At 40.8% G+C, this 207,112-nt stretch overlaps 12 protein-coding genes across 27 annotated transcripts; 5 read left to right on the top strand and 7 right to left on the bottom strand.

Annotated features, from left to right (window-relative positions):
- Positions 1-2,511: 2,511 nt before the first annotated feature.
- Positions 2,512-10,717, bottom strand: LOC125994657 (TBC1 domain family member 10A). The gene is made up of 10 exons (XM_049764055.1): positions 10,531-10,717; positions 10,040-10,271; positions 8,945-9,044; positions 7,665-7,772; positions 7,409-7,515; positions 7,211-7,325; positions 6,574-6,639; positions 6,008-6,197; positions 5,223-5,377; positions 2,512-4,253 (listed from the first exon to the last, which is right to left on the bottom strand). The coding sequence occupies exons 2-10, from the start codon at positions 10,219-10,221 to the stop codon at positions 3,756-3,758; spliced, it is 1,521 nt and encodes a 506-aa protein (XP_049620012.1). The 5' UTR covers positions 10,222-10,271; positions 10,531-10,717; the 3' UTR covers positions 2,512-3,755.
- Positions 10,718-10,836: 119 nt separating this feature from the next.
- Positions 10,837-136,100, bottom strand: sf3a1 (splicing factor 3a, subunit 1). 2 transcript variants are annotated; one of them, XM_068650151.1, is made up of 16 exons: positions 136,091-136,100; positions 15,368-15,443; positions 14,759-14,865; positions 14,452-14,656; positions 14,107-14,358; positions 13,938-14,012; positions 13,699-13,849; positions 13,181-13,377; positions 12,941-13,052; positions 12,547-12,854; positions 12,207-12,455; positions 11,928-12,135; positions 11,704-11,855; positions 11,515-11,616; positions 11,352-11,423; positions 10,837-11,181 (listed from the first exon to the last, which is right to left on the bottom strand). In XM_068650151.1, the coding sequence occupies exons 2-16, from the start codon at positions 15,410-15,412 to the stop codon at positions 11,080-11,082; spliced, it is 2,337 nt and encodes a 778-aa protein (XP_068506252.1). In that variant the 5' UTR covers positions 15,413-15,443; positions 136,091-136,100; the 3' UTR covers positions 10,837-11,079. The 2 variants fall into 2 exon arrangements, with proteins under 2 accessions (XP_068506252.1, XP_049619999.1); XM_049764042.2 differs by lacking the exon at positions 136,091-136,100 and adding an exon at positions 15,555-15,660.
- Positions 15,685-19,687, top strand: ccdc157 (coiled-coil domain containing 157). Of its 2 annotated transcripts, none has more exons than XM_049764044.2 (10): positions 15,685-16,036; positions 16,116-16,266; positions 16,343-16,973; positions 17,205-17,282; positions 17,587-17,756; positions 17,859-18,035; positions 18,164-18,332; positions 18,435-18,550; positions 19,213-19,322; positions 19,412-19,687. In XM_049764044.2, the coding sequence occupies exons 1-10, from the start codon at positions 15,795-15,797 to the stop codon at positions 19,638-19,640; spliced, it is 2,073 nt and encodes a 690-aa protein (XP_049620001.1). In that variant the 5' UTR covers positions 15,685-15,794; the 3' UTR covers positions 19,641-19,687. The 2 variants fall into 2 exon arrangements, with proteins under 2 accessions (XP_049620001.1, XP_049620000.1); XM_049764043.2 differs by having other exon boundaries at positions 15,687-16,036; positions 19,409-19,687.
- slc7a4 (solute carrier family 7 member 4) lies at positions 22,426-28,746 on the bottom strand. Its single transcript, XM_049764045.1, has 5 exons — positions 27,927-28,746; positions 25,425-26,489; positions 24,261-24,967; positions 23,713-23,821; positions 22,426-23,192 (listed from the first exon to the last, which is right to left on the bottom strand). The coding sequence occupies exons 2-5, from the start codon at positions 26,404-26,406 to the stop codon at positions 22,984-22,986; spliced, it is 2,007 nt and encodes a 668-aa protein (XP_049620002.1). The 5' UTR covers positions 26,407-26,489; positions 27,927-28,746; the 3' UTR covers positions 22,426-22,983.
- Positions 28,999-31,580, bottom strand: dgcr6 (DiGeorge syndrome critical region gene 6). Its single transcript, XM_049764058.2, has 5 exons — positions 31,259-31,580; positions 30,989-31,149; positions 30,195-30,295; positions 29,795-29,935; positions 28,999-29,685 (listed from the first exon to the last, which is right to left on the bottom strand). Exons 1-5 carry the CDS (start codon positions 31,360-31,362, stop codon positions 29,608-29,610), a joined length of 585 nt encoding a protein of 194 aa, XP_049620015.1. The 5' UTR covers positions 31,363-31,580; the 3' UTR covers positions 28,999-29,607.
- LOC125994649 (rasGAP-activating-like protein 1) lies at positions 31,875-43,992 on the top strand. 2 transcript variants are annotated; one of them, XM_049764040.2, is made up of 21 exons: positions 31,876-32,176; positions 32,393-32,449; positions 33,796-33,909; positions 34,221-34,282; positions 34,761-34,890; positions 35,345-35,426; positions 35,506-35,646; positions 35,736-35,827; positions 35,986-36,103; positions 36,221-36,374; positions 37,201-37,265; positions 37,428-37,540; positions 38,030-38,222; positions 38,352-38,489; positions 39,142-39,286; positions 39,826-39,998; positions 40,960-41,097; positions 41,445-41,580; positions 41,737-41,857; positions 42,145-42,221; positions 42,538-43,992. In XM_049764040.2, the coding sequence occupies exons 1-21, from the start codon at positions 32,112-32,114 to the stop codon at positions 42,684-42,686; spliced, it is 2,463 nt and encodes an 820-aa protein (XP_049619997.1). In that variant the 5' UTR covers positions 31,876-32,111; the 3' UTR covers positions 42,687-43,992. The 2 variants fall into 2 exon arrangements, with proteins under 2 accessions (XP_049619998.1, XP_049619997.1); XM_049764041.1 differs by lacking the exon at positions 32,393-32,449 and having other exon boundaries at positions 31,875-32,176.
- On the bottom strand, positions 44,610-70,681 carry dtx1 (deltex 1, E3 ubiquitin ligase). 3 transcript variants are annotated; one of them, XM_049764046.1, is made up of 10 exons: positions 70,241-70,681; positions 69,333-69,883; positions 56,237-56,951; positions 52,383-52,444; positions 52,101-52,262; positions 50,974-51,035; positions 50,710-50,868; positions 49,912-50,073; positions 49,134-49,223; positions 44,610-48,897 (listed from the first exon to the last, which is right to left on the bottom strand). In XM_049764046.1, exons 2-10 carry the CDS (start codon positions 69,589-69,591, stop codon positions 48,673-48,675), a joined length of 1,896 nt encoding a protein of 631 aa, XP_049620003.1. In that variant the 5' UTR covers positions 69,592-69,883; positions 70,241-70,681; the 3' UTR covers positions 44,610-48,672. The 3 variants fall into 3 exon arrangements, with proteins under 3 accessions (XP_049620003.1, XP_049620005.1, XP_049620004.1); XM_049764048.1 differs by having other exon boundaries at positions 52,101-52,232; XM_049764047.1 differs by having other exon boundaries at positions 70,444-70,681.
- On the bottom strand, positions 71,951-77,391 carry slc20a1a (solute carrier family 20 member 1a). Its single transcript, XM_049764054.2, has 11 exons — positions 77,225-77,391; positions 75,961-76,495; positions 75,707-75,847; positions 75,532-75,617; positions 75,175-75,271; positions 74,246-74,365; positions 73,957-74,157; positions 73,394-73,847; positions 72,730-72,915; positions 72,563-72,647; positions 71,951-72,465 (listed from the first exon to the last, which is right to left on the bottom strand). Exons 2-11 carry the CDS (start codon positions 76,313-76,315, stop codon positions 72,310-72,312), a joined length of 1,881 nt encoding a protein of 626 aa, XP_049620011.1. The 5' UTR covers positions 76,316-76,495; positions 77,225-77,391; the 3' UTR covers positions 71,951-72,309.
- vgll4l (vestigial like 4 like) lies at positions 80,314-83,781 on the bottom strand. 2 transcript variants are annotated; one of them, XM_049764056.1, is made up of 5 exons: positions 83,556-83,781; positions 82,252-82,372; positions 81,782-82,043; positions 81,157-81,238; positions 80,314-81,035 (listed from the first exon to the last, which is right to left on the bottom strand). In XM_049764056.1, exons 1-5 carry the CDS (start codon positions 83,656-83,658, stop codon positions 80,734-80,736), a joined length of 870 nt encoding a protein of 289 aa, XP_049620013.1. In that variant the 5' UTR covers positions 83,659-83,781; the 3' UTR covers positions 80,314-80,733. The 2 variants fall into 2 exon arrangements, with proteins under 2 accessions (XP_049620013.1, XP_049620014.1); XM_049764057.2 differs by lacking the exon at positions 83,556-83,781 and adding an exon at positions 83,138-83,183.
- syn1 (synapsin I) lies at positions 86,412-94,949 on the top strand. Of its 4 annotated transcripts, none has more exons than XM_049764049.2 (14): positions 86,412-86,659; positions 86,774-87,106; positions 87,826-87,886; positions 88,084-88,175; positions 88,657-88,813; positions 88,912-89,001; positions 89,402-89,464; positions 89,546-89,688; positions 89,763-89,837; positions 89,933-90,035; positions 90,134-90,274; positions 90,865-90,934; positions 91,265-91,700; positions 92,584-94,949. In XM_049764049.2, the coding sequence occupies exons 2-14, from the start codon at positions 86,784-86,786 to the stop codon at positions 92,717-92,719; spliced, it is 1,890 nt and encodes a 629-aa protein (XP_049620006.1). In that variant the 5' UTR covers positions 86,412-86,659; positions 86,774-86,783; the 3' UTR covers positions 92,720-94,949. The 4 variants fall into 4 exon arrangements, with proteins under 4 accessions (XP_049620006.1, XP_049620008.1, XP_049620010.1 ...); XM_049764051.2 differs by having other exon boundaries at positions 91,265-91,704; positions 92,622-94,949; XM_049764053.2 differs by having other exon boundaries at positions 91,265-91,704.
- On the top strand, positions 100,572-107,156 carry unm_hu7912 (un-named hu7912). Its single transcript, XM_049764039.1, has 2 exons — positions 100,572-100,791; positions 102,734-107,156. The coding sequence occupies exon 2, from the start codon at positions 102,783-102,785 to the stop codon at positions 105,972-105,974; it is 3,192 nt and encodes a 1,063-aa protein (XP_049619996.1). The 5' UTR covers positions 100,572-100,791; positions 102,734-102,782; the 3' UTR covers positions 105,975-107,156.
- On the top strand, positions 108,015-129,587 carry gapvd1 (GTPase activating protein and VPS9 domains 1). Of its 7 annotated transcripts, none has more exons than XM_049764033.2 (29): positions 108,015-108,170; positions 112,222-112,448; positions 112,582-112,849; positions 112,942-113,514; positions 113,619-113,702; positions 113,793-113,927; positions 114,687-114,879; positions 115,448-115,528; positions 116,399-116,553; positions 116,726-116,855; positions 117,194-117,319; positions 117,576-117,749; positions 118,929-119,066; positions 120,374-120,508; positions 121,075-121,194; positions 121,434-121,511; positions 122,081-122,424; positions 122,752-122,839; positions 123,597-123,629; positions 124,200-124,271; positions 124,368-124,493; positions 125,046-125,172; positions 125,260-125,372; positions 125,534-125,693; positions 125,768-125,955; positions 126,088-126,301; positions 126,737-126,809; positions 126,893-127,090; positions 127,304-129,587. In XM_049764033.2, exons 2-29 carry the CDS (start codon positions 112,264-112,266, stop codon positions 127,442-127,444), a joined length of 4,452 nt encoding a protein of 1,483 aa, XP_049619990.1. In that variant the 5' UTR covers positions 108,015-108,170; positions 112,222-112,263; the 3' UTR covers positions 127,445-129,587. The 7 variants fall into 7 exon arrangements, with proteins under 7 accessions (XP_049619990.1, XP_049619989.1, XP_049619994.1 ...); XM_049764032.2 differs by having other exon boundaries at positions 124,365-124,493; XM_049764037.2 differs by lacking the exon at positions 115,448-115,528 and having other exon boundaries at positions 124,365-124,493.
- Positions 136,101-207,112: the final 71,012 nt, after the last annotated feature.

Genomic DNA, 207,112 nt, shown 5'->3' with positions numbered 1-207,112 from the left:
GAAATGCAGCGGTGGGAAGTAACTAAATACACAGGCTTGGTTAAAGTTGATTTTTCAGCCATCTTTACTTTACATTTGACATACTGTCTGCATTCAATGACTTCTAAAGCATTTGACTGCTTGGGAGCAGATAATATTGATAGAAACACTTCAGAAATAATTCAGGTGATTTTGTCAGCAGTCACATCATCGATAAATACAGAGGAACCAGTTCTATTGGCGGCCATAAATGCCCACCTGGCCATAGAACAGCTGAGCAGCCAGTTGTCCTATTACTTTTGAGAGGCACAAATAAACTGTTGTATGCGCTATGGTTCACCAAATTGACAACTAAATACCCTTAAACGGTCAAATCTGCAGTTAAAGCTCATCTCATCTTGTTTCCTTTCAAATTCTTTGTGGTGGTGTTAGGAACCAAAACAATGGGAATTATATTGTCGCAATATTTGGGCCTGACCATCTAAGGCAGGAAGGAACAGACAGCAGCAAGTCAACGACATGGAGGACCAAGAACCAAGGAGCATAAATAATGACAAGAACGACGATGACAAGATATTCCCCATCCAAGGCTTTATTAACAGACTAGTTGCTAGGCTTTTTTTAAACTTTTTAAATTTTTATTTAATGACTTCAATCAGTCAGTCTACTTTTACTTTCAGAAGTCATTTTGAACACATATCGTACTTCTACTAGAGTACACTGTGTCACACCTGTAGCATTGCAACATCAGCAGGTGTTCCCTGTCAAACGCAACACATATTGTGTCTTTCTATGAAATGCAATAGAAACAGCAAGTTCCAAGCTGCGTGTGATATGCCGCCTTCTTTTGTAATTTGATCCACTGGAGACCAGAGGTCACAAGTTAACAGCTGCAGTTCTCGCCTTGCTGGACGATTAGGACTAAGTTAGCCACCTTCGCTGGATCATCAAGGTGGCAATTTGCGTGAACTCCTTGTGGCCTGGGGCAACATACTAAATGCCTTAACTGGATGAAATGGCTTGGACAATTAAATAAGGAATTAAGAAAACAATAGAAGTCCGTCATTAGTTTAAAGACACAGGGAATGACCTCCGGAGCGAGGGTGAAGTGCTGAAGTCTCGGTGTCGAAAGGTTAAATACTTGTACAATGAAGTAACACTCTCCTCACACGCACTACTGTCCAAATCTTGCTGTCTCATTAGCAGGACGAGCAGAACTAGACGCCACAACAGTGACTGGTTAGAGATAAGACTTTGTACCATGCAGCCCTATCCGAGATGACACATTTGACAAGGTGCAGTTCCGTGGAGAACGTTATCACAAGGTTTAAGGGGCCTGTATTTCACAAAAACACAACAATAGTGGCATTGTGCAACTGTTATATTGTGCAACTGTTATTATTCCATCTAGGCTTTTTCTTCTGTACATACAATTATAATGTATTAAAAATGCAACAAACAAACAATTCCAATGGAGTTGGAAGTCGGGACGTTGTGTAAAATGTAAATAAAAACAAACAATGAGAATTGACAATCCTTTTCAATTAACATTCAACTGAATACAGCACACTACCAAGATGTTTAGTGTCCCTGTGCCTATGTGGCAATAGCTTTTATATAATGGTGCTGCTTGTTTTTTTTAATGTAGTGATGGCCTTTAAATGTTGGGTTTCAGCTTTACGTGCAGAGATTTCTCCCCGTTCTCTGCAGCTTTTTATGGCATTACGGATTGTAGATGAAGAAATCCCTAAATTATTTCCAATGGTATGTTGAGAAACATTCTCAAACTGCTGTTGTTTTAGACCCACTCATAACATTTTCCAATAAACCTGCTATAAAGTTCCAAACAGGTGTTTTTTTAGCATTCCTCATTGGTCAACTCTCCCAGTCTTAGAGGCATCAAATTCACATTGAGTGAATAATTGCACCCACCAAATGAATAGCACATAAATAGATAAATAGCTATCAGTTTGAACTTCTCTTCTATATGTTGTCCTTGCATTCAATTGAACGTAGGTAAAAAGTATTCTAAATATTTATAAATTATAAATCATTGTTTATTTGCTTTTTATTCTGTTTTACAAAACATCCTAAACTCATTGCAATTAAAAAAAATCATAAAAAATGTAGTGTATATGAAGAAACTCCTAAAACAAGATGTCTATAGGAATAAAATCATTATTATTCCTTTTTCAGAGACATGTTAAACATTTGAATTTCTCAACATTTTATCTTGTAATAAAGTGCTCCTGTATGAACTTCGCATTTATGCATTTTTAGATTGATTTCAACAGCTCAAAGTGTGCAAACAATGTCCTTGTTTTATCACTTCGTACAAGATTGCAGGCGAAATATTCAACAAATGCGTTCATTAGGCCCATCCAAGCTGCCACGTTCTCCTCAACTAAAGCTTCGTTTTAGTCACGACTATACCGCGCCATCTACTGGTTGTTTTAAGACAGTTGCCACATACAGAAAACGCTAATTCAGCCATTGTTTCAAAGGGCGGAAAAATAATTGAGATAAAGTTGCTCAAAATTGAAAACAATTTATTTGATTAAAACATTTTTAACATGTTGCAAAGTGCCTCTTGGTTGCCATTACACATATTTCATAACCCATCTAAGGATGGTATAATAAAAAATATTCAGAATATTTTCCGGATAAGTTTATTTATAGCACAAAGGCTTTTCCCCAACTTGCTGAAAGTCAAGTTTTTATCTAGTGTTGCAAAGTTGATACAAAGTAAAAAATATATAGTATGGGGATATAGTGAAGCTGTTCCAAAGTAGTTTGAAAATGTGGCATCTCCCAGAAGTTACCATTTCCATGGAAAGATGTTGGAAAACATTTAATTGCTTTGTAGAAGATCCACAAAACATTGTTCAAATTTTTACACCTCCCAACAAAAGAAGCCTAACAAGAAGGCTTAAAAATTGTACAAATAGATCAGATGAGGAGGAGAATAGCCAAGCAATTGCAAAAGGAAGGTCAGCACCATTATGCAAAAGGGAAGGCTTGACAGAAAGCTCATGCAAAGTCATTAGTTACACTGATTAGCGTTTGGCAAACAAGCACATTAGATATTAAGATGCCAGGAATGTTGATACAGTGTTATTGAGGCTTCTGCCGAAACACAAATCTGTTTCTGCAACTCAAAAGCTACAGAAAGTGGCACAGTGACTGTGGGTAAACTTATCCACATGAAAGAAAAATGGCAATGTTTTGTGCAGCAGCAAGGCTTTTGTGACAGAAAATAAATAACTGTGAAAAGATACAAAGTACAATGTCAGGACAGATTTGAATGGAAATGTAAGACTATAAAAAAATGAAATGCTCGAGTGTTCAATATGCAAGTTGAAAACAAAAGACACTCCCTAAAATAAGATTGTCTCCCAACAGACTGTGTGGTGATAAGCTTCCCTAACAGGGAACGAATGACAGCTGGCAACCGGCCAAATGAAGCCATGGTTGCCCATTACAGTAGGAAGTGTTTATTAAAAAAAAACTGTATTCAGGAGTAGTGTAGTGTTGAATTTGAGTGAACAACAACAAAACACATCCCCATTAACTTTGGCAATTTGCTTCCGCGACATCAAAAAGTACGTTGTCATTTCAAGGAAGTTAAGCGTTGCGATGTCGAGCGTGTCAAGGCTGTTTTAGACGGGGGCAGGACATCAGTTTTAAAGGCCAAACCGGTATCTGAAGATGAGTTACTCATCCATGGCTGGTTGCTGGCTGAAGTGTGTGCTGGTGCTTCTCACATAGCTTCAGAATTACAGGTACGTATCCTGGTCTATGCTGCTGAGGCTGTGTGTGGATTGCTGGAGGGAAATCTCTTTGGCAGAGGGGAGGTCTGCAGAAGGTGCATGGCCCTGCTGAAGCGGGTCTGCTTGAGTCTGTGGCACAGCCTCCAGGGCCTTGCTGAGCACCGGAGGCGGGGCTGGCGGAAAAGCAGGTGGGGGCGGCGTGGCGTTGGGAAGAGGGTAAGGGTTTGGAATCTCCTCAGGGAGCTGCGACTTCTTCAGGGTTTTCTTTTTGGTCTTCTGCTCCTTGCCCTTTAGCAGTGGGCCGAGCTCCGCCTCCTCCAGTAAAATGGTGGGGTACTGCTGGAGATCCTGGCGCCTCGGGGGGTCAGCCAGCATGATGATTCGGGCCCCGTGCATCCTCTGTGGGGATTTGAAATTGAGCTCGCCGCGACTCTTCTTCCAGCGCTTAAGCTGGGTGTGATGTTCCCTTTCCACGTCTCGGGCCGTAATTTGCACTTCCAAGATCTGTGTCAGGAAGACACGCGTCATTCGGATACACATGAGTCATTCAGATCATTTTCCAAGGAATAGATGATGGGAAATACAGCAAGTTGCAGCCTTGTCTGGTCTTTGTGTTGAAACGTTGTAACTTAACATTGTAACCCGCCAAAGGCCTCTGCCAGGGTCACCAGTGGTCAAGTTGCACAGACGTCTTATTATAAAGACTGGGTGAGCCCTTTTGGATGTGAACACTCCTTATTCTCCACAGTCCATTAAATCAGTAAGAACCATTCTCCAAAAGGCTGTGCCGTTTTGCCCTACAGATGGCGCTGCAGTTAGATAACCAGAAATCCATATACTGACAGCAACAGCCAGAGTTCAAAGGTAACAACTTAAGATTTTTGTAAATTTCCTCACTGTGCCAAGAAAGTCAAGTTTTGTCTTGAAAATGAAAATGTTTAGAGGGAATTTACAAGATATTCTCAAGTGTTAGACTGCTGACACGACAGTCAGCTGATTCAAACAAATGATGAAAATTGGCTTGAATTGTGTCCAAGCACTTCCTCAAAGAGTCATGTATGTACAATTATGGTCATTTCCTTTGCGTTCATAATGCATGCTGCAATGGCGCTACTTTTTCTAAAATTCAAAGCACTGTCTGGAAGCTTGGCTGTCAGGGAGGAGTGTACACTGGCTTAACTGATTTCTTTCTTTCCATGACTTTCTATGACTTCATTCAGTGATTTCATAATGTGTGGGATTGTGTGTGTTTGTACGATGATGACTGTGTGAGTTTCCAGAAATTGTAGTCCACAAAAAATTCAACACCCATGTTGCTGATGTTCTCCAATGAATTATTTGTATTGGACCTCACACTATTTGAACTGATGCTAACAAAAGAATTATCACTTGGTGCGAGCACATTTTGATAGTAGCACCCACCCTGGTGTGTGAGCGCTATTCATACATCGTGAATAAAGTTACTGCTTTTACCTCTCGGACGAGGAATCCCTCCTGCATGTATCGAGGCTCCACAGCTCGGAGAAGCTCCATGGTTTCATACTGGCCCTGGCAGGCCTTCAGCTTCTCACGACTACCCAGCATGCACTTGAGCAGTACCAAGCCTACTCTGAAGATTATTTTCACACCTGATTTTCACAAGAGAAAGACAAAAGTGGAGCACAGTTATTAATCCGAGTTTCAGGTATATAAAGTAAAAACACATGCAGTACCAGCTCAGTTTTTTTCAGAACGTGCGTGAATTTCTAAATAACACCAAAGTCATTTTAGCTGCAGTTGCAGCAGGATGAATTCAGAGGCAATTTAGGGCTTATCTGCTCACATTCAGCCATGTGCTTCAGAACTAATTGGACGGCACATCAGAGTGCAGATGGACAATGCAATCTGGGAAAGCAGTATTTTGAAGGCAAAAAAGTGGAATGCTATGCAATGGCCAAGTCAATTACCTGACCTGAATCGAATTGGACATGAATTTCAATTGCCAATGACAAAACTAAATGGAAATGGGCCTCAGGAACAAGCAGGACCTGAAGCTTGAGCTTGCGTTGAAGCCCCAATATTTATGGAACAGGCTCAAGTAGGACCCTTAGCTTGCGTTGATGCCCCAATATTTATGGAACAGGCTGTAGCCTTTGTGTATGATTTTGACCCTGGGTGGCCAAGAGAAAAAGAAAGTGCAAATAGAAATACATCAAATGTCATAAATATATACTGTATAACATTCTTGGCCATGACATTTGTAAATTTCAGAGACGTACCGTCACAGAGGAACATGTCCCAGACACGTAACACAGACGCCCATGGCAATGTTCTAGAGAAGGCGCACATAAACCATTCAGTCATGTAGAGGATGGGATCAATCTTGTGTTTCTCCAAATGGCGGAAGGCTAATGGAGAGACGCGTCGCAGCAAAGCAAACAGAATTTCTCCATCCAACTGTATAGCTTCCTAAGAGACAAACAGACAGGAGAGCCGTTAACACGGGGGATCAAGAATCAAGCGCTCTTCTGCATAAAAGCGTGGATGTTACACTACTAAAAAAAACAAACAAAAAAAACAGTCCAATCACATCATGTTCCTGCACGTTTTAGAAAGACAGCAGAAATTACACAACATCTTTATTACCAAAAATTTTTTGTTTCTACTCGAGGGCAAAATCCCAAAGTATCATTAATCATCCATTATCACATTCTTGTTACACAATGACATTGTGACTGTGCTTCTTGATATTAGACCTATAAAATATTGGGTCATACTACAAGAAACAAACTGTACTCTTGTTTCAGTGTGATCATATCCGTCGTGGTTGCAGTGTGTTGCTCACCAGCCCTGGGCTGTAGTAACCAGGAAGATACTTCTCACAAATTTGCACCAGTCCCCAGAAGGCGTCCTTTGGGAAACACGTTGACAATAAAATCAGGCATTCATTTCAAAGGACAGTATTGTGATTACAGACACAACCAATAAGTGCAGTAGATATTGCTGGTATGCAGCTGGGGAGTCCATTAGATCCAGGAGGACCAACCTGGTGCCTGTGAGCACCAGGCAGCCCACAAGACCATATGAGTAGTCTGTGGGCCTTTTCTAAAAATAGCTCACCAGTGACGGAACTTGTGATTTTCTAGGAATGTGTATTTTAAAATGTGAACACTAGTAGAGATTTATTTAAAAAAAATCATATAATCTGTTTCGTAATTATTCTGAGAAATCACTGACATGTCTTCTCATAAAATAGTGTTATAAGTGTATACAGTCAAACTGGGGGCCCTTTGTATTAATCAATATCCAAGCATTATCTCCTTAGACAAACTTATCACAGCCTCAGTTATAGCACTCGATGGCACGAGGTTTCAATAAAACTGAGCTGTGCAATAAAAACTTTTGCTTAAAGACTCACGGGCGACGGCACCTTCACCATACTGTTTGCATGTGTTAGGAGGTGAAGCATGGGAGTGATGTACCTCAGCAGGCATGTGCATGAGTAACACAGCAGCAATGGGAGCTTGCGCCTGACAGTATCCCTCCTCTGGTTTGTAAAGAGTGTAGGCCTTCAGAACACGGAAAAGATCCTTCTGCCTGTGCACGGATACACAACAGTAGTCACAACCACACAGCAAAATTGACTTTTAGTGCATGTTCTCTCTGGTATGGGGTCGTACCCGTGTCCTCCCCGAGACACAAACATCTCATGGAATGGAAACTGTCGATGGAGATCTTTCTCAATCACGTCGCTCCATTTGGGATCCCCTGGCTGGCTATCCAACTCCTAGGATGGAACACATGAAGGGGCTGTAAATCTGTTTTTGTACAGTGAGGTTTGCAATTAAATAAACACTTCCTGCAAAAAAACTAAATATTAATACCCTAATGCTACATTTTAGAGACTGTATTGAATTGAACCATGATGTCCCTGACCTGAAACTTTCCTTGGTTCTGCTCTTTCTTGCCTTTGCCTCCTGAAAGGTAGAGCCACGCACGGCCTCGGAGAGAGGGAGGAATTCCTTTTTGGCATCGAAGCCTCACCTGGAACATGGTGAAAGACAGTGTCACAAAATACAGCAAGACAAAAGGAAACCCAACGTTTGTCACAACAGATGCTAAAATGAGAACATGAATGCAATAAGAATGTTGTTTGCATTTGATTCGTGCAGTATGCTCACGTCACCATGCACAAGTCTGTGCTGACATAACAAAAAGGCTCAAGTGATATCAAAACTCTAATACTAAATTTAGTAACTCATGGGACAAATGTTGTATTCTGAAATCAGAAAAAAAAAATCTTTTACTTCCTGACATTTGCAGCAGGTGAGCTATCGCCATTATCACAGAAATGCGCAAATAAAGCCATTGTTCTGTGCATTCCAATTATGTTGCTCCAGTCTGAACAAAAACAGTCTTAGATACACAAAGGATGTTTGGACAGTGTCTTGTTATACCAGTCTTATGTCAAGTCACTTGAGCCCCGCCCTGAATACGACGTTTTTTGTCACAAGGTGTGTCATGTGAAGGGAGAGGTCAAGTCCTACACCCTGCTGCTGACTCATGAAAATGAGGTCAAGTTGCAGCGCCGTGTTACTTTGCTTTACAGACACACACACAGCACCCTTAACTCTCATCTCAGTAAAAGGCATTAAATACGGCATTGGGAGTACAGACTCATACACTGCATATGTGCACATCATAAATATTGTTGGATTTATCACTTTTACAATGGCATTCCCGATCTTTTTATGACTTCTTATATAACGTGCTACAATGCTTGTAATGATATTTGATATGTTTGCTGTACCAGCAACAAACACACTGTGTCACACCTAAGTGATGTTTTGACTATATCAATGCAGGTAGTGTCAAAACAATTCTTGAACTGCATTTACTATTTACGTTAGCACCTGCAAAAATCTATGGTAGTCGTGACATTTTAAAAATATATATATTTATGTTGTGTTAATTACAGAAGGCTCCTGGACGCCATAGAAGTCTATGTCATACATCCTGAAGAGTATTGCTCATATATTGAACAGGCAGGAACTTCTTCAAATAAATGGACAATTTGTTGTAGAATTACAAGATCACAATGGAAAAGATACTGGCTGTACAATAATCCTTCAAAAACCCAGAAGCTGTTTTGATGGCTTGCCTAATGTGAACCACATTTTGTATTTTGACAGTTGGAACTATTTTTGGGGTCTGACCTTATTGAATCTCTTGATCATCCACTTGTCCCAATGATTGAGCATATCCAACCACTTCACCTCCCTTTGCCTGAGCACTGCTGTAGGTACATCCTGAGCCCTAGAGACACACATGAAACGAGGACATATATCATTTCGCTTTATGTAAGCACATGTTCCTTGCTTAAACAAACTGAACTATAAAAGGGTTGAAGCAAGCATTAAGCGACCGTCAGTGGTACAGAATAAACATCCAGAGTCTACTGTTAAAAGCAAAGGCTTTGAATGGAAGGGAATTGTGCATGTGTCATTTGTTTTAACAATTTAATTTGTGGTCATGTGAGTGCAAGTTAGTTTGAGGATTAACAATTCAGATCTGCCACGTTTAATAGCAAACTTTAAAGTCGCAGTATTTGCTCGACCCAAGTAAGTATCTGCAAGCTACAATACCAAAAATAGAGACCCACATTAAAAGCTCAGATTGAAGAAAATGTTATGAGTGAGTGAGTGAGGTCTGATGCTTTTAAAACTATATACAATTACCTCATCAGCAAAGGCGTGTAATTGAAGGCTATATTGCTTCAAAGGAGCTATTTTTAGGCACTCCACTGTGATTTACAACAGTTGATGGAACAAGAGGATCAGGAAAATGAACAATTTGTAATCTTTAACTTTGGAAGTAGCATTGGATTTGACAATGAAAACATGGACCAAAATTTGACAAAGGGACCAAAATAAGCTGTTTCGAACAACTTTATTAACTCACTGCTTTGGTGGATAATATTGATTGGCACAACTAAAAAAATGAAGCTTTTGCAGATACTTCAATAAAACACGGTTCAACTTGAGTGCACAGTCGGTTCATAATAAAGAAATCCACTGTTATAAAGGATTGCATTGTACGTTACAGGGAAGAAAACGCAGGGTATAATAACCACATTGTGCCACGCAGCTCTTGGATCATCAGGCAACCAGACAGTACAATGCACAAATCCCAAGAAAAATCACGTTTTCTGCAACTTGTTCTCATTCATTTGTTGTTTAAACGATTCAAACCACACAAGGGGGTACGGAAATCATAACACGGCGATCAAGCAGAATTAAAATGCAACTTACGACTCCTCTGTGTACTGTTGCGCTCCGCCAATAAATCCATATTTGTCGGTTTGTTTGTCGCTGGTGAAGCCATTGATCTCGGAATCGGAGCCGAGTGAGCTTTCGTCGTCGATTCGACTGCTACTGAGGGTCCGGATGCTCCTTGTGTCCACGGGGCGACGGCCGTTCTCCGTGTTGTCCATGTTAGCGTCGATAGCTAGCACGCTAGCGAGGTTAGCTCACGTCAGCGAGCCTGTTGACAAGCCCAAGTCAGAAACTGCTCTTTAAGCATATAACATGTTCACGTCAAATATCCCTGAGGCCATGATTTTCTGGATAGAAATGAAGAATTCACTGCTACGGTTCCCTCGCTATAACCATTAACAGGCGTCACGCCATAACAAGCCATGAAAACAAACTTGGGTTTAGAGCTACAGAAAAGTGAGTTCACCGAACATTAACTGCAATCCGAGGTTTAGCATTAGCTAACTAGGATGCTAAAGCAAACTTACGTTAACAGCTCGGAACTTGAACCCTTAGTATTCCTATACAGGCTCCACCGTCCATTGACGTTATGGTGTACTTCATTGCCAGGGGAACTAACTAATAAAAAGTAGATCGTGGAAATGTCAACAGCTCGCAGTGACGGCTGAGCTTGATGTCCTGTCAAATTGTGCCTCGACCAGCAGTCCTGCCCAGCGGAGCTAATGATTTGTCTTGCCAATCTTACCCCTAGTGGCTTCTCTTGTTATTACTATTTGAAGTGTGCGTGTGCTTAGTGGTCCATTTGTATTCATTTCCAATAAATAATTCACAGACATTATTTTAATCTTTATTCGATGGAAACTCACCATGAAGCAAATGCGTCAACAATTTAAAACAGGCACTGAAATACCAATAGTCAGATAACATTACAAGCGTAAACAGGCTACAGTATGCAGAATTCTAAATACAAGTACAATTACAAAGAAGAAAAATGACAAAACTTATTTGTGACAAAATAAGATAAAACATCCAACTTGAATATCTGATACAAAAATCATATGCTTGTTTAAAGAGCTTCACTTCTTTCTTCCACCTCTCTCCTTCAACGCCAAGTGAATGATCGACCCAGTGGTCATGTTGTAATAAGCCATCGAGTTGGAGTCTTTGATGAATATGCCCTAAAAAAATACAGATGTCGATTACACATATGTGCATATTTATATTTGGGTGAATTTGGATGATGCTTAAATTATCACCAGTGCCCGTTTACAAGTGACTGGTCTAAGCTAGCTTTGTTTGGAATTTTTTACTAAATTTAGCTTATGCCAAGTGTCAAGAGTAAATTTACCTCATATTGTAATTTCTGCTTTCCTGCCGGCATGCCTGTGGCTTCATGGATTTTCATCTTGATAACAGATACCTGAGGAGAATTTTTTTTAAACATCCATTATGCAAGTTTCAAGAAGATATCTTTTGCACAAAATAAAAAGAACCAAGATTGCACTGATTACCTGGTCTGTGAGTGGAACAGTGAAATTGAGCACTTGGCCACTGAGCTTCCATTCGGTCTTGTCCTGCATGTTGGGGACATGGACTTTAACTGCCACGGGCCCCTTGAGGGAAAACAACAACAAAAGTAACATGAACAAAAGTCAGAAATTGAGATAAAAATTTAATTATTGCAACGTGGTATTGCTGACCTTGTTTCTGCGAATAAATTCATCCTCTGGAATAAGGTTGTCCTCTGTCTTCATCTTCTTGCTCATTGGCTCATCGTCGTGAGGCATTGGAGGATGTGATGGCGGTGCAGGAATATTTGGAGGTTGTGGTACAGGAGGAGCAGGAACAAATGCTAGATCGCAACGATAGGAAAATTAGTTTAAACACAGTGTAACAAGAAGTAATGGAGAGAAATGAATCTTACCAGCTGGAACCACCATGGGAGGTGGTCTGGGAGCCATCATGTGAGGTCCCGATGGTGGCATGGGAACCACATTGATGCGAGGACCGGGAATCATAGGAGGCATTGAGGTTAAAACTTGTCCTGGACCCAGGCGCACAACAGGAGACACGGGCGGCCTTGGAATTACAGGCACGGCTGACAGAAGAGTGGTGCGGACTGGAGGGCCCACCTGGAAACAAGCACATTAGACTGTGGCTCAAGCAACAACATACCCGACATATTTTTGTCCACACAACTTACTGTAGTGGGCGGGCGAGAAATGGCTGAGACTGGAGGGTTTGGTTTGGGCAGAATGGGTGCAGATGATGGCATCGGAGGCATGTGGTGAGTGTCACTGGGTTTGCTTGGACCAATCTTCTCTTTATTGTCATCCTCTCCTACCAGCCCTTTGGCCTTGTGAATTGCTTCAATCTGCTCTTGAAGGGTGATGTTAGCTTGAGCTGCTTGCTGGGTGCGCGCCATGCTTCCAGAGTGGCCATCCCAGGTCACCTGAAGAGAGAGCACCCCAAATAAGTTTAGGGAAAAGGTAAAAAGAAACAAATATAATAGCTTTCAAATTTATGAGCATATCTGCGCCTACCTTTTCCTCTGGCTTCTGGATTTCTTCTTCCCCGATTTTCTTACCAATGGCCGTCTCCTCCACACCAAAGATATCAGTACGCCTCTCAGCCAGTTGCTTCAAGCTGCTATCGATGTCCATACCAGGAGCATAAACTTCATCTTCAGTCTGCCTGTCTCTGATGCTGCGGTCCCTTTGCTCCAGCCAGCGGGGATCCAGCAGACCGATGCGCATGTGCTCTGGTATTTTACTGGCTGGGATCTTCTCACCAGTAATAGGCGAGATGAGATACTCATCTGAAACAGCAACTGGTGCTGGAGCTTTGGAAGCTGATGAAACAATGGTATCAGATTGTCACACACTAGAAATGGTGACATACGAGATTAGCGCAATCTAAAAAGATGTGGTTCTTTACCTTTTGGATCATAGTCTTTACGAATGATAACTTGGTCTGGAGTCGGGGGAAGTGGGGGTGGCATTGGGTTGCTGGGAGGCGCTTTTAAGCCTTCATCCTCGTCATCAGATCCCTAGAATACAAGGGTGGCAATACTTTTTATGTTCTGTTTAAAATATATAATAAATAATATTTTGCATTTGTCTGCAGTGGCATTAGCATTTTATGGGGCGCACCAAACCTCTTTCAGCATTGTCTTACCTCATCCATGTCCTGGACCTGTGTGTCTTGATCAGGTTGCGCGGCATGGCCAGCATGGCGCACCTCTCGCTCATCATTCTCATCATCACTTTCAACGTCCATTTCTACCTCCTCACTCTCGCCATACTTCTCATAACGCTCTTGGATTAAGATGCGGGCACCGAGCTCCTCAGGGGTTGTGGGTGGGGGGAAGTGGCCTAGAAATCATGAATAACATTTTTAGATGTGATTCAAAGCTGTTCATCCTTGAGTCGGCTTTTCAAGCTATGGGGATGTTTTGGATGCAGATTCCAGATGCAAATCCCCCCAATGTTTTTCTCGTCTTTAGTCAAACCAGTGGTAGATACAAACTTCTTTCTATATCGAGTTTTTTTGCTTTATGTTAAAACTTTGACATTATATTTAGTTTCAGGAGTTGAAATATATCGCCACTAGGTAAGGATCACGATAAGATGCGGTCCAATATTAATTATTATTCATTAATATGACAGTCAGTAGGTAACGACAGTCAGTATTACCTTGCTCGTTGGGCTGGAAATCCACCGTCTCCACCACAACAAAATCATGCCAGTCAATTTGCGCATACGCCACTCGTTCCTTCTCCCTTTCCTCTTCTTCCTTCTTTCTTTCACGCTCCTGGTACTTTGCCCACTCAACACGATACCTCACCTGATGGTTTTGTAATTCGAAAAGTTTATTTAAACTGACGACAATCCAAATACGTCGAGTAACAAAAAAATAATAATAATAAGTTTACCTGGTCCATTACGTCTTTTGGATTCTCAGACTCTTTCTTCAGCTTTACCAGCAGGCCTTTGGGAGGAATTAAAATCTACATGTAACGGAAACAAAGACCAATTAATTCAGCACAAAAACAATAGACAATATAAATACATGTTGGGAAAAGAAGGCATTTGTTTATTCACCTTGGTATACTGCTCAACTAATTTGGTGAAGTAGTTGAAGAGACTGTGTTGCGGGCGTAGAAAGTCAAATTGGTAGTTTCTCTGTTCTTTCTGCATGAGCTGAGTCAAGAACTGACGGCCATTGCGAGCAACAAACTGTGCAGTGAGCTTGACAACATCCAAATCGAATGCAGCAATTGATGGAGGATCAGCAATGAACTCAAACTCAGGAGGTGGCTCTTTTGGAATGATAGCTTCCTGGATCACCTGCACCTTTGGACAATCACAACAAAGAAAATAATATTATTGAAATCTTGACTAGGAAAAGTAGTAAAGAGGCCACGGAGAAACATAAAATGGCCATACTTTCTGAGGAAGTTGCTGGGTCTGCTGCATTGTCTGCTGCATAACCTTTGGCACAGCTGCTGATGGTTCCACAGCTTTACCCTCCTTGAACTCATTGACCTTGTGTCGGTAATAAGCATGGTATGGGTCATTTGGATTGAGGAAATTGAATTTGGGATTGTTGATCTCATTCTGACGGATTCTTGCTTCAAATTCTGGCCCATTCCTGAAAATGTACAATTTTGATTCAGTATTACAATGAACAATACAACACTACAATCCAGATGTCAACAACATAAGTACATTTCACTTGTTATTAGAAACCAACCTGGCAACAAAGCTGGCTGTTTTGTCAACAATGTTTCGGACCTCCGGTGGTGGGTAGATAATACCAACAATAGGCTTGGTTGCAGGGGTTTCTTCAGGAGCATCAACCTGTATAGCAGATGTCTAGTTGTAACTAATTGAAATCAACAATGAGATACGATTTGCTTTACATTATGGCAATGGCAATATTTTACCATAAAATTGACGCTGTAGGTCACTATTATAGTGCGTATTACATTACGTCCAAGTCTGCCTACCCACTGTAAGCCAGTGACCGTGTGTGTGTGTATATATATATATATATATATATATATATATATATATATATATATATATATATATATATATATATAAACATTTAGTTTAAGATACTGTACATTAATTGCAAAGAATGGAGGATAAAATCGTTAATCCCGCTACCCTGCGAATGAGACAATACGGGTATCGTAAAGATTTACCATACGTAAATGCAAAACAATTACTAAATTCTTAATGTTGATGTACTTGGACTAATTATGGACTATATAGTCATGCTTACCGATATTAAAGTACAAACATATTCTTTAAACATAAACTGTAGCTTCGGTCTATTGCTAACGTCGGCTAATACCTTGTTGAGCTCCGGCTGGATAATTTGAACTGGGCCAGGCGGCATGACGGGGACTTTTTATTGACCAAAAAGTCACCTAAGAAACACATTCAGATAGTGCAAATTTTTAAGTACACGTACGATTTCACAGTGTAATCAAGTGAGTCATAACTAAACATTAAAACCAATGTTGTAGTTGAAAACCTACTGCGTGTTCCTCTTGCTAGCTGCAACTCAATGGCGGCGTTTTACTTCCGGGCACTTGCCGTAAAGCATCTTGGAACTTGGAGTTCCGAGCTGTTCGTTCACTCTCGTTCACTGAAAAGATGTGTTCTTTTGAACGAATCGTTCACTCACGAGCCAACACTAGTTGCCACGGACACTACAAACTAACAAGCAACTCCCATTTCACCGACTGCACTTGAAACTTAACTTGTGTTTGTTAAAAATGTGTCAATCTCTTGGAAGCCAGGGCTGTATAGAAAGTCTCCAGAAAGATCTCACCGACATTCAGTGTGCAATTGTGGAGGTCTTTTCTGCAAACGGCCCGCTGCATGTTTATTCGTGGAAATTCCCGGACAAACTCGCCTGTAATCTAGATTTGGATCTGGAGCATTACAATTTTGTAAACGGAGAGGATGAATTTAACCAGCACGTCCATATTGTTCTGCTGGAATTAGTAATAGACAGGTAAGTAAATGTTTACAGCACGTTCAGATGTTTTTACAAATGTAACCTACAACAAAACCTATTCTTCTCATCAAACAAGACTACTGCTTCTTCTCCAAGCATCTGATGCTTACGTTGAAGAACTGAGCAGCAACAAGAGGAATCAACAAGCTGATCAGAAAGGCTGCATGTCAATTGGACTTGTTGTTAAAAAATTCTGGCGCGACTTACTTCAGTTTGCCAACATGAAGGTTGATGCATTTTTAAACTATCAGAATTGATCAAAATCTCCATGTATTTAATGTATCGTTTCTTTGTCTCCTTTAGATGTGCAAGGAAAGCAAGCTAGAAACAGTGATGTCCAGTTGTGATGATGGTTTACCTTCAACGTGTGCACATAACATTTCACGTTCAACAAGCACCATTCGTTTGCCAGATTACGATGACCCCCTCAGTGACACTCACATCCTCGCATGTAATCCCAAAATTGACACACACAATGTCGGATGCCAAACAAATGAATCACCCTCTGCTTTCTGCGGTGTGTGTCCTCAAGCACAGTCTGCTATCAGAAAAACAGGCAATGTGCTGGTAGAACTGCTTCAGGGTGAGGGATTGCCCTCTTCTTTACTCCCACTATTAGACACTGTGGGACAAATGGCAGTGGGTGATGTAGCACAGTGGGCCAGTGAGCAGCTCAGAGATATGCGGCGACTGACAAAGCATATACAAGATGTGCGGGATACAGTCGAGCCTCTTAAAATGAAACTAACAGCAGCGGAAGCCGATCGAGAGAAAATTGGGGTCGAGATGGAACGTGCACAGAAAGAACTACAGGAAGAAGTAGAAAAACAGAAATCCATAAATCTTCAGTTGGAAATGGCATCACAGAAAGCACAAACAATCATGAAAGAAACTGAACATAGACTTTCAAAGGAGTATCAACAACTCAAGAGAGGTGAGTTGGCAACAACTCCTCATACACACATGAATCAAATGATCACCTCATAAGCAAGCTCCAAATAAGCTTAATAATGATGGTCATGATTTGAAACAGAAGGAGGGGCAAAATCTAAAACATGCAGAGCAGCAGCCCTTGAGGCCTGGATTTGAACACCACTGACATAAATCATATCAGGGATGAAAAAAAATGGATTGTGTTTAATGTACGTAATTTACTTTCTGACAGAATATGAATCCCTGAAGAAGAGTTATTCTGATCTGACGGAAGAAGTAGCTACACAAAAAGATAGGCTGCAAGATCTTGGTAAGAACAATATCTAACCATGTTGTCAATTAAAATTGGACCCTTCTGTGGCAAACTTGCATGTTCTACAGTTGCTTGTGTGGGTTTTCTCTCTGTACTGTAGCTGAAAATGAAAATAGATTTTAATTTGTCCATAGGTGTGAATGTCTTTGCGAATATTTATTTTCGACATTTCGATGGACTGAAGCTCATCCATGACCCCAAAGAAATCAATCAGTTTAAAAAATAGAGGGAAGGATATGTATTTGAGAACGTATTTAACCATGTTACAGTCCATCGAGTGTGGTAATTTTTTTTTTTTTAGAATGTGAAAGGAATAAATCGCTGGATAAACTGAAAACTCTGCACATAAAGGAAGAGACATGTTCTAAACTTCAAGAGAGGATCGATCAGTTTGAAAGTCAGCTCTGCGAGGCTCATCTACTTCTCGAAAAAGAGGAGGCCAAATATCACAGTGCATGTCTTCACCAGGAGGTAAGGCGGCAGTCTCACGTACCACTTTGTTTTGGTTTCCAGGACTTCAGAACAACGATAACTCAAATAGTTTTATTCATGCTGCTGCCATTCTGTGAACAGTCAATGGAAAAAAAGCAAAAGTCTTTGCTACAGAGAGTGGAGGCTCTCGATGAAGAGTGTGAGGAGTTGCAGAAACAGTTGGGAGAGAGAGAGGAAAGAGAGCTTAACCTCCACAATCAGTTGCAGCAGGTTTCACAGCAGAATGAAAATCTGCGAGCACAGCTCACGTCACAACAGGTATTTTAATGATTCTCAACCTATTCCCTCAAATCATGGCGAATGGAAACTCTTGAATCTTGAATCGTTCACCCATTTGTGCCACAAATTTTCAGTACTACCATTATTTGGTATTCATTTCCTAACAGGATCATTGTTCAGAGCTACAGAGTGAGAAGCAGACACTACAGACACAAATAGAGCATTTCCAGGGCACTGTGGCTGAGCTCAAGGAAAGTGTCAAATCGTTCAAAGACAAGGAGAGGTTGTTGGTGGCTTTCCCAGAACTCAGCCCCCTGGCGCATGCCCAACCAAAGAGTACACACTTTTGTCATTATTACATCTGCATATGCAGGATGGGAAAATGGTTAATCGTGAATATTCATTTTTGTATTTTTTGATTCTTGGAACCTTCTCAAGGTACGGGCAATGTGCTATTGGATATGGAGCAGCAGTTGCAGGCAAACTACATTCGCATTGGCGTGCTGGAGAAGGAGAACGCAACCCTTCATGGCAGTCTTGTGAAGTTAAGGAAGGTAACCCAGCATAATGCTGTCAAAGTAGGACTAATACACTAAAACAAGAATGGCGTAGAATGCAGATATCCACCAAGAATGAACCACCCTATTTAGACTGCACTTTTACGCTTAAATTTGTTTAATTAATTAAAATTTCAATAACATGAGAACATGAATAAACCGAGCAAAATTAACTACTAGGACTGAACAAATAATTAAAAACTAAACCGGCATTGAGATGTTATAGAATGCAATTTTCAAATCAACTATCACAGCCTTCTCTCTCTCTCTCTCTCTCTCTCTCTCTCTCTCTCTCTCTCTCTCTCTCTCTCTCTCTCTCTCTCTCTCTCTCTCTCTCTCTCTCTCTCCCTCTCCCTCATGCACACACTTCGTATACACAGTAAGCACATCAAACCGAGTACGCTGTCTACCTTCACATTCAAAGAATGTGGCATTCATGATAAATCAGAGTTATAATATTTTTCAAAATCTCTCAAGTGACGACTATCCAAGAGCTGCTTCTTTCCTCTGCTTTGTCCTGATAAGACTGGTATTACTCGTTTCTGGTTATTCTTGGTCCGTTCACATACGATTAGAAGGTTCGTGTCTGTGTTGGTGCCATGTCTTGTTAATGTTAATGGGAATCCAGTGTCCTAATGCCAATTTGATGTAATCCACAGAGCACACCTAATCAACAGGAAAGCTCACCTCTGCAAATCAATAGCTCCTCTCCAGCCAGCCCACCAGTCAAACAAATGGACTACCTGACACAAATGCAGAGGAGTCCATTGTGAGTATAACTGATTCCAGTGATGTTTATAAATGATCAATCATATATTTTTCAGTTTCAGACATTGCTTTATTTCTTCATTCCAGCAGCAGGCAGAACTACAGGGCACCGTGGTTGGGAAACAGTGACAGAGGCGACAGACGTGGTTGCATGTCATCGAGGGCAGCAGATTGTCTGTCACCCTTATCATCCCCCAGCATTTTTATACAAGCCCTTCACCCCAACATCAGTTCCACCGGTGCTATAACTCAGACACGAAACACACCCAAAACCTTAGCCTTACCTCAAAACAGGAGCTTAAGACAGAGGAAAAAATGAATCTTTGACTTTGGTTTTGTATCAAGCGCTCTAGTCATTTTTAAACATTTTGTTGAATCGTAAAAGTGTGTATTTTTTAAAAACTTATTTTATAACATAAATATGGTTGAACATCCACACACTGGCCTCTGATCCATCATTGAATAATTACTCACGTGTTTTCAAAGAGCTGAGCCTATAAATAACCAAACAACAGGGAAAAAAAACTATAAAGGATATCCAATAATATCAAACATATCAGGAGTGTGTGGCTTGTATGCCACTGAATGTGCTCCAGATGTGCTTTGTTGTTTAATTATGGCACTGATTTTAAAAAGAAAAATGAATCTCCATGACAGCAAAAGTACTCAGAGGTTTCATACTCTATGGAATCACTGCAGTTGCTCTCTTTTACTTTTAAGTTATTTTGGTAATTTATTTAAGTAATCAGTGACAGATAAAAATCTCTCATTTATTGCATAGTCAAGTAGATTTTCTATCAACGGGTCACATTTTCAAATGCCTGTATACAGACATTTTGCGCTCTATTCTGTCACATCCCCTCAGACAAATAGTTTAAGAGTGCTTAAAATGTTTATTACTTTTTTTAAACACCTGATTAATATGACGGGAAGTCTATCGTTGCAACACTAGTCGACCATGTATTGTTCCAATTACCTAAAGGACACCTCATGACCTTTGAGTTAATCCCTGACATTGTCACAGCTATAAAGTTGTGTCATCAGGCGTGTAATTCAAAGTCTTAAGCTTTTTCACTTGATGCCACAGGTCTGTGATTGAATCACAGTAATCAAGTCATTCAGACATTTTAATGAAAAGTGAGTTTTGAAATGTCAGTAGGAAAATCTCATAAATAACACTGAATCTAAATCAAGGATCATTAATACAGTGGAAATTGTTGCAGCAAGTTGCTATATAGAAAAAAATTCTAGTTCCAGTCTGTGTACCTGTGTGTGTGTAGTTTTTGTTGTAATAATGTAAAAATTGACATCCCTGATATGTGTAAAAATAAATCATAAGACCTGAATCGAATATGTCAGAAATGGTACAAAATGTAGATTTTTCCAAATACTGCTTCAAAACATTTATTTTCTATACAGTATGTGACACAACACTTTCATACAGACAGAACCAAGAAATTGAGACTGTGACATGCAGGAAAATCATAATAGTAGTTAGGAAAATAATATCTGTGCACCCCAAGTCCCCCCTCTCACAAAAAAAAAAAAAAGTATAGTTCCTTTATAAATAGTGTGCAAAATTTTTCAAATTCTCTGGGTCCTCACAACTTTTTCTAATGCTTCAGCATTTACATTCTGTTCCGGGTCTGCATTTGATTTTACACATTGTAATAATAAATCACAATGTGTATGATGTGGTATGCAATCTTATTTGAGAATAGAAAGAATTTTATACCTTTATATCTTTATTAACCACTTCATAAATCCATCATCTTGATTCACATGCGTAAGGCCATTGGTTTCCTAAGCAGACATGAAAATAAACATATATTAACATTAGATACTTGTCAGTCTGCAGAAGTGCAGACTGTGGGAATGTACAGATAGCCACCAGCATATTAGGTGATATGTTATCTTCTGCAAGGTCAGACTGGTGACACCCCCAAATCTGGGAATAAGGAGGCCTTGCACAGATGAAACGCATTTAAAGATAGCCATAGTCTGGGAAAAAAAAAAATTCTGAAAGATTTTAACTTTGTGCTAAAATGTCTTGACTATAAGCTTTGACATCTATGTTTATGCTCTCGTGACATAGCAAAGGATTGGTGCTCAACAGTGCCTGAAGGAAAAAACTAATTGTGACACAAGAACACGAGAACAGGGTCATGAGATTCAGGAGATTAGATGAAGCAATGAACTCTTTCAATTGAAAGCATGTTCATATTTCCCATGCACAAAAAAATCACTGTAGCAGAAACACAAAACTTGAAAAAAAACCACAATTGTTGAAAATAAATAATAAATAAGAACATAATGCAGTGTAAGAAATGAAAAAGTGATAATCAATTACCGTATTTTCCGGACTATAAGTCGCTCCGGAGTATAAGTCGCACCAGCCATAAAATGCCCCAAAAAGTGAAAAAAACATATATAAGTCGCTCCGGAGTATAAGTCGCACTTTGGGGGGCAATTTATTCGACAAAATCCCACACCAAAAACAGTCATGAACGAGCAACAACAGGCTAAACAATAGCAACAACAGGCTAAACGATAGGTATGCTAACGTGACAAATACAAACAAAGAGCTGAGAACGGGCCTGACGTAACATATAGAGTGATTAAGGACAACTATTACATGAATAACATGTTTATAAAACCATCGGTGTCACTCCAATTCATTAAATAGCAACAACAGGCTAAACGATAGGTATGCTAACGTGACAAACACAAACAAAGAGCTGAGAATGGGCCAAATAATAATAAATAATAATAATAAATATAAGGAGCAAAAATAGAGCAAGTGTACATACAGCAGACAGTGGACTTGGATATGGTGCTTTAAAGTGTTAATTGCTTTATTTGATGTTTTCTCTATTTTTTATGTTTTGAATATGTTCAAGATAAAGATATAAAAGCATGTGAAGTGATCAACTATACTAAAAATAACATGGGAAGTGGTCAACTATACTTGTAAGTAAGTGGACTTAATGCTCAAGTAAAAATTTGTGAAATAAAACATATATAAGTCGCTCCTGAGTATAAGTCGCCCCCCCACCCAAACTATGAAAAAAAGCGCGACTTATAGTCCGGAAATTACGGTACATTCAGGGCAGGGCAGTTGAGCTGTACCATAATGAGAACTGTGCTAAGAGATCCACATTCTCTAAGTCTGTGACAGTGGAGGCTTGTGAAGAGGTTTTGAAAAATAATAATTTAGAACAATAATTTCTCCGACGGACTACAGAAAAATACAACACATACTGGAACCTCTGATTATGTTAACTAGGTGTCTTGACATTTTTGGTTTGCTGTTAAAGGTCCATTCGAAAATAACAAAGACAACCGTTTATCTAAACAAAGGCTGTCACAGGGAAAAAGAGCACCGTATAGTATTTAACTTTCAGCCTCTTGTGATTTTTTCATTAATTTGATGAGATATATTTTACTAAAAAGGGTCTCAACTTTGTATTTGAGTATGACAAGAAATACAAATATGCTTCACAACAAGACAGAGGATGCAAGGGTAGGCCTTTGGTGTGCTTATACTTGCAGAGTGATGCGTACAGAAAGCAAAGAAGCCAGTCTGCAGTGTAAAAAGCAACGATGAGGATAAAGAAGACATCAGAAATCAGGCAGGTGTAATCATTAGATTCGGTCACACATCATCTTCTTCCAGCAAACTCCTCAGTTGTCAACGTCGGGTTAACGCATGGCGCTGAGGCATCCGCTTGTTCGGGCTGGATAGACTCCACGGTTTCTACCAGGCTACCGCTGGGGAGCACAACATACCGGGCAGCCATGTCTTTGGGCTGCAGCTCTCTCAATCCCTCTTTACTGTGCCAAATTCCATAGCCAAAATACACTAAGAGACCTACAGAGACACAGCATGAACATTTCAAATCAGAGGAGGAGGTAAAAAAAAAAATGGAGGGGGTAATTTAGATCAGGAATCTTTTTTAAGTAAGTTTCATATATTTTTTTAACTTTGCATGTGTGTGTGCGTGTAACCACTTTGGAACTCACTTGCAACATTATTAGGGACAAGCGGTGGATAAAACTAGTGCACGCTGTGAAAATTAGCAAGTATATTCTAATGAATATAAAGCCTGAGAATTGTGCTCACCAGAGTACTGACAAGTTCAGAAAATTTGGGGCACCAAGAATCTGTTTACATCATGAAAGTTTGAAGATCTGTTAAACGTGAATGGTGAAGCACCTGGGGATAGTTTTAGTTAGTGTCGTAGTTCAGTGTATGTGAAATAGGGCTGTATCTGGCTGACAAGAAAATAGAATATTTTATGACAAAAATAATTTAAGCATTATTTAGAATGCCACTTAGAATTCTGACCTGAAGACTACTGAAAAAAAAAAAAAAAAAAGCATCCTCTTACCTAGAGCAATCCAGATAGTGAACCTAATCCAGGTTAGGGGACTGAGCTTCATCATAAGGAAAACATTAATGAGAATACTGACGCCTGGAGTAAGTGGAACCAGAGGTACCTACAAAAAAAAAAACAAAAAAAAAACACACACACACACACACGCAATTTAGCCAAGACATCCATTGCTTTTGAAAAAAGCTAACATTTACCGGTAACTGAGGTTGCTTATTAGGAGTAAAGTTAAAAATTCATTTATATTCTGTTACTATGACAGTCACATGGTATGAAAGAAGAGAGACCACTTGGAAAAAAAAAAAAAAAAAAAACCCACTGCTTAAATTAGCTGATTAGTGAGCCATGGGCAAAGAACTGAAATGACAAAAACTGCAAAGCCTAAGCTGTCAAAAGCTAAAGGCCTCATGTCCGTCTAAATGATACCTGACACGATAAAGAAAAAAAGGAAGCGCACAGTGACATTTTGAGACACCCTGGATTGGACAAAATACAAACAGCATGGAGGTGTGCAATGATTGTGTTTGATTACTCAAAGTGCTTACCTGAAATGTTTTGGTGTTTGCTTGTGGCTCATGAAGCCATATGACTGCCAGGCAGAGAACATAAGCGAGACTAAAAATCACCAGCAGGATGATGTAGCTCCATCTTGGAAGTTGCAGCTCCGTGACGCCAAATACAAGTACGCCACAAAAGGACACTGAGGTCACTAACAAACCCAGTACACAGATGGCCACCACCTCCCCTGGCTCGCAGTTCCCCAGCATCCGGCCCAGGTATGGTTCCCAATAGGCCTTCAGCTGCCCCACACCCCTGCGCTCTCTCGTCTTCTGCCTCTCCACCAACTGGAGCTTGTCGGAGAAGGACTCATACTGTTTCAGCTCCCCACTGTCCTCTGATATGTTCTGGCATTCTGAGGGGGCAGGGGAAGGTTCCGCGGTTAGAGCTGGAGACGTGGATGAAATTTCTTTGGAGCGTTTTTTCTCGGGCTGGAAGCGGAGCACGATAACGCTGGCTGCTACAAAGGTGTAGGCTAGGAGGGTTCCAATAGACAAGAACTGAACTAAAGCCTCCAGATCGAAGATGAGAGCCAGGATGGCCATGAGGACGCCAAAAACCAGAATAGCATTGACTGGGACTTTAGTGACAGGATTGACACGTGCAAAAAATTTAAAGAACAACCCATCTTCTGCCATGGCGTACACAATCCGAGGGAGGGAGAAAAGATTACAGAGCAGCACGGTGTTCATGGCTGGAGGAAATAAGAGAGACCCATTAGTAAAGCATTACGAAATAACACAGTGGAACCTCCAAAGTAGAATGGCTTGACTGATGGAAAAAGTGATACATCTCCGTCCTGGCTCCTCAGTTCTATGTGGCTAAACTCAACATTATGTATGTGGCATGACATTCTCTGCAAGTTTGTCAGTGCTAAGTAGAGTTCTTTTTACATATTGTTGAAGTGTTGCTTGCATGCTACAACCTTCATAAACGAATAGTGAGAGCAAAACTGCCTATTTTCTTACTGAAGAAATGGTGCCTAAAGGGTAATAGTGCTTTCACATGATCAGTTTGACGACTGTGTTTTTTTATAGATTCCTTTGGCAAAATCGTATTATGAATTCAAACATTGACTCTTTGAGGTTCCACTGTATTCGTGTGCACACTCATTATATCTCTGTTACGTGAAGCACAGGTTTCACACTCACCACAGATGGAACCCACTGCCACAATAATTCCTGCCCAGCTGTAACCTCGGCGGAAAAATGCATCCGCCAGAGCCGAGTTGGGGTCCAGTGTATGCCAGGGAACCATTAACGTAAGCACCGTGGACACCAGGATGTAGGCCGTTGCTGCCAGTCCAAGTGAAATTGCTGTGGCGATGGGAATAGCCTTTTGTGGATTCTTGGCCTCCTCACTTGAGGAAGCGATCACATCAAAACCTACAAATGCGTAGAAGCATGTGGCTGAGCCTGCCAAAATTCCAGACCATCCAAAAGGTGAAAACCCTCCTTCCTTCTGGCTCCAGTTTGCTGGTTCCGCCAACATAAATCCAAAGATTAGGATGAAAACTATAACACACATACTGAGAGTGGAAAAGATATGATTAAGGTAGGAGGACACTTGAACTCCGAAGGAAATAAAAAGTGAGGCAACCAATAGAATCCCGGCTGCAAGTATGTCAGGGTAGTGGGCAAGGAAGGGCACGTCCCATCGCATTATGTGACTTTCGGTAAAGTTCTGGATGGCGTGGTTAAAAATTGAGTCCAAATAGCCACTCCATGCACGTGCCACAGCAGCACCACCAATCATATTCTCCAGGATCACATTCCAACCAATCAGAAAAGCCCAGACCTCTCCCACAGAGACATAGGTAAACATGTATGCAGATCCTGTTTTGGGAATGCGTGCTCCAAATTCTGCATAGCAAAAAGCGGCTAACAAAGAGGCAAAACCTGCAAAAACGAAGGACAGAATGACAGCAGGCCCGACCATGTCTTTGGCCACTGTGCCTGTCAGGACGTACAGGCCAGAGCCCACCATGCCGCCCACACCCAAAAGAGTCAAGTCCAGGGTGGAGAGGCAACGTTTCAGTGACGTGGCCATCATGTCGTCATCGAGCGTCTTGAGTCGGTTCAGCCTCTGACAAAGGCGCACGGCTGGTGTGCAGCCTTGCTGACAAGTAGCCATAGTTACCGAATTTGTTGGGCCAATGAGGCGGGAAAATCGAGGGAGGAGTTACACTTGATCCATTACTTTCACAAGAAGTTCACCTGGAAGACATAGCACAAGCCCAATCAAAAGCATGTTGACTGATTTTGCCCCTTCCCAATGCAGAACACCAAACGCCTGACTGCCTTATGTTTTATAAGAGTGTCCAATACGTCAAGTTGCCCACTAGGCATAGATAAGAATATCATTTGGTCTGAGGTGTGTTAAGAGTGTATTTGTCCTGATATTACAGTTTGAAATGGGTCAGACCTAATAAGCTTAAAAATCAAACTTGTTCAGATATTTTTAAGACCAAAAATTAGCATGTGTGGGGAAAGCTGGTTATTCTTTATCTTTTTGAATGTGTGGACTCTGACATGAATGGAGTGTAGCCAATCAGATTAAAATATTATTATTATTATTATTATTATTTTGCCTTTTGTGCATGCCCCCATTCAGGCGGATGCCTGGGGTTCACCAACCATTGTATACCACTGCTTGACTGTCTTGGCTTGCTGCATATATTATCCACACCATATCCAGATGAGATAGTTGTTGTTTCATAGTTGTTGTTGCTTCATAGTAATAATGATAATAATAATAATGATAATAATAATGAATAAGAGTAAGAATAAAAGCGTTCTATTCTTATGGTTTAAGCATCAGAAAGCTAGGGATAGATACAACCTTGCGAGGAAAAAAAACGTATTTTTAGTTTATAAAATTGACGTACCCATGTTTAAATAGGCTGACAATAAAAAGGAGCCCAGGAGCAAGAGAGCGCAACAAAATGTCATTGCTATTTCTGCATTGTTATATACAAATAACCCTTCAGTTAAAAACCAGCGGAACAAATATTTGGCTTTTTTTTTTTTTTTTTTGCTAGGGAGGTTAATGGAACAGTTTGCAAAACCAGTTCGCACGCTCAGACGTTGAAAGTTAAATTACCAAATTATAATACTGAAACCTCGTGACAACAATTTAAACAGCATAATGTTGTGGCCTAAATTAAACATGTGTGGTGGATACCAATGACAAAGGAGGCCACGTCATCTCATTGCATATAAACAGATGCGATAATAAATATATTTTCTCATATAGCCTAACCACATGTATTAAGTGCAACTGTTCAACCTGATTCTATACGTATCCGGCTAGTGCGGGGAGAAATTGCTCTTCATAATGCATCGAGCGACAACAGTATAATTACGTAATGCTTCACTTTCAAACGCCAACAAGACATTTGTCATCACGACCAAGATGCTAGATCGGCGCACCTATCCATGACTAAGCGTAGAACAAAAACGCTGTTTTGATGGAAAATTAATAATTCATAACAAGATGGAGACGGACGCAAAGCGGATTGCTTATGGTGTATAGCTTACTCTGAGATGAAAATGAGCTGTCCTGCAATTCGTAAGATACCGCCTACTTTTGATAGCAGTTTCAAACAAAAAGTGGTAATGAATTTAAAAATATAATGATAAAAACCTGCTTACCGTGTTCGATTTTCCCATCCGCCCGCAGGTGTCAGATTCTGTGGGAGGTTGCAGGAGTGGTGCGCCCAATGATGGGGAAGAAAGCTGAACGTGGAAGACAACCATCCTGAGGCACGCCTTAAAGGGCCAGGCACCGCCCAAGCGAGCGGGGCCGGCATTAAAAAATAAAAAAAGGCGTAGGTTGTTTATTTAAAGTGAACAAATACAAGCGACTTAAAGTCGAGAGGCGCTAGAATAAAAATACAACAACCCAAATAAACCCTTTCTGTTGACGGTGTGCACTTCAGCCCAAAGTGGTCTATATTGCAATGGTAATTTTTGCTAAATGCATGGGTTAGACATTAAGAAACAGTAGATTATTGATTTTCTGGTAATTTCACCTCAATCTGATACACAATTTAACAGGTTTTACCTTTCGTTTAACTTTTTTTTTACTGACAGCTGCCAGGTAGGCTGTACCGCTCAGGTGTCCAGTTACATTCATTATTCAAGCAAATAGCAACAAATGTCTACATTTTAGATCAACATAGAATCTAAACTAGAGTTATGTCTATGGCTGGGGTAAAAAGCAGTTGAGATGCTGAGAAAACAGAGAAATCAAACCAAATCAAGGATCTTTACATTGGACATTTTCACATCATTTGTCTCATCCCATGACGTTCACCCAAGGTGGGACAATTGGGAAAACAAGGTAAACCAACGTGGGATAAAAAAATAAGACAGGGTTATTATATTTTAACCTACAAATGACTCAAACCAAACTGCTGAAGCAACGAAGGTGTAAATGGAGAGTTTCTTGACTTAAAGCCCAAGAACAGGGATCAACAAATATTTCGAAACTGAGTGCTGCGTCTTGGGCATTGATTAAAATGAAGGTGACAAACATTTCTGAAATAGGTTTGTTTGTTTAACTTTTAACAATGTTATTGTATGTTATTAGAAATCAATAATGACTGTGAAGACTGATCATGTTAAAGATTTCTCAAAACTTTAAAAAAATAAATATTCACCAGTGTTCACATTTTTAAATAATAACTTAGAAAACATTCCTAGAAAATGACAATATCCCACACTGATTCAACAATTCTGTATTGAAAAAAAGTTCAAAAGTAATCTAAGTTCACTCGTATTTATATGCAGTATGGGACCAGAAGAGGAAAAACAGTTTATCAAGAATATACCACTATTCCTCCAAAACTGACAACAAAAACAGTTTAAGAATATACCACTATTCCTCCAGAACCGAAAACAAAAATACACAAGAGGCAAACTGTAAAAAAAAAAATAAAGTGCATTGCATCTCACATGTAACAGAAATAAATATGCAATCAAATCTCATCAAAACATAAACCAGGCACTGTCACACTCTCCCATTCTAAATGTAAAAACCTAAAGTCCAGCAGCGGGTTGTCCAAGTCTCGTTGCTTTAGTTTAATTCAGATGCTTTGTTGATCTTGGTTTTCCAAGCTACCTAATGCTACCAGAATGAACTAAATGAGGGTCAAGTGACTGGTTTCAGGAACAGCTACAATTGTTTGATGTCACCCAAAAGTTCAAATGTATGTATTTTTAAGGAATTACATTTTCTTGTGTCTGTATACTGCAGAATTTGTTGGTGTAATGTCTACATTTGCATTTTAACATGAACTGTGATACATAAATGTGACAGATGACGTCATTGTCATAGAAATCCAGACTGGCATTCTTTCTGTTGAAGCTTCAGAATCAACTCCAGTAAATTCATCTGCATTGTCAGCTCCTGGAAAAAAATCCACACAGAAATACACAATAACAATTGTCTGCCACTCTAGCAATGTAACACCCATGGGTAGGATTATTAATATCAACAATACTGATTAGCTACAAACCTGGGGATTTGCAGTGATATAAAACCCAGGAACTCCAGCCTTCTCCAGAGTATTCTGTTGATCTGTAACTTTTTGATCAATCTCAGACACAATTTTCCTATCCATTAGTCTTTGTTCTTCTCGCACACGAATTTCCAGGGCCTAAAAAATAAACAATATACATGTTTGGTAAGAAAATAAAAACAGGGCTATGTACAGTTTGGAGTTTGTCATATTAATTAACGACCTTAAAAGTGTTAGGTTGAGGGAGGAGTATTATTTTTTATACATAATCTCTCTATATTTGTATGTATTAATGATGGGAAACTTGAACGTTGACCAAAGTACAAGCTGCACTGGGGAAGTACCAAAGTACAAAATGGTCAAGGCACACGAGGAGACTGACAGCCATTCTCTTTACCTCTAGTTCAGCTTGCTGATTTGATTTGAGGAGTGCCAGGTTGTGAGACTTGCATGACAGCAGAGCCTCTTTGTGCTTCCTTGCTATCTCTTGCTTAAGAGCTGCACATGAAAACAAACAAAACTCACATTTAAATGCAGCCACTGATAAATGTACAAAACAGGATCCTGTTTTAAAGTCTTGCCAATTAGTCAGGTGACAGGCAAGTTAGTATTAAAGCAATCCTTCTCTTCTTGAAAACACCAGTGATTAGTAACAACTGTGCCCGGTAAATTATAATATATATAAATATAATTTACAAAACAGGATCCTGTTTTAAAGTCTTGCCAATTAATCAGGTGACAGGCAAGTTAGTATAAAGCAATCCTTCTCTTCTTGGAAACACCAGTGATTAGTAACAACTGCGCCCGGTAAATTATACATCCAATTTCATTAATTGGAATGGGGGAAAAAAAATCATTCGAGCTTAGTATAACTTAAAGCAAGTTAAAGTCAAGACTTTTTAATTCCACTTGAAATAAAATTTAAGAACAACTTGACGATGTGTCACATGTTGTCCAAAGTTGCTACAGTACATGTGCATGAGCCCCAAATGAAAGCTTGATTTGACATGTTCAGTCAAATCAAGGCCTTGTTTTTATATTGATGGATGTAATCCCTATCACAACAGTATACAGTACTGTACTTTTTGAAGAAAAAAAAAAGTTTTGTGGTTTGCTGTTTGATTTGTCAAAATATGGCAAATAAAGTGCCTTGCATCAATAAAGGCGGAGAAACTGGAAAAGAGGACCAACCTTGGTGTTCACAGTGCAACTTTTGCCTCTGGCTGTAAAGATTTTTCTCAGTCAGGTGCTGAATATCCAAGAGGCCTTGCACTATTTCATAAACTGTTCCATCTATGAGCGCCAGAGCCAAGTCGCCAAGTGTATTATAAGACAGGCGCTGTTGGAAGGAGCTGCCCAAAAACACAATTAGTACTCAGTAGTAGTTCTAACAATAACAGAAGAAGGTTTGACTGTATTTTGAATTAGATAACAAACAGCGAATAAATGTTCAAACGTCACCTCGGCAAATCCTTTGCTAAGATCTGGAGCTCTGACAACAAGTAGTAATGCCGTTCTTGCTGTTTTGTAGCGTCAGCGTCGGGAGCTGGACGGTACTCATTCATTATCGAAACAGCATCAACACAGCGACAATTTAACTAATTGAACTATTAAACAACGTATATCATAAAGAACATTAGTAATTTACAAAGAAGAGAATATTCGCCATGCAACAAATAAAAAAACAAGAGTTATAAGGGAATAATTTTAGATGACATTTGGTTTGCTAAACTTAGTAGCCATATTTGCTCTCGCACCGACTTTGAAGGACCTTATTGGGTTGCCTTTTAAGATGCCTGTCTGGAAGTGGAAAAAGACCTGTAGTAGCACTGGGAGGTCGCCAGATGGCACATTTCTTTATCTCTTTTTTTATTTTTATTTTTTTTTAATTTTTTTTTAGTATTTCTTAATTTCTTTTGGTAGAAATAATATTCTTGCTAGACACTTGAATAACAGTGTACCTAACACAAAAAATATTAGGGAAATATTAAATGGCGTAAAGTGTTTTTCCAATTGCAATGGTAGTTTGCGATGGTGTATCTACTTTATTCGCGAAAGAAACGAGAAAGGCAAATATAGACAGAGCCCACGCCCGCTGTAGTCCCACTGACTGCTGGACACCACCAAGTATGCACGCGCGCTGCTGGGTGAGCGTGCGTAGAATGGACCGTGGTGATGCCCGCGCACGCGCGTGAGTCCTGAGCGCTCAAGGACAGGTACCATGAGATGAAGAGAAGGGAGGAGAGACACGTTTGGATAAGGAAAGGACTACGCACATGGAAGCTTTGGATTATATCTTATAGTCGTCGCCGAAATGGCTAAAAACACATCATTATATTTTCGTATTGTCGAGGGCAGGAACCTCCCAGCCAAAGATGTGTAAGTAATGTCTATGCAGAGCTGGTGTATGTGCGCTGTTAAAAAAATTCAATCTCGAGGCTATTTGTTAGGTATTCTTACTTTAGAAAAGCCCCAAGTTTCCTGCATTTAGATTACTTAGGAAAAAATATCAGTGAACTATAAGTCAAGATTGTCCTATGTTAAACAATGTTATGTTGTTGAATAGTGCTGTCATATTTTTGTTGCCATCTCAAGGTCCGGAACCAGTGATCCGTACTGCATAGTAAAAGTTGACAATGAAGTTGTAGCCAGGTGAGTCTTTATTTGTGAGTCTTTTTTTTTAAACTGCATCAGAGTGAAGAGTTCTCTTTCTTCCACATGTCCTAATGCACTTGCCATTCCATGTAGTTGTGAGCTGGGGAGGACATTGTGCGAACAGGGTGGTGGTGCATGGATGCACTGTGCCCCCCTTCCATTGTAGAGAACATGATACTGTTATGGCCTTTAAAAGACCTACAGGTAACCATGGAGAGAATGCATCAGTATTTGTATGCAGCTGTAGTTGATGGAAGCTTTTGAGACATTAGCTCGAAGATGTTCCTGTGGTGACCCACAAGAGAGACACTCACCCGTGACCTGGACTGAAGAGTTTTGCATGTTTCATGTTTTGTTCCCTAGCACAAGTTTAATGCCAAGCGGAGCCTATGCGAATGGGTGGAGTTCTATGACATACCTCCAGACTGCTGGAGGCAGACTTAAAGCACGCGATAGTCCTTTGTGCCCGTGTAGGTCGAGAACGCATACCAACAAACATCATTTTGTCACCAAAATATAAGATGCGCCAGGGGGATGCAGCAAGGGTTGAGCCGCCCCAATTTTGGCAGCACAACTCACGGACACATTTTCAGCACATCTAGACCTAGTTCCAGCAAAGAAGAATAACTTAGAATGTCAAAAGGATTATACAAAAGTGTTGATAGGCAGAAGATTGTTGCTTGCTGTGTAAACAGTCAGCTCTGTTATGGAGAATTTAGAGAGATGACTCGCTTTTGTCTCCCCATCTCATCATTCATCGCATCTCCACGTTCTCTATTTTATCTGTTATGTTCTCTGAGTGCTAAATTATACACTCTCAAGCAAAACATTGTGATTTTCACCATTCAACAAGAACGCGAGTTGATTCGAGTGGTAATTGTGCCATCTGGTAGAATTTGAGAAAGTGGCAACATTTTTCTCTGCTAACACTAATGCCTTACTCACGATGTTCCCACTCTGTTTATTTTGAATCATCAATTATGTCAGGCAGAAATTGTGTTACAGAGCATGGGCATGCAATATTTGACTGTCGACTATCTTTGAAAAGCCACAACTTTCTGAGCTCACTTGTGCATATATAAGTGAGTTGTACCCAGATATGATCCAGATTGTGCGTTTGATCCCGACTGGAATCTGTTCGGTCATCATTATCTGCATGAAAGCAACCTTAAATAAATGTGGATTGATGTTTTTTATTTATTATTATCTTATAGTACGTTCTGTAAATTATACATGTGTCGGCATTTGAGCTGTCTATCCACTCCATAAATAGATTCCTACTGCTGCCTTATTTGACGTGATTCCTCTCATGTCTCCTCTGTCTGTGTGACATCTCTTTTCAGGACTGCCACAGTGTGGAAGAACCTCAATCCTTTCTGGGGTGAAGAGTACACGCTGCACCTCCCAATGGGTTTCCATTCGCTCTCTTTCCATGTCATGGATGAGGATACTATTGGGTAAAGTCATCAAGTAAAAAATAACCTCAACGTCAGTCATTTTCTGCAGCTGACTAACGATACCCTATTTGATATATGGTGCTCTAAGGCCTCTGTGTTTGCTTAACTCTATTTTTCATTTTGTTGGGTTAGAGTCCCATGTACAATTTGCATGTTTTGGAAAAGACCCAAAGGCTTAGCAAAAATAAACATCATGCATGGTACCAGTCTAGAGGTTGTCTAACCTCTTATTCTCATTACCATTAGTTCTCTAATTAGACCGTCACCTTTTTATTTGATTGCATCTCATCAAGCGTTATCTTCTTCAACAGCCACGACGATGTCATTGGAAAGATTTGTCTGACCAAAGAAGCTATTGGATCTCAAGCAAAAGGTACATCTTTTGGTGGGAGGAGCAAGACACTGAGGTTAAAGGGTTATGGATTCAACATGACATGAGTTTTTTTTTGTTTAAACAACCTTTGGGAATGTTATTATTTGTATATTCTCGCTCATATTTTATAATCCTGAAACATGTGTACAAGGACTGCATTACTTGATGCGTGGGAACACAGAAAACTCAAAAAGTTGACAAACTTGAAATACCGTATCTCATTTGAACAGTCACGTTTTACATCAATTTGAATGAATTTTGACATTGTGGCAATAGAAAACCTGATGCAAGACTTCCTAAAAAAAAAGGGGAAATATAAACTGAAAGGATTAATCTGACAGGACTGTCCATGAGACCAGTGACCAATAAAGACATGCAGAACAATCAAATACTTTTCCACTAGATGGCAGAAGTTATAAACGTTACTTACTTAAACAGTGTTCATTTAACTCATGTCATGTCGGTGTGAAATGCTTAGTGCTTGACAGTTGGATGAATCTGACGAGAGTTGATCCCGATGAAGAAGTGCAAGGAGAGATCCACCTGACCCTTCAACTGCTAAAACACACAGAGAAAATTGGCCTGCGATGTGGCGTGATCGAAGCCAGGTATAGAATAATCAGGAGCCGTCCGTGTTTTGTAAGATGGCTGCAGTAGGTTCAGAACGTGTTGTAGCTACATCCCTCCCAACTATCATCCATGGATATTTTTCCTTTCTACTATTATGTGCTTATGCCTGATTCGCCATCTTTATGTTGAAATCTTGTCATCATCATCACGGTGCAGGCCTCCATTCGCCCTGCTTGAGTCAACATATCAGTCTCACACCTCTCTACCCCATCTGTGGCTTCCATCCATGCACGCCCTCTCAGGCAGGGCACTAATAAGCACATCACTCAGGGCTTGACACTGTGTTATTCAGTTATGTCCTTGCAAATATGAATTTGTCTGAAAGGTTAAAATGAAATGTCATTTTTGCAAGTAACCATAGACGTTGAATATTAATTTGCTTTGTTTGTGGCTTGATGCGCCAAAGAATGTATCTGTTTATTGATGTCAAAGAGACCTGGCCCCAAGAGACAGCTCCGGAACCTCAGATCCATTTGCACGAGTTATTTACAGCAGCCACAGTGCAGAGACCTCGGTGAGCAATGTCTTCATTTTCACTATGTGGATATAGAAATATAAAGAGAGGAGGTGAAGTCATACACTTTGGGTTTCAGATCATCAAGAAAACACGTTTCCCTCATTGGGGAGAGACCCTGGAGCTGGACTTAGATCCACAGGAACTCAGTGAAGAAGGAACTGTCATTGTGGAGGTTTGGGATTGGGACATGGTGGGCAAAAATGACTTTCTGGGAAAGGTGAGGATATTTTGTCAAGACACTAACATGTCTCTGTCTTCATTTGATACAACCAATATATGAGGCTGATAAGTGTTTGATATATGCAGGTGGAAATCCCTTTTGCTTGTTTGCATAAAACTCCATTATTGAAGAGCTGGTTTCGTTTGCTACCTTTGGGAAACAATGAAGTGGATGCAGGGTGAGGATCATGCGTCAGTGTTATTACACTTTTGGTGATAAGTATACTTTCCCAAAGTTTTAATTCACCCCTACACACAAGACAAAAAATGAAGGGACACTTAACATTACTAACCAATGCAGCAAGTGTATTTTTCTAAACTCCTTCCTTGTGTCCAGTGGCAAGTTGGGAGCATTGCGTTTGAAGGTGCGTTTGGTCGAGGATCAGATTTTGCCGTCTTTGTACTATCAGCCCCTCACTGACCTTTTGGTTGAGTCAGTCATCTCCCCTGCTGAGGTTAGTAGCTTTTTTTTCTCCCCTAAGTGCGATCCGGAGCAATTAGTCCCCCCTCCTTGTCACCTCTTAAAACGTTGACCATGATCAAACAAATAATCCAAGGTATTTTCTTCATAGGTTGATGACATCAGTGCATTGACCATGCTGGAGGAGGTGACCACAGTTGAGAGTCGGCAAGATGTGGCCATGACCTTGGTGAAGATCTACCTGGGTCAGGGCCTGGTTGTTCCCTTCTTAGACTATCTGAACACCCAGGAGGTCAACCATACCGGTAAGATGGACGTCATAACATCTTTGACATATTATCGCTGTGTACATATCAGCTGTTGAAGTAGCCTACAACTCAGAACCTTTGGCAATGCTGAACTGTCGTGCTCGGGATGAAAAAGACTCCAGACAATCCACCTTGTGTTAGAGCTACCGAGTTCTCTTTGCGTCATTATTTGTTTTAGACAGAGTTTGGACTCTCGCACTCTCTAAGAATTGATTTCCAGGTCACTAAAACAGTCGTGGTCTTTGTGAGGGAAGGTCAAGCTCCATCAATCTTTTCTGGTCTGTATTAGTCACGTGTCTGCCTGCGCAACATGATACCGACAATATCCTGGCAATTCTAATATCGCAATATCACTGTTATCATATAATTCCAATGATGTTTGGAAATTGTGTGAGCTATAAATAAGAACAGAATACAATGATTTTGAAACCCTTTCGCCTTACTGCCCAGTTGTACACTACTGTAATCCTCAATGAAATGTGTGTATGGTTACCGTCAGACTATTTGATTTAGTTCTTGTATTAGATATCATTTTATTATGCAAATGCTCATAATGTGTACAGTTTACATACTCTGGTATTTGTATACTGAGCTTAAGTTCAGGTATTGTGCATCTTGCCATGGTTTCCATGGCAACACTGCGCAGCCTGAAACATGTTTATCAGGATAGAATAAATTGTTGAGTTAATTCAACAATCATAAAAGAATCCCCCAAAATCCTTTTGGAACATGGGAGAATGCTATCACATTGTCTTGTTTCTTCATAATTTGGGCAGGTACTTTTTTTTCCTCTAATATTATGTTTTTCCTCTTGTCGTCATAGCTGATCCAAACACTTTATTTCGTTCCAACTCTCTCTCATCCAAAGCCATGGAGCAGTTTATGAAGGTGAGTCATTCTGTGTTTTTTCTTTCAGCCTTCTCTGTTCTGATCTTTCTGAGTTTTTCACAAACTATTGAGTTTCACAATCCATTATTTGGTTAAAGCGTCTTCCCTGCAGCATGTACTGTAAATGTCTATTTGTTAACATGTGGTCTTGTTTGCTGTCAGGCTGTTGGCATGCTATATTTACATGAGGTGCTGAAGCCTATCATCAACCGTATCTTTGATGAGAAGAAGTACATTGAACTGGACCCATGTAAGATTGATCTGAATCACACAAGGTAAATCTGACTGAGGGTACATACATCAATTGATAACCTGAAAAGCGTTTCTCATATATCAAGCTGTGGAGCTATCGTGTGTGCGTGTAGTTTAGAATTTATGTCTGGCCCGGGGCGCTGCACACCGTCTTTGCACTTTGTCCTTGGAAGGAGTACATACATGAATTCTGAGAATTAATTAAAAAAGAATGTAAGAAGTGGGATGACTGTTGCCTGGCAACTGCTCTGAGCCCCCTGAGACGTCAATCTATGACATGGAGGGAGATCCAGGAGCCAACCTTTCATGTCATTTTATTTCATGTCTAGAAACCAATGCAGAAACCCTCAACCAAATTCTCAACGACATAGATCCTTTGTACCAAAAGATCTTGAGCAAGATGCGCTCAGATGTTATAATTGCGATGTAATGGATCGTTAAGAATTTGGTTGATGAAGTGTCCTGAATGGAGACGTACCATTGCATTGTTGTTTTGCCTTTTGTCTGGGAAGACGAATTTCATTCAAGGGTGCAGTGTCGGAGGCAGAGGTGCGGGACAGCAGTGTGGAGATGTTAGAAAACTACTTAACCAAGATCGTTGAATCAATCATTGGCTCGGTTGAGCAATGTCCTCCTGTCATGAGAGTGGCCTTCAAACAGCTGCACAAGCGGGTGGAAGAGCAGTTTGCTGAACCTGAGAACGAGGTCAGTGCGCACATAAAGAAAATGCCCAGTGTGAAATATTAGCGAATGTCACAGCTCATAGGTTTGGCATACTACTACATCATTTTGCAGTTTTAATAACGCTTGTCATCTTCACCTTATGTTGAACAGGATGTGAAATATCTCGCCATCAGTGGATTCTTTTTCCTGCGTTTTTTTGCTCCCGCTATCCTCACACCTAAACTGTTCCAGCTGAGAGATCAACATGCTGATACACGTACGAGCCGGACACTATTACTGTTGGCCAAGGTAGAATTAACAACACACGTACAGGCAAAATAATAGTGTTCATGTTACAAATGAAAAGGAGAAAATAGAAAAAAACATAAGGAAACCGATTGTTTGTGCGAGTGCCGCTACATTTATAAATACGCCTAATTCAAAGATACCTCACCTACCTTTACGGTGTGTGGGTGTCAGGGTCATACATGCAGCCTTGCTCCTACTGGTCTTCATGGCCGCTGCCCATGGTGCTGAAGTGCTGTTGCCATGGGTCCACTTCTGTGAAAGGGAAAGGCTATTTTTATATCTCTATGTGTAGCCAGCAGAGTATGTTCAAAGACAGCATCAGAGAGGGGAAAAACAGGGACTTCCTTCTCTCCCACGACTAGATGGGGGCTGGACAAAAGGCCTCGCAGCATGCTTGGCCACAGGGACATTTTTGATGTGTGACTTTGAGTCAGCATCACAGCGGACATGTGGTCGGCATGTCTGCAGTTCAGAGGTTCAGGGTTCGAATCATGGCTCTGGCATTCTTCTGGTACTCTGCGTCCTCATCCCTGTTTCCAAACAATGCAGGTTAGGGTAATTGAAGACTAAATTGACTATAACTAATGGGGCTCTTAGCATCTTGTTAAAGTATGTGTTGAAACAATAAACATGACATTTTGTTTATTGTCAGGCATTACAAAGTGTGGGCAACCTGGGCCTCCAGCTTGGCCATGGAAAGGAGCAATGGATGGCACCTCTTCATCCCATCATCCTTCGCAGTGTGGCCTCTGTCAAGGAGTTTTTGGACAAATTGATCGACATAGAGCATGATATCGGTAAGGTACACTGCGCGGGCCGAAAGAAAGTTTCACATAGTCAGTCATGAGTGACTTTGTGGCATATGATCCCACAATTAGTTAAACAGCCTGGTAGCCCAGCGTTGAAATATTCATGAGCACAGAAACGAATTGATGCGACAAATGAGTTGGTGGAGAGTCAGGGTCATGACTTGCTTCCTTTTTGACCATCATGTGTCAGCAAGTATAATGTGAAAAAAGTTTCCCCGTTTTACTGTGTCTCATCCTCGACTTGCGTAATAACACCTACACTTTTTTCTTAAAGGTCAGTTTGACATTTGACGCTCTTCTGCTAGGTAGTAAATTCATTCATGAAGACGTTTCAGATGTTGGGCCTCTTACTCATTGGGAAGCTTGGGGAAGGACCTTTTCTGTTCAGCCTGACTGTGCCCCATGTACATATGCAAAGCACTGACCTTAACTGACTGGGATAAAGTACAACAAAATTGTATTTTTTTTAAATCTTCTGTTTTGTTACCTTTATGAAAGCTTAGCTTGGTGTTTCTTTTCCTCTGCAGTGTCTGTGATGCCACAGCGGGCTGTCTTCCTTCCCTCGGTGATCGTCAAAGAAGGATACCTAAACAAACACAAAGCAGAAGGAGCCCAGCTGCTGTCTCGATTTGCCTCCAAGAAGCGCTACTTCTGGTTGACTAGCGAGACCCTCTCTTACGCCAAGACACCTGATTGGCAGGTAGCTAGCAAGAGCTAAGAATAATACAATTAATAAGTGCATAGTGCGTGGTTTTTCTCGCATGCTCTGGCTTACTTCCACAGCAAATAAATGGATGAATGGATATGTCCTAAGAATGTACTCAAAAGTTTATTACGAGTGCCTGACAGAGCTTCAAAATTGTTTTGCTTTTAGGTCCACTATTAGCTTCAATCTATCATGCATGTCTAAACTATTTTCAGACTATCTACGGCGGTGTTTAGCATCATCTTCTTGTAGTGTGAAAACCAGTGAACTGATATGAAGGCATGTTATACGAATAAAAATGGGTATGTGGCTTCTGGTGCTAAATGACTTTTAGTGTCTGCCACTTTGTAGGATGGTGAGCAACTTGGCTCCTAACAAGATGAACCGTCTTAATCCTCCTCTGCTTGCTCTAATGTATTCATGTTGATCTCCTTTTGAGGCCGTCATTAGCGTTATTACCATGTGGTGCCTGCCTTGTGATAATGATATCCTCTCATTCACCAGCCAGGTTCTGAGAGAGAAGAGAGCTGCTGCAGAATGCTCTCTTTGAGCCAGCCTCTGCTTTGTATGAGCGGGATAAAGGCCAGGGTTAATTGAACGTTGTGGATATTCATGGTAACGTTGCAAATCAGATTATAAACAATGCCCAAGCCCATTTCCTCCATCTTGGAGCTCTCCAGTCTCAGTGGGCCAAGCTACCATTGGAACAGGCTGATTTACACTTAAAAGTGTCCTTTGCTGCCATGTTGTTCTCATCGTCATGACGTGGTTTCCTCACACAATTCCTCTGAGAATAACGCTTGAGTGAATATCATTCAGTCACAACTTCCCCGTTGGGTCACGGTCATCCAATTTTATTTCACTCAAACCTGAACATACTCAGCAGAATCCGTCATTATTAGCTCGCCCGTGCTTGTCTTAATTGGCGCTGTGATTTGCCGTTCAATTGTTGCAGGTGCGCTCCTCAATGCCCATCCATTGTGTGTGCGCCGTGGAGAGGGTGGACGAAAATGCCTTCCAGCAGCAGAATGTAATGCAGGTCATTACCCAGGACAATGACGGGCAGCTGCAAACCATGTACATCCAGTGCAAGGTGAATTGTTACTCACACTGCAAAGTCGTCAGGCAATATCTTGACTAGCCAAAAACCTGATGTGCTAGGAAAAAAAGGAAAGAAATTTTTCTTTTTAAATTGGCGTAAAAATTTGTTTCTGGATAAAATTAGCAGTTGACCAGTGTGATTTAAAGAAAGTTGCAATTAAACTGGGAGATTCTTCATTATGCAGCAAAATAGTGACCCAAAACATACAACCTAAATAATTAATAAGTTTATCGGATAGAAAGAAGCAATGAACAATGCTTTATTGCATGTCCAAGTAATTTACCTTGAATGTACAGTGCACACCAAATGGCTTGATGATGATATTTCTGTCTACACAGAATGTAAATGAGCTGAACCAGTGGTTGTCCGCTATCAGGAAAGTTAGCATCTACAATGAGCGAATGCTTCCTTCCTTCCACCCAGGGACACATCGCGGGGGCAAGTGGACGTGCTGCCTGCAGACAGAGCGCACAAGTAATCCTTCCTTATTTATGTTCACGGCTTTGTCTACGCACTCGATACAGTTGAACAATTTTATTTATGTACCTGAATAATATAGTAGCTCTGAGTTGAAGTCAACTACACAAGCCTCTTGCAAGAGTAGAAATGCATTGTGTGCTTGGTTCACAGTTCCAGGCTGCAGTCGAACTCATTCTGCTGTGATTCTGGGGGACTGGAGTGACCCTCTTGATCCTGACGCAGAGACTCAGACAATTTACAAACAGTTTCTCCTGGGAAGAGACAAACTCAGGTAGTGTAACTCCTCTGTAAGAACTTGGGCTTTGGAGCATGAATGTTTAGTAGCATATACATATACAATATACAGCTGAGTGAAAGATGAATATTAGTAGGAGGAATAACAAACAGTATAATAGGTTTAAATAAAAATCTAAATTACAGCATCAGCCTGGTTGCAATTCACATGTTGGACACTAGAGGTCAATGTTGCACGCTCCAACTCCCCCTTTTATTTACACTTAGATCAGTAATTAATCCTCCAAGGGAACGCTTATGATGTACTGATTGATGTGCCCATAGGAAAAAATATCTTCCAGAGGCAGATGCAGATCAGATGGCCAGCAATAAAGGAGGGATGAACTCTGTCAATGACCCAGGTGATACCCCATATTTAGTCAGCATACAATTTCTTGGAAAAGTTACAATAGTTATTCCAAACCACCCACAACAGTGTAATGATCCTTGCAGAAAAATCTAATATATCCTATGATGGATTGGACTGATAGAGAAAAAATATTTGTTGTTGGATTTTTGGCCCAAGACAAATTCATGTGTTGTGTCAGGAAGACATATTTAACATACTGTTAGTAGGGCATGAAGTGCCTTGTTTGCATTACATTTGTAAAACAGTGGGTGGGATTTGTTATCCAGTAACGAGCAGCACGTAATTAAATATCTCTGTTGTCTCCGTAGATGGCGCAGAATGTAAAGTGGGCCGCGTAAAGGCAGGTCAGAGCCTTGCCACTCGCCTCCTAACGGTGATTGAAGATTTAGAAAAGGCTCATGCAACTTTCCAGGGCAGAGACGAAGAGGACCCCACCAATGTCTGTCTGAGTCTCTAGGCCAGACTAAGAGGGATCCCAATAAATCCTTCCCAAATACAAGTGAGATGGAGTGCCACCCTCAAGATCGTGATGGAGGAAAAGTGGGTGAATAGGCGCATCCATTTGAAAACATTTCCAATATGTAGGCCATGCTTTGTATTCTGTGAGTGCAACAGACTACAGCAATGCCTCAGAGAATTTATGACACTTGACGATAAAGGGAGCATGATCTGACTTGATATTTTTTTGGCGTATGGTTTGCATCCTCTCGTGGTTGAATGTGTGTGTGTGTAGGGGGGATCTTTTATATTTTGAACTATTTTACAGGCCACCAGTTCATACATTTTTATGCAAAAGATTGTTATATAGTGTGCTTAACTTTCTAAAAGATTTTTTTTTTTTTTTTGCTTTTGTGCATGATGGTTGGCGCCTCATTAATTCAATGTGACCATGGCTGCAGTTACATCCTCCAAACATCTTAGGGGTGTGGCACATGATAACTTGTGCCTAGACAAAGTAAAAATTATTGTAATTGTTGCTTTGGGCCCTTTATGAAAAAACTGTGTGCTTTTTGTTTGGCTGTCAGTATCCAAATCAAATGTTTGTTTTTTACTTGCATCTGACAATGCGTTATGGGAACCTTCCATGTATGTGGGTAATATTTACATATTACATATATCCAGCTACCTAACATCATATGCAGTATAAATAACACCACATTGTTTTGGGGAAGTGTGAATAAGATGGCTAGCTTACAATTTTATACATTTTTGAGGTGCCATTGATATTGGCAATTGAAAGTGTTACATGTGGAAAATGCCAATGTAAAGACCAAAAAAGTCTGTTTTACATTTGTACATGTAAAATCAGTGATTTTCCTTTAAACATGTCTCTGGATAGCAGAGCTGATTATTTTTTGATATTGTGCGAAAAAAATTAGCACAGATTATGTGGTCATGTCAGTGGAAGAGTTAGTGTGTGCGTGTGTGGTCTTTCTAATAGTGACTGTTGCAGAAAGGACAATCAATCATGTTTAGTTTTTATATTGTGGTCCAAAATATTTTTTTCGGGATTGCTCTCACATTTATCACATCATAAAAATGGGATTTGGAAAACACAGTGAACAGAAACCTCAAATCCCTTTTATTTTGAAACCTCACTGTGCTTCAAGTGGACTGTCAACTGTGGAATGACAATACTAATATTCATTAAGCTCTTCTAACATGTCCCCAGTTCAGTTTGTTATGTAAAGGAAAGATGTGCATCCTATGAACATTTCCAATAAATTTTGGACCCTGCACAATGTATTTATGGGGCAAACTTATTTGGCTTGTGTTTTGTTGTGCTTCCTTTATCCTTCTGTAAGGACTCATCAATAAAAACTAAAGGCCCAGTGTAAAATATGACTTGGCACAAAAAGAATATCCATTTTCAGTTTTAATTGTATTGTATGTAATTTGATGGGCGAGTTTAAGCGGCATCAATCTTTTTTTTAACTTCAACATAGAAAAAGTCTGCATACTCACTGTCATTAACGGACTTTATGAAATCACCACCAAATGTAATTACATTATAACACAACAGTTATTTTAAATTAACTTTATTGTTTGTATCCACTGCTGCTCTGTGCCTTATTTAAATGCTAATGAGAGCTGACCTACCTGCACTTACGCAGCAGTCTCCCTGCTCTTTCTCCCATTAGGCAGGACATGTGACCAATGAGAGGGAGCTACTGGGTCAGTGCCGCAGGGAACGGGGCAGGGTCATCACGGTTCACACTGCCATCCCAACATGCCCTTTAGCACACACCGGCCTCAGCACCCACACAGTTCAATTGCCAGAGGCTCCAAATGACCAGTAAAGCACATTCACATAAAACTAAAGACAAATAACACATGCACGCACACACACACGCACACACAAAAGCGAAGGTGACAAAGGTGAAACAAAATCACCCCCACTGAGGGCACATTTATTTTTCCATTTTTGTCCACAAGACAGAAAACATGCAACAAGGTTAACACGATTCAATAAAGACTGATTATTGATTCAAAAGCCCTTTATAGTAGTTAAACCATAGTCTCTATGTCTCTTTAAGCTCATTTCACTTTGATGTTTGTGAACAAGAAAAAAGGTTGACACTGCTCAAGTGATGTCAAACCACATGATTAGCAATCGTAAATGTCAATTAAAACATTAAGCGTGTTGTAAATATCCAAAAAGAGGAGAAATTAGCCAAACGCCATCTCATCCACTCGTGTAAAATGAAAATGTTCTGAGGCAAGATGCAGAGCACAGTGCTAAAATGCCAACATCATCTGGTTGACCTTTCCAAAGAGGAGCTTTTGATGATTTCATACACGTTGCCATTAAAGAGGCTCACATGCATCTCGGGAAGAACGTTACTGTCTTTTTAAAGGACAGCGTGGGCCTATGATTTTGTCTTGCAAGACGCACACTCAAAGAGACAAAGAGATACCAACAGACAATACAGCCACACTAAATGTTTAAGGTATAGTTGAAAAATGTACGATAAGCATTGAACATATTATGACTTTCAATTACGGTAGTCAATACTACATCCTGCGCAGAATGATACGTCATAACTTTCCACTTCAAATCAAATGGAAAAGGATATGTTATAGTTATCGCAAAGACAATCTTTAATCAGAAAATACATCAAAAATATATGCTTTCCATTATGTATATGTCTGCTTTTGTTATAGACAAGAGTGAGGCAACCCACAAAAAACTACCACTAACTCAAAAGAATCACCATCTTTGCTACAAATAAATCAGGTTTCACGTCTTAAAAATAGTAAATTGCATAAACAAGATCTCTGTCGATCAGGCATACCGAACCACATTGCATTTTCCTTTCCACAGAAGTCTGTACACACCTGAAAGTCTAAAGGGCCGACAAAATGTTCAACACTTGGATTTCTCAACTTCATTAAACTTCACTCAATGTAGACATTTCCCTGATCCTTTTATCTAAGGCCTCCAAAAGTGAAAGGAGGACCAAAAATGGAATAGTTTCAATTTATTTTGCCTTGTGGAGGGTGGCAGAAAAAGAGACAGCCTGAATAAGAGCACAACTTGAAACTGTAATGAAATCAAAGAACATTTCATGAGCATGTCTGCCTCACAGTAACAGTTTATATCCCAAGAACATGCATGTTCGGTTAACTGAGTACTGGAATAAATTAAGGAAGGAAAAAAAAATTCAAAGGCCCTGAAAAATATTTTAGATGAAACATCTTAAAATAATGTATGAACATCCTGTGCGTGATTGCTTCCATATGAATTATTTCTCGGACAAAAATTTGTTAACTTTTATCAAGCTGATCATTTCAGCTAGAAAGGTTCTGTTCATACAGATGCATTTTTGCATATAAAGGCAAGAGCTGCCATCCAGTGGAAATGGGGGCCAAGGAGAACGCTGAGACTGGAAAAAGACTGCAAGAAAACTCGAGAAAAAGAAAAAAACAAAAGATACGCTTTCTGCCTAAACATATTTTGAATGATGAGTTAAGTTCAACTTAAAAGATATTGGCTTTAGAAATGGAGAACCATCATCTAAAATGAATTGGTTTCTCCTTTAGACACGCAATAATAATCCCTGAATGTTTCATGATTAGTTGACATCTGCTACGTGTAAAAGTAATAAACCTCGATGAAAGTGGTGGTCAAACAACTATTAACACGATAAATACGTCGGAACTGCAGCAAAGAAGCAGACAATTTTTACCTACTGCTGGATCACCACCCCCCCAAAAAAAAGTGGTTTTGCTTAAAAAGCAAACAAAACAACACTTAAATCCATCAAAATGCCCTGTCGGCTTGCTGCCCCTCAAGGTGACCTCCAGCCACTCTAACGCCACGTCAATAAACGCAATAGTCACTGACACAACTTGACAACTTGGCAACAGGCTGTGTTGATTTTGGAGGCACCAGAAGCAGCTGCAGGCCTGCTTCACACGTGCATGCAACAGCAGCAAAGTTGCACATTTTTCATTTGCATATATCACACAACACAAAGCATGGTTGTATGAAAAGAAAACAAGTTTTTCAGGGCCTTTAAAAAAAATCCAATTCCACATATCCGCAGCCAATATTGACCCAATTGTTTGCTTTTGATGAAAGGTTATCTAAATTTCATCCATAGAAACAACCCTTTTGGGGAAAATGACAACAATCATGCTCTTTAGGCTCTCCCACTAATGATAAAGATACATTGACTATATTTATTCAAGTCAACTATACACATTCTACATGAAGGTACAGACAGTAGCATACACTAACACTACTTATTATATTAGACGTCCATTAACATGTCATAAACATTGTCCTAAACAGTCCCTGACAAACTGACATAATGGTCAGATTTTATGTATCATTTTGACATCTACGTTTGTTATAGCTATGTTCATGAGTGAGTGTTTTGGGGTATAAAAATAAACTAACCATACAATCAAACTGAGCTTGAATTGTAGAGTATAGAACATTTGTAGATAATGTTTCCCCAAAGTACTACAAGATGATTTTTTGGAAAGAAAAAAAAAGGTTAAAATGTCATTTAAGACTTAAAAAAAAGGAAAAACAAAAAAATCAACCTACGAAGCAGAGCTGCTGCCTCAAAAATTGCCGTGGAAGACTGCGATTCGCCCCGAAATGAGCCCCACAACAACTTTACATCAACATCCCACCTCATTAAAGTTGATCAGATGCTTTTGTGGGAAGTCAGTGCTGGCTGACCTCGCTTTCATCCGCAAGTAAAAAAAAAAAAAACTAACGAAGCTCCCTAGCAAGGATTTTCAAAAAAGTTTTTAGCCATCGGGCATAACATCTTGGAGGGAGAGCAAAAAACCTACAAGGAAAAAATCTATATACTTCTGACGCATTTGCAGCAGTGTTAAAGCATCATTTGCATGTTTCCAGAAAGGATGTCTGCTGCAAATGAAGAGGACATGAACCAAGAAGAGAACATGTCGAACTGCTCCCCACAGAAGGAAAGCAGTGCCCAGAGCAAAAAAAAAAAAAAAACTCCAGAGAAGGGTTAAGAATCACACGATGGATCCTCCGAGGGAAAATGACGACATCTTTAGGAACTCGGTGCATTCAGTCACACCCCAGCACCCCCTTCGTGCATGGCAGCATGATGGATAGACCCAAGGCCACATTTTCCTTCAAATGAGAGCGTACTAGCGTGAGCCTTCATGTTCACAGAGGTCAGCATTATCAGTGTCAACAAAATAAATGACTTTTGCTTTGGAATGTAGCAAGGGTACGCTGTAAAATCTCATGGCAAGCAATCAAATGTCTGCTGGGGTATTTCACAGCCCCCTTCATCGGCAGCCCACAAGGTTAACAATGTAATCTATGTCTATTAGCAAAACCTTCCGAGATTCTGCTAACCCAAAAGCTACTTCATGTACTAAAAAACACTTTCTTTAGCCCTTGCTTCAGTGATGGGGCACACTTCGTTTAAAAATCACAGAAAAGTCTCACTGTATTTGATTTTCTTACTTAAACCGGGGAGAAGATGTATATAATATATTTCTTTAAAATGTGTCTTATGTTGTGAGAAAAGCTTCATTGGCACCTCATCATCTTATTGCAGCAATTCCCTCAACATTCATTATGCAGCGTTGGTCGGGCCATGCAATCTGGCCCCCGCACGCCTTCTTATCGCGCTACAAGTGCAGATGCTTTGCTTTGACTCAAAAGAGGTCGTTGACACGTTTTGCTGGCAGCAATGCAGACACGGAGCGCGTGCCTCAAAGTTTTTGCAGACGCATACATGCTCCGGGCATGACGCAAAAGAAAAACAAAAAGACCCCAATTGTTTTGCTTCCATCGCTCTTGTCTTGCCACCAATTCAGGGTCTCAGTCAGGGCAAGTAAAGAGTAGCGCGCTGGACGATGAACTTTAATCTGGCATTATGGTTTCCTAGGAAAAATGACGATCTGACTGTGTTCTTGCCGGCCAGCTTGGAAGGCTCTTAGTCCTTCAGGTTGTCCTCGCCAACCCCCTGGGCCGACAGCTCCGTCAGGACGTTGTCCAAGTAATTTGGGTCAGGGTAGCCGTGGCCAGTCAGGTTGGAGCCGAATTCGGTCTTGTGGTGGATCTCGTTCCACACCACCGTGTCAGACTCGCCTGTGGTACTGGAAGTGCCGATGGTGAAAATGAGGCGTCTGTCCCAAGCTGTGATCAGCAGCTTGAGAACCTGTAAATTACAGAAGTGGTGACGCGAAGAGTTCATCCAAGGAGGATTGGTTGTAGTGGCTTTCAACCCCCTTTGATTGTTTTCTTTATTTTTTTAAGACATACATTTGGGCTGTGAATCGCAATGCTAAGCAATGTCAGATTTCAACTTTGTTTTACTGTGGCGGATGGACCAACACATAACTCTCTGGCAAGTTTGAAATCCACAGACATACTACATTTTGCGGCCTGGCTCACCTTCCTGCCCTTTTCGTTGTCTGGCAGGTAACACTGCCGAGGGAACCCCCTTGCGCTGAACTTCTTCCCAGGGTTGGGGTGCTCGTTGGTCTGAAACATACAGCCCATACAGTAAACAACCGTTTTTCTATTTAGAATGGAATTGTTTGCTCCAAAATCACTGCAAATATGAACACTAAATAATATATTTTCTCCTCCCTTTCCCATGAGAAAAAAAACAAACAATTGATGACAACTGACGTCGAGGATTTCCTCGTTAGGATTCCCGTTGATCAAATATCAAATTAATTTGTAAGCACAGTGTCAAAAACTGTGGAAGAGGAAAAAGATGAAGGTACACTGGCTTCACTATGAAAGCTGGAGGTGTCCATCTCGCATGTAGGTGCTGTGCTAACGTGACAGCCGAGCAATTGGGAGAGATCGAGCCTGTCCTCAAAGGTCACTGTAAAATTTATAGCACCGCTGGAGAGTCAGGATGAAATAAGCCGCCTTCCATTTTCCTAACTGTTCTGAACACAGGCTGCAAAAAAAATCTACATTTAACATAAATTAGTACTAGATTCATCAAAATGATAAAAAGAATAATGATTCTGATTCACCACTTGAAACACATTTTCGATTAAGAGCCCTAAGATACTAAAGAGCACAGTGTTCTGAGTGACTTACAAAGCTCAACCTTGATACAAGAATGATCAAACTTAAGCGGATAAAGCAGCGGCAGTAAGGTGGATTAGAGCACAAAAAGCAAGAAGGATTAGTGAACTCGGATATTTCCGACCTGGACACCGGCAGGAATGTCGTAGACGATGCGAATGGTCTTGGAGTCTGGGTAGCCGGGTAGGCAGTGGGGGATGACGTGGTATTCCATCTTCCCAGGAGGCTGAGTGCCCGTTTTCTCTCCATAGATGGTCTTGCATGTTGGGCATTGAAGACTGCCATCCTGCTTGGGAGAAATCAGCGCAATTATGTAGTACGTGGGAAAATAGCATCACTGTCGCCATTCAACGTTTTAAGTATTAGCCAGTCATTGTAGCTTATACAGCATTCAAGACAGTATGAGAGGAAGCCCCTGAACTGGTCACCGGCCAATCGCAGGTCACACATAGACAACCATTCACACTCACAATCATACCTAATGACAACTTGGAAGCGGTCAATTGGATAGTTCTCTTTATTATCCAACCTTTGCGCAACAAGAAATATAGGGAAAAGATGAAACACCCATGTAAGTCCAAAATGTGTGTTTGGATTTTAATTAGCGGTATCGCACAAACGAACGCGCTTGCATTTTCTGCTTCTGCATCAGAAAACAGGGGTACTGTTAATATTTCATGCAACTGCACCAAAATGAGCTGAATTCATAATGATTTCCTGCAAGTCCCAGTGCAGGGCTTTCGAGATAGATACGAGTGATCTGATAAGGCTCTCTGCAATCCCCATCTGTGTAGAACAATTGCGAAGTTGGATCATCTGCCAGTACCGTGCAGCCCAATCAGTCAGAAAGACAGTGCGAGCTTGCAATTGGAGCCTAGAGAGTGACATCATAATAATGGTTGGCTCACCAGCTTTTACCCACCTTATTGCCATTGTTGTACATGGCCACCAGGCACAGCAGATGGTACATATGGCCGCATTTGCCAAGTTTGCCCACCAACTCTGGCTTGATGCCTTTGTGCTGCAGGACGCCTTCATAGCCTGACGCCGTGGCCAGCCTCTCCATGCAGATGGTACAGTCCTGCACAAGCCAAACACAACACTTCAGCCGCCAAGCTCCAGAACTTTTTTTTTTTTCTTCATATTTTAACACCTGTGTAGGCTGTGTGCGTGTGTCTGTTTTTACCTCATCTGGTGCCACTTTAATTTTGTCAGTGTATCTACGGACAACATCCTCTGGGGTTTTCCCTTGTGACACAAAACAAATAAATTATAGAAAGTAAAACATGCACACACACACGAGAAAGGTGCACAGAATATTCTGTGCAACTTCCATTTCCACTTCATCAGTTGTTGCATTTCTCTTCTTTGCTATCACAGTTCATTAAGATGAAGTCCCATGAAATCTGATGCCTTGATATGTGGAAGTCTTGTGTGACATAATGCAAACTATATTTTAGCCTCAAAATATTACTCCTCCCTAATGTATGACCTCAGTGAGGTTCACATTTAAAAGTTCCACGCTACATGTTGAAGTCATCATTCAACCACTGCAATTATAATTCTTTTATGTGCGCAACCAGTGTAGCATGGCTGAGCATAACCACACAGCAGACCACTACAGAATGATTCTGCCGCCAGAATGTGTTTATTTGGTTCAGCTAGGCAGAAAGAAATGTATCACAATGTACCACTATGCTGCCTCCTTTCAACGCACTACACATCATCCTCTGTGTGATCTTGTGTTTTGACACAGGTACAGTTGTAGTGAGAATTGTATCATATTAAATTGTCTCAACTACAAACTGTACACCGTGTTTGTTTGACATGTACATGCTTGCATGACAACACACAGCCTGAGCATTGGCGCAATCCTCTTAGTGACACAGGTAAAAAAAAATAAAAAAAAATCGCTCACAAGGTTGTAGTACATGTCACAAGGTAGTACATGTAATAAAGGTGAAAGAGTACGAGTTGTGCAGCACAATGGGATCTGTAAAGGGCTGAGTAAGAGGACCACTGCAGTGTAGGCTGGGGATGGAAGCCTCACTGATCAATTAGGACAAAGACTCCCTTGGGAGGTCCGGAGTTTCTGTGGCTTCCATCGACCTGTTTTCATTCAGGCCATGGCCTGTGAACTGCTCTCAGCACAGTGCTACAGTTGGCTGCTGTCTGTCTGTCTGTCTTTGGCCTGCATGTCCATCCATTCATTTTCAATACCATTAGAAGTGGAACAATTGATGTCATTTACACATTTTCCTCCCCTGCAACCTGCAACTACCTACCGTTCTACCACTTTTGCTTCCATCTTACCTTTTCTCAGGTGCTTTTTCTTGGTCTTGCGTCGCGTACCGTTGACTCCCGGCACAGGCTTCATATCGCTCTTACTGATGTGCGGCGGGTGCAGAATGGGCTTGGGTGCTCGGGTCAGGCAAACAGGGAGACCTACAGCGCACATCAGGATACCGGTCATACCTGATGCGTATGTAACAGCACACACACAAACACAAATACACACATAGAAAAATTGAAAAAATAATCGTGAGTGGTATTTTAATACGTTCACCACAAAGGAAACATTTTAGTTGATCCAACCTGCTATCGCTGGATGCACTGGTCCAGACCCAGTCAGGTTTTTGACTGGGAGAGCAGGAACACTGCAAGGTAAAAAAAAATATAAATAAATGAGAAGGTCCTGTATTCAGTATGTTGTTGTGATACAATGAAACAGTCTGTCACATGGCTGGGTCTGATCCATGCTGACAAATTGATTTCACTGCACACATGAGAACAACCATTGTGAAGCCAATTTTGCACAGCATTAAAACAAACAAACAAACAAATAAAAAACAATTCTCTAATACCCAATGTGAACCTGCTGAACATGCTAAAAATGCACAACCACCAAGTTTGATATGTAATCATATTCAATAACTCATTTGAGTGACGGTGGAAGAGGCAATTATATCTTTATCTATTAATGGACAAAAGACCCCAAAATGACCTCCAATAAGTCACATGCAGCCAACGTGGTGCTACACACTTCATCCACTTAATGTCGGCTAATAGCGCTTCAAATGACTCGGCTCTTTGACCAAGATGGCCCTGAGGTCTTTGGCCTTGCAGCTCAGAGGCGTTTCACAAATCCGCATCAAATGATTTCTTTGATCTAAGTCTGCAAGAGCATTTCTTTCAGTGCCAGCAGAAGGGGGAAAATAAGGCTGTCCCATTGACAAACTGTAGCGCAGCAAAGTCCAGCTTACTCCTGCTGCCTGCTGTACTTTTTTTCTAATTACTTAGTTTGATCAAAACTGCAAGACAGTTAACTCAGCAGTACTAGACTCCCAGGACAACACTTTCAAAGAACAGAATCATCTCATGTTTTCCTACATGTTCTCTTCCTATGGGTGCACAGGCCAAATGTACATTTCACAAAACATGAGTATTCAAAATTGTGCTGAGGCCAAATATTCAACTGAAAAAAATATATTGAAGGTCTAGTACAGGTATAGGGCAAACTCAGATCAAAACTCAATTTAGCTTGCTGAGAGGGCAGGAATTAAACAAAATTCATCAATAGGGTAAAAGGGTGTTATTGTTCTACGTGCACTATACAAACTTCATACAGTACAGTGCAGAGAGCTTTGAGCTTTAATTAGGGATGCTTTTCATCTTCATTTCAATCCACTTGAAGCAAAGATCACACAATGAACCCCAGAGAGTATTACATCATAAATATGCAATGCGATAAAACAGCTGCACACTTACTGAGTTGAATAAAAAAAGAATATGAGCCAAACTGAAACAAGCAAGCAAACACTTATCTATGCTGTTTATTCACACAAATCAAAGCCTCAGTGAACTGCAGCTCATCCTTTTGTAAAACTGCACGCTGGCAGTTGTCTCTTTGGTTTAGATGTGCACCTCTGCAGAAAGTCATCCTGTCTGTCCTGGCGGAGTCTTGAGCACTGAGGTTTAAGACATCACTCTGCATCGGTCTGCGAATGTCGACGGAAACCAGTTTATTCTATTTTAATCAAATCGGACTGGTAACATTCACAACTTCTAAACTCAATAGACAAAATATTCCAAAATGCCAAAGCGGTTATTGGTGAGGTCTTATTCCAAACAACAGCCCTTTCTTCTGTCTGGCTGAGCACACCTATTTGAGCCCATTCAGTCAAAGAGGATGAACCTAACCACCTTGACATCTCTTGCACTCCGCCAAATCAAATCTGTCTCTTCCTTCTGAAAGGTGTGCGTTCTATCATTCCCAACAGCCGGCATTTTGTAGCCTTTATATGTCAAAGAAAATTAGTCTGGTGTTTTATTTTAACAACAAAAGATGTATTTCCTGGAGTTCAAAGCGTTTTTCTCCCTATCTGCTTCCTCTGTCTCGGAAGATTTTTTTCTGGGATCTTACGGGATCTGTCATGACGGCCATTATGAGTAAAACTCAAGCATAGTGATGTTCTTCTCGGCATTGTTGTCATTGGTGAAGTAGCCACACGCTATCCAGCTAGAACAGTTGGCCCTTGTCCTGCATTGAATGAAGCAAATGCCGCTGAATATATTTGTAGACATGCTAGTTTATCATCTGGCCCACATTGAATGTGGAGAAGGAAAAAAAATCCTAGTTCGTACTTTGGTTTTGAAATATTATTTTGTGACACACCTCTTATATCAAGTCTTTCAGGCAGCGCAATAAATTTGACATCTAATGGTCTAATTTCTGACCCTGTCTAATTACAGGAGCTGATAAACAAGAGTAATGTGAAGCAATCAATGAATCTTTTTACTGCTGTGGTCAAATTTATCTTTTACGGGCTACATAGGTTGTTTAGAGCAGCATGTAAAGAAAGGCGGAAAGATCCTGGTCTTTATACGTCCATTCCACTAGTTTGTTGAATTGTGAAACTCCTACTATGTGTGGATATAAACATGTAGCAATTTGAAACGACTCAATGTCCCCAAACAAGCATCTGAATTCACAGTCTGTGATTTTTTACATACACATTTCATTGTGAGATTGCTAACATTTTGGTTAGTTGCAAACTAGGGGAACAATTATTGGAATTTGTTTTTGTATACAGTCGCTTTTATGAGAAGGTTTTCGATAAAAAAAAAAAAAAAAGAATGATGCGCTAGCCATCCATCCATTATCTGAACCACTTATCCTCACGAGAGTTGCGGGCGTGCTGGAGCGATAACAGTACAATCTGATGTAACTGTAAACCAATGTCTCAAAACAAAACAAAACAAGGTGCCAAGTATCTGTGTTTCTATATTCTGCTGTGTGCAAAAAAACAATCTGACGTCTCACATTTTGTGTTGATTTCTGGTGTCCACAAATGAGCCTGTGTGAAAGGTTCGTGTCGGTGCACACGTGAGTGAGCATGTTGCTGAGGGTATGTAAACCACGCGCATCCTGTATGTTGAACCACCCCCGCCTGACGAGTTTTGTACATCTCAGCCTCTTTAGCAGCTTTCTCTTAGTCTCTCTACTCATGAGTGGCGATGACAAAGTGGAATAAAATTAGCTCAAAAGACGGTTATTTAAGTAAGTTGTAGCTGTCAAAAGTAATCGATTAATCGACAAGTAATCGATTATCAAATTAATCGACAACTATTTTATGATTAAAGTAATCGTTTGGAGCTATTTTTACCTTAGAATTGTCCAAATTCTCTAATGTCAGCCTTTCAATAGTAACAATTCATTAATTTGCGTCCTCATTCACGAAGAGATGATCTTTTGTGATCAATCAAAACAAGACATTCACAAACGTCTGCTTCTACTATGGAAAACGACAACCATACCTGGGCCTGAATTGGTTCCAAAATCACTAAACAATACCAACTAAACAGCAGTAAATGGAGAACGTTTCACTTTCATGCAAAATTATTTGATGGAATAATTGATAGAATAATTGATTATAGAAAACATAAAATAAAAAAATTAAATACTAGAAAGCCTGATTTTCCTCAATGGTGTTCTCCACTATAGTCAAACCACTAATTTTCCATGATCCATTATTCATTTTTCCCCTGTGGAGCTTGACCTCCATGGCTAGAAGGTGCCCGCAGCTACACCACAAACCCGCTGCTCATACTCATCACAAACACAAACGCACAACTAATGAAACCCGAAGGACTATGACATCACATGCTCCCAATACCCATGCTGCAACGGCACTGTCTGATAATGACGCCCGAGTTCAAAGAAGAATCAAAGAAGAAGTGAGGGTGAAAGTTGCAGGATACTTCCTGCCTGTGGGGCCAACATAAGCTAATTATTGAGCAGCAACCATGTCAGATACACACATGGGAGACTTTTCCAGTAGGACTCGAGGGCAGTTTTGCAGAAACACTCATCAGCATGTTACTGTAACCTAATAGTATAGAGAAATATAATGATAATACAGTTATATAATACAATAAAAGTTCATTACCCTGGTGGAATGGCTCCTCTAGGAGTGGCCACAGAGATGCGCTGAGTGCCTGGTCGGTTCAAGTTGTTCTGTCCATTGACTCCAAGTGTGTTGTGGCCAAGGGATGACATCACAGGAAAGTTGGTTGGGGACAATGGCACCTGCACCTGTTCACCTTTGGTTTGGCCGCCTCCTATACTGACATTATTGGTCACTGATGAGGTTGGAGACCAAAGAGAGGTTCCAGCAAAGGTGTTGCTCTGCCGCACTGTCGTCAGGGTTCCTGTGGCACCTGTATTGCCTGCAGCCCCTCCGTGGAGCTTCCGTCGCTGAGAGGCAAGGATTGCATTCGATGCGGCTCTCGTACTGTTGACCAGGATGCATTGCTGGCATGAGCAGGGCTGGCCGGAGCTGGCGCCCACAGGCCAAGACTGCGACTTGGGGATGGAACCCATGATAAGCGGGTAAGCAAGATCCATACGTCTCCGAAGCCGCCGCTTGCGTTGACTCTGCTTGTTGGTTTGTGACATGCTATTAAAGTCAATGAGGTAACAGAAGCCTAGAGAAGTCAGATCGAGCCACGGGTGCTGCTTCTCGTAGGCATTCTGGATGGTCACGCAGATCTCCATATCATACAGCGTCCATGAGCCATTGTCATTCTCCCACTCCCATACTACACCTTTGCCAGGAGCAGAGGACGGTTCATAGAAGTTCCTCTGCACTGGTCTCATGGTGCCTGAAAATACAAGACAGGATTAAGAGTGACATTGAAGCACAGTTGGTATTTTGTGGAGCTGTCGAGGATGTAAAACTGTGAACATAATGGAAATTTGACTGACCATAACAGCTAGTGAGGCCATTAGTAAGAAGTGTAATTGCTATTTTAACCTCAATTCAAACTAAGGTTAATCCAATTAGGAAATTAACAAATGCTGAGGCAGGAACTTGGGCTGCTAATGAAGATTACTTTGTGATAAATGTCCGCAAGGCTCAAGGCATACTATATTACTAATTGTCGCATGAACTAACATTTCATGATTGACAGCGCTTTTGTATACATTTTATTTTTAATATACCGTATATACACCCTCGATTTGCTGCAGTAATTTTCAGTTGTGTCCACACAAAAATTTAAGCACCACTTGTTGACATTTTCATGTCATGACTTTCTCCATTGTCCTTCCTGACAGGAAACTGAGCGAAAGTGTCCACTTCCTGACTGGTTCTGTGTGATTTTAGGAGCCATCTTTCCTGCCCTCCCCTCAACGTCCTCCAGTTGTCTTTAGTTTCCTATCAAGCGAGTACGAGTTGTGTGATGTATTGTCTTGTCAGACTCCACAAAGGAACTCTAAACCCACTGCTACTCAGGGGCAAGGCAGTTCAGGGAGACCTCAGCTGCCCTTCCGGGTCTCAGCTGGAGGAAAACTTCCTGCAGCCTGTTTGTCGATGGAGGCCAAGTGTGCTTCCATTTCTAATAGCTTTGTTTTCCTCTGGCAGTGACCGAAGACCTAAGTGACTCCTGAATGGCTGAACAAGTAGAACGTGTCCTTGACTATCCTCAGAAGCCAGCTGCAGGAATTAAAAACAGATGCCATCCCGTTTCGATACACTGCAAACGCATGGGCACACACATTCCTTATGACAGAAAGTGAAAATGTAAAACTTAATCAAATTTGCAGCTGATATTTCCACTTTGAGTAAGACTTTCAACAACATTCTGGAGTGTGACTGTGAGATCTTTTATGCATTCATCCATAAGAGTATTTGAGAGGTCAGAGGTCACCAACCCCTACAATTTGTGTTCTACTAAATCACAAAGACAGTTGACATGGTTGAAATAATCTTCTTTCAAACATTAAACGCAACCAAGCATTCCTCCATAGAGCTTGCTTTGTGCCTCAGGGAAGTCAAACTAGAACAGAAAAACAGCTTTCCTTCCTCAAATCTTAATGGGTGTCAAACAGGATTTAGATTCAGAAGGAACTCGAGGGTTTCACAACAACAATTTTAACATATTCACATTGAGAGACCCTTTGGGCTAATTCAATCTATTAAATCACATTCTTCAGAATGTTTGGATGGAAATTTTAATGAGATTTTTACTCTGCATTCGAGAAACTCTAATTAGCAAAGTACCGAAGACAACATATTATCAGACTCCTGTGAATGTAAGTAAGCAGCAAAATAATATCTTACAAAACGTTTTTATGCGACTTCAAAAACAATTAGTTTTAGTCTTAACTCACACAAAAAAACACATCGAAATGCTTAATTATATTGATCGTGACAAGAACCACCCCTCCCTTTTCATGTAACGGACTACTATTTTACCGGATAACATGATTCTAGTTTAAGTTAGCAAAACAGACAACAGGTGTCAAAATTCTGTGATTGTTGGACAATCGATTATCAAATTTATCAGCAATTAAAAATAGAGTAATCATTTATTTCCATTGTTTACTCAAAATCCATCAATTAATGTTCCATTGTGATCAGTCACTGTCAATTTCTTGAAAACGAAAATTTTTAGTTGATTATAAACAATGTAAAAAAAAAAACAAAAAAAAACAGTCTACAGATATGGAAGGCCCCCGTCCGTGACTTGCCTCCTAAATGACTAAATGTATCCCTGAGCATATGTGAGGGAAACGACTATGAAGGAAATTAGTCATGCCTTAGATGCAACATCAAGCAGTCTCACAAATCTTTCAATAAAGAGCATGAGATTTATCTGTGTTGTAATGGAAGCTGTTCCTTCGGCTACACGGCGGTGAGTGTCATAGATAGTATACGGCATGTGAACGTTAACACTTGTTTTTTCTCGGAGCAAGGTGCCAGCAGCCAACTTTGCAGTGTTCCCCTCCACAGTCTGTCTTGGCTATGCACCAGCACTGTCTTTCTGAGCCATTCCTCCTCACATTTTCCACTGGATTCCATCCTGGTCCATATCATCTAGTTAAGGCTTTTTCCTTCACTGACATGGTGAGAGGGAAGGCATCGGAGAAATACCACGATCACGAGTTTTATGACATCATCTTTAAACTTTCTCTGAGGCACAACTCCAGTGCGTTGTGGCCATTGACGTCATGCATCCTTCAATCCACTGCGCCAAATGTAAACAATGTCATTTTGGCAGGACCAAAAACTTGATGCTAATTTCACCGCATCGCCCTCCCAACTGGTGAGTGATGGGACTTGTCTGCCTCAGCGAATCCACCATGCAGCCTTTTGCGAGCAGGTGGATGAATGCTTGTGCTTGCTTTGTTCGCTTCTTGTTGGTGTCATTGAGCGTTTAAGTGAAGTCTTATAGTGTATTTTTTTGACAAAATAGTCAAAGTGAGGTTCTTTTACTAATCTCAATTGTAAACAATCACAATAAAGGCATTCTATTATATAAAATACACAAATTACCAAATACCCTCAACCTTTCCATAATCTTTTTTCAACCACCGTTCAAGCAAATGAATGAAATTTTAATTTATTTGAATGTATTTTTAATTGTTACTACTAGCCCTAAATGACAAATGGGTGTCTGTCGGCTACATCGCAGCAGATGAGCTCAGGCAAGCCAGTCAAGGTCGCCCATGTTGTCGCCTGGGTGCATTCTACTGAGTTGCTCTTTTTCCAGCATGCACCAGAAGGAAGATTATGAGGAGTGTTACCGTAAACAAAAGCCTTGTAATGGGCAGATTGACTGATTTAATCCCTCAATGACACACAGTCACAGATAAACGCTAATTTTATCACTGCTCTCCAGTGTAAATCAATTTTACTATCCTGCCAGCAATGCGGCGTAAACAAGTCACGTGACATCCGGATCTGTATTTAAAGTAACAATAGAAGTGAAATGTTATCTGATATTGACAAATTTATTTTTCACTTAATCAGTTTTGCCTGCCTCTATCCCATCACATACAGAAAACTGTGCAGCAAGGTGAGAGGGAGCAAAACAGCACTTTCCCAAAAACACCTCAAACATATTAATCCAAGATGGAAGCAAAGACGAAGAAACAGAATGATGCTTAAAAACACATTACACGCATACTGCGAGAAAACATCAGGCCCAAACAAATCAGAAAATCATGGGTGGGAGGGGCAGTTTTATTCAATGCATGCACCACTGACTGTTAAGGTTTCTGCTCAAAAGCTGCCATCATCGTACCTGTGCAAAGTGTTCTGCGAGAGCACTTAGCTGCTTATTAACAACCAACCTGAGATGAGAGACTATAATAATGAGGATGACAGTCGGCATTAAGCTGCTTTAACAGCATTGTAGGTTTCAATATCACAGCTCTCCTCCTCTTCTCTTACAGTCACACATTAAAGCACATTTTCTATGCTGATATGACACATTCATTTGCAGCCCTTTACAATGTACTGCTGTGTGAGCTGCCACTTGGATTCCCAAAAGCGTCATTTGGTCTTTATTGGCAAACACGATGGATGTACCAAGCCAAAGCCTTAGTTATGGTTTACAGAAAGAGTAAGAAAGAGAGGAAGATGGTAAGAAAATACACAAAACCAAAAGAGCTGAAAGGAAAAAAAAGGATGAGAGGGAGGAATTGGAGGGGGAAAGAATACTGGAGGAGGTCTATGAATGGTGGAGGATTTGTGCCAGCGATGAATAAAAAAAAAAAAACGGGGGGGATGTTTTTCTTTGGCTTAAGCCTGTAAAGTGAACACTGCAATAGAAAGGAGTCGCACGAATAAGTTCTGCTGCCAGAAAATCGGGAGAAAAGAGGCTCAACTACTTGGTAAACTGAAGACATCCTCAGTTCTTTCAACTCTGAGACACCCCCATGTTCTCTGGGACAGGTCTGCTTTTTGTCCCCTGGTTACAACTAAAAGAGAGAGCTAGCAATCTGTTTTTATGCACCAAATAACTGGGACAAAATCCCAGAAGATGACAGGCTTGCTGAGACTCTGCCTTCTTTTAAATCAAGACTTGAAAACTCCCCTTCCATTACAATTTTTCCTCTGCTGGTTTGGGTAACCCAATCTCGTTTATATGACCAGATGTTTGCGTAAAAAAAAAAAAAAAAGAAGGAAGAGGCAACCCAAGGGGTCGGTCTTTTGTTTTTTTTAGAATCACAAACTAGAGCGGTTAAGCGTGTGTTCATGTGCCGTTCTGAAACTTGGATACTGCCAAAATTTGAGTTTTTGCATTATTGAGTGCATGTAAAAACGTCTATATGAACAATTTTCGGGGAGAGATGAGCTGTATTGTTGCGTAGAACTATAAGATTGATTGTCCAAATATATCTATTTTTAAGAATGCCATTTCTGTTTCACAAAGTGAGCCAAACCAATGAAGAAAAACTTGAAATCAAATTTAAACCTACAAACCTGTCATTTATCTTTTTTTTAACTTAAAAGTTTCGTATCGCCTTCAATCCTTTTTGTTTGGTTTGGTATGTCGGTTTCAATCAACGTTATTTTTTTCTATTTTAATGTTCCGTTCAGTTTTGCATTTATATTTGTCTCGATACTTTCTGTAAAGGATGTTGGATTGACTTGCTTCAGCAAACTGCAGTAAAAATCTGCCTTGGCTCACCCAAACCAAATGAGCAGACAAGTTACATGCAATGTATTTACAAGTACCGCTGTAAAACAACAACTAGAAAAATATTTTGCAGTTGGTCCACGCGCCAGTAGAGCAGCCAAGCATCAAACCCTGCAATAATCATCAGAATCTCAGAATTTCATAACTGACCTCGCCACTTGCTGATTCACCGTGTGTGGGAATGACAACAAGGCTCATGCACATGTGCTGGTCTACCTGTGTGTATATGGATGAATGCTGCAAAAGAGAAAGAGAGGGGGGAAAAAAAAGAGGTGCAAGTTGCAGTAAGCACGACATGTGCTTTGCTTTGACATAATATAAAGCGAAGTCTATGAAAATCTTCCTATGCACAGGACACATGAGCGAGATATTGGCATACTGACTGATTTCTACACACTCAACCATATGTAAACCAGACATTTGAAATGTTTTTTAATCTCTTTGCCTTTCCACAGTGCCTTAATGAGGCTTCCATATTCTCAAACCATATTCGTCTCAGACACCAGTCAATTGATTCCAGAGTTCTGTAATTCTTTCATCAGTCCAGTTTGAAAGCAGCACTGCCAGATAGAGAAACAAGAGTAAACAAGAATTTTGAATATTTATACAACGAGGGGTGGGGGACGATAAATCAAGGACTGTGTTAGGAAACTCAAAATAACATTTTTAGTAATATGGGTATTTCTGCAATAATAAATTCCCAATTTTTTTCCCCAATGTGAACATCACTATGACTCCCCATTATGACTAATCTTCAAATTTCATCTATTCAATACCCCCCCTGCCCCCCACACACACACTCCTGCACATATACTTCAGCCAATTTCGCTGCAGTTATTGCCGCATGTGACAACACCATATTTCAAGTCAGGGCTCACACACAGGAACGACATTGCATACCAGTGTCGTATCCTGCCTAATCAGCACAAAGTTGACTATTGTGTCAGAGGAGCTGTTGAGAAACAGCTCATGCAGTTGTGGTCATGAAATGACCTTGCAAACATGTTATATGATTGAAAGAATAAATAATTACAGTCAAAGAAGATGTTCTGAAACAGTTAATTACCCATGCAACTTGTGTAAACGCTGCACATTCTGTTTTATAAAACGAGATTATAGTCTGGGAGGAACACAAAAATATCCAAAACAAACCCCTAACCAAAACGAATACTTTCAACCTATGGAACTCAAGCCCTTAGATATGACTACTGGTAGGTACTTGCACTCAGAAAAAAAGGGTACTAATAATTCACAGTTTACATTAATTATGAGTGGAAGGTGTTAAATCTTTGTGATCAATCATGCAACTTGATGGCCTTCCCTACAATGCTATTCACCCAAGCACGCTCCCAGCTAAGTTGCTTTTGCATGGGGGAAGTTGTGTGTGAAAGAAGTATCATGTGATATACAGTAAAGCATGTTGATCACACAATGCCATGCTCACTCAAACTGATAATGTTGCTGTTGGCTGGAATATCATTGGCCAATTAGCATTCCATTGCTTTGTGTGCCAACAATGTGGCACAGTGCACACAAATTGTCATGTGCAAGTGTGAAATGCCCACTGCTAGAGCTCACACTAGGACAACGACACTTTCTCAAAAGCACCTTGGGCTTTCATTTTGGATTCAACAATTTATCATGCTGTCTCTGCACAGTCATGGCTCAAAAGTGCACCAGTGAGATCAAACCAAAATGTGATGTGCTTTTAGTTCTTACGTCAGTTTGGCTTTGGTTTCAGTTAAATGACTCTTTTTGTAGAACGTCAGACTAAACTCATAGGTCATTTATCTGAATTGAGCTTTTGGTCTTATAAAACCAGAGAATGTGAAACTGAAGTTCATTGCAGACGTGAAAAGATGTAGAATTGAGTCACTAAATGCCAAACAAACGTGGAAAGAAAGGTTTCCAAGAGACTCTATTGAACTACTGGACATTCCAACACTTGGAACACTAAGATGTTAAAATGAGACCATTTTAAAAAGCTGCGAGTGAGTGGTCGCTTAACAGGAGACAAACGTGCACAGCTTGACAGCGGCATTATGCCTCCCTCCTGCTGGACTGTCGCTTTCCATTAGGAAAACGCTCTACCTCTCACTCGGTTCCTCTTCTCTTCTCACCTTGTCCGTGGCGTGTTCTGTTGACATCCAAGTGGAATCCAGCCAGCTGCTTTGGGCTACAGTGACTTTGGCATTTGCTTGGCTAGGGATCACGTAAATTCTGTTCAAGGCCTTGTCTTCAACGCAGTGCACGACAACTTGCACACTGGATAACGTTAACCACAACGGTGGACGTATTCACAGTGATTTGTGTGGTCAATTAATAAAAGTTTACAAACAGGGGGCATATCAAAGTTGCTTTGCTCATTCTTTTGCTTCCAACACACATGGCGCTGATACATGCAGGCCCCTGATATTTAACATGTACTTTTTGCTGGATTGAATTGATGGATTTTGCTCATCATATTCCGCAAACACAATCTTAAGCGGAACATTTTTCAACATTCAAGTTTGGATTTGCCTTTAAATTTAATGTAAGGTCGTGTTGCAGCACACTCTAAATACGACAGCAGACAAACTAACTAAAAATCTACAACCAAGATTAATTGGTCTAATTACAGGCAAGAGACCCAACCACATTGTCATTTACTGTTTATACAGTACAAAATATATATATTTTTTTATCACTAACATGATTCATGAAAAGCTTTAGTTGACAATGAGCCAGCTAAAGCATCAACTACATAATCCATATTCATAGATAAGTGTTCAAAGCCGGAGCAATGTATGCAGATGACTCTTTGTTATCTCATAGGTACTATAACTCCTTTTCTGCGCAACTGGGAACTCCTCTCTCTTCCTATTGTTTATAGAATGTGCCATCTGCAAAGAGATACCTGACGTGGGAGCTCAAACTGCACTTTTTCTTCTCCACACATTATTTATAAATACGAGTGAGGGTGAGTGAGGAGTGCAGATGCTCGTGTGTGTCCAAGCCACAGTACATCAAGTGCCTTCCTCAAGGCTGTATTTGTATTTACTCTTCTTCAATCAGTACTTCTGCAAAAAATCTGGAATAGAGAACCAAAAACGAATTTCTCTCTGCAAAGCATTTTTTTTTAACAAAAAGGGGAAGAAAAAAAAGTGTTGGGCAAGGAACAAAACATTGAATCTTATTCCATCATCTTGAGGGAATCTTTCACACACACAAAAAAAGACACCAAGTCATTATACAGTCCTGTTGAAGTAGACACACTGGGGATATAGCTACAACTTTCATTTAGCCCAAATTTTAATGGCACATAGAAAGAAAAAGACATTGACCTCATAACATTGTCTCTTATCAAGTTCAACTTCCATCTTGGCAGCAGCTATATGTTTGTGATCTAATATATTTTGTGCAGGCTATTTTTATGACAGGTCCAGTTGCCCGTGTGCGGTGTCAGAACGTCCTTCTGGGGAAACTTTTCATCGCCCTAACCCTTCTGCCAACACATAATTGCATCTGAGAGGGCCTTAAAACGCCAGCACCTTTTTTTTTTTTCCCCCAGCTCCACCTTGACAATTTAGCAGTCATTCCTGAGTGCACACTTGCTTGTCTGTGTCACTTCTGCATCACGGCAAAAACAAAGTCAGGAAACAAACGCAGCACAGTAACTGAACGTGAAATAGAGACCGCAAGAGTGGCTACATGATGGATATGGCAGATAAGCTTGTGTGTTTTGCAGGTGGGAGTGGGTATAGTGAAAGGGGATCAGTCTACTCCAGTGTTTAGAGGTTCAAGCAGCCCCCTAGGGAACAGAACAGATCAATTTTGCTTGGCTGTGAGCCAAATAAACTGCCTTCTGCCAGATATCCATCCACGCTATGCATAAAATTACACATCAACTGTACTGTAATGTGAAACACTAGCGCGGGGGGTAATTCCTCTGAACACAAGTCTTGGTCATGAGAAGTTTGATAATTATTAAAATAATGGATATATATTTTTGATAATTGATTAATCATTTAAAAAAATGTCAGAATTTCAGCTTCACAACAGTAAACGTGATGCAATTTCTGTTAGTCTCCATGAAAGCAGACTAATTATCTTATTCAAAAATAAAACATTTGCTTTTCCTTTGAGAAAACCACGAAGAACAGTTCTGGCACATTATGAATGATTTTGTTGGTGCATTTTTTGTCAGTTTGAAATGTTTTTTCAGACAGGATTGAAATATAGATTGTTTTAATTTTTCAAATCCAATTCAGACTGAATAAAATTGACTGAAGAAAATCATTTGTTGCAGCCTTAATATTATTTCAGACAATTCTGAGGAAAAACGACACCGAACCACAACATTTGTGACGCACGCTTTGCTGGCGGATGTTGTCACATTACCATAGCCACCACCACATTACTTTGAGAAACTGTTTTCTAAAACCCTCAGGAGTTCATTTAAAAACCACTGGTGAGTCGGGGGGGGGAACTCTACAGAAGAACCCACCTAAAGAGACAACCGTCAAGGTTCCTCCATTGGGATACTCAACATGCCTACGACAGCAAGTGGCGGCAGCTTTGACCTCCCGAGCCGCAAGAGTAGCAAACATTCAATCCAGTACATTTTCCAACCAACATGCTTTACACTCTGGAGCTGGAATCAATTGCTGCGGTCGTTCTGTGGCTCATCCATTTGTAAGACATAGGTGGCGTGTACACAATGAGAACAAAGAGGAGATGGGATCAGGTGAGCAGGCTGCTGACCGTCAGGCCCCCGTGTGACAGGTTTATACCAGCCGTGGGGGAAGGTAACACACACACAACATCACAACAAGGAGCGATAAACGTCAGGCCTCGGTGCCTTGCACATCTCTGACAAATGGCGGCTGGGCACATCTTGCAGGCAACACAGACACACGTCTAGTACTTTAGCACCTACGCTAGTCATTAACCTTGTCTACACAGACCATCTGATAGTCATGAATGCTCCCTATTTCAAATAAAAGCAGGGATGTCTTTAACATGAGACAAAATGTGTCAAAGGTGTCAGAAAAGAATTGCACCGTGCTATTATAAACACTCGACAGTTTAGAGATATTCTTTTTGTATTAGCAAGGAGCTACGTCATTCAATGTCATGGAGTGGAATTATTAGTCGGCGCAAAAACCCATTCGAGGAAAAACACATACTCGCACACACAAGCACAAAGGCTGTTGACGACTATCAACACCGCTGATGGTGTTACACTGTAACAGTTACAGTGATTTTGGAGTCCTGTTTTATGCCAGAATAATGCATGTAGCCTCAAAGGACACTTTGAAGCACCTTTAGTACCGTATATTCTGACCTATAAGGCGCATTGGACTATAAGGCGCACCGCACCTTCAATAAATGGCCCATTTTAAAACTTTGTCCTTATATAAGGCGCACCGGACTATAAGGTGCACCATTAATGCATCATGTCAGATTTTTAATCCAAATCAAATCATTCTCCATTTCATCTTTTTCATTTCAACTTCAGACACAACAAATTACTTTATAATCCTAAAATAATGATCCATAGTCTTTTTGATTCATGATTCATAGTCTTCAGCGGGCCACTTATGATTGATTTCATGACACAGTTCTTCGGGCCAGTTTAAATTTAGGAATTTGGTCCATGTGAAGGAATTGACAATAAAGCTGACTTTGACTTTGATATATAAGGCGCACCGGACTATAAGGCGCACTGTCGGCTTTTGAGAAAATTTTAGGTTTTTAGGTGCGCCTTATAGTCCGGAAAATACGGTACCTAATACAATCCACTACAGGAGTGTCAACAAATTTGTCAAAACATAAAAGTGATCTGTTTCGATTGACAACTTCTCAGACAGGTATTAAAATGTTTGCAAAATTCTTCTGTGAGAATGATCTTTCTGAAGACAAATTGATATAGGGCTCGTTTGCAGTTGTATCTAATGTTGTGGCTGGTGAGCATACACAAATTGAAGCACAATTACATAATACAGATCAATGCACATGAGGTCACCCTAGATGTGACTTTGTATCGCACTGTTATGTAATATCTTTATATTATCGCTGAAAGTTTTCCTGTTCCCACCCCCACAAGTTGATAGGACCGTTTCCTGCAGCGACACTTACAGTATACCTCACAAAGTGATTTACGATATGAACATGGTGGGAATATCTTCCGAATGTACGACAGTATCTTGGGCCAACAGCAAAGTCAACTCGCGCGCACAGCGACTGGCTGGTGAGAACGAACGCACCTTCAGCAGAGTAGAGCAAAAACCAAAGCCAAACAAAAACATCTGGCCACATTTAAAAAGGGCATCTCTCATCTGTGAAAATTACACAGAACAAAACAAAGATTGGCCCGACTGGATTTTGCTTTGAAGTGGCATGTGGTATACTTTTATCATGGGTTATATGTCAAAGCTGAAACTTTGTTGATATCATCAGAGCAATGGCTCACTCTTTTAAATAGCATGCTCTGCTGCCTTCCAAATGGCGCCGCATACCACACATTAAAAGGGACGCGATAAAACAACTCACCAAGTGTGCTGTATATTTCAAATGGGATTCTTACATCTACTTTAAACTCATCACATGGATCTGACATCCAGAAAAGAGACCTTTGCTCCGAGCCACAGGCCCAGTTTAGTTGATGAATGAGTCTCACCAGCGACAAGGTCACCTTCATGACGGTGACACTTATGAATGAATAAATGATTGCAGCACCTTTTCATCTGGGCATCTCACAACGTTTGGACGCGCCTAACGCAGAAGTCTCAAAGCAGCCCGAGATACTGACGACTTTGGTTCGTTCCCTTGAACGTTACATAAGACTTGTGCGGCGAACACATCAAGGCTTGGTTTTAATCAGTCCCACAGAGAGATGATGTGACATTATTTGCAAAGGAAGCACCATTTCCCTAATTATAGCGCTACATCATATTTTAACAATTGTGTATGGGCCACACTATCCTCGAGTGGGATAATGGAAAACACATCAAATATATAAAGTGAGTAACTGTGAATTGTATCTATTCAGCAGTATTTCAACTTAATCTCTACATTTTGGTTGCACGTACGTACGTACTTTACCTATATACTTATACTTTGTTATAACATATTTGTGTATTCTTATTTTCTGTAATATTTGTATACTTACATACTCTGTCAACAATTGTTGCTCCATCTGTGATATCAAAACCCAAAGTGGGTTGACTACACCCCACTTCAGATTTTAAAGTTTGTAGGCGTGTCTCTAAATGACCTTGAGATTGTCCATCAATTTGACTTTTTTCGGTGCTTACCTTCTTCCGTTTGAGACATGCCACCATATGCAGCCTCAAATCTGTTTCTCTGATTTTGACAGGAATACGTTTGACTGTTGACTAAAATGAACATATCGTCTTTTCAGGCATGTATTTGCAGAAAAATACCATTGATCAAAATACCTAAAAAAAGTCCACTCAATTTGTTTCCAGAGCTGTACGTATTTTTAGATGCTATACAGAAGCAACAACTGGATGTTCTCCACAACCTTTGTGAAACTGACGAATCTCTTACCTGTGTCCTGTCGAAACTGATGCATCGACTGCAAATCGATGATGTAAGGAGATAGCTGGCCATCTACCTGTCCTAAAACTACAGTTCCTCGGGCATCGCCCTTCAGGATGTTCTCAATATGGTGGCACACCGCTGCACTGTAGGGCCTCCAGCGCCCATGTTCATTCATCCACTCCCAGACCACCACTCTGGCCAGATTCTGGGGAGGGTAACCCAGTACATTTGCGGGAAGCAGCAAGCCTGGCCCAGGGCGAGCCATTTTCCCTTGCAGGTTAGAGAGAGAACCACCTGTCAGTCAAATATTACTCCGGAACATTGTCATCAGCGCTACACTGGAACCAGCTTAGCTCAGCGACTTCAGTGGTCTGCTTTCAAGCATGTGGTCTTGCAGGAGTCATGGTCCTCTTCTACTTCTCGGAACAGGCTGATGGCTTGTTGCTTACTCCTTGATCAACAGAGCAGCTCCCTTCAGGGTCTGAGATGGCAGATGTTGATGAGGGGTTGCAGCAGTTCCTCTCATGAGCAGGTAAACAGGGGGAGGGGGTGACTTGCTGTAAAATGACAGGAAGGTGCGCTGGTGAACAAATGCTGAGTTATGACCCAGTTGCATCCATATCTTGTATTCACTGTGTCTACTTCAAGGACAGTATTCCATGTGTCTGTCTTATGAATCAGTGTTTGTGAGCTGTATCCATATATATAAAGGAGAAAAAAAAAATGTCGATGCTCTTCAGGTTGGAGTGGGGTGACTGATCCTATCAAGAGCCTAGCAAAGAGAATATGATTTTGCCAAGACTAATTAGAATTGTTTAGAAAATGACAGGCTGATGCAATTCAGACACAATCCCACATGCTGGGCTCATTTAACATGCACTGTCATTACGTTGAATTGATGGTGTCATACAGACCTGTAGGGTGCAGATGTAGTGCCTCACATCTGTCAAGCAGAAGCTACATTTCTCTGGCCCCGCTCGAAAAATCACGAGGATAAAACGCGCGCGTGTGTGTTGTGCGTGTGTATCGGGTCCAAAAAATAATAATATTCCAAGCAACGCGATGTTTCACATTTGTTGATGTGGAAAAACGTGAAAATGGTCGTCTAAAAACGCACAGCGCAACAATCGTCCAACATCAACGCAGAAATCAGGAGTCGTCGCTTCTTCAGTGTCTGCTTTGCCAGTTTGTTGCTCCGCCGTGCACCAGTCGCTCGACGTGCAGCGAAGACGCAAGAAGTCACTGTCCACGCGCACAAGTCCAGCAAACGTCACATTTTCAAGCCTCAAACAATTGCAATGCCAATACCCGAGAGCGCACCTGTATGGTGAGCGGTTGCAAATTCAGCCAAACTATCAAGTGTACTTTATAAATCCAAATGTGTTTCCGGTGTTTCGTTTCAGAATAAAGGTTTATTTGAATTCGACCCATCATTTAATTCCCAAAACGGCTATTCTCGTTTGGCTATTAAATTAATTTTGACTGATTATATGTTGAATTTGGAGCATAATATTAACTGTCTCTTCATCTCTATTTTTTGGGTTGATTGGCACCTATGGGCGTGCGCGCACGCCGAGACTGAACTGATTATTCAAGAAAAATTCAAGATTATTTGCTTAAACGAGTACGTAATAACAGCGGGGCCGATTGAACGACATGGAAAATCCTATAAGAGTATTGAATTTTCTTTCAGTCAATATTTTTCATGGTTTACAATAAAATAAGATTTTGAGGTTATGATAATTAAGGATGTGGAAAACGATATAGTAGGCCAGTGTTTACTGGTAAATTCTGATGTTAGAAAATGTTTTTTTTTTTCACATAAATTAAAAAAATGAAAATAGATGGATAAAAATATGTATCTGCTTGTAAATGCAATGAATGCAGTTGAAGGTCATGTTCACTTCTGAAAAATCTGCGAATATCCCTATACATAAAAAATCCTTGCTATGGTCTTTAGTTGTCAACCAAGAGTTTGATATATATGAATACATTATTAACATATAGCCACCACTACAGAAGTTAGATTTGAACAGTGTATACTCGGTTTTACGCAGATAAGAGGTCATTTGACAGCCTTTCGGTGTAGTGTAATAATAGTTGATTGTTATTGTTGCGGGCGGCTCGGTGGCGCACTGGGTAGCACGTCCGCCTCACAGTTAGGAGGGTGCGGGTTCGATTCCACCTCCGGCCCTCCCTGTGTGGAGTTTGCATGTTCTCCCCGGGCCCGCGTGGGTTTTCTCCGGGCACTCCGGTTGCCTCCCACATTCCAAAAACATGCTTGGTAGGCTGATTGAAGACTCCAAATTGTCCCTAGGTGTGAGTGTGAGTGCGATTGGTTGTCTGTCTCTGTGTGCCCTGCGATTGGCTGGCAACCAGTTCAGGGTGTCCCCCGCCGACTGCCCGATGACGGCTGGGATAGGCTCCAGCACGCCCGCGACCCCCGTGGGGACTAAGCGGTTCAGAAAATGGATGGATGGATGTTATTGTTGCAATAGCGTCACCTTGTGGTCATATGTTTAACATAGAACAGCAGTCATTGTGGCAGCAATTTTCAATTACTTTTTGAAGGACTAGATCTGCATAATAAACGTTATTAAAATGAAATACTAAGAGACTGCCACCCTGTTTTTAATGATGAATTTTATTAACTGAAAACATATATCACATATGTTTGTTGTTGAGCCAATGGTTACTTTAATGTTGCTGAGAGAAGTTGGAGTACCTAATGGTGTTTGTGCAATAATCTTTTCCATTAAAGCCACAAAATGTTTTGTCCTATTGTAAATGGATTTATTCCATTTTTTTAAATGAAGTACTACATGCCTCATGCTGCTTATGACATTTCTTTTTTTTTTAGCTTACTTCACAATTACAGTCCATGACAAAAATAACACATTATTACATAAAGTTAAATTTAAACAATTTTCTCATCAACAAAGACTGTTGGCTATCGATTGAAGTTACTGACTGAAGATTGTGATCACAGAATGACATGGACGAAAAGAGCCATGATGGCAGCACTGATGAGACCTGAGACAGGAACAGTGACAAACCAGGCAATAAATATGTTCCTGAACAAATGCCAGTCCACTGATTTTCTTGAGCGCAGCCATCCTACAGCCACCACGGACCCCACCTGTGTCCACAAGATTTGGCAACTCATAACTATGCCAACATTTGATTGGTTGTCGTCATTCAACCACAGCGTTATTATTTGTTTACATTTTCATTACCTTGCAGTGTGTTGTGCTGACAGGAAGCCCAACATTGGACGCCACAACAACCGTTAGAGCGGAGGCCAATTCAATGCTGAAGCCACTAAAATGAAAAATTATACGTAAACATGCTTCAATTGTTTCATGTAATGATGCGTGTGAGGCAACAGAGTACTTTATGATACCTAGAAGGTGTAATGGGGGTAAGATCTTTGCCCATGGTCTGAATCACCCTCCGGCCCCATACCCAGAGTCCAATGCAAATTCCTACTCCGCCATAGAGAAGTAGCCAGATAGGAGTTGGTGCATTGGATGCAACAGAACCGCTCTCGTACAGAAGCCAGAGGGCCACAAGTGGGCCAATAGCATTGCTGGAGAAGAAAATATGTTGTGAATCAATAACAATTTTACCAAAACTACAAAAATAAATAAAGTTTTTTTAATAGATGAATGCCATGACAATAATCAAATGTATTGAGCGGCACTATGGAAGATAACAAAATTGTGAGCGTTCCATAATCCCTATAGTCTCTCGACATGCCTTTTTTTGTTGTTGTGTGGGTGGTAGAGAGAGCCCTGGTTGTTGCCAAAGAAACCGCAAAGTGAGCATGTCTGGTGTAGGCAATCTTTTTTAATTGGCCTTAGATGTGCTAATAATTATGCTTCACAAATTCTTGTCAGACAAATTCATGGAGTACAGTCATTAGGGTGCAGTCAAGTACTAAACTGCACTTGCAAATGTGTGATGGAGTTTATTAAAGAACATGTGAACCTATTTCTTTGTGTGCTTTACAACAACTATAAATCACTAGACTAAATTACTAGCACTTCCTCAAATTCCAATATTACCTGACATCATTGCCACCATGGGCAAAGGAGCCAAAGCATGCCGTTAGTATCTGCAAGAATTGGAAAAGGGAGGAAACAGCTGGGTGGTCAAGCTCCAGCTCATCTTCCTCAGGAGGATGCTGCCAAGTTGCCTCCTGTGTCACACTGGAATTCTTTACTGAGCTTCCTCTGGTTATTACTGAACTGAAGCTGCTGTAGCTGTCCACTCTGGATCTCCTCCAGTCATCATTGTCCTTGCTATTAGTTTCTCCCTGGATGCCGTAGATGGCCATGGTGTAGGAGGTGTAGCTGTTGTTTCTCCGAATGGGCCGCTCCTCTGTGTCACTGTCACCGACCTTAGCCATGTGTAGCTTGTGTAGCAGGTCTTTATAAAGACCCGAGTCTTTCTGGATTGCGTGCAGTCGTCCACTGTGAGGGTCTGTGATCATCATGGGACCAACATTGATATCTACTCCTGTAAAGATAAATCATTTTATTTGTGAATTTTCATATGGGTCAATTGAATTGATTTGACAATTTTAAGTATGGCTGAAAACTGGAACTAATTAATCAATCTTTCTCACCATTAGTAACAAGCAGGTCTTTGGCGTCCATGTCAAGGTCAGCTTCTTCGGAGCCTCCTAGTTTAAAAGCAATATTTTGACTGTCTTTTGGAGGGCTCTGAGGATGAGGTTGGTGGGCTGTTGATATGTCCACTGCTTGAGCATGGTGATTAGCGTTCTTCTCCATTAGAGGAGTCTCACAGGGCGCAGCACCTATTTTTTCTTCTCAAGGGCCACACAAGAGGTCTTCAGCCATATGTAAAAACAAGAATGCAGTCCTTTCTGTTGTATTCATAACACATATACTCACGTTTTATTTTCCTCTCCAGGTGTGGGCAGACAACAAACCAAACCACTAATGCCGTGATGACACCACATCCTAGCGAGATGCCCACCATACCCCACCATGGCACTCTGTCAAAGCCCAGCACTATGCACAAAGAAACAAAGACACATGTCCTTCCCTGCGTCTCACAGTATTTCTCAAACAATTCTGTCTGCTCCCAAAGGTGACACAGTTGGAAAGTACATTCCTTTAAAAAGGTGAGAAAACCATTTAATCTTTAGAGAAAGGACAAAGCCATGAGGAACACAGACAACATTAGGAATATAATCTCACAAAATCTGCTATTAAAATATCAGAATATTCATTAGAAAGAAAAATGTATGTATTCTCCATTGGCACCAGATGAATAATGCTGCCTTGTGTCAGACATTCATCTGCTGAATTTTTGTCTAGTTTACTTTTTGTGACAAAAATAACAATTATGTCTACACAGTCTGCTGACAACAATATCAGTAAAAGCACACTCATCTACAAGAGAAGGGACTTACAGTCCTCCAATAAGATATTAGTTTGTCAGGACACCAGTCATAACTGTTATTAACCTGCATTCATTTAAGAAAATATCAATGACAAATTCCCTTCCTGAGCAATTTGATTTTCTAAGCAACTGCACTTAACCACAAAACACTTTTATATGTCTAGCCAATCTTTAAAAATGCATGCAAATCCCCAAAATATCAAAAAAAATCAATAAGGGATGAGTGTTTGCATAGGTTTGATGCAATGACAGGGACGTCTGCAAGACGATAAATGCGCCGGTGGACATGTGTGCAAGGCTTATGGAGTAGGATAAGATCAGTGGAAAGAGGGCCACTCCCCTGTGTTTTTACACAGTAATAGATATGGTTCGTTACATTCCATTTTTATGTAGTGTGTGCATTGGAGTCACTCACTTGGTGCGCCTGTAAACATGATTGAGAACAGGTTGATGCCAACGGTGATGGCGTAGAACAATGGAAGAGCTCGGAGGCCATTCGGGAGTGGGTTAGCCTGTGGCATTCAACAATAGACAATTGGTGTGTCAAGATTCCTTAGTTCACAAAAATAATTTGCTACATTTCTTTTAGAAAAAAAACTGCACTTTCAACAACCAAAACAGTGAAATATTAACCAATAGTTGCCTGACTGTGGACAAATTTCTACGTTTCTGAAAGGCTTGTAAATACTGCAATAAATTTAGCATCGTTGCCGATGTAAAAGCTTGACGAATGAGCTGATTTAAATGACAACGACTCAAAAAAATCCCTTACCTTATTAAGAATGAGTTTGCGGACAAAGTGAAAAAGAACCCCTGACAAGATGCCAGACAGCACTGGTGACAGGAACCAGGATGCCACTGCCAAAAAAAACATCATAATCCAGCGATTGTATTAACATGCCTAATTTACATACTGCATACGAGTCGAGAAAAGTTAATATATTCACCTATGCGGAGAAGCTCCATCCATTTGACCCCGTGATGACCTCTCGCTACCATAGAAAATCCTATTGTGGCTCCCACAATGCAGTGAGTTCCTGAAATGGGAAGCCTCAGGAATGATGCAGCCAACTGCCACACAGCAGAGCCTGTAAAAGCAGAACAAGGCTTGGGAAATGATACCTAAGGTGAAGTTTCCGGGTTCTAATTTTAGACAAGTGCAAACAACAAGTCATAAGAACAGATTTATTTGAATGCTCACCACACATTGCACTTATTGACCCCACCATGAGGACATGTTCAGAGCTGTTGTACATCTGGACGTCAATGATGCCCTTACGGATGGTCTCGCTGACCTTGGCACCCAGCAGGACCGAGCCCACCGTTTCAAAGACGGTGGCCAGGACGCAGGCCTGTCGCAAGGTGACCACCCCGGAGCCGACTGCGGTACCAAAGGAGTTGGCCACATCGTTGGCCCCAACAGAGAGAGCCAGGACAAATGCAATTACGAAGCCCAATATCAAGAGCCACAAGTAACCCGACATGTCTGACTGAGAGGCCCAAGCCACTGTGGTGGTGGCAGCCGTGACAGACAGCAGTGTGGTTGAAACCATCATTGCCTAGAAAAGGGAGTTTTAATCCAAGAGTCAATTGAGTGGAGTAGTATGGGATGACTGTCAAGCAATTATGTACTGCTATTTATGTATGTGTGACTTGTCTACAAGAATGCAAACAAGATGGGAGGATATCTGGAAGAAGGGACTGACATCCATTGTAACAGCAACAGGTGAGGTGTTCTGCAAAAACAGAAGTGCAAGGTCATAAATAACAATAATATATTACATATAAACATATATATTATATATAAACATATTTATATATAATATAAACAATATTTTATCATGACCATCATATTGTACAAATCTGATTAAATTGACATTTTGATTTTACAGCTATGATTTAGGAATTGATTCAAGAAGGAATTGGCGTTCCATAAACTGAAAGTAAATGTCATTACTGGCGCGAGGAATGTAAAAGCATAACTGCCAGTGTTATCTGTCTAGAAAGTTATAGTGGTGGGTCGGGGAGGGGGTGGGGGTCATCAGATCACGCTCCTGACTCCAGTACGCATAACGCACTTACATTAGCACCAAGAACACCAGCAACAAGCCAAATGGCATAAACATCAGGTGACATTATACTTGACTGATGTTTTCGAGCAACACAGACTACGACTGGATAAAGTTATCTTTTAACCAGTTGGTCTGTGACGGTTATGTCATGATAGTTGTGGTGGAATTACACCAACTGTAGTTCTGCTTCAAAACATGAAAATATAGTGCTTGACAACTGTGAATAATTGGTTCATTCAGAGTTGCCAAAAAGTAAGAATTAAGTCGCCATCACAACAGAAAATAATGGCATTTTAATCTCCTCAGCTTGCATAACACAAATTGAGTTACATGATGGCAAATATGCAAGAAACCAAGGGATACGAGAGGAGAGAATAAATATTTTGTACTTACATTTGTACAAGGAAAGAAGAGAAAGTCGTTCTTCTGTTGTGTATTGTTGTCAAACAAGCCTCAATGAGCTGAATGCAAAGTGCAGCAGCCCATAGAGCAGTAGTGGCAATGCCTGCACTATTCGAAGGTGCCTCCCGGTCGAGAGTTTATATACTGAGCAGCTTGAGTGCACGCCTTTTCATTGTGGTCATGAGCCTTGCGCAGCCCATAGCTAATGTTTTGCCTCTTTGTTTTCATGGTTAAAATAAATAAATAAATAAATAAATACTGTCTTAATGCAATAGCTGTAGAAAAGACCCCAAATATACAATAATTAATTTCCCATCATAGGGAGTCAAACTTGAAGCTAAAATATTATTTTGAACTGTAACAACAATGTAAAGTAATTTGGGGTACGTAAATGTTTAGACTTGAATTCTAAATTGTCCTTTTTTGTTTTCAAAGCAACTAAGTCATCCCAGTTGTCATTATAATAGACACGGTGTCAAATGGATATTCTTCAAACTTGAGTGTATTTCATTTTTTTTTTGTTAGATTGCAGTGAAGTCATAGTTAATCTTAATATATCTGTCAAATTATTTTAGCAGTGCCCCCCCTCACATTACAGGAACTACATTCAGAAATATAACTAACGTTTATGCAGTACTGGATTACAGACTAAGCAGTCAATTAATGGCAGTATAGATGATTCATGTGTCTAATGGCGCTCACAGACAAACTCCAGCTTCGGTGTGTGTGCGTGTCAGCAAAACATACTTGTTTCCGAAACACTTCAGTGGCTCCAAACATGCTGATAGCTTCCTCCTTATCACTCATTTATTTAGTTCTTGTTTAACTATGTAGGAAATAATGAGCCAGAATTGTTTGACATTTCTGTTGCGGATGTGACCTCTCCTAATGGTGGTGATGCTTAACTGAGAATGACACTTTTGACCGATTTAATGGGTCATGTGCAGTATATTCCAAAATTTGTTTTAAGTCATTTAGACAAAATCTTAGTACTATTATAGAGCTGCAGATTCTGCCTGTGTAAATACCCTCTGTTTGCTATAGATAAACTCATGCAAATATTAAAACTTCACTTATTTGTTCTGCTTACCTCTTTGTTAATACTCTTAAGTTTGCTCGGTTTTCATTACTCCTATACATATCTAGGTCAGTCAAGCTTCTATTGTTTCCTCATTGATGATTGTGTTTCCTTTCAGAATGTATTTTCTGATGATATTATCCTAATTATATTTTGGCCAATTTTCCCAGGTTAGAGGCTTCCACTGTAATTTCCACTGTCTGAAATATACTCTGATGAACATTGTTTTGGGGCTGTATTTCAGGTATACAAACTATAATCTTTTGTGGCTGTTCAGTCAATATACAATGAGAATTTGTTGTGCAGCAACGTGAGAATGTGTTCTTCTATCATTCTCACTGCTGCTTAGTTTTGGGTGAGCAATAACAGTTTGAGTGCCTCACTCAAGTTTGAGTACCTCACTCAAGTTTCTAAAGTTCTCTATGAAGCAAATATTAAATACATGAGCAATACAGTTGATATTTGATCAGTTATTTGCACGACATTTGCACGACCTAGTAAGATCTAATCATATTTCTATTTTATATTGACACCGTCAGAAGGGTATCATTTTAAATATGCGTGTATGACAGGGTCACCTACTACATTTGTTAGAGAGCAAGAATTTTATTGCACAGTCACGTTGGGGACCAGACCTTCAAATAAAACGTTTTTTAGCATAACATTATTATTTTATGTATATATTTTTTTCATTTTCATTACAAAACTGAAAGGATTTTTAGCCTTTATGAGTCAGGTTTCTTTCACCAAACTATATATAGAGTTACCGTTTTCAGTTTCTTTCGAGTGGACCACATGATATTGTCTCTTTGATCCTCATAATTATGGAATCTAGTCACGGGCTGGATTGAATGGTTCCGCCGCGGGCCGCCAGTTGATGATCCCTGGTGAGAATGGTTTAACCTGAAACACAGCCTCATTCTTCAAGCCGTTGCTATTAACATATTTGCCTCTAAGTGGTGGTAGAGCACTTATTCTCAATGCTCAGGGCACTTTATCTTCCTAGTCCCTGTCAAAATAACCAGTTTTAGGGGGCATGGGGGGCAAAGCGATACAGATGCCGATGCCAATTGTGATGCCAGAGGGCCTCTATTCTTTAGGACCTTATGACTACTCATACTGTTATAGGGCATATCGGAATAGAACAAAGCGAGAACGGTGATATAAATTGGGCCGGGGGACAATCAGTGGGATTGAGCCACAGAGGGGGGGTTATGGGGGACCTTTGCAAACTCCTGGCCCTGAAGGGCCCAAACCCCCCAAAATCCAGTCCTGTTTGTGATGACAAGCTGCAGCCCTTCATTCAATCCCCTGATGCTCACATGTGATGATGGAAGTGCAAAAGTAGTGTTGTTTTGATATAGACAGCAGTTTAAGCCATTTAACATTTCGCTCCTTGAATTTTGATGCCGCTCTCACGGGACCCCACTCCTTTAAATATATACATTAAAAAGAATGGCATACAAATTAAGTGATTGTACACCTTTTCACTATGATCATATTTAAGGCCAGACAAGATAGGGCATGCAAATAAGTAACCGAAGTGCGCGGCTAGTTCTCAAGCCCTACCCTCTCATTCCCCTCTTCCCTCCCTCCTATCCCTTGCCAAACAGGATCTGTAGGATCTCACAGTCATTTTCTCAGGAGACAGGAATGTTAGAACACAAGGTCTTGTGCATGTTTTTACATGTAGGCTACATTTCCTGGAATTTACAGTAAAAAGTCCAGAGTGTGTTGTTCACATCTTTTTAATTTCCTTCTTGTGTGTGGCAACACCTCTCTTGGTAAAACACCACCGGACGTTTCCCAGACGTATACTGACTCACTACATTTGTCTAGGGCACTGCCCTTCCCACTTTTAACAAGATCACAGTACTCACATTCCCCAGAGAGCTTTCTACTTGGTATTTTGCTTCCATTAAAACAAACAAATTAATTATCCACACCATGCGTCTGTTCTGTATGAGAGGTCCCTGTCCGTAAAAATAATAATAGGAAAAAATAAGAAAAATAAGAAACATCTTTATTTTACATTTTTATTAATTCCAAACTTTTCAAAGCCTTTTAAAGGTTATTTTGCATAATAAATGTATTCACAACAATACACATCAAATACAGCCCTGCCGGTAAACCTTAAAGATCAAATGAATATAAATATAATGCAATGAAATGCAAAGTGACTTTACAAGAAACGAACATAGGAAATGTGAAGGAATAATTTGATAATTCTTCAATCATATACCAATGGTAGGCTGAAGACAGAAATGTAACAAGACAATACCAGTTGATGCTACAAATTGTCTGCATCAGCAAAGGCACACAGTGGTCCAATCTGACATCACCCCTAAAAACTGTTCGTTGATCAACAAAAGGCGTGGGAATCTCGAAATGTTCCCTACCAAACTCAGAGATCATTTTTGAGTTAATTTACAGACGAACGGTTGGAGGTCGCTGGCGATTTACTTGCGGATTCTTTAATGGAGGAATGTGGGCTTTGCATGTAGGCTGGTGAGTGAGTCATGCTCGGACTGCTGGGGGGTGTGGATGAGCAGGAGGAAGACTTGGACTTAATCTGCAGCCACTTATCTCCCAAGGCCTTGGCGAAATGGTCATCGACCGACACGCTGATCGAGAGTTGCTGGGAGTGAGTTTTCTGGTAATTCGCTCCAAGGCTCCTCTGGAAATGCTCCTCAACCACATGGTCGTAGTTGCATTTGCAGTTTACTGAAATAGAAAACACAAAGATCCAAATTGAACGCAGAGCTTCCAATGGTTTGGGGAGAGATTTTTTTTTTAAGCTGTGATGATGCACAATCAAGTGCTTGATCACAAGAGTGAGACGGACCTGATGACTGACTCTGGTGGACATCGGCGCTCACGGCGGGCTTTCTTAATGAAGAAACGCAAGTGATCACTGAGGGCCGCATCTGAAAATAAATGTAGGGTGACGGTTATTTAAAATAGAATGCTGGCGTGACCTTTCCGAATTCATAACAATGAACTAACTCTGTGACGAAAACCCAATGATTTTCCATAGCATTTGTTTTGATATTGATAAATGGAATGAAAGTACAATGTAGATATGTTTGGGATGAAACCTCAAGGCATTTAGTATGAAAACAAAATGATTTGAAAACTGCTTGAACTGGTTTGCCAACAGAGGACAGATCCCACTTGCAGAATATAAACAGGTCAAAGTGAGAGCAGTTTGTTTGGTCTTGTTGATGACATTCCTTCCCTCCATTGCTCACATTTTCTTCCCGAATCTGGCTGGGCTGCATAGCATGGACAAGCTAGGACCTGCATGTGTACAGCTGGATTCACTGACTGCACAAGACGTACCACAATGGTGGTTAGCCTGCATCTACACTGAGTGTACAAACACGCAAACTGTATTTTGCGTACTTGACATAGGTTATGACATCCTAACTGAAATTTGATTTCTTCTTTTTTTTTTTCAAAACCATTACCTGAATCTGACTTGTGCTGGCATTTTTAGCCTTGTCCTCCGCGCTCTCTAGGTCCTTTCTTGGTTTCTTGATGAGGGCAAGAGGTTCATCCATGACTGGGGTGTAGTACACATGAGAGGGCAAAGGGCTGGTTGGACTGTGTGTTGGGCTCCAGGTAGAAGTGGGACTTTGAGGACTATGAAATGCGACCGGTGGTGGTACTGATCCAGTTGCTCCTCTCTGCATCGCTTTACCATTGCTTCTGTTCAAGACCCGCTCACGCCTGAAATAAAAGCACAAAAAAAAGTTAACGTAAATTTCAGACGATAAGCCACAACTTTTATCGTAAATTTTGAACCCGGAATTCCGAGTTTTAGTTGGTGCGGCTTATAGTCCGGTGCGGTTTATAGTCCAAAAATTATGGTATATTACCCTGAAAAATTTTGAAATAGCTCACATTTTTTTAGAGTGAATACAACGACAGCACGAACCTTTCTTCCAGAGTGAGACATCGATCATGGCTGCGCTTGCGTTTGGGATACACTGTTGGTGTACGAGTTCGTTCATTTGTCATGTGTCTGAATCGGTCTTCACTTCTCAGATGAGGCTGACCTGAAGAAAAAAGAAGAGTTTAAGAATGGGAGGCTTTTACACACTGGGCCAAATCTGTTGTTCATTTGCTAAGACAAATTCAAAATTGTGACAGGTCAATTATGAGACTAATGACTTTAAACAGTAGAAAAAGGTCTGCTTGTTTTGATCCGTGACATTGAGATGCATGACTTCTCGTGTGAAAACGTTTTTTCCCCCCTGGGCTCACCGTTAATTGCAAACTCCGTTAAGTTGCAAAACTCGATCGACCTGATCTGTGAGTTACAACACAGCTGATTCAATGCTAACGGTAAATGTTGTTTTTCAGCCTTATACTGGCATTTGTCCCAGTCACGCCTTCAAAGTGGCAATCAACACATTTTGCAATAATGAACAAACACAGTTTTGTCAAAAATTGTGTTTCGTCAGTCAAGGTGACACTTTGCAACAATAGCTTAACATATTTAGTTAGCATATCGGTCACAGTCCCAATTTGAGCATTTGTATTACAAATGCTTGTGTAATGTACTATCCCAGAGTATTTTGTTTGTCCTCTGCTTGTTGTGGAATGCCCACCATTGTAAATCACAGAATGCGTATTTAAGAGTTTCCTATGGCGATTGTTTCTACTGGTTTCTTAGATAACACGTTCCAATTCACATTGACGCAAGTCCTCCAACTATATTCAAATCACGTAGTTAAAGAAAACCAGCCTGGCACAAGCTGACTGATTCAAATACAATGGAGGGTGATCTATTTTGCATTGTATTAAAAAAGGCTACTCACAGAGCCTTAACGCCTGCCTGCAGGTCCCCACACCTGTGAGCTACTCCCTGCCATTGTGGCGGGAGGGGTGGGTGCAGGTTTAACCACACCTATGCTGATTTTCTACAGCCTCGGGCATGGATATTTTGCCTCATTAGGAAGGGAATACGGTGCATTATCCTTGTATTTGTTCTTTCAATGATGACTAATCACAAAACCCCAACTCAGGTTCAGCATGACAACACAGCTGATAGCATCTAGTCTAGACATTTGGTGAGAATTATTATCTGTTTCTTTACAAAATACACAACTTCAAGTATTGCATACAATGGTACAGAAATTTAACAATGTCAATTTAATGAAAAAAACAAGACGATTCATGGATTATCATGAAAATGAAACCGCTCTACCATGATTTTAAAAGAAGAGCAAAGCTTACCCTCTAAAATGTAGACCTTGAAGCCGCTGCTCATGCGAGTAATGTAGTGGAAGTTTGCCACAGCCATGTCTGCTTGCCTTTTTTCAAGCTCAGTCCAAAACATGAAATGAACACCTGACTGCTGGAGAATACGGGACACAATGAGCTTTACTAGTGGAGGGTGTTGGAAAAGGTAATGGTTGTGAGTCTGCGGTCTCTCAGCCAGGTAACGTATCAGGTGAGTGCAAACACAGGATGAGGCATCCCAGGGACACATTCCCTGCATTCCGATTGGCTCCCGCGAGAGCCAATCAAAGGCTCTTCATTAAACTGCGTTGTTGTTGTCCTTTCGGAGGAATGCAGGCACAGGTTGAAGATTGGGACTCGAGCTCAGGGCCTGATAAATGTCAAATTGCTGGTGATCTCCTTCACAAATGACACTCATGAATCTATTTTAATTCCTCCTTGGGGCATGAAGAGATTGCTGTAGCTTTTTGTGTCCCTGCACCTGCACCCCCAGCACCCCTACCGCCCTCTTCACCCCCCTCACCTCCCCTCCCCTCCGGACTGCAATCTCACCAAACAACATTTTTTCGTGTGGTGAGCCCACCAGAGTTCCAAGCCCTCCTCCAACCTGCCCATACATGCACACATCTGCAATGTGCCACACTGCTAATCCACAATCTTTGGTCTCTGTCCACACAAAGACACCCAAGTCTTGGAAATGTTACCCCTGCAAGAGGACAAACTGAACAATGCCTCTTAGATTCTTTGTGACAACTAGAATGTAAAAGCACGACAGTGCTGTAGGTGATTTGCATTTTATTGAGACAATTGCTCAACAAGACATGTCACAAAAGCTGCTCATTCATGCCTATATTGTCAACACATGCAATGGATTGATGGATTACATTTAGCTCAACAGCGTCCTCCTTAGGCACTTTTTAAAATACCACCACCCCGTCAACATAAAACAGCTGTTGTCGATATGGGCAATATTAATTGGCCCGGGCCAATTCAAATATCTACACTGTATAGCTGGGGTCACCAAACTAACTCGGTCAGCATTCACGTTTTTAAATGATCACTACTACTATATTCCTAGAAAATCACAATGCCCCATTATTGATTGATTCTGTGACTATTTTTAGACCAACTGCTACTCATATGGATCCTTGAGGCCACCATGACCGACAGTGACCCCCTTATGTGGCGGTTCAATTGATGTTTTGAGGTTTGATTAGTATGCCATACTGTAACTAAATTGAAAACATTAGATTTGATTAGTGTGCGATAAGTACGTAAATCCAATCCACTTCCTGTTAATCAAGCTAAAACCTCATCAGATGACTTGCAGTACATCATGTGCATGCTCACAATGACATTAATCACTTGCACTGTATACAGTATAAACCAGCACAAACAGCAAGATGGAAAACTACTGACAGAACAAACCATGGTAGTTAAGGAAATTTTAAGTTTGAAATCAGGTTTACTAATGTAAACCTCTCCATCTGTAAATTGACAATAAAAAGTGCCTTCTGTTTCTGCCTATAATTGAGTTTGTAATGAATCAACCCTTCACATGGTGCCTATGGTTTACAATCACTGGGACATGTCTTACATTAGAAAATGCTTGCACTCCCCACAAAGTCACATAATTTCACATATGTATACTGAAATAATGGTGTCTCAATTATGACCCTTTTTTTTTCAATTTATTACATTACTTACTCAATGTGACATTTGCACCTGAACAATTGAACACGAGGCAATTATTTTGCTATATGAATGGCAATAGGTCAGTGGTTCTTAAGCTGGGTTTGATCGAACCCTAGGGGTTCGGTACCTCCAACAAGGTTAAGAACCACTGCAATAGGCGGATGCAAATGTTCATTGTACCTTCTTCTGCCATCTGGTGAAAGATCATTTAATTGCGCTCCCTGTCATTTTATGCACCGACCCTAGACCGATGCAACACCTTTGGAGATTGTCTGAATATTCATTCATTCATTCATTCATTCATTCATTCATTCATTCATTCATTCATTCATTCATTCATTCATTCATTCATTCATTCATTCATTCATTCATTCCATCAGCCCAGCTCCATATTCTTTCAAAAAAAAAAAAAAAACTCATGCAAAGTTTGTATAGCAGTGCAGCCTTTTTTACAGAATTACTTTTACTAAGCTCTTGTATTGCTCTCATTATTTTTAGCAATTATAATGTTGCGGTAAACGAGAGACAGCGAGAGCGAGAGAGAGAGAGAGCGAGAGAGAGAGAGAGAGAGAGAGAGAGAGAGAGAGAGAGAGAGAGAGAGAGAGAGAGAGAGAGAGAGAGAGAGAGAGAGAGAGAGAGAGAGAGAGAGAGAGAATTAAGAATGTCGAGGTTTCTTCCGACCACTAGTTTCTGCCAGTGAAGAATGTATTTCTTCAAACAATGAGATCAAATGTGTCCAAATGCGAGTGCTTTGGTCGTGGTGCAACTGAAAGGCAACACCCTCATGCGTGTTGACGCAACAGGAGGCAGGCATCATGTCTGACGGAGAGCGACGCCCCTTCTGACGGCTCCTCTCCTCAGCACCACTTGCACGTCTTGGCTCAAAAAGCTCCATCAAGTTACACGTATCCTCATCAAAACCGGAAGTACGGCAAGCATCAAAATCAATAATAACTAGATAGTATGTACTGCCATATTATAAAAACAATCAATCAAACGTAGATATACAAATATTAGGTTGGTGTTATTAGAGAACAGAATTAAGATCGTAACGACTGTGTCGGTTTGGCATTTTAAGCTGAAAATAACAGCACAATAACGGAAATTTGTTGTCTCAATTTAGTACTCTTGACGCAGATTCCTTCTTGCAGGCCACCCCAACCCCTCCCGGCATCCCTCACTCGAATGCTCCGCGGTGACGCAGGGCAATGGGGAAAAACTGTGACTGGAGGGGAAGAGCGCAGGGCACGGCAGTGATAAGCAGGAAGGACTTTTGATTGATGCACGACCTTAGACAACACGCCTGTCAATTACAATCATATATGTAACCGAGGGTGTTCCTCCGCGCGTCACTGTAAGAAATCAACATCCTTTTAGGGCGGATCACTTGGATACATTCCCAGGTAGGCTTCGTCATAAGTGGCTTCATTCAGTAAATGCTGACACTCACGCGACCATATCGAATAAAATCTGTGATGGGCGGACGCGTCTTTTTCCTGTCGTATTCTACACCGCAGACTTTCCATCATGAACTACCTTCGTCGACGACTCTCGGACAGCAATTTCATGTCCAACCTGCCCAACGGCTACATGGGCGACCTGCAGCGTGCCGAGCCCCCGCCTCAGCAGCAGCCGAGCCCCGCAGTGTCCCCGGGCCCGTCGGAGAGGCGCCAGCCAGTCGGCCAGCAACAGCCTGCGGGCGGAGGCTCCGGCTTCTTCTCATCCCTATCCAATGCTGTCAAGCAGACCACGGCCGCCGCCGCAGCCACCTTATCGGAGGCGGCCGACCGGGCGGGGGTCTCTAGCAGCGCTAAGATCCTCCTGGTGGTTGACGACCAGCAGACCGACTGGTAAGAGCAGTGGCGCATCTTGACTGCAATGTTTTGCCATAACGGGGACAGATAAAAGGTCATGATTCATCAGGCACTGAGTTATCAAGCGTCTAATGCACAGGTGTCCTGCATGTCAGCAGTGATTTTTTTCCCCCTCCCCAGATAGTACATGTAGTACATACATGTTCTGCATGCAGCACAGACACCAAAGATAAAGATAATTGACTTATTTTTACCAGGAAGTATTATAAACACATTTGTTACTGTCACTGTATTCTAGTTTTACATTTGATATCCAAAAATTGAAAATAGGCCAAACAGGATAGGCCACTGTAACTGATATAAGCATGATGATGCAGGTTTTGATGTCAATTCATCCATCAGAAACAAATCTTGCAAATGAACGCAAGATATTGGATGCGTGTCTGTCACTTATTGTATTTTTTATTTGAAAGGTTAACAGGACATTTTAATGCAACTGATACAAGTTTAATGCAACTTTTGTGCAAGAAAATGATTGATAATGAACAAATTTGGCAACAATATGCCTTACAATATTATTGGTAATACAAGTATTATATTATTATTATTATTATTATTATTATTATATTACAATATTATTAATTATTATTTCAGTGCTTAGATTTGATTGAACCTTGATATTTAGATTGAATTTTATCATGTTAAAGTGAGTTTAAGGAGTTAAAGTTTAATTTCATTCCCTGTTCCACACACAGGGTGAAAGTTTTCAGAGGAAGAAAGGTCCACGGTGGTGAATATGACATCAAGGTTGAACAGGTAGGTTTTTTCATCATGTATCATTACTGTTGTTGAGATTTACGTGTTCACCTTTCTCTTTCTCTGTTGTATATAGAGGCATTCAAAAGGTTGTCATTCCCCTTCTGCCTGTCTTGGCCATTTTGTTTGTCTTGTAATTTTGTCCATCATGAAATAGATTGTTTGTTGTGATTAAATCTTGTCACTGTCGTTTTTAGGCCGAATTTTCCGAAATCAACCTGGTGGCTGACTCGTCAGGTACCTACACAGTCAGCATTGACGCAATTAGGAACGGCCACAAGGTTACTAAGTAAGTGTCAGTTCATTCTAGATTGGTGTTTATGTTGATGGACACTATACGTATAGGCCACACACACAAGAACTGAAAATGGGAAGATACTTTATATTTTTAGGTGTTTTTTGGGGTCATTATGGACTTGGCTGTCTGTTGTAGCTCATCTTAGAGGTGTTTGATATGAATAAGGTCTGGCAAGCCAGTTGAGTTCGTCCACACCAAGGCAATCCAACGCCTTTGTTTGCAATGGCGCACATACATGTTGGGACGGAAAAAAAAGAGCTGCCTCAAACTATTATAGCAGTTTGCTCCCAAAGTCACCTGGGATAAACTCTTGCTCCACCTCTGACCCTCATTACGAAGGACGATATCGAAAACGGATGGATGTTTGAGTTTCGTATTGGAGCCTTGAAGAGAATTGTCTTTTGACCATATAGACTATTATAACACCATGCATCTGATATTTTTGTAACTTTTTGTCACTGTTATATTCCAGATCCTTCAAACCAGACTTTGTACTGATCAGACAGCATGCCTTCAGTATGGACAAGAATGGAGACCACCGCAACTTAGTTATTGGTCTACAGTATGCAGGATTGCCAAGTGTGAACTCTTTACACTCAGTCTATAATTTCTGTGACAAACCATGGGTGGTGGGTTCTTTGATATTCTCAAACCTTATTGTAATTGATGAGTCACATTGATATTGGGGGGTAAAATAAGCTTTATGAATTGTTTTTGCTTTTTCTAGTTTGCACAGATGTCGAGGCTACACAAACTGCTGGGTCCAGAGGAATTCCCACTAATTGACCAGGTTTATTATCCAAACCACAAGGAAATGGTAAATTATGACATCTGCTTGCTTCTTCCTCATTATACCCCCCCCCCCCCCCCCCCCTTCACTAGTACCAACAGGCATGGCCATCTCTGCAAAAGACCCCCATGTCATTATTCCATCATTTGTACATCCTGAGACCAATCACATGTTCTGTGTATTGAGTTTGGGATTCAATTCGGTTTCTGGATTCATTTGATATTTGATACTTATTTGATATGGAAATCACAATAACATTGGACAGAAACCAGATTCACTGTTTTTAGTGTTATAACACAAGTGCTAATTTTTAAATCATATGAATGTGATATCATTTCATACAATTAAAAATGTCCAGCAGAACTGCAAAAGGAGTGATTTCTATGTCATGAGAGTTTCAATTAATTTATGTTAACTCTTTTTTTAGATAACGTCTTCCCAGTTCCCTGCTGTGATAAAGATGGGCCATGCTCACTCAGGAATGGGAAAGGTGGAACGATATTTGTAGTTCTTCAATTAGAACACATGAGAACAGGCTAACCTTTTTATATTTCGATGTTTGCTACCATAGGTGAAAGTGGACAATCAATATGACTTTCAAGATATTGCAAGTGTTGTTGCTCTGACGAAGACATATGCTACATCTGAGCCATTTATTGATGCCAAGTACGATGTCCGCATTCAGAAGATTGGTGAAAATTACAAGGCCTACATGTGAGTGGAGCCATGAGTTAAGCAACAGTCTGTAGAAAAAGCACATGCTCACATGGTTTTATGATCATTAAAAGGAGAACATCCATTTCTGGCAATTGGAAAACCAACACGGGCTCATCAATGCTTGAGCAAGTTGCCATGTCAGACAAGTAAGATTTCACATTATATTAGTTGCACTTGACTTGTGCTCGTACTGTACAGTGCATCATTCAGGCCAAGATTTATGCTTGACCTGATATCGCAGGTACAGAATGTGGGTGGACACTTGTGCCAACATCTTTGGAGGTTTGGACATCTGTGCTGTGGAGGCTCTTCATGGTAAAGATGGAATGGACTACATAATAGAGGTACTTGAGAGCCAGAAAATCAGATCAAAATCGTGCTAGGTGTGTAATCCAAAAGGTGATCTATGAATGCATTATCATTTTTTTTTTTTTTTTACCAGGTAGATGACTGCTCAATGCCACTGATCGGTGATCAGCAGGACGAGGATCGTGCACAGATCGCAGAACTGGTGGTTTTGAAAATGAACCAAATGATTCTACCAGCTTCAAGCTCCTCCACAGGCCGCATCACAGCAACACAGGTGCACAAAACATCTAAGTGTAATAGCAGAAATCCATCCATCCGTCCGTCCATCCGTCCAGTATCCGAACCGCTTTGGGTACAATCCAACCAAAAATAACAATGTATATAAAGTACTGTATATTATGCAGGGTGCACATTGATGTATTGTACTGTATGTATATACTGAATATATTTAGATAATTGAAATTAGTATATTTTATATTCTAGAGGTGTAACATAAATTAACATTTTGGTTGATCTCTTGATCATTGGTTGGGTTTTTATTAGTAGTATTATTCATATTATTAATAGTAGTTATAAAATAAAAAGTCATTGAAACGTGGTTTGACTAACTGCATGCTGCAATCTCATGTCATATACACTTTTACCTGATATGCACAATCCACGGGGCCATGAGCCAAGTCTCGCTCCGCTGAAGCAGAATGTTATTTTAGAGTCAGTGGAAAATTTGAGCCCTGTATGATGATTGCTTCTGCCATGCAAAAATAGTAAGGGTAGCAGGAAACATTATACTTGAGGGTAAAAGTCACTTTTAATCGACTGAGCTTATGCTTGATGTTCATGCATTTTTTACTGCTTGCATTTTAGAAAGCAGTATCACCTCAACCTGTCTCCCAGCCTAAAGTTCCACAGTCTCAACACAGACCCTCACCTCAGGGTAAGAAAGTGTTAAATATTTGCTATCACACTGTAACAAGAAAACTATTGGACTTCTTATGGTAAATTATTACTTTTTTTGCCACAACAAAACTGGAAAACATGTATTTAGTTCAACAGATAATGGTTGCGTGCGGTAGCATTCTCACAGCACATACACATTGTGTGTTCATCGACGGCGGTTAAGAGTAATGAATTAAAACAGAAGCTGAATCTTAGTGTTATTTATTTATTTGAGGGTAAGGGGGTGTGGGTGACTTGCACACACACTACATACCGTGTGCTGCCATTTAAGCAAGGTCCACATAATGTGATTGTGGTTTCCAATCAGGTGGTCCTCAACAAGGTGCTACTGCACAAGCCCAGCAACCTGCAGTGAGCCCGGGTTCAGTTGATCCCAGTTCCCAGGCCAAGGCCAACCAAGGGCCTCCAGGTCAGGGAGCTCCTCAGCAAAGCCAGGGAGGCTCTCCCCAAACTCAGAAGCAACAATCTGCCACACAACAACAACAAAGACCTCCTCCAGGGGGTGCTGGTCAGAAACCTCAGCAACAAAGACCCAGCCAGCCCCCCAGACAGCAATCACAAGGGGGGCAGCAGAGAACCGCTGGCCAGCAGGGGCGCACTGGTGCGACCACCACCCAGCAGCCACGACCAGCCGGCCAGGGCCAGGGGGGTCCTGGGGGACGCCCACCACTACAACAAAAGCCCCAGCCCCCACAAAAACCCAGCCAGGACAACACAGCAGGGGGTGGTTCCCCACAACTGAAGTAAGTAAGTGTAGTCTGGACATCACATATTCTATACCAATCATTTTTTTCTCTCATTTTTATTGACGTAAACCCCTCAAATCTCACTCTTTGGCACTGATATGTGCATGAGATACATATATTTTCTGTTTATTATGATTCACTGGAATATGCATGATTTTTGTTTTTCAACAATTTCAAAATGTTACATATCAGTGATGATGACACAGCAAATGAACACTTGCTGGAGGTGATGCTCGGTTGTGCATTACAAAAATGGTGCTACAATAAAACTTAAAAGCAAGTTAAGACATTTCTGAAATATATATTATCCACAGTACAGTTTTGTCTTTTACCATTGTAGAGTGTGGCACAGTGGTAAAAAAATCTACCTCACAGTGTTGAGGTTAGCTGTTCAAAACTAGGTTCTGGCCTTTGTGTGTACTTTGCATCTACTCCATCAAGGTGGTGGAGAGAGACTGGCTCATGTTTCTGTGCTTGTGGATGCCAAAAGTGTTTGTTGCAGTGCAAGTCAGGCATTTTGAACTGTTAAGTACTAAAGTCACTCAAGAATGGGTACAACGTTTCTACTAGGAAAATCACCCAATCCAATTATATATGAAAAAATAAGCGGTAAAAACAATAAATAAATCGAGCTCTTTGATTGAGGCAGTAGATCAAATACAATGTGTCTACCGAGCATCACATAGCATCCAGTAACATTATTCATATCACTTTTAAGAATACCCTTGAGTGATACAGTGATAAGGACTGCACTTTTTTGAAAGCTCATCCTCTCTTACTCCTCTTTACCCACCATGGTCCAGTCTTTTCATACCATGGGTTTGCTGCATGACATTAATAGGCTCTCCCTCTCCTCTATTGCCATCTGCTCTCTTTATAGCAAATCCCAGTCTCTTACCAATACCTTCAACATTCCAGAAACCCCAGCGCCACGAGCCAGCCTTAGCCAGGAGGAGGTTAAGGCTGAAACCATACGCAATCTACGCAAATCTTTTGCCAGTCTCTTCTCAGACTGAAGCGTCATCGGGATCATTATCATCATTATCCCCCACTCTCACTCGAAGAAAAAGGGCCTGGCATAGAGAACGACTGATTCCTTCTGCTCCCTTTTGGCAAGATGTGGTCCCCATTCCTAAAAAAAAAATCATGACATTGAAATGTACATACTCCCTGAAGAGCGCCTATTCACAATTGAAAGAAAGAAAGAACACAAACACTTTTATGTAGGCACTTACGTAAGTCTGACACATTCCTGACTAGCCACAATCTTAAATCATTACACGTACAATACACAAAAGCTTGTACATGCATGAGCACACACAAACAAGAATGGCAGCAAAATACTATACTTCCACTTGTTTATTGGCACTGCACCTCTTAAGCTCAAGCAATTTTATTTTGGTGTACTGACCAACAAAATCTATTCCTCTCATAGCTGCACACATCTGTAGGGTATAGAATGTGTTTGATTGTCGGCCCGTGATGTTTTAGCTGCATGTCAACAGGGGACAATGGTTGCGTTTTCCAATAATACAAATTGGTGCTTGTAAATGTATTCTTATGTATTTCAGCGAGTTTAAATAAGCCTGTCGATCTTGCGTGTTGCCCCTGCTTTCCTCCATTTTTTTTTCTACTCGCACAAAAAAAACAAAAGCTAAAAAAAACATCCGATGAAATTGAGCTGTCTTATTGATGTCCACTTATTGATTTTGGGAGTCTTCCATTCTGTTTAATATGGTTGTTTACCAATAATGAGGGGAAAAGCATGCATTCAAATGAGGTAGGAGTGTTTTTCTTATTTACAATGCATTTGCACACAACTGAACACAGAATTATACTTGAAATATAGTCAATATTTTCAGGTTTTATTCAACTACTGTACCAATTGACAAAGCAACAACACGGCTTTGGCTCGGAAAAAGAGAACGATGCACTGGACCGCTGCACAGAAAGATGCAGTTAGCAAAATATTCACATACTTGCCACACAGCTACTCAATTTAAAGCAATGTAAGGTATGACTAATAAATTAAAATGATGCACCTGATTGCCTGGGTGTTAGCAGAGGGCTTTCCCCCCAAAAGATACTAAGCCAAGGACTGTCACGTATGGCCCATCTGCAAAATAAAGACATACTTTGCTAATACTTGTATGTGCAGATTTGTAGTCGATAAAGCACGTGTGGTGATGTACTGTGGTTGTTTCTCCTCTGCACCGACAACCATATCTTTGGGCAGAAGTGCATTTCTACATCCTGACTGTAGGAAAACAAATTAACTCTTCACTAATCATTTTCTAGGCACTAAAATGTCTTCCAGAGGGAATTATTCCCACTTGAATGTGCATCTATTATGGCAATATCTTGCTTTCGAGAGAAGACCCAAAGTGAAAATGAGTCCTGGTTGCCCAGTAGTTTCCTCATGCTGTCCTTGTGTGTTGTAGCTACAGTGACCCCTTGTGCTCTGTGGTGCATAAATGTGTGAATGTTCCGTAACTGTGTTGCACAGAATTCTGACTGATGCAGATTGTCGCCTTTATTATTCTCCTGCTATCTGTGCTTGTTAGTGTTTTGTGTCTTTCGGAACCTCATTTTAATAGATACTAATTGAATGATGTTATTGTGCAGTTGTGTCTGAATGATTTTAAAAGTATTTGTTTTCTTTCATGAGGCAATATGGTGCTTGTGAGTTAATGCATTAATGCTTCAGAAATTTGGAGTGACTCTAGTGTGCATGAGAATTTTTGTATTTTTATTTAGTTATTCTTTTGAGGACAATCTGTCGTGTCACTTAAGGTGGCAGGTAATTGTAACTGTTTGTCACATGTTATATATCGTTAGATATTGTTTTACTATTTGATGTGGTAAACCTTGCCACTGACCTCTGACACAGCAGTCGTTATTTTTTGTTTTGAGCAGATTTCGTTCATGATGGCCTTTTTGACTGTGAATGTAAAGTCTTGCTTTGTTTATGCATTGTTAATTCATTGTGGAAAGATAAAATTATTGTCGTGTTGAGTGGGAAATTGAAATGATTGTTGATCGCCTGTCACATATAAAAAAATCATAGGTGTAAATGCAAATAAATCAACGTTGAAGTGCTGGCTTAATGAAAATATATAATGTAAATCATGGTGGATTAAATAAGTATATGTAAATTGATGTTATATGCAATGTTTGTATTATATGATGTGCAAATGAATGTTATTGAAGTATGCACATGCCCAATAAAGTCAATAACTAACTGAACAGAGTTGACTCTAATATACAGAATACAATTTTAATTATCATTATTATTGTTATATTATTAATTATTATTTTTATTTTAATTATCATTATTATTATTAATGTTATCATTATTGTTGCTGTTCTTGTTATGTCATTGTACTTGTAGGAATCTGACCACAAGGTGGCATAAGCCTACATTTGTAGCTTCTTAATTGCCTGCAACTGATAAAAACAAGTTACTAGTATATACATAATTTATGGGACTAAGAGCATCTGAACAGTTTTAATATTTATTGCTTTACATTTGCATGAACTGTTCCATAGTATCCACACGCTTTGAAAACTGTGCCAAACACAGCGATGCATTGTTGTAAAAGATGTAGGAATGTAACTGCTTTCATTATAAATTTGTGAATCCGCTCATTGTATGTGGGCCCACTGGAGATAAACGAGGCTCTTGTGAGAAAGCACTGCTTGCTTTATTATTAAAACAGCACATTTATCACTATTCCTTACAATACTGTAATGTATGACAGAAACTTTATTGGTTCTACTGATAACTACATGGGGAGCGTACTTTGTAAATGGTTAGCACATCCACCACAGTTCTGAGGTCAACGATTTGAATCTTAGCTACGGCCTTTCAGTGTAGCTTTTTCAATGCATGTTCTCCCCCTGCATGTGTGGGTTTTAAGTACTTGTAAAAATATGCATCCTGACTCCTCGGATAATAGTACTATAAATTGTGAATGATTGTTTGTCTCGAATTGCTCTCCATTTTGCTGGCAACAAGTCGAGTGTGTGCTCCGCCTCTTGCCTGGAGAATAGTGATGGTAAAGTGCTATAGAGAATGGATGCTTATGCGAGTTCACTCATTTTATGTTTCATTAAGCTATACAGCTCAGCACTTGAAAGTCCCATCCAACCCTTTTAACTCAGAACATAGATCGTAAGACGGCCCTTCTTGTATAACATCACCAGAGGAGTGAAAGCGGTTTTACGTATTATATGCAAAAGAACATCGACTTTATGCAGTATTTTCATAGAATGTGAGATTAATGGCCTTGTACCTTGAAACAGATATGGAGTCTCACTCATAGTGTCTCCTCCCAGATCCACTATTGGTTGACTAAATGATGGCTGTTTTATGTAGTGTGAAATAGTTTTTAATTCTTCACCAACAAATCGATGTATCTATTGCAACAAAAGTTTTCTTTGCAGACTTAAGTGCCAGGAGAGCAAAATCCAAATTACAGGGAAGGTACTGTATATGACGCCTCTCTAAAAGGTCAGTTTGTTTTTACAGCGCTATATGCTTGCTTGCATTTCTTATCTAAGCTGCCCAGGAGTCCATTTAATTATTTCATTGTAAATTAAATTTGCTTTGAAGGGGTGATGCCCAGATGACTAGAAAAGACACTGCGCCTTTACTGATGAACACATCTGCTCTACAAAATGTAACAGAAATAAATTAGATGTTGTCTCATACACAAATGTTTTAGCTGTTCACTTTCAGACTTGACAATATCACAGGTTTCAAGTAAAATACTGAAGGGAAGTGCTTAATTGCAAACAGAAAAACAAGAAAAGATAGTGCGTTCGGGCCTCACAACTTCTTCAAGAGCTAGGTTATTTCGAGAGCTGACCCATTTAAACAGCCGTGTGACGCTGAGAACACACGTGCATCTGGATGACTGCAGCTGCCAACCACAATGAGTAATTACATGCTGTCCGTTTAAGGTGCAATTAAATCGGCAAATTGAAGAAAGTGTCAAAACTGATCTGCACGATTAATTTGATGGGGTGGTTGAGCAACATAAACGACTCGAGTTGATTGCATGTTTCATTGTGTTTTGCTTCATTATTTATAATTTATTATTTTTAATCAGACAGAGAGAGCTGATCAATGAAATGATTCTTAACCCCTTTATAAGAAATGTAATCTCATTCAAAGTCAAAGTCTGCTTTATTGTCAATTTCTTCACATGCCAAGACACACAAAGAGATTGAAATTACGTTCCCAATATCCCACGGTAACTTAAGTAGTTCCTGTTTAGTTTTTTTTCTCCCTACCAACAAAATGATGATGATAATGACTTAGACATTGCAGGCAGTATGCTTTACTATTTGAGAGTGTATGTAGTCAGTGCATTATTCACTATTCTTCTTTCCCTCAGGCCTCAGTTTGAATGGTAAAAATGACTTGTACCAGTCGCAACACAAAACCTAAAGCCTTGGCCCGTGAGGAGTAGGCTCTTGCATTGTACTGTTCTTGAACTGAGGGGAAACACCATACATATTAAGAAGGGGGTCACTGTTTCCTTCTCACTGAGGCACAAAAGCATAATTGTCTTCCATTTGAGAAAATGGGACTTGAATGTGTATTGTAAAAAGGCAAATAGTGAAATCAGTGTTTAAAGAACGAATGAAACTGCGACTAAGACCATTTTTCTGTAGGTGTGATGTGACAGTGTATTACATAAGAATTTTACAGAGACATAGCAACAGCAAATAATTTAAAAAAAACAGAAGCACTTTACAAATGTATTATAAACTTGCACACATGACAGAGTCATTCGTTAGCCAAAATGGCAAATGAAGAAGGATGAGAGAGAAGTGTATGGTAAAGATTTAATTAAGCCTCACCATGGGATGTCGCGGAGTGACTCCAGAGAGCAGGACAGAGGAGTTTGTGTTTGCTCAGTGCAGCTGGGAATAATATCCACTCTATTCTAAACGATGACCCACATGAGTGTGGGTAGTTGTCAAGGCATCTTCCGTATTCCAAGCCTCCCGGAAGGTGTCTCCTTATGGTAAACCTTATGTTAACCGAAATGTTAGGTGGACATACTATAGAAGAGGATAGATAGATATACACGTGCCGTAAAATGCATAATTTGAGACTGATTCCCACTTCAAATACACCTGCACTGTCGTGTATTTACACATTGCTATGATTTTAAGCAATGAGATGGATTTTTATAGTCTGAATGATTCCCATCAGCACATTACTTCATTCCCTTTGAAATCTAGTCACCCTCTTTTGCTCCTACTCAGTGTGTGTTACCATGGTTACCACTCCCGAATGATTTGGCTTATACACAGATTTGTTGTGTTGTGAGTGTTACTTGGAGTAGATGAGAATGTTCTTTTTTTCAAAACAGTCACAGTTGCTTTGCCAGATATGACGAGCCAGATTTAATTTAGAAGTAATACTGTTTGTATGTGTGAGAGTGTGTGTGTGTGTGTGTGTGTGTGTGTGTGCGTGTGTTTGTGTGTGTGTGTGTGTGCATGCGTGTGCATGTGTGTGTCTGGGGGAAATAATATTATTCCATTGTAGGATGGATGGATGGATGATGGATGGATGGATGGATGGATGGATGGATGGATGGATGGATGGATGGATGGATGGATGGATGGATGGATGGATGGATGGATGGATGGATGGATGGATGGATGGATGGATGGATGGATGGATGGATGGATGGATGGATGGATATATGGAAACTAGATATAAGCTATACAATAATATTTTAATCAAATCAGATTCAACACTACAAAAAATGCTCCTCCAGTATCTGTAAATCTGCTTTATACTTTGCTGAAAGCATAAAATGAAGTCTGAGGCGAGAGAAGTGGACAGAGGATTATGTTGTTGAAGAATTAAATGCTTCAAGTGGACTTTAGTTAAGAAATCCTTAAGACCGATAGAGCCAACATTTTCCTAAAACCTTTCCGTGTGGCTCTTACTCTAATTCTACCACTGACATCAGATAGACATCATTATCTTATCTCATCTACTGTAATTACACCTAAGTCAAGAATTCTGTGTGTGCGATAGTAATATTAATTTTATATTGAGATGTGATTCCAACGCTTCGGTTTATCTTTGAAACTAGACTCGTTACATTTACACAGCACTTGTACATATTATTTCACTACAAATTACACCTATAATATTAATTATTACTATTATAATAATGTTATGTAATGTTAAATAAATACATATCTCTCTGTCATAATAAATATATTTGGAAAGGTCCAATTTTTGGAAAAGGTGAAGAAAATGTTCCTCCTGGAAGGCCATTGACATCATTACTATTTTCTGCGCTTGTCTTTAAACACAGTCCAGCTAAGATTGGTTGCCATTAACAATTACAGAAATATGGCTTTTTTTCCTCAGACATGTATTGTCTTGAGAAAATGTGAGGTTAAATTTAGTTTCACTCTGTCTTGGCTTCTTAGGTTAGGGGTGTATGCTTGAATGCAATTGGAGCAGTGGAAGCAGAGTGAAGCAGTGTTTCTTTAATGCTCATACTTTGATGGATTGAATGGTTATTACGTCTTGAATAGAGGCACTTCTAATCAAGAGAGAGCTATTGATTTCCTATCCACAAAGTCTTCAAGGTGCCTGGGACACCTGCTAGCAGCCAGCTGACAGACACTTATGCCTGCAAACCAACAGCTGACATGAACTGATGCCAGTGCACAGTGCTGCATGAGGGTGAGTCACACATACGCACATATAATCCACTCTGTGGGGTTCTGAACGGCAACCAATGTGATTTCCACGGTACAGTCATATACATGTGATTCATGCGGGTTTGCAGTATTGTTTTGTAACAAAGATGCATGAGTTAATTTGTGCTCTCCATCAAAGATATGCAAGCAATTAAACATCATATCCTGCCACAAAATCAGTTCCAGGCTGATCAGCATGGCTCGTCTGTTGTTGTGATTTGTATCCATCGTGGGAGCGCTTCACTAAGCACATTTCCTGCAGCAGTCGTACGCCGTGGGCGGGATGGGGCTCGCAGCCAACTGTCCCCACCATCGATTATAATGATGCAGATGCGATGGTAAGGTGAGAATGACGCCACAAAGGGTTAAAAGAAGCCCCAACGAAAAAAAGATGAGTAATAAATCTTATAGATGAATGAGAATTCATACCAATAATTGCACCATGGTTTGTTTGCTATTTGTGTGACTGCAAATTTAATGATAATAAATATGGCCTCAGTGTTTCTTTATTCCGATCAAGAATCTATGCCTCAATGATTTTTGTTTTCTTTTTTTGAAGATTTAAAAACACATTTTGAGGTTGTTTTTTTTTTTTTTTCCAACCCTCGCCTTAGTATATGCGAGGGCAAAGTAGCACACGCGGTAATTGTAAAGTGGAACGAAAAAGATAGATGGTTTTCAAAATCTTAAGAGAATGTAAATTTAAAAAAATGTGACATGCATTTGCAGCCCCTTTTATTCTGATATCTCGAGATAAAAAACAACCAACTGCCTAGAGTTTGGTTGAATTATAAACAAAATATCCTAAGCTTTGGACAGCTCAAGGAGCGACCTTTTAACCTTTTCAGGGCACTGTATGTCTTTTTTAACATCATTTCGTCAACCACAGAGGTTGAAAAAATAAAAGCGCCTATTTTGACAAAGCCAGATACGTATGTAGAGGATTAGCGCCTACTCTTGATTTGTTCAGTTCAGTTCATGAACCGTGAACGATGAAACTGACGGATCACTTGGCGGATGGACTTCTCCATCTTTATTCACGCGCACGCAACGTGCGCACACACGCGCACACACAAGCGACGTAACCACGCCTCTCGACGCAGACTCAGTTACGTACCCCTCCTCTTCTTCCATCACGCACAAACACACCCCCGCACGCTCTGTTCCACATTAAACACGACAAGGGGGAGCGTTTTGAGGTGAAGCTGAGATGTAACGCATCCGAGACAGGAGATCGACGCATGGAGGCGCCCCAGCAGGTGCGGCGAGCTGCAGTACACATTCGCCTCCTCCTCTTACTCCATCGCCGCCCATTTCATCTGATCAATTGCACGGTAAACCGGTAAGACTCGACCTTCACTCGCCAAGTCTTATTTTTGCGAAGTTAGCCCAAAGTCAAGCCGTTGTCCCGGTTCGAACCCGATGATTTTGTTTTTCCCTCTTTCCTGCGCAAATGATGTCATTGGGACCACATCGGACGCATCGGGCCCATGGTGCCGCAGCACCAAAATTTAACACTACTCTCAAATGAGACGATTAAACACCGAGCCAGGGTTTGCAAGCTTTAAGGAATGGCTAACCTCATTCCGAATGTAGTAACGCGGGTTGTGCATTTGGTTGCTCAAATAGCCATTAAATTATTCAAATGTACGTCCAAATACATACAACATCATTAAGGCCTACTTTATGATTTAAAAAACACGATTGTGTTGCAAGTTTAAATTTGCTGATTCAGTGTCCATTTTGTCAGAGATTTTGGCCCTTGTGTGGTGAATGGTGCTGTGTGCAGTAACTATGGAGACAGGATGTGGCATGCGATTTTAAAACTTGAGGGGTGAGAAAGAAGAAAGAACGAAAAGAAGAGGTTGCACATCTATTGAGGAGCTGCATTTGACCGTGAATAAAAAATAACTTTGCAAAACCAAAGTACACGCATATAAGTCATTTAACTACTTTGGAGAAAACCCTAAATATTAATGGCAGACCTGGAGACTGATTCTGCACGGGCTTGTGGAAGTTTGCCAAGGGTGGTGCTTTTTTCCTGTTAATTATTTTAGATGCACATAATTAAAGCTAGTATTATCATATGATTATGTGTCAGGAATGCAGTCATCTTATCACAGTGGATTCATTGTAGTTGTATTGCATAAGTAAAACAGCTTGATTCAACTGCCCACTCCTATTTAATACACTTAGATTAGTACGGGACAACTAGCTCGAAGTACAATGACAATACAATGTAATTATTATGGAAACAAAGTCTGATATTTTCACGTCTGGTATTTAAAATTAGAGGTCTTAATATAATGATAATATAAAATTATAATGATTTATATTTCTCCAACAAGTCATATATAATAATAATAATGAGCATTTTCATAAAACAGGCCTACGAAAAGAAATTTGCAGCATTATGGGCTCGGCTTCTGAGATTCTTTGAGTGTGAGCAGACGTGATATCTAGGTGTGTTGGCGAGACATGGCAGGGACATGGCTGGTTAGTTCTCTCTCATGACAGTGAACAGATGGCAGCTCAGGGTTAGCTCATGGGTGAGGGCCAACAAAAGACCTTATCTATGCATTACAAATGGAAAAAAAAATGGTTTGTGTTCAAACACCTAAGAAATGGGCCTAGTAAAATATTTAGTTCTTCATCTTGAGTTTGATTGTCTTTTTCATTGGACTTGTCATTTGTTTGAACAACTTGATTTTATAGTAGTGCTACTAATGTTTTTTTTCAATACATCAATATAGTCATTTTTTGTCAACATTTTCTTCCTGGGGGAGTTCTACTGAAACGAAATGACATTTTTGATGAGGATGTTATTTTGAGTATTTTTTTCAGTCCACATAATTAAAATGGAATACTGGTGAAAATTCCTTCATCTACTTTTTTTACAATTGCAAATCTGTAAACCTGTTTGTGAACGTTCCATAATGCGGCATGAAGGAAGAACCCATTAAAGTTTGTATCCGAGTAAAATTTTCATACATACTACTTCTAAGACTTGGACTTTTTTGTGTCTTTGAATTTTTTCAACCCCAAAAATAGTAATGGCAGCACCAGTCTGATCATCATCTTTCATGAACCAGGACATAGTCAGCTAAGTAACAAACATGACAATCCACAGCTTTATTTTCAGAAACAGGTCTGTGCTGTGACGCACTAGTAGTGGGTGCCAGGCATAAGCCATTCACGCAGTAATGTATATTTACTACAAGTTCGTAGTTTATAGTTTTGAGGTCATAGATTATTTAACTCAACATATCTTTTCCTTCCTTTAGGTTTTGTTGAAATGTCACACTGAATGGAGGGCATTGAAGTTCCATTAAGATGACCCGGACACATCCTCCTGATATCCTGACATCAACTCTTTACCAGGACATTCCTTTATATCCAACCACCGAACACATCAGTTCTGCTCACTCTTCATTGCAGTGTGACTTGAAGATGATTGATAAAGCAGAAATCATCAACAAAAGACACTGCCGCAGCTTTGATTTTCTTGAATCACTGGATGACCCACAGTCTGCGTCTTCCCCAATGGAGTATCCTTTTAAGCGTCCAGAACAGCAGACATTACACAAAGATCTAACATGGAATGGACTGGATCAACCAGGATATCTTCGCTTCTCATCTCCAGATTTGTTTAACTCCAGGCAAATCCAACAACAGACCAGTCAAGACAAAACCAGCCACCTCACATGGTCGGATTCTGTAAATAGAAAAAGATCTCGAAGTGCTCCCAGAATCAAATCAACTCTTACTCCTGTACCCATCTCTGTGTCTCCTCTGGAGACCAACCAAGCCAAGGACGCTCCGGACACTTTGAGGTCCTCTGAAACACAAAGAGAAGCACACTCCTCCAACAAAGCATTTTTGAACGAGGTCCACCCTATTAAACTGCAACCTAATTCTCCCCTGTATGTCTCTGATTGTTTTAATGAGGGTAAATCAGAAACAACAACCCCAACGCCTCATGTCAGGTGCCGTGTGGACATTAAACCAGATGCTGCTGTGCTCCAACACACATCTAGACAGGTCCCCAATCTACGGCCTGAACGACTCGCTTGGCAAAGATTCTCACAGGCTAGTAGCAGTCGAGGTTTGTATGTACCACGGCAGATTTCCTCACCAACACCAACTCCAAGTGAATGCTACAATGGAGATTTCCGACCAGGATATCACTACACTACAAGCATGTCTCCCGTTTCTTACCAGCATCAAGACATGTACCGAATGCCATCACAAACAGCAATGTATCTAAATCAGGAACAAAGAGCTTACTCAAACCCAAACATCCCAACAAAGTTTTTCTACACAGAGGACCCAGTTCGCTATCCGGTTCATCCCTATACAAGGGCATACTTTCAGGATGATAGATCCAGTTTAGCCAGCCGTGGAAGTACTATGACGAGTCAGTATGATCCAAGGAATCGATGGGTGCACACGCTTCCCCTCAGGTCATATTTCGCAGATACAAACCAAGAGCCATCACACTCTGTATATAGTACACCCTACCCTATGAGTGAGGCAGGGTCCTGCTTTTCTCAAACCCCATCAAGCACTTACTTTGGGGATGACCCCCGTTTCAATTCATACCACCAAAGTTGCTCGAATTTATATTATAACAAGCCGTTTAATTCTCCTGAGGATCGCTACTTTCCATCAAGGCAATACCACACAGAAGGCAGAAGGCGCCCGCGAATGTCACAGGCTTTTTCAGATGATTGGTATCGCTCAAGTATATCTGGTTATTCCAACCAGTCTTCTCAGCTCACTCCACCAAGAGTCAGGGTTGACACTGGTGTGCCCCCTTGGTATTCTACCTACGGCACAGAGACAAGTAGACTTAGGACAGAGGCTAAAAACCAGTCCAAGTCTTGGGACAATATTCTTTACCCTCGCCATGACAAAGACCAATCGGTGCTTCGTGGAAGAAGCTATGAGAACCTATTTTATCAAGGAAGGCACGGGGCATCTCCCAATGTCTCATCTCAACCCGTTATCCTGAACCTTTCAAGTTCTCCAAAGCGCTATGCTGCCCTGTCTCTCTCTGAGACGTCTTTAGAGCGAGGTCCAAGCAATCCGTGGAAGACTAGCAAGAGTGGCCACTGGTTTGTGACTCCTGAGATCACCATAACTGACAACGACATATGTGCAGGCAACCGTGAGCCGCGTGGTGTGCACGCTGTCAACTGGAATACGCTGGACAGTGAAAAGAAATTTGCGCCGAGAGTCATTGATGTGAAGAAGTCATTCAGCACAGCAGAAATGACCAAAGAAAAGAAACGTAACAATGTCTCCCTTCAGCAGAGTCTGGAGCAACTTGATGAGTTGTTAGCTGACCTAGTGGTTGATTACAAGCCACCAACCAGCAGGAAGCCGAGTGGGGACTTTCTGGATCAGCTTAAACAACTGATTACTGAAGATGATGAAAAGGTCAGGGGATCTTCTGAGATTGAAAATCTTGAATGTCTGAACACGCAGCTCCCGTCTTCTAAATCCAGCCCCGACACTATCAAAGACCCCGATAGTGGGTGTGATGCTTTACAAAGAAGTGCAGAAGAGTGCTCTCCAGACCACAGCGTGGAGGAAGAAGAAACCATGGTGTGTGCTAACAAGAAGTGCAAACGTTCTGAAAATATGTTCAATGCATGCTTGTACTTCAAATCATGTCATAGCTGCTACACCTTTTATTGCTCCCGAAACTGTCGCAGGGATGACTGGGAGTCCCACAAGGAGACCTGTGTGTACGGCCGTTTGAGCAGCGTGTGTCGGCACACCATCAAGTTCTGCAGAGAAAAGTCCGAGATTCACAAAGCCTTCTCTCGCATTGCTAAAGCTGGTTACCTCTCCAGAGGCAGAGGTGTCCTCTTTTTGGGTTTCGCCAATCCAGAGACGGCTGATAACTTTCTCCAAGTTGGGCTTGAGGGCCTCGTCATGTCTCCCACCTATCTGTCTCTCAGAGAGCTGGATGGCTTTAAGGACAACTTGGGTGAATACTGTAAAGAACTGCAGATGGCGGGTAACGAGTATGACCCCAGTGAATGTTTCCTCTTGAATGTATCTGTAGCTGTTGGTGAACTAGTGCCTAACAGACCCTCGCCAAGGGTCCAAACACCAACGGTTCGAAAATATGCAAAGGTTTCCTTGGCTTCTTCAAGTCCAGAAAAAAAGCTACTGAAGAAGGATAGTGACATGGAAACTCTCATCCTTACTCCGCCTCCGGGAACGCCAGCCATTGACCAGGAGGGGGAGGAGGGAAGGAAAGCCAGGGAGGTGTGCTTTGTCAACATTCAGCGCGAGCTCAGGATCAGAGGTGTCTTCCTTCGACATGAGTACCCCAAAATCTATAATCAGCTATGTGAGTTTGTTGAGAGTAACAAAAGGTTCACCCCGACAACCATTTACCCATTAGATAAGAGAACAGGGAAACAGTTTATGTGTATGATTATGGCGGCATCAGAGCCCAGAACATTAGACTGGGTGGACACCCCCCATCTCTTGGATGATATTATTTAGGACAGCACAGGAAAGGAATGATAATGATGTCAGTTACACAAAATGTAAACACTGTAAATACATTTCAATAGAAAATTTGAAGATTGCATATGGCCAATTTCCCTCCTGTTCCACTGACCTTTAGCACACTGACACTGACCTATGCTAAACACATGCACACAAATATTCAACTCTTGCTTTGATTCTCTTGCTCTCAAAGAACTTTATAGACTGCATGCAAACTGGACACACAGCAGTCCATGTGTTGGAAAGTGTATGAATTATTCAGTTTCTCTTTAATGCGATCGACACAATGTACAAAGCACACAAAATTTCTAGTATCCCATTTGCACATCGTTTTTCTTCCACATATTAGACACAAATGTTCCTCAAAATTGCCCCCCACAACAAATATATCTAGAATTCCTGTTATACCCTGTAACAGTAATATTACAACAGGTGACTTGTAGGTGAGAGTATATTCATTTAGTAAACTGTATTTGTGTGGATATTTTTATAAGAGTCTTTTAGTTATTGTTTGATAGAAAATGAAGTACAATCAAGACAGCATTTTACTTTTTCACTTGTGTATTTTAGATGAAACGTGCTTGGGTAAACTGCTTGGTTTGAAAGTGGCCTTCATTTGAAAATATGTATTTTAAATAAAGCAAACTATAATTTTTAAATCTTTCTTCTGGCTTAGGAGGTGGTCTTAACAACTGCTTTAAATCACACATTTATTTTGCTTAAAGCATGTTATTTTGAACTCAGATATGTAAGAGACACAATTTAAAATTCAATTTTAAACTATATTTACGCTATTATAATTGCTCTAAATTAAGAGAAAGTTACCTTATTGACTATTGAATAATAGAAGCTACGAGTGCATTATGTTTTTAGACAATATGCAATACAATAGCGAAAAAAAACAACACAGTTAAAATGATTATCATTACTGATATGAAATAGTTCTTTTCAAACATGTTTTGTGAAGACTCATTTTCTTTAAATGGTAAATGATAAGAATGTGCCGAAAAATCTGCAACGCTGAACCTAGATATATGCCTGCTTCTGTTGTTATTGCTGACTAAACTAAGATTGCTCTTTTACTGGATCTTATCTTTGTGCAAGATTAAAAAAATATATTTTGTGATGTTTATAACCTATATATAGATATATAATAAATGGAATCGAACAAATGAATTATTTTACTTGTATTTATTTCACATAAACATGTTTTAGTTTATTGATCTATGTAAATCCGTTTTGGTTTTTTTCTATTTTTTCTGTTACTTTCTTTCTGTTTCTTCCATCAAAGTGAAAAAACACTTGTAGGAGAAAATCAGTAAATTCTTTTTTTTTAAATGATTTTTTTTTTTCAAATGAAGTATTGCATGATGCTCAGTTACAGATTTTTTTTTAAATATTTTGACTCAGAAATTCTCAGCATTTCAAATGACTTGGCCAATCTAAACTCTTGACTGTTATCTGATTTGCCTTACTGATGTCCACGGTTTGCGTTGTTTTCCTTAGACTGCCACCTAGCAGAGCAATGCGTGTATTACAGTAAGGTAGCCAGTTTTTCTGAAAAAAATCTGCGTTTAAATACAAAATAAATAAATATAGCGTAAAAAGAGGCTACATTTATACTGCCACTTATTTACAATTATCCAGTTTATGAGTCGAAATCGAATAATAGTAATAAACAAATGACTCAAATAAGACAATATAATTATTCAACAATAACAAATAGCTTCTTTTGTTGCAGTTCATAGTTGAATCTCCAGGTGGAATTTGGATGGAACGAGACTATTGACAATATTGTTCGTCACATTTATGTAATAATTCATATCATAAATACAATAAAACGTGAAAAAATAATTCAGGACGAGAATGCAGTATTGAACTATTCTCTGAGCGTGACCGAAATTTTTATCGAGAATTTGTAGATAAAATCAATTATGAAACTCATTCTGTAATTGTCAAAACGTGGGCGGTTTGCTTTTTAAGGTTTATGGACTCTGCCTTTAACAAAGTTTGCGCGTGCGCGTTGCGGGCTTCTCCTCGTGATGACAGCAAATGACAGTACAGTTCGCTCCTGCAGCACCCAGTGAGAGACGGCCAACCGCAGACAAACAATTTCTCGAGCTTGATAAATCTCATGATCCGCTGTGTGTGGTAGTACTGTGACACATCAACACATACCCTTTAGGTTCGGTGAGTTGCCCGATTTTCGTTGCATCTTTTGTTGATCTTATATTGATCACTGTTTAGCTTGCAACGTAAGCTAGGCTAACGCAGCAAACTGAGGTTAGCTCATAGTTAGCTTTCCGCACTTGACTAGCTCAGGTTAGCAGCCTAACTTGGTCTACGTTGGCAGGCTAATGTTTGTTGTCTGAGGGTCCTTCCACCAAATCAATGCGAACGTAAGACCACCTTGAGTGGCAACACTATGATAGCTTGGCTTCTGTCGATGTCCCCAAAAGCTTGTGGATAGCCCAATGAATGTAAGTTTCTTGCTGTACATGCTGTTATGTTGAGCTATGCTTTAACACTAATACAATATTCTTGGTTGCTTTGGTTTTCAAGGTACTCGACTAGTGCGTTATCGTAGTAAATGCATTACGCACATAACTAATTTGGAACATGAATTTGTGTTAAACGTGCTAGAATCATTGATTTTAGTAGAAAGTGGAGTAGAAATTCTACTTCAGTGAAGCACTTGCAGCAAGACGAAATTGAAGTGTTTTATAACGTCTCGTTTAATACATACAAAATTTATGGTTTATTATGACATTTACTAGCTATAGTTACACTAAACTTCAGGATCCCTTGAGAGTCAGTCATTTTACACCTTGAACTTTGACTGACAGTCAAATTTGACAATGCATTTACTCTGCAAATATCCGAGTCAAGCATTTACAGACTGTATTGAGATTTGAACATGCACAAATCCTTATCTGATGCTTGTAGCAGGGTTTTGTAGTGTATTTGTGGAAGTATTTCAGGTTGTTTCATGCTTGTTTTTTATGTTCCTGTAAATTAATGTATGCATTTTGGCTTAAGTAACGTTAGAATCGCCTGCAAATAAACACAGTACATGTGCACGTTTCTTCAGTTGACCAGCAAAGCAAGTTTAAGGTGATTAGTCACGCTAATGTATAATGCAATATATAGTAATAGCAGGTAGATAACTGGTGTTTTAAAAATAACACATTTGGAAATACATTACTAAACTCATGCAGCAAGAGTCAAGTTTTCAAGCGCTGGTCGTCCGGTTTGTTTGCTTTCCTCTGTAAATTTGTGTTCTTGTCTACTAGTGGTGTAACTATCTGAGTGATTAAAGCCATTGTGGCTTGTTTCAGGTAGAGTACCGCTCCATTCACTTAAGATTATGATACAGATATGTTCAACTTGACAGGTGCCGTTTAGGACAACACCAACTATTGTCAGACTTGCAGGGTTTCTTAGCAGAATTTCAAAACAACATCAATTATAAAGTAGACAAATGTTTTGAAATTGTGTTGTCCATTCCATTCCATCCATCCATCCCCCTCCTTCCCTCCCTACCTACCTACCTCCCTACCCCCCTCCCTCCTGAGCCAGTGCAAGAAAGATTTCTGTCATTCATTTTTGTCAGGCACACACGAACACATGATGCACATCACTCAGTGACCCACAAACCACGCATCATCCAAGCCAAGATAGCTTTGCATCAGCCCATCCTACCATTTTGCTGCTTCATAAGCTGCAGCAGGTTGTGATATATTCCTCTTTCAATGATACGCATAAATCTTCTCACAGTATGCTTATTGTTCCAGTTGAGGCAAGGTCTTCAAGTCAAAAGATTTCTTTACTAAAGGTAAAAAAAAAAAAAAGGTAAAGACCCAATGATTGTCACACACACACATCTGGGCATGGTGAAATTTGTCTCTGCATTTAACCCATCCCTGAAGGGAGCAGTGAGCAGCAGCGGCGCCGTGCCCAGGAATCATTTGGTGATCTAAACCTCCAATTCCAACCCTTAATGCTGAGTGCCAAGCAGGGAGGCAATGGGTCCCATTTTTACACTCCTTGTTATGACCCAGCCGGGGTTTGAACCCACAACCTTCCAGTCTCAGGGCGGACACTCTACCACTAGGCCACTGAGCTATAGTATGTTCTTAGCGGCCTCACTCGTCTAAACACGGTATTCTGCTCATTACTGCGCTCGTGGATGCTACTTATGTAGCTTGCTTATGAGCAGTGTCAGGATTTATCTGAAAAGGAAGTGCTAAGGGGATGTTGGAGTATTGCTACTTCGTGTGTTTATGAATTTGGGGAATACAATGGTGCTGTGATGTTTGCATAACACATAATATTGGAGTGGTCCTATTAAGTTAATCGACTTTGCTGCCTCAATCAGAATTATTGTCACGAAGCTTTGAGGTCCTGAGTTGCCCACTTGTGTAGTTTCTCTTCTGCTTTATAGTTCCTCTGTACTCTAGCGAGTGGCTCACCAGGCAGTTCAATCCAGATGGTACTACTAGCATTGGCGCTTGCACAGGAGGCCTTTTGATAAATGCCTGTTCACCTCCCAGCAAGTCGCTTAATACCGTTTTGTTTTTCAGTTTGATTCAAGTATGTGAGGAATGTGCTGCTTCATGACTTCCGACATGGAAGTTCATCATGAACATCCTATGTGAACGGAATAAAAATCATGACATATGATACACACACATCAATTTTCATTATCTTAACCGATTTTGAAATCGAGCACATGACCAGGGGCGAAAAAAAGAGTAGTATTACAAAAAGTGTAAGCCTTGGATCACTTCCTACAGTGGCTCTGCCAAACTCTGTGCTCAACTTGTACTCTTCTTAGGGGTGAGGCATTTGTGCAGATTCAGACAAGGGGTTGTTTTCCCCTCCCCAAAATAGTTCATCTTGCAAAACAAGACATTGTATATTCTTTGTGTATAAGACTTTGAATAGTATAATGTGCTGACTCAAATTGGGATTGTTTGGCCTTGGTTAGGTAAGTTGTTCAATTCTTACGTAAATATTTCTTTCCTACACAATATTCACACGGTTCTCTTTCACCAAATTACCAAAGTGTGTTTCGGAGCCTGAGGGAGTAGAGTCAAGTTTCAATGCTACATGTACATGTTGTTTTATATGAAATTTACAAACAGCATCTGCTCCGTAAATGCACGTTTGTGAGGTCAGCATACCTCGTTCTCCTTCCAACGTAAGTCCATGTATAGCTCATCATTTTGTATTTCTTTCTTTTTTATGTAATCTGCATAACCAATCTGATTTGTCAAGCATATCAATTGTAATGCTGTGGTTGTCTGTTTGCTTGCGGGCGTTGTCTCTGCCCTGCAGCCGCTCCATTTATGAGGTAGCTTCCAGCAGTCTTGTCTCATTCCAATCCCCAGAGTGCATGAACTGTGTTTACTATGTTACTAACCATCCGCAAAGAGAGACTATTGTGCAGAGGATTCCCCAAGTAATCATTCAATTTTCATGCTTTTTCTGCTTTGTTTGCCTTGGCTTTCTATAGCTTGAAAATAGTGTGATTAGCATATTCTACTGTCTTGTGATTTCAGGTGCTTGCGAAAAATGTGCTTGCAGTTATTTCTTTTTTTTTTTTTTTTTTTTTTTACTTTTTACAAAACAAATGTTGTTAAAAAAATGACCAAAATTTCTTATTTTGGATCAAGTGGAAAATGGTGTCAGTCAGGAGCTAGTGGTTTGCATGTTTGCCTCACAGACACTTTCTAGAATCTGGGTTCAAATCTTCTCTCAGGCCTTCCAGTGTTGCATGTTCATAGGTTTTTTGTGAGTAGTGGCAACTGGTACCATCTCTTTCTTCCACATCGCTGTAAGTTGGGATGGGCTCCAGCTCTTCTGCGTTGACACAAATGAGGATAAGGTTCATAGAAAAAGGATGGAAGAGAAAATGGTGACCTCCTGAGGTTGATTGAATGTGCTAAGTTATTATATGTCAAATTACTGAGAGAAATGTTACTTTTGTTTATGGTGTATGATTATCTAATAAATAAATGACTGATTTAAAGGAAGTCAATATACAAGATGGGTTGCAAGTTTCCATACAGTGGGCTTTTATACCAATTATACCTACGATACCAAGTGTCTGAAACATAGAAAATATGCAAGATTATACATTTAAAGCACTACATATGTATGTAGTAGATCAGTCACTGTATAGTTGTGTTAATAGCAATGAGAGTCTTCATTTGTTCTTTGTCTCCCCTCTGTTCAGTACATTAGTTCCTTGCCTCAAAGCCTGTGAGAGCTGGTAAAGATGGTGAAGCCAGACATTCATACTCTGGCCCACCACTTGAAGCAGGAGCGGCTTTATGTGGCATCAGAGAAGCAGCTAATCCAGAGACTCAATAGTGATGTCCTAAAGACAGCCGAGAGGCTATACCGGGCCGCCTGGATTGCCAAGCAACAGCGGATCAATCTCGATCGGCTCATTCTCACCAGGTCAGATGACACTTGAGAATCTTCACGTCTTTGTATAAATATGACAAACTATTGATTGATGGTCGACTACTTTCTTGAAGCGAGATGAGAGATTCTTAATAACATGAAACCTCGTCTTTCACTTTGCTTTCAGTGTGGAAGCCTCACCAGCTGAATGCTGCCAACATGCCAAAATGCTGGAGGACACGCAGTTTGTTGATGGCTACAAGACTCTCAGCTTCCACGAGACCATCTATGGTGAATTCCTGGCCCGGTTGAGGGAGAACCCCAGACTGGTGGCATCATGCCTAGTGGCAGGGGAAAGGCTGAACCAGGAGCACACCCAAGGGGTCATCCAAACCGTCTTCACTTCACTTTATGGGAACTGTATCATGCAGGAAGATGAGAGCTACTTGCTACAGGTTTGCCACACATTCCCACAAGCTTAGTAACCAGTTTACGCATTACACAAAGAAACATCAAATTGTCTTCCCTCTCTCTTGACTACTCCTAGGTGTTGCGATACCTGGTAGAGTTTGAGCTAAAGGAGAGTGACAACCCACAGCGGCTACTGCGACGAGGCACATGTGCCTTCAGCATCCTGTTCAAGCTCTTCTCCGAGGGCCTGTACTCAGCCAAGCTCTTCCTAACAGCCACCCTCCACGAACCTATTATGCAATTGTTGGTGGAAGATGAGGACCACCTGGAGACAGACCCATGCAAAGTGACTGAGCGCCTGACTCGAGTCCAGCAGGAGCGCTTTGGCGAGAAGGGCTCTGAGGGCTACAAACAAAGAGTTCAAGCAGCTGTTGAGACCAATGAAGCAAAGTTAGTTGCTCTGGTCAACAAGTTTATTGGGTATTTGAAGCAGAACACCTATTGCTTCCCCCATAGCCTGCGATGGATTGTGTCGCAGATGTACAAGACGTTGTCATGCGTGGAAGGTCTAGAAGTGGGAGAGGTGCGTACCATGTGTACTGACCTACTGCTGACCTGCTTCATTTGTCCGGCAATTGTTAATCCGGAACAGTATGGTATCATCTCAGATGCCCCCATTAATGAAGTGGCTCGCTTCAATTTAATGCAAGTAAGTGGCATGGCAAGTTTTTTTCTCTTATGTTTTCACAAGGGTGTCATGTTATGTATTATATACAGGATATTGCATGATTTTTTTATTTTTTTTTTCTCAAGGTCGGCCAGCTTTTGCAGCAGCTCGCGATGGCGGATGACGATACAGACCCTAGACGAAAAAGTTGTTTGTCCAAATTTGATAAAGTAAATATTACATTTAGTTATATTTTTATTCCCCCCAAAAAAAATATTTCTGAAAATCCTAAAAAATAATCTTCTACAAATTTATTTCAGAGTTGTGTTGCTGCTTTTCTGGATGTTGTGATTGGTGGAAGAGCAGTTGAAACACCACCGATGTCGTCAATGAACCTTCTCGAAGGCCTGAGCAGGACTGCGGTTTATGTTACACATCAACAGCTGATAGCATTGGTACAATTTGTTGCTGCTAACAGAAAGTCTTCAACTATATTGTTCCAATTAAGGGGGGAGTTCTGTTCTTGCAATGGCAACGTCATCCAAATCATTTATGCATACACAATGCGTAACACATCATAGGAAAGTCATTCAAAAATGTAATTCGAAGTTGCCATTGCAGAGTATTTTACAGATATTTTTTTGGTTATATATATAATTTTAGGTTATATAAATGCAATCACTAGACTGTGGAACAGTGGAAACGAGTCCTGAGGAGTATCAAATCACATTTCATATGACTTCTTCATGTTATGTTATCTGCCAGACTGCGTTATTCCAAAATTGGAAATTGCTATGATTTAGATTTTCCTCTTGGCTTGGCTGAGGCTCAAGCCATTTTAGTTAGTTCAAATGAAGAGAAATGTTTAACATTCATGACAATTCTTCCCTTTGGATTTTGTTGGAAAGCCTATTTTTACCCCTGAAAACAAGACTACATACAGCCCAAGTTACACATAGACATAAGACAGTGATTACATCACTAATTCTCGAAAACGTCTGGGTGAGTGTGAGGTGAAATGTTGTAGAGAAGTATCTCCGGAAAATATTGGAAGTTATCCAAATTGCCGTTATCAATCATTGTTATTCAGCTTGTGTTCATCTACCTGTTGCTAATGTCCATGTCATCTGCTCAGAATTACTCCATTTTTATGTGATGTTGCTTGTTCAGAATGTGAAAACCTCAACAAAGAATGTTATTCTCTTCATGCATAGGTGGATTTTGTGCGTAGGGTAATGACTGGAGACCACCTTAGGGAGGAGGAGCACATGGCCCTGGAAACCCTGTTGGCCAATGTGCCCCAATCGCAAACTGGGAAGAACAACAGTCTGGAACTTACCCCTTCCAACACCCCTCAGCTCTCCCCTGCGAGCACTCCTGCTAATAAGAAGAACAGACTCCCCATAGGTACTGATCTCCTCTGCCTGATTCTGTCTTTGATAGTGAATTTATGACTCTGCTGAATATTATAAATAATATAAATTCTTGATGTGCAGGTGTGTGGGCCATTTCTGCACTCGCATGTTTAAATGCGAACTGGAGGAACAATTAGAATATCGTTTGTAATGAGGAGCAAAATAAACAAGCTGGGCAGTGATGGCTAGTTAGAGGCTTGTGTTTTTTATAGGAAGTTAATGAGCTCCTTCCCATCTTGTTATAAAGATAATTAGCTTGGTCCGGATTGGGGCTCAATTACAGAAATGACAACCAATTAAATTACCAAATATAAATGAACTCAACTTTAATTGGAATGGGTGGGAAAGATGCCTCAACTACTTTCATTAGTATTTTCAAGACAAATTATGATAACACAATGCCTTAATTAGAAATGGAGCACTTGCTTATGAAACATGATTGTAATACACAAAGTCTTAATACTCAAATTACTTTATAAATTGAAGTGTGAGATGTATTCTTTCTCCCAATCCCTACCTATGCCTTTCCCCTCCCTCTTGTGCTGCCATTGAATGACCAGGACAACATTTAGCTGCTATAGCATCTTGGGACCCTACAACCACCTCTCTCTCTGCTCATATTCCATTAGTAACCCCTTTTGGTGGGTAACATGTCAGTTGCATCGGTGATAGAAGTTATCCATCTTGTGTTTGTTCTTAGAGCATCCCTGCATGTACCAATCACTGTAGGATGCTGACACTGCTCACTGCTTTTGTACATGTGCTTTCACTCTGCTTGCTTTACATCACATAGCAATTTGCTCCATGAGTTAGGCCAAGATTGAAATAAAGTTGCACAATTTAGGAGTATTGGTTGTGAAAAGTTGCACAATCCAGTAGATCAATGTCAGGTAGAATCGTGTGCTGAAGTAATGGAATACAATCCGACTTCAAGGCACACTACTGTACCCCACATAGAGCATTACTGTATTGCGGGTTATTTTGCCCATGTACCTTCTATATCAGCAAATGTTGACAGTGGAAGACTAAACGGCAGTTGTTTTTGAACAATTTTTGGTGGCACAAGTTGTTGTTTTGTAAAAGGGAAAAACTTTCTACAAAATCAGGGCAATAATACTAATAGGCACAAAAACAGTGATATATTCCTCCAACCCAATAGAGTGCCAAGATGCTTTGTTGTATGTGTGGAAGCAAATTGATGTGCATGTGCTCATATCATTATTGTGTCAGAGAACTCCATTTTTATCTCTTGAAAAAGCTCCACCCATGCACACTTGAATGTTATTTTAGCTCAGACCTTCAATGAGCAGGTTCTTACATATATTAACGCCATGTTAGTTCATAATTACAGACTATTGCCTGTTTACAAAATAAATTCAACTAGTCCAAAGACAATTTATTTTGAAAATGCACTTCATTTAGAAAATAAATTAGACATTGCACGTAAATGTTTTAGAATATTAACTGATTGTAATCTTTTACATTTTCCTCCCCCAACGCCCGAACAGCAGCTGCTCGAAGCCGTAGCCGTACCAACTTAGCCCAGGAGGGGGAAGCAGAGACTAGCTCCCAGGAGTCGTTGCAGGAGCTAATGCCAGAAGAGGTGCTTGTAATATCATTTGGAAATGGTCCTCAGACTGTCCCTGGAATGATGTCAGAGAATGAGGTAATGTGACTTCAATTAAAGCATTTAATTTAGAAGTAATGTGTTATAAATAAAACGAGTGGAAGTGTGGTTATCTCATACATTTTATGATTGTAATGGTCATTATCATTATTAATGTCTCATGCAGACCCTTATTTGTAATCAATACTCTCCATTGTGTTGTCCACTGTAGGTTTTGAACTTGCAGATGGCTGATGCTGCCCAAGGCGACAGCCATGCAGACGACACAAAGCTGCATGGCAAACCAGACAAAACGCTGCGCTTTTCACTCTGCAGTGACAACTTGGAAGGCATCTCTGAGGGTTCGTTTTCTGTCTTCAAAGTCAAATAAAGAAACTATATAGTCATAGAGAGGGGCCAGATGGCGCCCAATATTTATTGCACAGTCTGCAAAGATATTTTTATTTCACATGTTAAAAGTGGACCAAAAAAAGCTAACATGCACATGTCTGTGCCTAAAAATATCCATGGCCAACTTTTCCACCAAGTTCTTGTAGATATTAGGTTAACGTTGCAGTTCAATAAACTAAAATTAAAAACATCCTATGACAGTAATGTGTAATATATAGTTGTTCGGTGTCATATTGGTGTACATAAAATCAAGTGGACATCAAGTTATTCTTTTACATGTGTTCCTCAGGTCCATCTAATCGTTCTAATTCAGTGTCATCTCTTGACCTCGAGGGAGAGTCTGTTTCTGAACTGGGTGCTGGACCCTCAGGAAGTAATGGGGTGGAGGCTCTCCAGCTTTTGGAGCATGAACAAGGTATGTGTAGTTAAAAATGCATTTTTAACCTTTTAACCCCATCATTCCTAACCCTAAACTTAAATTTCTAAAACAGACAGAAATCTCAGTATCTTTCTGTTTGTAGAACACACTTTTTCCTCTCTTGTAATTTTTGTCAAGGAAAAAAGTTTATTTTTATGAGTGTTATGCTGACAAAAGAAATGAAAGATAATAATATGTGCAAGGGAAAGTGTGTGCAATGTGTGGAAATAACATTGTGGTGGGTCTCAATCAGCCACCACTCAAGACAACTTGGATGATAAGCTGCGCAAGTTTGAAATCAGAGACATGATGGGCCTAACAGAGGATCGGGACATTTCTGAGACTGTTAGTGAGACCTGGAGCACTGATGTGCTCGGCAGTGACTTTGACCCCAACATGGATGAAGATCGGCTGCAGGAAATAGCAGGTATAGCCAGAATTTGTTACTTGTGAGTAATTTCTTTCCGCTTTCTCTTCTGCTTTTATCTTTAGGATGATTTTTTTTTTGTCTCTATTGTACAGTAACTTCAGGAAAATGTCACCACCTTCTGGCACGTTTGTGAAATGACAATCTTGAATCATAGCTTCCATTATTCCTTAAATTATTACAGGAATTTTAGCTTGGACTATTAAATACTATTAAATACGTATGGTGTTCATATCTCCGTCTTTGCCTGCCAGAGTTTTTCTTTTACCGAGCTCTCTCTTCGTCTTCCTCTCTCTCTGACATTCATTTGGTCCCTGCAGTCTTATTGACCTTGGTTCCTTCTCATTTGCATGCGCCATTTTTCATTCTTCGGAATATGGCGTTGGGGGACTTTTCCGTCATTAAGTGAATTTACAGCGATTTCCTTATGTGTTTTCTCCAAGGGATTGGGTTATGAGATGCACATTAAATATCCATTAATACCTCATTATCCCACTGATAAGATTACCATGATAATGAGGCAGAAATTCTAATTGTTTCGCTTCTTGTTGTGCCACTCATTTAATCATCCACCTGAAAGACAAGCTCTCTTGAACATTGTAAACATGGACAGTGGGATAGAACTCTCCCATCACAACATAACTGGCGTATGTGCTTGCTCATGATGCATGTGCATCATTAAGTGGAAGCACGATGGACCTCGGCGAGTGGCTATCAATGGGTGTCTTGTGCCGAGAACACTGACTTCTGCACACCTGCTTAGTATTTGCCACGCCTTTTTAAGTTGGAAGTGGCCGGTATGCAGGACCCTAATTTGTTTATGAGGAATGTGAGCGTAATCAACAGTTCAAAGTTGAGGCCCGGAAGGCCAGGCCAAGTGATTTGTTCCCAATTACCGCTAACCTTGGAGCAGAGTTTATAATCCTACTTTTCTAAGTATAAAATGTACAGTATTGCATAGGGCCCGATTTATATGGATTTTATTTCCAGGCCAATACTGATTATTGGCCGAATAAAATACTACTGATTACAGATTACAGCTCGACACTTCCAGATCATGTTTCTATTTGGTGAGGGTTTACGTTAAAAAACTTAAGGCGAAAAAAAAAAAATGGCTTTGACAATGAAGGTGACTTTAGGTACAGGAGGAGGTTCAGTCTTTTCTCCCTTTGTTTTTAGGGGCAGCTGCAGAGAACATGCTCGGCAGCCTGCTGTGCCTCCCAGGATCAGGCTCAGTGCTGCTGGACCCCTACGGCTCTACAATCTCAGAGACCACAAGCGAGGCATGGAGTGTGGAGGTCCTGCCAAGTGATTCAGGTGGGGTCCCGGGGTCATCCGGCTGTCACCTACTGACTGTTTGTTGTCTTGGGTCATTTTCATGATTCCAGCATTTCACTCCCACAACAGTCATTAATATGTGTTTCCATGCACGTATTTGTTTGCATATTCATGTTTCGGCTGCCTTTTAAGTGGGGGTTGGGACACCAGGTGTGGTTGCACTGTGTGTTCCACACCTAAAATGTGTGTACACATCTGTCATCATATTTTTATGCACTTCCCTGTCTTTCAGGGCAGAGCCTTGTGTGCCAATAAAAGGCAGCTCTGGGTTTCCTTAGAGGGTCCGCCAGGTGTGTTTGCACCTGTGGTGGAGCAGTGGGAAGGGAAGCACAAGGACAATAAATAGTCAGCTGTCTTCAGTCAATTTATATGGCTTCAATTCCAGACTCCTGAATATTTTTATCATGTCATGTTGGTCAGCTCATATCAGTTGTTCAATTATAAGTCAAACATATACATACCTATACTGTATTTGTGGCTAGTAAGTGATTAGGCAAGTATTTATATAGAGCATTTCATACACAAGGTAACACAAAGTAACATATATAATTAAAAGTACAGTATTTAAAATCCAAGTTTAAGACATTTAAAAGGAAAGGAAATAAATCCTTTTCTTTTTTTTTTTAAATCCTATGATTTAATTATTTTATGAATGAGATGTATACTTAACAGCATTTTTTTAGTTTATTTTATCTTTGGAAAAACAGTGTTTTGTTCATTAGAATGGTACACCTTTTAAAATGATGCTATAGATGACATGCTTGAGTCTCTTGATTGCTTTTTATTCAGTTTCTGCTCTTGCTCTGCTCAGTATTAGTGCGACCAGAGGCCTTTTCTCAAATGCTGTGCTTGTTTCATGGTTTGGAAGCAGAAAACTACACTCGGTAGACCACTTCACCAGCACATTATTACTAACGAGCATGCAAATGAGTACTGCTGTTCATATGGAGCCTCTGGGCTCAACCCAACAGCTCCATTGGGCAGCCAAAGAATTGGCCTCACTAGCTTTATGGTTTTGTTTGGCTCTTATCACTCGTGGTAATATATTCTTTGATTCCATGCATATGTGTGTACTTGGCACTAATAGTCAAGAGGCAAGGGGTGGAGGGGAATGACAGAATGACCACTGCGCAGCAACCATCACCAATGTTATCTGGAGCAGCAAATGTGCTCTATGATTACACCGTAGTTGAAATGAGACTTAACTGTACTACAAGAAGAGTATGTTTCGAAAATTATCTTTTCAGACTTTTTAAATTTTTTTTAAATTTTTTATTTTTATACAGAAGCCCCAGATTCCAAACAGGAGGAACGGCTGCAGGAGCTCGAGAGCTGCTCAGGGGTTGGTAGCACCTCAGATGATACAGAAGTCCGGGAGGTCAGTTCGAGACCAAGCACTCCTGGCCTGAGTGTCGTCTCAGGTAAAAATCTAAACTCTATTCATACGCACTCACACAAATAAAAAATTGCAGATATGCTTGAAATAATTCATGTCCACATTTGATGACTCTTATGGACCCCAGGCAAATTATTTCTCATCCATTCGTTAATTGATAGCCAGGTAAGGCAATTGTGAACAGTTTATTTACAATGCTGACCTGGAGGCATTTTAGCGTGAAGTGTCTTACCCAAGGACACCTACAGCAGGCAGTTGGGACCGGAATTCGAACCAGCGACCTCTACCAAGTAAACTACAGCTGCCTAATTAGCTGGCAAGTGCTTGTTAATCTAACCGCAGCCTATTGAATGTGTTGGATGCAGTCTGTATCATTCTTGGCTCTGGAACCCATGGGAGCTTACACTGCCACTTTAGAGCTCCCACTGGGTTCCCACCTGAGCAATTAAAGTAGTCTAAAGAGGGAAGAAAAAATCCCTTCGTCTTTCTTTTGACCGCAAATACATTTCCCATTAGATTATGCTGCTACTATGTTGCTTTTGTCCTAAGCATAAAACAGCAGAGTTTGTGTTTTTTTTTTTTGCCCTGCAGGTATCAGTGCAACCTCTGAGGACATTCCCAACAAGATAGAGGATTTGCGCTCAGAGTGCAGCTCAGACTTCGGAGGAAAGGACTCTATAACCAGTCCAGATGGGGAAGAGTCAGGCCACGGTAGGAGAGTGTCACATCCCCACCAGGCTTGCTAAGTCATTAGTATAGTCCAAAACAGCCAGAACCATCAATTGCTGTCACTTCTACAGTGGTCGCCAGTCTAAATTGCTGTTTCTTTATATTGACATCTCAACAGTACTATTTTTACTGAGAAACATTGTACAGTGGATATGCACTTGTGTATTAGTGATAGATTTAAAATGGCTGTTAATGACTCATGTGTGCTTTTATTGTTGCAGGAGCGCAGCATCTGACTTCGCCAGCCTCACAAACTGATTCTCTATTGGTCATGTTCGATCCGCTCTCTTGTGCAGAAGGTAAATAGCACTCCTAAACTGCTCAACAGACGATCAGGGTTAGAAATGTAGTGGGCCCTCAGCATAGCTTGAGTAAAAGTAAAAGTAAGGCTGTTCCTTCCCCTCCACCGTTTTAATACCAAGTGTTTAGAGCATTTTTTTGGTGCAAGTTGAGCGTTTTGTTCAAGATTGTGTAGGCTTTGCATTTTAGTTACAAGATGGTTTTGAGAGGAATAGTAGTGTGTCTGGCAAGGTTAAGGAATGACAGGTTGAAGGACCTCACCCCAAGCACTTTGGCATGGTCTCCTTGTCCCACTGTGCTTATAGAGGGAAAAAAATCCGCCTTTGGAAACTTTTCAGGAGATGAGAGAGTGTACCCTTGAAACAGGTGGCCTACTCGGTTCCCATGTTTGTCTTTCTTTAGCACTCTTAGAATGTCATGCCTAAATGAAAGGACTCTGCAAAATCCATCTATTGCCCATAATAAAGTCTCATCTCATCTAATCTCATTAAATTAGGTGTACCAAATGAAGTGCCTTGCAAAATCATATTCCCTGTACTTATTTCCTTCGTGCCTTTTACTGTCCCAGGTTCCACCACTGGGACAATAGTGAGGCCCAAGGTGCACTATGCCAGGCCTGCTCACCCACCCCCTGATCCCCCCATCCCCGAAGCCAGCGTCGTCGGGCAGGAGACACGCCACTCTTTCGTCATGCCCCACAGCTTGGCTCAGGCTGAGTTTGACAACAAGCAGCGCCACTCCTTCCCTGACCGACTGGTTCGGAGTCGCAGCTCTGACATTGTTTGCCCGGGCCGTCGACCTACGAGTGACCCTGGCCTGAATCGTCGTGTGGCAGTTGAAGAGCGTGACTCGGTGGGGGCCTTTGCTGCAGGGCCATCCATGTCGCCCAGCAAGGACTCTTTGAAAGGAGAGGTAACTATCAATCCATGTGACATGTTGTACATTGTGGATCTGGGATGTTCCTCTTTCAATAACAGTAGATGGTTGGTGTTAAAGTTACGCTTCTATTTTTAAAATAAGAAGATTGTTGTTACCACAGCTTGACTTGTGGAGGTTTGTTATATTTGCAGCTTTGTGACTGTGGAGTGTTGCATGTCAATCCATGTTGTTGCAGTGACAAGGCGATAAATAATCTTGCATTTATGTTTTCGCCAGTAATACTGTATGATTTTGAAATCGATTGTACTACCCACTAAATTATTATTGCAACATGCAAATGTCTGTGATTTTCTTTAACAGGCTGAGGACAGAAAAGACAGTGATGATGAGAAGTCTGATCGTAACAGGCCATGGTGGAAAAAGCGTTTTGTGTCAGCCATCCCGAAAGGTAAGGAAATGGTCTCGTCTTTGCTCAATTTAACAGCCATCGTTTCAAAGTAACGTTTGTTTTCAGGGCTCCTTCATTTCTCGGTCCCTGACGAAACTTTTCCTAATCACAAGTGACAGAAAATCTCACAGTTTAAAGAGCAGCCCGAAAAGCCATTTATAACATGCGAAAGAATGATGGATGTTACATATTGCCGACGTTCCAGTTGGAAAATGATATGTTTTGTTTGTCAGAGTTACTTTACGGACACGTCCAGTCCCTTTTCACTCACGTCTCGGTAGCCGTAGATTTATATAGAGCGTTCGGAGCTAATCACTCATCAGAGGAGTTTTCGCTGTGTAGATTGTGTGGCCGCCGCTAGCTCTCCCAGCTGTGCTGTCATCCAGCAGCTAATGGTCATTAGATGGACCTCTCCGTCATCACCACTGATAGATGGCACATCTCTTGTTGCAGTTCTACTCTACCACCATATCTCATGCATCTGTCTGGGGAATAATGAGCTGCGCCCACACAGAGTGACTGCGCATTAGTCTTTGAGATAATTGTGTTTCTTAAGTAAACATTAAATTGATATTCATAAAGTGGGTGACACATGGTAAAGTTCGGAGCCGTTGGAGCCTGAACCACCAGCCTGCCGCCAACCTGTGCAGAGTGCAATGTGTTTGTTCTGCTGCTCTGCCTGGCAACGCAGTTGGTTGTCCTGCAGAGCGGCAGCCTTTCTGCGAAAGGCCAACCCTATCTGTTGTGTTCCTCACAGTGCTGTATTGGACGGCTGAGAGTGACGTCCCAGGTAACGCTGTCGCCATTGCGCTAGCTTTACTACTGGGGCTGCGTGCCATGCTGCTTAGTAAATGTTGCCTTTGAGAGTTGTAGATGTCACATGGTGCATTTTGAACGCCCAATGTCATCATCCATGCATCTCGTTCCTTACAGGCTCCATAGTATTATTTTGCAACCTACTGTTTTGACAATACAGAATATCAACATGTGCTATGTTACGCTTTTACCCAGTGTTTCCCATGGGTGTCATCAAATGTTAGATTCTACCTCAAAATGTTTGTCCTGTTTTCACCATTTGTGTTAATAGGATAAACCCCCATAGACATTTCAACTTCCTAGACCTAATTATCCATAATGAGTTTCAGTAGACTTTAATGATATTCTGGTGGTTTATTCACAATTTTAATTAGAATTCTTTTGCTTCTTTGGGTAGTTTAACTGGAATGAGATTTTTCATCAGTTGACCCCCCCCCCCCCGCCTTTCTGCATTTAATAGATGGCACACGGTCACCCTGTCATCAAGTCATATTGAACTCTTTGTCACACCATACAAATCAAACAATTCTAATCTTCTTCACAGCTCCTATAGCTGCATTTCGGAAACGAGACAAGCACGAGAAAGATGATATTGCTCCGGAGCGAATCCCGCAAGGTTTGTTGATCTAATTCACAAGTGGTTGGATCAAATCTACTTTGCTGGGTTGAATTGTAATGGGTTCTAATTGTCTGTTGGTTGATTCATCAGAAGAACCTTTGCCCAGACAAAGCACCCAAGTCCAAGCAGCGGAAGACATCCTGGACAAGTACCGAAACATAAAGAGGACCAGCCCAAGTGATGGAGCCACAGCAGGAGCGGCTTATGAGGGTGCTGGAGGTCAGGATTCACGGGATTTTGGATGTACAGGATTATTCACATTATAAAAATAAAAATCCCATCACTGTCATAGTTATGTCTAGTTATGTCGTAGTTATGTCTACTACTCGGTGAAAATTTAATTACAGTAGGTAACACCATCTGATATCATGAACAATTTTGTTTTTTCAAATGAAGGCCCCAATATATAGTTAAAGATTAGAATCAGTGATTCAATAGAATTGTAAGCCACAACCACAAACTTTGCTGCTTGATTAGAAGAATGTACTGAATTTAAACCACAGGTCATCTTTCAGCTTAACAGCCTAGAACATTTATATAGTAAATTTGTCACGTTAGACGAACTAATTATTTTGGCCAGTCACTCAAAACATTTTAATGGAACTGTGAAGATCAATTGAGTGAACAGCAACGCTTCTAATAATGATATGCAGAGTCTTACATTGTTGTCCCATGAACATCATTATATTAACATCTAAATTATTTGTTTAGTTTTGTGAATTTGGTCAACAGTTCACAAACCTACTAACAGTGCATCTTTTATTTTGATAGATCTTTGTGCTGAAGAAAGTGTTCATGACTCTCCAAGAGAAGATCCTATGCAGAACATTTCTACTGATGACCTCCCAGATTCAGCCAGTCAGACAGCTCAGCAGCATGGTTCAAAGTTTTCTTTTAGGTATGACATTCACAATTCAGCAAGTATACCACTATTAGCCATACTTTTTAAAGACAATATTAATCGCTGATTGTCATTGACTTCCAGTGATGCCAAGAAAAAGTTGCGGATGGCATTGTGTTCTGCAGACTCAGTGGCTCTGCCTATTCTGACCTCGGCTACCACTAGAAATGGTTTGCCTGACCACATGGACCCTGAAGGTATTACATTTCAGGACAAATCCAACATGGTAAAACCACAAGTCTTCATAGAAGTTCCCACCAGTCACATTGTCACACAGACGTTGCACAGTGATCAGATTATAAACTTGGATGTTGTGTAACCTTTGTTGCATTTCTAATGATTCCTTCCTCCTTCCCAGACAATGAGATCGTGTGCTTCCTAAAGGTCCAGTTAGCAGAGGCCATCAACCTCCAGGATAAAAACCAGATGGCCCAGATTCAGGAGACTTCGCGTTGCGTCACCCGTTTCGACCCCCGTACCTGTCGGAAGCTGCTTGCTGCCATTGCAGAGGATTACAGGTTAGCAGCATCTTTTTAGTTTTCATTTCTTTTGTCACTAATTAAACACAGTCCACTCTTTGCGTTTGCTGCAGAAAGCGAGCTCCATACATAGCCTATTTAACGAGATGCCGGCAGGGCCTGCAGACCTCACAGGCCCATCTGGAGAGGCTCCTCCAGAGAGTTCTGAGAGACAAGGAGGTAGCCAACCGCTATTTTACCACTGTATGTGTTCGTCTCCTTCTGGAGCACATGGAGTCCAGGATGCTTGACTTCATCAAGGGTAACTTTATGGTTTTCTGTAATAGTTAGCACATTTTTTATTTGTTGTATTTGACAAGATTTATAAAAACTATGTAAAATAATTTGTAGAAAGTAGTCTCACTCTTTTTCCCCCCCCCCTCCTCCCTTTCAGCATTCCAAGTGTGCACAGCAGCAGATGACAAGACTGCAGCGGTGGAGGATTTTCTGCGCTACTTGTACGGCGCCATGGCCCGTGATGCCATTTGGCAGTATGCGAGTGAGGACCAGCTGCAGGATGCCCAGATGGCCATCGAGCGCAGCGTTATGAACCGCATCTTCAAGCTGGCCTTTTACCCCAACCAGGATGGAGACATTCTCAGAGATCAGTTAGTAGTTGCACTTTCTCCAGTGACATGATTCCGTGCACCAGTGTTTCTATTTCAGAGTAATTTCTGTGAATGCATCAAGATATTTATAGAATATTATTTTGCCACTTCATTCAACTTCATGCCGCTGACTAACTCCATGGTATATACACTTGCAACAAATATGTGAACCCTTTGGAATTAACTGGATTTCTGCATATATCAGCCATAAAATGTGATGCGATCCTCAACTGAGTCAGGACAATAAACAAACAGTCTTCATCAACTAATACAATACCTCCCAAGGTTACACTGAAAAAAGATTTTTGTTTAATTTACTCAATTTTATTGTAGTGGATTGTAGTATTTTGTAGTGTAATGTTACAGTATATCAAGCTGGTGGCTAACAGACTACAGTGATGTATTTTAAAAACTGAATTTTCCCCACCCACACAGGCTTTTCCATGAACATATTCAACGGCTGTCTAAAGTTGTTACTGCTAATCATAAAGCGCTTCAAATTCCAGAGGTATGCTTGTTTTTTGTTGTAGCTCTAATCACTTCTGTTTTTCCTTGACCAGAGATGCTTAGCTGTGTGTTCCTTGGTTTTAGGTTTACTTGAAGGAGGCTCCCTGGCCCTCTGCGCAGTCTGAGATCAAGACCATCAATGCCTATAAGACACCCAGAGACAAAGTCCAGTGTATACTGCGCATGTGTTCCACTATCATGAACCTCCTCAGTCTGGCTAACGAAGACTCTGTCCCCGGAGCTGATGACTTTGTTCCTGTGCTTGTCTTTGTCCTCATCAGGGTGAGTCTTTCATGTAGTCCTCATCCTCCTCCTTTTTTTCCTTTCAGTTCACATACTTGTTATAGACTTGTTTTTGAAACCTCAACATCATCCAAAATATTTCACCTTTCATTCCATATGCGCATTTGTAACCTGAACAGTGTAGCGTGAGATTTCTTTTTTTTTTTTCACACACGCTAATGTCGGCCCATCCCTGCGTCTCCGCCCCTCCAGGCAAACCCGCCTTGCCTGCTGTCCACCGTTCAGTACATCAATAATTTCTACGCCAGCCGGCTGAGTGGGGAGGAGTGCTATTGGTGGATGCAGTTCACTGCGGCGGTGGAATTCATTAAGACCATCGACGATCGCAAGTGAAGCAGAACAGCCACCTGTATGGGCAGACTGTGGGGGAAGGAGCCGGGAGACTGGGAACCTTCCCATACCAACTGCTCCCTCTGCACAGCTTTTGAAACCTGGCCCTCAGCCTGCTCGTTGTGTGTATAGCTTGTACATAGCCACAGACGCTCAAAGATTACAGAATATATATTACTGTGCCGATGTGGACAAATCCAGGTTTTAGCCGTGGTGGGAAAACGGCTACGGGGGAAAATTTGCAGCGTTGTTAACTTTAAACGTCAGTTGGGTTTTGATTTTGTTTTTTTGTCTCTCGACTCATGTTTCACTTTTTGGGTGTACGTATTGGGACTTTTATATGTAAGCAGTTAAACAAATTCAACATAAGTGATAAAACTCTTCAGACCTAAATGATAAACTTATTTAAAGGGACCAGAATTAGTGTGTGTGCTCGTCTCATTTTATTGCCCTTGAGAATGAGAGGAATGTAGTTTCAATTATGTTCTATTAAATCCTATATTATAAGCACTGTAACAGGCGATGAGATTCAGTGAATTCCCATTAACCTACTACTCTCTCCTGTTAGTGGAACAAATTGTATGGCAGCTTATTTAAGGTCACTCTGAAACCAAAAGGTGTGTCGATTGATCATTTGGACACAAGGGCCCACATAGTTATCCTACAGTTCCATGTAATGCTTCAACTCACTGTTCAAAACATACATATCATGCCTATTTGTGAGGCAAAGAAGCTGCCCAAGAAAAAATGTCAGCGTGGTTATGACTTTGGAATTCTGGGTGATGAGGATTTACAGGGTCGGCTTGTGCACACCTGGTCGTGGTGACGTTAAAGATACTGTATATTGAAAATAGTGCCTTTATTTGGGGCGCCCTGTACAGTTTACAATTGGTTTCCCACATAAATGCCCCCTTACCAGCGCAAGTGCGCGCGCACGCACACACATGCTCCTCACTGGGCCTACTATATATTCAACACATCTTTCCCATGTTACTGATTACTAAGACTCAGTCACTTTAATCCAGTTGAATTTGAACAAATGTCCCTCTTTGGTAGAAGTAGTGTTCCGTCTACACTGACTACTGCATTGGTGAGTTGCACAACTTGATCGCTTCTGGTGGGGGTCAAAGCCTTCCTTTAGAATAGCATTGGAGGAAGGGCGTGAAGCTTTTTCTTAATTTAAGTGAACAAAGCTATTTTATTTCTTATCTACAGCACGCCTGCAAAGTAACATTATCGCCTGATTGGAACTCAGCTCTCTACCTCCGCATTCAAGAAAGGGACAGGCATTTTGGTGCACTTATTTATTTTCCACTGTATGGCTCAGTTTCTGCGCACTGATGTGCCATGTGTAATTATAGTTTTGCTAAGCCATTACTTGACCTACAGTTAATGAGCTGACAGCACAATACACATTAGGTAGAGAGCAAATAAGCATCACTGTTCACTTGTTTACTGCCTTTCAGTTCATGCTCTGTGCCGTTTGTGTATATTGTTTGTCCCATGGGCACGGAAGAGGGGTGGGGTGTGATTGGTTCAACCCTTCTGCATGAAGACATTGAGTGGTCTGCACAATTTTAGTCGTTACAAAGACTCACCACCTGCATCAGGCCAGTAAGTGACCCTGCCAAACGATGCAAACCACTTTACTTTGCGTCATTCTTTTGATTTATTTTGCACAAAACATTTATGTTCCTTAAATAAATTGGCAGAGTGTAGTCCAGTTTGAGACCTGACTGTTACTTTTATGTGAACTAAAGTACGGTTTCAGTCTACAGTTGCCCGAGAACCTTACATACTCTTTTTCGCAATCTGTAATCGATTCCTGAAAAAACATCCACAGGAAATCAACTTACAGGTTGCCTTATTACTAATTGGGTTCATGTTTAACATACTGGAAAAATCTTACAAAGCAGCTATTGTATAAATAATGATACACCAACCACATTTGTAACTCTTGTTCTTTAAAGCTTTATTACTCTGCTTCCTGTGCAATAGCGCTGAATGGCTGAACAGAGAAAAAAATACCTTGCATCTAATTTTAAGCTTGCTCAACTATAATATGCAGGGACGGTCAGTTTGTCTTTACTGTGATTAATGCGCTATGTCATTTAGAAACAATAAAAGAACATAGTGTTTTCCCTTACTTATACTGTGTGAGGCATTACTTCTGTCACATATCAATCACACCTACTGTTAATGCTCATTATTGTTGCATTATTCAGTTGCTTGGACAGTTGTAGATACATCTGCACTCTGCTTCCCACAATTGAATAGATGGCAGGGAAATTATGCAGAGGATATAATTGTTAGTGGGGGCAGTGGAGCAGCAGCATCCAATCTAGGGGCCACAAATAGCAACCCCTCTGCAAACATTTCATTACTGCTGACAAGTGTTCAGCAAATTGTCATTGGAGATATCCCTTCATTTTAAGCCCTCCTTACTTCACCGATTGCTTTCCCTAATACTCATCCTCTTTTTCTTTTTCGTCATAAACTTCTTTGTGGGGTGTTATCTATCCCCTGATGATATCTGGCAATTGCTAATTTAAATTCAAATTTGGGGGGCGGAAGTTAATTAGTTGCACAGACCAGTGGCTAGATTTGGAGATTTGATCGTTTTGACTGAAGCTGTTCAAGGATACAAAAAGGCCTGCTGTTTTGTCTCGGAATCATCTACACCAGGGGTGTCAAACTCATTTTTTTCGCGGGCCGCATTGTAGTCATAGCTTCTTTCGGAGGGCCATTATGACTGTCAACCCAAATAAATGTATGAGCACTTTATATTATACACAGTAAAAGCTACAAAACAAACTGACAAATAACTTGTTTTCAAATCAGACGAGTAAGAACTAGTCAAATATTTAAAAAAAAAGATATTATTAAAAGTGAAGATAATTTGCAATTCTAGTATTGACACACGAATTTGATGCACAATTTATCTTCGCGGGCCACATAAAATGACGTGGCGGGCCGTATCTGGCCCCCGGGCCTTGAGTTTGACACCTGTGATCTACACATTATTGAGCTTGTAGTTGAGGCCAGTAATGTTTAATTAATGCATCAGGTCTGTAGTTTCTTTGAGATGTAATGCACATTACGGAAGATGGCTCGTTTAGGCCTTGTTGATTCTTGAACGTTTCGTAAAGTCTGAGGCAAGAAATCACATAACGTATGAGATTGTACTAAAAAAGAATCGTTTGATTACAAATGTAAATGTTCCAGACATGGAATGTCTTGTTTGTAAAATGAGTGATAATGCTTTTGTTATTATGAGAGTGGCTACATTTTGAGGCACCCTCCGATGTCTTCCACTGGTACTCATCATTAATCTCTCGGCTTAGTTATATCGACTAATTCTGTATTAAGTGGCCCATATCAGAAAAAAAAAAACAAACATGATAAGTAGACAGGTGGTAGTAGCAATGTTATATTCTTCATAGTCATACTAGAAACAATCTTCAGCAAATTTAGCGAGGTGTAAATGTATATATTTACAGACTCATATAGTATATAATATATATATATATATATATATATATAGTATATATTTTTTGTGTGTTTAGTGTGTGTCTTAAAGCTCCGTAATGGTAACCACCCCCTCATTATTGCTGTTCCACTAAGAGCCTGCAGATGGCAGACGCACCATTTGCCAGAACGGTCGAGTTCATCTTGGAGCGGCTCAAGACAAAGAACAACAACTACGTGTTATTTGAAGCAAAAGAATTTGGCTGTCGGCCAATAAAGCGAACAAAATAAATAAATACTAATAAATAAAGTAAAAAAAAATAAAGTTATAATTGTACCGTGTTTGTGTGTGCGCGCGTGCGTGAAGTACGTGAATGAGTTGTGATGATGGAAATTAAGGAAAAAGGCAAGCCATGTAAATTAAAATAAGATTGGTTGTGTAAAGTGCTTTGAGTAAGGCACAAAAGCAAGTGAAAGACTGGTAGTAGAACTTGCATGTAGGATGATGGAGAGAAAAATACAAAAGTAAAATAAAAATACAAATTTAAAGGTGACAACAAAAGTTTTGAGCGAGGTGCAAAAGCAGGTGAAATATTGTAGTAGTGGTGGTACCTGAATGAATGACAATGGTGAGGAAAAGAAAAACTGGATAAAATAAAAATCAAATAAAAGTTACATAGGCCTTTTGACAGTAAGCATGTTAAGTGCAAAAGCTAATGAAGTACTAGTAGGGTGTGGTAGAAGAAGAAATACATGTACCTGAATGAATGAATGATGAGGGTGAGGACAAGACAGACGTAGTGAAATGAAAATTAAAATACGCATTACAAGGTGACTGTAAAAGCACTTTGAGTAAGGTGCAAAACCAAGTAAAGCAGTAGAAGGAGTAGTAGTAGAACCTGAATGAATGATGAGGTAGAGAAAAACAGTGTAAAGTAAAAAAAAGAAAAAAGAAAGAAATCGCAGAATATAAGGTGAAGGTATAAAAGCATTTTTGAATAAGATACAAAAGTGAAGGCCATTTAAAAACAAGCCATTCAAATGCAATAGAATGCTGGTGGTTGCCCAATCTGATCACTAAGGACAAAACAAACAACATAAGGCAAAGGCATCAATTAAATTAAAGATGTCGTAGGGGGGACAGAGGAAGGAGGTCTAAATGAAGATAATGTCAAATACACATATTAAAACTAAAATGAAATAGCCGCAAGGCTGCAGGCAGACGAGGAGATTAAAACTCAAAGGGATGCCTCGTCTCGGCGCCCTGAGGTGGTGATGCTGTAGAGATGCAAACAAACATCGAGCACCAATTTTGTCTAAGGCTAAAGTGGCAAGACAAAGAGTTAAAAAGGGAATCTTTGTTAAAAACAAACCTTTAGTACATTCTGGAGATACAGTAAATAAAAGGATTAACATGCTATTGCATCATTGCAAGAGACAGAGATATTGCATCCTTTGGCACCAATCATTTTATTTGAGCATTAAAAATGAAAACATGAGGATAAATGACACTACCCATATTTTCTTTTACTGCTCACTACAAAAAATATCAATTAGGGAAATGTGTCAATTACACTGTTATGGCTCTTTCTTCATATTGTGCTTATATCATTAAAAAAAAAAAAGGAGGGGGGGGGACTATCAGCAAAGCTAATCACCTATGAAGGAACGAGTGGGTGGCGACATCAAATTGAACCATGAAAATGGAACGGGAATTAGATGCACTTAGCCGTCAGATGTTAATGGCAGCAATCAACAGCCAATTATCCGGCATACTTGAGTACCTTGACAAGCACAGGTGTAGCCTACAACTAATACAAGCCTCACTCATGCATTTACATAAATTTTACAGCAAATTCCCTCTCTGATTGAAACACGCCTTTTTCATTGGGGTTACAATTAAGTAGTGTTTGTACCTGAGGCTAACAACTTTTATATTTCTTGTGCGTCAATAAAGCTCTAGCCGGAAGAAATGGATTTTAGACGCACAAATTGACTTGAACGTTGTTAGAAGGATGCCGCATTTCTACATGTTCCAAGTGGACAGTGTGGTGGTGTCAGTGGCTGGCATGACCCTCGCTGTGGACATGATCTGGCCTGATGATGGGCTGCTGATGCTGATCATCTCTGTCACTAGGGTGGATTTCAAGGCTTAGCACTGACTGCTGCCCTGACAAGTCACACGCACACGCACGCACGCACGCATGCATGCGCACACACACACACACACACACACACGGTCGTGAGTCCCCCGTCCGTACGATTATCCCATCCTTACGCAACAGGTGATGGGTTTCCCTGAATGTCATCTGTGTCATTGGCCTCTGTTCAGAGACAACATTCAAGACCCAGAGAGAGCTGGCTGGCAACATGCCCGATCTACAAGTGAGCTGTCCTATCACTGACATCAAGAAAGCTGAAGATGTCACGTCTTCATCTCTTGAGAGTTCAATCCGCCTTTCAGGATGGATCAAATTCTCTGTCCTGAAGTGTAAAGGCTGTTATGTAGCTCACAAAACATCCCTTGGGATACAGTGTGGCTTAACAAGGGTGTAACTTATTTCTGGGGTGAGGCTACTTCGTTATCTGCAGCTCTTGACTGTGATTTGACGCAAGGATATTCACCTATGTGAAGATAGTGATCGTGTCACTCACTGATTTGTCACAATAACTACAATAACTAAGTAGAACCATACCTACATTATACCAAGGAAATCACAATGTCCTGTCATTGGTAACTGGTCACGTGGTCCACGGTTAGGATGCTGGTGACGTCTAGGTTGCATTCATTGTTTACATTTTAGCCATGTGTTTAAAAATGGTTTAAGTGGGCTGGTATGTATTGATACTGAATACTGACACTTGATTTTAACTGCAAGCGTACCCGAACATTTTACGGCTTACCGAGACTTCACTTGAGCCTTTTTCATTTAGGCACGTCAAGGAAACTGCAAACAAATTCATAACATGGCAAATGCAAGCAACGAGTGTCTAGCGTCTGGCCTGACTGCTATTACGTTGCTTTGCTTTCCTTCTTTTTCATTGATGAGGACATATGCTATTTGTTTTTTAATTCAGTCTCCATATTTCAAGGAAGAGGTTGTTGCTTAAATTTGAGGTATTTTTCATTCAAATAAAAAAGTATTGTGTCTTATGCACTTAAAGTTGTGGTCATGAAATCTAAACAGCATTTTACATTTTGAGTTGAATGTATTATTTATTGTATATTAATGAACTTCATGAACTGCTGTTACTCATCGCTTAATTTACCTGGCAACAATGGAATAATGGGTGTACTGGCAATTATAGTCCACTTATAACACTGCCAATGACATATCAATACAAACATATTTCATACCATTTGACATATAACAATAGAGTACGATTCCATTGACAGTCCATTAGCTATTAAGAATGACCTCCTCTTGCGTCCTCATTTGTTCGCCCTGCAGCCACTTGACTTGTTCTACTTGACTCCCGAACCATTTTAATATCAGGCTGCTATGGCTTTTCCTTCCTTCAAGCCAGTATCTTCATATTTCTGCTTCTGTCCTCCGAGAGGAAGAAATATGTTGATACACAGCTCATGGAGTCAGTGACCCCTTTAATGACCCTTTTATATGACATGGTGTGTTTGCATGGTGTGACTAAGAAATAGGTTTAATGAATTTTACAATGACATTGTGTATGTGTCAGATTGAAATTCTATTGGGATCCATTTGTAATCCTTAAAATTAATTCACCCTATTCACCAAATTCCAAGAAGTCAATGCATTCCAACATGCCTGCTCAGCTTTGTTTAGCGACGGGTGCAACATCTTGTTAGCAGTTCATATTAATCACTTTGGAAATGCCATCAATAAAGCAGCCCTACGGAAAAATGGCAATTAAGCATTTATTGGCCCGATGTGATCAGTGTTGTCCAAGGTCATGAGCAGACATCAATGGCAGTGTGAGCATGTGTGAGGTGTGTGTGCGTGTGTCTAAATACAACGAGTGTGTGTGTTTATCTTGTTCAACTTTTACTTTGTGACAAGAGCCTCTATAAAAGCGGCCGTCTGTGTGGATGCAGCATGGGCACTTACTCACACAGGAGTCCACAGTGCTATATATTAATTAAGGATTTCACAAACAATGATAGTGACAATAAAGACAGTCCTCCCTCTTTGTCCTGAGCATTCTGCCGTCAGACGACATTAGGAGGCATGTGAGAGGAGATAGGGGAGGGGGACGAGGGGGAGATAGAGCTCCTTCTCTCTAGAATGTAATCTCCCTGATGTTACATGGTGCAGCCTAAACTGATAAATTGCAGATTAAATGGCGGCCACACTCCACTTCACCCTGCAGCCCACACCACCCCCTTTTAGTTCCTCACATTTTTTGCTATTCACTGCCTTCTTGGCCTGTCAATTCTGCCTAATCGTGAGAGGCACTAAAACACCAGGTCTTGACAGAGCCAGATCAAGAATGATGAACATCTCTCAATGGCAACAGACTCATGCCCCTAACTCTACTCGAAGGCTCGCATCACTTATGCAGAAATCAGCGGCGGGCCAGCATCCAGGAATTATGCCTGCTGACAGGAGATGCATGAGGTAGGCATTGTGCAGCTCCAGCAGCCTTGACAAGTTATACTTAACTGCGGCGACGGTGACCCCGAACACAAAGGATACAGCGTCTTATTAATGGCCGAGCATCCATGTCAATAATCCCTGCTTTTGGGTTGTGTCCAGACTCATGCATCTTGCCACTACTACTAAATGACGCTTGGTTTTACTGAATATTTACACACACACATCCACATACGACACGCACGCACGCACGCACGCACACACACACGCACACACGGAACCTCTCAAAAACAATTGGAATATAGAAACCCAATCCACCAATTATCAATTATCTGTCTTCACCAAAAACCTTGATGCCCTTCCACCTTATCCATAAAGCTGCATATAGGGAAAATAAGTCATTAAATTTCTTAACCGCATGTTGCTGATGCCGTCCATGGAAATATTTGTAATGTATATTCTAATTTTTCTGAATAAATTAGGCAGGACTGCATTTCCATGTAAATTTATTCAAGGCGGGGACAGTGCATGCGGGGGGAGTGCAGTAAGATCTGCCAGATTATGCATAATTGTAGCATTGTAGCCCTCATTTCTACATCTACTTCTGTGTTGCGTGGTCATTAAATTCTAAAATAATGGCAGCCTCGCAGCTTCTGGGTCCTAATTGCCCCTTCCTTACAATAGCCTTCTCGAGACAATATGATAAAGCGCGCTGTAGGATCCATTAATAAGACGGCATTTCTAATTGAGGAGGACAGTCTTTGGCGTTTCTGCTCGCACTGGATGCCACTTGCAGTGACTTCACTCACTCAATCGCATTGCGCTCCCTTTTGGTCTTTTTGATGCCTTTGATGGAACTTGAATTGTATGCAGTCCTGCAATATCGCTCGTCATCCCCATCCACACTCATTGGTCGTAACATTGTTCTTGAAGGCTGCACTGTATCATACTGAAATGTGTTTTCCAACATTGTTTCGCACACATATTTAACTACAACAACAACAACAAATATATCATACCGAATTTAACACCTCTCAGTATCACGCAGTTAAGTTCAACAGCACTGCAAACTACAAGACTTAAAATATCTTGACAAAAGAAATGGTCATTATAAAACATGGGGCTATGAAGCAATCATTATTCGGTTGCTTGCCAAAGTAATTTTAGACATGTAGTGCTACGTAACAAAGGTTACGATTGACGTGAACTTTGGATTTATCATTGCCAAGATTAAAGATTGACAAAAGGGGTCAAACCATGTCTTCTTGTGCCGACCTTTGACATTAGTACATTTGTTTCAATTTAAAAAAAAAAATAGAAAATCACATTTTCTAAGTTTGTACTTTTGTTACTACAACATTATTTTGCTTTGAGCTCCCCCAAATTTGTTTCATAGCACATGCATTTGGTTTTGGTCATCCATCGTTTTTCTCACTTCTAAAACATAAAAACATTCAGCATAATTGCTTCAAGATGTCAGAGGAACAGAGGGAGAGATCAATCTGGGATTCGTGAGATAATGTTGACTTGCACAATATTATTTTCTTCTTTCATTAACTGGTGACAAGGGAATTTGATCACAGCGGGATAATATTCATCCACCCTGTGGCCGCAGTGGAGGCATTATGTCGTCAACTAAGTATTTTTGCAAAACACACTGCAACCTGAAACTCTAACTAGAACTTGCATTATGGAAGGCCTTTTAAGCATGTTTAAAGCGCAGCATGTCCACTGGGAGTGAGATTTGCTGGACTCATCACCAATTCCCCCGCACACGACACAGCACAGTGTTTTCCCCCAGCCTTACCCACCCAAAACAGCATCTGAGCTCGTTTTGCCGCTGACGCTCAGCCATGCTTCATCTCCACATCCTTAAAAGCAAAAATTAATGACAAGCACAAAGCGGCTCATTTATAATTGCTTCATTATACCGTCGCGTTCTCCTGACAATAATGGTGTCGCTGGTGTTTTTCTAATTATATGGCATTTTTTTTGCTCGTTATCAAGGACTTCAGGTAATTGTGGAGAAAATAATGACTGCCCGTTTCCTCTGTCTCTCATGGCTTGCACATCACAAACAACCTCGGCGCAACCCGCAGCCTTATCAAGGAGGTTGTTGAGTTGCCTTTTAAAGCTTTTACACAGCCACTCATCGGCAGCCCAGTGGCCCCAGCGTCTCTAATGAGCTACTTGTACTCGAGTGTTTAACTCAAGGTTTATGACAGATCACAATTAGCTGCTGTTGTTATTGCACTCAAATCATAGGAATTTAAACTTTGTTTCCGCAGATAACATTTAATTAGGAACTTTGAGTTAATGTGTTATTAAATAGTTATAATTGGTCATTATAAAAGACAACACAGTAGCAATTGCATTTTTTGCTTTCCATAGACATAATTTGATTTCGTGACATAACAGGCAGCATCAAAATGACCTGCTGTGTGCTGTCAAACAATGGGATGAAAATTTTGAAAATATCTATCTTTTCCCATTAACACACACACCTTCGTATATGAAAGCAAAATAGCAATCTGCCCTTTTATCCTGCTGCAAATCCATTGTTTTTGGAGTTAACTTATTTTAAAGCGAACATGCTTTTGAAAGTGTTCACACAAAAATGTAGTGAAACATTTAAAAGTTGTATTCAAGACTCCGGCTACTTTTGAAAATTATGACTCATAAAAGTAAACATTTGTCTTTCAAATACTTTCTTGAGAGTAAGTACTCAGTGAAAAAAAACTAAAACATGAACAGTGAGTAACAGTGGGTAGGTATCTATTCGAAAAGTTAAAATAAGGAAATGTAGGGGAGTAAATGTAACGCATGACAACTAACCTCTGTTTGCATGCATGTGGGTTCCCTAAAACAATTGGATTCTGATAATGTTGTGTTAACAATGCTATAAGAAAATGTTATGTTCTGACACAGTTTTGAAAGTGTCTAGAGCAGGGCACATAGACAGGATATAAACACTCCCACCATGGGGAATTTGGAGTCTTCATTTATCCTGACATGAGTGTTTTGGGATTGCGGGAGGAATCAGGAATACCAAGAGAAAACAACAACAACAAAAACAAAGAAAATGAAAGCATGGAGAGAACATGCAAACTAAAATAAAGTGTTGAAAATAATCCCAAATCCTAAAATATGAGTCTTCTCATACTTATATCACTAAATCTAGGCACATTGGAAAAGACTGCTTCTCAGTCCACCTGTCGTAGTGCACACGCTTCTCTAATTTTAATTTGTATCAATTTACAATTCATCCAACTCCAGCCCTGTGAACATACAAGTTGACTTGAAAATAGGATTTGCAACAGTGCGAATAACATAACTAATAATGCCATCCGAGCACTGTGATTTCATTCATTCTGTGTGAAGAAGCGAGATTGGTGATTTGCATTTAATACCGGCTGGGCTCCGCTGTTCCTTTTTCATGCAACGTTGCCGGATATGGATGATGACATTAGAATAATTAAAGAACATTATGGACGGAGGGAGCTTTGCTATTTGCTATCTTGTCTAATGGCAGCCAAACAGGGCTATTTCTATTTGAAGAATGCATTCATGTGTGAAATAATAATACTCCCTCCAGGAATACCATTGTCATATTTATTTGGGAATATAAAAAGATGAAACAGAAAATAAAAAACACTTACTCTTCATTTCATTCTTCTTTCCTTTGTTTTTTAATTCTGCTGTTGCAGCATCCAGGACCATTGCTGTCTGCAAACCTCAGAGGCGGAATTAATTAGTTGCTAAGAGAAAGCTGCCAGTGTTGGGAGCTATAGGAGAGCAGGGCAGATTTTAGTTTGCTCTGAACTTTGCTAATTATCAGGTAGGATGTAATTTTCTCTGTTCCCAAGAGGCCCCCAGCGGAGAGCTGCACGAACTGAAAGGAGGGAAATGAGGCAGAGACCAGAAATAAAGCATGAAACATTGACTGCTGTGAGCAAATACTTTTTCTACAGTGAAAGCTCTAAAGTCAACCCCTGCAGTCGTATGGTTAAGATTGTGGGCAGTGTTTTTGTGAAAAATATGCAAATCACAACTAGATGGTAGATTATACATATTTTTAATTTAGATGTGAATTTGTTTTTGTGATTGCATCAATAATATTGCTATGAGGAAGAATGTGTGAAGTTACTTTATGCCTCTATATACACCTTTGTGTCATTAAATATACGTACATATCATGCATTTTCTTTTTCACAAATTAAAACTTTGGCAAACACAAATACACCTGCAACAGGTGGTCATGTGAAACTGATTATTTGTATTTCAATTTGTTTCCATGTGAAACATTGTTTCAAAAACAGAAAATTCATAAATCATACATTTTATTAGATCATTTTAAAAAAAAATTAATAGAGGAGAGATTATGTTTGGACACATCATAATCACTCCGGGCTGTATTTTCATCTACAGGCGCATATGTGCTTGGCATAAAATCTGGCGCATCTTCTTTTTCATGCTGGGGCAAGTCTAGTTTATCGTGTTTGGGGAATTAGGCAGACAGGCAGATTAAGCGTGTTTTCTCCCCAGCATACCTGACAGTTTGGTGACAAAATATAGACTCGACTTTTGACCAGCTAAAAGAAGGTCTAAGTTGTGGCGCAGCTGGTGTAATGTGATTTTGGTGGCTGTAATCAAGGCACGAGCAGACAGATTCTGTGCTCCGCTGATGTTTATGGTGAGTGTAATTGTATTTCATTCATTGATGTGACAACAACATGCATCTATGAAAATACCATAAGAAAGAAAATTCCGCTCATGTGCACAGTTAGCCTGCACTTTGAGCTGGACTAGTGCTGGACAACAAAATGTGGCAGCGTAAGTAGTGTAAACAAGGACATGGAATCATCAAAGCATGATTTTTTTTTCCTTTTATATTCAACCATGCATGAGCAGTGACAGGGACTGTGTTGAGCTGTCTGCTATCCCACATGCATCACATTACAATTGTGAAGTGGCTCTGACGAAAGAGGAGCTTGAATTGCCGCTGACCTGAGTGAGCAAAAATGACACCGATTCAGACAAATAGAGCAATGAGCCAAGCAGGAAAACAAGACGGATGCTTGAAGTGGCAGCACATCTGCAAGAGGCCGCTTTCCTTACTCTCTCTTTGTCTCACTGTCTCTCTGTTTCTCTCTCTCTTGAAGATGCTTGAAGTGGCAGCACATCTGCAAGAGGCCGCTTTTCTTCCTCTCCTTCTCACTCTCTCCCTCAGTCTCTCTCTCTCTCTCTCTCTCTATGTCACTGTGTGCTGCTCTCAAACTTGACATTTTCCCAAGATACCAGGAATCTTAAGCCGACTGGCTGCACGAGTAATAGCCCTGCAAACACACATTTAAAAAAAAACTCTGGAACAGCGGGGTGTGAAAAATATACGTAAACTCACTTGATGCAGAGAGAATCCCTGACATCAATTTGCAGACTTTTGTCCTTGTGTTTGAAAATGGAAACGCGAGTCTTAAGAGGCTTTCTTGTTGAAATCTTTGCAAACTCTTGTGGGTGTGTGTATGGCCACGGTTGTAGCGTCTAATATGCACGCGCCAGTGCATTGAGAAAAGAGTACTTCTTCCTCCCAGCCTAATTGTCCCACAGAGACTTGTGGAATTGGATTCTAAGTGGAATACCAGTCTCTGTGTTGAGCCTCCACCCCAACACCGCCGCCCTCGCCCCCTCCCCCTCTCTCTGGGGTTAGAGCGGGCATTGGGAGACTCTTGATTTGGTCCTGTCTTTATTTCATCACGGGCGTCTCCTCAGTGTGCTCCTCGCCTTGGTGCTCAAGCGTTCGGCTTTATTAACCCCCCTAAGCATGAAGTACCTAAGGGAGGTCAGACACTGGTCGTTAAAAATCTATTGTGACTTGTCTGAAAAATGAATAAATGAGCACATTATTTCCCTGGTTCCACAGCCCTGGTGCACTGTTTGTCTAATCAAGTGCGAGAGCAGCCAGAGTCAACCAGGGTTGACATGCACATTTTATTTAAGTTTTTGCCTGTCAGAGGAGTTTAAAGGCGTAATGAACAAAGGACTGGTGATTTGAAATATAATCCCATTACACTGATGAAATTACAAAGACGCAGAGAGTTCACAAATCACGCTCATTGTTTTCTATCATGAGCGATGCCCCTGTTGAGGTTGTGGCGCTAGGAGAAGGGCAGCCCAGGAATGAATAGTGACAGGTCTGGAAAAGGATGGGAAGTGCGGCACGACTCGGCCTCGGGCGCCTACCTGTGCTGGGGGATGCTAAGGAGCTTTGTTCTTGCCGTTACCGCTGCGAAGGAAGAACCAATTTAGTGGAACCGCTCCAAAATAAAAGACAACAAGGAAAGCTGCTTCTGGTCAAAACTGACTTAGTGGTGCATTGCAGTAGTTATTGTTTTCCAAAATGTCAAAACAAATTCAGATAATTTGCAGTGTGTAACAAATGCCTCACTCCTCGGAATCCTCAAAAGAAGGTGCTGGCTGCTGAGCTGGTAGCTCTTAGCTCAGCAGTTAGTACATTCGACTTCAACCATGAGGACGGGATTTGAGTTTTTGAGCGAGATGACAGCCTTTATATGTACGACTTTTACATTTCAGCAAAGCTACAGTAAAAAATTAATGTTTTTTTTTGAGCAAGTAACATCATCATCATTGTCGTCATCATCAAGCGAGTCATTTTCAATATTATAGATTGGGCAATGATTTGTAAAAATAACAGAACCACTTGGGGAATGACCAATAGTATCGGTTTTGTGAAAAAATATCAAATTGACCACATTTGCTGGTTTTCACTCATTGGCATCCATTATTCAGAAGTTATAACCACTGTAGAGTTTTCTTTGTAGACTGATAGCAGGATTATCGAAGAATGACATTAAATCACCATGTAAATACGTGTTTTGAAAGATGCTATATAAAGTTCTTCTTGGTTCAGGAAGGATTATAGGACAGCAATTCATATTACGTAACAAAAGTATGATATTACAACATCTCAAAAAACATTGTTTTAAACAAAGGAGTGCCTGTAGAATGACAATGTTTACTGGTTGCTGGTTTATAGCACTTTTGTTTATTGCCTTGGTGGTCACATGGGAGTTCGAAAGGTGCTTGACTGAGTATTAAAGCATTTCTGAGAGGTATTAACTTGGTTGTTGCACAACATTGCACAACATGTCACGTGTGCCTAACGGTTGATAAACTTAAGCCAAAAATCATGTCTTTGCATCCCACTCCTGCAATTGGCGAGCCATTTGAGCGAACCTTGATTGATTGTGTTGGCCCACTTCCTCGAATCAGTATTTGTTGACCCCTATGTGTGCTGCGAAACACTTCCCCGAAGCTATTCCGTTACGCACAATTACAGCTCGGGCTGTTTGGACTCCCCAGGGTTGTTCCAACTGACCAGAGGACAAACTTTATGTTGTGTGTTTCTGCTTAGGTGCTGCAACAGCTGTCAGTCAAGCACTGTACTTGGTCTGCGTATCACCCTGAGTCACAAGGAAGCTTTCAGATACAGAGCCAGAAATTGCTTAATAGTTGATTATTAAGCTCTTGGACTTGATGTTCATCTTTCTTATTTTGGATTCTTTTGAATGTTCTAACACTAGTTCCATTAGAAATATTCCCACACGGATCAACTTTTAATAGCGTGACATTGCTTGATATACTATAATAAATCGGAATGATGTAGACTAAATTCCGGTAGAGAATTGCTGAGCAGCTCACTCGAGTGAGATATTCCTTATGCTTTCTTGAAGAAGTAGTGGACAAGACACAGGTGCTGAGGCCTTTAGAAAGTATTCTGGCAAGTTGGACGCATTTACAAGCTCATGAGACGTCTGCCTAAGTCACCGGATAACTTTTGCTGTAACATTGTTATGTCAGCAACGTTTTAAAGGTTGTTCAAAGAAGCGTTAAAAGTGTTGTAAACTGAGATGCCTATCTTGATAATGCAGTGGTTTACAGTTTTTTGTGGTCTGACTTGATCACACGGAGCGAGAGGAAGTAAAACAGCTGAATAAATGCTTGTTATCAAGGATAAGCGGTTCAGAAGATAAAATAATGAATCAATGTTTGTGATTAATACCGTTATCTCATTTTTTGACGGCAGTCAGGCAGAGGGCGGGCAATGCCATAGTAATACAGCAGGAATACCAAATATAAAGGTGGCCTTTGGCACAGTACTTTACATATGGAAATCTCTCCAACAAAATGACTTTAGAGGAGGGTCAGCACAGATCGTGTAGTTTACATTATCTTCAATTCACATCTAAACATATCTGATCATGAGATTTGTGCGCAAATGCCAGTGGAGCTCATCACAAATTATAACAGAACAAATTGATTTGATCACATTTTGGCCCAAATATTTATGATTCCCACCTAGTAGTGTTTATTTTTTTCATTGGGGGGGGGGGGATGCAAAAATCTTAATGTATGAAACAAAGTTGCAACATCCTCAGGGAAATATATGGGATAAACTTCTGTTTTAAGTTTCTACTGCTTTAATTGGAGGCCTCATATGCCCCTTAAACCACATCATAGCTAATAAGACTTAAGAAGTACATCTGGCTCTAAAATGCTTTCCATTTATAACACTAATGAACTGAGGCGTGCAGTAGAGAAGGCCAAACTGCAGAGAAATGTATAGTACATTCTGGAGAATTCCCTTACGCTGCACACGAGCCCATAAAACATGTCTGAAGACAAGAACTTGTATTGGCTTATTCGTGTTTAATTGGAATCTCTGAGAGATGCAAACTAGCGCTTAATGCCCTCCCCTGCTGTCCGACTACAAGTGGCATCAGTGTTGCCCCCCACTGATGCATCTATCCTGAAAAAAATAGCAAATCAGACGACAAACAGACCCGTTTTGAAAACATTTACACGTGAGTGTTGGAGGTCAGACACTAAATCCAAGTAAAACGTTAAAGTTTATTTTTGGCACATAAAATTTACAAATACTCTAATGTAAAAAACAAACAGTTTTTTTTCAGATTGCAGAAATAGTGTTAGGTCTATAAAATGCTTTATTGCAGCCAAACTATATAAACTCTGATTTTCTTTAATTGATTAACCCAGTGAACTAAGCCCAAACCTCACTCCCTTTTCACCCACAGAATTTACCCATTATCACAGGTGCTGAGTAGGCAAAAGGGTCAGCTATATTAAAGGGATTTATGGTGTTATCCTGAAGTCATCAGTCTTGGGATGTTGAGTTCTGTCTGACTTAATAGAAAACCAACAGGTAAAAGGAGAGAGGCAGGTTGCATTAATATGATGCATTGCATTATTTGGAAGCAATGAAGGCGACTATTTGATGAAATGCAGAGAAATTCCTCGATAACAAACTAGGATGATCTTGGAAATCGTAGAAGTGGACTATGCACTTTTGGCTGCTGTCCTAAATTACATCTGTGATTCAGGAATGTGCTGCACTAGAATATTTGCCCTAACTATCATGCCCACTAATGATAACCTGGTGAACATTAACCATAACTAAATATACATTTTTACAGAGTCTTTTCTTGGAGCTCCATCCAAAAGTCAGTTTTATTGGCACCTCTACATTTAACGACTAGACTTTGATTAGCTCCCAAGAAAAATAAAACAGCTCATCCTGTAAACATGAAAACAGATTAAATAAAAAATACTTACTTTTCCCTTGGCTCTGGAAAACAGTTCCGTCATCGGCTGTCCACACTCATCTGAGCTTGGGGCTGGAGCTGGCGGCTTTATTCAATCTGACAGAGGAGAACTGGGGACTCTTTCTCCTGGCACCCCGGTACACACCGCATTGACACTCTCCTCTGAAGTGCCACATTAATTCTAATAAAGCGCTGCCTTACTAGGGCCCGTAAAGACCATACCAGGACTGCCGGGGTGGGGGTGGCCAGACACTAGTATAAATGCCAGGCTTAATGAAGGGAGGCAGTAGTGGCGCAGGTGCTGTGGTAGTGCAGGTGGAACCTCTCGCCCCAAGGCTCTTGGGTGAGTCCGATGCCACCTCCACTCCAGGGGGCACGGCGGCAGAAATTGCATTTTAATTACCAACTACATCTTTCCCTCTTGAGGGCGTACCGTCTTCAGGGGTGCGTTTTGCTTATTTTCACCTAGAACACGGCAGTAAACGCAGATACGGAGCCTTTTGTTCATGCTCGGCCTGTCACCGCTCAACATAACTAATTCTCTACGTGGAAGAGGGGCATTATGCCTGAATTATGTCCGTCACTCACCCTGCGGGGGAGGCATCCATCCAGCCCAAGTCATTCCTCGCATTAAGGAGCACTATCCACGAGGAGGTCCACACCTGTTTTCTGTTTCCTCCACTTTGAAGGAAATAATCTTTCTTCCTCTTCCCATTTTAACCTTAAACTTTTGACATTTTATATAATTCTCGAGTCAGAGACTGGTATTCGTGCCGCTGTGAAAAATGGAGACAAATTTTGTGACCCATGTCCCCTTCATGTGTCAAGTATGGATGGGTGATAAAAGGCTTTCGAGGAATGGTCGTAAGTATGAGGTGGTGTAGTGGATGTGTTCTATGACCTCAAGTGTTCTATCAACATATAGTAGTATAGATGTTTCTTCAAAATGTTCTACCAATACTTTTGTTGGATTTTGCACAAAACTTCTGCAACTTAATTAGTGAAAAAGTTTGTAGCTGTTTCTCGGTTCAATGAACAAATGAAATGCTTTCAGACAGGCACTTCATTTGCAGCTAGGTGCAGTCAGACATCATTTGCCGTCATCAAACACTGTGAAAACTAAGTATGAATAAATATCACTTCCAAGATCAGAACAAAATACAGTGAAGCATACCAACTGTTATTGTTTTTATAAATATAATTAACTTGTTCGCTTGCCAAGAATGGTAAACTAAGATTCAAAGCTGTGTTTCTTCTTTTTGAGGGTAACATTCATAGATCGGAAAGTGAACAACGGAATGATGAACATAAATAAAATTACATAAATGAAAGCAAAGCATTTGTTTGTGATTTGGTTGACATTATTTTGAGATTCGGGACTTATGTTCTGACTCTTTTAGTTGCATTACTCTGCTTTGAATCTTTCCATAGTCTCTGGAAACATCTCTCCTTGAGACATCTGGAGCTCAATTCTATAACTTGATCTTGATGATAAAAGGTCAGTGACATTAAAATGATTACCTAAGATTACGTGTTATTTACAAAGCTATTCAATGAATTACTTTTGTTTACTTGAATTATTGTCTTTTCAGTGTTTTACACCTCTGCCCTCAGGGAGGTTTGTGAAAGCCGTTCTGTTATTAGCAAAACACGAAAACAAAACTTACTGGAGCAAGGGGGCAAGGAGTTTAGAATTTTTTAATATTTCATTTAGGGCCCGGGCTTGCACCTTCAGAGGTAATGAATGGTGTGACATCAATACGATTTGCCCTTACCAATGGGCCAGAGGTCTATCTCAACTATATCTCCAATTTTTATTTGTGTTCAGTGGGACTGGAGCTATGACCTTCCTGTTTGGCAGCCCAAGACCTTACAAATGAGCTACTGCCACCGTGACAGCATAACTGGGGACAAGGGGTGGTAGGCCACACAACGGGGGTCCGGTTATTGCAAAAAAGACAGTTACCTACCAATTAAACGTAGCCCATTTTCTGCTGTACGTGCTGTTCTTCTTTTACTAGCACTACTGTTTTGTATTGTCAGGACAGGGAATGTGAACTGTCTTTCCACGTCACGCTTATGGTCTTTCTCCCTGGCTGCTCCCCTCCTATGGTGGCCTCACAAAATAGAACACATACAAAAGCTAAAGAAAATCTTTAGAGCAAAGGTGTCAAAGTAGATGTGGTTGTCCTTAGGGGCTGCTCATATGTATGGTATGGGCTTGGGGTGTAACGGTATGTCAAAAATCATGGGCTGGGGCATACCTTGTTCACCGATTGTTTCGCATTATGCACAGTAAGGGAATAAAATCCCAACCAAACTGATTGACGCTGGCGACAGAAGGAACCCTCATATCGCTAAGCAAACCCCCAAAATGTCACATTTATTCAAGTATTAACATCAAAGATAGCAAGCATTTTTCAACAGTTTAGATAGGTCAATATTTAGTCAAACAAAAATAGTCTTTAGAATCTGTTTAAGCCTTTGTAGGTTTTCTGTTTACTAAAGAGAATAGAATCTTAATGCTGTAAAATAAAAAAGGCACCACACATGCCATTTGTAAATTCGACTTTCCTCTTTGCTTACTCACCCAGAGAAAGGGCAGACTATTATTTATCTAGTTCCCCCTCCTTCCGTTCCTCTTTCCTCTTCCTGCATGCCACCCACCCAGGTTGCCAACCGGCTATGAACACATTGAGGGGCCTAAGGGCAACACTGTGGCCAACCTGCAATGTGTTCACATGACTGCACAGACAGCGAGTGAGGAAAACTGGCACGCTGAAATCAAGCAGGTGTATGATTCAGAGGCGTGAGCTGTGAAGGGTGAATTTCTTATACAACTCATTGTGGGTTTTAAGACCCAAAAAAACATTCATGATTTTGTTTTTGTTTTTGTATGTGTGATATGCCAGAATGTATTTCTTTTGTTTCGTGGTGTCCTAACAGTTAATTTGCAATCTTAGCCGTGAATCTTAATTTTAGTAAAAAAATGGTCTGATGAAACATTCCTCCAGGGATTTTGTATTTTTGAATGATTTCACATTACTTATGATGCTTGACACTGTTACTGGTTGTATTTTGGTAAGGTTCAAGTTCCTGTTTTTATTCCATTACCTTTGACTTCAAAGGACTGGGTGGAGGAGTTTTTTGTGAACATAAAAAAACTTAAATCAATTTGTTTTGACTAAAGTTATCCATCCATCCATCCATCCATCCATCCATCCATCCATCCATCCATCCATCCATCCATCCATCCATCCAGCCATCCATCCATCCATCCATCCATCCATCCATCCATCCATCCATCCATCCATCCATCCATCCATCCATCCATCCTTCACTTCCACGCCAGTCCTGTTCCTTGCTCAGCAAGCTGTTAATTTCTGGCTCCATGTGCTACATGATCACCAAAATTCAAAGGCGAATTATTGAAGGGAATTTCATGCCACAGAAGGATAATGATGATGATGATGATGATGATGATGATGATGATGTGGATGTGGATGGATGGCTGATGCCATATCAAATTCAGTGGCTGTCAGTAAATTGGAACATATGTTACTTAAACTATAACATCATGATAATTCTCCTCCAAGATGGCTCATAAAACAGAAATTTATTAGCCTAAATCGAGGGGGATGATAACATAGATAATTTTTAATGGAAGGTTAATGCAAGAATCTAAAGATAAAAATGGACCCAATGGCCTTGTATCGGCTATATTCTGCGGCGCAGCTAAAATCTGGAGAATTTTCATGCACAGAGGGGTGTTCCCCTTTCATTACATTTAATAGCTTCTAGCATAAAAATATACGGGTCCTTTTCATGGCTAATAAAACCACAGATCTTTACATGATAACCACATTGGAGACAAAGTGTAATAGAAATCAAGCTGGAGTGAGAATTCTTGAAAATGTTCCCTCCTTCCCAGCCAAGTGAGACAAGTGCATGGAGCTGCTTGTGAGCCATACCTCCACCCAGCAGGCTTCTGGAATCTATTCTCTATTCCCACACATGGGCTTTTAAAATAGGCCATATTGCAGAAAACGTGACTTTTTGCCATTTTAATAAATGGGAGCCTGTCTGTGTGTAATTAATGGAATCCAAGCACTTTTGTCAGTTCTGTGCGGCAATACACTATGTGAGTAATTTATATCTATGCCACTGTGCTTATGCTTACTGTCTTTTGACTGTCAACACCGCTTCCATGACATGTTTACCGGGTCAGATCTGACCTTCTTAATCCTCCTCGTTATTAATATGATAAAGCCGATGTAGAGGAACAATGAATCAAACCTGATGCCTGACTCTCTCTCTTTCTCTCTCTCTCTCTCTTTTCTACCTTTCATACATATTAATTACATGGAGCTGCCAAGGGCTGAGGAGTGCATTAGCATGTACTGTACGTCCCAGTGCAGCCCTATAAGACCAAAAAGCAGAGCTGTTGTGCCCCTGCAGCGTGAGCTAGTTCCCCTGGATTAGCCTTATGAGGCTGAGTGGCAGGAACTTGAACATGACAGAGCAGTGATACACTTTCTTGTCCACACAATTATCTGTGTCCTACTTTTAAAGCTAATTCTACACACTACCCCCCAGGTTGTATGGGAAGCATCCTGGTGGGGGGCATCAGTGGAGGGTGTCAGTCACAGGAGGACCAGACTGCCCCGGAGCAAAGCTGCCGGTCCCTTTTCTCAGAAGGAGGGGGTGGTGGGGGAGAGAAAGAATGATGTCGAGGGGGGTGCAGGATGATTGAAATAGAACTTGAGATGTAGGACACATAAATAAAGTGTTTTTTTTTTCTTCCTGAAATACACTTCCCTCGCCTCACATTTACATAATACTCCACCGTGCACTTCCTCACTTCGATCAGCCCCAAGGTTTATGGAGTCATGTGGCGATGCATGTCGCAGCACCGTCTCCCTGTAATTCATGGCATCCTTCAAAACATTAGCAGTAACCCAAATCATTGTATGTGTTGCACATAGAAATGTTTGCATGTCTTGAACACATATAAGACAAAAAACAGTTAACTTCTTCGTGTGGCTGGGTAATCACACAATATAGGAAGGAAACGTCACTAGCAGTTGTGTTAGCAGGATAAATGAAAGTTATGTACCATTTTGATTGATTTTGACCTTTTTTTGAAAATTATTATAATTATTTGCCCCATACTATTTGAAAAAGTATACTCATGAAACAGTCTTCCAGGATAATCAAGATTAGAACATACTAATCAACTCCACATTTGAAACATTAAAAAAAAAAAACTGAAGGTAGCACTGTAAAATTGTTGTAAAAATATAACAATTGTAATCATATTAATCAGTCAGTGTTACCACACAATGTAATGCTCAATTTTGACAGTCACAGATGCACACATTTGGCCATATGCTTCTCATTACAGTATATTGTGCTTGATGTGATGCTATTTAGAAAAATTGCACGGCATCTTCATGAAACGTTATCATGGTATAATTGGCAATGTTTAATGTTATGCGTTCTGTTGTATTATTGTTATTTCATGTTCTGTAAAGCTCTTTGTTACAGCTGTAGCTATTGTGAAAGCGTTTTGTAAATAAAGCCGTATTGTATTGTATTGTATAGTATAATGTGTTCCCCACAATTTGGTAACCATATTTAATTAGTTGATAAGGCAAAACACAGAACACACACTGCTCTGTCGCAGTGTCAGTACTGAGCAATATTTGTTTGTCAAGACGGAATTTTTTAAAATACAAATTTTATGACAATTTCATGAGATTGTGCAGGTGTATCTCTTGAGATAGATAAGTTTACAAAAATCTTCTTTTAATCCTGTTAACTATAAATGCAGAGAAATCAGAAAGTAGAGTTGCCTTGTTGAGAATGAGATTAAAGAAGAACACTATTCGGTTTGTCATCAAATCCAATGACAGCAACTCAATTTCAAACTATGTCAGTGTTGTCACTATTTGCCTCACAATTCCAGAGGGAAAGCTTGACTCTTTGCTGGTATTTTTTCATCACAGTGCAGTGGTCTCCAACATTTTTTACGCCACATAGCAGTCCATAGGCGTCAAAGTGACCTAGCCCAAGATGGGATATCATACCGCCCCCCCTCCCCCCCAAAAAACTGCATTTCAATTTATTTCTTCATGCTTCATACACAAACACACGTACACAGCCTCCACAAAGAGTTAGACGCCTCTACATGCATGCTGAATGACACGAGAGATGGGCTGGCCCATGCATGAGGCAATGGGAAGGATTTGAAACAGATGGCAGTGGCTGTGTACCATCAGCACAACAGAGGGGGACTCAAGATGGCCACAGGCCCCCTCGCATTAGAGCCGTTCAGGGAGATGTCTTATCATCGCACCGTGGAATGCTTTTAACAACAAGCAACCCCCATCCTCCACTCAGCCTCCTCGCGATACTGAATCAATCATCTCTACTGTTATAACATCACAATAAAATCAAGGGTAGATCCTATCACAGACAAGCCAAATTGAGATCTCAATTAGTAAATATATTCCACAAAATGGCAGTGAACAAAGTCGAATTTAAGAAGATGGCTCACAACCTGCTTGACGTGGCCTGGGCTCGAGTGATGCTACAATATACAAACAGCTCTTCTGGAATATAAACATCAACAGCCTGACATTGTTAGCATCACATAGAAACGTGGTGCCAATGAAGATACGGTGCCCACACACGCACACGCACGCACAAACCCACGTCAAGACATCACAATTCACTTATCGTAGGTCTTTGCACTTAGTTTTCACTGCATTCCTCTGTGTTGAAAGATCACTTGCTTAAGAAAATATATAGCTATATAACTACATAAAATCAAAGATGGATTCTAAATTACTAATGTGATGCAGCACTGTGTGTTGCATAGTTCATAACACAGGCTACCGACAGAGCGGTTAAAAAAACAACTAAGAATCATGTATCTATGAAAGTAGAAATTAATGAAAACAGTGTCAAAGAGCTCGAAAAATATGGTTTCCTCTAATGGATTCTCCACAGAAAACAGCTTTTAGACAATCAATCTTGCCTCTGAAAGCCCAATTATTTAAGTAATTGTTCCTCACAACTGCCACTGGAACATGTCCTCCGAATGTGCTCAAAGTAAGCATCTTTTGTCACTTGCAAAATGGCTCACACCACTTTTATTGTGCTCGTATACTCTCTGCCACCATTCACTTAACAACTTAACATCACTTTCTACAACTGCGAAGCTATCCATTCTGTACATGTCAAATTACAACACACGTACATATGTATACAAAAACATACTTTGTACAATATCAGTCAGACTTTTGGGGTTTATCTGACATTAAAGTATTTGAACTTCCTGGTTCAATTACTTTGTGCTCATCACGCAAAGTGATGAAACAGTGCGAGAGCATATTGATTTGAGGAAATGGTCACTACAAATACCAACCCATTTTTTAAAAGACTTGCCTTATTATTATAATTTTATTTTTCTTGTTAGTGACCATCGTACTGACAGACCTCTAATGACTAACAATGAGGTGTGGAAGCTGTGTCAGATGTTTCTCTGAGGAGAAGGAGGGTGATGTCAAAACCATGTGGTGCACAAACAGCATCAGTCCAAGCAGCCCTTGTTAGTCTGCTTTCTACCGCAGGACTCTGGTGCCACTAAACTGTGGCAAGCGTTATGCCCCCCCACCACCACCCACACACATACACAAACACACTGTAGCCTTAACAAAACACCAGGGGCAGTTTACACAGATTTGATGGCGATACAACTCGTGTCATAAATCATAACAGATAAATAATTCCACGCGGTTTTGTCCTTGTCATTCTGTCATAATTAATCTGAGTGCACCCCACGCAGGTAGATATTAATTGATCTTTATGAACAGCGTTGACGAATTATAGCTGTATGCATCATGGAAATTGCACATTAAAATCAACATTAACTAAGACATGCATAGTATTAAGGCTAAAATAAATATTTGGAATCATCAAAATGTCAGCTACCTTTTTGAGTACTTTTTTTGTCCTTCAATGTGTGACTTTGTCAAATTTTAAATTTATTATCATCTTCATTTTCTTTTTTAAAATGCTATGGGATGTTAAACAGGCACGATTTACCAAGAGTAATATAGTAACCAGAGCAGATGCTCAATTGCATGTTCACGCTGCACATGATCTTCTCAGATTACATTTTGTCCCTAAAACTCCAAACAGCGGGTGCTAAATTGCATCTTTCTCTCTGATTGGGTGCACTGTTGGCAACAGGTGTAAAAGTGATGGAGACCACAGTGTTTTGCTCTTTCATTGCTGTTATGGTTTTTATCAATAAAAATTTGGCAGCAAATGGCAAGCTCATAATGAAATGTGAAGTGATGGAATTTGAAGTGTTAGTAGAAGATGAACAACAGTTACAAATTATAATCTATTGCTGTGATAATTTAGGGCATGTGCCATGTTTGACTTGATTTAACTCTCTCTGAGTGTGTGTAAATTTGATGTACAGTATTTGCTCATCCTGCGTGACTGTGTTTAAAACTTGGGACAGCACACCCCAAAAACAACTGTCACAAGACCCAGAGGTATAACCCCTTCTTGTGACTGCCTCCAAATCAAGCCCAATTGTTTTGTTCACATCGACATCAAGATACACGTCACATATGGGCCAAAACAATTGGAGTTGAATGGAAGCGTAAACATAGACATAGAGCTTGAAAATCTGATTGGACAAAGAAAGTGTAATCAGTGTATCATATAATAATAATAATAACCATTTAATTTGTGCTACTTGTGACAGCCTCATTTTTAACAATTATATCAATGTATAAGGAAAACAATTGGAGTACTACTTTCTCCACACATTATATATGTTTATTCTCCGAGCAGCTTGTGGGCCAATATTGATGTGTTGAGCTCAGTTACTATGGTAACCTGCACACACAAACTGTGGATGAGATAAGGCCCACAACCATGGCCTTGAGGGGGTCGTTAAGCATCTGTCTCCTGACTCCCCCTTCAGTCTCTGCATGGATGGGTGGGGGACACGCATCAACAACAAAGGTGGCTCACCCATGTTTGCTCTCCAAAGACTGACCATCATCATGCTAAGCTAACAGCAGCAACCATCATGAAAGAGATGATGGATAGTTTTATCTGTCTTGTAGTTTGTGGAAATGATCATTGCAGTTCCCATGCCACTTATAAATATAATTTGTTGTGACTGGTAAGGTGAAAACAAACCAGTGACGTGGTGTGAAGTTCATGACTGGGGAGGCATAGCAAGCCTCCCTTGCATCCTCTGACCGCACATCCCTGCCGCATACGTACCCCCTGAGTCGCATTGACCCTTCGTTAACACCGCTAGGTATCCGGGTCAAGCCACTCAGGGCAGAAAAGCTGGGGATCGATCCTCCCCAATCAGAGTGAGAACCAGCCGCGGTGAACCGCTGCCTTTCTCCTCCGATCAGGGTCCAAGAGCACTGGAGCCCCTGAGCACTGGAGCCCTGAGTCAGCTTGACCCTTCGTTAACACCGCTAGGTATCCAGGTCAAGCCACTCAAGGCAGAAGAGCTGGGGATAAATCCTCCCCCATCAGAGTGAGAACCAGCCGCGGTGAACCGCTGCCTTTCTCCTCTGACCGGGCGGGGTTCAAGAGCACTGGAGCCAGCCCTGACTAAGCAGTGCCTCCCCAGTGCTCTCCTCCCGGTTGTACCTGCAAAAAAAAGCTTCTTTCTTCTTGAGCAATCTTCTTTGTCGACCTAAGCAGATGCTGGATCCGTTCCTCCAACTTTGCTGTGCTTCCTCCATCGCGAGGCTCCAGGGAAGTCCAAGTACCTAGAGGGAACTCACCTGTATTGCAATACCTGTGGAGGGAATGGCTGAAAAAGAAACCCTACTCTACATCGCCTAGGTCCCGGTGCATCCTCGGCCTAGTCACCTAAGCTGGACTAGGGGATGTGAATATTAGGGGTAAAAATTTGGAACCTGTTCCAGGTCACCATTTAGAGTCCAATATTAACGTGTGTGGTGCAATGTGCTGTTGCATGAGCGAGGCTACCCCCCGTAGAAGACTGAGCCTGGATTAAGGTCCTTCCGCTCTGGACCACCACACCCCGAGTGCGTCGTCCCGAGAGACGGAACTCAGGGGGGCCGCATACGTACCCCCTGAGTCGCATTGACCCTTCGTTAACACCGCTAGGTATCCGGGTCAAGCCACTCAGGGCAGAAGAGCTGGGGATCGATCCTCCCCAATCAGAGTGAGAACCAGCCGCGGTGAACCGCTGCCTTTCTCCTCCGATCAGGGTCCAAGAGCACTGGAGCCCCTGAGCACTGGAGCCCTGAGTCAGCTTGACCCTTCGTTAACACCGCTAGGTATCCAGGTCAAGCCACTCAAGGCAGAAGAGCTGGGGATAAATCCTCCCCCATCAGAGTGAGAACCAGCCGCGGTGAACCGCTGCCTTTCTCCTCTGACCGGGCGGGGTTCAAGAGCACTGGAGCCAGCCCTGACTAAGCAGTGCCTCCCCAGTGCTCTCCTCCCGGTTGTACCTGCAAAAAAAAGCTTCTTTCTTCTTGAGCAATCTTCTTTGTCGACCTAAGCAGATGCTGGATCCGTTCCTCCAACTTTGCTGTGCTTCCTCCATCGCGAGGCTCCAGGGAAGTCCAAGTACCTAGAGGGAACTCACCTGTATTGCAATACCTGTGGAGGGAATGGCTGAAATAGAAACCCTACTCTACATCGCCTAGGTCCCGGTGCATCCTCGGCCTAGTCACCTAAGCTGGACTAGGGGATGTGAATATTAGGGGTAAAAATTTGGAACCTGTTCCAGGTCACCATTTAGAGTCCAATATTAACGTGTGTGGTGCAATGTGCTGTTGCATGAGCGAGGCTACCCCCCGTAGAAGACTGAGCCTGGATTAAGGTCCTTCCGCTCTGGACCACCACACCCCGAGTGCGTCGTCCCGAGAGACGGAACTCAGGGGGGCCGCATACGTACCCCCTGAGTCGCATTGACCCTTCGTTAACACCGCTAGGTATCCGGGTCAAGCCACTCAGGGCAGAAGAGCTGGGGATCGATCCTCCCCAATCAGAGTGAGAACCAGCCGCGGTGAACCGCTGCCTTTCTCCTCCGATCAGGGTCCAAGAGCACTGGAGCCCCTGAGCACTGGAGCCCTGAGTCAGCTTGACCCTTCGTTAACACCGCTAGGTATCCAGGTCAAGCCACTCAAGGCAGAAGAGCTGGGGATAAATCCTCCCCCATCAGAGTGAGAACCAGCCGCGGTGAACCGCTGCCTTTCTCCTCTGACCGGGCGGGGTTCAAGAGCACTGGAGCCAGCCCTGACTAAGCAGTGCCTCCCCAGTGCTCTCCTCCCGGTTGTACCTGCAAAAAAAAGCTTCTTTCTTCTTGAGCAATCTTCTTTGTCGACCTAAGCAGATGCTGGATCCGTTCCTCCAACTTTGCTGTGCTTCCTCCATCGCGAGGCTCCAGGGAAGTCCAAGTACCTAGAGGGAACTCACCTGTATTGCAATACCTGTGGAGGGAATGGCTGAAATAGAAACCCTACTCTACATCGCCTAGGTCCCGGTGCATCCTCGGCCTAGTCACCTAAGCTGGACTAGGGGATGTGAATATTAGGGGTAAAAATTTGGAACCTGTTCCAGGTCACCATTTAGAGTCCAATATTAACGTGTGTGGTGCAATGTGCTGTTGCATGAGCGAGGCTACCCCCCGTAGAAGACTGAGCCTGGATTAAGGTCCTTCCGCTCTGGACCACCACACCCTGAGTGCGTCGTCCCGAGAGACGGAACTCAGGGGGGGCCGCATACGTACCCCCTGAGTCGCATTGACCCTTCGTTAACACCGCTAGGTATCCGGGTCAAGCCACTCAGGGCAGAAGAGCTGGGGATCGATCCTCCCCAATCAGAGTGAGAACCAGCCGCGGTGAACCGCTGCCTTTCTCCTCCGATCAGGGTCCAAGAGCACTGGAGCCCCTGAGCACTGGAGCCCTGAGTCAGCTTGACCCTTCGTTAACACCGCTAGGTATCCAGGTCAAGCCACTCAAGGCAGAAGAGCTGGGGATAAATCCTCCCCCATCAGAGTGAGAACCAGCCGCGGTGAACCGCTGCCTTTCTCCTCTGACCGGGCGGGGTTCAAGAGCACTGGAGCCAGCCCTGACTAAGCAGTGCCTCCCCAGTGCTCTCCTCCCGGTTGTACCTGCAAAAAAAAGCTTCTTTCTTCTTGAGCAATCTTCTTTGTCGACCTAAGCAGATGCTGGATCCGTTCCTCCAACTTTGCTGTGCTTCCTCCATCGCGAGGCTCCAGGGAAGTCCAAGTACCTAGAGGGAACTCACCTGTATTGCAATACCTGTGGAGGGAATGGCTGAAAAAGAAACCCTACTCTACATCGCCTAGGTCCCGGTGCATCCTCGGCCTAGTCACCTAAGCTGGACTAGGGGATGTGAATATTAGGGGTAAAAATTTGGAACCTGTTCCAGGTCACCATTTAGAGTCCAATATTAACGTGTGTGGTGCAATGTGCTGTTGCATGAGCGAGGCTACCCCCCGTAGAAGACTGAGCCTAGATTAAGGTCCTTCCGCTCTGGACCACCACACCCTGAGTGCGTCGTCCCGAGAGACGGAACTCAGGGGGGGCCGCATACGTACCCCCTGAGTCGCATTGACCCTTCGTTAACACCGCTAGGTATCCGGGTCAAGCCACTCAGGGCAGAAGAGCTGGGGATCGATCCTCCCCAATCAGAGTGAGAACCAGCCGCGGTGAACCGCTGCCTTTCTCCTCCGATCAGGGTCCAAGAGCACTGGAGCCCCTGAGCACTGGAGCCCTGAGTCAGCTTGACCCTTCGTTAACACCGCTAGGTATCCAGGTCAAGCCACTCAAGGCAGAAGAGCTGGGGATAAATCCTCCCCCATCAGAGTGAGAACCAGCCGCGGTGAACCGCTGCCTTTCTCCTCTGACCGGGCGGGGTTCAAGAGCACTGGAGCCAGCCCTGACTAAGCAGTGCCTCCCCAGTGCTCTCCTCCCGGTTGTACCTGCAAAAAAAAGCTTCTTTCTTCTTGAGCAATCTTCTTTGTCGACCTAAGCAGATGCTGGATCCGTTCCTCCAACTTTGCTGTGCTTCCTCCATCGCGAGGCTCCAGGGAAGTCCAAGTACCTAGAGGGAACTCACCTGGATTGCAATACCTGTGGAGGGAATGGCTGAAAAAGAAACCCTACTCTACATCGCCTAGGTCCCGGTGCATCCTCGGCCTAGTCACCTAAGCTGGACTAGGGGATGTGAATATTAGGGGTAAAAATTTGGAACCTGTTCCAGGTCACCATTTAGAGTCCAATATTAACGTGTGTGGTGCAATGTGCTGTTGCATGAGCGAGGCTACCCCCCGTAGAAGACTGAGCCTGGATTAAGGTCCTTCCGCTCTGGACCACCACACTCTGAGTGCGTCGTCCCGAGAGACGGAACTCAGGGGGGGCCGCATACGTACCCCCTGAGTCGCATTGACCCTTCGTTAACACCGCTAGGTATCCGGGTCAAGCCACTCAAGGCAGAAGAGCTGGGGATCGATCCTCCCCAATCAGAGTGAGAACCAGCCGCGGTGAACCGCTGCCTTTCTCCTCCGATCAGGGTCCAAGAGCACTGGAGCCCCTGAGCACTGGAGCCCTGAGTCAGCTTGACCCTTCGTTAACACCGCTAGGTATCCAGGTCAAGCCACTCAAGGCAGAAGAGCTGGGGATAAATCCTCCCCCATCAGAGTGAGAACCAGCCGCGGTGAACCGCTGCCTTTCTCCTCTGACCGGGCGGGGTTCAAGAGCACTGGAGCCAGCCCTGACTAAGCAGTGCCTCCCCAGTGCTCTCCTCCCGGTTGTACCTGCAAAAAAAAGCTTCTTTCTTCTTGAGCAATCTTCTTTGTCGACCTAAGCAGATGCTGGATCCGTTCCTCCAACTTTGCTGTGCTTCCTCCATCGCGAGGCTCCAGGGAAGTCCAAGTACCTAGAGGGAACTCACCTGTATTGCAATACCTGTGGAGGGAATGGCTGAAAAAGAAACCCTACTCTACATCGCCTAGGTCCCGGTGCATCCTCGGCCTAGTCACCTAAGCTGGACTAGGGGATGTGAATATTAGGGGTAAAAATTTGGAACCTGTTCCAGGTCACCATTTAGAGTCCAATATTAACGTGTGTGGTGCAATGTGCTGTTGCATGAGCGAGGCTACCCCCCGTAGAAGACTGAGCCTGGATTAAGGTCCTTCCGCTCTGGACCACCACACCCCGAGTGCGTCGTCCCGAGAGACGGAACTCAGGGGGGCCGCATACGTACCCCCTGAGTCGCATTGACCCTTCGTTAACACCGCTAGGTATCCGGGTCAAGCCACTCAGGGCAGAAGAGCTGGGGATCGATCCTCCCCAATCAGAGTGAGAACCAGCCGCGGTGAACCGCTGCCTTTCTCCTCCGATCAGGGTCCAAGAGCACTGGAGCCCCTGAGCACTGGAGCCCTGAGTCAGCTTGACCCTTCGTTAACACCGCTAGGTATCCAGGTCAAGCCACTCAAGGCAGAAGAGCTGGGGATAAATCCTCCCCCATCAGAGTGAGAACCAGCCGCGGTGAACCGCTGCCTTTCTCCTCTGACCGGGCGGGGTTCAAGAGCACTGGAGCCAGCCCTAACTAAGCAATGCCTCCCCAGTGCTCTCCTCCCGGTTGTACCTGCAAAAAAAAGCTTCTTTCTTCTTGAGCAATCTTCTTTGTCGACCTAAGCAGATGCTGGATCCGTTCCTCCAACTTTGCTGTGCTTCCTCCATCGCGAGGCTCCAGGGAAGTCCAAGTACCTAGAGGGAACTCACCTGTATTGCAATACCTGTGGAGGGAATGGCTGAAAAAGAAACCCTACTCTACATCGCCTAGGTCCCGGTGCATCCTCGGCCTAGTCACCTAAGCTGGACTAGGGGATGTGAATATTAGGGGTAAAAATTTGGAACCTGTTCCAGGTCACCATTTAGAGTCCAATATTAACGTGTGTGGTGCAATGTGCTGTTGCATGAGCGAGGCTACCCCCCGTAGAAGACTGAGCCTGGATTAAGGTCCTTCCGCTCTGGACCACCACACCCTGAGTGCGTCGTCCCGAGAGACGGAACTCAGGGGGGGCCGCATACGTACCCCCTGAGTCGCATTGACCCTTCGTTAACACCGCTAGGTATCCGGGTCAAGCCACTCAGGGCAGAAGAGCTGGGGATCGATCCTCCCCAATCAGAGTGAGAACCAGCCGCGGTGAACCGCTGCCTTTCTCCTCCGATCAGGGTCCAAGAGCACTGGAGCCCCTGAGCACTGGAGCCCTGAGTCAGCTTGACCCTTCGTTAACACCGCTAGGTATCCAGGTCAAGCCGCTCAAGGCAGAAGAGCTGGGGATAAATCCTCCCCAATCAGAGTGAGAACCAGCCGCGGTGAACCGCTGCCTTTCTCCTCTGACCGGGCGGGGTTCAAGAGCACTGGAGCCAGCCCTGACTAAGCAGTGCCTCCCCAGTGCTCTCCTCCCGGTTGTACCTGCAAAAAAAAGCTTCTTTCTTCTTGAGCAATCTTCTTTGTCGACCTAAGCAGATGCTGGATCCGTTCCTCCAACTTTGCTGTGCTTCCTCCATCGCGAGGCTCCAGGGAAGTCCAAGTACCTAGAGGGAACTCACCTGTATTGCAATACCTGTGGAGGGAATGGCTGAAAAAGAAACCCTACTCTACATCGCCTAGGTCCCGGTGCATCCTCGGCCTAGTCACCTAAGCTGGACTAGGGGATGTGAATATTAGGGGTAAAAATTTGGAACCTGTTCCAGGTCACCATTTAGAGTCCAATATTAACGTGTGTGGTGCAATGTGCTGTTGCATGAGCGAGGCTACCCCCCGTAGAAGACTGAGCCTGGATTAAGGTCCTTCCGCTCTGGACCACCACACCCTGCGTGCGTCGTCCCGAGAGACGGAACTCAGGGGGGCCGCATACGTACCCCCTGAGTCGCATTGACCCTTCGTTAACACCGCTAGGTATCCGGGTCAAGCCACTCAGGGCAGAAGAGCTGGGGATCGATCCTCCCCAATCAGAGTGAGAACCAGCCGCGGTGAACCGCTGCCTTTCTCCTCCGATCAGGGTCCAAGAGCACTGGAGCCCCTGAGCACTGGAGCCCTGAGTCAGCTTGACCCTTCGTTAACACCGCTAGGTATCCAGGTCAAGCCACTCAAGGCAGAAGAGCTGGGGATAAATCCTCCCCCATCAGAGTGAGAACCAGCCGCGGTGAACCGCTGCCTTTCTCCTCAGACCGGGCGGGGTTCAAGAGCACTGGAGCCAGCCCTGACTAAGCAGTGCCTCCCCAGTGCTCTCCTCCCGGTTGTACCTGCAAAAAAAAAGCTTCTTTCTTCTTGAGCAATCTTCTTTGTCGACCTAAGCAGATGCTGGATCCGTTCCTCCAACTTTGCTGTGCTTCCTCCATCGCAAGGCTCCAGGGAAGTCCAAGTACCTAGAGGGAACTCACCTGTATTGCAATACCTGTGGAGGGAATGGCTGAAAAAGAAACCCTACTCTACATCGCCTAGGTCCCGGTGCATCCTCGGCCTAGTCACCTAAGCTGGACTAGGGGATGTGAATATTAGGGGTAAAAATTTGGAACCTGTTCCAGGTCACCATTTAGAGTCCAATATTAACGTGTGTGGTGCAATGTGCTGTTGCATGAGCGAGGCTACCCCCCGTAGAAGACTGAGCCTGGATTAAGGTCCTTCCGCTCTGGACCACCACACCCTGCGTCCGGCGTCCCGAGAGACGGAACTCAGGGGGGCCGCATACGTACCCACTGAGTCGCATTGACCCTTCGTTAACACCGCTAGGTATCCGGGTCAAGCCACTCAGTGCAGAAGAGCTGGGGATCGATCCACACCGAACAGAGGGAGAACCAGTCACGGTGTACCGCTGCCTTTCTCCTCCGATCAGGGTCCAAGAGCACTGGAGCCCCTGAGCACTTACACCATGAGTCACCTTGACCCTTCGTTAACACCGCTAGGTATCCAGGTCAAGCCACTCAAGGCAGAAGAGCTCAAGATCAATCCACTCTGATCAGTGAGAACCAACCTACAAAAGTATGCTCCTAGCTTTTTGAGCAATCTCCTTTGTCCCATTACAACGCAAGACCTAAGGAGATGCTGGATTTAATTCCTTCCACTTCCCTGTGTTTCATACACCGCAAAGCCCCAGGGAAGGCCAACCAGTTGTTGTTGCTGTTGTTGTTGTTGCCAGAGGGTCAGTATTTCAGAAACTTCCTACACTCACGGTTCTTATTCATTCAGGTTCCTGGTGGGTCCCTCTTGTGGATCCCTTGTGTACTACCTCTCATTTCCCGGCAGTTACTCCAGGTAATTTGGATATACTTTCGAGCGGCCCTGAGCGTGGCTTTATTGAATTTCCAATTATTAGTCAAAACCTATTTTAATATTCTCAACCCTGAGTAGTGTGTCTTCAAATATGGCTGCGTGCTTTGTCCCTGTTGAGTACAAAAGTTGCTTATCCATTTCTTACCATTCACTATCTTACTATTTAACCTTTGATCTTATTGATTCTAATGTTCAGCTTTCAATTTTATTTTGTCAATTACTGTTTATTGGCATTGCACTTCTATTTTAATTCAATTATCTAACTATCACATTTCATTTTATAATTGTACTGTTGCGCTATTTTCTGGAATGTCTGCTGTACGCGCACTTGCTCCTTTTTTGCTCCTGTTATTTATTGAGTTATCTATTTATTTATTGTGTTGTTTATTCATTATTTATTCAGCACACTGCTGTTCTACTTGTTTGTCTGTTGTCTGCCATGTCTTGTCACCGTGGGATAGGGGGGAACGAAATTTCTGTTTCTTTGTGTGTCTTTGACATGTGGAGAAATTTACATTAAAGCTGACTGACTTTGACTTTTGAGATTAGTTTTGACATCCGGGGATCCCATTGCCAGGGTGTCCCACTTGCTGAGATCTCTTAGGATCACTGCAATCTCCACAGTATATTTTATTGGTACCCGCTCTTACCTGAAGGTCCTTATTTTGGGTATCACTTACACTCACGGTACCATGATTTTTCCAAAATGGCCGCCACGCCGTCCGGTCACCCTCGAGCACCTCCTGGTGGCTATCCCTAGCATTGCGTCTGATTGAATTTAGGTTGGTAGATTTATTTAGATTTTTTTAGGTAGTGTTTTTGGGGGGATTTAATTCATCTTTTTTTTTTTAAATTAGGATTAGGGTTAACCAAAATTAATTTCAAATGAGTCATCCCTTATTTAAAATATTATTGTAATAATTGACGTGCGGTGAGGTTCATGACTGGGGAGGCACTGACGTCACCCGGGTAACATTTGTAAAATTTGGGAATGCTGCTCTAGTGTGGCTTATTCATCATTTAATTTGAAATATTTTAATTAAAATCTCATATCAGCGGTCTTCACACATAAAAACACTCAATAAAACATCAAAAACTTGTTTTCGATCGTGCGTACCACTCCGTTCCGAAGTCCCGCTTTCCGAATCAAACCTTTTAACTCCGGAGTTGCTCTTCCTTTACTGATGACCTCCTGCTTCGGCCGAAAACCGACTGTTCCTCAGTTGCTCGCTATAAATTTGAACTGGAGATGTTTTATTCTACAGGTAAACGCATGAAGCATCCCGGGATCACTAGCACCCCCTGCCATAAGGCTGGAGAACTTTTTTTCGTAGCCTCTCTAAAGTTTCTTTTCAAAGCCGTTTTGTTCATCTTAAGAAACACGACGTTACTACAAAACTATTGAAATTAAAAGAAAAATGACTTTATAATAAAAACAATTTAATTTGGTTTTCCCCTTTTAATGATGGCAGGGGAGGCGTAGCTGCAGTGATTTCAATTTTTTTTGCATAAAAGAGCTGTGAAATATATAAATTACAAATGCAAAACTGTGTGAATACAAAAGCACCGTTTTTTATTGAGTTTGGTCATTAAGTCAATTAAAATTCAAAAATGTAAAAAGAGTAATGTTTTGTGAATGAGATATGATCTAAACTTGACTGCCTGAGGCTTTGCATAATTCATTTTAAATGACATGATGGCCCTTTATAAAATAAGGGACCATATTTGTTTACATAAACTATCGTTGAACTAGACATCCATCAACAGACCCTGTATGGAATGAAAACCAAAATGTTGCACAACATGACAACATGAAAAAAGTTCTGTTGAGTTTTCTGATGCAGTGATTGATTTCATATGAAGCTAACACAGGCAATAGTAACAAATAAAACGTAGAGCCTGAATTAAATGCATAAAATACCACAAATCACAATGCAGAGAAAAGTTCAATCTAATGTTATTTTTACAATGCACAGCCTTCTTAGCATATTATATTAGCAATCAACATAAGTGATGGATTAATAAAGATTGTGAAAACAAAAAATCAACCACAGTTCTTGTAATGCTGGAGAGGATCCAGCTTTTTCTCCTGCTGAATGAATTAATCACTGTGAATACACCAAACAGTGAGAGCCAGCTAACAAGAGGCCCCTGCTGCTTGACCACAGCATGTCAGTGTCAATAGCAACAACATTTACTGGACTCGAATCTGCAACATAATGAGAAGAACATTTTCGAGGCCTGGCTCTCCTTAAGGTACGGGCGGCTACACTGTCGGCGGGAACCTCTTGTGCTCCTGCTGCTCTGTGCAGAGAGCGTCCAAGCAGCGATCCAGCCGCCGCGCCGACAAGCCGAGTGGACCTGCTGCAGCCAGCCTTGCTTCGGAAACAGATGATAAATAAATCAAAGTGCACTAAGCACTGCTTCCACATGGCAATCGCCTCCTTCATAGCGTCTGCACCTCATCAATCACGCCATTGTCTGCTTGAAAGGCGAGCCTTGTAAATGTCATATCCACTCAAACCCAAGGAGAGGCGGAGCAGAATGCAGCTCAGTTTTTTTTTAATTGGATAGTGTAATTAAACTAAAAAACCCTGGAAGGCTGCCTTTTGACAGGACAGATGAAGACCCCTTTTAATAGGGCTATGAAATGTATTTGTTAAAAGGATGAGGCAATATGTACTATATAATTGGGTGCCCTTAAGTGTCATTCTTTTAATTTATCCCCCAAATAACAAAAAGGTAACTTGGTTTAAAAGAAAGAAAGAAAGAAAGAAAGAAAGAAAGAAAGAAAGAAAGAAAGAAAGAAAGAAAGAAAGAAAGAAAGAAAGAAAAAGATGTTTCAACCCCCCCACACAATTTATTAGAAGCAAAGGATAAGAAAAAATCGCATATAATAAGCACACTAATCAGATGTACATATCAAAGCGCATGTTCAGCAGCATTTGGGCAACATTCATCTTGGAGCCGAACGATTAAGAGAAACAGAGCTTGTACTTGATTAAAGTAACAACAAAGAGAGGCCAAGCTCTAATATTGATTACATGCACGAACGGGATACGGGTCACTTTGCTACCCACACATGCTTTCAATATAATTTCATTATATGCGTTCTTTGTTGATGTCTTAACATTACGCAAACAACATGGGAACACAACAGTTGAAAACCAAAGTGGTATACATTTTCACGTTTGAGGTCATAAAAGCAGCAACACACATTTATGTGTTGTTAGGTTTGATTTGCATGGTTGGTGCTGAGCACCTGGTGTGAGCGAGGTCTCTCCTGAGAATCCCGCTAAGGCCTCCTTGCTAAAGATCGATAGGACAGGGCTGCAGTGATAAATCAGTGTGCTCGAGTGATGTCTGTCATAAAGCTCCCACCACAGTCACAGCTCTCAGCTTTATGACGCCGTTGAGTGTTATTGCAATCTTTTGATAGCTTTGGTTAATTTATCTGATTACAAGAGCGGCCCAAAGAACAAGCTGCAGTCAACCTTTCCTAAGTGTTGCATCAAATCAGTTGCGGTGTTTCCGTATATGCAGAGCCATCATTGAGGCGCGCTCGTGCTTAGCCGTGACTTAAACCCCTCTTTCTTTCTCATGCTTACTTGGCAAATTATTGACATCTATATGCGGCAATATTTTCAAGTTGACAGTATGAATGTGCAATGTGACACGGGACACGCGGAATGGAGCTTCGGATAATGATCACATGACTGGGTGGTTGCTCTTTGCTCTCTGGACATTTTGATGACCTTCAGCTTGTGTAGGTCATGTTTTGATTGCTGTTTGTTAGTAAGATCGCAGACAGTTTTTCCCAATAAAGTCTGGACTTCCATTGCAGAAACAAATAGAATAAAGGTGAGGATTCAGGAAGTAATTTTTTACTTTTGTCAAAATGCGAGAACTGTTTTTTAAAATTTGTCCCTTAAAAATTAAGGTACAAATTAAAAACAAGACAGCGCTTAGAGAATGCATAATTCCTGATGGCATAATGCACATATCAGATTTAATCACACTTTATTGGCCAATGGTGTTGGTGTGCTTACTTGCGTTAACTTTATTGCTTGATTGAATTATCAGTAACATTACCATATTTTTGGGAGTAACGCTGTTTTTCACAATTTGGCTGGTCCTGCGACTTGTATTCAGGTGGGACTTGTATGCAGTATATTAAAATTAGAGCTCAGACTGGCACCCCAAACCCCTAATCGTGGTGACCTTTTCTTGACAGTAATGCACCAAAATTATTTGCTGGTCGTCAACTAAAAGTAGAAGACGTAATCATGGCGATTAATGTTTGGTGCATGACTAGTTTTGCATGCTGTAATTGACCAGGGTTCCACCTTTGGCCACAATGCATGTGGAATATTTGGGAACGTTCACTTTGGTTGCGAGACCGACTGCTACTGTTCTTGGTTGTAAAATAAAATTTCCCAAAATGTGACCTTTTCTCCAGAGCAAGTTGTATTCTTTTTTTTTTTTTTTTCTATGATGCATTTTTTGTCTGGTGTGACTTACTCTACGGAGGAACATATAGTTAAAAAAATACAGTAAGTCTAAATTGGGCCTCAGCAATCCTCAACTTCTGACTTATTTTGTTCACAATCCGACAAATAGATTCTGTCAACTGCTCACTCTTTTGGCAGTGCCTCAGCTATTCATAAGCTAACAGGCATTCAAGATACTCTGTCAGCATTAAACCAAATTTGTTGGAAATTCTATCTAGCATCACAAAACTGTCAGAGGTGGTGAATTTGGAGATGGTCGAAAAGGAAAGTTGTCAGTTTTTAGCTTTAGCTATTACCATACTGATCCAATTCACTCATATATAATATGTGAATGTTTTTTTACGTTGTTTCTACTACTGGTATGCATGTGATGTCACAACCTCTGTCAGGGAGCTTTATCATCTCTCTGTTGGGGTGGCTCAATGAAATCTAGCCAGACAATATAAAAGTGAAGCCTGCAGACCTTAACCAAAGGGGCATTTGCCAAAAGTGAATGAACACGTCTCCTAGCTCATGGTTTTAAATGAAACGGCATAAAGTGTTCTATCTACTGCACGCCAGTGTGAATCGTGCTGGAAAATCTATTTTGGAGGGCTCGGCTTTTCAATTCCGAGGAAAAAGACTGACTGCTGTAGTGACATCAATCAAAGTGGGACGGCGTGGTGGCTTTGCAACATAAGTGGAAGGTCCAGAGTTCACCAGTTAAAACAGGCAATATATAAAAAAGGCGCAGAGAAGCAGCTGAGCTGGGGGCAGACTGTTGTTGGTCTCGCCTATCTCCTCCTTGGAAATCAGAGAGGTAGCCCCTCCTGTATTAGCTGAACTTCATTAATCTTCATGCCATCTTCTTTAACTAGTCATGTAGAACGGCTCAATAGAAAGCCGCATAATGGGGAAGGCCCAGTGCCAATTACTAGGTTAACATAGTGTTCAGCCCCAGTGCAACAAAGGAATGAGATGGAGGAGAGCCGCCTTGCATTGGGAGATGCGCGGCATTCCAATTGACAAGAGGTTTATTATGGAAGTTCTTTCAGTGATATTTGACCTTTCAGAAAACTTAATAAAGAATATAGAATTATCAAGTAAGTACTGTATGTATTGGATCTGGACACACATGGGAATTACAGTCGGGTGATTACCAAAACACCTTGACAGGCTTGTAAAATAAAGATCATAATTGAGCATGCCACTCTTCTCACACTGGCGGCAGTCTGGCATGTTTGCGCTGGATTTTCGATTAAAATAATTAATTTCTGGAACACACGGCATTCGATGGCGATTGAGTGTGCTACACTTTTAGGACGAATGCAAAGCCTCAGCTAATCAAGATACAATCGTGGAAAATGTCAGTTGCTTCAATTGTTGCCATTTCAAGTAAATATTTAACTCGTTATTATGTATGCAAATAGTTACGTATATTTGACTAATTTCATGAACAGTATGCATTGTTGTCATTTTGAGTCTCCATGTGCTTAGTTTTCATTCCTTATCTGACTCGAGGGGAAGTTTGCCACGCAAACCACTTGTCATGACTGCTGTCAGAACAAGTGTTAAACAGCACTTATTTAATTCCATGTGATTAAAATAGGACTGGGTCAGTTTGGGAAGAGGCCTTTAGGCTACGGTTTTATTTGGAGGACCAAGATTAAACTCAAGTAAAATGGAAATGTCACACCGTCATAGAAGATGCTGCGGCAGTTGTGAGAAGGATAATATTATTGTGATGTGAAGTGATAATTCCGCCCTGTCCACCCTCATTATCTAGCAGCCGTGTGTGTTTCTGGCTCGCAGCTGTGTGTGTGTGCGTGCGTCTGTGTATATGTGCACCCATGCCCTTTCCTTGCTCCGCACACTCACTGCACATTCGCATAACAGCAAACATGGGGAAAAACATTTGGCAACTTTGGCATTTTTTTTGGTGTGTTGTTCACAAGACACTCAAATTGGGGCACAGTGCAAGTGTGTGTGCGCTTCGTTGTATGACGAAGTGAAGGGTGTGGCCATGCATGAGCGAGCACCTCCTGATGTTGTGTTTGCTAAAAGTCAAGTACAATCAGGATCAAATGTAGTTTCTCACCTTCAATGGTTTGATGGTGGGGCAGGGGGCTCGAAAGAAAAAAAGATTTAATCCTAACTATGCAGGGGAAGCAACACAACAATTGCAAGCATCTCCAGATGCAACACAAAGAGACGGAACAAGAGGATGATGTGGAGAGGCTCCACATTCATGCAGACCCCAGCACACTGAGATAAGGCATATTTTTGCCTGGCAAGATAAGGGAGAGAAAGCAAACATATTACAGGGCTCAAAATTCTCTATCTATAGCTCCTTTTCACGAGTCCAATAATTCATTCATTCATGGCCTCTGTTTCCCCTGCCTCTCGAAACATCTGCCTCATACATACATCACTGCACTGATAAAGATCGCTGACAGAATTGGTAATACACTGTGAATGGGACACTGCGGCACTGATTAAATAACTTTGGTGGCTCTCTAAAATTGAAACGGCCGTGGGATGAAAGGGGACTTCTCGTGTTTTATTAAAGGCGGTGGAGTATGATTTTAAGGTTTAGGGTGATGTACACAATTTTAGATGAGATGTCCAGCCGAGCTGCCATGCGACTTAAAAGGGAAAACAAAAATGACTTTCTTTGACCTCTGTCAATGGCTTTTCCGCCTACACACATATATAGAAAACACATTACGTGCTTGCACTGGAAAGAACTTAACATTGGTTGAGGAAGAGTACTTTTTATTAGAGTTTTAGATGTCAAACCAAAAGTTACTTTTATCGACTTTCGACCTCTTATTCACGCAATTGTGTCAGCCACAATGGCCGCCAAATGTACGCTGGGTGAGGGATATTATCGAAAATTAATTTCCATTAATACAAAACTGCCATCACTTTGGTGCACATCTGGGTGTTGATATTGTCTGCTCAATTTGATGTGTTTTGAATCCAATTATCTCATCTCTTTAGCATCAATGCCAATATTGTGGTGACGGAGATGGGCAAAGGTCAAGAATTTATTTCCATGTCTTGTAGTTCAGAAATGTCTGCTATATTTTCACTTTTGACCCATAATCTTTCAGTATTGATGTTATTATTTTGCTAATGAAGATGACAGTGCTCAAAGATTTCTTGTCCTAAGGGTCTTGGATTAGATTACATGGTCTTGAATTACTTGCCAATGAACAAACTAACAGGCTTTAGAAAACTACATTTGTTTGTTTACACTGTGCTACAACAGGATCACCATTTCAGCATACTTATTATTATTATTATTATTATTATTATTATTAGTTGTAGTAGTATTTTTAGTATTATTATTAGTATTATTATAGTGTATTTCTCAACAGAACAACCGATTTAATTTACATTAAAAGAAGACTTTTGTCAAGAGATTTCTCGAAACTAAGATTTTATTATCAGAAAACCTGGCAATGGACCCTAATGGAATCCAGCCATTGTCGTTTAATCCGCGCTGATGCTCTAACAGGAATGGTGTGCACAGTATGTCCGCAGCCCAATCGCGGCCAATGAAACGGCATCAGTTGAGCAGATGGCAATGACACGAATTAAAAGCACAAAACAATAGTAGAATATAAACCCGAAATGACACCCAAAGTGGCTGTTGATTTATAGCCATTGTGAGTTTGGTACTGGGCTTCCATGTATATTAGTGCAACAAATCTGGGTCCATTTAGCAGGGAGATGCTCATACATACATCACCGACTCCTGCTCCAAGCCAAGGTCAGTTCTTATTGCATCAATCTTCTCAGCAGAGGCTACTCGGCACAGCAGCAGTTTTGTAACTGTCGCAGCTGTAATGGAATCTTTTTTCTTGCGCTTCATCTTTCTCTTATCACATGAAATATATATTCAACTTCTCCTCTTTCCTTCATTCTCCCGATTCTTTTTATTTTATCTGCAAAACATTTCCAGAGCCTCATTTTTTTTCTGCGCTTCCAGCTCCACCCAGCACGCATTTACGCACTTTCAGACAAACAAATGGGTCACTTTCTGCAAGAAATATAAAGATGCTATAAAAAGGAGCAAATGAATAGATACACTTGATAACAGATTTCCTGTAACAAGTTGAATTTCAGCAGTAATATTGTAACCATTATTCAGAAATGATTGAGTCACAAAATTACAGAAGATCCACTTGGATATGTAACCTACCTCCTTTTTAAATGTGAAAACTGACATTTCATGTGTGTTACTGAAGGACTATGTGGTTAATGTGGTCTCCAGACTCATAAAGAAAAGAGTTGCTGAATTGCCAAGTGCCAGTTGCAGACATTCATGCTGAGTCAGTTTTTATCCTGATTACTCAGGCTTCAGCCTTACGTCGTACTTTAATAAATGAAGATATAATCAAATCAATCATTTTAAATAGCAGTGGAACATTTACAGCACGTGAAGAAAAAAAAAAAAGAAAACACTTTTAATTGATGAACTTGACCTGCTTTTCCTTGATAACAAATTTCATTTGTTCCATAAAAATTATGCTCAAGTGACATTATTTGACGGGATCTTTATCACCTGCAGAGTAAATAAGAGTAATTTATGCTGTTTAATTTTGAGCTCGGAATATAAATCATGGCTCTGTCGCACATTACGGAGCTCACATTGAGCAGAAAGTGAGAAGGCAAGCTGATTGGGTTGTTACGGCAACAGTAACAGAGTTGTTCTCCAAGACTCTACAGATGGGATGTAGGTGATAAACGACACCTAACCACCTTGCATAGTCAAGTGTCCAACACTTCTGAATAAATCATAAAGTATGCATCATTAAAAATTGGATGAGATGCAAAAACAGATTATATGTGCAAGTGAATAATACTGCCTGTTTTACTTTCATTTAGTTACTCTGGTCAGGGCGGTCATGATTTTATGGCTAAATGTTTGTTAGTGAACATAATTATGTAAAAAGAATTCAACTCAATTCATATAAAACTTGGTGGTTGCTGGAAGCAAATAATAACTCATAAATAACTTTTTAAGATTTTGTTAACATTGCGAAGACTACCATTTTGAAAGCCATTATTTAATTGCTGAGTCAATAAAAACTTATAATTAAAAAAGTTAAAAATATATACAGTATATACTATGAGGCAGGTTTCCACATAAGTGTAGTCGGATATTAATCTAATTTTGAAAGATTCTTGTTTGGCCCATGTGGACGTCTATATTGTATTGACAGCTATTCTAATGAAGCGTCTGCTTTTCTCTTTTTTAATTATAATGCAAACTCCAAGTGACTATTTACCCCCCTTGCACAACTGACCAACATGAACCAATACCAGCAAAGTACACAGCACTATAATAAGAAACTGTCAAGACATATTGTGGTTTGATATAACACAATATAATGTAAATTATTACCGACATAATTGAATCTGCGAAAGCTGATTATAAACATAACCGCGCTGTAGGTGAAGCCTTGGAGCGTATTGAAGCAGTCATGAGCTGTCTGCAGGCTGAGAGGACCCTCAGCTCCTCTGTCAAAGAGGCAGCATCTGACAAATATCAGTCTGAGGTGACGAATACATGACAGCTGTCAATCATCTCTTTAATAACAGGAAAGCAGAGCTGCTCACAAGTGTGGCGTTGACCTGAGAGGAATGTCGATACACACCTTTTTATCTGTTTGCCAAATAATACTTTATGAAAACCGAATGTAGTTAAAAATTATGAATAGCTATCTAGCTAGTATGATCTTACTATCCCACCTTTATTATAATCTAAAGGGATGATACTACTGAAATGTAAAAAATTGGAGGTTCAGTGTTTTGCTCAAGGACACTTCGACATGGTCACCAGGGTTGAGGACAAGGCAATTTCCGGCGCTCAAATATATTTGGACAAGTTTGTATCACCATATATATAGGGACATATAGTTGTTATGTATATGAAAACTAATCACTTCTGCTCCTAACTTAACATTCATCTAACTAATTAATTGATATATTAACCAGGACACATTTTTGTTCTTTGGTTTCAGATGCATCCAGCCACAAATTAATCGAAAAATGTAATCTGGTAGCCTGATGAAGAAGTGTTGTTTGCCCAATTGAAAATGTCTGTTTTTTTCTGGTATTGAAATCGGGTTGCTGCTCTTCTCATCACAAACAAAAATCCTACTCACAGTGTATAACGGAATAAGTGGAAAGTGACTCATTCACTATTCTGGAATTATTAAGTGGAGGTGGAGTGGATATCCAGTTTTCTGTAATTGACGGGATCTTAATTTACTCAGTGAAGTGAGATTCTTTTTAATTATTTGTCTCTTGTAATTCCCGTTTTAAACATGCTATTTCCAAGTTCACCCTAAGTTCTCTTCTGACTTAGGTTTAATCATACTGGATGTTGACCATCACAGAGTGTCACATATTTAGATGAAACAGGATTAATAATGTGCTTCCTCTCTCATCTCATGTCGCAGAGCTTTATGAGTTGCTTCGATCCCTGATTTCAGAAGCCATTAGTGTTCTGCCTCTTGAGAGATGGAAGGCAAAGCCAGCAGCATCGTGAGAGTCTTCTTGCTCTAACTGGAAATGACACATTGTCAATAAGTATACTGATTATTCTGCCTATTTGTTTTGTGGCGTGCGGTTAACAAGCTTTCTTAGACAAAAGACATTGTGAAAACCCAATAACCATTCTTTATTATTTGTTCTAATGAGAGTAATTGAGGGCTTTATGTATAGAGGCGGTTTAGTTGAAAATGTCAGCGCAGAGTATCTGTTGTGGTTGACTTCCCCCATTTGTGGCATGTTGCCTTACGAACAAGGAGGAAGTCTATAAAACTTTTGGGGAATGCGGTCCACTCCACCTCCATTTTCAATTGAAGTGTTTATGTTCCTACGTCAGCTGTCCTCCCAATTCAGCATTTATCTCCCTTGAACTGTCCTAACCTTTTCAAGCTTTCACTTATGACAGATTCTTGGTCTCGCAGGCCAAGTATCAAAGGAAGTTAGCTACAGTATGGTCCTCACAACTGTCAGCAGAAGACAGAGGCTACACATGTCCTGGCACACTGATTGGCCTCTTCCTGTACAGTATAGCCAAACAAATCTCATCAAATTCAGACAGGTGGGAGGACAGGGGTAGCCATGAAGATTTGAGGTGGTGACGTTTTAAATGGATTCTCTTCCCAATCTCTGGCTCTGCACCTCTTCCAGAACTGAGAGATGAATTTACATAACAACAATGATGTAAAAAATAAGAACAAACCAAACACTGCTGCCCTGTGGAACACCATTGCTAATTTTGTTTTGTCATATCATATCTACATATCTACACTGAACACTCTTCACTTGAAAAAATATCCAATCCAAGCCCCATTTTCTATTGCTTGATGCTCTTTTTAAGACCAAACCCAAAATGACAGTTTTTTTTAGTACATTTTTCCTAGTTGAAAATGCATAGTTTTTATAGCACATCAGAGTTAATTGTCCGGGATTTTAAAGAGAAAGATTAAATATTGAACGTTTCAAGTAAAATCCCTAGCCTCAGCTTAGCGTCAAGACACAGTGAGCTCAGAGCAAACAGAGGAAATATGAGATCTTCTCTTGGATTCGTGCATTCCTGCGGGAATAGCTGAAAACGTAATTTCCAAGCGAGAGTCTTAAATGAGCAGTTCTGAAGCATTCTTGATTGACTGAAGCCTTACAGCTTGTCAACTGATCAGGCAGCTAACCGAGTCTGGGCTGCACGCACCTTGCCATTCATGCTATGTTGTTGTTGGAAAACTGATGGACTAATGTGCTTTCTTTTCCTCCCAGCTAACAATGTCGACGCTGTGACCGACGGATCTGGAATCTGGATGTGCTGACTGCTTCCAAGTGAACTCCCCAACTCTCGGCTGAACCTCCGTCACTATACTGGGTTTGGATTCTACCATTCAAATGGGCAATAATCCTTTATCTGCATGATAAATCTGATAGACTTCCCCCAAAACGTTTTGCTACCAATATACAACAAAGCCAACATGTACTGTAAACATGCAATCCCTTCATACAAATATGTTTGGGAAATTTGTTCTTTGAACCTAAACCAAACTCCTTTTGAATCCAATTTGTGACTTTATTGTATTACATTGTGTTGAATGAGCTGCTGTGTGGTTCAGGCTGTCCTGTTTGGACAGACAGTGATATGGCACATTCCCCGAGTTGTCACGTAACAAAGCGTGACAATACAGTTCCATTCCCCACCTGAGATGGCCACCCCCATGTTCATGGGAAGCGGAGGGGATGAAAAGTGACCACGAGGGGTTGGGAGTGGCCCAGGGGTTGAAGGGTGAGAAGTCGTGGCAGTGCTGTGGTGCAGCCGCATGTCTGGTTTGAGGAGAACAAGAGCTGACAGAGGCCACCTCGAGAGACTCTTCACTCTCCATCACAGAGCTCAGCAGAAGAGGCAGCGTCTGTCAGGGGTTCCCAATTCCTACAGAGCGCCCGCATGCTGCACCTCCCACTCTAAACACCTTTAGTCAGTTTCACAAAGCTCCTCACGCTGCCAGAAGCCTCCAGACTCATTGGCGATGCATGACCAATCCTCACATAACCCGCCAAACATCACCAGAGTTTAGTACCCACAACATGACAGACACATCCAGAGGCTTCATTTCCACACACTCTGCCATCATTAAGATCATCTGATATCATCTTTTATAGCATCAAATAGAAAGTACTGTATGGTTGCATATCACAAGTATCAAATCATCTCAGATTATATCCGTGCCAAATGCTGAACTATGGAGACACATAAGATAAGACATCTCCCAGTAGGAGGAGACTGCCCACATCCCAACAACCAATTTGACCTGCAAATAGAGATTCCTTCAACCCCACCCCCAATTTGAAAAAGGGCTATCAGTTTTAATTTGGCAAACTTTCTCTTTTCCTTCAAAATTGAGAGGGTGGAAAAGGCAATGGAGAGAAGCATGCACCAAGCACCGTTCGAAGTTTTATGTGCACTACGAAATGCTGTTATCTCAGTGCGGTGTCAAGAACTCGATCTCTTTTTTTCTCTCCAGGTGACAGGCACAGACGAGAGATAAGATTGGAAAAGAATCCCACTCCACTGAGTAAATAAATAATCAATACTCATCTAAATGTAAATGAGAAAGTAGCCCCCTTTGATAGGAGGGTTTTTATCAACCAACCAATTTTCTACAGACACTCACTGGGCCTCAACCAAATCACCATCATTCAGCTCCCATGTAATGGATAAGAAAGGGGCTGGCGATGCACGGGTTCGGGGGAGGAAGGGTCATCTGAGATCAGTTCAAAGCTGCATCTTGAGCACACGTACGCCAACCACTACGTATGCGCAAGCTTTGTTTACACTCAATTTGCTATTCCTCATCATAACAACAAATATTTAGTTTGACAGCTTCTATAAAAGGTATAAATACCAACTTGTGATGCAAACCTTATTTTAAAAGCTATGGGAAGTTGTGATGACAATCAGTAGAGTTGTTTACTGGTTATTTCTGCAAAGGGGTATCTTATATTGCATTAACAAGCAGAGTTATTAATACTTAGCACAGCAAATGTGGTTGTATTGTGAAAGTAAATTAAAAAAGTGTGCACAGAAATTCTTTTCTTGTGACATAATGACATATTTTTTCTCCAAAAATGATTTAAAAAAGTACAACTCTTGAGAACATTGACTTTAATTGTTCATAGTATTTTAATCTAAATTATACATTATTGTATATTTCAGATGTATTTCTCCACCTTTTTTTTTTCAACACACCAGAGAAATTGATCTTATTTTGTTCAACTCTAAATACTCACTGCCATAGTAGCTCAATTTAACTCTAGTTTGAGAATTATGTATAAGCAAGAGACTACAAAAGACAACCAGACATTCTAACTTTATAAATAAATGTCATGAGAATATGCCATTTTAAGATAAAACCAGTACAGTATGTATTGTCTCCAACAAAAACAATGTTGAATTTAAGAGAAAAAGAGCACACTGATGCAGAAATCCATTTTTTTTTTATCCCGTTTCCTATTGTTAACATTTTTGATAGCTCTGCACTTTCCTAACAATTTTTGATGTTGTGTATGGGACAACATTACCATTTTATTGTCATCAAAATCCACTGCTCGGACTTTAAATTGATCCAATGAAACCCCTCAAATGCTATTTTCCTCATCCTCATTGCATTAGGTTTTATTTCATAACTCATACATGTCAATAATGGAAACCATTATAGAGCAGTATGCTCAATAACAGAATTTTCCTGCTTGAAATGCATGCAGTATCGATTTCCAGTTTTCTGGGTCCACGAGGGCAAATAGCGTGGAGGAGGCTGTGTTACTGTACTCACTCAGCAACATAGAGGGCACGCAGACTGAAATTAAGAGTAGAAAACATTCACAATTTCATATGCTTTTCTATGCTTGTAAATACCTGTTAAAAATTAACAAGTAGAATCTAAAATATTTGTTGTACTACTTTACATTGCATTTAAATTGTATGTTGGTATATTTTTCTCAACATTTTGCGGTAAACTTGAGTTTTATTTAATTTAATTTAAAGAATAATACATTGACCTTGATTACCTAAATGTGTCATATACATGAGCTGTTTATTCATGAAGTCAATTTTCTGCAGAAGCAAGTGATTCTTTTGCTTCTTCTGCGCTCAGTTGAGTGGCCAAAAATAAACTCAGGCAACAGCATTGTTAGAACAGCTGCAGAGTGTCTAAGGGCGGACTGTACCATGCAAGGCTCCAGGTGATTCTATGGCCAAGTTGTGCTTGATTTTTACAGTGCTGAATCGGAGTGACAGAACAAAGCATCACACATTGTGTGTCTTCCATTTCTCTTCCCCGGATCCCTCCAAGCTAGCCTCCCATGTCCCGTGGGAAACAAAGCCATCCAGCTAATATGCCATAAGCTGACAGCCCTCGTCTGAAATGTGTGTTAAAGAGCCAGCTTTGGACACACAAAGGCATTCTTCGGAAACTGACGCAATTTCTTCACATAATCAAGCTTCTTTGTACGTGCAGGTTGCTCACTGCTCTGTTTGCACAATTGAAATTGAGGAAAAACACACCCATTCAACACGCAATTTAAGTTTATAAGATAAATTCTTAACTTCTTAAGTCATACTAATGCCATAGCAGCAACAGGAAAAAAAGAAAAAGAACAAATAAAGATAAACTTGGCACTTCTCACAGATATGTATGCAATTTAGCAAGCACATGAAATTGCTCCCAGTTTTTCAAGCTCTTGTAAATCCGCTCAAGGAGGATTTGCGGGCTGTTCTTCCAAACCGTTTAAAATCAAACAGGGCTGCAAGGGTGAGCATACTTTCAACAGCAATCTTGACAGGGTAGTGGAAAGTTAATGTTACACCACCAGCTGCTTTTGTTTAAATCCATTGCGTTCATACTTCTTTAAACAGATTGCATCACTTGTAGTTTGAAGCCTCATGCAATTTTAGTCCTTGATGGTCTTTACACAACACACTGTGCCAGATGAACTCCAACACTTAACGCTTCAGTTTGTCATCAGCTGCATCTTGCTGAAATCATTCCATGGCTACATACTCTCCAACACCTTCTTATATCATTTATATTATTAAGATCACATATATGTGCATCCCCCTACCAAAGATAATTCAATATGATTCTTAATATATGGGATATAAAATGATTCAAATATGGAAGCATTTTATAATTTTAAACATTTAAAATTTAAAAATCAATGTCAAACAGACTTATATTTGGTATATTGTCAGAGACATAATTGATGTTTATTTTTTGCTGCGTTGAAAGTGTTATCAAATTGCACCATCTGACCTTTAATGTTGTACTTTTTTTCATTCGAATAATAACAATACACAATATGTAGCACTGTAGCACATCTGTTTTCTGATTTTTGTTTTTCTATTTCATCCTGTTTTAAAACTATATTCAAGCCTCTTAAAATTCTTTCTATTAGTAGTACTTTTTAACCTCGGAAGCAATGGTTAACATTCTTTAAATGTTTAGACATACTGAAGTGCTCCTCTGTCCAATATCTCACATAGCGATCTCCAACTGGTACTCGTAAATATTACTCTATATTTGGTAAATGTCTCGGAAATCATTTGACTACCCGAGGAAGAGAAGCACAGACACAAGCCAGCCAATGACCCCCCCCCCCCCCCCCCCCCCCTGTGCGCCTTATCAAAGCCTCTTACACCTTACGGTCCTATCAAAAATTAGATATCAAGATAATGAGGATGCAAGCACAATCAATTTCACCTTCTTAATGAACACTATATTTCATATCTGGTAGATGGTAGAATAGTTTGATAAAATGTTTGCTACAATGGAACAACTACATTAAATCTCAAAATCAGCTGTGCCATATAGTTAGAAGACATTTTTTTGTTCACAGTGAAGTATAAGTAAAATATACAATATAATACATTTCTAGTTCTGCACACAGTACACATTTGAGTTTAGTACGCAATTCTACAGAGATCCAAATAATTATTCTATTCTCTGATGTGGTGTTGGTCTTATGATCCCATTGGGGTACTGAGAAAATATACAGTACAGTATATTTTTACATTTAATGCTCATTGGTTATATGTTTGCTGTGTACCTTTAAAATCCAGGTAAGTGTTCTCCTGGTGTGAATTGCAGACCTTGTGTTGAACATTGATGCACTGCCTCCATTACCGCCCTGCCTCCTTTCGAGGAGTCGACGCTATTGTTTATGACACTGACACATGCAGTAATGGGTATTTCACTTCTGTACCCGTACTGAGTGCTGAACGTGGAAACATAGATAAATATGGTGCGCACCCACAACATCAGTAAATTTCTATTCCATCTACGGAATATTCAAGTGTTGACAAGGAAACAGGTAATGTAATGTCAGCACACAGAAAGTGAAAATATCATCAAACTGTTTTGGAACAACAACTACTAAAACAAATTGCTCTAAAATTGCAAATGTATAATATACAGTTGCTTGTAACAAGTAACATATCTTAATTGGCATTGCCAAAGCAAGTCTTAATGTGTGTGTGTGTGTGTGTTGTTAGATTGTTAGATTAAAAAAACGTAAGTTCTTCAGGTACATTGTTTTCCACTCACAATTCAAAAACATGCATGTTTGTTTCATTGACAACTCTAAATTATTCATTGATGTCATTAAATCTATCTTTTTCATTTTTTCATTTCTCTTGTCTCTGACGACCTGCAACGCTTGTTATAGAAATATTCATTGGCTTAAAGTATTTTTAACTAACCTCAAGCAGCAATTCTCTTTCATCACCATTGCTAAAATAATTCATGCTTCCTACTGTATGAACAGTGTTAAATTAGAATATTATTAAACCATCCTTTTTCAATAGCGCTAGTCCTCTTTAGAGTAGGAACTTATTGCAGCTGACTTTGGGCATTTGACGGGGTGCACCTTTGACTGGTTGCAGGAACGCTTATCATCATAAGGGTCACGGGCGTGCTTGAGCTTATCCCAGCTGTCTTGGGTGGTAGGTGGAGTACACCCTGAACTGCTCGCCAGCAGAGCACACAGACAAACAACCGTTCACACTCTCAATAACACCTACGGACAATTTGGATTGGTCAATCAGCCTGCCATGCGTACTTTTTGGAATGTAAGAAAGTGGAGTATGGAGGGAATTCATTCATTCATTCATTCATTCATTCATTCATTCATTCATTCATTCATTCATTCATTCATCATTTTCTTTATTTATTTAAGCCTGCTCAGTTGCATATATGTACCTCATCCACTGTGCGTCAAGTTACACTCCAGTGTGAGCGAGGAAGTTGTAAAAAAATAAAAAATACTACTACTACTTTAAAGGTGAGGGGGAAAGAAAATACAATTGGTTCCTACCGTCAGAATCCAATTGGCTACTACAGTCAGCCTTTTTAAATATTTGTTATTTCTGCGACTTCAAAGTTTGGAGAGTGAAAGAAAAAAAAGGCCCTAAGAAGAAAAAAAAATCAGCATGGAAGCGTCTCCAAAGGAAAATTATCAAACATTTAAAGATGTGTCCCTGAGGATTTGAGGAACTTCAGAGATAGTGTACACGTCAGATGAATGCCGCGCTACACTACGTCCCTGCAGACGGGGGAACATGGCAGCTGTCACTAACAAGGAAAGTCACATGCCACTCTTCTCCTTTATGTTCAAATACAAACACAGACTCTAGTGTATTAGTGCCAGATATTTTCAATTATCTCGTGTCAACCTTTATCTGCTCACATTTATGGATGTACAGCTGGAGTGACACTTTGCTTTTTCATATTTCAAGCACTACTGTACTTCAGAGAGAAAGGAGAAGAAGATCATAACAGTTTCATCCAACTTGTTTTAGAGTCGGGTAGCCTGGGGGTATATGGCGCACACTGTTAAATTTTTTAACAATGCTTTTAGCAACACAATGATCGTAAATAAAAACGAAGGCTCCCGGGGAATGTTTGTCTCGAGGAAGACTTGTTTGCCAAACAGCTCATTCATTTCAAACACATGCAGGAATTATCAGCGGAGATAAAAGACGGGTTCAGCTTGCAGATAGAGGAATCAAGCACGTTCTTGGCGTTGATGGTATATGGTTGTTTTAGGGCCTAACTCTGCAGCACAGCAGGATTTTACAGCTCGTCACTAGTCTCCTATTACAGTAAAACAAAAAGGCTTTTTTTTTTTTCTATTTACATTGCAAACTTGCATCAACTGGAGGCTTGTGCACATAAAATTATCATAATAGGCGGTACCGAGATGGCTAATGTGCTTCTCTGCAGGGTAACACATGCAGAGACGTACTGAGGTGGAGACAATGGGTTGGAAAACAGAAAGCTCCTCTTCAGCTCCTCATTTTTCCAGGCCCTATTTAGTACAAGGGTGTGCATCCACCTCAGGAGCGGCGAGGTTACCCCATATCTGCAGAAATGAGTTTGACCCTCTCAAAGGGCACAGGAAGTTGCCCCCGAAAGCTGCAAACAAAAGCAGCAGTGGAGAGTGGGAACCCAGAGCGCCATTCATCGCAGCTAATGACTTGTTCATTAAGAGTGATGATGGATAAAGACTTCTCACGCTGAGATGAAATCAAGATTTATATTCGTTGTTTCCTCACCCAACTTGTGGGAAGATCATCATCATTTAATTCTATCTCTGCGGCCGGTGATGGGCATCCAGAGAGCGGGCTATCAAACGGTGCAGTCAGCTGGCAAAATCCAAAACGTGCCGTTGGCACATCTGGAGCTTGCCGTCGCAGCTGAGGGTGAGCAATGGCTGCTGGCGGGTGGCCAAATTACAGGCAGAGACGCTTCAGGACTCCAGCGCCTCAACCCCGGCTTCTCCTCATTTAGTTCATCATCATTATTTATTTGCTTATTTATTTATTTTTTTCATTACGTATGCTGCGTTGCATTTCAACTGCACTTTTTTTATTTTTCCCTTAGCATCAGCGTATTATCGCGCTGCACTAGACCCTCGACCCACCTCTCTGTAGGTTCTTATCTCTTGCTGGAAATAGGCCCCAAGACACTTCATCAGTGTCCTTCACCCCGCTATCTGCTGCTCCCAACTTTTATTAAAACTTCAGCCTTTATCAGCTCCTGGGTAATTCAGGCATGACAAATTGGGCACCAGATGCCACCTCCATTTGAGGCCGCTGTACATCTCTTGCTCCCCTATCAAGACAATGAGAGGTGGCGGGCTGCCGCATTGTGGGATATTCACCTTTAGCCCATCACATCAGGTTTCCTCAACTAACTTACTATACCTGCATTCTATTTCTGACCATTAAATAATAAAGATAATAATAATGATATGAATAGAAAAAATATCCCACCTTGATGGAAAAAAAGGCCAGAAAGTCCAGTGATTGTTTTTCACACGTCTCATTCAAGTCACGATTATTTGTGAACGTGCATTTTTTCAGACAGTGCAATAACTAAAAACCAAAAATAAATTCTTAAGCAGCTAAAAAATATTTATGGCGGATTGTATTTCCTGCGAAAGCGCAATTAGCTTTTCATGACGTTCTTGAATGCACTCATCTTGATGACACAGACAAGGAGAGCTTGGGCCTGCTTATATTTACTGCCTGCTGCTCCTGCATGCTTCGAGATGGGACCTAATTTATGATGCATTTAAACAGAGTGAATGTAAAGCAGAGTTGTATGCTCCGTTTAATAAAACCATAGGCTATAGAAAAAGAGTCGACCATTAGGTCATACGGATGTGTGTATGTAGTATGTATGTAAATTATATACACACACACTACTTATCAAGTTGAGGGGTGTGGGCTTGGATGAAGCCCATTCCAGCTGACTTTGGGTACATCCTGGATTGGTCGCTAGTCACTGTCTTCTTGAATGCTATTGAGGTGAGGTGGTAGTGATGGTATTCATGGGATATGGTCCCTACCTGGGTCAGCACATCCCATGGCTCCTGAGGGGATTCATGGAGGATCCTGCCTGTAAATAAGAATTCATGGTGAAGGGGCAGCAGGCGTGAAGCATGAGATTGGAAAGCAAAGATATCATAGTAGGCGGTTAGATCTTAGTGATGTTTAGCAGCACATAACTCCTTACATAGACCCTGAACGTGTCAAGAGCTTGTACACACACTGATACACACAGGAGCAGCCATGTGTGAGTTTCCACTCACACAAAACCAGTACATAAAGTTTCAAAAATAGCTTGCAGTGATCAAAGTGTGTTCTTCCAAAGCAATGATGCTTCCATACCAAGCTGGCTTTGAAATGGAAGAAGGCACGGCGCAAATATACACTTGTTACATGAACAGGCTTTTGGTTTAATTCTCTTTTATCTGCTTCTTTCTAAAACCAACATAGCAGCGCTGGCCAAGACACCAGCTGTGTTTCTGGGTTAAAATGTGTTTTAAGAGCTGTTGTAGGACGGTAATGTGTAGTGCAACCTGCCAACCCATGAGTATCCTGAGGCAAATGGGAGAAACAGTGGTTAAAAAGCAGGCATTTCTGGTCCACAGCCAGAGCGTAATCTACCACATAAAGGCATGTTATAACTGGGGGCTACCCTTTGTAATAATCTGGCCCAAAGAAACAATTTTCTGCAGATCACCCATTATTTGATGCCAAACGAATTTGGCAAAGAGAATCTTGTTTTGTCGACAATCATTTATTATTTAAAAGCCAGTTTACATGGCCATATTTCGGAAATTATCCAACAATAGAGTCATTTTGTTGTGACATCCTTTACTCATGGAGCTCAACATGATAAAAAATAATAATAATGACAAACAGATAAATAATTGTTGCCAAGAGTATACAATTAAAATGCAAATAACAAAGGCTTTATCAAAAATATCAAGTATTGCAAAGGAAAATTAATAAGACATTATACAGGTGTCTCTGTCATTGACATTTACTGCAATCAGGAAATGTTTAGTTTAAGACATCCACTTCATAGACATTGAGTGATTTTGGTTCTTCAGCCTTTTACCGTGTATTTATTGTTTACTAGTGAAAAGTAAATGGAGACTAACCTCAGAGTACATAACACATTGGGTTGAAAAATACACCAATTCCCTGCTTGGAATGGCTTCATTTTGGCTATTTGTTATGTCAAATAAGTTTGTTCGCTGAACTGGACTTGGGTTCACAAGTCTGTGATAAATAGTGTCCATTAAGCTGCAATCGTACAAACCTTAAAAGTGAAAATATACCTAAAACAAGAGCATCATTAGGAAAATGAGCAAAGACCTGAGCCCAGTGTGTTTCTGAGCAGAGATGAATGATGGCATCACACCTCAGTCCATTATGAGCTCTATTTATACACCAGGACACAGAGGAGCAACACTAGTTAGAGCCGACTCTCCAATTAGGTTATAACAGGACTGGGAGCATTTACTTCTCAAAGAAATTTTAGAATAAAGCCTGCGTCTTAAATCAAACAATCGACATGCTAAAGTGCTCGTTAATTGCTGCTTCCCATTTACTGAGAGTTTGCTCTGTACTTCATAACACCGAAGAACAGATTAAATTAAATTTAGTTGATGGAGCACCATGATAAATGTTTTAAAGTTCAAATCTCTCACGGTCCCTCTCAATTAATATCAGTTTGCAATAATTTTTTGTGCGTGCATATTTTCAATTCATTCACTATTGTTAGAAAGGTTCTGCTCCCCAACAACTACAAACATTGTGATGTAGCATTTTTGTCCGTTTCTAGAAAGTACTGCTACAAATAAATTTAAATATTGTATTTGGATCTCATTTGATTGTGAAAGTGTATCACATGATGTGTCCAGTGAGTTTAAAAGCCTGTGGAGACAAAAGTGTCATGGTGCTCGCTTTTCCAAGGGGGGGAAAAATCTGTTCGTCTGAGCAGCAAAATAACCAATTATAACCAATGTTAAAGGGAAAAATTAACTGGACGTTTTTTTTCTTTTTATTGTCAACAGAGTATATTTTAGTAATTTTGCTTCTTGCGAAGGGTTATGTTACAAAGCACACAGTTTTGTCTGAATGACAGGTCAGCCAATAGGCCTGGAATTCCCTGAACTCCTCTTCATCACAGGACACAGTGGCCTCACTTGAAGTCGAGCGGAATAAAGGATTGTCTTCTGTATTTTTTCATTAGACTGTCCTTTTGTTACTGAATACATAAATCCATTGTGGCAAGATGCAATATGTATTGTAGCGCTCCACCTGCGGACGTCTCATAATGGCCGCCATGTCCCTCCAGTCAGGGATGATAAGTGAACCCCCCATGAATGTTAATGATAGTGATCATTCTGAAACAGCCCGCCTCTCTGTCTTCGCTCACAGCTCGAGTGTCACACACAGGGTGGCAAAGTTCAAGGGACTAAAATGAAAACAAACACACAAAGCGACATATAAATCTATAAGAAAGAGAATGCCGGAATGTAAGATGGAGCAGGATTAAATGTATGGGCGCACCTGAATCAGACCTTGACCAATAAGTAAATAGTTTGGAAGCTTAGATTTTCAGTTTTGAGTTTGGAAAACACCTTGCATCGAGTTCATGCCTCTCTGTTGATAACATTCATGTTGTAAAACAAATTAGCATTTACTCTTTAGGTAAAGGAGGCAACTGTTTTCAGACTTTTTCTCTTTAAGATCCTTTTATGCATCTATCATGTAGCTGTGTGTGTATGTAGTACGTGTGTCTGAGACATACATTATTTTTGTTTTTCTGGTACTATTACAGTTGATTGCCCAGATTTTTGGTTCGTGTGTGTGTGTGTGTGTATAATGAGGGAGAGCGAGAGAGACTGTTAGTGAGAAATTTTATTTTTCTATTTACCAGCAAAACCTGATGCGTTGTTTGAATTTTATTTAATTTAATTTGATCTTTCTTTTAAATTTGGGTCGTATTACAAATGGTATGATCTGAAGGATGTTCAACTTTAGAGGTTCCATTCTCTATACTGAACATACATTGTTATTTTGTTTCATTATCAGCATTTATGGCAATATGATAATGCACTAGCCAAGCTGCTGTATTGTTTTTCCATGCAGTAGTAATATGCTGCACTTATTTAATTATTTTGCCTGGTAAACACTGGGGAGCAGGTGGGTTTGAACAGATGTGGCCGTTTACATGACTTCAATAGTCTGGCCTTCATATCTGCTCATTGCTCGTAAACACCTTTGACAACATGCACGCTTGCTGGAGCACACAAAGGCTCGACTCAGCTAATCGAAACTGACAATACTGAGATCGCAATGACCCCTTTTCTATTTAGTCAAATTGAAGATGAGCTTGAGCATCTCCATGATCTTGAACAGCCAACCAGGAAACGCAGATAATTTGACTTCCTGTTAAAGCATAGATAACCATCCTGAAATTAGAATCCCATTTGACCACATTTAAAGCTCATCATTGCAACCGTCTGGGCGTCTTCTGCGAGCAACCTCACGGAAGAGGCAGGGGAGCAAGTGTTAGGTGCCAAGTCATCCGCATCCCTCTCCACGTCTCTCCACTTCCTATGGGTCTAACTTTGCCAAAGTCCTTGGAACTTGCCAAATTCGGTCATGCCTGCTTAGCTTCCTGGCCCTAATTTTGCCAGAAAAGAAAATAAGACACAGATGTATACAAACTTGGTGGTGCCAGTGGAGAGACAGCTAATGGCTTCATCTTGACCCCGTGCTCATAGCAGGGCACAGGTGGGGATAATTAGAGCTCCCTCACCGCTTGGTCTGTTCTTTTTCACTCTTGATCAACGGAAGGATGCTCTGAGATGAGCTATGCTCCTCCCAATATCATCATCACCTTCATGATTGCAACCATACATCTGCTCCTCTCAACGCATGCCAACCAGTGGTTTGTGTTAGCCACTAGGAGCTAGGAGATATCTCATAATAACAGTGGAAGAAATGCAACCACAATAGAGGCACTGAAGGGAGACTTCTTCTCTGGCTGTAAAACCATGACAGGGAATGCATCTTTCTTTTCTTTTCTTTTTTTGGGGGGTAACTAAATAGCTCAAAAGAACCTATGAGGTGTCTCATTTAAAAAAGTATCCTTCTGAACTCCAGATGTTTATAAGCACTATGTAAATTGACCTCTTGTCCTCTCCCTGGGAGACGCGTGAGCAATTTTTAATGCTTAGCGCAATACTATCATGCAGCCAGGGTGCTTGAAAAGGCTGCAACGCTCTTTTTCCTCTGTTAGCCTGAGTGACAGCGGAGAGACATGTGTCTTCAGATGAGCGGAGGCGAGTCTCATTACAGCGTATTTGGTTGACAGTGAGTGATTCAAGTGTTCCTGGACAATTCAGACACACTGATATAAAACACATTAAACGTCTTTCACAGCACTTTACCTGACACTGCTCATCTGTGCTCATCTGTTATCCCTGACGAGACCGCGTTTGTTGCTGCTTCAAGCACTGGATCGGGGGCTGCAGCGTATAAGTGAAATAGTGAAAGAAACATCAATTTATAATAAAGTGCATAAATATAACACCGAGTTGGAAATTTATTCTCTTGTCCTTAGTCTGACAGGTAATTAACATTTTACAGAAACAAATTAGCAAGACAATAAAACATCCGTCCATTTTCGGAGCCGGTTTGTCCTCACAAGGGTCGGGGAACAACAAAACAAACAATTTATATCTTTACATAACTCTCGTTATTTTAAATTTATAATGACAGATAAACAAAGGGTAAGGGTACTCTTTAGAGTAGGTAAACTTACCACGAAACATTGAAGGAATGTCATCTAACTTTAAAAAATTCTCTTTTTCTTCTTCCGTAACTAAAAAAGAAGAAGAAAAAAAAAAGAGGTTTTCATGTCAGGCTACTAATTTAATACGTCATTCTGTTTGGTTCATAAATTTGTAAATCTGAATGTGAATAGTGGTGCCTCACCGGCCAAGAACCTCACCACACATCACTGGAGCAAAACAGTGCAAAGCGGTCCAGTGACTCCTCTTTTAAAGACAATTTTGAACTCAAATGTGTTCATAAATATCCATCCATCCATTTCCTTAACCGCTTATATGACAAACTAAATTAAGCTCGCCTTGTCCATGCCTCATGTTTGGAGACAATGCCATTAATATATGCAGCAGCTTTCATCCAATTTGACACAAGCAGATCAAACACCCGGATTTTTACTCAGTTGGATGCATGTTTATCTGACAGGTTAAACAGTCCCCAAAATAATACTTCATGTTTTACACAAAAACCCACCATAATATTATTCTGACCCTGCAAAGTGACAGCAGCTGACGGAGTGACAGTCGTAGAGACACAATGACATAGTGAAACAAGCAACCTGAAAGACAGTCACAGAGACAAAGATGTCAGCTACACTTTACCTTTTGCATACATTCACAATAGAAAATGAGAGAATGTTTTACATTTTACAATACATTGCAATACCTAAACACTACAAAGTAAAAGTTAGACAAATTAGAGTATCATAGAAAAATAATAAATAAATAAATAACAACAACCAGAATTGACTAATTCAACAATCCAAAAGTGTCAGCCTCCATCCCTTCCTCTTTCACACGCAGACGTTGATCCTCATTCTTTCCGCAAAGACTTTGAGAACATAGCTATGGTGGAGGTTCTGCTTGGACAAGTGAGTGGAGGTGATGCCAAGCCTAGTGGTCAGTGGGTAGAAGAGAGATGGCGGCTGTCACATCCTGCTGACTTAGCCCAGACAGATGAGACAACCAGCAAAGTGAGGCCCGGACAACTCCTCAACCCTGCCTGCATCCGACGTTCAGATTCTCACAACATCTCAAAGCGAGCTTCAGCCGCAGTGTGGGCTGTTTGGATGGGTGGTCATCTTATCCCAGCTGACGTAAGGTGAGAGGTGGAATACATCCTGTACACGGTTTTCCCCAGACTTTCTCAGCGCAACTCAGATTGCCAAATTGTAAAGACAGGATAAATTGAAGTGCAGATTTGTTGGTATACTCTGTTTAATATTATTCACAACAGAACTTGACCACCAGAGCACAATATGTGGCACATACTATACTTATAGAACCAAAATGCTGATAATGCATATGCAGGTGATATTTGTGTTTATTTGTTTACAGCCAATAAACAATTGCTTATTCAGTAACAAATATTTTGGAAGTCCAATCTACATCTACTGCTGCACTGGTGTTACACTTTCTGAGATATAGTAAACTGTTGCAGTTTCACATCAGAGACAGTGTGTGTCAACGGCAAAGATTTTCTAAGCACGTGAGCTCTTGCAGGTCCATCTAACAGCAAAGTGACATTTGCAGGTCTGGTGACATGCTGTTTAATGTGCTGCACCTAAGCAGCTAATGAGCTACATAACCATCACACCGATGTTAGCCGTGCACTTTTCTCCATTAATGTTTGGTGGCTTGTTAAACAAGCTAAGGTGCGGTACCAAACAGGTGTTCATGTTTGTAAGCCAAGTAAGAGGTTTGAGAAAGTGGAGAAAGCATCGCTTGGCCTGTGGCTCAGTCCAATCATTCACTTTGTCCTTGAAAAAGGCATTTTCTTTCATCATAAATACAAGCTAAAATGGCTTGAGTGCAGAGAACAATTTTTGCTTAACATTTTAGCAATCATGATGTGAGAATTGTATTTTGACACAATGACTGTCAGAATATTGGATAAAAAGTTATACTAGATCTCATTTGATTCAGCAGGTGTACCTAATATTGTGGCCAATAAGTGTGCAGATGTTGACCACTTTGCAGACATACAGCAATCCTGCTGCTCATTGATTAGAGCAGAAAATCCCCCTCTGCACTATTAACTGCAACAATTTTCTTGAGACCACAGTGTACCCCAGGCCAGCTTCCAACCTCTTCCCTAATTGCATTGATTTTTATAACAGTAAATCTCACTGTGTCACAGTCTGCACTCCTTGGGCATGATGTACTGCTACAGCCGATGTGGCTGCTCCCAAATTTGCGGGCCGAAAATGGAAGAAACGTGATTAATGGTTAAATTAATGAATGGTTAAATGTATGCTAATTGTTTAATTGGTTGCCTGATCTATATAAGATAATTTATAAATGAAATGAGTTGATTTACAAAGTATATTGATTAAATGTGACAATGAGTTATATGGCTGACTACCTGGTTTGCAATTTTGCCAATTAAATTCACAAAGCTCCTTAAAGTGCAGGTTTTGAAAAGTGTAATTCACAACAGAGTCAACTGTGTGGTTTATATATTTGGTTCCCAACAGCTGATAATGATGCATTAATATTAATGTTAGCTGTATTTTTTTCATATTTCTCTGAAGCCAGTCACAGAGCGTTATATATTTATTTGTAGTTCACATTCGGTTCAAGCAAATTAAGGTGGGAAAAATACTTAAACAATAAAATTATAGATACTGCGTCTGAAAATGTGTAATCAAAGAGTGTTTTATTAAAAAATTGTAATTATACAGTGTGTGTGAATGGAAGCGATCCAATACAAAAGTTAATTCCGCCTCGTAATCCATTTTAGGAGGGAAAGAAAGAACACATCCACTTTAATTTACAATGACAGCGAATGTAAGCATGAATGGCCGCTGCAAGCCAGCATTAATTACATGACCAAACGTGTGAAAAGTATCAATGAGGAAACAAATAAAATGCAACAAAACTGATACAGAGAGGCAAGGAGTACCTGCCACACAATTTCAACTGCAGATGTTCAAGGTTTTTCCGCCTGCAAAATGTGACTTTGAAGTGACACAGATTACAATAATGAACAAAAGCTCTTATAGACATATTATACAGTAGAATACAAAATGCAAAGCTTGCATTCACAAAGATAAATTGTGTTGTTTTTTTATGGTTAAAGATATTCATATTATCTTTCTGCATTGTATTTTTTTTTTTTTTTTTTTTGCAATAAAGATGTTGATTGGTCACGGCTCGTCTACATTAATACTTTGTCACACCATCACTTACCTCTCTTTTACTCCGTGTGCCATGGCACGGCATGTTGGCCTGCTGCCTCCAATGCTGCTTCGTAATGAGGGCAAATCTGGCTCGATCAGCATGTTGAGCCACTTGTGTTCCGTCCAAGTGGAGATAATAATCTATTTTGTAGAGCAAGATTTACAATTGGCTATCCCCCACATGAATGCTATCACTCCTTCTTGAAAAGTGTCAAGTGTTATGGTTACCGTATGGGCCCACGGGGATCATAATTGTATTGGCATCTGTAATTATGTTGACCTGGATTAAGAGTTTGACTGTGTTTCTCAGGTTGTTTTGTGGGGGTTCTCTTCAAGTGTGGGGTACCAGACCCTAATACAGGCTATTTGGTCCGTGTACGACCAGAGTTTGGTCCGCATTACTGGTTGCTTTAGTTTCCAATGAAAGTTAGACTCTGCCAAGGATGTCTCGTGTCACCAATTTTGGTCTTTAAGTACAGTGAAATACTTTAAGTAGAATTGCTAGATGCGGTCAAGACATTGAGGGTGTCCCGTTTGGTAGCCTTAATGTTACGTTTCTGCTTCTTGCAGATCATGTCGTTCTGTTGGCTTCATCAAGTTGTGACCTTCAACTCTCACTGAAGCGGTGAGTGTGAAGTGGTTGGAATGGGAATCAGCATCTCCAAATATGAGACCTTTCCTTAGAAATAGGGTGCGGAGCTCTGTGTTTTGGGAGGGGCTCAGAATATGGTAGAGCTTCTGCTCCTGCACATCAAGAAAAGCATGTGAGGTGGCTCGGGATCTAGTCAGGATATCCCCTAGGGATTTCATCCCACTTGAGGCCTTAGGGAAAATCCAGGATGTACAGGAGAAGCTGCCTCTCCGCTGGCCCGGGAAAGCCTCAGGTTCTTCTTGGAGGAACTGGATGAAGTGACCGGGGAGCAGGAAATCTGAGCTTCCATGCTTCGGTTGCTGCCCCAGTGATTTGATCTCGATTAAGCAGAAGAAAATGAAAGGATGGATGCATTTTAGCCATAAATGTCTGTAATCCACTTCATTTGACCTTTTTACCTCACTCACTGTTTCACCTACCGTAAAACTGCTTTCTTTACCAACAAACTGTAATTAAGCACTAACTTCTTAAAGGTGCCAGTCGGCTTTATAAATTAGTGTAATTCTGAAACAAAGTCCAGCTGTTTGGAAACTTCACAAAATGTAGTGTCCCTAACTTTGCCTCTGACATGGAGAATTTGTTTTATTTAATTCACAAATATTTTTGCATGACAGTTATTTTTTGTCTTTCTTAAAAGCCTCATTATGCCTGTGAGTAAATGAGGAGCAAAAGCACCTTCAAAAGGCCATTCTGGCAATAAACTGGACTGATTGTACAGGTGGCAAACATCTCCTTGTCTTCAGAGAGGAATGCACCTTTGCTAATGTTGCTGGTGTCGGTCTCGAGGTTACATGCGTAGCTCGTGGATACATTTTCTTTCAGGTTTTTATACTTCCTTGGAGGTGATGAATTGCAATGGGTAGTGTGCCAGTAGCAATGTCTCCAGAAGTAGCTTATTCTGTGCTGCCAAGCATGATTTATGACAAGAAATGGGAGGTGGAGTTGAGGGGGAGATCTCTGACACCATTTGCCCTCTTGCACTTTTCCACATCATCTAAGAGGACTTTGAGACTGTCGGAGAGACTTCGCAACTGCACACATCTGGTTTGGAGACATAGCCAAGGCAGGTTTTCTTGCCAAGCAGACCATTTGACAGAAATGGGAAAACAGAATAGTCCAAAAAAATGAAAATGGGAAAACTTCAATGAAATAGTAAAAAAAAAAAAAGACTAAGAGATTGATATTACTTGTGGCTCATTGTTGAGAACTCTGGTGGTAAGTTCATTGCTTAAGCACCTACCCAACTGAGGGCAAACAATTGTGAGTGTTTTTGAAGGCAGCGAATGTTGCGTTCTTGGCAGGGTTCCTTCAAGGTTGCAAATGAACGCCAAACAATTGCCAAACGCCCGGCAGTTGTTCATCTGTACTTTTCTTGCCGCAAAAAAATTTTGAACAAGAAAAATCTTTTGCAAACCTTTGTAACTTAGAACGAACCCTGCCAAACTCCGAACGCAACATTTGCTACATTGTCATGTAGCACTACTGTATCCATCTCATTTGATGACATAACACAAAAAAAATCAATTAATATATTGTCCTGATGTGCTTTTAAGACCTGAAGACTTTCCAAATATTACTCATGTAATGTAAAATCAATACAAGGTAAATTCATCAGAAAACTACATTAATTTAAACAGTAGGTGGAATCAAATTGGTGTGTAATAGAACAATTTTAATGAGGAAGATTGTTAGAGAACAGTAGGAGGCTGTGCCTCCATTACCAGTTAATGGATCATGTCAAAGGTTAGGAGTTGCTCATTAACTATCACTCAAATTAACTCAGCACTTATGGCTTTTTTTTCCCTTTTATGCTTTTATTTTGTATCTTCAAAGGTATCTAATGACTGTGAGACAATGAGACCAGACTGAAAACATGATTTAATAGACACATGGGAAAAATTCTCCTGGAAATATTTTCAAATGTTACTGCCCATTGAACATCATGTGTGGCACCAACTTGATAGCGAGACACGTATGTAGATAATTTAATTTGCACTCTTTATCTTAATTAGTAATTTTACCAAGTCATTTCTTGGCAATTCTTTTTAATTTGATTTTAATTCATCTGAACCGCTTATCCTCACAAAGATTTTTTAACTTTATAGAAACAATACGGGAAAGGTCCATTTATCTTCCAGCATGATTTTGCCCTGGTAAAAAAATCTGTCAAATTTGGATTGAGTTTGCTTTGATGGACCTTGAGGTTGACCTAATCTCAATTTCCTCAAACATTCAAACTTTGGGATGAACTAGAACAGTGATTGTGAGCCAAGCCATCTCATATGGCTCCTCACGACACTGAGTTGCTTCTGAATGACCAGGCTTCTCACCCTATCTCTAAGAGAGAAGCCGGACATCATACAGAGTAAACTCATTTGGTCCAAGAGCTCTTGTTTCAGACAGGACCCAGAGCTCGTGACCATAGGTGAGGGTACAAACGTAGATCGAGAGATTAACCTTTCCGAGTTGACCGCAACAAACCCCCTGAACACAGACTATGGCTCATCCCAATATGTCTCGTCATGTCCCTCCCCCCTAGAAATATGTTTCACAATTTGGATGGATGGATGGATGGATGGATGGATGGATGGATGGATGGATGGATGGATGGATGGATAAATTGAATATGTCAACCCATATAGCAGCTATGATTACATGTATTAGTCATGCAATGCTAAAGTTTTTGTTCTGCCCCCTATTTTCTTTTTTTCCAGTAAAAAGTATGCTTTAACGCTTCATGGACTCAATGACTTAGGGTGAATTTGTAGCTGTCAACTTGATTCCCATGCCAGGTTAAGAGCTTGACTTCAAACTCAAGTAACACAGCATCTGATAAAAATTGAGGTCATAAGGTATTCTTCATTTTGCTGAGTGCCACAGAAGCGCAGCCACTTGGGATGTCGCGACTCGCTATATAGGACATCCGCTGCTAAAACACCAGAATGCGGCACCGTAATTATGACTTGATCCTTCCTGCGCTGAAAGCTCCTGCTGGCGAAAATCAAGTACCCCGAGGCTTACAGCGTGCGGCTCAAGGCCTAAGAGGTAATAGCATGAAATATAGATACAGAGGTGACAGATGTTTACATGCCTTGTGAGATGGCATTGAGACACTACACAGTGGCTCCCTCCAATGGAGAGGAACCTGATGAGGAATAGAGGAAGAAGATGGAGTGATAAAGGAGGTGCTTTGCCAATGTTTGCTGGCAGATCATTAGGGCTCCTCTTTAACTCAACCCCCAGTGACAATCTATTGCTCTCCTCCCCTGTCAGCGAGTCATTATGGTCTGATCATTAGTGACATCGCCACATGCCCATCACTCAGGTCGCTGCCATATTGGCAGATGAACGGCCTCTGCCCCAGACCCACTCATCTCCACTCTTCAGACAGGGAGGATGAACGAATGTTCTCTGAGCATCAAAAACCCTCACTCGTTATAGTGAAATTCCCCATTCATTAAAATTTGCTAACAAATATCTATTGTTTCTCTGAACTTTTAAGGGGTGCAATAATTAAACACAAAATAAAACACACTGTTAAATGAATAGCTGTTTGAAAGATTCTATCAAAATTGGTCTACTGTATTTTGGATGCTGGTCACAATCCTAACAGGTAAGGCCTAATTGGAAACCATGTGGAAGACCTGGAAACCACCTTATATATTTTATGCTACCTAACCCTACCCCGGAACTCACATCTTGTTAGGACGACATAAGAATGATAAAATAACATTTACGTATTTGCATCTGTTCGACACAAATTAAAGTATGTTTCAGTGCAGTTCTACATATAGCTTCAAAAGAACACAGTGACAAGTGAATACAGCCATGGGAAAAAAAAAAATGAAACCACCCTTTCAGTTTCCTGCTCAATGCCTACATTACGACTAAAAGTACATTTGTTTGGATCAATATATTAATGACAAACAAAAACAGCTAGAAGAGAGAGAATTAAGTGCTGATTGTGATATTTCCCCACGATATTTTGATAATAGCCAAAACCACTTCATAAGTTGACGTGAATGCTGATGGCTCAACTTTAGTATAAACAGAAACATTCAATAACAAGATAATGCAAAAGGCATCACAAGCTAAAAGGGAGACTCATAAGTGGTCTAGAACAACTAACTTGAATATTGCATTAACGCTAGCTTACTATATAGTATTAATGTTATAATTGTACATTGGGTTGCAATGACTAGACTAAACTCCGTGCTGTCCGCACTCACAAGAGTTAAATGCCGCCAAACGCTGTGCTGATAAATTTTCATTTGCTGCATCTTTAATTCACAATTTCACATTTAACATTGATTATAATTAAACGGTACATGAGTGAAGGAACCAATAACCCATGCATACTTGGGTACCCTGCCATACCACAAGCAGCATAAGAAGTAATTAGTTTGAACATAATATTCATGTTATGATTGATTTCATGCAAGGGAACGTCGCAGATACGCTGAGCTCTGAGCTGTTTTGAGATGACGTCGCAGTGAGAACAGCGATGCTTGGCCTCTGCTCCGTGACCTGTAAATAATGGATAAATCCATTTTCTTGACTAGAACACCAAATAATGAAGCAATACAATTTCTATCAATTACGCTTTTCTTTTTCCCCCCCCATCTTAATTGTTGACTTCACTTAGTACAAATCAGCACGGTGAAACACCAGGCCATTTTTCAATTAAAAGGTCCAGATGTTTTTGGAGGCTCCAGTAAACACAGGCAGTTGTGAGGAATGCTTTATCTGCAATGTAATAATCAGTAGAACATCAGCTCCAGGCTGCATTTGTATACTCATGTTTTATTCCAGCCCGCTTTCTAATGCATGGCTTAATTATAGCGAGCGTAGACAATGCCAGACCCCCATAGCTCTGAATGTATTAGTGCACTGTGTGAAGCTGAAACCATCAAACCCTGTTTCCCCCACCATGACACCACACGCTCATCTCTCTTCTTGCACAATAAAAAGATAATGCATAATAATATTACAGATATACTATATAGGCACTAGAATACAGTGTGTATTCTTCATTAAGCCCTCCATTTTATGCAACACAACAGGGCAAACAGTCCAATGTTTTATCATACAATATGGAATATTTTACAAGGGAATATATGAATATTTAATGAAAACCTATTGGCTATACCCTTCATTGAATTTGGCATATTGGTGATCAGTGTGATGTTGATTTTTTTTTATTTTGTGTTATGATTTTAGAGCATGGAAAATAAACTAAATAAGTAAACAAGGATTAGGATACAGGATTACATTTGTCTGTACTAATTTTAACTGAGTAACAAATGCAAAATAATGGTGATTGCTGAGCAGCGTTCATGGGATTCTTTTTTGTTTCTAGGTAACACCATTAAAATAATGACTTCTCATAGATGTCAATTCTGTTTGTCATTAGAAAACTTCTCATGTCTTGTCTATTCTGTTCTCAACTTTGAATGAGACCTTGCTGTCATTTCGTACTGACTTGTAGAGATGTGTTGATTTTACTTTAATGTGTTTTACTACACGTTCATGTATACAGACGAAATATGAAAAAACTGAAACCATCAGATTTGCATTATTATATTACTTTAGACAAAATGGCCATGCCAAGTGCACACGACAAAAATTCCAATTTTGATACACACATTCTGACATCTCCTGCTTGGTGAGGTCGCGAGCCTCCATTCAAAAAACAATAGATCCCCACTCACTCCACTTATATCTTACACCTCAGGCCGGCTCCACAATAATGATTGTGAAAACTGCCAAGCATGGAAGAAATATTCTTATTTAGATGAGGGCTCTGTGAGGACTGCAGAAGTAGAAAAATACAATGTGGTGTGGAGTGCATTGAGAGAGACTCCAATACACGCCGTTTTGCAGAAAGGCAATCAGATCTGGCAGTCGTGTGTAAAGATACTTATCTGCCTGGAGAGGATTTCAACACCATATTTCTAGGAGAAATGGAAATCAATGCTGACAGCAGCGTGTCAGTGTTGTGTATTCACAACATCTGATCTCAATAGAGAGAGTTCCCTTCAAAATAGTGAAAAAATGAGGGACGAGACATTTCAAACCAAAAGGTCATTTTGTGTTGCGTGAATATATTTTCAACCCAGGGTAGTACACTACTAGATGATTCCCAGATTGCCTGGCTCTTCTTTTGTTTGCAATTTGGTGGATAATGTTGTTTTGCAAATGCTCAACCATATTTCTAAATCCCCAAATAAATACGCCTCTTGTGTTTGCTTCCCTTGCCATCAATAAATCCAGTATCAAAACTAACTACCACGTCACCTCCTGGGGATTCGTGAAATATGACAATACTCCACTAAAGAGATATTTTGGCAGCGACAAAAGCACTCTAGGAGCCGGTATTCCTGCAAATGTAGAATTATTGCCCAAGCAGTGAAATGACTTCAGAATTTCAGCGTGCAGTGTTAATCAGATTTTCCCACTGGAGCTGTAGTTCATTGTCATTGCTAATGGAGCTTCCTCTGCAGGTTGTTGCTCTTCACTAAATTAGTGTGAAGTCTTATCCTCAAAACATTGACTAATACAGCACTTAATCTTGGAAACTCTCAACTCCCATGAAAAATCTCATCCGGAATGACACTGATGCATCGGAGCTTCCCCTAGGATTGCATTCATCAAGTGGCTGACAAAATTAATCTCGACAGACTCCGACCAAATTACACCTGAGTTCACACCCACCGCAGCGCTAACCACAACATCTGAATAATATATAGAAAATATTAATGATATGAAAACACTGTAACTTGTAATGTCTGCATGGAAGATAAAATATTTAATTAGCAATACATATCTGTTATTTAAATATGTTACCTGTTTGAAGTTACATTTGGAAGAGCCATAGAAAATTGCTATAGTCTTCTAGGTGGAACACATTAAGGCCAGTGAATTCATGTTACATTTAAAAACTTAGGGTTAATATTTGATTGGGACAGCATACAATTTTGATTCTCTAAAAATGTTTCCTTTCCTATGACTAAACTGACGTTCACTTGGTCACACTTTACGATTAGTCACAGCTGAATAAAGACATCTGCTAGTATAAAATATTCTGTGACTATTCTGCTATTTCACATAGACGTATTAAGGATTTGGAAGCTTGCTGTAATTTCGTTTGGGCTGTACACGAAAAGCAAATGTATTTTCTTTACATGATATTGCAGTGAAAAATACCCATCTTTAGTCCTGCCAAGCCAAAACAGACACGCACTATTTATCTTCCAAATGAACTCATTTTTCACCAGTAATTAAAACACATTGAGATGAGGGAGAACATGGAATAAGGAGAGCAATTGTTCAAGATGTGGATAGTCGTTCATTTAGTCATGATGTGTGTTTGGCTTTTGAAAGCCACGTGTTGTATGACCACAGTGCAAGTGCTGTTGCTGACAGTGAGATGGGATAATTCGTATTGTGTCAGCGCTCACACACCATGCCGATTGACAAGTTTTCTCTCCTATGATTTGTGAACATGGAAACAAGATATATGTGCGTAAAAGGTAAAACCATGTTCCATGTTAAATGTGCATTTTTCAGTGGCTTTACACACAAACATTTTGAGCTGACAGTTTTGAGCGTGTGTGTCAAACTAATTAATAAAAGGATTCCATTTCACAAATCATCCCTTTAATTAGTTGGATAGTCGTTGCCTGCAAACAATGAGACAGGGGTGGGGGAACAAGCCAGAGCTCCAGCAGGGACCCAGGGGCCGTCACAGTGTTTGGGACGGCTGGGGAGAATGCTGGCGCGAGGGATGCTCAGGCAGTCAGCGCCGCCCCAGGCAGCCGGCGCTGCACACCCAGGTGCCGCTGTCAGCTGGAGTCCTTCTCCAGCTGCTTGCCACACATTGAATTAATTATATCCATTCTCTATAGCTTCAATTCTTAATCTTGACTTCATTGTTCCTTTTTTTGTTGTCTTTCATCGACTACATGATTCTGAGGCCTGCATGATGATGAATCTACAATAAGGTCAGTGCCCCAACATATCCAGCAGATGGTGCTGTATAAACCTATCTAATATGTTTTGCAGATTAATTTCTTGAAAAATAAAATGAAAAAAGACCATACATAAAAGAGCATAAATAAATCTGCAAACCAGTTTGTGCGTCCGTGTAATCATCCCTACCTGGGTCAAGTGCCGACTAAAAACTACCACATATGCACAGGCGAAATTGGCCTCTCTTGTGATTGGTACCAGCTACGACACCGCTTTCTTGATCAATTTCACAATAGAATTAAATGTATCATCTAGTCAACTGGGTCCCTTTGTTCTAACAGGCCTGGTCTTCATTATTGTTGCCCTGTTACTTGTACAAAATGTACAGTAAAAACTGAGGCCGGAATTGGCCAAAAAATGCAGAGGAAACTTCACCGTGTGGTATTCTAGCCAATAGCAACCGTAGCGACATCCTCTGACTTTCAAAGCTTTCAACCCTCTGTGCACCATTGTGTAAAGAGCGATGCCGTTACGATTGGCCAAGAAAGGGTTACTTCCATCCCACAACGGCACAAACGCGCCATTACGCCCCATTCTACCTGTGCAATGTCTAGAAAATACCAAAAGAAAGAAAACTCCAACCAAGCACACAGTTAGAGTGTGAAACAATGCTCGACTTGTGCTTGGAAAGAAAATAGATCCTTTGTAGTTTTTTTTTGTGTTGATTACTATCTGCATTTTCAAAAGGCGCAAAATTCGCTTCCCAGTCCCACTCTATTGCCAGTAGGGCACAAACACTCTTATTCGACATGATACATTTCAAAATAACTTTCAAATTCAAACCAGCAACACATAAACCTTACATTGAAAAACATTGTACAGTTCACCATTTGTAAGGCAAATTTTAACATTTATAATCTTTAATCGACCACTTCTCTTTCCATTTTCTGATATAATGAGACCAATTTATTTTATAATTATAGATGTACTCCATTGTTACAATTCACGTGTGCTGAAGGAGATTCCCGGTCTGCTTTTTGAGACTGAGGTCATATGACTCGTGTTATCAATTCTCAATGATTTAAATGGCTAAAGTTCTTTTTCCTCTTATCTGATCTTTTAAAGGGCAATGAAAAGGCCCATCTTTTCATTGAGACCCATCCTCAATCACTGTTAATGTTAGCTCCATGTACACATAAGAGGGCTGATAAAGAATCATTAGTCTCGTTAATGGAATCACGGCCCGATCCCTCCATCCTTTTCCATTGAAAAGCTCTCTTTATTTCAAAGTTGTTCTGCTTTATTAAAGCTCATTACCATTTCCCTTTTAATAAGCACTCTTTAAAGTCATTACCTGCAGTGGAGTTAAAGGCTCAGCTATTAAAAGGTTACTTTAATGTGAAAAATGGCCTCGCGATATACTCAAGTTAATTACTATTGGATACTGGTTCTGGTTTAATCTAATGCCTAAACCTTAATGAAAGATACGTTGCTGTACAATGAGAGGCAAAAAACGGTTCCTGATCCGCAAGACTTTTTGTGTTATCTCTTGTCATACATCGTAGTCACCTAAGCAAATTCCCAATTCTTTTAATTAAAGTGTGCCCCATGTTGTGCAGAATAGTAATGATGGGCACATAGCATGGTTAATGACAACTCAACACCTTTTTTCCATCAATCTTTATCACTCTTTTGCAGACAGTAACTATCCCCTAAATACAAAGCCAAAGCTATTCATTACATTTTATCATTCAGAAAAGTGTAAAATTGATTCATCTCTAAAGTAGAATGTCATAAGTCATTTATTTTGTTTCACCACGAACTCCAAAACACATACATTAGTTGACCCTGTTTTGTCATGAAGAATTCACCCACGATTAAAGAATCTCCAATGTGGCATATCATGCAGACTATAATATTTGCATAACCATGACTTATTAATAAATGTTTTGGCTTGTAACATCCTCGCAAAAAGTGTTGTTGTTTTTTTTTCCAGGAAAACTAAATGAATCAATTTCTTCTGTTGCCACATTGCTATTTCAAGGCACACAAATGAATGTTTTGCAGACGTACCTTGAACCCTTGAAGCCTAAATTTGAGCAAATTTGAGTATTCACCTAATCTGCCGTAATGAAGCACTTTTGAGCTCTTATTCCACTTGAGGTTATGGGGTCGGATGATGAAAGCTGACCTTTTTGTTTTAAACTATTTTAATTCACATGTGAAAAGCATAATTACTGTGATCTGCACAGTGGGCCAGAGGTACAGGCTCTAGAGAAGCATTAACCTTGAGAGCTTACTTAGATATACATTTTTGAGAAATATGTGCAGGATAAATCAAAAACATTGAGATGTTATTTAAGATAAACAAATTATCCAGCAGAGCAAAAAAAAAAAAAAACCTCCATGTACATCTGTTGCAATTATTGTTTTTATTCTCTTGGTGGAATACTAAAACATGTCAAATGAGCAATTTCCATAATTCACAAATCATCTCACCAAAGAAATTATGCCTACTATGGTACGATCATTTACCAAATTAAATTCACTACTAATTGCAAAAGAGCAGAATCACATTCCAGACACAGAAAATAACAAATCGTCATAATGCTTCATTTTAATTTTTCCTGGTGTGAAATATGCCCTATTCATCGACAGAATTAATGTGAACCACATTAGCATTTATCAGTGATACGTTTCCCTATCTCTTAAGGTCACGTGGCTTAAACAGGAGTCTTAAGTAAGACTCATGTGCGAGTAAATGACCCATTGTATAAATTCCACAGCCTAGTCAGGGGAGATGGTGGCCACTAAATGTCACAAACCGGCAGGTGATTCCATCCTTTTGTCTCAACAAAATGCTCTAAAATGGGAGCGAGGAATATACTACACATTGTGCTGAGGGCTTTGCTGTGCTAAAATGGTTTGAAAGCTATACAAATATATTCTGTGGTGTCAACAGCGAATGACTGAATGGGACTTAAGACGGCGTAAACCGATGCAGTGGCATTGGGCTCCGTGGTTGACAGTTTATTTGCACAACTTCAATATATCTTTGAAGCCCAGAGGTCGCCCACTGTCAGAGAAAGGATGGACAGGCGACTCCCAGCAAGCCGCGTCATGATGAAAAGATACAACAATTGTTTCTTGATCAAGAGCGTAGAGCTGCTATTGAACAATGGCTTTTAAGATCAAATAGCTCGGCTGAAAATTGGCTGCAGCGTAGACTTGTATGGTGGCATGCTTCATAAATATTGGACTGTATGTTTCATATGAATGGGGCGTATTCACCTGAAGGTGTTTGAAGAAAGCTGACAATTAAGTGTTATCTGGTGACTTCATTGAAGCTAAAAATAAAGACATTTCTTTTTGCATTTATTAAAATGACTTCATGACTACTGGAGACACACATGAACTCCATCAGACTTTCTTTTTGTTTCCGTGCAGTCACATTCACACCAACACTTGTCACTACTTGGATTTAATAGCATTGCTTTTTTTTTTGACACAAGTTCAAGCTTAGGGATTAACTATCTACCAATCAGGAACATGGTTTTAAAAAAGACGGTGCCCGTGTGTAAAACTACGAAGGTTTCTACTTAATACGTAAAAAAGGAAAAAGGAAATACACATATACATGTATATATACGTATATTGTGGAAGTGACACTTACTGCACTTTTTTTATTTATCAATTAGGGTGTATTTGGAAATTCAATCTGACGTCTTAACTCTACCCTGAGAGTATTTTGAGAGGCAGAACGGAAATGGAAAAATGTTGTTGTTAAATCTCAGTCAGCCCGCAACCCTTACATCTTGCTTGTATAGCTTCCATCTTGTCTTGCCTGACGCTCTGACTCACTGTGTCCCTCGTCAGAGCGACACCCCCCAGTGTGGCTCAATAAATAACAGAACCACACAAACCAACAAGTCTCTGAGTTTCCGAAGAGTCTCATAAGAGTATCAACACCACCGGATCAATACACCCATCCCGATATGACACACCAATGCCATCAAGTACAAAAATTGATGTTACCGTATTTTACATTGTGATTACTGTCTGAATTTTACAGCACAATCATACACAGGATGGATAATGTTTCAGTTTGCTAAAAGTCTGGTGTGATTGTTTAATTAGTTGAACAGAAACCGCTACGTGAAAGTCTACTTCCTGAAAAAAAAAGAGAAAGGTCTTTAGCAGTTAGTATGGTTCATTTGTTTGACCTAGAAGTACAAGAGCAAGGCACTCTTGAGTTTAGTGAACAGGAGTCCCAAGACTGCTGCATTTATCATTGAAATGCTGAGCTGTCAAGTCACACCACATACCTGTCATGGAGGGCTCAAAGGTACAGAGCCAGCTCTTCTCCTCTGTTGCAGTGCATGATTCTTCATCGCATTGCATCGCAGGCCTGTTCACTATTGTTTTCAGCCCCGTGTCAACATAATTCATTTCTGTATCTGACAGCTCCTGACTCTAAGAGTCTGGCACTACTAGTTCAAATGTTCAACATCAGCCTCAGACTGTGCATTTCACTGTTTGCCGCTATTCCTTCTTTCTCGGTTACAAGAAACAAAACAAAAAACAAACAAAAAATGAAAAAAATATTATGAAGACAATTTGCTATTTTCACACTGATATTACATAAAATGAGACTGAATGACATTATTTTCAAACGAGCTGAGCAGGCTCAGGAATGTAGAGACGACACTTTGTCATCATGCTTCTCATCGTGACATCTGAAAAGACCCACAGGTGCTGTACAAAGTGACTGTGTTGTCATATTTCATTTAGGCATCCTTCAGCAAAGCTGTAATTGCCTAATTAGCTTGTTAATTAGAAGATTAGCATTTACTGATGGAGTGGCTTGCTCTGTTGTGATGAGAGTAATGCAGATTAAGTGAGAAGTTAAGGGTGCATAATTTCACACAATTTTACTGTCCACAAAGGGGTCGCAAATTATTCTTACGAGATTTGATTTTGTGTTTGAAGAAATGATGATGCTTTCAATGTATCCTTGGCGGCATGCTGGTTTGCAAATCAGCCTCACAGTTCTGAGGTTGAGGGTTTCAAAAACAGGCTCCAGCCTTCCCTTATAGATTTTGTATGTTCCTTCAGTGCTTATGTGGGTTTTCTGCAGGTACTCTAACTTCGGAAACGAGGGCATTTTGTTGCCCGTCTCTTTATTGTGGTTGCTTCGTTGAAATTCAGCAGGCCCTCAGTGGACTTGTGGCCAGTCACAGGGCTCTCTGAAATTTGTTTTTTCTCCTTCATAGTGACGCCTGGCAACCTCTTAGGCACCAAGCAAGCACTCCAACCCTCCAGCATTTAATCCTTAATAGTGTGGTATTATTTGAGGATTTGTTTTCTAGTGGTTGTAAGGACAAATGTGAGTGATCATGTGTATCCAGTAAACTGCAATTGAGGGGAGTAGAAGCTTCACTGCTCAGTATGATCAATCATAATCAATCATACTGCGCTTGTCCTTCCTCATCTATTTCCTACTGTCACCACGAAAGGGCCATGTATTTTTGCTTAAAATCACTACAGAGACCATAAACTTGGAAGTGGGTGTCCTGTTAATAAGGGTCAATGTTGCGGTTGCAGTAACATTTAAGATTGGCCACCAGTGCAGAAAACGTGCCATATACTATCTATATGGTCAATAAGGGAAATTGAATGACTTGGCCTTACATGGGGTAAGCTCAAATTGATTCCAGTATGTTAATGGGTCAATGATGAAATCATTAATAATTGCTGACAGTGATATGTCATAGGTAAGCTTGTATGGAAACGCCGAGCAGTGCAGTCATGTGGTGATGAATAATGACAGAATATAAAATGTTCTAAGAATGACAAATATCTCTTAATAGCTGCGTTTAAACATACCCAACAAATCAAATCTTAGATTCAGCTTGTAGATCAAACTTGAGGACAAGGGCTGATATTAGACAACAGCTCCAGATAATAATTTTAACAACATTTTGAATTTCAAAAAGTAGGACTTTGCATTTTTATGGCTATAAAAGATGACAAAATAAAGTGCTTGTGCTATACTGCTTTTTAATCCATTAAAAACTAGCGTTGTTTGTAAATTACATTCGTAGAATGGAATTTGCTGTACATGCATTCAGTTTCATTTCCCTCTGTTGTTATGAAACCTATTTTTGGTGGTTGATATCATGCTGTAACTGTGTGCCGAGGTAATAACAACAGCAAGAAGACACTGGAAAATAAATTGTACTACATCCTGATAACTGTCAAAAAATATTTGCATGTGTGTTGCATGTACATAAATGTAGATGAAAATATTAAGATTATGCAGCTCTTTATTTCCCTTTCAAAAGACTTTCTGACAAACTAATGAAGAAAAAAAATGAGAAGAGGTCACAGTGTATGGTGTCTAAATCACTGCAGCCAAGCTGCCCTCTGTTCAGCTTGAGTATTGACATTATGCCAGCTATGACACCATAACTCAGCCCACTGCGATGGTCATTTGATAAATGGTATCATAAATTGTTGACAAAACAATTTGTGATGTATTATGTTTCCGATGTGTTGTACTGCTTATCAAATCAAGTAATCTGGCAGGGCTTTCCATTCATCAGCATAAGGCCAGCATGCACTGAGGATTGTGATGACTTTGTTGCTTTGGCGACATACATTTTCAATGCAGTGCGGCTTCAAGCGTGGGACCCTACAGTTTACGTCACAGTAATATTACTTCCGGGAAAATCAACAATTGTGAAGTAGTCAATATAATTCTATTGAAATTTTAGTGCAAACTTCAAGAATAAGTATTATACCAGGGTCAGAAGGATGATACTGAGTCATTAACGATTGGAACTTCTAATCTCCCAACCTCTGTTCTAGGTACAACTCTCTTTTGGAAGACAGATTTGGCACTTTGGCGGTACGAAGTTTCTCTGGTCCAAACATGAAACTTGCCACTAGGGAACCCAAGTATTTAACAAACTGGATTTAGACAATTTCTATGATCTGGTGTACATCTGAAAAGGTGACAAATTCAAGACTGCCTTCATTACT

The sequence above is a fragment of the Syngnathus scovelli genome, chromosome 3, assembly GCF_024217435.2.
Source record: "Syngnathus scovelli strain Florida chromosome 3, RoL_Ssco_1.2, whole genome shotgun sequence".
Lineage (NCBI taxonomy): Eukaryota > Metazoa > Chordata > Actinopteri > Syngnathiformes > Syngnathidae > Syngnathus > Syngnathus scovelli.
This window is presented reverse-complemented; position numbering and strand designations above follow the sequence as displayed.

What these genes read in the sequence shown, in the direction of transcription:
- sf3a1 (XM_068650151.1), bottom strand. Translation starts at nt 15,412, where the DNA reads ATGCCGCCTGGCCCAGTTCAAATTATCCAGCCGGAGCTCAACAAG. An exon ending in TCCAGAAGCCAGAGGAAAAG is followed by an intron (nt 12,456 to 12,546) that starts GTAGGCGCAGAT and finishes CTCTCTCTTCAG; the next exon opens with GTGACCTGGGATGGCCACTC. An exon ending in TTTCTCGCCCGCCCACTACA is followed by an intron (nt 12,136 to 12,206) that starts GTAAGTTGTGTG and finishes GCTTGTTTCCAG; the next exon opens with GTGGGCCCTCCAGTCCGCAC.
- gapvd1 (XM_049764032.2), top strand. Translation starts at nt 112,264, where the DNA reads ATGGTGAAGCCAGACATTCATACTCTGGCCCACCACTTGAAGCAGGAG. An exon ending in GGTTCAAAGTTTTCTTTTAG is followed by an intron (nt 125,173 to 125,259) that starts GTATGACATTCA and finishes ATTGACTTCCAG; the next exon opens with TGATGCCAAGAAAAAGTTGC. An exon ending in TGACCACATGGACCCTGAAG is followed by an intron (nt 125,373 to 125,533) that starts GTATTACATTTC and finishes CCTCCTTCCCAG; the next exon opens with ACAATGAGATCGTGTGCTTC.
- slc20a1a (XM_049764054.2), bottom strand. Translation starts at nt 76,315, where the DNA reads ATGATGGTTTCAACCACACTGCTGTCTGTCACGGCTGCCACCACCACA. An exon ending in GATGGAGCTTCTCCGCATAG is followed by an intron (nt 75,618 to 75,706) that starts GTGAATATATTA and finishes TTTTTTTGGCAG; the next exon opens with TGGCATCCTGGTTCCTGTCA. An exon ending in GCAAACTCATTCTTAATAAG is followed by an intron (nt 75,272 to 75,531) that starts GTAAGGGATTTT and finishes TGAATGCCACAG; the next exon opens with GCTAACCCACTCCCGAATGG.
- ccdc157 (XM_049764043.2), top strand. Translation starts at nt 15,795, where the DNA reads ATGTGTCAATCTCTTGGAAGCCAGGGCTGTATAGAAAGTCTCCAGAAA. An exon ending in CTGGAATTAGTAATAGACAG is followed by an intron (nt 16,037 to 16,115) that starts GTAAGTAAATGT and finishes TCATCAAACAAG; the next exon opens with ACTACTGCTTCTTCTCCAAG. An exon ending in CAAATGCAGAGGAGTCCATT is followed by an intron (nt 19,323 to 19,408) that starts GTGAGTATAACT and finishes TCTTCATTCCAG; the next exon opens with CAGCAGGCAGAACTACAGGG.
- dgcr6 (XM_049764058.2), bottom strand. Translation starts at nt 31,362, where the DNA reads ATGAATGAGTACCGTCCAGCTCCCGACGCTGACGCTACAAAACAGCAA. An exon ending in ATCAGCAAGCTGAACTAGAG is followed by an intron (nt 29,936 to 30,194) that starts GTAAAGAGAATG and finishes TTTATTTTTTAG; the next exon opens with GCCCTGGAAATTCGTGTGCG. An exon ending in ATATCACTGCAAATCCCCAG is followed by an intron (nt 29,686 to 29,794) that starts GTTTGTAGCTAA and finishes ATTTTTTTCCAG; the next exon opens with GAGCTGACAATGCAGATGAA.
- vgll4l (XM_049764056.1), bottom strand. Translation starts at nt 83,658, where the DNA reads ATGTTTTGGACTGAGCTTGAAAAAAGGCAAGCAGACATGGCTGTGGCA. An exon ending in CAAGGTCTACATTTTAGAGG is followed by an intron (nt 82,373 to 83,555) that starts GTAAGCTTTGCT and finishes TTTTTTCTTCAG; the next exon opens with GTCAGCCTCATCTGAGAAGT. An exon ending in CCACCAGAGTCAGTCATCAG is followed by an intron (nt 81,036 to 81,156) that starts GTCCGTCTCACT and finishes TTTCTATTTCAG; the next exon opens with TAAACTGCAAATGCAACTAC.
- unm_hu7912 (XM_049764039.1), top strand. Translation starts at nt 102,783, where the DNA reads ATGACCCGGACACATCCTCCTGATATCCTGACATCAACTCTTTACCAG.
- LOC125994649 (XM_049764040.2), top strand. Translation starts at nt 32,112, where the DNA reads ATGGCTAAAAACACATCATTATATTTTCGTATTGTCGAGGGCAGGAAC. An exon ending in ATGGATGAGGATACTATTGG is followed by an intron (nt 33,910 to 34,220) that starts GTAAAGTCATCA and finishes CTTCTTCAACAG; the next exon opens with CCACGACGATGTCATTGGAA. An exon ending in ATTGATCTGAATCACACAAG is followed by an intron (nt 37,541 to 38,029) that starts GTAAATCTGACT and finishes TTGTCTGGGAAG; the next exon opens with ACGAATTTCATTCAAGGGTG.
- syn1 (XM_049764049.2), top strand. Translation starts at nt 86,784, where the DNA reads ATGAACTACCTTCGTCGACGACTCTCGGACAGCAATTTCATGTCCAAC. An exon ending in AACGGCCACAAGGTTACTAA is followed by an intron (nt 88,176 to 88,656) that starts GTAAGTGTCAGT and finishes GTTATATTCCAG; the next exon opens with ATCCTTCAAACCAGACTTTG. An exon ending in GAAAATTACAAGGCCTACAT is followed by an intron (nt 89,689 to 89,762) that starts GTGAGTGGAGCC and finishes GATCATTAAAAG; the next exon opens with GAGAACATCCATTTCTGGCA.
- dtx1 (XM_049764046.1), bottom strand. Translation starts at nt 69,591, where the DNA reads ATGGCTCGCCCTGGGCCAGGCTTGCTGCTTCCCGCAAATGTACTGGGT. An exon ending in AGAGGAGCCATTCCACCAGG is followed by an intron (nt 52,445 to 56,236) that starts GTAATGAACTTT and finishes TTTACCTTGCAG; the next exon opens with TGTTCCTGCTCTCCCAGTCA. An exon ending in TGTACAACAATGGCAATAAG is followed by an intron (nt 50,074 to 50,709) that starts GTGGGTAAAAGC and finishes TCTCCCAAGCAG; the next exon opens with GATGGCAGTCTTCAATGCCC.
- LOC125994657 (XM_049764055.1), bottom strand. Translation starts at nt 10,221, where the DNA reads ATGGACAACACGGAGAACGGCCGTCGCCCCGTGGACACAAGGAGCATC. An exon ending in TGATCAAGAGATTCAATAAG is followed by an intron (nt 7,773 to 8,944) that starts GTCAGACCCCAA and finishes ACCATGTTCCAG; the next exon opens with GTGAGGCTTCGATGCCAAAA. An exon ending in GTGTCTCGGGGAGGACACGG is followed by an intron (nt 7,326 to 7,408) that starts GTACGACCCCAT and finishes ATCCGTGCACAG; the next exon opens with GCAGAAGGATCTTTTCCGTG.
- slc7a4 (XM_049764045.1), bottom strand. Translation starts at nt 26,406, where the DNA reads ATGGCTACTTGTCAGCAAGGCTGCACACCAGCCGTGCGCCTTTGTCAG. An exon ending in GGCAGTGGGTTCCATCTGTG is followed by an intron (nt 24,968 to 25,424) that starts GTGAGTGTGAAA and finishes TATTTCCTCCAG; the next exon opens with CCATGAACACCGTGCTGCTC. An exon ending in CAAACACCAAAACATTTCAG is followed by an intron (nt 23,822 to 24,260) that starts GTAAGCACTTTG and finishes TTTTTTTTGTAG; the next exon opens with GTACCTCTGGTTCCACTTAC.